The sequence below is a fragment of the Rhinolophus ferrumequinum genome, chromosome 22, assembly GCF_004115265.2.
Source record: "Rhinolophus ferrumequinum isolate MPI-CBG mRhiFer1 chromosome 22, mRhiFer1_v1.p, whole genome shotgun sequence".
NCBI classification, from domain to species: Eukaryota; Metazoa; Chordata; class Mammalia; order Chiroptera; family Rhinolophidae; genus Rhinolophus; species Rhinolophus ferrumequinum.
In genome coordinates, this window is record NC_046305.1 from 17021039 (window position 1) to 17309396 (window position 288358).

General features: G+C 36.5%; 5 protein-coding genes across 11 annotated transcripts; 2 read left to right on the plus strand and 3 right to left on the minus strand.

Annotated features, from left to right (window-relative positions):
* Window positions 1-16142: 16142 nt before the first annotated feature.
* On the plus strand, window positions 16143-31873 carry PRG4 (proteoglycan 4). Of its 4 annotated transcripts, XM_033093673.1 has the most exons (13): window positions 16143-16249; window positions 16839-16940; window positions 19209-19331; window positions 20622-20741; window positions 23207-23356; window positions 23887-24006; window positions 25426-27339; window positions 28081-28158; window positions 29079-29215; window positions 29493-29649; window positions 30120-30314; window positions 30768-30893; window positions 31676-31873. In XM_033093673.1, exons 2-13 carry the CDS (start codon window positions 16865-16867, stop codon window positions 31771-31773), a joined length of 3294 nt encoding a protein of 1097 aa, XP_032949564.1. In that variant the 5' UTR covers window positions 16143-16249; window positions 16839-16864; the 3' UTR covers window positions 31774-31873. The 4 variants fall into 4 exon arrangements, with proteins under 4 accessions (XP_032949564.1, XP_032949565.1, XP_032949566.1 ...); XM_033093674.1 differs by lacking the exon at window positions 19209-19331; XM_033093675.1 differs by lacking the exons at window positions 23207-23356; window positions 23887-24006 and having other exon boundaries at window positions 16146-16249.
* Window positions 31826-91885, minus strand: TPR (translocated promoter region, nuclear basket protein). Of its 3 annotated transcripts, none has more exons than XM_033093672.1 (52): window positions 91715-91885; window positions 91043-91351; window positions 89512-89616; window positions 87587-87660; window positions 85617-85713; window positions 84382-84485; window positions 83888-84052; window positions 83336-83428; window positions 82809-82889; window positions 82644-82731; window positions 81767-81907; window positions 81273-81364; window positions 80811-81008; window positions 78423-78530; window positions 77295-77521; window positions 76461-76624; window positions 75886-76019; window positions 75652-75800; window positions 74160-74322; window positions 73461-73595; window positions 72872-73012; window positions 70941-71106; window positions 69720-69886; window positions 68579-68731; window positions 68035-68151; window positions 66620-66823; window positions 66331-66515; window positions 65755-65902; window positions 64054-64191; window positions 63822-63953; window positions 62589-62719; window positions 61114-61324; window positions 59855-59998; window positions 59290-59488; window positions 58104-58309; window positions 57836-57897; window positions 57028-57236; window positions 55716-55988; window positions 54882-55030; window positions 54156-54239; window positions 51591-51791; window positions 50615-50746; window positions 50313-50403; window positions 42602-42786; window positions 41356-41424; window positions 41157-41251; window positions 38543-38649; window positions 37202-37297; window positions 36902-37058; window positions 34943-35061; window positions 32596-32691; window positions 31826-32023 (listed from the first exon to the last, which is right to left on the minus strand). In XM_033093672.1, the coding sequence occupies exons 1-52, from the start codon at window positions 91782-91784 to the stop codon at window positions 31968-31970; spliced, it is 7320 nt and encodes a 2439-aa protein (XP_032949563.1). In that variant the 5' UTR covers window positions 91785-91885; the 3' UTR covers window positions 31826-31967. The 3 variants fall into 3 exon arrangements, with proteins under 3 accessions (XP_032949563.1, XP_032949562.1, XP_032949561.1); XM_033093671.1 differs by having other exon boundaries at window positions 31896-32023; window positions 37202-37309; window positions 41157-41248; XM_033093670.1 differs by having other exon boundaries at window positions 31896-32023; window positions 37202-37309.
* ODR4 (odr-4 GPCR localization factor homolog) lies at window positions 91674-119271 on the plus strand. 2 transcript variants are annotated; one of them, XM_033093678.1, is made up of 15 exons: window positions 91674-91805; window positions 94305-94406; window positions 94568-94688; window positions 96895-97029; window positions 97660-97755; window positions 99643-99749; window positions 100830-100866; window positions 101627-101767; window positions 102541-102636; window positions 103453-103515; window positions 107881-108009; window positions 108695-108785; window positions 112568-112753; window positions 117647-117757; window positions 118973-119271. In XM_033093678.1, the coding sequence occupies exons 3-15, from the start codon at window positions 94590-94592 to the stop codon at window positions 119038-119040; spliced, it is 1359 nt and encodes a 452-aa protein (XP_032949569.1). In that variant the 5' UTR covers window positions 91674-91805; window positions 94305-94406; window positions 94568-94589; the 3' UTR covers window positions 119041-119271. The 2 variants fall into 2 exon arrangements, with proteins under 2 accessions (XP_032949569.1, XP_032949568.1); XM_033093677.1 differs by lacking the exon at window positions 91674-91805 and adding an exon at window positions 91933-92144.
* A 17719-nt stretch (window positions 119272-136990) lies between these two features.
* Window positions 136991-150517, minus strand: PDC (phosducin). Its single transcript, XM_033093693.1, has 4 exons — window positions 150465-150517; window positions 142244-142328; window positions 140367-140518; window positions 136991-137932 (listed from the first exon to the last, which is right to left on the minus strand). Exons 2-4 carry the CDS (start codon window positions 142302-142304, stop codon window positions 137444-137446), a joined length of 702 nt encoding a protein of 233 aa, XP_032949584.1. The 5' UTR covers window positions 142305-142328; window positions 150465-150517; the 3' UTR covers window positions 136991-137443.
* Window positions 150518-273880: 123363 nt separating this feature from the next.
* Window positions 273881-279180, minus strand: PTGS2 (prostaglandin-endoperoxide synthase 2). The gene is made up of 10 exons (XM_033091977.1): window positions 279022-279180; window positions 278091-278207; window positions 277820-277963; window positions 277158-277301; window positions 276671-276852; window positions 275913-275996; window positions 275541-275787; window positions 274947-275233; window positions 274421-274568; window positions 273881-274290 (listed from the first exon to the last, which is right to left on the minus strand). The coding sequence occupies exons 1-10, from the start codon at window positions 279074-279076 to the stop codon at window positions 273881-273883; spliced, it is 1818 nt and encodes a 605-aa protein (XP_032947868.1). The 5' UTR covers window positions 279077-279180.
* Between the last annotated feature and the right edge of the window lie 9178 nt (window positions 279181-288358).

A 288358-nucleotide genomic window follows, 5' to 3' on the forward strand; every position in this document is an offset into this window, starting at 1 on the left:
TCCGTGTGTCCTCACCTCCATTCCTTGCTTAGCTCTGTTCCAGTCCTATGCCGAGTTGCTACCAGAGCAAAAATGTTCATTCACTATTGTTGTTCCTGGACAATCAGCGGGGCTGGGTTGTCCCCCACCTCCAACCTGCCACCCTGGAGAGCAATTACCTTCTCAGATCCAAGTCTCAGAATGGTGACTCATTCTTTCCTTCCTTAAACTCTGATCATTACTTTTTAATATATTCTACAATTCCTGAGGGTGCTTTCTCACTAATACTAGCAGTTCTGGAATTGGCTGCTTTTAGGCAAAACATACTTTTTCCTGAGATTTTTCTGAAATTTCTCTTAGGATTCCCGTCATATAACCTTTATACTTTCATAAGATTCAGTCAATAACCCCATGTATGCTGGTCAATCTGTCGGACTCTTAAGGCGAGCCCATTAGCGGTCACAGAAATCTCAGTAACAGCTGCAAAAAATTAGCATTAGCAGCTTCTAAAAGAAATCTTTTGAAGTGAATGATTTGGTGCATTGCCAATGGCAAGAAGCCTAGAGCAGTGAATAGGTCACCCCATTGAGTCTTTGATTCACAGGTTTGTTTCCTGTAAGAAGCTTTAAAATTTTAGAGTTGAACTTTTCTTGATGCAATGAAGAAAAAGAATGTTCAGGTGAAATTCCAAGAGCAAAGGGAGAGGAACAGTGGCTCAAACCAGAAGATATAAAGTGATTTATTACCCAAAAGTTGCTGTCATTTGTTGACCAGTTTCCTATTCTCCCTTCAGTGAGTCACTCAGGCTGTCAGACTTCATTCCGGTTTATACCAGTGCATCACTTACAAGAATCACCATCAAGAAAGAAGGAATTGGCTATAATCCATGAATAACAGCCACCCTTACCTTTTCCCTCTTATAGTTAAAAATTTTCCCTTGCTGTTAGAATTGTTTCCCTTATATCGTGATTAACTATTGTCCTGTTCAATGATGAAATAAACTATAAACAAAAAACCATGCTCTTATCTCTCCTTAGATGCCTCAACCCAGGAATTGCCACCTGGGACAAACCAAGAATCAGCCCAGCCAGGACTCTGTCTGACGGAGGCTCAGGAAAGATGGCAGGGATCTGCCCTGCTGCCCTCACGTTAGTCTCCCAGGTCTGGGAGATGTTCCCTCAAACACTTTGATAACCTCTAATTATTCCATAATTTATTTGGAGCTATTCATGCTTTCAAGCCCCGACCCCTCCTCATGACTATAAACCTCTGAAAGCAGCTCTGATGAGGACATGACTTTTCCTAACATTTTACATATTAGATGTTATCTAATTATTCGGTTTCCTTAGAGGTAAAGTATTAGAGTAATCCATATGTAGCTTCCGGTTTTGCCCCGTGCCAACCATAACTCTCTGTCATATATGAATCTACTTAACAAATCCATTGATATCAAAAGCTTTTGTGGACATTGTGGGATTTATTAAGGATTGTATAAGGAGCAGGAAAGGAGGAGTTACATTGCACACCCCACAGCATAGGACTTAATAAATCTCCAATAATCAGTTGCTGTTTATCTAAATTCCCCCTTCAGCCCCACTACATCCCATTGGACAACTCTTCCTCTCTCCCTCTTCCCTCCCACCCTGCATTCCTTCTCTTTCTTTATTTATGCAGAGCACCTGAGAGCTGGCCAGCTTTTAGTTTGCTAAGGACTTCTTTAAAATAACTGACCATTGCAGTGTACATCTGCAGCTGAATAATAATGAATATCAACTATAATTTAACATATATGTATAGTCACAGGATGTGGAGTACAGCATAGGGAATAGAGTCAGTGGAATTGTAACAACTATATACGATGTCAGAGGGGTAGTAGATTGGGGGAAGGAGGTTATCACTTTGTGAGGGGTATAAATGTCTAACTATTACATTGTTTTGTACACCTGAAACTAATAAATAAAAAGAAAAGCAGATAGGCCTGGGTGTAATGCAGACCATCACTTCCCAATTATGTGACTTTGGGTACTAAATGTATATGCCACTTGTCAAATTGTGATAATAATAGTCAATAAAATAAAGAGTTACAGTCTTCCTTTTTCACAAACATTATTTGAGGGGTTTTCCATATTATTAAACATATTAGAAAATTTAAAACTATGTATCTTATTTCAACAAACCAGGCTGTCTCGGGAAGGCAAGATGGAGGTGCAAAATGAGCTGTTGCTTAAAAAAGGAATTTTTCCAGATTATTACATTACACAGTACATAGTTCCTTTACTTAACCACATTAAACTAATTTTTAGATCCAAAAACAGAGCCATAAAATTGTTCACTTCGTTTCTCAAAAGTTTTAAACAATCCCAATTTTAGTTTTCCTGGCATTCATATAAATGATTCTGCTTTCCCCCCTCTGGCATCCTACCTGCCTTCTACCACATGCAAGATAGATGGTCCTATGCAAAACTGTCATCCATTTACATCAAGACTTATCTTTTTTGGCCGTTCATCTCTTCCCTCCACATTCCACAGCCCTCTTCTACAAGAAGCACGGAAGAGATAAAGGGTGGCAGGGAAAAAAATTAGTTTTTGGCTGCATGCTTCAACTTTAACCTTCTGTGTTTATCTGCTAACTTTCATATTTAGCAATGTGTTTTAAGATAAGAAAAAAAAAAGGAACCAAAGCAGATAGCTGTTTCTGTTTTCAGTGTAATAGAGAAGTGATTATAACTTTCCTGAGCTCTGGAAGGTTCCTTCAGAAATCATGCTGTTTCCCAGCATGGTTCCTTATCTTACTGGGTTTTTACAACCTGCTTTCCAAGGCCAGAGATCACATCCATCAATTAAGTCTCATTTCTACAAATGCGTGCTGTCAAATGGAAAAATAAACAAGGATTGTTTTCCATTACTGGATGGCAGAAAAAAGAATTTTTAAAATACCTGTGACAATTTTACAGTTTTATTACATTCAACTTGATATTTTATCAAACACTTCTTACCTGCAAGTGCTTTGCTATGTGCTAGGGATATAAATGTACTTGTATATGAGACAGTTTTCTTGTCTTTGATGAACTTATACTCTAAATGGCAAGATAATTTAACAATAGTTATAATAAATCATAAAGATTTTCCCACTCTTAATAATTTACTTTAAAGGTAAAGTTCAATACAAACTATATGAAAACAGGGGTTTATTAAACCATTAATCATAAGCAAAAGAACTGGAAGAAACTTGTATAGAGGTCAATAATAGAGTATTGTTAAAGAAATATTGAAATAAATATAGTTATTCAAAATAATAATTGTGAAGACAAAAGAGAAAGATTAACCCTAAGGCTTTACCATTGATATTTACTAAATTCAATTTCACTATGAAGGCATGCTCAATCCTAAGAATCATGGTATTTAGAGTCAAGGGCGTTATAGAAATTAGGACAAAGAGAGGCTATTTCTTTTAAACAAACTAGAATTGTACACTGGCCACTAGGAGGAGACTTCATAATATATTACAAAAAGTTTTGAGGGGACAATTAATTATTGGCTGCATGATAGAAATTTTTTCTTTAGGACTCAAAGTTTAAATTTATGCAGCTGGAGCTTGGACTGCTTCTATGGCTGCCTCTTTGAACCTCCAAAATACAAAAAGTGCAAGTTACCAACATTTTCTATGTAGAGCCCCCAGGTTTTCTTTAATAGAAGAAAAAAGCTATATGTATGCTTTTATTGCAAAACAGCCAAAAAATATTCTTACAATAGAGAAATAGTTTAATGGAATTAAAATATGATATCTCAACTACATGGAGTATTATATAAAAAATATAAGAATTACCATGACAATTATGAAAAACCATAAACATGTTTGCTAGTTTAATAAGTAAAAAATTAAAAATATAAATTATTATTGATCTTGAATATATAAAATTTTAATTGCATAGGGACCAAATCTGCAAGAGAATATGTAAGAATGTAAATAGTTTTGTTAGGGTGGTAAAATTATAAGTGAATGCTTTTCTTTTATCAATTAAAATCTTCTTACAGTTAAATACAAAAGAAAATTAAAAGCTTTGAGTTACTTGTTATATTCTGCTGAATTCATAAGGACAGCCCATCTATGAAGGAGGAAGACACATCTGTTTTTCAAACTGGAAAATTTTTTAAAGATCTGAAGTAATTTGATGTTGGAATTTGGGATATAATATTAAAAGAAATCTACTTATAAATGTAGGCTTGGAATCCTGTCTCTTCCATTTTCATAGGAAAAGCTGCTGAAATTCTGATGCTCAGTTTCCTTGTGTAAAGAGAATAATAATAATAATAATAATAATAATAATAATAATAATCCTATTTTGCTGTTTTGTCTTATTTTGATTTTATTTATGCTTGTTTTGCTTTAATGATAATTAAGTGCCTGGTACCTACTTGGTACTCAATAAATGTGGATGGTTGGTGGGAGTGTTGTCCATAGCCTGATAGGACTGTGGGGACCCTGACTGTGACCTTGACTTTTCCTTCCTAAAGGGCATAGCTCCTCACTAAACTACTTCAAGGAGGACTTGGGGTACCAAAACAATTTGGCTTCCCTTAATGCCCTTTTGTGGAAAGAGCAGAGTACAAATAAAAGGATAAATAAATAATCATTTGTTTCATCTACCTGCTCATCCCTTCTTTCTTGAGCCCTAATGGACACACACAAAGAACCCAGAGCCTCGGAAATACCAAGGCCCTCCTTCCCAGTCCAATGGAGAGGCAGAACAGTGCTAATATTAGCAGTGACCTTTATTTATCAATGTGTTCAGCCAACATCTGTTGAGCCCCCAAAGATGTAAAGATCCTCTGATGTCTAGTGTCTTAAAAGATTAGTAAAAAGGATCAAGAGAGGGGGAAATGTTGAGTTCTAATGTAAACTTCTGTGTGGGTTTTCTCTATCAAGCTTAATGAAAGCTTCAATGAGTCCTGCCTCCTAATCCTTTTGACAGAAATTAGCTAACATTGCAGGGAAAGGGATCTTACAGGGATTATTATGAAGTGTTGTACAATCAGCTTTGGAATGACTCAATGAACTAGCCTCAAATTGTCTCTTGGGAGACATCCCTCCTGGCCCACCTATCTGTGGCCTTTCAACCACACCCAAACTTTGCTCCCTTTCTGAATTTCCCAATTCTCAAGTATTTGTCAAATAGAGGTGTTATATCACCACAATTCACTTTCACTCACTTAAAGAGTTATGTGGCAATTACTCTTGTTGGCTACTGGAAAATAAATTTGTAATAATTTTGTCTGAGCTGTTACATAGTACGCTTCCTTGGCTTCTGGAATTCAAGTGATGTAAACCAAGATGATCACAAAGCTTACTGATAAAAGCTAGAAAACAGAGATACGATGGCAAAGTGGCCATTAGGAGAAAGACGGTAAATTTAAGTTGAATTCAACAAGCATATATAAAGCAGTAATCAGATACAAGAAGAAACTGCAAAATGAGCATGATGTAATCATGCTGGAAACTTGAAGAGTCTTAACCTAGTGACCTAGTGGGAAAGATGGATATTGATAAGTGTAAAATGCCATTTTAGAAGTACAAATAAAGTTATGTAGGAGCACAAAGATAGTAGTTATTCATCCTGGACATTATAGCATGGTATTGGTTAAAATTGTGGGCCTGGGCTAAAATACTAACTTTACCATTTACAAGCTTTCCAGTTTTGTGATCTTGAGCAAGTTACTTGAGTAAGTTTCTTTGCCTCAGCTTTCTCAAAGGTAAAATTAGTTTAATAATAGTTATCTCATAAGACCACTGTGAGGTTCAATAAATTCTGCACATGTGCCTAGTAACAGAGTCAATGCTCAACTCATTTCCTATTATTATTAGGTTACTAAAATGGTCCTACAGGCAAAGCCTATGTTAGGATGATTATGAAGTCATTTTTTTAATCTTCCATAGTCTAGTTCCATTCAGGAAGAAGAAGCCAGATTATCAAGAGCTAAAGAACAGACAAGTAAGAAGAATGAGAAAGAGGAGATGTATCATCTTCCTACTATCGTCACTTCTATCTTCTGCCCTTGTTCCTAGCCATAGGAGCCTTCAGACTCCAGATGACATGTAATTCTTCTGTGAAGAATTCCTCAGGAAGAGTTGGCACTTCCTCATCCAAGTTTCCATAGTAGTTTGTGTAAGTCTAGGATCATAGTCATAAACCCAATCATAGTACCTATCATCTATCGATTACCTGCCACGAAGGTTCAATATAATTCTCTTATCTTCAGTGCATCTCTGCAGTGCCTAAGGGGGACTATTGCTCCAACTTCGCAGAGAAGGAAGCCGAGGACTAGGTGAATCAAGAGAAGTGTATGAATCCACCAAGTAGAATATTTGGAGGCTGAGATTTGAACAGTGGTCTGCCTAAGGCCAAAGTCCAATTCTAGCTATTTACCACATAGCGTTCTTCTTTTCACACATGATTTAAACTACTGATTTAAATGTCTGGTTCTTTGAGACTCTTGGGTCAAGATGGCAGAGTAGGTAAACACTGTGCTTAACTTCTCTCAAGACCACACCAAAATTATAACTAAACTACAAAACAACCATCATTGAAAATCACCTGAAATCTTGTGAACCAAAGCTCTACAACTTAGGACATACAGAAGAAGCCACCTTGAGATTGGTAGGAGGGGTAGAGACACAGAACGAGCTGCTCCCATACACATATGACCATTAAAAATCGTAAAGGATATCTCGGCTGCAGAGGTCCCCTGAAAGGAGCAAGGGGTCCCAGTAACACACCAGGCTCCCCAGCCCAGTATTCCAGTGCCAGGGAGAGAAGTCCCCATAATTTCTGGTTGTGAAAAACAGCAGAGATTATGGCTGAATAAGAGAGTGTGGCTGGAGTCCCACATGCTCCTGTTAAAGGGAATGCACAAGAACTTACTCAATGTCAGAATCACTGACTCTGAGCTCCAGCACTGGCGCAGCAGCTGGAGAGGCAACAGGGACATATGGGGAGGGACAGGGAGAAGTGAGTTGTCTGGCTTCAGGACAGACTGGAGGAGCAGCTTTCTCCCAGATGAAGTAGCCGGTGGAAGCCATTGTTTCTTTGTTGAGCCCTTCCTCTCCCTGTGTGCAAATGCAGGTGGCTGCCATATCTGAGTCTCCAACAAGTTGGCTGACACCATTTGTTTACCACGCCCTGGTGATTCTGAGACCCTGCCCCAACCAACTTTGAGGAACACCCAAGCTGCTTCCAGTGGCTTTTTTGTACAAACCACCTGTCTTGGCTCATGCTGCAGACTTTCCTAGAGTCTCTCAAAAGTTTGCAGAACCCAGTGAAGCAGCATTTGGCTTGAACATGTCCCACAACTCTGGCTGAGTCGCCCTAAGTCTGGCACTAGTGGCAGCCAGCCTTGGTTCCTGGCTTAGCCCCTCGAGGCACTTCCAAGTACAGTGCAGGCAGTGGCCATCTGTGGATTGCTTTGTGGCTCCTGCTAGGTGTTCCCCCATGGAGCATGATCTGTGGCTGAACTTGACCTGCAATGGCACCCCTCCCAGGTGGCACTGGGACTGATGCATCCAGTGGCCAGCTACAAAATGAGGTGGAGCATCACCCAGCTGCCTCCAAGGATGACACACCCAAGGGGCAGATTGGGCAGGCACCAGAGCCCTGCTGCGGCAGATCCTGGTCTGTAGGATCTGCCCCTATACCACAACTTTTCCACTGTATTGACAGCCAGTCCTCAAAACCAGTGAGCTGGAGGGTCAGTCCCTCCCATTGATATGCAAATAGCAACCAAAGGTCAACTATAGAAGAGGGCACACACAATCCACACAAGGAACACAACTGGAGTGCACAGCTCAGGTAACCAGGATAACTGCTCCACTGAGCCCCACAGCACACCTATTATATAAGGCCACTCTACTAAGACTGGGAGATATAGCAGCCCCTCCTAATACGTAGAAGCAAACACAGGGAGGCAGCCAAAATGGGGAAACAAAGAAACATGTCCCAACTATAAAAACAGAACAGAGCTCCAGAAAAATGACTAAACAAAATGGAGACAAACAACCTAACAGATACAGAGTTCCAAACACTGGTTATTAGGAAGCTCAATGATCTCAGGGAGCACTTCAACAAACAGATAGAAAACATAAAAATGAAGATAGAAAACAGAAAAATGAACCAGTCAGAAATAAAGAATACAATAATAGAAATGAAGACTACATTAGAGGGAATCAATAATAGGTTAGACGAAGCAGAGGATCTACTCAGCAATTTAGAAGATAAGATAGCAGAAAACACACAATCAGAACAGCAAAAAGAAAAACACTCAATCAAAACAGCAAAAAGAAAAACAAATTTAAAAAAATCAGAGATTAAGGGGCCTCTGGGACAACATGAAGCATACCAACATTTGCATTATAGGGGTACAAGAAGGAGAAGAGAGAGCAAAGAATTGAAAACCTAATGATTTGAAAATATAATGATAGAAAACTTTCCTGACATGGCAAAGGAAATAGATATACAAGCCCAAGAAGCACAGAGAGTCCAAACAAGATGAACACAAAGAGGCCAACACCAAGACACATCATAATTAAAACACCAGAGTTTAAAGACAAAGAGAGAATTTAAAAAGCATTAAGAGAAAAGCAGTTAGTTACCAACAAGAGAGCTCCCATAAGACCATCAGCTGATTTCTCAACAGAAATTTTGCAGGCCAGAAGGGATTGGCAGGAAATATTCAAAGTGATGAAAAGAAAGGACCTACAACCAAGACTACTCTACCCAGCAAAGCTATCATTTAGAATCGAAGGACAGAGAAAGAGCTTCCCAGACAAGAAAAAGCTAAAGGAGTTCATCACCACCAAATCAGTATTACAAGAAATCTTAGAGGGACTTCTCTAAGATGAAAAAAATTAAAAAATTAAAAATATGAACAATAAAATGGCAATAACTACATACCTGTCAACAATTATTTTCAATGTAAAGTGATTAAATGCTCCAATAAAAAGATAAGGGGGCTGAATGGATAAGAAAGCAAGACTTAAATATGCTGCCTACAAGACTCACTTCAGATCGAAAAACACCCACAGACTGAAAGTAAAGAGATGGAAAAAGATATTTCATGAAAATGGAAACAAACAAACAAAAGCTGTGGTAGTAATACTTAATAGGAAAAATAGACTTTAAAACAAAGACTATGACAAGGATAAAGAAGGACCTAGTAATCTCACTTCTGGGTATTTATACAAAGAAATCAAAACACTACTTTGAGGGGACGTGTGCATCCATATGTTCATTGCAGCATTGTTTACAATAGCCAAGATACGAAGGCAACCTGAGTGTCCCTGAATGGAGAAATGGATAAAGAATAGGTGGTACACATATACAATGGAATATTACTCGGTCATAAAAAAGAATGAAATCTTGCCATCTGCGACAACATCGATGGGCCTAGAGGGTATTGTGCTGAGTATAGTAAGTCAGACAGAGAAAGACAAATGCCATATGATTTTACTTATATGTGGAATCTAAAAAACAAAATAAACAAACAAAACAGAAAGAAACTTATAGATACAGAGAACATTTTGGTCATTGCCAGATGGGAGGGGGGTTGGAGATGTGTGAAAAAGGGGAAGGGATTAAGAAGTACAAATTCATTGTTACATAGTAGTCATGGGGATGTAGGGTATAGCACAAGGAATATAGTCAATAATATTGTAATAACTATGTATGGTGTCAGATAAATACGAGATCTATTGGGGTGATAGATGGGAGGGGGTTTGGAAGCAGGGTGAAAAAGATGAAGGGATTAAGAAATACAAACTGGTAGTTTTAAAATAGTCATGGGGATGTAAAGTAAAGCATAGGAAATATAGTTGGTAATATGGTAACAATTATGTTTAGTGCTGGGTGGGTATTAATCAGGGGGATCACTTTGTAAATTACATGAATGTCTAACCACTATGCTATACACCTGAAATTAATTTAATATAATATTGAATATCAACTGTAATTAAAATATTTAAAAGGGGGGAAGACAAAGGGGGGAAGAATAAGAGGTTCCAATTTCCAGGTATAAAACAAATAAATCTTGGGGATGTAATATACAGCATAGTGTATATAGTCAATAATAGTGTGATAGCATGGTACAGTGCCAGATGGTTACTGGACTTATTATGGTGATCACTTCTTTAGTATAAGGAATATAATCAATAATATAGTATTAACTATGTCTAGTGCCATGTAGGTACTATTGAATAACTATGATGTACCCCTGAAACTAATATAATATTGTCTGTTAGCTATATTTTAGTAAAAATCTTTTTAAAACGAGCTATCAAGCCATGGAAAGACCTGGAGAAAACTTAAATGCATATTACTCAGTGAAAGAAGCCAATCTGAGAAGGCTGCATACTGTATGATTCCAATTGCGTGACATTCTGGAAAAGGAAAGGGGGAAAAGAGGACGGAATAGGCAGAGCACAGAGGATTTCTAGGGCCGTGAAACTACTCTGTGTGCTACCATAATGGTAGGTACATGTCATTGTACATTTGTCCAAACCCATAGAAGGTACACCACCAAGAGTGAACCCTAATGAAAACTATGAACTTTGGGTGACAGTGATGCGTTAGAGTAGGTCCATTGATTGCAACAAACATCCCACTCTGGGAAGGGATGTAGATAGTAGGGGCAGTTGGGGTGTGTGTGTGTGTGGGGGGGTGTAATATGGGAACACAATGTGCCTTCTACTCAGTTTTGCTGTGAACCTAAAACTGCTTTAAAAAAATAAAGTCTATTAAATAAATAAATAAATACATGTCTGGCTCCTTTACTGGACCAAGAAATATTAGGGACCAGAGACTCTATTTTGCATATACTGGGGGTGCTAAAAAAAGTGTATACAAGTGGACACTTTGGTCAGTGTTGCTCAAGCAGTAGTTCGCCATAATCAGAAGTGTCTGGACGCTGATGGTAACCACTTTGAGCACCTCTTGTAATTGCAGAAGTCAAACATGACTTGTATTCATCTTTGTTATTGGTATATATTGAATATTACAATTTTAATAGTTTTTTCCTTTCTTAAAATGTGTATACATTTTTGGGGCACCCTCTGTATATGTGTCCCCAGTCATTCACCCTAGGGCTGGCATGTAGTGAACACTATTTGCTCATCGAAAGAATTGAACAAATGAAAAATGAATGAACTCTTATTCCCTGAACATTCAAAAAAGGCAACACACAGTGTGATTTATGGATGATGTGATACAGAATTGCACAACTGAAATCTATGTAATTCTACTAACAATTGTCACCCCAATAAATTAAAAATAAATTAAAAAAAAAAAAAGGCAACACATCTGAGTTAATGAATTAAAATGACCTCAACATCAATCTTGTTAATGATCTTGTATCCTAGGATCTTGCTAAATACACACGTTTTAAGCTTTTGGAGATTCCTCAGGATTTCCTATATACACAGTCATGTCATCTACAAATAAAAATAATTTACCTCTCTGCCTTTCCAATATCAACAGTTCATTACCATGAGTTCATTCATTTACACTGTTGTTGGTACACAAATCAATTTTTAAAATATAATTTCTATAAATATTTGGCAATTTCCTAGGATGTCTATATTAAGGTAATATTTAAATTGGTGTAACAAAAAGACCCCAAGTCAGAGCTGGTCAAGTAAAATGGAGATGTATTTCCTTTTATGCAACTCTCTGGCTAGTCCAGGCAGAGGGAGCTCATGTGTGCTCCATAAAAGACACTATTCCTTAGGCTGCCATACTTGTCTGTATGATCAAGGTTGGTCTCTGACATCTGCCTTCCAGTTTGCATGAAGGCAGAAAAAGAGGAAGGCCAGGTCAAGTAATTTCCTGCTGGGAAAGTAGAGGGAACGTTGCATATATCCCTTCGATTCACATTTCATTGGAGAAAACAGTCATTAGCCACACGTAACTGAAGGGAAGCTGGGCGATGCCATTTCTAGCTGGGCAGCTAGAAAATGGTAGAAAAGATAGGGAGTAATTATCAGACTGCCACAATCTCCAAAAGCAAATAAAATAATGTTTTCCTTATCGAATGGTTAGACTTTTGATCAACAACCAGAAAATAAGCCACACCCTCTCCCATTTGTGAAAATGCCATGAACAAAACAGACAGAGGGAGTCTCCAAATTCTAGTCAATGCCATCGGAGAGGAGAGGAGTTATTTTGCTTCTAGAGTACACTACCTTAGCATTGTGAACGACATTGGGGCAATAACGAGCCAGCTTGCATCTGTGGTTTTCCCCTGGCATGCTTCAATTTTTCCTAGGCTGCTGCTGGAAGAAAATGAAACACATCAAAGACTGGAAAGGTGGAGAGAAGCCACTAGGTACAGACAGACTGGCTCTACAGGACCAAGTGACAGCTAACAGCAAGGATGGAGACAGAGCACACCAAGTAGTAAGGCACAACAGTCTGGGATAATTTACTGCAGAGAAAATATCCCTAAACACAGCTGAATCTCTGAAGGTAGCACTGTGTTCCTGCCAAGTACAGAAACTGAAGTGCATGAGGGCAAAGTGTGCGAAAATTATGCCTAGAAGATGAGCAGAGGATGCAAGGATATTTATGTCCTCTCCACCTTTTTACTCTCTCCTCCTCCTCCATACCAAAACCAATCCTGCCATAATTTCATCTCAATTAAACGAGATTTAAGTGACCATTAAGAAAATACCTTGGAGGTCGGCCTGGTGGCTCAGGCAGTTGGAGCTCCGTGCTCCTAACGCCGAAGGCTGCCGGTTCAATTCCCACATGGGCCAGTGCCAGATGGCTCAGTTGGTTGGAGCAATGGTGGGCTATGCCCCCTGCAACTAACAACGGCAATTGGACCTGGAGCTGAGCTGCGTCCTCCACAACTAAGATGAAAGGACAACAACTTGACTTGGAAAAAGTCCTGGAAGTACATACTGCTCCCTGATAAAGTCCTGCTCCCCTTCCCCAAATAAAAAAAGAAAAAAAAATACGTTTAATGAGAAATCTCGTACAGGGAATCTGTAACCTAATGGAACAATTGCTGTGTGATCAGCAAGAAAGGTTAAATGCTCCAGAATTTGCAGAATGAAGCATTGAGTACAGTTTATAAAGATACGTTTAATATATGAAATTTAAAGGCCTCCATGCTTTAGGGGCAGACTTTATTTACCCAGACAGCCTCAGTACCCAATACAATTGTGCAGATCAGGTATCTATAAGTTAAATCTCATGCACTTGACATTTGAGAAAAGTTTCTCATTCTTTTTCATACTTTATTATACAGAGAAAACATATTTGATGACAATGAGAATGTGTTAATAGATTGGCTGTAATAGTGTGTTTTAAACTTTTATTTATTTTAAGTGTGTTTTTCCAGTACCCACAAGCTCCAGGTCAAGTAGTTGTTTCAACCTAATTGTGGAGGGTGCAGCTCACAGTGGCCCATGTGGAGATTGAACTGGCAACCTTGTTGTTAAAAGCACCGTGCTCCAACAAACTGAGCTAACCGGCCGCCCTCTGTGTGTTTTGTTTTATTTGTCAGTTCTCCAAGCCAAGAGCTTGGATTTAAGAATACATTACTAGAGCAGATTATTCAGCCAGTTTAAGAATGTCACTTTCCATCATTATAATGAATTTGTCTACAGGAGGAAAATTATAGTATAGGTAGTTCTAATAGGCAACAATCAGAAAGCAATTTATATTTGTTTTAAGAATATGTGTCTGCGTGTATCTCTGTATCTGATATTTTGGTATTCCCAGCTTGTCAAACAAATAATAAGGGAACACTGTAAAGGACTGACTTGAAAAAGTTGCAAAGCTTCCCCCTCTTTATCTCAGTAAAATTAAGAATTAAGAGAATTTGATGCATTTCAATCCAGCAGGATCTAGTATACACTGCTTAGTGACAGAAAGCGTCTTTAGCCAGCTTCAACCCCACAGGGACATTCTTCCATAAAGATACAGATCGAGAAGGCATCTGAGTCTCAGGAACAAAGAGTAACCAAGACCCAGGAAGCTCTCAGAGCTCTCTCTGCCCCTCTCTGCATGACTGCTTCATTCATTTCCCTCTCTTTATTCTGAAGGACCTTCTCTACTTTTTCAGACCATGGACAGAAGTTTACATGTTAAACATCTACATAGACAGACTTGAAATCTCTGAATTGCTGTTCCAAATTTCTAGAATAGGGAAGAATATTGGCCCAGTTAAATTCAGGTTTCTGCTGCTAATCCTATCAGCTGTGGTTGATGTGACAAGATCACATATATATATAAAAGCAGCTAAAAGGGAAATACCCCTAAAAAGGTAGTTCCCAGAGAAAGAAGATTATTTAGAGGTTAGTTTCTTTCAAAGAGCAGATAGTCTCTAAATTGTCCTTATACCTTATGTTTTTAGCCCAAAATGAGCATTGTGGGGACAAAAGAGATGGTTTTATCATAATTTCTGTTTTTACAAAGGTCACAATTTCATAAACCCATGTATACACGTGAAGGAGTAAAATTTAGTACTATGATTAAGTACCGAAGAGATGGCTTTGAGCAAAAGGGAGCTGGATGTAATGGAAACGTGATGGAACTTAAAATAGAAACATGGGCTCAAACCTTCACTCTGGCTCCTACTCCTTATGTGTCCTCAGATGGGTCACAAATTCTTCATTTGTGGGTCTTCATTTTATTTGTAAAATGTGGATGATTATATTCAAACCAAAAGCATTCTGTGATAATTAAATGCAGCACTGTGGGGACAGAGCCCCAGAGAATAGTTTCCAGGCTCTTGGCCTCACATAGAAAGGGCTGGCTCAGGTAGTAAATGGTCATCAGCTGTGACTAGTTGGCCATCGGCTGTTACTGGTTAGCCATTAGCCACTGATATAACTGCCGTGGCTACGCTAGTGAGGTGGTGGTATGGTGCTATAATGGTGTGGCGTGGTGGTGTGTGGATTACGGATTGCAGAGACGCGATTGCAGCTAGCAAGTGAGGTTGGTTGGCAGAGACAAGTGGACAGCGGGTTGCAGATCGTGTGGCTCCTGCCTCCTGTGTCTCCAACCCAGCCGCCAGCGAGACTATAGTGGTATGACTCTCCTGTCTATGGCTCTGTGGGTGTTCCTTTTTGGCCTCACCATATCCTGCATTCCTATGGGGGGAGTGGGACCAGAGACCCCGAATGACACCCCACGTGACAAGCACCTACCAAATATATGGCACACGAGGGAATCCAGGTTACAACAGTTTCTTTCAAAGAACATGTGAAACACAGCCTTGGTGAAGCACTGGACTAGATGTTGGCAATAGAATTAAGACATAGATGTTGGTTTTCCTTGGGAAAATCAGTGTGTTGGGACGGGGCTGTGGGTTGGAAGGAAAGAGATGAACAGATAATTCCATTAAAATGTAGTACATTTGTTGACTATGATTCTGGATTTGGTTTGGATTAACTGGAGAAGGTTTCAGGGAAATGCCAATACATAAGCAAGGTCTTATGTAGGTAGATGGGCTTTGAACAGGAATATTGTATGCGAAAATGGGGTAAAATCTTAAGTTGAGCTGGCTCAGCTCTGCAACGTTGATAGTTCACATTTTCTCTGTGGTAAGAAATCTAAATTAGTAATTTCAAAAGGCCTTTTTACAAACACTGCTGGGCTTAAACAAGGAACTAAGGAAGACAGTGATACAATTATTAAGCAGGTTTTTACGTGGTAAAGGAAACTTGAAAATCCAGTGTGAATCATCCACCTATAGGTAATTGAGAGCATATTTTCTGTTTTCTGTGAAAATGAAAATACTCAAGGAAAATGTACATTTGACTTAATAGTATAAGTTCAAAAAATACATGCCACAACTAACACTAGACAAGTTTCGAAACTACTCTTTGCTAGACTAGCTGGGGGAGAAAAAAAGAAAGCCATGATACCAGCATTTGACATTTTAAAGTTGCTGTTTCAATACACTAGTCAAAGCCTGCCAGAGTGATTTAGCATCTCAGAACAATTTGTTCACTTCACTTAGAAATTAGAAGTGTGTTTGGGCCAATAAATCTGAATTTATTTTGTAGTAGTCATTTTTCTTAATGGAAGTGTTTTCCAGATGTTGCCCAAGTCTAGTCATCTGGGCTCTCTTCCAATAAATGAGGAAACTTTGATTTCATAGGTTGTCACTGTTGATTTTGTCTAACCTTTGGACAAATTGGTTCATCCCAATGTATTTGTCCTGATATATAAGACTTCCACGACTTTGGAGAAACTCATCTCTCCTGTTACCGGTAAGTGTCAACGTTAACTTGCTTCCTGGAATTAAATGGGTTTTCAATTCAATAGGGATAAACTATATTAAAGATATTTGAAAAAGATTTATAAGGATAGTAGTTGGAAAGTTATGGAAAAGATCATATTTATGCAGCACACCTGTTGGAAACTTATAAATTTATATTGATAGTTAAGGGAAAGTTGGAATAACTCCTGTGTTTATTAAATTGAATTTTACTGAAGCTGGTTATTTTTTCCCCAAGATAGGACTTAAACCTTATATTGTAAGTACATATTCTAATTTGAATAGTTTTAAGATAAGTCTGTATTCTATTTTGGAGAATTCTAAAATATTCAAATGGTCAGTAACATGACTGAGATGGTGACTGATCATTCTTTTCTGCATAAGATTACATCTAATGGTCAAATATTTACTATAGAATTAAAGCTAATTACTTTTAAAAGTCTTGTTTGTTTCAAGGATAGGATGGTGTTATCATTAAATTGCATTTTAAAAGTTACTGAAACTCTATATGCAGCATAGGCATAAGTTAGTGGTGAAATTTAAGAGCATTTTCTGATATTTATTTATTTATTTATTTTCAGCGAAGGCTCGGTACCTGAGAACAACCATGGAGAGGAAAATACTTCCCATTTACTTGTTGCTGCTGCTTTCTGTTTCCTTGATTCAGCAAGTTTCTTCTCAAGGTACCTTAAACATCAAAAATTGTTTTATTTCACCATGATTGCTAAGCATTCACTTCTGACTTTTATGTCGAAATAGATTTCTAAAAACTTATATTTAAGTTTAATGCATAGTTCAACCTTAAAATTTTGTAAAGTGTACGTAACATATTTGTAAGCATTTTGGAATTGTCATTTTTTTCTAATGTATTATGAAATCTTTCAAGAAGTTTTGAGTTTTCCTGTAGAATAATTTTTGTGTTATTTCCATGGTTCTCCCAAAAGTTTAAAAATATATAGATATCACTGGAGTGATACAATATCATCAAATTAACTTAAAAGAACAATATTTAAATAGCATATAATTTTTATGTACATGTTTACAAAGAAATCTAACTAATCTCTTACATCAAGTAAATTATTGATAAATTACTCGTTTTGGTGTAATATAGAGATATGTTACAATGAACATTTGCAATATTTCTAGTGGCATTTTATTCATCTTGAAAGTTCTCTCTCTTTCTTATAAGGACAGTTCATCCAGATATGGACTTACACAGATGTGAATGTCATTTTAATTAGGCTCATGATTATTATGGTGAAATTACGTTTCTAAAAATAGATATTTTCAGTAAAATAATTAAAATTCTCATGAACCTGGGCATGATAGATAACTGCGAGCCATGGACATAGTTTCAGAATCACTTAGATAAGAAAGATGGAAAACGCACGAAAGGAAATATAAATATTTAAGAAGGAATTGTGACTGCTCTGGTATTTCCAAACTCTTCTCCTCTCTCATAGTAAAATTTCAAGGTTCACAACAGTGAGTATATTTCCTAATCCACCTGTCCTTTGTAATAGAATCAATTGCACACTAAAATAGTTTTACTTTCCTTTAAACAAAAGAATTTAAAATTAGTTGTTAAAATTAACAACAATAAAAGTAGGACAGACATTCAATCTATTAAAATATATTTTGCCTATAAATATATTTGATTTCCTATTTCAGAAATCTGCTAACTGTAGAAGAATAACCCTTTGATGTTGTTTGTCTGCTTTTCTTGCTTTCTCAACCTCTTCCCATTTTCTTTTTTTGTTTATATATAATATATGTATTTACATACATACACTATATATGCATTTTGTTTGTATTGTGCACATATGTATGCAAACAATTCTGAAAGTTCTCCTAATATTTAATGTTGTATTTGCATATTAAGACTGACTTTCCTGGACTCATTATTTTGAGATTTTTTTTCAGTGTGCTTCAAAGTCTCTCTATGGATTTAGGACATTGCACCTGCCAATTTCTATTCCAGAGATGGATTCAATTGTTACCTTTCTGTGGTTATCTCTCAGGGAGGTTTTCTAGGTGTTTTCCAAATGATTTTTAAAATACATTTGAGGATAATTATGCTTTTGTTCTTGTTTTGTTTTACCAAGAATAGCTCTGTTCATGACCCTTATATTCATGTCCAGACACTATTGCAAGAGTTATCTATTTTTTACTCACTTTAGCAGTAGTTGTGAATATCTGACTTCCCCAATATTTAAAGAACCCAGTTATCCCCACCAATAAAAAGAAGAGGAAGCCATAACCGGCTTACTTTAAACTCATCATCAAGAATAAGAGGCAATGCGATTGGCTAGAAAAAGTTTGGGCTTTAGAAACAGATGTATCAGAGTTCAAATTCTAAATGGGCTGTTGACTTAAGATTACTATAATGTATTATTCAAATCGGGACCCTTCTGAGCGTGAAAGAGGTCAATACGAATAATTAGCAGGTATTAATTGAATCGTAGTACATATGCCCTGGGTCTCTTCACTCTCTGGGTGCCCTTGAGCAAGTTATTAAAATTTCAATATTTCAGCCTCTTTATCTCTAAAAAAAAAGCTACTGATACTCTCCTGGCAACATTTTCATAAGCATTAGAGATAATGTATGACTCAGTGCCCACCACAGAGATGCTAATGTAGTGGCAACTAGCCACCAGCAGCATCAGTAGAGCTGTAGCTGCCACCCCTCCCCCAGGAGGGGTGCAAGGCTATTACTTTGCTTGGTTTTCAAAAGTGTATTTATCCTCTCAGTCTAGTAAAGAATAAAGTGGAATGACGAAGACCACATAAACAATCAGGCATAGATTACCTGGATCTATTGATAACTATCATTCCCAACCTTTCCCAATCAAAAAAATTCTCTCCCACCAACTGGCTTTGTCGTCCTCATTAGATCTCGCCCTTTCTATAAAGTGGTTTGGCCATGTTTACACTATATTGTATAATTTTAGATTTATCAAGCTGTGCAGGGAGATGTGGGGAAGGGTATTCTAGAGATACCCCCTGCAACTGTGATTATAACTGTCAACACTACATGGAGTGCTGCCCTGATTTCAAGAGAGTCTGCACTGTGGGTAAGTCCTGAGATTTACCTCTGTCAAGCAAAACTGTCTCTGCTGTCAAGCAAAACTGCTCTTGACAGTTCCTTTGTACCCCCTTGCTGTGTCGTTTTCACATTATTTCACTACTTTTTGCTTAAATGCCTTTCCCTTCACTTGCATTAATGTTGCAGTGTGCTATAGCTAAGGATGGTGTTTACTGGGGGAGGGGAAGGGAGCCTGGAAATCTGTCACTTGCGTAAGGTGATTGACTCGTGTCAAGTAGACTGTCTTGTTTTCAATAGAGACTTAACACTGTGACTCAGGAGTTACTGAGAAAATAGTAATTCAGTGACCATTTACTCCCAAGCAGAGATATAATTGCTTAGGGGTAGGGCCCTTCAAAAGTTACATCAAAAGAATCCATGGACATAAAATAAGCTTATCTACTATTTAACTTTTTTTTTTTATATTAGCATTGTTCTAAAGTACCTGAAAAGGGGCACTTTAAAGGTAATACATGAGTGTCTAATGATGAGTTTCCGTTAATACCGAAAGGATCTGAGTTTTAAATTATGAGTAGTATTTCACCTGAGCATATTTTGGGGCCAATTTGTTGTTAACACAGAAACATTTCATATTCAGTTTATGAAAATTATAACTAACATTGTTTTAAAGTCATATATGCTTTAGAATTTGCATGTGAAGCTGATAAATATATTGTTGTACAATGTATGTGTTATATAAGGTAATTACTTCAGCTAGGCGTCATGGAGTCATTGTACCTCTAACCAAGGCTTTTTGTGAAATAAGCAGGTCTCTCTCACATAGTCTATGCCATGGATTAGGGTGAAATCTTGCCCAGTTTATCATAATAAAGGTCTCTGCATTACAAATAAACAGTGACCCATTTATATGAAGACAGCTCTTTGGAATATATTGTTGTAGATCTGAATATTCGATTATCAAACATGTCTTACAAAGCAGTGGTGAGAGGAGAGGATGGGAGGGTTTCACAGGACGGGTAATTTACTATTGAGACATTTCCCAAGTTTCCATTGTCCATCCAGGGGAAGAACTTAGGGAGCACTGGGGTCTGTCTCTCTGGGAGGATTGAAGGAGGATTGATGATTTCCCTCAATCATCATTTCTTTCTTGACTTGGGCTATCTCCACTTGGGAAGCCATCCATTTTCCAAATTCCAAATAAAGAACTTAGAAATGCATTTTTGGAGCTCTAGTCAGCTACAAGGTGGAAAATGGCTCTCCATACCTGGGCGTGGCTGTGTCATCAATAATCCATAATGTTTTGTTTTGCTCTGGGTAGAACTTTCCTGTAAAGGCCGCTGCTTTGAATCCTTTGAAAGAGGGAGGGAGTGTGATTGTGACTCCCAATGTAAGACGTATGGCAAGTGCTGTCCGGATTATGAAGATTTCTGCGAAGAAGGTAAGCATCACAGTACATCGGGGCTTCTTGGTGCAGCCAGATCTGTGCCAACTACATAAGCTTCATGGATAATGTCTAACACACAGTTCATCTAAGGTCCTGACTTTACTAACATATAAGCTATTTCATATTAATTTTGTTTTTTCCAAAATGAGTTAAAGAAGGAAAGCGTCTTCCGACAGCAGGCCCAGCTCAGCTAGGCTCCAGGAGCACAAGAGATCGCATTTGAGTAAAAGAGAGAACAGGACATGAGTGTACATGCTTTTTTCTTCAGGTGTGGTTCAATTTCAGGTTAAATCACCAGTAACCAACTCACTTGGTGATTTCTCATCTCACCCGAATGGTGCGCACCCTACGAAGTCAGCTGTCCTTTGAGCTATCTGCTTTTTTTGGCTTTAATGGTTTCGAATGTGTATTTAAGGAGAGAATCAACACTTTCAGTTTGTTTGAACTAGTACATTTACGAGTTAGGTAACGTTTACAGGCAAACCTACCAAGAAGTTGTGAACTGTTCATTTTATGTCTCTTCCCATTTGATAAGTCACTTCAATACTCTCTCTCCAAGTACCTGTGTGTGATAGTCAATAAAAAGGGATGTTCCCACTTTAAAATCTCTGGTTATAGGTCCTGAAGGAGTACTCTGAGAATATAATAAAACCCTCTAAATTTCACAGAAAACAAGATTTTAAAAATATACTGAAACAGTGGATGCCTTTCTCTCACCAAATGTTTGTTCTTAAATCCTACTTTGTTAAAAAAAGGAATATTTGTGGAGGTAAAAGTGAAAATAAGCATTGCTTGCATCATCTTATCATTTTATTTAAACAAGCCTGCACCTTCTGCTTCTTTCAAACAGTGGAGAAACATTTCTTAACTGTTCGATGTTTTCATTGGAAAGCATTCCCGAAATAAAGGAGACAACACCCTATAGTCAAAAACTCCGCACGCGGAGTTCTGGCAGCTTTGAAAAGGACCCATGATAAGTGCTACATATTTACTGATTGCCCTGATAATTGTTTTGGCCGTGAGACAGAAAACTAAGAATTTATTCTGGGCAGAGGACGGGTGGGGAGGGAGGATGGTTAGAGAATGATGAAGCGTTGAGAGAACCAGTTAATAAAGACAATGCTTTATGGTAGTAAGCAGTGGGTCAGATTGCCTGAAATTTACATAGAACTTAATGGGGTGGGGGTATTGCTTCATTTACAGACTTCACAGAGAGAGTCAGGGCCCCAAATGAAAATAAGGAACCACCAAGAGCTTCAATACTTCATTTTTTAAAAAAATATATTAACAACCAAACTCTCTTGCAACTCACCTCTCAGTTATTTCAAGATTGCTATAGATACTGCTTGTCAGCTTCTACGTATCTCAACATCATAACATTTCAAGAATTCTTGAACATTTCAAGAATTCATAGCAGTCAAGCTATGAATGTGGGCGAGAAAACGGTCTAAGATGTTAAGAGTTTTGCGTAAGATCACTAGCTAGCATGTGGCAGAACTGTTTCTCAAATTGAGGGACTTGGTGTTTTTGTTGGGCGGGAGGAGGAAGAGGCATTGTGTCAGTGTGTAGAGAGTGCAGCAAGAGGGTGCTGAGGGGATGTTTGGGAAGAGCAGCAGGATTTCTTCCAATGCTCCATTACCCAGACCATCCCCACTATTCTCTGCTTTCTAATCTTTCAGAAGTCCCTCTCCTTTTCTTCTAGTTCCTAATGACCAAAACATGTCCCTTGTCATCTCTTCTGGACATGAAAAGACGTGGGAGGAGGGAGTGATGAAACATTTAAGATGCACATTGAACCATAAAGAGTTGTTTGACGTGGGGTAGGGCAACGAATTTTGAGAAATGAATAATGGGAAGATGTAAAACGTTTACAAGAGACAAAAATTCATGCAGAACTTTTGTAATTAAAAAACATCAAAGGTACATAGGCATCATTTGATTTAAATGAATATGAAAACAGGAAAAACATAATCATGATATTTCTCTTTTCGAGAACACAAATACCATCATCCACATGCAGTAATTATTTTTATCACCACAGAAGGAAGCCAACAAAGGGTGGAGTTTACAAAGTCACCTACTTTTCAGACAGGCAAATACCTCCAGAAATCATTTAGAAGAAACATCTCAGTTTGCAAACAGAAAAAGAAAGTTCAAAGCAGTTAGCCCTTTCACCCAAGGTCCAGCGGAAGATAGAGCCTTGCATGCCTAGGAATGGAATTTGGGTCTTCTGACTCCTGAGCCTTTGCTCCCTGTCATAACCTACAACAATTTGAGAACCAATATTTTATAGCAGTGCATCCTCGTAATTAATTGGTTTGCAGCCATTAGTGTTGGGCTAGAGCCTGCCTGCGCTGGTTTTCACCAGCATCTATTCTTGAAGCCAGATGCACCCGTGCCTTTCAGTTAGACTTGCTGCTGAAACAAGATGTTAACCAACCTGTCTTGCTTGGACTCAGTGCTTAGCACCACATCACCGCCATCTGCAAAGACTGCGCCTCCGCCTGCAGGAGCACCTCAGTCCATCAAATCAACAACCAAACGCTCACCCAAATCACCAAACAAGAAGAAGACTAAGAAAGTTGTAGAATCAGAGGAAATAACAGAAGGTAGGAAGATGACAGATTTAACAAAAGGAGGTTTCTGAGATGAGCTAACCTGTAGATGGACTGCTTTTAGAGGACTCCTCAAAGACCAGAGTAATCTTATGAGTCATTAAAGGCTGATTACACTTTTTGTTTACTTGTTTTAAGTCTAAGTTTAAGCCAAAGTATAAACCCTCAGATATTTATTTTCCTTATTTCACTGAGTCCATTATGGGGGTCTAGGTTAAAATAATCAGAAGAAACAAGTCTTAATGTAAAACTAAAAATAAAACATGATTTTTTTTGCAGAATAATTATGTGAGATATGGGAAAGTTGAGAAGAAGTTATATAGTTACGTTGCTAAAATCTGTGATAAACTCAGGTGCCTTGCTTTTAACTGACAATTAAATTAGAAGGACCGTTGATCATTTAAAATAAAGCAGAACACAGATATTTGTAGATCAGTAAGCGGTATTTCATTGTATTTGGATTGGAGGTTCTTTTTTGCTTTAAATCACAATTGATGTGATCAACCTTTTTATTTGATTTATAGAACATTCTATTTCTGAAAATCAAGAGTCTTCCTCCTCTTCCTCTTCCTCTTCAACTATTCGGAAAGTCAAGTCTTCCAAAAATACAGCTGGTAATAGAGAATTAAAGAAGAAACCCAAAGGTTTGAGCATTGATAAAGATCAAAGACTATATCAATGCCATGTTATCAATGATTATCTAACAGTAATGCCTGTTGGTAGAATGGAGGACATTTCAATATTTGGGGCGGGGGTTACATCATTTTATAAAAATTATTTTTGACTATACTAATGAAAACTTTCTACAGGAAATTAGTGCCTAATAGCTAAGAAACTACTCTTGAAAGCAAAGGATAAGAAGCTATAGCAGCAACTGTGGAACCACAGGATGGCGCCAAAGATGATTATCTATGGTTTTCTATTTCAGGTCCTGTCTACCTGATACCACTTTTCTTTCTTCTTCTGTCTTCCTTGTATTTTCATTTGTCCTTCCCCAGATTTATTTAACCAATACTCATATACTGTTTTAAAATGTCAATTATTAAATTCTCACACACCTCTCAGGGAAAAGTAATATTATTTACATTTTACAAATCCTCTTTATTATTTTCCTACTAAATTATGTCATATCTAGCTGATTTTTCTGTAGTAGAGAACGTACTACAGAGTAGGCTATTACCTCCTAAAAAAGAAGTTCCCTTTGTTCTGCTTTTTATTATTTCCTGAAATTTTAAACTACATTCTCTTTCTCCAGGAAATACTAGATTTTGGATACTGGAGTCTTAAAGATCTCTTATTTCCCAGGTGGTTGTGATCTCCCCTGAAGCTTTCTCTCTAGCTGAATAGCCAGATATTTAATCTTTGAGTCATCCAGAAAGTCTTGCACACAATAGATGTGTAATACAGGTTTGCTAAGTGGAACTCAGCTGTGACGTGCCCCTTGGGCTCTGTAGTTCACCTATGGGGTAGCTGCGATGGGAAATCCTATTAGATAGTTTTTTTGCTGCCATGGCATCCTAATCTCCCCTATGTCCCCTGGGACTGGGCAGCGGAAAAAGAACAGCTACAAGCCATGGGTATAGAAACAGGGCTCAGTAGGGACCACGGGGTGACAGGAGCAGATTCCTTGAATGTAGTTGTAGAGGCCTCTCAGGTGATTGGTGCCATGAATCTACAAGATGTTGGGGCTAGGTTTCCAGGAGGAAGGAAGGGGCACTGGGCAATGAATAAGTGCAGAAAGTGAAGGGCAAAGAGCTTTCGTGCAAAGGCATGAATTAGTGGTATCGATCATGTTGGTAATTTCAAGTTGGCCACTTGTTTCCCTATATTAACTGGATGGAGTTTTACTTGTGCTTTTCATCCCTTATCTCTTTCATTCACTAAACTAGCCCAATGAGATAGGTTAAGTATTTAACATTTTATAATAAATTATTAGACATACCAGGGGTCAGCAACCTGCCTAGAGAACCACAGCTAGTCAATGATAAGAAGGGGATCTTTATGTAATTTTTAAAGAAAAAAAAAAACTACTCAAAAATAAAAGATGTCTATGTTTTCTCTAGTAAAAGAAAACAAGAAACCAGCTCCTAAAAAGAAACCTACCCCAGAACCACCAGTTGCAGACGAAGCTGGAAGTGGACTGGACAACGGCGATTTGAAGCTCACCCCAACTCCTGACGTTCCTACTACTCAACGCAATAAAGTTACCACGACCTCCACAGTTACAACAGTGAAAACAGATTCTCAACCCAGTCTTGCACCTAATTCTGAAACATCCAAAACGACCTCTTCGACAACCAATACGGAGAAAACAGTTGAAACTAAAGAGACTTCTGTAACAAATAAAGAGACTTCAGCTAGTGAGACAGAGAAGACTACTTCAGCTAAGGAGACACGAAGTGCAGAGAAAACATCCAAAGATTCTGTAGCCACAACCGAAGAATCTGCTAAGTCTACAACAGAAGCTGAAACTACAACCAAAGCTGCTTCCACCACCCCCAAGGAGACTACACCCACCACCCCCAAGGAGCCTACACCGACCACCCCCAATGAGCTTACACCCACCACCCCTAAGGAGACTACACCCGCCACCACCACCAAAGAGCCTACACCCGCCACACCCAATGAGCTGACACCCACCACCCCCAACGAGCTTACACCAACCACCCCCAAGGAGACTACACCCACCACTACCACCAAAGAGCCTACACCCACCACCTCCAAGGAGCCTGCTCCCACCACCCCTAAGGAGACTGCTCCCACCACCCCTAAGGAGACTGCTCCCACCACCCCTAAGGAGACTGCTCCCACCACCCCTAAGGAGACTGCTCCCACCACCCCTAAGGAGACTGCACCCACCACCCCTAAGGAGACTGCTCCCACCACCCCTAAGGAGACTGCACCCACCACCCCTAAGGAGACTGCTCCCACCACCCCTAAGGAGACTGCTCCCACCACCCCTAAGGAGACTGCACCCACCACCCCTAAGGAGACTGCACCCACCACCCCTAAGGAGACTGCACCCACCACCCCTAAGAAGACTACACCCATCACCCCCAAGGAGCCCACTCCAACTTCTCCTGAGACACCTGCACCAACCCCCTCAGAGGCCTCTACTCCAGCTACTACCATGGAGCCTCCCAGTCCTCCCGAGAATCCTGCTGCATCAACTCCTGAGTCGCCTGCAGAATCCACACCAGAGGTTCTTGAAGACAGTCCCAAGGAGACTGCTGTAACTACAACCAAGGCTTCTGAAGTGACTGAGTCTGAAATTACTACCACAGCTAAGGATAAAACAACAGAAAAAGACATACATACCACAACTGAAATTACAACTGCTACATCTAAGAGTACAACAAAAGAGACAGCAACTCCAACAGAAGAAAAGGCCACTGAATCCAAAACAAGTACGACTGTGCAGGTAACATCTACCACAACCAAGGATACGGTGACATCACCCAAAATTACTAGCAAGGAAACAACTGTTGCACCCAAAGTAATGACTACAACAAAAAAGACAACTACTACTACAACTGAAGAGACTCTGAATACATCTGAAGAAACAGCAGATACATCAGAAGACACAGTTACTAGTTCGAAAGCGACAACTCGTCAACCCCAAAAGCCAACCAAAGCACCCAAAACGCCCACTTCTACCAAAAAGCCAAACACAACACCTAAAGTGAGAACACCAAAGCCTACGCCATCCCCCCCAAAGATGACTGCATCAACGGTGCCTACCCTGAATCCTGCCTCTTCACGGGAAACCATGCTCCAAACCAACCCCAGGCCAAACCAAACTCCTAATTCAGAAATAGTTGAAGGAAATCCAGAGAGTGAAGAACCATGTGCTGAGGAAGGAGAAAAACCTCACGTAATTCTCAAGCCCAACGTGTTAACTCCTATAGTCATTCCAGGCACTGACGTCATAGTGAGCACACCCAATCAAGACATGGGCATCAACCCGATGCTTTCAGGTAATGAGTTTGTTACTTCCATTTATTAAACTATTAGGTGGGTGCAAAAGTTGACTGCGGTTTTTGCAATTAGTTTTCACCTTTTAAACCGCAATGACTTTTGCACCAATCTAATAGTAATGTTAACTGAAATCTACCAGAACCAGAATGTCCTGATTTAGTATCACCCTGATGCATATTATCTAGAACCCTGAACTTGTTGCCTTGTGAAGTTTTACAGCTTCTCTGTAGGTAAGCAGAGGAGTCATCATAGTACTATAACTCAGTCTTTGGAAAATGGAATAATGACCCAATGTTAGGAATTTCGTGCATCTGTGTCTGTAAGCAGACAGTGTACAGAATGTCAAAAAGTATTTAGTTGAGAGTCTACCCTTAAAAGAAAATGCAAAGCAAAAATCTGCAATATTATTTTCTTTTCCAAACCAATTCTAATGGGCAATCAGAACTGAAAAATGGGATTTCATGTTGAGAGCAAACATCCAAAAATTACCTAATTTACATGACGATCAGGTAAACCAGCCCATTCCAATTCATTTTATTTTTATGTAATACTTTTTGAATAATATCAAGTAAAACAATTATGAAACGTATCACTTCTTTCACCTCTGAAATGCATGCACCTCAAGATATACACCCTTCAAAAACTTAGGAAAGAGCGAACAGAGGAAACGGAACCCTGTGGGAGGATTTGAAACAAACACTTTCCTCATTTTGTTTTGATTTTTTGTTAATTTGTCTTAGATGAGACTAATTTATGCAACGGGAAACCAGTAGATGGACTGACTACTTTGAGGAATGGGACATTAGTTGCATTTCGAGGTGAGTTACGCACACATTTCTTCTTTGGACCATCCTTTTGTCTTGGCACTTATGAGAAGAACCAAAACCACCGGAGATGGTAGTTTGGGTTGAACTTTCCAGAGGGGAACCTGATTGACCAACTTATCTCACACAATATTATGAGAACCTGAGAGTAATTACCAAAATACTGGATTAACAAATGTAGACATACTATAGTAACAAATGAAACAAAGCGCTTGAACTAAGATTTTTCCTACCTTTGGGAATTAAAAGGTAGTGGAAATTTTAATTTCTTGTTAAACGAAATGACATCAGGATTGGTTTTCCCTGCTCTGTTATTCGAAAGTAACATTTTATTGTGATGTGTTCAAGTGTTACACTCTTCATGCAAGAGAAACAGTAGTGATTACATGTTAATCACCTGCTGTACTACTGACTGCTAGTCCAGTTTTTTTCTATTTAGATTAAATCTGAAAGGAAGTAAATCACAGACTTGCACAGCTGAAGAGATTTTAGTAGTCCTTTAATTATAACTCCTGAATTCTGAAACAAAAAGAAATTGAGAGAAAGGTAACTTTCTGTAAGTCTCAAAGTCAGAAGGCACTTTCTAGAGAAACTGGAAAACTAAAATATTTCAAAGGTTATGCTAAATTTCAGACTTGAGAAATACCCACTCTCAGAAATGTTCAAATAGTACCTTCTGTACCAGTAGGTTGGTACAAAAGTAATTGTGGTTTTTCCCAATTTAACCTTTTAAACCGCAATTACTTTTGCACCAACCTACTAGTACTCACAGTTCTAACTTCTAGTCACAGAACACTGTTAACCCACTCAATGTTTTTCTTTATGATAATTTAACGTTTTTCATTTTGGTTTCTTTTCGGGTATGTTTTAGTGTTCATTCAGGTTAAAGGCTGATCTATCACTTTCAATTTTAGGTCATTATTTCTGGTTGCTAAATCCGCTCAGTCCACCATCTCCACCTCGCAGGATTACTGAAGTTTGGGGTATTCCCTCCCCCATTGATACTGTTTTTACTAGGTGCAACTGTGAAGGAAAAACTTTCTTCTTTAAGGTAAGAAAATGTCTTTGTGAGAGAAATCAGTAAAGTTATTCTTCTTTTATTATAACAACATAAATCAGCTCAAGCTCCATTTCAGAAGGGTTTCCATATTTTAATGAACTATTCTATCATCAAAATTTACTAAAAAGTTAACACTTAATTTAGTAACATTACGGTCAACTTAATCAAACACCTAAATGAAAACTTTCTCCTATATTTAAATCTAAGAATGAATTCCTAACCTTGTTTTCCAAAGCTATTAACATCATTTTCTCTTTTAAATGATCAGGATTCTCAGTACTGGCGTTTCACCAATGATGTACAAGATGCAGGGTACCCCAAACAAATTGCAAAAGGATTTGGAGGACTAAATGGAAAAATAGTGGCAGCTCTCTCAATAGCTAAATATAAGGACAGACCCGAATCTGTGTATTTTTTCAAGAGAGGTATGTGTTACATAACTGACAAAATTATACAACTTTTAAGAATTGTTTGGCCAGGGAAACTTTACTCAATATTTTCATTTACTAATGGGTTTACTGTCAAAAGGTATCTTTAGTGGCTGAAGTCAACTATTTTCAATTAAAAAAAAAATTGAGGGCAGTAAGAAGCATTTAGATCTCTCAACATGCAAATCACAATTTTCATCTGAGTTTTCTGGTCACTGATACAAAGAACGTCATCACTTACTTTCAAACAAAATTAAATATGTAACTGCAATTTGTTGGCTTTCTTTATTCAACAAATATTTCAGGATTTAATTTTATAATACTCTTGACTAAGAGTCATTATTAATGTCTAGACATACTTTATGAAAAACTGTTTCCTCCACCTTGTAAAAGCTCGTTTCCAACTTTTTTTTGGGGGGGATTAAAATTAATTTTCTTATTAGATGTGATTTTCTAATACACAATAGGTGGCAACGTTCAGCAGTACACTTATAAACAGGAGCCTGTGAGAAAGTGCACTAGAAGGCCTGCTATTCATTATCCAGTGTTTGGAGAAACAACACAGGTTAGGAGGCGTCGCTTTGAACGGGCTGTCGGACCTTCTCAAACACACACCATCAGAATTCAGTATACGCCCGTCAGAGTCCGTTATCAAGACAAAGGTAATGTTTTTTACGGTGTTAAAAATTCTTACACACGAAGTAGATGTAACAGTTTCTTAATAAGTAAGGTTTATTAAATATAAACACTGACCAAATAGCCCTAATACTTTAAGCTTATTGATGCAGAACATCAATTTGCTTCAGTTAATGACCAAAGATCCTTCCTTTCTCTTTGAGGGTGAGGAATGCAATTTGAATGTTTGTTAATTATAATAAATATTATCAAGTATTTCTTACCAAGAACATTATATACAAATCTGTAACCCTCAAAATAGTGAAAAAAGGTAGGTATTTGCACCAGGTCAGAGAGGGCACCAAAGTTAAATAACAGCCGAGGTAACAAAGCTACTAAGTGACGAAACTGAGATTAATAGCAGGTCTGACTCTCGTAGCTGCTCTTTCCAGCATAGGACATTGCCTTCCAATCTGATACCGGTACATTGTGATCTACAGGTTTCCTTCATAATGAAGCTAAAGTGAGTTACATGTGGAGAGGATTTCCAAAGGTGGTTACTACAGCTATAGCACTGCCCAACGTCAGAAAACCTGATGGCTACGATTACTACGCTTTTTCTAAGGGTGAGTTAAGCAAAATCTTACTAGCTTCCCAAATAGGTGATCTAATCTCTGAAATATAATCACAACGCACTAAATGTTTGATAATGACCGAAGGTGAGAAGTTAAACTGTAACATTTATTCTAATTTCTCTAAAGAGGAGCAAGTTCAAATTTTTGTTTTACTTTCACATTAAATTAAAAGGATTGTAATTGAATTGTGCCCCATCCTTCATGAGATGAAAGCCTACTGTGATAAAACATTCAATTACTTGAGTAAAACTGCTACTGAAAAAAAGCATTTTACTCCTATCATTGGTGGCATTTAATGGAGGCCTTATTTGCCACAAAGATATACTGATTTGCAACATTACACAGCCCGAGATCAGAAAGCAGTTCCCGAGAAACTAATTTTATTTATTAAATTATATCATCTGAGACCTTTTTCTTTGAAAAATCCAGAAATCTAAGTTATTCTGCCTATATAGATGACATCATTTTTTTTTTTTTTAAAGAACAAAACCCAGGAGAATTATTATTTTTTAAATTAAGTTGGTTTTTCTCAAATTCTTAACTTTGAAAAAGGAGAGCTAAACGTAATTTTACTACAAGGTGGTGAAAGGACGGTCAATCTGTCAAGGCAATTGTTTTTCTTTTTGTTAGCAAGTTCAAATTAATTATAAACATTTTTGGTATTAAAATAATAAACAGTGACTTTGAGTATAATAATCGACATAATTTATTTTTAAGTTCAAGTCTTTTTTTACCTTTTAGTTAAAAAAAAAAATGTCTTTTCTTCTCTTTAGATCAATACTATAACGTCGATGTGCCTAGGAGAACAGCGAGAGCCATTAGTACGCGTTCTGGCCAGACCTTATCCAGTGTCTGGTACAAGTGTCCTTAGACTGATGGCGAAGGAAGAGTCAACTAATGAAAAGGAAGACAAGAATGATACATTTTGACACTGAAATACATTTTATTAATAAAGAATATTGAGATAAGCATACCAATTTAAATACAAAATGTTTTTAAATTCGACAATCATGACACTAACAGATTTGACAAACTTATTCACAGTTATTATAGTTTACAGACCATTTAATTAATATTTCCTCTATTTATGCCTCCTCTCCCTCCCATTGCATGGCTCACACCTGTAAGAGAAAAAAGAAATCAAACTGAATGCATCTTTTAAGAAGTTAGCTCAAAACCAGAGTATTCACTTACTCTAGTTCATTATAAAATTTGTTTTAAAAAACTTAATTTCGTATCATCAATGGAGATCATTACAACTAGATTAATTCTTACGATATGAATGCAATCTCTAATAGTTACATTAGAAAACATGGAGGTATTGAAATTTTTTTTTTTTTTAACTAAACAAAGTCACAAAGTTTTATTCTGCTATATAAAAAGGTAATCACTATAGACAGAGTTGTAACAAATGACTATATAGGACTAAAACACTTCAGCTTTTCCAAATCTTCCTTTGAATTCAAGGAAGAATTGAACAAATATAAGCACATACTCATTATATGCCTATGGTATACAGATCTGTCTGCAAGAAGTTTACAGATTAGCAAACATCCCATGCTCAGTGCATAATTAATCAATCCTTGGAACATTTTTAAAAAACTAGATACAAGTTGGAAGCTTAACGATTAGAGAAATTGTTCCATTTATTATGATCCCACATCCTATCATAGAGTCACTATTAGTAATTTACCTCTCTGTCTGTTAAACTGACGACCACGGACACCTTGTCTCAATGTTGTCTGAAGTCTTACTCGTCTGAAAGGCTTTGGTTGACTACTGCTGGTATCTAAGAAAAACATTAAGATACAAGAAAGCAAGTTAAAAAACAAGAAAGTGGTTATAATGGCAAAAACTACTACATGAATGCAGGGATAAAATGCCGACTAGTCCAATGGTTTTCAATATTTAAAAGTAGTTTTTTAATGAGGGATTTTTAACAAAGAGAAAAAGGGTAAAAAGAAAAGAAAAATTTCCGTATTTTAAAAAGAGTTCTTGACTTTTTTCATTCATTCACTCAATTTGATAAACATTCACTTGGTGCCTATCCATGTTCCACACACTGTGCTAGGGGCTGGGGAACACAATAGAAAATAAAATATCACGTCCCTCAGGAAAAAAAACAGCCCATTACAATATAATGTGAGTCACATCTGACTCTTCTCTTTTCCAGACACCCCAAATCCTATCATTAGTAAACCTTGCCAGCTCTGATTTAAATATATATCCCCAAACTGACCAATTCTCACAAACTTAACTCTATAATTCTGTCTAAAATATCATCTTCATCTTGGGTTATTGCAATATCCTCCGAACTTTCTCTTGTTTCTGCCCATTATTCATTTTCAGTCTCTTCTCTACACACAGCCAAACTGATACTGTTAAGTCTTTAAGTGAGATTACGTCAACTACTGTTTGACAAAGCCCCGCAAAAGCTTCCTTATCCACGAACAGCCAAAGCAACGATAATGATCCACCAGATCGATGCTCCCACACCCACCTATCCCCGGCCAGTCTCTCTGTCCTCACTGTAGTCTAGCCACAGTGGCCTCCTTGCTGACCCTGAAGCCATCACAGCGCTGCCTTATGGACCTTGCATGTGCTCTCTCTCTCGCCCTAGAACACTCTTCCCTCAAATAACTGCACCGCTTCACTCCCTTACCTCTTTTAGTTCTTTACATAAATGTCACTTTCTTAGTAACATGATCTGTGAAATTGCCTGGCATATGGTAAGCACTCAAATATAATATTTGTGACCAAATGAGTAACTGCTCAGATGGGGAGGTTTAGTGTTTTATATTATCAAATAAATTTAAAAACATCCTAATTTCATATTTATATTTACTGTAACAGGGAACAAGAACCATTATTCTTCATGCAAGCTCTAGTAAGATATAACTACTGCCAATTCTCCTGTTGAGGAAAGACAATTCTCAGGGGTGTCAGACTATAACTGGGGGCACAGAACTTCAGTAACTGTATTAATAGCTATAGTTACAGTTTTTGAGCCTTACTGCATGTAAAGCATTAAGTTATACAATTTATATACATTACATATAACCCTGGCTGCAGATTAGTTACAAATGTCCATATTTCATAATGAAATGTGCAGCGATTTAAAGTTATTAGCTGTTAAAAGGTGGATATGAGATCTGAAATTAGGGCTGTTGTCTAATAGGTTGATGTGTCACAGAAAAGCATCTGAGAGGGAGAAGAGATCTTGAGATTACAACGTTCCAGAAAACCTGGCAGAGTTTGAGAATGACTGCTATAAACAATCAGAAATGAAAATAATCAGAGTGGATGACCGAGTACTGTATTTCTTCAATAATAAAAGTAAATCAGGACCTAAACATTCTGAGATGGAGAAGCTGGTAGAGTGTACTGGTGAAGACTGGAGTCTCTGGGCTAAACTTCCTGTGCTTGTACCGGGCTTGCCCATTATTTACTTGCTATGTGACTCGGCCTTCCAGCGGCTGTTTCCGTATCTATAAAATGGGGATGAGTGGTCACCACACTGGGTTGCAGGGAGAATCAAATGAGTAAATATATGTAAAGGCCTTAGCATACTGCCTGATACACAGTTAAGTGCTCAACAAATGTTATTTTTAAAAAGTACTGCAAAAATAATATTTTAGGAAAGATACATAAAATGTCAGTAAATTTCAAGTATTTTTTTTTTTTTTTGAAAAGATCCCTTACCTTTCAACTCTCTGTATCAAATCTCATGTAGAACCCTAACATGTAAAACAAATCAAAATGGAGCTGCTTTGGTTTAGATAGAGGCAGGAGGCCTGGCGCTTCCTACTCCTTAGCTTCCCTCCCAGTACCTTACTTACCCCACAGTTTCTTTAGCACCTCTAATACAACCAATGCCCTTAAACATAAATCAAGTTCTTTTAATAAAATACAACTTCTCTTTTAAATAAAGCATTTTAAATTCAAGGAGAAAGGATTATCAAATCATTACTAATGAAAGTGTCTTTTGCCAACAAATTTGATGTGTTAACACTGTATTGTAGGCAGGAGCAGGAACTGACCTCCAGAAGAGCTGGAAGGAGGATCCTGGCTGGTGGAAGGAAGATCTGCCTCGTCAGATGCCTGGACAGGCTCTTCTTCCTGCTGGCTGTCAATTTCCAGGCCTGCTTCTGAACTAATACTAAGGAAGGAAAACACAAATTGATTAGGAAATACAACTGATACTAGAATGTATCCTGTTGTTCCCAAACCTTTTTTGATACAGTTTACCAGTTAACCCAGAGCTCCTCTCCAACTCAAAACTGTAAACTCTGATATTGGTAGCCATATGTTTTTCTAAAGAAGCAGGGAAGGAGAGCTCAAGTTGCGTTTTCCTCACACCTCTCTCACTAGTACACATTCCAATTTTAGTTTTTGTTTTTCCTCATTTTGACAACGGTTGACATTCACTAAAAATGTCTTATCCAGATTTTGATAAATCTCAAAACAACTTTGTAGGAAAGTAGAATATTAAAATAATTCACAACAGTCTCAACTATTAATAATATACCACTCACTCACCATGGGCTCTAGCCCAGATGAGACACGCTGTGGGCACATGAATTTCCTGTTCAATGGCTATAACTCCATCTCTCTCTGCCATTCAAGAATGCACAGTAAAAAGCAGGTGAGGGAGATAAAAGTACAAGAATAACTTGACTCTGCTCCAGTTTTAATCGTCTGCAAACTTTAGTATGCTTAATAATAACAATGTACCTGAAAGATGTCTCTCATAACTATGTGCTGAAGTTGCAAAGTACTGTGAAGTGCAAAGCACATGGGGCTGAAGTCAGGGCTATATATCCACCGGAACCAGCTGCCAGCGGTATAGCCTAAGTCAGTTAGTTTAACATGCTCTGAGTCAGAGCTTTCTCATTTGTAAGATGGAGACGACACTTTGCAGAGAGACTGTGTGGGTTAGAAATGACATGTATCAAGTGACCTGCATACGTGGTATGGAATCAATGGTAGTTAGTATTCTCAGCAGAAACTGTACCCTCCTCCAAATTAAGTAACTATGTGTTAGAACGTCGTAACAGACCTGTTCTTTTCCTCATATACTGTGTTTCCCTGAAAATAAGACCGGGTCTTATATTAATTTTTGCTCCAAAAGACGCATTAGGGCTTATGTTCAGGGGATGTCATCCTGAAAAATCATGCTAAGGCTTATTTTCTGGTTAGGTCTTATTTTCGGGGAAACACGGTACTAGAACTGGCCAAAATTACGCTAAGAAAATACCGCCAAAACAAAATCTCTGTGCTCTTCCTAGGAAATCTGGGTTCTACTTCTAGCCTCGCTTCTGACCGTGAAGTGGTTCAAATTCTTATTTTATAAAGAATTAGGTTCCACCTCGAAAGTTACACTTCCCCAAATACACTGTCTAGTATTAATAGTTCTTTCCATTAAATTACTCTACCTCCTTTAAGAAAATCCAGATCATTTGTCACGAAATACTTCTTTTGTTAAACTGTTTATTACTGGTATGATAAAAATGTAGTCAGGTTTTGAAAAATACTAGATAATTCCTAATTTTTAAGAAGTCAGTATGCCAGATACCAAGATTTAAATGTACACAAATAAAGACTAAGTGAGGTTCACCTGAAAGCCCACTACGAAATGGAAAGTGAGTCATTTCCTAATATTTCTAATTTTCACAGAAAGACTTCTTTCTTGGGGAAAAGTTTAAGCAGCTACATTAATGGAAGGCTAACCATGATTTTAAAGAAATACTTTGTTCTAGAATAAACACATCATGCGATTTTTCAGGGAGATAACATTTGCCTTCTCTAATAACAACCACCAAGTCCCAAAACATTACGATATGCAAAAAGTAGCCTTTCAAAATATACAGCTCGGTTTACTTTTGTAATGGGATGCTATTGAAAATACAGTTTGAACCGATTCTTCTCTGGCTGAAGGAAAACAAATGCTGAAGTCTGGCAAACGTACAGCGAGCCACCCTGACAGAGTAAACATTTACCCTTCTGATTCCGCCTCCACGAATACTTCATCTCCGTCGTCACCGGCTGCCGTTTCATTGGCTGTGGACAGAGTGCCAGTCGATGTTGTCACCATGGGAACCGACTGAGAGGCATGCTCCGAAGCGTCAGCGGTGGTGCTCTCAGTAAACACGGTCACTTCAAAATAAAAAGACCAGAAGAGCAATGAACACTGTAACTTCGTGCTGTCCCTGATTTTTGTCCAGAAGACGTCTCATAGGTTTTCATTTTACCAATGGATTAGGTTTTACATCATCTACTCGTCTGCCTGTGCTACCTACCTGGGGCTGCTACTTGCAGGGGAGTTGTGGGAACACTTCGGCCACCCGACTCTTCTTCATGAGCTAGGAAGAGTGGTGTTTCATACATTCCCAAACCTAAAGACAATTCTGAATATTAACAAATGATTGAAAGAACACGAAAGTGTCAATATGCGAGGTATCTGAAAGAAAAAAATTAATCTGCAGACACATAACTTTGTTGACGTCCACAATTAGCTCATCAAACAAACATCAATCCCTCAAAATGTGAATACAATAGAAACGCATTCTTTAAGCTCCCTAATACAAGTACCCTTAAAAAGTATCCAAAAGGCTGCTCTTACAGTTTCATACAGGTTAAGTTTACTGAGTACCCAACTATGAACTAGGTACTATGTTAGCATCTATGCATCACCCAAACTGCAAATATTATTAGTCCCCTTTTTGCAAAAGAAACTATATTTCAAGAAGGTTAATTAACTTTCCCAAAGTTACAAAGCTAGTAAGTGGTGGCATTCCAATTTAAGCCTAGAGCTGACTTCCAAGTCTAGAAATTATCCTATAATACAAAGCCACATACAAATTTGAACTCATATGACCTCACAATTTCATAGTGAAAGAGGCATGCAGTGTTGAAATGAACATCCTAAACCATCAGGTACTAAGATATACTACATAACTTAATGAGGGCTGCAGATTAACCTTTTGTTTGGGGTTTATTATTAAAGTAGTATGCATTCCCTATTCACTTATAAAATGCTGTTAACAGCTTCCCATAAATATAGTGGGCCATATGGATACCAATTCAGGATTAAAAGGTAATTAATTCCAGAAATAGCATAATTCATTTCCAAATAACCAACTACTATTACTTAATTTAGGGGTCATCTTCCTCCACATATTTTTAACATTTTATTTTTCTTATTTTTAATGTTAATGGAAAATATCTACTAGTTTTATGCACTTAACTAGGAATATTAAATGTCAAACAATTCAGAAAGTATGTTCCATTCCTTCTAAAAACTTTAAAACGGCTGGTAGTACCTATGTATATTTACTGGTTCAAGAAACATTTCTGAACACTTAGCACATGTATGATGCTATACTAGGAGCCAGAAGAGGAGCTGAAAGAGATACAAATGTAAAAGCTAGTCTTTATGTTCAAACTCAGAACTTTGTTGAAAAGATTTATATATAAGGCAATGTTTAGTAGCAGTACATATATTATAGTTTTTCCTATAAATTAACATAGGAATCAACTTTTAAAAATATTTGCTCACTTATACAAAAAATCACATCAGAATAGTTTATTACCAAATACATGCAAACCCAGGAGAGCTAAGCTTTTCTTTAGATGTTTACCTCCTTGAGAAGCAAGCTGGCCAAGATCAGAGTGACTAGAACTTGTCTGTGGCATATCTTCAGGTGGCCCAAATCGGAATCTAGGAACACCAGCAACCTGTGGGGAACTGACCAAAAATTAATTTAAGATGATTTTGAAAGTTACCCTATTTAAATAAACCACAATGACCATAAAGAATATAGAAAGAATGAGCATAAACAAAGTGGGAAAGAAACACATTGAAAATAAAATTGATAAAGTAATTCTTTTTTTTTTAAATTTATTTTTATTAGTTTCAGGTGTACAAAGCAATGTACTAGTTAGACATTTAAACCCCTCATAAAATGATAACCCATCCCCCAAGCTATTACCCCTCTGACATCTTATATAGCTGTTACAATACCACTGACTATCTTCCCTATGTTGTACTCCACATCCCATGACTATATATATACCTACTTATTTGGTTATAGTTGACATTCAATATTATTCCACTTCAGCTTCAGGTGTATACGGTAGCAGTGGTCAGGCATCTACACAGTCTATGATGTGATCCCCGGATAAGTCCAGTGCCCATCTGGCACCTTACGTGATTTTTGCAACATTGTTGATTATATTCCCCATATGGTATTAACTGCAAATTTGTATTTCTTAATGCCTTCACCTTTTTCACCCTGTTCCCAACGCCGTTCCCATCTATCACCACGATAGATCTAGTACCTATCTGGCACCATACCTAGTTATTACAATATTGACTATATTCCTTATGCTATACCCTACATTCCATAAATAAATTCTTATACAAACATATTTAAAATATCAGTTGTCAAAGAATTTAGTAACAACATGAATCAATTCATATTACATATGATTTAATATATGGTGATTTACATATAACTTTCAACTCTCTTGAACTATGCCTCACGTTTCTTGAATCTGCTAGAAATTTCTATGTAGATATACTGAAAGCGACACAAACAACATGAGACCTAACAAAAAAGTTCAAATGAAGTAATGAGACAAAAAACTTGGTCTCAGTTTTCACTGTTTAGTCACAGATAATTCATGTCACTGTTCTAGCCCATTTCTTACCTGAAAGAGTTCACTAGACGGCTCCCAAGAACTTGAAAAAAATCTAAGATGGCTAGAAACTTGTTTTCTCCCTGTCCTAATAATATCAGCACCCACCTTCCTGCCCATAATCCAGGATCTAAAACAGCATTATCTCATTCTTTGCCCACTCCTTATTCTACCATTCCTTGGCGAGCCAGCTACTAATATTTATGGATTATATACCTCTATAGTAAATAACTCTTGAATCTATTTTCTTTTCCATTTCAACACTATTGCTTTAGTTAAGGACGTTCTCCTCCAGGCGGGTTTTTAAATATATCTCCACAAAGTTATTCTTCTATGGAAAAATCTTGAGTTCTTCTGAGCTATGCAAGCATGCTGTTTACTGGCTGGCACTCAGAAGCTGTGTACGAGAGGGACTCTGTTTCTGATTGGCTGACTTTCAGAAGAGGGGATGACACTGATTTGTTGGCTTCTAAAACTGTGTTGAGGTGAATTATGGTCAACTGAGGAAGTGTAAAACTCGCTCTGACGGTCATATGTTACTACATACTACAGAATAATCAATCTTTTCCCAAGTTTGTGGAAACTTTTAAAATCTTATTTTCAGGTACTTCAGCCACAATTAAACATATGTCCTTTCACACTGAGAGCCTTTTTATCCTTTAACAGGAGTAGTACAGCACAACAGTTAACATAGGTTCTAAAACCACATTGACTGGTTTGAAATCTAAAACTGCCACTTCCTGGCTGTTCGACCTCTGGCACATTTGTGAACATCTCTGTGCTTCTTTATCTACAAAAGGGCAATAATAATAGTGTCTATTCTCATAGTTTTGAAGATTAAACAAACCGATTCATGGACATGCTCCATAAGTGTTAGGTATTATTTTCCATGACTCAATTCAATGTTATACCCATTAAGTCCTCTGAGATTCTTTTCCTCTAATTCTTGGAACAAATTACTTCTTAATTTGTGTTAATAAAGCCTATTGCTTATGCCTCTGTTCTCCTAGCTTGTTTAGGTTAGTTACTTGCTCACAGGCTTAGCTTTCACAGTAATACTATCCGTCATGATCACTCTAATTACCAACACCTTCACCAACATCTACAAAGCATTTTACTATGTGCCAGATAATATTCTGAACATGTCAACATAAATTAATTCATTTAATTCTCGCAACTTATATGGCAGGAACTACTGTATCATTATTCCCATCAGTCAAATGAGGATAGTCAGGAACAGAGAATCTGAGTAACTTCACACAGGTAATTAGCAGTACAGCTAGATTTCTAACCCAGGTATTCTGACTCTGAAGTCCACGTTCTTAACCACTGTTATACTGACTTTAAATTTCAAATTCCTGATGGAAGCAACTGTATTTCATTCACCTCTGTGTAATTCTCCCTAACACTCAATCCTCCTACACCACCCCTAAGAGCTCAGTACAAAGTAGAGAGGGCTCAACAAATAATGAATCAATCAAATGTAAAGAAATTAACAGGGAAACGGGAAGACTTTGATCAGTCACCAAATATATTTCTCTTTGATTAACTTACTGAATTGCCTCAGCGAATCCATCAGTACGATGTGGCACCACAAGAGTAGGGGTACTTGGCACTGTTCTATCTTCATCGTCAAAAAAATGCTGCTGCTAAAACAAAGACAGAAAATGGGAACTAAACAGGAACATACATATGGACTATAAATTATTCACTGAACAAATGAACTGCTTTTACATGATTGGTAGGTACTTACCATGCCACCGATTCCTGGTGTCAGCTGAAGCCCACGTCCTACAGACTGCCTCCTAGTCATCTGAATTCTCTGTGTCGAAAAAGAAATTACATTTATTTTAAGGGATCAGGCAATGAAACAAACACCAAACATCAATAGATAGTTTATGATGTCGGTAAGAAAATAACTAAAATGTTAGCATATGATGTAATAATCAGGATATTTTCTCAGGAAAAACTGCTACTAATCTTGTACTAAAGAAATCAGTTTTGAATAGTGACAAAATTTTAATTATATAGGCTATATATTAACCAACAGATAAATATGTTATTAGCCAAGAGACAAAATATTAACCATTATTTAAAACCAATCTCTGCTCATATCTTATCTCTTTGTAACTAATTTATTTAATTAATACGTATGCCTTCTCATCTTAAGGTTTAATTTTCCTTTGGAGTTCAAAGAACAGTACTAACTATATATAAATTTTTTCCCAATTTAGACAATTCTAAATTGATAAGATTTGGTATATCTTGCAATCCTTTAAGACTTAGTACTTTCACATAATGGGGTTATCTTCACCAGTGATATTGTAGTAGAATCTATACTTGACAGTGTTGAGTACACCAAAAGGTTAAGACTCAAGCTAGATTATTAATAGAGGCTTCGTACTTTTCCTGTGGTTTCTGCAAGAGCTTATGATTAAGACATGTCCAACCCTGCTACAAACAGTGCTACATGTAAAGGGTCATGCACACTTTCATTAATTTTAAAAGTGAAAATTAATGTGTGGTTATAAACAATGACAGAAAACTGTTTTGTTATGCAGAACAGAAATTTCCTTTTTTTTTGAAAAAAACATGTCCATCTTAGAGGAAAAAAACCTTCAAAGCAGATGGTGGTCAGCTGCTAAAATACATTTTACGTCAACTGAAATCCAAGAAAATCTTTTTCCTTTTGTAACTTGTAGGAACAGCGACCGCATAACAGTGCCTTTTATTTGCTATGACTATAATCATTTCAACTTATACACAATTTTCAGTCAGTCTTGCCTTTCCAAACTTCACTCCATTATGAAGTAAATTACTGCCATATTTCCAGGGAAAGAAATCAGATTAGTTTCAGTTCGAAAAATTTTATAAAAATATGCCAAAACGTTAGAGTCCATAATTTCTAGACAAAAAATAAAAAATATCTAATGGAAAGAAAGGGAGAAAAGCCAAGATTTTTTAAAGTTCATTTTCAGAATGACCAGTGCTTTTAATACCTGCACTGGTGGTCCCAACTCTTGAGGTGGCGCATGAATGGTCAATCTTGGGGGTAGTGGGTGTGGTGGCCGTCTAGGGGACTGAGGTGCACGAGGGGTCTGTCTTTCAGATGCTGATGATGGCTGTTGTTCTCTAGAAATCTCCTGGGAAAATGAGGACTCTGCAGTACCTGTATTTCCTTCACCTATAGGAAAAGAAAAGCTTATTTGGAACCATTTATCACAGAATAACTCAGACCATCCCTAGAAGTATAAATCTTGCCACCTCATTACTATTTTCAGAAGGAAAGTCGTGAGGTATGGTGGACCCAGAGATAATGGGGGTACAATTACCAATTATATGGCCTTAGGCAAGTCTCTTAAACTCTCTGAGTCTATTTATTTGGTTGGTTAATGGAACAAATGTAATCTACAAGAAAGGTTTATCTGAAGCTTTCAATAGACAGAAAGCACTTAGCTTAACACATGATAAAATAAACACTTAATAAATTTTGGTTCCTATTATTATAATGGGCAAATTATCTAAAGGTCAGACCACTATGGTATCAGTATTACACGCAAACAGGATGAAGGAGATTGGGAAACAGCCTTTTAACAACACTTTTATATTTTTGTTTTCCTCAATTTTAAATTTCAATGGTCCTTTAGATGTCTTGGTCTTCTATATACATGGTAGAAATGACAGATGCTGTTTCCCACTTTGAAAAGTTGAATGGGACATCACAGAATTCAGTAGTTTAAAAGTCTGAGGTCTAGGCCTCTTGAGCATTGAGTTGTTTTTTTTTTGTTTTGTTTTGTTTTGTTTTAATTTATTGGGGTGACAATTGTTAGTAAAATTACATAAATTTCAGGTGTACAATTCTGTATCACATCATCTATAAATTACATTGTGAGTTCACCACCCAGAGTCAGTTCTCCTTCCATCACCATATATTTGATCCCCCTTACCCTCATCTCCCAGAGCATTGAGTTTTCAGCCCCTCTTGAGTCTTGCCTTTGCTCGGCCTGCTCCAAACCCTTTGGAGCGTACTTTTTCTCCTAATAAGGCCACCTTGAGCCCTGAGCCTTGAGCCGCTTTTCTTTGTGCTTCGCCCACTCCTAATTCTTTGGATTGTACTATCTTTTCTAATACACTTTTTCACCACTTAAAAGAAAAAAAATTCTGAGGTCTAGAATCAGATTCTAGCTCTAACACTTAATAGCTATGTGACCTTGGTTGAGTCACGTTGGTTGTTTCTACTTCGCTTTCTCAGGTTGTTCAGTGGTGCTTAAACCCTATAATCTTATCGTGAGATTTAAGTAACTCAATACAAGAATACACTCTCAGAAAAAGCATTTTTATGACTATTGGCAATGTACCAAAGCTATCCACTAACTTAATTTTATCCAGACGACTAGGCCTATCTTCGCTTGACTGTAAAAAAGAAACGAATAAGTATTCAAGTATTCAATGCTTTGTATTTGGGAAAAATGGCTATGAAAACTTGCCCTCAAAGGACTTAACTTTTAGTGATAATACCTAAAGATATAAATGCAGCACTAGTTCAAAATGGTCCTATACTAGTTAATGAGATACTGAGTTGCTTTTCGGTGAAAACAGACCAATACCACAAATCATGCAGTAGAAGCATGCACAGAGAGAACTTTGGACCTCCAGCTACATTCAAAATCCAAGTCTTGCCCTCCCCGTTCACGAACCCAAATGACCAGGATATATCCAGAACTTGAACACGAGAGAGAACCCTTTCAGAAGCCACGGGTCCGCTGTCCAGGAAGATCTGGTATTGATGCCCCTTTACCATAAATGGCCAAATTCCAAGGTCCTCCAATTAAAACTTATCCCACCAGCACTTCCGCACACCTGGTCCCCCAGCCCCTTGAAAACATTTAACCTAGTCCAGTGAGCAAGATGGATTTAAGGCACCATTAGGTCTCCTCCCATCTTCTCAGTTGGCATCTTTTCGATCAATAAACATTTCCTTACTCAAAACTCTTGACGTTTGGAGTTTTGGCCTAAGAGTCATGTACCCAATCTTTGGTTTCGGTAATAATCTGGCGAGTCAGCCAGGAGCTCGTGCCAGTGTCAGGCCAACGCTACCTGGGTTTCCTCTCCATGAGTCCCGAGCAGCTGCCAGGCCATTTTGCCTTGGGGGTCAGAGAGGGACTTTTCCTGGCAGGCACCAACCGCCATTGGCACATGGTCATTTGGAATAAGGAGACCTCTTTGGATTTCAGTCTATCATTGGTTTTGTTTTGGGCTAAGTTGCTCCAGCGCTCACTACTGGATTCCTTCCTCTCTAGCTGGGCTTTCTCGCCCTTGGGACAAAGCCATGTGCATTTTGAATTTAGTTGGGGACCTCCATCTGAGATTAGGATCAGGATTGTGAGACCCTACTTTTTTTTTTTTATGGACTGTGTTGTACTTATTTTGTCTGTATTTCTGTGTCTTTGAGAGCTGACGGGCTTGATTTGGAAATAGGGTAAGTCCCGTGAGTACAACCGGGAGCTCCGTTCCCTCCACTTTGGGCTTTCCCCTTGGAATAAGCCAATTCGTTTTGCATGTTTGGAGTATCCTATTGAAGAACAGAATAATTGTAGGACTTTTACCTGATTTCTGAACCCGTTCGTTTGCATTCGTTTGTTGGGCCACTTAAATTTAAAAATTGTAACTTGTCTAGTTTATCTAAGGTTTGGTGAAGAGAGTACTCAACTTATTGTCTTATTTGTGTGTCAATCTTGCTTTGTGTGTATTTTGTTTATTGGCTTTGAAGTAAGAAGTAAAATGGCATCTGAGGCTGCTTCCCCTCCCCCATCTTCATCTCCAAATGTGGTTGCTGCCATCCTGGACTCAGGCTCCATCCCGGGTGCCATCTTCCTCTAGGAAAATCTGCTACTTTAAATGCAGGCATTCTAAAGCCACTCCTTTTTTTTTTTTTTAAACCTTCTGAGCTTTCCAACTTTGTTGTGCACACTTCCTTCCCATTGCCTATTGTTTGTCTTGTTGACAAGTCCATCTTAAGGGTCACCCTTGTAGGAGAAGATCTCAGGCCTCTTGGAGACAATGAAATGCATTTTCTGATCATAAATTAATTTTAAAACACCTTTAAAGGAATTCATACAGCACGCAAAGCTTTGGTATCTGTGCACAATCTTAACTTACTCCATCTGCCAGAAACATAATTTGGATCCAGTTTTATCACTTAAATCTTTAGATCTGTTTATGTTTATCTCTAAGTTTATGTACGTCTACGTATGCACGTTCTAGATATAACATATTTCTACCGCTGAATGGTATTGCTAACTTGTAATATTAAATTGGCTTAAACAAAGACGTGCTTATATGAGAATTCTCAAAAATACAACAGACTAACCCAAATATTTTTCAGAATCACATGATCTGGGAAAAATATTTTGATACTAAAGCTGGTTTTGAGTTTGGTCTGGTTAAATGCACATATCTTTAGGATCATCAGCATTACATACTACTTTAATACTACCTGGGTTTATTAGTCAATAAGTCCATGTTATCTCTCTCAAAGTTTATCGCCAAGAAAAATAACTTGGTATGACAAAATTTCGTTATGTAATCTAAACTTAATTGTTAGGAACAAGTAAATTAAATAAATGTAAGGATAAAAAGTTTCTTTTAGGTTAACTCTTTAGCAGTAATTTAGGTATAAAAGTATACTTAAAATAGTTTTCTAAATCTCTTTGGTAATGTGGAACTTCAAAGTTTTGTTAGCGAAACAATGGATATTCATTGAATACCTAAGTCATTACCAAATAAGAATCCTGAGAAAGTTTTATGTGTGTTCAAGGTTATTAAGATTAAAATAAATTTAATCAAGTAAGTGAATTTAAACATCAAAAGGTGATACAAATTAGAATTAAGTTTTTCTCTCTGCTAAAAGGACTATTGGTCTGCTACTGATAGGTGTGAAAAAGTTTTCTGCCTAGAAAGCAAAGATTCTGTGTTTTATAAAAATAACTTTCTGTTTTATATTATCTTAATCAGGCACTTGATTACTTAAAACTGAATGTCCTAAATAGTAAAACCTAAGGTTTGCTAACAATTATGTAAACACCTATTTTTCTTTAAATGGATAATTTATTGCTTCATAATGATTTATGATCCTATTTAGTCAAATGTCCAAACCTTTTAATGTATTTTGAGAAACTTCCTAAAATTTAAATTATAAGTAGTCTTGACCTGGGATTAACAGGTAATCCAAAAGGGTCCCTGGAATACCTCAAAAGATGTTTTCTCTCCTTACTAAAGAGAAATATTAAATTAATTATGCTTATTTTGATGTGTTGGAATTACATGGGAAGCACTGTCAAATAGTAACACTGAGCCTTTTTTATGTTGTATTTGAATATATTATAAATGTGCCAGAAATATATGTGCAATTGCTAGAAATCCGAGATACCCTGACATATCTGTCATCAAAATTGAGGGATACACTAAAACGACTGAACCTGAGTATCAGACTGTGGAACAGATGGATAAAGTCCATTCTGTTTCTACAAAAATGACCCCTCACCGCCAAACTTTTGCCATTTTGATGTTCTTGTAACATGGCAACAGTCTGTTCCTGAATCAGAGAAATTAAGATGGGTAAATGATGACCATAAATTAAACGAATAGTCAGGGCTATGGGAAACCCAACATGGCCACTTAATTAACCTGGCTCCCTGGCATTTTTTTGCTTTTTGCATTCCATTATCCACCATAGTACATTTAAGCTGTACTTCATTCAACTGACATTTAGTTTGGGTTGTTAATATGTGCTTTTTGTGTGTATGTTTTCTGGATGAGTTGAAGCTTTCCCCTGCCAGAAAACCGATGCCCTCACAATGGTAAAGCAACTGTTAGAAAATGTGTTTCCCACTTGGGATATACCTTCCATGATCTCAAGTGGCTGGGGTACCCACTTCACAGAGCAAATCATACGAATCCTGACGGCCGACTTGGCAATCATCAGGCAAAGTCTAGAGAACTAAAGGAAAAACTGGATTCAAGCAGGAGAAGTTTAATAACACAGGACTGAATGAACTAATGAAAATGGTTACAATTTTCGTGACTTTTTTGTTTGAGATTGATGATTTTTAAATGTTTTGTTTTCTAGATAAAAAGAAATTTGTATAACTCAGCAATTTGGTAAGCAGAACTAAAACATTCTTTTTTTTCTCCCTATTTGATCCCTCCAGAATCCAGAAACTTTTAATTAGTATTCTTATTTTCATGGCAATGTGATTATTTGCATAAGTTCGGTGAGCATCTCTTCTTTTTATAACAGGATACAACTAGAAACTGGTTTTACTCCCAAAGCTGTGAAATGTCATGTTTAGGAGAGAAATACATACTCAGATATGACCAGAAAGCTTTAAGGAGTTAAGACTGACTTTGGGAGGCAATGAAACCCCCTTGCTAAAACAGCCGGGACACGTTGTTTACATAGTTCACAGCAGTCTTTCCAGGTGAGGAACGAAGGTTAGTTCTGGGGAGATGCAAAAAAGAACCTCAGGATGCATTTGGGACCCCGAGAAGAGAGGAATTCACCCAAATCTATAGGTATTGCAGGCAGAGTCTGATGGCTGGGATGTGGCTTGGCTTTTCAGCCTTGAGACACTATTTGAAGTTCAACCTGAAGATTCCTTAGGAAAATTCCAGCAAAGCAGATTTACACATACCTATACAGTTAATTACTATTCTTGCTGGACATATATAAATAATAGGCCAATTTTATTGAAACTAGACTCATTTTGCAGATAAATTACACTTAATTTGGCTACCTTTGGTAAAAATAGGAGTGATTTTGGAGAAAAAAACTATTTCAATAGGAACTATAATATACCTTTGTGGGTATTAAATTCTGGTGCTACTGTTTGAGTTTTGTTCTGTTTTCTACTTGTAAACTGGACTGAATAGTGAATTCTTCTAATGACTTGGAATCATTGAAAACTAAAACTGCTTTTCTTGAACCTTACCAACTCATCGTGGTTTGGGTCCTTGGAAACATAGTAACGAAAGTTACTCTTTATTCTTTGTCTCATATTAGGGTACAGGTATCCTGGCCTGCTGCTACCTCTACCGTTGTTGCTGTGCTCTCTGCTTGTAAACTGAATACTCAGAATGCCCCTCAAAGGTTCAGGTACTACTGAGGGAGAGATAAGTGTAAGAGCCAGATAAGAGGGGCACAGTGGGCAGCTAATCCTCCCTCTTAATTGAACCTGGACCCAGTTGCCCTATGTCCCTCATGGAGAACAAAAAGGGGATTTGTAACCACAGAACTAGCTCAAAATTGTCCTATCCTGTTTAAGGAGATACTGAATTGCTTTTCAGAGACAGTAGACCAAAACTGTAAGTCGTGAGCTAAAGCATGAATAGACGAGAGAACTTTGACCACCGCTGTACCAGGAACCAAAGTCTCACCCCTCACCCCACCCCCCTGTAGAACCAAAGGACCAGGACATAACTGAAACTTGAACACCAGAACTCTTTCAGAAGCCACGGGTCCGCTGTCCAGGAAGATCTGGTATTGATGCCCCTTTATCATAAATGGCCAAATTCCAAGGTCCTCCAATTAAAACTTGCCCCACCAGTACTTCTGCACACCTGTTCCCCCAGCCCCCTAAAAACACTTAACCTAGTCCAGTGAGCAAGATGGATTTAAGGCACCATTAGGTCTCCCATCTTCTCATTTGGCACCTTTTTGATCAATAAATATTTCCTTACTTGAAACTCTTGACGTTTTGGCCCAAGAGTCACGCACCCAATCTTTGGTTTCAGTAACTGTGAGGCAAAAAAAATTTCTCTCTATACCCCAACTATGTGATACACAAAATATGTTTCTTAAATTTACAAAATATTTTATAAAATGTAAATTATTACCCAATGTATCATTAACCTCTCCTTATCTCATCTCCCTTAAAAAGTAACATTATTCTACATTATATGGTTTAATATTGTTTTTCTCTTAAAAACATTAGAAGTTGAAAAGACTGCTTGTCCTTACTTTTCTAAACCTTGCACTTTAAAATACAAAGGCCTATATGAAAACTCAGATACACTATTTTCCCACTAGTCTAAGTAGATAAGGTTTTTGTTATATTACTATTAACGATTCTGGCCTAGTATTATCTACAAAAGCAGGATATTATTCTAGATTATCGCCAATTCTTTAAACTACATTTTATAACAATTCTAAAATAAAATAATTTTCTATGAATTTCCTAATCCTTTATTGCCTATAACGTTTCAATAGATCTCCGGAACTCATCCTTTCAAAGATTTAACAAAAAGCATGTTATATTGGTCAAAAAGTTTTTTATTCATTGGACAAGCAGACAATATTGCAAAGCTCCAATATCCACAAATTTTGAAACATGTAGCTTGATTACACTGACCTCTTCTGGTTCTGACGTCCCTGATTTAATTTTTCCACTTAAAAACAGCAGCATTTATAATACTTGATAGATTTCTAAATGTTTGAATCTTACAGCAGTCCAATGAGGTAGAAAAGATAGTATAATAATTGCACTTTACAAATATAAATATAGTACGCTTTATGAGAGAATATGACAAAGCTACAATAAGAGCCAATCTTTTGCTAACCAAGTTTTATTACCTATGTGCTAATTAAATGCAATCCTAGTTTAGAAAATATTACTAGAATTGTTTAATGAAAAAAGAGACTAAAAATCTCACCGCTGTTTTGAGAATCAGCAGCTCTCTGATTACTTTCACCTCCACCCATACTTTCTTCTGTTTCTGTACCTGGATCAGTCCCATCACCACCCTAAAAACAACAGATAAATACTAAGTGCAAATAAAATAAAATATTATTACCTTAAAAAATAATTAACCAAACTAAACCACAGTAAAAACAAACCCAGAAGTATAAAAAGTTATAGTGTTCTAAGAATAGGCCTTCCTGTACCCTTGGAGAACAGTAAGCTTTCCAAGCAAGTCCTTCAAGAAAACAGGTGGCCAAAATTCTAGCCAATTACCTCAGCATCATCAGCTTCATATCCATCATTGCCATCTGCACTACCGGTGCCTTCGTTACTATCATCACCCTCGTCGCCCATCCCTGTGTCATCTTCGTCGTCATCATCCTCTTCTTCATCTTCTTCATAATCCTAGTAAAAAACCTCCAAGTATAAATACAGATCTAGAACACGGCACACATGTTCTGCACATCTTCATACCATGCTTAGAAATTTACGTGACACATTATGGATCAGGATACAGGAGTTGGTCTGAAAGTTGTTACAGGATTAGTTCAGTGGCAGCAAATATCAAACTCTGAAGTTTACTAGAATTAGTACAATAACAACCAACTCTGAAATCTAATTGTTCATGTAAGTTCATTTCAAAGATTAAAATTCCTAGATGTGCACAAAGTATCAAGTGGTCCACTTTAATTGAAAATGTGGCATTGAAGAATGGTGACATTATATTATACTATGGGGCTTTTAAAAAACATTGTTTGATTAATGAAAGAATTTAAAATGTGATGCTGTCGACACAAGATTAACTCCCAAAATAAAACATGAAGTTTCACTTAAACTACACTTTAATTATCCTAAGATCTCAATTTCTTTTGAAAAGAACTATGGGGGGCTCCAGGAGAAAAAAATACCCTAGTTTCTTCTATTATTTTCAGAAACCACAGAGCTAACAATTAAATCCAGTCACTTATCAATATGATTAAAATTAAGCTTAATTAATCTAACCAATTTAACATATCCTAAAGGGCTTAGCAATCATTTAAAAAACTTGGGTTTTTCCACCACTTGTTCTACACTCCATTTCACTATAAAATATGAATTTAGAAGCTAATCAGGATAAAAGAAAAGCAAAATAATTTATTTAAACTGACAAAAGAATCAGAATTCATTGGTTGATGCTTTAGTAGTCCCAAGAATTTCAGCATTTCATCAAGAAGTTTAAAAACAATGGATGACTTCAAACCAAATTTACCTCATGTTCGCCATCATTTTCATCATCATCCTCCTCTTCATCATCACTGTCAATTACTATGACAAGATCTCCTTTGCCTTGACCATCTTGGGACGAAGTTGTTGTTTGCTGATCTGACTGAAGGGGTCCAAGGTCTATTTGTAAAGACTGAGAGGTTTCTTCACTGTCTTCCATTGGAGTATAATCTCCCTGAGTCACTCCCTTTAAAAATTAAAAAAATAAAAAATTATGAAAAGTCAAATATACCTAAAACTATCAGTAACATACTGTAGATCTACTAGTATTTTATTTTTAAAAATATGGTTTTTGAAAGCAGAATTAATTTAAAAACCAAACGAAAGATGAACCTTAGGGTTTCTTTACTGTCTTCCTATAGAAGAATTGTTATAAATTTCGTTGGCTAGTACTCCAATAAAAAAGGAGAAAAAAAATACACACACATATATGTTGTCAAAACTACCAGTGTGATACTGTAGATCAGTGCCGTCCAACAGAATTATAAACATGAGCCACAATATGATTCTCACATGTAATTTAAAATTTTCTAGTAGTCACTTAAAGACACAGGTGAAATAAACTTTAACAATATACTTAATAGAGGCAAAACTTTATTTCAACATGTAATCAATGTAAAAATTAATGAGATATTCTACATTTTAAAATTTATAGTAAATCTCCAAAATCCGACGTGTATTTTACACTTATAGTGTATTTCAATTTCAAGTGCTCAACAGCCATCGTGGTTAATTGACCAACCAAAGTCAGGAAAGAGTATCTGTGGGCCTGCAACATATTCTTAAAAAAAAATTTTTTCTCCCCAAATCTCTGGAAAATACACTAAATAAGCTATTATTAGTGTCTTTCTACAAAGACACTTCTACTCTACCCCCTAGAAAACTCTATTATAAATCTTCAAACCACATCAAAGATATCAGACATAAAATTCTTTGCTTAATCTATTTCCTCACAATTCTGTTTTGTTAGCTATTCAACTAAACTGTAATTTTAACTTTATTTTTGACACTTACTGTAAAAAATCAAATGTCTACTTTGTAGTTAAGCACCCAGCAAAACCTATTTTTCTACAAGCCAGAAACAATGTCTTGTGAACTAAATCATTCATAAAGACTATGTTTACTATAATGGAAAATGGAGTGAAATCATGGTATAATTAAAAATGTGCCTCAAAGTCCTATGCTTATTTCAAGAAAAGTAATACTTAAAAAGAACATCTGCTTCATTGTCAGAAAATCAGAAAAATGAACTGTTACACATTCAGTAGACAGTGTGAGAAAGCAGAAAGCCAAATGATACCTTTGATTCATAGACAATTTTGCCAATCTCAAGAAAAAGCTTTGCAAAACAGATTTTAATATAATTTAAACAAGTCTGGCAATAGAATAGAAATTCACATCTTACTATTTAAAATTGTTATGCTCTTCAGATATGACACTGAAGATACACGAAAAAGATGTCATTTAGAGAGCTATGTATTCATCTTGAAAGTTTAGTTTTCTGTTTTTCACCAAAGAAAACTAAAAATAAACTTACAAAATTAACGCACCTAAGAAACTAAAATTTACTTGCAATCTATGGTACTTATGATTAGCTAGAGATAATTCCTTAATTTTATACACGTAATTTTAGAATAAAATGATCCTGAAAATTTATTCAGACAGAAAGTGTTGTTTTAATCTTAAAAAGACAATAGGAAATCAGATAGCCTGAATTCAAACCCCAGCTTCAATGCTATGAGAACTTGGGTATGTGATTTATCTGGGCATTGGTTTCTTCACCTACAAAACAGGGTTCTTTTGAGGATTAAATTAGTTAATAAATGCAAATTTCTTAGGAACACTTGGCTTATAATAGTGAGTTCTGTGTTAACTATTAATATTACTATATTATGAATTCTCAATTTGTGGAGTAGAGGGATGGTAAGAAAGTAAATAATATTTTGAGTGCCTAACACGGCATATACTAGTTTACGTACTTTATAATACTAAAAATTATGTTACAATATTCTAACAGATGAGAAAATTGAGGCTTAGAGAAAATTAATGACTTGCTAATAATCACACAGCTTCTAAGTGGTAGAGTTGGGAATGGAACCTAGTTGTTATTTAAGAGTCTATGCATTTCCACTAGTGGGGTTGCCTCTGAAGAGGCCTCAATGAAAGTTCAAAAAATGAAGTGTACCACTGCATTTCCTTTCATAGATTATTTTAATTCAGTGAGGTAAGAGATAGAGGGAAGCAACAGAACACCACCAAATCGGGCACTATGGATTAACTCAACACTCAATCAGATAGGAATGGATAATCTTTACTCATGACAATTCTTAGCATGGAAAATCTGTGCTAAGTAAAAACATTTCTTTAATAAAGTTTAGAAGGCAATATGCTAATTAGGAGTAAAACAAACCAAAAATTGTACTGGTAACTAATAATATTTCATTAAACATAAAACAGCCAATTTAAAAAAAGTCCAAATAATGATTGTCTGTTGAAGCTGATTTTATTAATTAAAAGCAACAATTTGTTATTTTAAATATGTTTTACTTACTTCTCCAATGGAATCTTGAGAATCTTGGTTGTATACTTGTGTCTCTACCTCTCCATCAGTACTTTCTTCTGCCATAACTTCTTCCTGAATAATGATATACAAGTGCATTAACTCTATCAGTTCACTAGATGAAACATTCAGCTAGTTCTCTCAAAACTCAAATCTATAATTTTACAAAGCTATTCATCAGAAATGTTCAGTTATATTTATTTACAAAGTATAATCACATTCCTTGTCAGTACATACAAAATAAAGCTTGAGCATTAATTAAATAGATGCTAATAAAATTAATTTAGTAATCTCAACGTTTGATAGTAAAACAATTCATTACAATTTATCCTCAACAAAAGAAAATAAAGGAATATAGTTTTGGTTAATCTGAGAGGAAATAAAAAAGGCAGGTAACAGTTTAAAAATTGTCCATGAGATAAACTTCCTTATTCTTTGAATTAAAAAAAAAATGAAAGGGAATTCAATTTATGTTTTATAACTATGTTTTTAAAATTGAAATGGCAACTAATTTAATAAAAGATATGCAAAGGATATAAAACATTATTGGCAACAGCAACAATATCTGGGCTGTCAGTGGAAACTGTGTAGTAAGTTAACAAGAGAGTTTTCTGGATTTTGGCCCCAAAAGGTCCATTCATCTAATACTGCTGTAACTGAATGAATATCTTAGCTCTATTGATTGAAATAAAAGCAAACAGAAAGACCTTTACCCACCTCAGTTCCTACAGGTGTAACACTTTTCAATTTCTTTGGAAGAGGCATTTCCACTGTATCATCAGAGACCTGGTCTGATGCTTCTATGGTGCTATCCTCTTCCTCTTCACGTGTACGCTTCGGCAAAGAAGAACTTGGGGTAGCCGACACTTTGAAATATTTAAATAATTTAAATCTTCAATTAGAGCACGATAATAAACTCAATTTAGACAAAGTTATTTTTTAAAACATTTTGGTCATTTAACTAAAGAAAGACACAGTCAACACTTATTTGGACAGATTAACATAGTTTGTTTCTACTAATCTATGTGCAAAGAGCAACTTACGCTCTGAATCAACACTCTTAATACTATCAACCTAAATAAACTTTGGGTAATAAAGCCAATCAACTTTTATAGCAATATATCTGATCCACTGTTATTACACTGGTATATAACTCTTATTCACAAAGTTTACAGAGGATCTTCTCTAGCTACTTAAAACCCTGGGCTTAAATAAAAAGATTTTCTTGTATTTTTAGATTTGAAAATCCTTATTTGTTCTTTTCTTAGATGTCTTAGTTTTCAGGACCTGTATTAAGTTACGTATCGATTTTATGAGTTGTACCATCTTTAAAATCCATCAAAACATAACTGGAAAAGATCTAAATGACAAAAATGAGTGATCCAGAATAGAATTCAGCAGTAAACATGAAATAAAACGTTAGGAATACATTTATCCATTCTAATGGTAGAAAACAAGTATGTACAAAGAGTACTCAAAATATGTATTAATATATTCAAGAAACTATAAATACACAGGCCTACTCTAACTTCATTTTAAAATTAATTTTACCAGTGCCAAATACTGCCGTGGAAGTAGAAGGCCGCTCAACTGGCGAACTCTGAACCACCTCTACTATGCTTGGAGACAGCTCTTGATTTGCAGGCTCAATCTGAGGATGACTCTGTTGAGTGGGTTGCACAAAAGCCGTAGCCTGTGTTTGCTGCTGGACAGTTAAAATGGGTTGAGGGATAGAAGGCTGGACATTAGGACTAGTAGAACGAACAGATCCACTTGTGCTTCCAAAAACTGGAACATGTTCCACAGGTCCTTCTGATTGCATAGCTGAAAAGTAATCATAATATTTAATGTATTAAGTCTTCTGTTCTTACCAAAGCAGAGATTATCCCTCTTATTCTGTGTTATAGATGATTTGTATAGTTATTTAGGTACACATCTCTTACCACTCACTAGACAAAAACACTGAGGGTGAATGTAACGTATTATGCATTTTTGTATTGCCCATGTGACTGACATGGCAGTAAACTGCTGGCTGAATCAAATAAATATGTGAAACTGTTTTTTGCATCTATTATTCTACTTAAATTACGACCAAATAAAATAAAGAAGCTCAGAGTCAAACTGTAAGTTTTTATTAAGCATCGTTTTCTTTCTAATTGATATAAAATAACCATTGTTTGATTGGCAATATATCTGAAAATCATTGTATAGAATGTAGCTGAAATATTCTGTACTTTCACAGCATATACACATATATTTCTAAATCCTTGAATACTGAATTCTAACATCTGTTAAGACACGAAACTAAGGATATTGTATTTAGTAAAGTTTTACTAAACACCTATCTTGGAGTTGGGATTAAATAACGAAGATTCTTACCTTTAGGATCTCAATCTAGTAGGATAAAAAGGTATGTATTAAAGTGAACTGTAACTATTGTAGTACGAAATGCCATGGGAACAAAGTGGAAAAAGCAATTAAAAGGTCAGTTTCAGTGAAAAAGTGATATTTGGGTCCAACCAGTGACTTAGTATGGTTTTCCAAAGTGGACTTCATATCATCTTTCTTTGCTGTTAGAAGTGAAAATTTTGATCCCAGAAAAATATGCCATATACTCAGAGGGCTGCATTTGCCCCCCTTTTTAGCTTACAAACAAAATAAAGCAGAAAGGGAGTGAGGGAGTTAGTCGCAGTCACAAGTGTCCTGGGAGGTATACACTTGAAAAGATTAATTGCCCACTTTTATCATCGTGTCTGACTTTAGCTTCAGTGGAAGCCTCATTTATCCTTAAAGTTACCATCATTCTCTCATAACAAACCTAAATAAGCAAGCAGTCCAATCAGATCTGTGTGATTTTACTTACCTTCTTGTGATTCCACTTGTGTAGTGGGCATCACTGTTGCTGTTGGAGTAGTAGTAGGATTTGTAACGGTTGCAGGTGTAACCATTGGGCGGATACTGGCCCTGGGTGTTGACTTATTTCCAGCCATAGCTGCAGCTGTCACTTTACTTGGAGTAGACACAACAGGAGTTGGCTTGATATTAGCTGTTGGTGGATCTGATGTGCTGGCACTTACAGAGGGGAAAATGCAAGAATAATTGAAACTACTATAACATACACTCTATCAAAAGCAAAGCACACATATTTCTGAAAGTGAGTGTTCAACAAGTATGACCCTATTAATTCTGTTTTTCCTAGCACTGTTTTGGGCAGACTTCTGGCCAATTAAAAAAATATATATATATACACACACAGACATATGTGTGTGTGTGTGTGTGTGTGTGTATACACACATATATATGTGTGTGTGTGTGTATATATATATATATATAAAAGAAACAGTGATTGTAATACTAGTTTTTGTTCACTAAATATTTCAAACATCTTAGGAAAATCAGTAGCCTATCTTAGAAGTCAATCACATCTTAAAGATAAAAGATGTTTTCTGTCACAAAGCTCTACCTGGTAAGACTGCAAGTATGCTGAAAACATGAGTTCTGGGGGGAAAAAAAGATGCCAAAACATATGATGCAATTTTGCACAGATAAGTAGCTTTAGAATATATTTTTGTAATTAGAGTACAGATTTGTTTTCTCCCCCTAGATCATTAGATCTTTCCTGAGCTTTAAAAGGAAAACAGATAATAGATTATAAGAGAACTAAAACTTACATTCCTCTTTCACCAGAAGCTGGAGTTGTTTTCAAGGTGATCTGTCTCTGCTGTTCTGGGACCTATATAAAAAGAAAATCATGGGTTATCGTGCCTACCCCACAAGAGTCCATTAATGAATACCATCAAAATATTTCACTTTTGTTAATTCTCTCTGTACTTTCTGCTTAGCCAAAATTCACTCTGACAAAAAGGCTCCTAAATCACCCGACAGCTTCAAATAATATGTACAAAGACATTTGTCATTTAAACAGAATGAGCTAATCACCTTATTAGTAGGTTCTTGAGGCTCATCTCTCTGCTCAAGGTGTCTCTCTTGATGCTCCCTGAGTTCTCTTTCCAAGCGACTAATTCGACCTTCATATTGGGACTTAAGAGCAGTCATACGAACATCCAATTCATCTTTCTGCTGATCTAAGGCTCCGTTCCTTTGTTTAAGCTCCTCATTTTCTTTAGTTAGCTGATCTTTAACGCCTAAAGAAGTAACCATGTGATTCTATTAATATTACAATCAAACATTGGAAATAAAGACTATTTATCTACTTAATGGGTACTCAAAGATTGTATCAGTCTACTACTGAACTTTAACATCTGCAATAATTGTGGTACACTATACATCTCAATAGCCACAGTTCTAAATAGATCCATATTTATTACTCCAATATAAAATATACTTACTCCAACAAAAAAATATGTAACTTTCCCTAAGATCTCAAAAAAGCTAAAGGATCCATCATAAACTGCAGTCAGCATAAGCCCTTTTAAATGGCCTTTAATATTTCAATTATTAAATACAAGGATACTACAAATTGCAAAACTTTCATTTCATATCATCTATAGCATATACTAAAAAACAATTAAATAACTTTATTTTTCTATGAAATAAGTTGCTGGGACACTATCTTAGAGATCATTAAAAAATTGCTCATAATAAAATCCAACTAATTTGGCATTTTATTTACCTACTAAGCAGGCGGGCAAGCAAGGTGCAGTAAGGCCCTGAGTGTTGCAGCACTGAGCGCCCATAAATCTGACACGGCATTATCCCTGAAGGGATAGAGGGACCCTCAGTGAAGAGAGGCACAGAAAAATCCCTGGGCTGGTAAGATCCAATGCTGCCCAGTATACAAAAGGGCTCTGGACAGTACACTGTGGACCCAAAGGATCTCCACCAGAAGGTCTTAACAGTTACACACTAAAGCAGGAGAGCAGCACTCCCTACCTGCTTATTATCAGTTAACAAATAAGAAAGACTTCATATATCAAGGACATCCTCTTCACTTGAAAATTAAGATTGCTCTAATTGTGTGTCTAATAAACCCAGTATTTAAAGCACACACATACACAAGTTACCTTACAGTATTTACTTTTTTACTTTCCCATTTAATTTTAAGCCCACATCAAATAAATAACTTTTACATCAAGTTCAAACCTTAAAGTATATGGAAATTTACCAGCTAAATGTGCAATTTTTGATTTCGCTGCTACAATAGCCTTTCTTGTTTTCTCTTCCTTTTCAGTTATCTGCTGTCGGAGCTGCTCCTCCTGTGTGGTTCTATCTTGAAGATCCTGACGAAGTCGTGAAAGTTCTGATTGAAGCTGCACAGCCTGTTCTTGGAAATTTCGTGCTTCCGTCTCTTTTTCAGACAATGCCTTTTAAAGGGAAACAAAGTATTCACTACGTAAATCAATCAAATCAATATAACCTGCATGCCCTACAGACTTAAAATGTAAAACTTATTAATTTGCTCATTTAGATTAAATGAAAGTATAAACATAAAATGGTGGTCAAACCAAGTAATAAGTGAACACTTGGAAGATGATTAGATACTACTCACATACACAAGTCACTCAAAGTAATAAGGATAAAATACATACATTTCCATATAAGAAAAATGTTACTGCTTAACACATTTTTTCAATTCTTTTTTATGACTGAATAATACCCCATTCTACTTCTTTAGGTATTCAACAAGGAAAGAACTGGGAAATAAATGTTTCACTATTTCACACTCATACCTTCTGCAGATTCTCTACTTGACTCTCAAGTGATTTTGACTTTGCTTCAGCTTGGTTAAGGGTTTCTTTGAGCTCCTGCATTTCCTGAACTGAGACATGCTGTTCCTGATGGTCTCCAGAAGACTGAGCTGAGGTCTCCATGACCTAATGTGACAAAGAGAAATAATATACTTCTATGTTTATATTCAGTAATTCCACTTCTACAGGTTCATCGAAGGAAATAATAACTATACAAAGAAATTTATCTTTAAGGGTATTCATAAACGAATTTTCTATGGACTATTTTAATGTCCAAAAGTAAGTTATTAAATAGATTACAATTTTCCATACAATTGAATATTAACTAATCAAGATGACATGCATTGTTTGACACAGAACTGCTTGGAAAACAAATCACTCATCTGTAAAGAAAAGCATATTAAAGTGCTAATAGTGGTTAACTCTGAGTGGTAAGAATTATGGATTTTTTTTCTTCATATATTTTCTAATCTAACATGTGCTACCATATTTCCCTGAAAATAAGACCTAGCCAGACCATCAGCTCTAATGCGCCTTTTGGAGCAAAAATTAATATAAGACCCGGTATGACATGATATATGATATATGATATGGTATGATATGATATGATATTATGATCCGGTCTCATATTAAAATAAGACTGGGTCTTATATTAATTTTTGCTCCAAAAGATGCATTAGAGCTGATGGTCTGGCTAAGTCTTTTCAGGGAAACACGGTAAATATGCAATTCAATCAACATACATCTTTGGGAATTAAAACAAAATCCAAATTCATAATTTAACAAAGATTTGATAATTCTTTGTGGTAGGTGGTTAACACTGCCTACTTATTTAAAACTATATATATATAAATACAACCTGATTACTTATAAAGAACTATCATTTTTTGATATATAGTTTTAGTCAGCAGTGAGTTATAAGAACAGTTGTGAAAAGTGAGAATATTTGAAACTGGAAAACTAAAATACCTAGCATTTATTAAAATTTCTCTATGAATTTAGTGTATTTTGGGACATATTAAAAAGCCAATTTTAAATCAAATAAATGTATCATATATAAGCTTATATTCAAGCTTAGAATCTAAACATCAATAATCAAAATTATGAAGAAATAAGATTTAAGTCATCCTTATATATAAAACTATAAATTGTGTAAAATTGTGTATCTAAAATTGTGTACATAAAAATGATACACTGTTCACATAAAGTGTACATGTAATAATAAAATCACTTAAAAATACCTTATCCTGTTGTGCTTTTAGTTCTTCATATTGAGTCTTGTACCTACGTCCAATTTTCTTGACTTGAGTAATAGTTTTGACTTTTTCTTGGATATCAATTATTTTGGCATCTAAGTCCTTCTGGACACTTTCCTTTTCAGCTTTTACTTTACTTAAATCTTCCTTTAGACTCTGGATTAAGTTCTGATTGTTAGTCAAAGATGCATTTGATCTAAACAAAAACAAAGGGGTAAAGAAGAAAGATTAAATATATGAGACTTTCAAATTTTAAAATCTTTTAATTTACATTTTTATTGTTGTTTTAGTAAGATTTTTATTTAAAAACCCTAAAAAAACCCCACACATACGTCAAAAGATAATTCCTTATCTTATGAATCTGTGGTCCTTTAGAAAGGTATTATTTGTTTATTACATAGGTGTACATGCCCATTTTAGAGAAGAGAAAAACCAAACAAGCAGTCAAGTAACACGCACAATTTTACACAGTAATCAAGTGCTGGTACACAGATTTTAAACCACATCTGCCTGATAGTAAAATCTACACTCCACTCCACTGGGAGTTGAGTAAATATGTTAGGTTTTGCAGGCCACATACAGTTTCTGTCATATGTTCTTCTTCTTCCTTTTTTACAATACTTTAAAAATATAAAAATCATTCTTACTTTATAGGCTACACAAAACAGGTCGGTGGGTTATAGTCTGTCAAACGCTGTTCTTTTATCATGAATTAAACTGAAATCAGATGACCTGAATTAAGAGTATGGGTTTAACACTGGGTATCTTTCTGAATCTTTCTCATTTTTCAAAATTACGTAATGTTATCATACAAGAGATAAAATGCTAGACTATTATGGAAAAGGTAAGAAAATACACATGATATGGACAACTGACATTAAAGCTTTAAAAAATAAACCAGAAACATTAATTTTAATATTCAACTTATCTTTAAAGGGATAATGTTAAGTTCATTCAAAATGTTTTTAACTTAAAACGTCCCTTTATTAAAAACTTTCGTTAGGGAGATGGTGGATGGAGGGAGGGGGGTTCACACAGTATGAGGGATATAAATGATAAACGTCCAAGTATTACTTTGTCTTGTGCACCTGAAACTAATAAAAAACAAAAACAAAAACAAAAAACTTTCAAAATATGTTCATGAATATATTCTAACAAAAAAAATAAAATAAAAATTTATTTGCTAAAGTTATTTTGATTGTTCAGAAAATAAACACATTTAGCTTTAGACTCATAGTTTTCAAAACAGTAATAAAATATAGAGAAATAATTCGTGTATGAAGGCATAAAATTATTGTTTGCTTGGCTCCTTAAAATGAAAGGGAAAATCACGTGTCAGGGCTCCAGCATTTTCCATTCTTTCTAAAATCAAGGAGCACTTGGTAAGTTGTATAAAGAATAGAAATAAACTTCTTTAAGATTTCATGTATTACATACAATTTAGGGCTTCTCCCATATACCTTGCAATCTCAGCTTTAAGTCTCCCAATTTCTTCAGTTAACTGTTGAATACGCTTAGTATGAACTTCCTTTTCAGAAAGGAGCTTCCGATATTCATCTGTATCTGGATCTTTCTGTTGATTTACTAGATGCTAAAACAGCAAAAATACACAATATCGTTTTTCATAGGTTTTATCAAACTAATGTGCTGTAACATAATAAAATAATAGAGTAATTATGTTTATATTCTGTATCTTGCATACACAGTGATGAAGCATCAAAGTACAAGATAATTAAGATAAAAGCTTTAGTTTGTTTAGCTAAAAAGTCTAGCCAAATGGAAAGGGAAATAAAGTAAGTCATTAACTATTCATTATATTTTCATAGCTGCAAACAAACATTTCAGAACAGTTACAATGGAGCCAAATAAAGGGATCCAAAAATCTACAAGCTTTTAATATTAAATTCCATTAAAGTGAGATTTACAGGAAAAAATTGTTTATAATGTTACTACAATCTAAATAAAAACATGAAAATAATCCTAAATGTAACTGCTTATATTAACTAGGAAAGAAGGCAGCACAATTTAATAGAAATATATCTACATTTGGGTATTAACACCCTCTTTTCCTCACTTTTCAGATTGCTTGGGTGATTAAAAAAAAGGAATAAACAGGCATTTAAATTCCACAGTTCTATTCAAATTAATAGTTAACTTTTCTAGAGCATTTACTAGGTGCCAGGTGTTAGGTGAACTGCTTTACATTTATTATTTAATTGGCATTATGTTCTCATTTTTACAAATGAGGAAAATTAGCTCAGAAATTAAGAAACTTTCACAGATCACATAACTAGTACATGACGAAGCAGGTTTTGAACTTTTTGTTTGAATATAGATGTTTCTAATCACACTAAGTGATATGGTTTTGCCCCCCAAAAAGGTTCCCAGTGAACAAATCTTCTTAAAGTACTTTAATAAACTACATACATGCATTTTTTTCATGTACAAAGGTATTTTAGAGATACGGTGAGAGCCAATTTGGAATTAAAGGAAATAAATGAGCCATTTTTTAAAAAATTACAAAATATCAAACATTTAAAAAATTGAGTTGTATGTACAAGTAACATAATAGGCTTTCACTGTTAAACACACAATTTTCACTAGTTCTTCAAATATTTTATCTCCTTAATTTTTACCCTATTATTTAAAACTAACATGTTTCCATGTTTCAGAATGGGTTTAACTGCATTTACCTGGTTACGTGCTTTCCAACGTTTGACATCTTCTTCTAATAACTTCTTCTCTGCTTGCAACATACCGCTTTTCTCACTCAGCTCAGCATTTGCTTCTTGTAAGGGTAAAATATCTAATTCCAGTTTCCTCACCTGAAAACAGAACCAGTATTTTTTTTAAATACCTGATGTAAAAATTCATATATGTTATTAAAAATAGCATGCCTTTACTCTTGATTAGTAAGTTACAAACCTTTGCTTGCATCTGCTGTAGATCCTGTTCTAGCCTCTCCTTTTCTTCTCTCAGCATTTTATTGGTTTCCATAACTACGTTCATTGTTTCAGTTTTCTTCATGAGTTCCTCATGCTGGGCCATTGTTTTTGCAGTTACCTAAAGATTTCAAGCACATGTATTAATATACACCAACATCTAACAACAGGCGAAGACCTATCTTTTCTTACCAGTTCTAATCTTCCCTACAAAAAAGATTTAAATGTCAACTTTTAAATATAAATTTTTGAAAGTTTTTTTAAATGATGCATGTTAATTACAAAGAGTTTAAACAAATGCAAAAAATTATAAATATGAAAGTAAAAAGATACTACAAATAATCCATCTTAACATTAGGTGCAGAAATCAATCCAGATCTCTATCTTTCTATAGCTATTCTTTTTCTTGCTATAGTGAATTTATTAAGAGTTCTAAAATAATATTATTTTGGTCTTTCCCCCCCGACCCCCACTCTTGTTCAGAAATTCTTTTTCATTTCATTCAGCTGTTTCATCACTTTGGTTGTGAACAGTTTTACCGAATACTTGTCCAAGTGTGAAAAACTTTTTCCCTCTCCTCATTGGATGCAATTATCCACCTTCTGCACGTTACTTTATTCCTTCACCATTTACAAGCTATGACTCGTGGCTGCTATGCTCTATTGTTCACACTGGGTAGACATCCTAGTATTTTTGATATAATGTGTTACTTTTTGACTCTCTTCTGACTGCATGTAAGTTTGGTTTCTTCCCCTCTGAACTTGTTTGTGGGTTGAGCATTTTTTAGTATTATTTGCCTTTCTATATCCCAAGGGAACAGCAAAAGAAGCAGAAGAGACAGATTCTGCTCCTTTTCTCCAAGTGTTAACTTCACTGAACTGGAGGGTGTGTTCAGTATTTCCATGATGAGATATATTTCAATTTGGGTTGTTTTCTCAACAGGATATAATTCTGGAAATTTTCATTTCTGTCTGAAAACATACATACTATAAATCTATTTACTTTCCCATTTCAATGGTTTCTCTTTAGCAGTCATTCCAACTACCTATCAGTTAAAATTAGATAAATGATTCAAAATTTTAATTTCTTCCCTTCCAGTTGTGGGTTATACCACCGCATCTCCTCAGAATGAGTTAAGTTTTTGGGTGGTAGTGAGGGTTAAGAAGTTGACCTGTGTTGCAACCATCCATTCAATACTGCATCTTCTTTTCCTTTCTTTGGTTGATAGTTTTAACTACTTTTTGTTCTTTTGCTGAGGAAGAAATATTCTGTGGCAGTTTCAATCCACCATGTTATCCTAGAATGACTGTCCAGATGTACATTTAATGACAACTATAACAATTAAGGTAACTGAAATTTATCAGGCACCAGACATGATTCTAAATGCTTCAGGTGCACTAACGCACTTATTATCATACCAATATTAAAGATAAAGAAATTTAAGAGCAGGGAAGTTACCCAAGGCACACACACATCTAAATGGTACGAAGCCAGAATTTGAAACCAGGCAGTCTGGTTATCAACATTCTCTTACCACTATATACTGTATCAGTGTCTAATAATGTTTAATGAATTTACCATTTTAGGAAGAATGCTTATTTGAACTTAAATTTTATTTTATTAGAAACTAAAATGAGCTCTTCTCTCGATTTAACGACTGCTTTCTTACAGCTTGCACACATACCTGGACTTTCTCCCTTTCAGCATTGAGACTATCCTGCAGCTCCTGCAGCTCTCTTTCTAAAAGTTCAACCCTTTGTCGATAACGTAGACTCTCAACCTGAGCCACCTCAAACCTTGTTTCAGCAATTTCTTTTTCTCGTCGTATAAATCTATAACACATAAGATTTTATTTGAATAAAAATAATGACAACACAACATTTCAAAACTTGGGTAACTTTCAAGATGACAATATCCATTCAGTTTAGTAACTATTTTTACGTTTTCATTAATAATGGGAGATATATTTTTTATTATAGACAGTGGCTTTAGAAATGTATTATCTTTAGTTTTTCAAACAAGCCACTCAAGTTCTTACTATCAGATTCAATTTAAAGTCATTTACTTATTAAATGAGAGTATGTCTAAATGTCAAGTCACCACTAATTGAATGTTAGTGGCTTTGGTGGCCAACAAGAGACGGAATGAGCTTTATACCTAAATAGCACCTAACCCCCACTTCTTTAATTTATACATTTGTAATTTCATTTCATAGTTGTTATACTGTAGAAATAAAACATTAAAAATATATTGGGTTCACCTGAGAATTTCTAAAATTTGTTCTTGAGATTTTCCTTCTTCACTGAACGATACATTCAATGGACCTTGTACACCTTCCTTCACAGAGGCAACCACCTTGTCACTTAATTTTTCAATCTGATCATGAAGCAATCTATTTTGTTTCTCTAGATCTTCACAGCGAGACACACACTTGGAAACTTCATCCTGTAAGCCAACAGTCTGTTATAATAGCAGATTCCCTCACGTACATTAAAAAGAAAAAACAAACCTTTCAATTCTCCAGAACACTTTGTTATGATGTACTATACCTTTAACATTCTCTCTCGTTCCTCCCAAGATGCTTTACACTCCAACAACTGTGACTCTGCTTTCTGGGTTGTTTCTTCCAAATGTTGACGGACTGATGCCATTTTGGAAACCTGTTCCTTGGCAGCTTGCAGTGCTTCCACATCGGCAGCGTGCAGCATGAGTTCTCTCTCATACTTATTCTGAGCTTCCACAGCTATTTTAGCCTGAAAGAGATTATTCCCCCATTGACACACAAGATTAAAAATCCACAAAGCTAGTCAGTACTAAGAAAATATGCACAAAGAATTATAAAAAAAGAAAAGAAAAAAGGAATAAAAAAATATGCACGTTGTGTTCTTTAAAACAAAAGTGAAGATAATCTAAATACACAAAAATAGGATAATAATTCAAAGCTATATTCTATTCAAGGCAATATAAAAGACCTGGTCTAAATGAAACTTACAAAGAATGTGTAGCAACCTGGAACAGACTTTATGAAATAAAGACTAAATATAACTCAGTTATGTAATATACATGCATATACATGTACACACAGGAACTTAAAAGTGAACAAAAGGAAATGAAAATAATTTATTTGAAAATTGAATTATGGATACATTCTCTGATTTTAATTTCCAATGTTACTCTGTTTGGCAATAAGCCAAGGATAATTAATTTTTGTCTCACTTACCTTTGAAGCATTTCCCCGTATTCCATTCTTAAAGAAATTGTGATACACATACATGTTATGTACATGTAAGCAATAAAGAATAGTAACCAAATGAATGGCTATTAAAATACCACTGAACTTAAAAATGAGAGCATTACCAATATACTTACAGGTATTCGTTTCCCATTCTACCATCTCAATAATCCCCATTCTCCTGAATTGTGTTTTATCACTTCCTGTTCACCAAAAATTATTAAAAAGTTTTATCACACATGAATGTGGGCATGTGTGTACGTATACATAAATAATGTGGGGTTTTGTATTTTCAAAGCTATAAGAGAAGTGATGTATAAAAATAAGTAAGCTCAGTAATGCATTGAAATGTTTTCAAGAGGTCCTCATTTTGCTGAGGAAGTTATCTCTACTTTGTCTATAATAGTTTTGCAGCCAGAACTAGCGAAGGAAAGCAATAGTAGGAAAAAAAAAAATGATCACAAATGAGAGCTAGTACACATTTAATCTTCTACTCCTATTTTGTATTTTTTTTCCCATTTGTCAAGATCGCCTTGTTAATGAATACTGTACTATTTACTTTTAGCTTGCATCTATACTTTTCAACTGACTTTAGTCCAAGTTCCACAAGTGTGGAAACAACCTTGTATTTTTGTAGGTTCACCAATCCCCCAATGCATTAACATACTCAAACAACTGTCCCCTCAGATCAACACTCACATATCAATGCCTAGCTATGAAAGCAACACTTACTTGTTCCCGACAATCACGTCTGGCTTGCTGTTCATTACTCAAAGCTGTGCTTGCTCTCTGAAGAGCTTCTTGTACTTCATTCTGAACAGTACTAAGTGTTTTCTTTAACTCAGATAACTACATTGGAAGAACAAGATTAAAACCAGAGTTAATTGCAAACTTACTTTAAAAATACTGAAGACAGATTTTAAAAAGCTCAATTTGCTCAAAGGGACTTCTTACTAAATTTAAAACAGTCATAACTTGATATAATCTACTGTATAAAACTTACAGGTCTATATTCCCTACCTACTAACATTTGCAAAAGCCAATTCTCAAGCAGAGGCTTCTAAAAAGAAGCACTGTACCTACTTTCCTAAAGTAGTCTAAAATATTCAAAGGAAACATGTACAGATGCACTGAGCAGAATAAAAAATAAAACTAAAATTGTTGGGTGTGTTCAACCAATACCTACTGAGATGAACTGGATGGTAACTAATGAGCTATTCAAAAGAACTCAAACCCTTACACAAAGAAAAAGAATATGGTTAATAATCTAATTTACCTGTTGTTCCATGCTCTCTATGGCTTTTCTCTTGTCATCCTGAAGTTCCTGTTTTTCCTTCTCTACTTCCATCAACTTCTTTTCCAACTGTGTCTGAAATTCAGCTGACTCTTTTAAACGAACTTCGATATTTTTATGTACTTCTTCTGTTACCTTCACCATCACCCAAACAGTAGGATACAAAAATTACACACATTTAAAATTATACAATTACTTTCTCTAAATCTAAACTAAACTTGAAAAGTACTAAAATTGTATTTAAAAAAAAATCCACCAATAGGATAAAAGAATTCAGAAACATTTAAAACTATAAGCATAATTTACCTCTCAACTTAGCTATTGGCCACTTTTCTTTTTTGAAGTGAAATTTCCAATTCTCATTTCTTCTTCAATCCTCATTCACTTGCCTAACCTATCCTTTCTACTATTAAAAGATTTCCCCCCCACATATTTTCATTCCCATGATGCCAACCACAAAAGGATCTTTTAAAACTGTGGCCCTGGACTACTGCTATACCCTCCAAAATGAACTTTGTATTCTTTAATCTACTACATTAATCTTTCTAATTAAAAAAATTCTGGCTATGACATGTTGAGAAAAAATCAACAGCTCTTAATAATCTTACAAACACGACATTCAAAACATTTCACATTTCGTTCTCAACTACATTTATGACTATATTTCTCACTACTTAACTCCACAATTTCCAAACACTAGCCAAACAGTTATCTGAAGCCTTTCTATTTTGGCTGAGGGTTCCTACCACATGGAATAACTTTCTATCTCTGACTATCCAAGTGATAATTTCTTTCAAGGTTGTGGACAAATGCCATCTCTTTTGTGAAGTCCTACATAGTCAGGAGAGGAGACAAATAACCTTATCTACCTCCCACTCACATCAACATTTGGTCTGTACCTTTCCTACAGCAATTACACCCTCCCTTGTTTTATGAATTATGTGGGTGGTTTTGGTTTTATCTGGCTTATGAGACCAAGCACTTTTAAAAGGTAAGCATAATAAGCAGTGTAACTCGCCCTGGCTACAGAGCCTATCATACAGCAGGCTCCTAAAAAAAAAAAAAAAAAAAGAAAAGAAAACGTTAATAAATGCCTTCAAATTGAATTCAAAATTGTATATACCTGTTTTTCCTTATTGAGGGATTCTTCTAAACTAGTAACCATTGCTCGATACTGTTCCACATTACTAGTACTTGTTTTGAGTCTCTCCTTCAAATCGTTCACCTGCTCTTCTGTTTGCCTTAGTTGACTTAGAAGTTCATCCACATCTTCTTTGTTGTTAGGCTGACCTAAAAGATTTCACAGGTTTCTTAAAATTAACATTTTAAATGATATTAGAGGTGTTTGTTATCAAAGAGAATAGTGAAACTAGGATTAAGGCTCAAATGTAAAAGTACTTAACTACCTAGGAAGTATATTTCAATCCATGCTGAATAATGAAATAAAACAGCTATTTTGTCAGTATGTTATTTCTTCAAAAAAAATCAAGTATTTGAAATGTGCTATTACAAAAATTAAGGAAAGGATGTTTAAAAGAGAAGAATACAAAATATTTCTACTAAACTAAAGAGCTACTTGAAAGAATTATCAGATTCTTAATTTGTCATTTAAACACTGTTTACTCTAAAACACCAAATCTTAAATTATTTAAGCCCAATTTTCATTCTAAATCCATGGAAAGGAAAAAATTCCAGATTGAAAAGAATGTTTTCTTATCATATGATATCAATAAGAAAAGACTATTGGATAATCCTATGTCCACAATATATATCAGATATATATATTTACATATACACACATACATATACAATTATGTTATGCTTTTTATTTATCTTCTACTGAGAAATAAAACCATATACAAAGATTATCTCGACACAAAGGCTTTACACTTGAAATGGTTCATTTCCAAAGAAAAGCAAAATCTACCAACTCTTTTACCTGAGGCTATCAATAAGCAAAGATGAGGAATACTGATCTAAAAGACACCAAACAAATTAGTTATTTCTGTCAGGTGAGCCTTATCATTACAGATTTAACAAGAAATCTCATCACAAAGGGGAGCTTAAAATTCAAATATTAGCCCTCCTCAAAAGAAATAATTTAAAAATATCAATAAATGGCTTCAACAATTAGAAAACTAAGAACATACCTTGGTTGGATGCCATCCAGAACTACTGTGAATTTCCAAGTCTGCAAATTTATTAACTAGGCCTATACATGAGCTTTACTGTATGAACAGTAAAGTTTTTTCTTTTGCTAGTAGTATCCACAAAGGAAGGATATTTCTTTATAGGCTATGTTATAAACCTGAAGAAATACTTCATTATCAGTCTATTTATTTACCTTTACCAGTTCTCTGCGAGGACTGAGAAGCAAGCTGGACCTCCATGTTACTAAGGTGCTGTTTCAATGTAGTAATTTCCTTTTGGGCATTTTTTAATAGCTCTTTTGTATTAAGATGAAGATTTGTCTCAGTATCCAGCTGTCTCTTCGTATCTAAAAGTTGAACCTGTAAGAAAAAAATACATTAACCCTACAAACGCTATTTTTAGGTTCTTAAATAATTACAAGTTTAAGATATCTTTTTATATAACTTTAAAACTCTGGCCAACATAAAGTAACGTCAACCAGATTTACCTTCGCATCTGAAACCAAAACACAACCCTCCCTAAACAAACAGACATGGATACAACACCTGAAACCATTTTACAATTGTGGGTTGATAGGAAATAAGGAGGTGAGCCCTACAATTTCTCTAGCTTACTGATTTAAGCGCGTACAGGTTATGGGGGAGCATTTGAGATCTGGCTTCCTGGCAACTGTCATCAGTTTTGGCATAAAACTGAGCTTCACTATATGACTAGTAAAGTTTTCTGTTTTGTTCTTCTTTTGCTGGTGATAGGGTAGGTAGAAAGGTAGAAATGAGCAAGAAAAGGAACCCGCCCTGTCAGGAGGCCCCTTGCAGCTTCTCCTACTTAGGTCACAGATACCCTGCTCTGCAGGATATCATAAACAAAGGTGGCCACAAAACAATTAGCTCAGCAGGATACAGTATATCCTTAAAGCAAGAAGAAAAAATGCCAGTGAGGGATGGGAAAACATCCTACTTATTAGAATATACATCCTGCTTCTCAGGGCCACTGTAGGGGGCTCAGACAACCTTGGGAGCAAGAAGGGAGTAGGAGGCATGCCAGCTGGGAGAACGAGATACTAGAGAGGGAGAGGGGGAGACAATTCTACCCACAGAGATAAAAACCCTCACACAACATGAGGAGAGGCAGCTTCCCTCTCTTGGGTCAGCCTGCTCCATGTCTCAGTGTACTCGCTTTAACTAATAAACTTCTTGCTGTCCTATGCTGCACAAACTCTGTCCCTTGATGGAATTCTTTCTTTCGAGACAAAAAGCTGAGGTACAACGTCCTTCCCAGTAACATTAGCATCCACAAAGAAAAGATATTAGGTTGGTGCAAAAGCAATTGCGGTTTTTGCAATTGTTTTTAACCTTTTAAACCACAATTACTTTTGTACCAACCTAATATTTATTTATAGCACATGTTACAAACGTAAAGAAATACTTTATCAGTTTAATTATTTATTTATCTTTACCAGTTAGCTGGTAAAGATAAATAAGCTCAAATTTATAATAAATAATAAGCTCAAATTTATAAAACATCTATCAGAGAGAAGAGAGCTGCACAGATAAGAGTACCCTGGAGATTTGCAGAGGATTCCTCTTTAATAATCAGCAAACCAGTGATCAGTGCATGCAGATGAAATTACCCTAGACAGGGTCAAGAATCACCCAGAGACGGGAGTGAAGCGTGCCTGGCACTCAGAGTCAAGAATAATGCCTGTTCCTAGTAGCCAGACTGAAACACTCTTAAGCCAATGGCTACTGGGACCAGACTGAGGAAGGTCTTGCCTCAGTAATGGGGAATAATTAGTTGTAGGCTGAGTACTGCTTTGGCCGTGTCTAATAAATCATAAAAAGCAACAACGCTCAAGAGAGTCAAACTATTTTCAATTAACTTTACTGCATCACAGAACAAAGCTCACAATTTATAGGAATACAAAACTATCCAGTACTCAACAGGATAAAACTCACAATGTAGCACTCAATAAAAATTACTAGGTATACAAAGAGGCAAGACAAACTTAAAGAGTTTGTAAGAAGTCTCTTCAAAACCATGCTTCAACATGAGATGGTAGTGTGTTCATACACCAGCTTAATTTTCGAACAAATCTACAGAAATTCAGAACACTGAGAGACTCACATCTAGATTTCTAGTAAGCGTATGCCTTTGTTCCACCTCATTTTCCAACTTCTTTTTTAGATGAGATATCTCATTTTCCAGTTTTTCTATCTGGCTACTAAGCCTTTGTTTGGTTTCCGTTTCAGATCGCTCTAGTATTCCCTAAGATAAAGAAAAGATGTTTGATTATGCTTAAGAAAAAGTTTTAAAAAAATAAAATACAAAAATTAAAGGCTAGAGGGCATTACAGGTTTACATAAAGAAATTCTACATAAAGAAGTTAAGATTTGTAACATTTACCAAGTGACTTATTTTGACATTCTACATATTAAAACATCTATTTAACAGGAAAAGAAACATTACAATAGTACCAAAATTTAATCTTGTAAACAATTAAACTACACAAGACTATAAATACATATCTGAAGATTAAAACTGCCAATTTCACCAATTCAATCAGGTCTCTTTCAAATGTTTTATTTAGAATAGTGGCATGTCTTAAACCTCAAAATTCAATGATCATCACAGATATGATAAAAATGACAGAAATTTTCTAATTAAGAGAATTTCTAATTAAAAAATATTTTTATGTGCCTTTTTATTTGGTTACCTGAATTGTTTGCAGATTAGTTAGCAGCAAGTTTTGCCCTCTTTGTTCAGCTAACAGAGACTCTCTTTGTTGAGAAAGACGAACTTCTGACAATTTAAGCATTTCCTTTTCCTTTTTCAAATTTTCTGCTCTTACCTGCAGGGCAAATACAATTGAAAGAAAAATGTTGGAAAACAAAGTGTCAAATGTAATAATACAATTATAAAATTAAAACAATCCTTCATGACTAAACATTTCTTATTGCTGCTAGAAAGCACATCTTTTCATTATATAAAAAAATATAACTTAGTTTCATTTGTTCAAATATGAAGCAAAAATTATTGGGAATACCAATAGATCAAAGAAAAAAAATCTTGCAATTACCACAAATACATATGATTTCTTTGCTGTAACAAATCAGACTTTACAACAACAACAAAAAACTACGTACAGTTGACCCTTGAACAACACGGGTTTGAAATGCATGGATTTATTTATCCTGGATCCACTTACATACACATTCGTAAATTAAGTGGACCTGTGCAGTTCAAACCCATGTTGTACAAGAGTCAACTCTACTGGAAACCATGTAGTAAAGACCTGTAATACACAAACCTCTCAAATATCTGTTATACCAACTAGTAAAATCAAAGTAATAACTAAAAAACAAATGTCAAACGAAACTTGTAATGCAAGTTAGAGGAAAGAAATTGGTCTCACTTCTGCAACAGCTAGCTTTTCATTTGCTCCTCTCAAATCTTGCGTCATTGTATTGATGATCTGTTCTTGCTTTTGAGTTGTTGCAGTGAGTTTCTGATTTCTCTCATGTAGGGAGGTTATTTCTCGGCGATATCCTTCAACGTTATCTTGCAACATTTCATAACTTACATGAAAGCAAAATAATTCTATAAGCAACTGAAAGACTATATCCAAATTAGTTCCTTAAGGAATTTCACAATAGCATAATTTTAAATGATTACGACTATGAAAAGTAGCTTTTTATAATAAAGTAACACCTTCATACTTTTTTCTAAACTCCCAAGTTGGCAGTTAAATTCAAATTCTAAACAAGCACAGCATTTCATGTTGAATTTTTTAATCTTAATCATTTACAAGAATTTCAATCATATTCAAAATAATGCCAATACAATGTTCATACACCAGACACCCACCATAACATAGTATGCAATTTAAGATATTTACACATGATTAGTGCTAGATTTTTGCTAGTTCTTTTTTCTGCTATAACTCTTCATCTTATTTTCTTATGTGCTTGAAAGCTTAGAAAATGGCCGGTTAGAGCTATCAACATAAGGGAAAAAAGATGCTTTATATATGGGGTATCAAACTTGGAATGTATAGAAATAACTTCCTGTCATATTCTTATGAAAACATAGTTTTAGCATGTGGCACAGCTATACCTCATTTTACTGAGCTTCACAGTTACTGAATTTTTCATGAACATCAAGGCAAGACCTTTCACCAGCAAAAAGATTATGACTCAGTGAAGGCTCAGATGATGGTTAGCATATTTAGCAATGAAGTATTTTTAATTAAGGTATGTACATTTTTTAGACATAATGTTATTGCACACTTAATACACTACAGTAAAGTGTAAGCATACACACTGGGAAACCAAAAAATTCATGTGACTTGCTTTATTGCAATATTTGTTATATCGCAGTGGTCTGGAACTGAACTAGCAATATCTCTGAGGTATGCCTGCATTCATACAAATAAATTTTGCCTTAACTAAGCTAACAAGTATTTAATGGGTCTAATAATAACTATGGAATGCAATTAACTATTATTCCTTTATAAGGGATCAAGAAAGTGAATTTATGCAAAATTATCTACTACTTACTTCTCTTCTATCTAGAAAAGGCTGAATGAAATTTGCTTACGTTCCGCTCATCCTCTGGTGCATTTATAAAATAATTAAGTCTTACAGAAACAATAGGTCTTTCAATCTCAGGAAGGAAAACTAGCAATATTCCTTATATGAACTTCAACTGTAAATAAGTACCTGGACCCCATAGCAATGCCCAGGAAAATCATTAATCAATATTAAAAATAACCCCCATAGCTTCTCATCTGAATTATGGCCTACAAAAAAGTAACACTGTTGCAATTTAACCCTTGAATTTAGTTCATTTGAATACTGAATTATACCATTTTGACTTCAATAATTTTTGAACAAAGAAAAATTTACCGTTTAGAAGCAAAATCTAGCTGGGTAGAAATTTTAGTGTTTTGTGATCGCAGATCTGTGACTTGATCCTGAAATTTCTCAAGCTGCTCATTTTGTATTTTTTCACTATCCGTCTTTTCTTTTTTATAGTTTTCAAAAATTTCCTGCAACTAAATATTAGATAAATTATTAGAAGATGACACTGTGTTCTCTTAAAACCTAACCCAACATAAAGGGTAAAGGTGTGATCTTTACCTGTTTAAGGGCAGCCTTGGCTTCGATTACCTCTGCTGACTCAATTATAGGTACTGGAGTAGGAGTGGAAACAGTCTGTGATGTACTTGAACGTTTTGGAGTTGACACAAGAGAAATATCGTCTAAGCTTGAAGCTTCAAAAACATAAAAAGAATGCTATAACATTCTTTTGCAAATACATCATCACCATAATTAACAAGCTAGATTTATTTAAATAAAATCGTAAGATTATAGAAATTAGGAAACATTACTAAATAACCTATTGATTTTTGCTATCGGATTACATGTAGTTGCAGATTAAATGGTAAAAGAAAATATAATCAAAATAAGTATTCATTGATTCTAGGATGCACACTTTTCAACAATGGTCAGCATTTCTTCTTTTTTAATAATACCTGAAATAATGGTGTGTTTTAGGATTTATAATCTGTTATTATCAATCATATATGAAGTCAAATTTGTAACTGTCATTGGAGTGAATACTGCTTATGTTGCAAAGTCCATTCACCAATATACATTTCAGAAAATTTTCCAAAAATACTTGGACACTTTTAAGATAACATATAAAAACCAACCTTGTAAAGGAATGACAACTCCTGTTGTTTGTGACAACAAAATACGGTACATATCACGCTGACGAACTATGGAATCAACAAGCTGCTTCTGATGTTGTCGTGCCTCACGGAGTTGTTCCAGTTCAGTGAGGGCGCTCTCAAGTTTGAGCTGAAGCTCACTGATCCTGTGGGAAAAACCATCAGTCTATTTCACAGGACTGAGATTAAGAGGCGGTTATAATTTTTACTGTAAAATGAGTAAGTCTTTTATCATTTACCATTAAGCATGTTTTCATCTCTCTTATCCTTTCTTTTGTCTGCTGACATTTTAAGAACCACTTGTAAAACCACCACCATATAGGACTCAGGCACTCACCACTGTCATTGGAAATATTTTTTGAAAAAATTAAACCAACCCCACCCAGTCCAAACTCCTGTCTTCTCACATTCACAGCCATTCCTCCTCTAGCACTGAACACATTTTTTGAAAAAATTCTTTACTCTGCTTGAGTAATTAATTCCTCATATCTCCTCCATGAAGTCAGGCCTATTCCCTAAAGTCTAGGCTAGGTCCTCCACCTCTATGCTCCTACCTCTAGGCTTTATCTATTATAGCACTAATCACACTGAATTAAAATTACCTACTTACTTATCCATCTTATTATCAAGCTCATCCACAAATTGAGGTCCCTGAGAGTAGAATTTTTCTTTTTTTTCTTTTTTTTTTTTTTTGGTATCGCTGTTCAGTATTTATTTTCTCTTCTAAATCACTATATTCCCAGTATATTCCTATTAGGGTGTACATAAGACGTTTTCAATAAATGTTTGAAGAAACCAATGTAGTCAACAGCTTACTTAGATGAAGTTGTTTCTTGTTCTTCTCGTTCTCTGGTTTCCCCAAGTTCCCTAAGAGCCACTAAAAGACGTTGATTTTGCTGTTGAAGCTCTTCAATATTTCTGTAAGATACTAGATGCTGGGATATCACTTCAGATGAACTGCTTATATCAGCAGAGCTTACTTCCTCATCACGAATTACATGGTTACCCCTGGCTTCTTCAAGTTCCATCAAAAGCACTCTAATCTAAAAACAAAGTTTTAATATGTTATCAAATAGTATTGGTTTTGATTCAGGAAATGTTTAGAAGAAAATGAAATTTTTGAAATGAAAATACTACTTTATAAACAACATCAACTTCTATTATCTTAAAAAAATATCAGGCATATCATTTTAGGTATTAAAACCTAAATAAAATTTTAATGGAAAAAACTATTTTTCATTTTCATAAAAGTGTGTAATGAAATCTGTTATGTTTAAAAGCAGCCAATTATAATTCCAAAAGCATGGCTCAATTTTTGTAAAACGGCCAATTATAAAACACACAGAAATAGATACTCATTGTGTGTACATGTGTATGCTTTCATGTGTTCCTTATGTATGTATTGTATGATGGGGCAAGACAGCATGGAAAATAGACATTAATTCCATTCATGTGAAATTTTTATGTATTGTGTGTAGATCCACAAACAAAAATTCGGATAAAATAAACAAAAACAGGTCTAAATTTCCTGACTAATTCAATCAAAAAGTGGCAGGTAATGCATATGGCATGGAGTTATAGCAGTAAAAACAAAGAATTCTTACATATGTTTCTATATGCTCACATTTGTACATATAAGGAGAATGACGTGAAAGAACATACTCTGGGACTTGGCAGGGAGAAGAATTTTTATTTATCTTTGAATTATTTCATTTATTTCAACCAGAACCTATAATTTGAAAATTTATGGAACACTCAAAGAAAAAAGAAGAAAAAGGGAGGGAGCTATGAAGAAACAATGATTAGGATGCAATTCTGCTAGAGTAGTATTCCTAATTGATGAGAATTTCACACGTCTGGTAGTTCTCTTAGATACCTGCAGATTCAAACATTACTGGGCCATCAATTTAGGAAAAAGTAGGAAAAGAAACAAAAATTTCTAACCTGTTGTGAAAGATCTTTTATCTGTATTTCCATTCGCTGATTGTCTCTTTCAAGTACAGACGAATGTTTGTTGGCTTTATCAGTGGCCTCCTGCAAACGCTGAATCTCCTTTAAAATGCAAATTCAAGTGAAAATGCTGTTTCCTTCTAAGATCTATACAAATGAAGAAGTCACACGACTAACAAAAACATACAGTGCTCAATTACCATAGTAATCAACTTATAAACTAAAAACATTCTACATAATACAGTAGCCCCAAAGAGGAATTTCTTTACAAATATTTCTTTACATGTATTTCTTACTATCTCAAAGATTGGTCATTATAATGCTCATCACTGTATTATCAAATGCTTTTGACAAAAAACATATGACAAAACACAAAATCTCAAAAGTTTTGTTATTAAGACAAAAACAAAGGACTCCATTATAATGATAATCATTATATGGTTATCTGGAAATAAACATCCAATCAGTAAAAAATTTTGGGTAAATTACACAAGATTTGATGTTATAAAAAACACATTAGGAATTAATTCTAAAGAAGCAGTAGCCAATATAACAAAGCTATTAAAAAAATATGACAGGGGCCGGCCCTGTGGCTCAAGCAGTTAGAGCTCTATGCTCCTGACTCCGAAGGCTGCTGGTTCGATTCCCACAGGGGCCAGTGGGCTCTCAACCACAAGGTTGCCAGTTCAATTCCTCAACTCTTGCAAGGGATGGTGAGCTGCGCTCCCTGCAACTAGCAAAGGCAACTGGACCTGGAGCTGAGCTGCGCCCTCCACAACTAAGACTGAAAGGACAACAACTTGAAACTGAATGGCACCCTCCAGAACTAAGTTTGAAAGGACAACTTGACTCGGAAAAAAAAACAAACATCCTGGAAGTATACACTGTTCCCCAATAAAGTTCTGTTCCCTCCCCCAATAATAATAAAAAAGAAATCTAAAAAAAAAAAGAAATAAAATTAAATCTGGTTTATATGACAGCACATGCAGTGCTTTGCAAAGTTTTCCATCACAGTATCATTAGGGATTTAGAGCCACAGTTTTAAGGAGTCTGATTAAGCACAAAATATCTTTGAAATCATATGTTTTCTCTCATTCAAATTTTGCTTCTTAATGTGCTGTTTTCACATAAAAATGTTGTAAATACCATTCAAGTGAAAGATGTCTCATATTTATCCTGGTGTTTCATGTATCTCTGAGTACACTGCCCTAAAGGTAATCATAAACCAATTTCAGTAGGAACAAGTATATGACATAACGAAGCTGGTGAATATTCATGAACAATGGCAATGATACAAATCTATTGTGTTCAAAATGGGATTAAGATGCCAAGGAAGTTATTTGGTTATAAAACCTTGAAAAACTAACAAATGAGCATCACAGAACCTAGACTAAAGGACACGTAATGTATATTGTGAACAGAAGATTCAGTTATAAAAAAAGATACAGAAATTATCTTTAAATCCTTTGGCAGTTATGGAAGAAACTAGTAAGGGATTTTTATTACTGTACCTGTGCATTAGTGAAGAAGGAACAAAGAGGTTTTCTCCATATTGAACAGCTGCTATTATCTGATTCTTATGCCCTAGTTCTACCTCACTATTCCCTTCAGACAATGAGCTCCCAGCAATATGCTCATTCTCAATGGTGAGAAACTCAAGAGGATCTAATTAGACCCAGGGGACCTCTTTTCAAACCACACTAGGGGAAGGGGTGTCAAAAAGCCAATATTCTGTCAGGGCAAGACTGCTAGGTATTATCTGACTCAGGAAGACACAATTATATATAATATACCTTGACTTAAACTGACATCTAAATTGTATCAGCAACAGCAATAAAAGTTTAAATTAAGGACACAATTTATTTATACAACCTTGAAAGGTAAAAGATATTTATGAACCTCCTCGGTATTTCAAACATGCAAAGAACAGTAACAAAATAACATTTATAAAGATTTGCCAAATTGTTAAATAGTATGAAAAAGTTCCTCCCTGTGATCAAAAAATATTAGCATTTTTTAAGAGAATGTCAGAACTGCATGACAAAGACCATGCTAAATTTAGGAGAGTTCTATTATAGAGATTGCTGTTTTAATTTGAAGAGTGGCTACTTATCATCTGTTACAGAACCCTACAGAACACATCCCAAATGTCTTAAAAAATGTAAAGGCTCTCACAATTTTAGCAAAATAAAGGTAGAATATTTTGTGATTATAGGTGTTTCGTAATACAGTAAAAAACTTTAAAATGTTTAATTACTGTATCACTGAAGAAAGCATATTTAGCCTTTTCTGACTTCAATACTTTAATTCTAAGAAAACACTACGTAGTAAATAATTTCTCATACGTATTTTCTCCACAGCTAAGTTAGGAATGGAACCAACCTTCATAGCTTGTTCAAGCTTAACAGATAAACTTGCCACAGCTTTCTGTGCACGTTCATACTCCTCCCTCTGGCGTTTCAAAATTGGTGCTTTGGCTTCAACTTCTTTCACTATTTCATCTAAGTACTTATTAATTCTTTTGTTTTCTAGTTTCTCCAAAAGCAACTGATCCTGAGTTTCCACATAAGCATTATACAGCTGAAAGCAGAAGAGGAATAATTTTAAATCTAGGTATAACGACAGTAGTATATAGTCCATCTTCATAATAAACATTCATTAGCACTTAAATAAGACAGAAATATTTACTATCTGTTACGTATAACCAGGAACCAATAAAGCCTTTCCAAAAATGACACATTAATCATCAGATGATTTTAAGAATAATTTTTCTAGGGATTAAGTTTCAGAGAGATGTGAACACTTTTGCTGGGGGAAAATAACAATATTTAATACCACTCTTACCTCAGTTAACTTCATGCCAGGTTTCACTATCTTAGCTACGGCTGCGGCAGTAGGAGACATGGCTGCAAGCTCTTCTTCAGATAATATGGCTCCTGTGCCAACATATAGATATCTGGTATATTTTCATAAAATTTCAAATGAAAGCCACTAATATATTTTTCAAATAAAAAGTGACACCTACTGTACATTACGTATAAATTCCTATGAAGGTTTTTAAAATATGACATCAAAGAGTCATATAACACAACCCAATTCTAAAAATCATGAAGTAATTACAGTTCTGGAAACTGACACACAATTACGTGTGATCAAATCCGACAATGCAGTAAAGATACATAAAGAACTAATTTTAAAGTAAAAATAAGTTCTAATGCTGTAACTTGATGGAGTTTCCTACATCACAACACGTCAGAGAAATAGTATGAGTAATAAGAGAACTATGTAGAAAAATTCTAGTATTACAAGCCACTTAATAAGCATCTACTAACCCATACCTTTACGTTTTGTGGCAGAAAGCAGGTCATTTGCATTCTCTAATTCCTTCTCCAGTTTCCCTATCTTATCAAGCATTTCTTTTTCCATTTGTTCTTTCGATTCTTCCACCTCTAGAAGATGATCTTGTATTGCTTTATTTGCTACAAACATTTTTAAAGACAGAAAGTCCAAATATGTAAGTAAAATCTTGGAGTTTATAAAATGTAACAGAATAGTCATTTTTCCCTTCAGCAGACAATATTAAATTCTAGAGAGACTGTCGTTGACTTACTACCTACTGAAATTATAATTCCTGAAATGTCCTGGTCTGGTCAATCTATTTCTACTTTTGGCGTCTCCTATCCATGGGAAAAATAAGGAAACTCAAACTGTAAAAAAGTACCTCTAAGTATCTCTTTGGTTTTAATCTGATCTTTAGTCTAGAACATAGAACATGACTGAAAAAGATCATACATAAATAACTTACATTTCAAAAAAAGTAAGACTATAAGAAAAATCAAAGACTTTAAAATACAGTATTTATAACTTTAAAAGTGAGGCTTATGTATGGATTAAGAGAGTACCCAAACTATAAACCCTTATATACTTATCAAAGTAAATGTTTTAAAAATGGAAGAAAAATTTGCTATTAGAAATCAGAATATACATAAGGTTATTAGTTGAAAGATACAGAAAAACAATAGCTATCTATATTTTCAAATGTAGTATTTGCTGAAAAGATAATTTAAAATTTCTTAATCCAAGGATCTTTCTTCTATACCAAAGTTTGTCCCTAATAAAGTTAATCTGACTTCCAAATCCAACCTTCTACGCAAAAGTAAAGAAAAAAGTACCTTCTATCTAAAAACAAAAGTCTTCCCATATTTGAAAAGTTACCTTCTCCAGCTTCTTTCAAAAGTTTGTGTAGTTCGTCCACTGCTCGGGTCAGTTCATTGCTCTTTGCCTCTGAGTCATCAGCAGCACTCTAAAATTTAATCTTAAAGTTATCCAATATCCAATAATGTAACATTGGGAAATGAAAATGTGTGGCAGGGTACCTACCTTGTATAGGTTAGACAGTTTTATGTGAGCATTTAATTCATTGTGGAATTTCTCTTCCATACTGGCCTGCTGCTCCTTTGCCTGAAAAAAACAAAACAAAACAAAAAAACCCAATTACAGCTATCTCGTTTGAACTGAATTTATAAAGCTTATCGAACGCCAAGATAAAAAAATTTATATTTTATCCAGTTTTATATAGTAAAGAGATACAACTAAAACACTAAAAATTAGAATGAGTTTTTGTGATGAAGATGAACTACCTTAAAAATAGCAATTATATTTTTTATCTTAAAATAGAATACTTAAATATTAAAACTGACCATACTCAGTTTTACATATTACTTTGGTTATAGCGTGAAACTGTTACATCTGATTCTAGCTATTTTAGTCTAGCTACATCATAGAGTAATGTCCTACCTACTTCATGGTGCCAGGACCAGTTCAAAACATGAAATAATTTTACAAAATAATAACTTCATAAGTGCTTCAATACTTTTGTAAGAGATATTTTACAGTGGTCACAATACCTCTTTCAGTTTGGTCAACAGATCCTCTACATGCTTTTGAAGATTCTCATTTGACGTTTTCAAGCCATTCATCTGTTCTTCCAGTCTAGAAACCTAGAAACAAACAGTAAGGTTAGGTAGGGGGAGAATGATGTATTAACTGAAATTAATTTGATATGAAGTTTAGCTGCCAAATAATAGCAAAATAATCCCCCACATCCAAAAAAAAGTGTTTTACAAGAAAATGTGTATATTTAAGAAAATGAAAAATAGCTCATGAAAAAACATTTTTGGCTTTAACTCACAAAAACTTACCACCACTTCTTAAACAAGTCTTAGGAAAGATTATCAGAAGACAATAGTAGTACCAAAATTCATCACAGAATATCTCAAATTCTTTATTTAAATGAAATTGGTTAATTTCCCAAGCCAAATGTTCATGAATTATGTCCTCCATATTTGACCCTTAATCTTTCAATGTATTTACTTTGATACACCATTGAATACATTTTTAATAAACTGGCCTACAAATAAGTTTATAACCAATACAAAGATACAATTTTATTAACGTACCTCCTCTTTCTTGTTTTCAAGGTTACATTTAAGCTCTAGAATCTCATTTCCTTTTTCTCTGCCAAGAGCCAGAAGTTCATCAGTTTTGGATTTCAACTCTGTATTCAGCCATGTATTCTGATTATGTAACAATTCCTTTTCTTGCTCCAAACGTTTTTCCCGATACTAAAAGAATCCAAAAAAATAACATTAATAGTGAAAGACAATATACAGTTATTCAAAAGATTTTGTCTGCATCTAAGAAACACAAGCAGAGTTTTATTTTACAACAGAAATAAATATCTGCAAGGATTCTTAACAGGAAACACAATCAGATAAGAATGACAAGAACTTAAATATCACATAAGCAAAGCAGTTCAATTAAAATTGTCTTGATGCTTCTTAATTCCCTGACGTTCAGAAAAAACAAACTACAGCTTTTAATTATTTTATAGATAACATTAAGTGAGTCTTAAGCAAAAACTGTGTTTGGTGCATTAAGAATTGTTACTTGCCTTAACAGAAACATCAGAAGCTTGAAGTTCATCCAGTTTTAACTGAAGATCGCCCTTTGTTGCATTGCTTTCTTTAAGTTTTTCATTTAGACGTTTAACATCCTCTAGAAAGGTCAGAGGCAAGTTTTAAAATGACTAATTATCGTTCAGAGGAACCAAACATCAAAAAACACACCTCTAGGAATATAAACATTTAATACAAAGTAAGTAGTTCTCAAGTCCTCTATTTTAATGTTTCTGCCATTATTAATTGCAAATTTAAATGAATAGATGACAAAGAAGCTACATTCCTATACCCAACCAATTTAATTTATACTGGTTATTTTACTTCAAATACAGTATCATCAGCGAAATATGCAAAATCAACAGTAATTTTCCTGATCTATAACCAAGAGTCTATTAAAATTTCACAAATAGCCATTTGTCAAATTAAAAAGTAATGATACATATAAAAAAAACTTCTACTCAAAACAGCCATAACATACATGCTTACTTTTCATATTCCTTATATCAAGGTTTTTATGAAAAAAAACTCATTTTACCTACTCACTAGCTGATGAACATTCTCAACACATACTTAGAAGTAACTTTTTCTTAGACTGGAAAAGTCTAGTTACCTAATTAAGTACTGCTGTATAATAACAAAAGCATTTGAAAATTTCTCCTTTAATAGAAATAAAAATTTTCAAAAATCTTATATAAAGTAACCAAAGGGAACTTGATACCATTAAGCTACTTAAGAGTCATGTTCACTTCAATACTCATATATGAACTGTATTACATACAATATTCTATGTTTACATATCTTATATTCCTGCCTCCTAACTCCTCCAGCCTGTTTTTAAATATGGGCTCTCCTTTTTAGTTCTTATGTTGAATGCTTATGGACAGATTAACCAGCAAGGGTGTATAAAATGAGGGAGTTTAGCTTCTATAAATGAACACTTAAATTGCTTTCAATATATTACAAATAACTTTATAGTAAGTATCTTTGTATGTAAACCTTGGTCCAAATTACTACTTCTTTGAGATGTTTTTTTTCATTTGTGTAACTTGTCTAGACACTTCTTTAAATCCTTGATATTGATCTAAGTATAAATGAGTAGGAGAAACTATAGCCTATTACTCTGAACTCTATCTGACATATGATAAAGAAACCTCAACAACAGAAACGGACTGTGGGTTAATTCCTAGCATTGTTAGAAGAGAAAGTAAAAGAGTGGAGTTCTTCATACCTGTTAAATATTCAAGTTCTTGAGATAGTCTCTCATTGGTTCTAATTAAGTCTCTTTTCTCAGCTTCTAATTCTTCCTTTGTCCTTGTAAACTGGCTCTGTCATATAAAGGAGTAAGCATAATACACTTAAATAAGAAAATCAAGTTGATCAATACAGGAACTTGAACATGAAATTGTCTCTTTAATTAACATCAGCTGCAGTTTAAAATGGTTGGTTTTCTTTCTCTTATAACTTATACATCAAAAAGCTTAAAAGTTACCCATACGTTCAACATTTCTGTTCACAATGTATTTTGGATTTCTAAAAATTATTTTTCCCAGGCTCACGATAAAACTTCCCATGCCACTTTGTATCACTTGGAAGTGTCCTCCTTAAACATGTCTTTGTAAGACATTTACTTTTAAATTTTTGCTGTCACTACATTTACACTTTGTTCTAATTATTTCTCAAGAAAGATCCCTAGCATGGAATTACTTAAAATTCCTAATAAACTTAGTCAAATTGCTTTCCAGCAAGACAATGGCAATTTATGTTTTTCTTTGAGTTATAAGTGGCAATCTCATGCCACCCATGCCAGAACTTAAGATTGTTCTTAAAAAAAATAATAAAGAGAAAGAAATGAATGTCAATGTGCGGAGGTGAAAAATAATTGTTATTATTGTTTCATCTGCATTTTTCTGATTACAAGTAGAGTAACATTTCACTTTGCTGTCAGCCATTTGTGTAGCTTCTCTCTCTCTTTTAAATTCCTTTGCCCATTTCCCTCTTCAATGATTTTTCTTATAATTGGAAAGTGGTCATGTATTAAGGATGTAAACAGTCATATTTTTATTGAAAAAACTTTTTAATAGCTTATTTGCATTTTAGGTCTTTTTATGTAGAGAACTTTAAATTTCCAGTGGACCAATTCTACTACTCTTTGCCATCGTAAGTATCTTTTATATATTAAGTATCTTTCAACCTCATATCAAATGCAAATTTTTAAAAAGCAATGGAAGGAATCTAAAGTTCTATCTGGTCAAAGAATCACTGGGTATGATCACTTTATTAAACAAATTGGTCCACAATTCTTATAATCAAATTCAATTTGTTATTCATATTACCGTGTTTCCCGAAAATAAGCGGGACCGTAAGTTCAAATGCATCTTTTGGAGCAAAAATTAATGTAAGACCCGATCTTATTTTAATATAAGACCAGGTCTAATATAAGACTGAGTTTTATGTAACGTAACATAATAATACCAGGTTTTACATAATGCAATATAAAACTGGGTATAATATAATACCAGATCTTACATTATTTTTGCTCCAAAAGACACTTCAGAGCTGATGGTCCGGCTAGGCCTTATATTCGGGGAAACACAGTAGTATTGTAAGGAAATGATTTCCCATGTTGATTCACTCATATCCCCAACTGTATCACAATACTTGAAATTATGCCTGGGCAATAATTAAGCATTAAATAGATACTAATTTCTAAGAGAAAGGAAAGATGGATGGCAGGTAGATAGGTGGGTAGATGGATAGATGGATCTATGAACATCTATCCTACTTATAGTTCTATGGCAGTTTACTTACAATGAGAATTAAAAAAAAAAACCCAAAACTTAAGAGCTTCAGAGCTAAAACCAAGTGTTTTTTTTTTATATCAAGTACCAATATATTCTAATGAGTAAAATTAAAAAAAAAAAACCCAAAACTTAAGAGCTTCAGAGCTAAAACCAAGTGTTTTTTTTTTATATCAAGTACCAATATATTCTAATGAGTAAAAGAAACGTCCAATCTATTAAAAAACATCAAGATGCAATGAAAAAAATTTATGTTTATATCCATGTTTTTCTTAGTAGCTTCTCCTAACGGAACATCTGTTTCATCTTCCCACTGACTAATTAATAAGTAAAATCAGAATAGAAAACTTCCTCAAGTATCATGCTTACAATTAGCTTTACTCATAGGAATAACATTTACCTGAATGGCAACATTACGATCCTGAGCAATTTCTAGTTCTTTGTTTTTCTCAGTTAGTGCCTTGAGTTGACTGTCTGGATAAAAGGAATTTTATGATCAATCACACATAAGCTTAAAACTTGCAATGACAATTTTTACCCAACTGCCACCCATACACATTTTAAAATTAAGAAACTGAGTCTCAGAAAGGGTGAGTTGTACATTGCATTCCAAACTCATAAATACATCCCAAATTTACTGTATTTCTAGATCAAAATTTTAAATATGCCACCCTTCTCCAAAATCATATTTGTGATCATTCCAGGCAACATTTATAGGAAAAAGTATATGCAATTATCAATTATCTTATTTTCCAATAAGATCTTCCAAATCAAACATAAAAAGGTGAATTATATTTACAAATAAAAAGTGAGTTAAAAAGTATAAAGAGAATAAATAACATTTAAACTACATGAAGTATATATACACGGTAGTCACAATAATGGATACTGTAATTATAATTCAGCTTATTTATCACTCTAAAGGGAGCCTTTAACGTGGAAGAAAAAGTATGCTTGACACTGAATTATCAATCCCACAATGTCTACTCATAATGGGCTATCTCCCCTTATAGTCTCTCTTCTAAACACATGCAGATAATTAGAACGCACTTTCTGAAGCTTTCTTCCATTAAAACTCATCTATATTACGTGCTACTAATTTATTGAGCAAATACATTATTACTACTTCCAGTCTTAAATTCTATTCAAACAATTGGCTTATTAAAGGAAAAAACCCTGCTAAACTTAGTCTAAATTTTCTATTTTGCTTTAATGTTATTTACTGCTTTCCAAACTTACAGATGCACAATGATAAACTAAAACAATACAAATGTAACTGTATACTGCTCCTTTTCCCAGTTCTCATACAAGCAACTATAATCACAGTGATTTTCCTGAAATTCTTTACATCACTACTCTACAGAACTCTTTATACCTCAAATAGATATTTAAATACTCCATAAGTATTTATGCCTTCATTACGTGTTTTCATACTATACCATATGCATGTCTTACATTTTAAAAATGAGGTGTGCCAAAATTAGCTGGAAAAAAGTTAGGACCCAAGCAAATAGTCAATGGGTATCAACATGGTTACAAAAGAAGGCTGAAGTTTTAACCCTTTTCCTTATTAGCTTCCTGAGTTCCCAATCAAATTAAAATCCAGCTGTATCTAATAGTATATTATTATGTCCCTATTCTATAAAGGTCATTCCTGACATTTGCTTTCTCCTACTGTAAACAAAGCTCACAATACACATCATCGTCCCCCAAAATATCAGGACCTTTAAAAGATTTTGTGTACCTTCTAGGACTTAATAATGTAAGAAAACTAATGAAGAAGAAAAACACCTACTCATCTTTCACAAGAACTAGGTTATAAACAGGAAATACCAAGATTCATAAATATAAAAATTACAACAAAGAGTTAAAACATAAACATAATGGAACTAACAGGTTTTAATTTTTCAATAACATAAAATTAAACTACTCTCTTTACCTTTTCAGTTGCGTAATGCTTTAGTCTTTTCAAAATGCTTTCAAACATATCATATTCGATCTGTATAGTTGTGTGGGTAGATGGACATGTGGTTCTAGCCATTTTATAAACAACCGTCAGACACTGTTATGATTTACATTAAGGCAAAAGAGCTTTTAATAGCACTCAAGAATTAGAACCCAGGCCTCCTGACTATTAAACCCTATGTTCTCACAAAGTCTGTACCACTGAATGAAAAATCAAATATCACCATAAATGAAGACAATGACACTTAATCAGTATTTTCATAGACAGTAAGTAAATGTTTTCAAAGCATACAAAGGAGTGTGAGTGTCTAAACATCTAAAAACTCCACAGAAATTGTAAAGATGTAATTAAATACTTACTGAGCTTCTCCAGCTCAAGCCGCAAGCTTTGGCACTCTCTGGTTTCATTCACAAGTCTCTCCTGACTGTGGGACAGCCTCTTCTCTATCTCAAAGTACTGTTGTTCTACAGAAGAGCAGAGAAAATTAAAACCAACTACACATGTACACAGTTTCAATATTGCTAATTATTTTTAATAAGCTTAACTTTAAAATTTAAGACACAGTAATGGAACTGCATTCCAAATACGGTAACTTGAGAAAAGGGAAATACGTCGAGCACTGAAAAGGTCTTTAATATTTCCAACTGACTTATATGTATATGACAAAAGAAAATAAGGCCGAAAGAGGCCTTTACAAATTACTCATCTATCACACAAGATTATGAACTTCTTCAAGGCAGGTAACATATCTTATTTATCTTAGTATTTTCCCCACACATCAGATTTCTTAGCATAAAGCAGCCAAAAAAATTTTATTAAATGTAGACAAAATTTAGATTAAAAACTGTTTTGCTTTAAAAAGCTTGTGAAAATAGCCAAAAATAACATCTGAAAATATAAAGTTACTAAATTTGTTAAAAATAAACAGAAGAGACTGAATATATACTGTTCAGCACAGTATCAGGCACACAGAAGTCACTCAATATTCACTGTGTCAATTAATGAATAGAATGCAGTGTACTACATTAAGTTTTGGGTTCAGAGAATAACATTCAACATCAATCAATTCTGCTTGCTAATTACATTGTAAAAATTTATTCAGAATTTTCAATCAACTTAGCAAAACCCAGTACCAATTCCCCCAAACAACTGGTGAACCAAGACATAAAACAGAAGCTTGTATTTTACTAATGCTAATTACTATACTCTTATTTCAAGGACACTGACGTCACTATTGTCGGTAATTTTCTTATTTGAGGGTCTACTATAGAGTATCTATAAATAGGTCAACATATTTTCTATAAAATTCCTTTTTAGACTGAATATATTTTTTGGAGATAAGTCTTATATATTAAACTTATTTACTGCACGTTCCCTTTGTTTCCAATGTCCTACGCACCTACTCACTTCCATGAACATGTACGTAGTTTGTTACCGGACCAGAGCGACACACACTCAAAACAAGTGCACGAAGCAGTCAAGAGGGGCTTTGAATGCAGATCACCAGACAATCGAGCGGAAATCACCATTATTTTACGTGCAACATACAGACAGGGTACTCAAGGCTTGGAGAGATAGGGGTTGCGCACTCTCTTTAGTCCGGTGTAAATAGACCCAAATCTTCACAATTTCTTAACAGCGTTAAGTGCCCCTATATGAGACTACCCTCATTACGAAGCAAATGGACCTAAATGTGGATTCAGGTTTTAAAAAACAGAAAGTCTCCTTCGTATCAAACTGTCAGAGCAGGTAAGAAAAGGCCTAGGGTGCCCGCGGGGCCCGGGAAGCGATGCTCCCCGTAATGGTAGAGAGCGAGCAAGCTGGCAAGGGGGAAAGCCACAGCTATGGAGTCAGGCCCAGAACTGAGGGCGGGAAGAGCATCACACTTACCGCTCTCCACCTTAAATTTCTCGTGCCGCCCCTTCAGCCCATCGATCTCGGATTGCTGGTCGGCCAGGAACTTTTCAAGTTTGTTCTGGACCGACTTAGGCAGCTTGTTCAATTCCGTGCGCTCCAGGACTTGCTGCAACACCGCCGCCATGTCGCTCGGGCCGGGGGCTGCAGCCGCAGCGGCCGACGGAGCAGAAACGGAGAAGAAAGACGAAGACCAGGAGGACCCAGAAGTCTGGGCGGCCGCCTCTGCCACCTCGCCTGGTGGCTCGCGCGCTCCGACCCGCCGGAGACTTCCGCGGCGGGACCCTGGGAAATCGAGTCCTCTGGGTTAGCTGAAGCACCAGAAGCGCCCAGCGCCGGCGTCCGAATGCGCGCGCAGCCGCTGGGAGCTGTGCACCCTGGGAATCCGAGTTCAGAGGTGGCCTCTGACCTGGTCGTGCTCTCGGATTTCCGGCCCCCCTTCCCACCCGCTTCAAGCCTCGCAGGCCTCTGGGAAACGTAGTGATTTTTCTCAATTCCTCCTGAGCCCAATTCCGCAGCGTCCGTTGGGCTTCCTCCTTTATCCCCGCCCCCCGCCTCCTCGCCCGGCCGCGTGACCACTGTCCGCGAGGTGGCGCCACATAGTACTCGTCAACCCACGTCCCTCCCTGAAGAGCCAGGCGTCCTTACCATCAAAGCTTCGAGATGCCATGGGTCGTCCTCTTTGGCGGCTTCTAGACACTGAGCCACTAGAGGGCATCGGTCCCGGCAGGGCCGGACGGTAAGCTCCAGGCTACCGCCACGCTCTCAATGGTGCCCGGAAGGGGGCGGGGTGGCGACCGCAGTCCCTTTGGCTGAGGCGCAGCGGTGAAGGCGGGGGGGGGGGGGGGGAGCTGCACGCGTCATCAATCTGCGCCACCCGACTCCGGAGACCCTGGGTTTGGAGTGGGAAGTGAGGTGTGGGAAGTCCGTCGCTTTCTGATGAATTCATTGGCTGTGCAATTGGGATCAGAGGGCACTCTGGCCCCAAGGAGGCTGGTGCTTGCACTCTAAAGTCCCTTCTCAGGTGGACTGACAGTGCGACAGATTTGTCTGCCACGCGTGCACATTCTTAGTACAGGTGAGTCAGCCTAAGCGTGTAATTCGTGTGTGTGTGTGAGGGTTGTGTGTGTGCATTAGGGTAGAGAGCTTCCTTTTCAAGGAAGAAAGAACAGAGTGTAGGAAACATATGGACAGACACTACAACACACTCAAATCCATTTGTGACAAACTCACCTTATTTTAAACGGCTAACGTAGGTGCTTTTATTTTATTTATTTATGTATGTATTCATTTTTGGTGGCGCGGTGGTAACAGTGATCCAACAGGCATTTAAGGAACCCAGTTCATTTTTCAGGAAGATTTTAAAATGCTAGGAGGAGCTGGATCACTGTGAGTAACCTTTGTTTTTATGTTTTATGATAACACTGCATAAAATGTTATCTTTTTAAAATTGAACAACTGTTGTAGCAAAAGTTTTTAAACAATTCTTAAAAACCACTGCTCACTCTGTCACCTTAAGAGAACTGCTTGTTTCCAGATTGTACTTCTGTGACTTCCGAGCTGAATCGGTAAATGGTTTTCTTTTTGATTACTCTTCTAAAATTTATTAAATTACTTATTGAAAATAAAGCATGAGTAATTCATTCTGCAGTTCCCACAGGACCAAGCCTTTTGTGAACATCAGTAGGGAACTTAAGGTTGATTCCCCCACCCCAAATGTTTTATATAAGCACTAAGATTGTTGGTATGTGCGGTACTGTACTATGTCCTAGGTCCACCGTATTATCATGTTATTGATCTACCATTTGGAAAAATGCAGATATTCACTACTTGAATTCTCAGAATCCTAAAATTGGATAGGTTTTCAGATCTGCTATGATTGAAAAAATTGAACTCTATAAGGCAAGCCACACCTTTTTAGTAGCATCATTCATAAAGGGTTGTTGACTACATTTAAAAGTTTTGAAGGAGCACGAAAAAAATTACCTGACATTCAACCAGATTTCATAACTCAATAGGTTATCATCCTCCTACTGCACTCAGTTTCTCACATATTAACATGGCTAGTAGATGACACCTTGGAAGAAATAAGATTAGAAAATCACGTATCATAACTTTGGAGCCATGTCACTGCTATTTCTTGAAAGAATTAGGAATTATTAGTCCAGAAGCAAAGGAGTAGAATAGCATGAGGAGAGGTGAATGTACAGAAATGCATACCTTAAGGTACTACTAAAAGTGGAAAGCCCTTAACTTTGTAGAGGAATTAATGATTTGGACAGACAGTTTTAGTTCTAGTTCTAAACAAAAGTAGTGTGCAAACCCATCTTATTGCATGGTTGTCAGAAAAGAGGTAGGAAAAAATTTAATACATTTTGAGGCAACACTGAATGGACTCTTTGAAAAAATCAGCATCTAATAGGCCATGTCAAACTGGAACGAATTCTCTGGGCTTTAGTTTTAGAGTGATGTCACTAACTGGCAGTTTCCTGGTGTCAGATATGTAACCCTAGCACGTCAAAGTTGCCTTGACTTTATTTTATAGCTTTTTTGGATATCATCTATTTACATTTTTGTCTCCCACGCTGAATGTGAACTCCTTGAGATCATCATTATTACCTAACTCTTTTGTTCAGCATCTTTGGGTTTAAGCTACAGAACCTCGAATCAAAGGACCATAAGGCAGGAAGAGGAACACACTGGTTCTCATGCACAAACTGGAGAGAGAGTGCAGAACAGGAGTTACCCTTAATAATGGTTTAATAGAGAGATTGGGTATGATTCCTCAGTATGAGCAGATGTTTAAGGGCATGGATTCGAGAGCCAGACTGCTTGAGTTTAAATCTCACCTTTGTCACTTAGGCAAGTTATATTACCTTTCTTTGTTTCAGTAGAAGATACACAAATGTTCGTTATTACTGCATTCCTATTTCCATAGTGCCTGTTGTATGTACCACAAGTTACGCAAGCAAGGGCAGAGGTCAAGTACTAGTCATCGTATAATCACCTGATAACAATTTCTACCACGTAGTAGTTCTTCATAGTATGCTTATTGAGTAAATGAATTTGGTTCTGTCTACCTCCCAGTGAACAAATCAGGAATGATCATCTTTTCCTGTTTTAGAAATGAGCCCACCGAGGCTCAGCAATATATTATCAGAAATAACTAAGGAGTAGTACATCTGAAATAAGAAATCAGGTATGTTGACTACCAACTCATGTCCTTTCCTTATCCCAGGTATGGAAACAAGTTTCATCTCTCATGTCAACTCTGGTTGATTGGTAGTCATTTCCTGCAACAGTGTGTGGAAAATTCTGAAGCTACATTTGAACGTTGCATGTAAGAATACCCTACTTACTAAACAGTCACTGCAGGGTATGGAGTAATTGGGTGGTACCACTTCTCTCTCTATACTTTCCCCACGAGAAAAACAGTGCAGGTTGTATTTTTTCTGTAAAAATGCGATGTGTTTTTGTTTTTGTTTTTTCCTTGTAATTTAGGAAATTGAATTAGTTCTCCATAATGGGAAGAACCTACATTGTAGAAGAGAATGTTGGCCAGTATCTTTTAAACATCAATCTCCAAGGAAAGGCTTTTGTCTCTGGTCTTTTAATAGGACAGGTATGTATCTTTTACTGTGCATTTATTGATAAAAACAAATTACCTGTTTTAAAGTTAACAGTAGAATCAAGATGATGGGATAGAGGGATGGAATGTAGAAGTAAATTTAAAAATAGATCTTTGAGGGACAATGTGGAGAAGTAGTAGGATAAACCTAGTCGAGGTTTGGTTTGCATAATTCAGAACACATGCCCTTCTGCCAAAATATGTAGAAACTCCAAAATTTTGACAATTTTATTCCCATTCTGGTTTGTCTTATCTCAGACTTGTAGCAACAGTGGTCACATATTTTGTTATATATTATAGTATCTATCTTATTGGATTTTTTTTTTTTTATAAAAAAACATTGATTCAGTGGAGAGGGAGGGAAACGGATTGGAAGAAATTTGAAAATTAGACAAATTCTATTTCTCTCATAGAGTTAAGCCTTAAAAATCAATACAAAATGGAGCAAAGACTTGGGCAGTTACTTTAAAAAGCTTGAGCACCAACTGACTTATTATAATTGAAGGAAGACTATGTTAATCAGCAGGGAGGACTGAGTAGCAACACAAAACAACAACAGCAAAAAAATGTTTAGACAGACATAGGCACTTTGTCTGTATCTGTCTAAACATTATTTAGGAGAGACAGTACTGTGGCCCAAGGACTTGTTTTTGAGGCCTAATAGCAAATAAAGTTCTATTGTGACAATTTTCTTTCAAAATTTTATCACGTTGCCTTAGAACCTTCAAATGACATAATCAGTTTTCTTTGTTCTGATTCTGTCCGCCTTTCCAAGCTCCTCTCTCTTAAATTTGATGCCCCGTTTTACCTACTTATAAAGAAAGCCCTGAAGGACTCATGTGTTTACTCCCCTTCATGGTCACAAATCTTAACTTGTAAAACAGAGGGCAGACCCTGCACTGTTCACCTGGGGAGTAAGCACCAGACTATGTAGCCTCTCATTAGAGAGCCAGACTGCATCTCTGGCAATACTCTGAACTTCTTTCTGATTCAGGTTACTTAATATCTACTGTAGGGCTTTTTTTGCTAAGAAGTATTTATTTAAGTTTCTTTTACTTCCCTTTATTCTAAAAGAATTAAGGGAAGAAGAGTCTCAGAGAAAGATGTGATTCATAAAGATAAAAAGTCAGTGAGAAATACCCTCTTCCAAACTTGCCCTACTGCACATAGACTGTTTCTAGAGCTCAGCAAAACCACCATCTGACAAATAAGTCTTAGGATGTCCTTTCCAGGCTTCCTTCATGCTGTGTTTTCATCTCTTCCACTGTTTATGTATTTCTTCTTCTTCTATCCCAGGGTTCATCACTTTTCTCTCCTTCCCCTCAAGCTGGTCTGTTTCCTACTCGTAGGGTCAGTTTCCTTTTCTTTTCAAAGTCAGATTTTATGAAAGGAAGAGCTTTCTTAACACTTACTTTTTTCTGTGTGCATTTGAATGTAACTCTCTGGAAATAACTTTTATAGAAATAATTTATCTCCTTTATTTGCAATTCCAGGATGACACTAATGAGAGGGATCTCAGGTCATGTATGAGGATGACACACGTTAACATGTATCATCAGCCTCATTTTTACTCTTTCTTTAAAGGAAACTTTCACAGTAATGAGACTGAGCTATTAAATATTCCTAAATCTATCTTTGGATTCCCCTCTTTGGTTACCATTTAACCGCTATTCCAACTGAGGAACATAAATCCGATAGCACTTCAGTTATGTGTCCCATGTCCACTTCGTTTTTCTGTGGACACACATGTACAGGTTTCCCATTATCATTTCAGTGAAAGTAAGACACACAAGGTCATTTGCTGCTTTATTTCACTGAGTTTTTGTATTTGCTGAATGATCCAATTACTTAAATTATTTAGGAAATAGCATAACTAGAAAACTGACCAAGCGTGTTCATTATCTTTTCATTTAAATGCAGTTCATTCACTCCTCCAGGAAGCCATTTTTAATGACCACTATGTGATTCATATGGATGTGCACATAAATGAGGGGCTGATATTAAATATATTAAAAGATAACATGTGAAGACAATTTTATAAGGCTATCCATGAAAATTGCATTCTCTATGTATTCCATTATAATACAGGTATTAACAATTTAGGCTGCTACAGATATTACTCAGTTTTTTAAATATCATAAGAGCTCTACATTCCTCAGTGAGATACCACTCTAATAAGCTTTTTAAATTTGTTTTTAAGTGTTCTTCACAAAAGGATTATGTGATTCTTGCCGCTAGAACACCACCCAAAGAGCAACAAAATGAGAACCTAAAACATTCCAAAGCTAAGTTGGATAACTTGGATGAAGAATGGGCCACAGAACATGCCAACCAGGTAATCATATTTTTCTCTGTATATAGTTAAGTTTGTGTTTATTGACTGACAAAAATAAAAGCACTGTATCCTCAGGTCACTAGAGTAGGATTTCAGAGTTCTCACTCTTAAGTTTTCAAAACTTGCATTTTCTTACTTGAAGTTAAGTAACCTACCCAAGACTACAAAATAAGTAGTGGAACTGGAATTTGAACCTGGGCAGTCTGACATTCTAAGTCTGACATTCTAGTCTGACTAGTCTAAGGCAAAATTGATATTTTGTGTAGCTGATAGTGGAAGCCACTGAAAAAAATTTCAGAAGATATTTCAGTCTTTGATCTCATGAAATAGGGGTTTGTTTATTGATGTAGCTAAAGGGTGTCATTAAATGGCTTTATTTATAAGGTAATTTTAAGGTAAAAAGTTCAGGACACTCTAGGAAGACTGTGTACATAATCACATTGCATGCATCTTGATTGTCATCCATTTCTCAGTGTTTTAACCAGTTTTTCAAAGCCCCTGCCCCAGTGCTGTGCATGTAGTTGGTACTCAGTAGGCATTCGCTGGTTTAATATTTAGCTTCTCAAAAACAAAGGATCGCATATAATGCCAAACACTTATGGTAGCTAATACTGTATTTCTATTTTTTAGGTATCCAGAATGCTACCAGGGGGACTTTTAGTTCTTGGAGTATTTATTATTACAACTGTAGAAATGGAAAATGATTTTCAAAATGCCCTGCACAGAGTAAGTCTGAAATATCAAAATTCTTAATATGATCAAAGATATATCTTATTTATTTGATCATACACATATATAATAATCCTAGGCATGATTAGATTAGTGTTGTGTAATTCTTTACACTGAGATTATATTGAAATAGATTTTTCCACTTGGTTGCTTGGCATATTATGTGTAATAAATGCCAATATTTGTATTTTTCAGTCAAAGCTAGTTATTTTTAAATAGTCTTTACTTTATAGGTCATTTTTTACTGTTGTGAAACAAGTTACAATGATTTAACTGATCGTACAATAGCATTATTCTGCTGGACCTTCCATTTAGTTCCAACTGATTGCTATAATATGAAATGAATAGGTTTTGCAATTCTTCACTGTTCAGTTCTCTCAAGATTCTGAGGGTAAAACAAAGTAACAACAATCAGATACTTATTCCTGGACAGAGTATCATGAATCCCATTTTTGTTTGTTTGTTTTATTCCTACATCAGTGAATTGGGTAACATAGCCTAGAAATAAGTATGAAGTTTTCCCTTACGCCCAAACCTAAAGCAAATTCTACAGTCAGCTTTCATCTCTTTTACTACTCAAAAAAGTACTAAAGTGAGCCTTTAAAAGTTATTTCCCACCTCAAGAGAGAGGATGTGCAACACCCCGCAGAATCTAAAAAAAAAACCTTTTTCTAATAAAAAAGTGTGCAGCAAAGAATCCCAGATGCTATAGCTTCTTCCAGTTTTATAACCTTTCCTATAAAACATCCCATCGTCAAACTTTGAGATTTGTACAAAGGGAAGAAAATGGGGATATTCCCCTCCCTTGGCAAGTTATTCGACCTTCTGCCATCTTTTCCATTTAAATAAATGTACATTTCACAGTTGTTCATCCTCCTTGATATTTTGAAATGCAATCTAAATCTTTGCATATCTAATAGCATTGGTTGTGCATCTTTTTGTGGTTGGTGCTGGATTGAATGGGGTGAATATGGGCTCAGTGCTAGAGAGGTACAGTCAGGTCCTCCTTCCTTTGCTTTTGTATCTTTCATTGCGAAGAAGCATATGAGACTTTATAGAGGCACATAAGACTTTAGAAATGCTATATTAATTACTGAGTTTTAATTATCTGACTTTGTTTCCCTTGTCCTGCGTTGAGGGACATGATGAGAAATAACCTTATAAAACTTGTCAGTGTCTCCCATAAGGTCGTTGCTAAGAACTTTGCTATATTACATAATACTGTCTTTGGAGAAATTTCTTTTGATATCATTATGAGGAAAGTTGTGCCTCGTCTGATCAGTTATTTGTTTCCAGCTTTAAGGGCTATGTGAATTAGGTAACTGATTGGGTTTCTCTGTGCACATTATTGTTAGAAAGCTGAGTCAAATTTATGGCTCCTCTCCCCATATCAAGTATAATTCTTATTTCTGGCATGCATTTATGTCACTATTTCTGATGTTTTTCACTTTTATGTTACTGTATTTTATGTGTTCTTATATATTTCCTTATATCTGTTGTGACTTTAAATAAATATTAAACGGGTGACTGCTCCAATTTTGTAAGTTAAAAATCACTTGTCATTTCTCATTTTAATTAAAATAAAGTGTTTATTCTAAACTTCACCCAAATGTTAATTGCCCAAAATTAATTTTTCATGTCCAGTTGATTCTTAATGACAGTGAATTATATTTTTCTATTTAAAACCCAATTTCTATATTTCCCTAAAAATGAGATCCAAGTGGTTAATAATCAGTTTCACTTTTTCTTTTGAAAAAAATTTAATGATAGAATCATGGAATTTTAAAGCTAAATGGGGGCTTCAGGATATTATAATTGTCCTTTTGTGTACTCACTTTTCTTGTTAAATTTTGCATTCAATTGGTGTGTGTTTTACTCTTTCAGCTAGTATTTGCTGTGGAAAAATCTATGAATAAAAAGAGACTGTGGAATTTCACAGAGGAGGAAGTCTCAGAACGAGTGACACTTCACATTTGCTCTTCTACAAAAAAGTATCTTTTATTTAGGTGTTTATGTTTTAAAGCATACAATACCAAAATAATGTTCCTGCAAGTTTTCCCCCCCAAACATTTATTTTAAAATCATTAAAAAAAATAGGGATCGTTTGTAAGTTTTTCTGTAAATAACACATAATTAGGACTGCCAATAATATTAGGTTGGTACAAAGTAACTGCAGTTTTTGCAGTTTTTAACCTTTTAAACTGCAATTACTTTTGCAGCAACCCAATAGTAATAATGGTTGTTAATCCTTTGTCAAGGTTTGAAAAGAGTTTGAGAAAGGTGGCAAGGACTGGGAATTCTGAACTCTTTATTAGCCACCAACCCCTGTACATTGAAGCACAATCGGTCTCCTACAGAAAAGTAGACACCTAACTGACAGGCAAAGTAATACTTTTATTATGTTAAATTTTTACCTCCAACTGCTCTAGATAAAATATTCAGTGCACTGAGCTGGACATTTAGGACATCCAAGAGATTTTTATGTATTGGCCAAGATCAAATGACACTAAAGCCTGTTACAAGGCCTCCTTAGCTTCTTTCCTCTACATCTTGCGAGGGCAAGAGTGCCTCCCGAGCAAGAAGCAGCCTCTCTGGGGGAATGAAGCAATACAAGGGTCCAGTGAATTAGGACTTGCAGAAGACAAAATTCAAAAAGTGACCATTCCTGCAGAAGCTGGGCTTTTAACTTCTTTGGTATTTAAGTAGAGTGTTATATGTACACAACCTTTGACCCAATAAACATTCTCAGGCTTGACTCTGTTCAAAACAGCATTCCTGTTATTATAGAGGGTGTATATTTGAGGAGTTTTACAGGTGCTTTCATTCTATTCCTTGTGATTAGCAGGATTTATAAGTAGTGGGAAATAGTTTAAAGCACCACAAGTACTGTGGTCAGAGCAGTTTATACATACATGTATTTGTACAAAGACATACGTGTGTATATAACTGCATAAAGTGTGGTATGATTTGATAAAAACTCTTGTGATTATTTTATTTTTATTTGTGATTGTTTATTTTCTTTTGATTATCAAGAATTCTTTTTTGGTCATTTCTGTCCTTAATTGTTAAAGAATACTTTGTCGAACTTATGATATCCACGATCCAAAGGTAAGAAAAATTGCTCCTTAAAGATTTTTCTGTGTTGCAAACTATTTTTAAAATAAAAATTCAATTCTTTATTTAGGTTTAATAGTTTTCAATGCTATCACTTGCTATTGATGTTCACAACCACCTATAGTTGGGTTTTTTTTTGAAATATGGTTAATTTCATTACAGGCAAGGAAGATTTATGGGTTTTTTAATTGTTAAAATGTTTTTGTTAAGCTCCCCCTGCCTTATTTATATGTTTAGTACTATGTTTGAGAGGCTGCTAGTAAAAGTGTGGGGGCTTTTGGTAATTACAGTGCCTAGTAAGCAAGCTACTATATCTGCAGAATCCATACTAACCTTTTACTAAGGTGTCTAAAAGCAAGGTGAAAAAGTAACTTGGCTGTATTCTGTTAGCAAGGTTAGGACAGAAAGGAGAACGTCTGGTAATCACTCGGGGATTATTTGCTTCGTATCAGAAGCTACAGATACGAACTAGAGGACCAGAGGACATCTCAATTCTAAACATGGACCATGTAATCCTTTTTCAGCCTACTGCTGGGAAAGGGAGTTGCTAAGTTCAGTATTCTGAAGATAACTGAACTTACATGCATGCTTTATTTGTATTGAGTTCTAACCTTTTGCCCTTTGATGAAAGGCCAAATTTGTTAGCTATCAGTTTGTATGAGGTATTAGGTAGTATATATTATGTTTTATTGATCCATGTATTTTACCTATATCACACGTTTTACATTTTTCTCTCCTTTCCTCGCTGCTGAAGAGTTCAGCGAAACCAGCAGATTGGAAGTATCAAAGTGGACTATTAACTTCATGGCTTTCTTTAGAGTGTACAGTTCATATTAATATTCACATCCCACTATCTACTACTTCTGCAAGCTATTCTCTGGAGAAAAATACAAAGGTATCAGGGTAAAATGAATTTTCTTTACTGATTGTGAAATAGGTAATGTGCTTTTATTCTGGGTGTACTATTTATTTCATAATCCTCAATTATGATAATTGTTATGGGTAACTAATTTATTACCCCAGCCAGATTAGAAATTTAGAAGTGGGATAATGTCATAATACTAATATATTTAGCATAATAGGTGCTCCATAAATATTTAATTACCATGTAGTTATATACATTTATTAAATATAGTTATGTAAAATATAATTATGTGAGAAGATACACAGTTTGGTCTTTTTGCTTTTTCTTGGTCATTAGTTTTATTTTTCCTTTTCCAGTTCCTTTTTAAAATTTCTATGCCATTCTTTTGTTCATATCTGATTTCTCTTTTCTCCTGTTGAAGGAGGCAATGGAAATTGCTTATTTTTTTCTCATTACTGTATTATATATTTGTTTGAGGCTCTTTCTCTTTTTCACATTTTTTAAAGATAATGGGAATTATTGAATCTTATTTGACTGTGGTCATGTAGTTATTAAGCCTCCTAAGTCTGTGCTATGAATGTTAGTTTGGGATAAAGGCTAGAAAAACTATTATTAAATATGGGTAAGTTGCCAAAAATTGGGGATACACTTTTTTGTTGTTTATGAGACTGAGTTTAAATACCACATTACTGATACTTAGAGATTTGTAATGTTTTAGTGTATTAGGTGGAAAAGTAGACTCTAAGGAGTTTAATTGAGATGCTTTTGTATCTGAAAGTTATCCTTGTTGTGTTTCTTTTAAGAATGGACTTGCACGTTGGGCCAAGCAAATAGAGAACAGTGTTTATTTGATTAATGGACAAGTTAAAGCTGAAGATGGTGACCTACTAGAAGGACAGGTGAGTTAAGAAAAAATCATCTTACTTAAGAAATTGTGCTTAAGGAAAAATAAAAGATGACTTTTCTTTAGTTCTTTGGTCCTTGCCTTCATGAAAACAGTTTTCATGCACTTCTTATTCCTAAGGTCTTTTAAAGTAAAGGGCAAATGTTTTTCTCAGAAAATGATACAAGATGATTTCTGAAATAATTGGAATACTAACACCTGAAAAAGAGAATACCATTTAAATTCCATCTAATTTCCAAATTGTAAACTGCTTACTTAAAACTAAAAGGCACGTGTTCTGCCCTGATAGCAGTGTAAAGACTGAGAATGGCCATTTTATGGGAGGGGTCTATACGGGCTTCTAAATTCGCTTTGATCTGAAGAGAAACATTGATGATCTCTCCTTTTAGAGCAAGGGTGAGCGAACTTTATTTAAAAAACCAAATGGGAAACATTTTAGACTTTGCAAGCCATATGGTCTCTGTTGCAACTATTTAGCTGATGTTGTAGCATGAAAAAAGCCACAAACAATATGTAAATGGGTGATCTTGGTTGTGTTCCAGTAAAACTATTTATAAAGACTGATGGTAGTCTGATTTGACCCATAAACCATAGTTTGCCAATCTTTGCTTTAAAGTAATAAAAGTAGAGAATTAATTACTTCTAAGAGTACACATTACTGATACAGAATATACAGTCACATGTCTATAGAAAAATCTAAAATAAAACAATTAATGACTGTTTTTCCTCTAAGTTACATAGTATATGTAGAGTAGTTCCTGAATTATATGTTCCACTTCAATCTCAATCTAGTTTTTTAATCTTTTTCTAGAAAAAATCTCGAGGAAATGCTCAAGTGACTAATCCTTTTGATGTCAGAGTGCTGACGCAATTGGTAAATATTTTTAAATCCTACTTATCTAAAATACATTATTTTTTAGAATAACAATAATAAAATTGTTTCTGTTTTTATGTTTATAATTAAGAGGCAAAGAATTTTAGAGATATAAGAGACTATTAAAAAATGTCTAGTTCTAGGAAAGTTATTCCCAAGAAATATTATTTTAAAACATTTCAGGTCTTTTGGCCCAAGGCTATTAAAATTTTAACATAAAGTAGATAACAATTAAAAAGTTTTTGTATGCACAGATACATACGTGTGTGCATATGCATACATTTGTGAATGTGTGTGTATAATATTTTGGGTTGTATGTTTTATGGGCAAAGTAGTAATTCTTAACACTTTAAAAGTAAAAGATACGTGCACAGATGTGCCAAGATTTGTCATACACTTCATTTGAAGTAGATTTATACCTCCTCTGATTTGATAAATCACACAGTATTAACAAGTTTTATATTTTTATATAGTTATTTTAAATTACACATCTCTTGAGAAATTAAAAGTTGGATATCTTAAAGAATAAAAAGTTAAAGCCACTAACTATTCCTAAAAGTATGCATGCTTTTGATTTTATCCTTCTTGAAACTGTCCTTGAGAACAGACTAGAAAACTTTTCCTTTCAATATTATGCTGGAAATGTAAACAGAAGTATTACCAGGACTTGTATATTTTTTTTAACGAATGAAATAAACTTCTGAGGATGTTTTAATTTCGTCTTTTTCTTCTCTGTTTAGCAGTAGAGCATTACTAAATTGTCATTGGGTTTATGCCACTCAACATGAGTTCTCAATTTGTCTTCTCAATACCTTAAAAGTATTTTTAATCTTTTTCTACTTCCTTTTGATTTTAGAACTGTCCTTTGTGTTAAGGCTATTCTTTTACCTATATGCTTTTTACTATATGCTTACCTGACCTCTTGGTTTATGAAACAATTCTGTTAAAATTTTTTTAGTGATAAAACTGCAATTGATAGATGTGGAACTACCAAACTGCAATTGGTAGAGTGGAACTATCTACAGAAGAGTGGACGATAATATCATAAGAGATAATTTATTGTGACGATGTTCAATATTATATAGTGTAGTATATTTTTGTCAATCATTCCACTGATCAGCCAGCTGGAAACTTTAAAATGACCAGTATATAAGCAGTCAGTAAGTATTTGATGCCACTTTCCTCCCACTTAGCCTCCATCAAGTTTTGTTGATTTTTTTCTTTGCGTTGTTAAGCTCATCTTTTATTTTTGTTATAGTCCCACTGCCATTAACCTTACAACATTATTTTACCTACATTATTTCAAGTAAATCTTAACGGGTCTCTCTCCATCTACTCATTCTTGTCCAAAGTGATTCTTTCTCGGAAAATCCTGATACCTTTGTTTGTATATATCTTGGCATAGCTTCCATATTTCTAATCTATCCTGCATATAACTTCAGATTATTCTTTCAGAATTGCAGTTTGCATTCATTCACTTGTTCATTTACTTATTAGTTTTTTTCAGAAAATATTTATTGAGTGTGTATAAGGGTCAAACACTGATTGTGTTATTCTCCTTCCTTAAAATTCCTTAATTGTTCTATATTGACTAGTTAGAAAAGTGTACTTCAAGGCTCTTCATAGCCTTAGCGTGTGTTTTCATTATTTTCTAACTTACTATTCTAGAGATATGCTTTCTATGCCTTTAAAATTCTGTGTATTTCTTGAGCCATGTGTCTTGCCAGTGCCATCTTTTCTCTGTCATCCAGACTGTCAAAATCTTACATGGACGTTAAGATCTAGCCCAAATGCTAGTACTTCTGTAAGGTTTTTTTGGTCACCATTACCAGAGGGATCTTTCTTTTTTCAAAATACCATTATCATTATCATAGAAGTTCTTCCACATATGAGCAAGTTAGGTCCCCAATGGCTTTTCGTAAGCTAGTTTGTTCCTAAATCCAAAGAAACCAGGAGGAGTTGACGTCTGTAGAATTCAGATACATTTCCACCAAAACGAATGAGCCAATCCTTATATTAATATCGTTTAAAAACTCTTATCCTTGGTGTATGTGTGTATGTAGTTTTTTATAGAATCTAGTCCATTTTGGCAGACCATGCCCTAACTTATATCATATATATGTCATAAATGTATTGTGTACTACAAAGCGTATATTATAAATTGGATATTAAATATGTAAAGTAGGGCATTATTTTCCAAAATACAATGGTTTCACCTATAGTAAAGTTCTGCGTAGTGGCTGAGGGGATTCCATTACTCCTCCTCTATCCCCATGGTTGTTGTATTAATGATCTCTGCAAGAATCATAGGAAGCTTATTCCAGATAAAGTATAAGTATTAGCATTGTCACTCTGCTGCTTGGTTTGATCATAGACATATTTTGAACAGACTTGAAACCGTTTGAACCGTTTGGTCTATCACAGATTTTTTTACCGGTAAGATCTCGATTGTGTGTAAGTTTCAATTCTTTAAAAAAAGTAGCCTTTGCCTGAATTATATTAACTATCTGTGCTCCATACAGAAGTCAGTCGATTTCTTCACCATTTTCCTCATCACTTCCTGATTGGTCTTCGTTGCACACACACACACAGTGAGCTCTGTTCACAAGTTGTATGGTTTAGTTTTGTTCTTCAGAATTGATCCTATGGTAGAATGGTTTATTCCAGGTGTACTTAGCACATATTTTTTGTGTCCATTTATTTTTTTATCATGATTTTTATTTCCATTGTGATTTTATAGGCCTCTAGTAGTACTTTTAATGTTTCAGTGCTCTCGTTGTTTTGGCACTTATTGAAATGATGAGGTTAAACATGTCTGTGAAACATCTCAAAACCAAGAATGAACTTAAACTAAAGAAAAATGGGACTGTGAGATAAAAATGATGGCTTAGAACCACCGATGTCATTTTCTGGTACAGGCTTGGTTGACTTGCTTTTTTTTCTGTCATGGAGCATATAACATTACTTTCAGTCTATGAGTTGAGAGTGTGTAAATAAATGAGTGTCTATACATTGTAATTTTACCATATTTATCACATCTTGCTTTGCATTCCAGTTATTTTTGTGCAAATCTTATATTGCATACCTTAAAACTCCTACTAGATCATGTCTTACTTATACATCTTTTCATCTTAATAGTTGAGTATTCTGCAAATAATCTATTTTTAGTGAATATATTGATTGAATATTGGCACTTTAGATGGTTGTATTAGTAAAAAAAAATTTAGATGTGGTTGTGTTTAATTTCAGACTACATTCAAAATACTCACAAAATAATATATAGTGCTATGTATTGTCATAAACAGCGTTAAGTAATTTTTAGAAAAAATGATCTGGACCTAAATAAATAATGAATAATAATGTTTCGTTCTTCTTTGAATACTCAAAGTAAAATACATTTCCCTCAATCTCTAACATAGTCACTGGTCCACGTAAATATAATCATTGTTTGGTTCAACACCATGATTCTAATGAACTATCAACAAAGATAAAGATTTTGTATATGCAACATTTGTGATAAACATTAATTTCTAATATATCAAATTTAATGTGTAACTATTACAACTGCTACTAGAAGTAATTCATTTTACTGACAGGATATCAGCAAAAATTTCAAAATACTAACTCAATAGAAAATAATACCAGGACAGTTACATAATACCATTTTTACAAAACATTTTTAAGTGGAATAGAATAACTAACTAATGTGTTACATTGTAACTAATGCAACAAGGTACATCTTGTAGACATTTCTGCCTGTATGTCTGTCCTTGCTTGGTAAAGAGGGATTTGGGAAATAACCCTTAACTCATCAGAGGTCTTCCCCCTTTTATTATATATTCATTTTGTAAAGATGCTAATTCTGGCTCAGTGGGGTTGTGGAGATATTAAGTATGATTAATGATTTCTGTGTGGGCAAACCATAAAGATAAAAGCTATTTGTATTGGTTGAATAATATGTTTGCTGAGTTTACCTCTTAGAACCGTATAAGATCATGGGAGAGAAGAATGCTAGTTAAACATGTTGAGCATCCATTGGAAGATCTTTAATAGTCAGAACCACCTGTTCAAGGCAGGTAGACTGAAAAGATGGGTGCAGTTGGGCACCTGATGATCACCCTGAATACAGGGTCTGATTACTGGACCCACAGGCCAACTTGTGGCTCTTAGAATAAGAGAAATATGAAGACTTTGATCATTTATGGTGAATATTTTCAAACACTTGGTTCAGTAAAAACTTCCTTCCCACTTTATGAAATGGCTTCTATAATGTTTAAATGTTTTATATAGTTAATAATATAGTTTATATAATTAGTAATGATGTAATAGTGGGCATTGGAACTGAAACTGATTTTTGTCTTTCAGCTTCTGAATTCCGACCACAGATCCACAGCCACAGTCCAGATCTGCAGCGGCTCTGTAAACCTTAAGGGTGCTGTGAAATGCAGAGCTTACATTCATAGCAGTAAACCCAAGGTGAAAGACGCAGTGCAGGTACAAAAGGATTGGCTGGTATATGAAAAACAGAAGCAAGTTAGCGATATGTTCAAAAATCCTGAAATTTTATCTTTTTCAATCTCAGATTTCAGAATTATTAATTTGATATTAACTAATAAAGGCCCAGTCTGTTGTGCAGTCCAATTATACCATGAAATTGGTCCCCAAATTTTCATACGTATTTTATGCCTTTTTTGAAGAGATGGTTACACGTTTATTAAGTGTTCCACAGTTCTGACATATTAGTACGTTTGAAATAATTTTTTCTGAGGAAATTGCACTTTTAAATAACAAGAAAAGTATTCAAAGACAATTATTAGGTAGTGATCTGTAATCAATATAATTCAGAAATTTTAAAAATGATGACTGGCACTTTTGTGATAGTTATACATTTCCTAATTTGGAACACTGGCATTATTTGTTTACATGTAAAAGTTCATTAATTCATTTGGTTTTAATTTACTATTTAGATGAGATAGGCAATTTTGCTTTTAAACTATTAATGTTTTCATTAGCATGTTAAATAAATGTACATTTTTAAAAAGGAATGATGTACCAGTTGTTTTAGTGGACACGATTATACAGGGAAACCAATTATGTGTGGGTTTTTTGGTAATAAAATAATGCAAATCTAAAGTAACAGATTTCATTTCTTACTGTAATTTGTTTTGTTTTTCCACAGGCAGTGAAGAGGGATATATTGAATACTGTTGCTGATCGTTGTGAAATACTTTTTGAGGATCTGCTTTTGAATGAAATTCCAGAAAAAAAAGTTATGAGTATAAAATTAAGTACTTTTTCTATATGTGATCAATTGATAGGGTGTCAAAATAGCTATGTCACCTTTTATAACTACTTATAGTTAATCTTTTATAACAATATGTCATCTTTTACTTTTCTTATTGAATGAAAATGTTTCAGTTGTCACCCGCAAAAATGTTTGTGAAGATCTTATAATAACAAATCTGTTAACATTTAACAATTTCTAGGAAGATATTTTTTTAAATTCTATGCGAATTTCTACCAGAATGGAAAACTGTGTTAACCTTTTAAGGCTAATTTTTAAAATGAATATCTGTGAGGTTTTTTAAGAATTTATTCATAATCAAAATATTAATTTAATTGAGTATTATATAATAGATTCTTTAGTAGGTATTAATTTGTGGTATATATACAATTGATCTCTTATTCTTACCAAATTTTTTTGTGTACTAGTTACTGTGTTTCCCTGAAAATAAGACCTAACCGGAAAATAAGCCTTAGTATGATTTTTCAGGATGACATCCCCTGAACATAAGCCCTAATGTGTCTTTTGGAGCAAAAATTAATATAAGGCCCGGTCTTATTTTCAGGGAAACACGGTACTTCTCATCTATTACTCTAATAGATTTTATTAGATTAAAAAACGGCTGAGTCATAGTTTCTTAACCTTTTATAACAAGTCTGTCTTTTGTGAAACATAAACGATATCATTTCCGTAATTTGTATTAAAAATCATTTTATTATTCAAAAAGAAAATTATAATATTGAGTATGCTTTTTGAAGCTACACATTCATCTCCGCCTTCCTACCATTCAAATGAGAGCGGATTTGTAATTCACAATTCTTAAGTACATAATAGAAACATACATATTAGCTTGTTAAGGGAATATTTTTGTTTCTAGGAAGAAAGCATAACTCCTCTGTATAACTAACTTCTTTTAGTACTACCAATAGCCCGTATATTAGGTTTGGTGGGCTAATCATAATCTTTTTTTATATTCTTAGTATCATGGATTCCTGGATTGCCAAATTTAACATTTGTCCTTCCCATATTTCACAAATAACCCTGAAGTTCTGCCCACTAATAATGTATATTTGCTGAGACATGAATTGGAATCTTACAAGCAGCAATTGGGTTGAGATTTTTGTTTTGGCAACTGTGTGAAACCTGGCGCCTTAGCCACCCACTAGGCCTAGCCGCGTCATCTCATTGTGGCTTTGTTTTTCCTACTTGACTTTGTGTGTAATAGAGCTCTTGTGGTGTTAAATATTCCTTCACTTTCTGAGCAACAGTACGGTTACAACTGAACTGTAAATTTTAGGATTTTCAATGACATGGGGATATATCCACCATTAATACCAAGTATGTACCTTGTCACATTACATACTAACACATTAGTTACATACTCTATTCCATTTTAAAATGCTTCGTAAAAATGGTATTATATAACTGTCCTGGTATTATTTTATATTAGTATTTTGAAATACTGCTGATGTCAGTAAAATGAATTACTTCTAATAGCAGTAGTAATAGTTGCACATTAAATTTGATATCGTAGAAGTTAATGTTTATCACCTAAGCCCAAATTTTTCAAAAATGAAAAAATATTTTTCGCTGTAATGGAGTGGCTTTTGATGCCTATGTGAAGAGATGAGGCTGTAGTTTGGTGGAAAGAACAAAGATTGAAGTTCTTCGGTGGTTTGTCTACTTTGACACTAGTGGAATGACTTCAGGCAAATGGTTCAACCAATCTAAGCACCCGTTATATTACGTGGAAAACAGGTTACAGTAGCTGCTTTTTGAAGCTGTGAGATTAAGTAAGATGGTATTTTTAAAGCCCCTAATACAAGTTGGTAAGTCAATCCCTCAGTAAGTGGTGGTTCCTAATTTCAATGTGTGGACAATTTACGTGCTACAGTACAAATTGCAGTAATAGGAGTTTACAGCTAGGAGGCACTCTGGTCAAAGAGTAAAATTATTCTTCCAGTTAAGAAAACAAGGAAATAAGCAGAATCTGGCAGGAATACATAATTTAAGTCATTGCATTTCCTGTGACACTTAAGACATTCTTCATCTTCTGTTTGTGGTTATATAAAACTACCACTAGTCTCTTGACAAGGAAGTGTAGGTTACTTATCAAAGTGAGCGCTATTTTTCTCCTTGGTCTATACGTTGGTAGCTTTTTAAATCATATCCATTGCTAAAAGAGGTTGTTCTTTACACAAAAATCTTTATTTTTCTGTTGTTGTTTTTATTTATTGATTCATTGATTGATTTTTTTTCAATTACATTTGACGTTCAGTATTAATTTCAGGTATACAGCGTAGTAGTTAGATGTTTATATAATTTACAAAGTGATCCAACCGATTAGTCTAGTACCCACCTGGCACCATACATAGTTGTTGCAACATTATTGACTATATTCTCTCTGCTGTATTTTTCATCCTCATGACTATTTTGTAACTGCCAATTTGTACTTCTTAATCCCTTCCCCTTTTTCACCCAGGCCCCAACACCCCTCCCATCTGGCAACCATCAATTTGTTCTCTGTATCTGAGTCTGTTTCTGTTTTGCTTTTTCCTTTATTTTGTTCTTTGGAGTCTACATATATGTGAGATCAGATGATATTTGTCTTTCTCTGTCTGACTTATTTCACTTAGCATACTACCCTGTAGGTCCATCCATGTTGTTGAATACACAAAGTCTTTATCTTTGTTGATAGTTCATTAGAATCATGGTGTTGAACCAAACAATAATTGTATTTACGTGGAACAGTGACTATGTTAGAGATTGAGCGAAATGTATTTTACTTTGAGTATTCAAAGAAGAATGAAACACCGTCATTCGTTATTTATTTAGGTCCAGATTATTTTTCTAAAAATTACTTAACGCTGTTTATGACAACATATAGCATAATGTTGCCCCAGAAATATTAATTCTAGTTTACAGCATTTTGTATGTCTATTTATCAGATACTCATTAAGCATTTACTCTGTTGAAGGCAATGTGATACACACAAATCCATGACCACATTTTTTTCCTCAAGAAGCCTATAATCCTATTTGGAAGACAGACTGTGCATGCATTATTAATTATGCAGAGCATATAATAAAGTCATAAGAGTAACTCAGAACTTAAAGATCAGAATAATAAATATTAGTAATAAGAACGGGCAAAGGGAAAATGAAAAGGTAGCAAGATGGAGTTGGTAGGGAGGTGAGTATACAAAACATACATCTTGATGTCCTACACGTGCTTGATATCGGGGCTGGGTAGCATCGAGTAAGGTAAAGTCAGTGATGAGATTGTTTTGTACATACATTGTACAAAATTGTATGCTGTTACGTCCTATAGACTTGATGTAGCTGGGCCACTAATTTGGCTCCAAACTTGCATAAAGAAGGGAAAATCTTATTTACAAAATTCAGTACTTGTAAAGTTAAAACAAACAAGGAGAGCAACAATTTCTGAGACCAGGGACAAAGTTTTCTCTTACCGTTGTTATTCCTTCATAGGACAGTGGATAATACAAGCACATATAATCGACAGTGTCCTCACAATGAAGGCAGTCACAAGTTTCTGTTTCATGGAATTATCTTCTAGGTCCCTTGCCAGGGGTGTTGAGGTGAAGCAGGATTCAGTAAGAGCAATTTTGTGCCAGATCAATTAGAAAATGAAAATACCTTTTAGATTTTATTACTATTGGTATATGATGCTTTCATGTACTTATATAGATCATTGATACCAGTGACAGACCTATCTAAATATTGATAATGTTTCTTCTCCTTTTAGATTCTGAAAATGAGTTCCACATCCTCCCTCACCGAGTTTTTGTCCCCATTCCGGGATCCACTGTAATGTTATGTGATTATAAATTTGGCGATGAGTCAGCTGAAGAAATCAGAGACCATTTTATAGAGATGTTAGATCATAGGATTCAAATTGAAGATTTGGAAATTGCAGAGGAAATCAACACAGGTAATTATGTGATGTTATTTAGGGACGTGATTAAACTACTGCTAAGATTCCCTATGAGACACCTAGTTTAAATACCATGTCTTTCGATTTTCCTAAAGCTAGTTCTATTCGACACTTGGGAGGCATTTAAAAATGTGTCTGTTTAATTTCTACATATATAAACATGCAGTCAGTGTTTTCCTGGAAAACTGTACCAAAATTTAAGATACCTAAGGTTTTTCCAATCTACAAAGTACATCTTCATAAAACAAGTTTATTCTTAAATGGGTGGAAATACATAATTTTAAGGTTATTTTATTATAAGAGAAGTTTTCTCAAAATCCATTATCTTGATTATTTGGTTAAGTATGATGTCACAAAAATTTTTTAAATACTTTATTAAATATCTTCTTTATACGATTTGCCTTTATTTTCTTCTCCCCTTCATATAATTGGGATACTAAGCTGATATGGTCAGTTCCAAAAATTAGATCAAGAGTGTTTTTATAGAGCATAGATTTGCCATACTATCTAAATGTATAACACATTGTTTTCCCTTACCCATCACTTTCACATTTGACCTTACACTTTGAAGGGCTGTTCTTTTTTGTTTTGCTTTTTGCTTTGTTTTTGTTTCTAGTGAGAGCAAGATATGAAAACATGTCTATAAATAAATGTGTATGAGTATGACAGTTTTCCTGGAACATTTAAAATTACGTGATAAAAGTAATTATTTGCAAATATTAGTGATATTGAATATGTAGCCATTTATCAATCTTGAGATTTCTGATATAGTAGAAAATCTTTAGGTTACCTTTGAACATGGGTGTTTATGAAATTTCAATGTGACAATTTTTAAGTACTTTTTCTAATTCTAATTTCTTAATTATTTATCTGCTTTACTATGCTCTTTTTTTGAATCTTAAATAAAGCTCAACTGAGTGAGTGATTGATTGATTACTATTTGTTGATTACCTATTATACATTAGGCATTAGGGTTCTAGAGGTCAGATAAGTAGTTCTGACTCTCAAGAAGCTCAAAGTATAGTGAGAAATACAAAGAAATGGGTTATTCTAAAACAATGTGATTAGTTCTATAATAGAGGTATGAATGGAGAGTTATCAGAACATTTAGCACAGGCCCTATCGCTATGAAGGACTCAGGGAACACTTCTCAGAGCAGGTGACATTTGAGTTCATTTTGAAGGATGAATACAGAAGTAACTTGAGGCTTTTTAGGAATTGAACACGCATCAAATGTATTGTGGCCAAGAATATGACTGGTCTAGAGTTATATTTGTTGAATTAAAAGGAATGATTTAATAATTAGTGTATTTTTAATGGCAAAATAACAACATTCCCAAATTATGGGATAGGGTACAAATAAATGTAAGCATTTTAATAGAAAAATTAAGTGCTTTTACATAAACATCCTATTGGTTTAGAATTTTATTCACTTATTCATTCATTTACTCATTCATCCATTCATTAATTTACTTGAAAATATTTGAGGAGCATTTGAAATCTTGCTTCCTGGTGTATGTCGTTAGTTTGACTCAAATAAACTCTTATAAAAATGCAAAAAAATAAAGAAAAATTTAGATGCATAATTTTACCAAGATAGGATGTTGACTGAGTCCTGGTCTGCCACTTACAGCTGTGTAATCTTAAACTTTATTAAGCTTGGATTGTCCTATTAACCTTAGATTCTCTTGGAGTTGATATGAGAATTTAGTAAAAATATTAGGGAGAAGACTTTCTAAACAGAAAGAGATACAAGAGATACATAAATGCAGCTTGATATTAACGAATTATAAGACTTTAATTACTCTCCTGAATTATAATGAAAAACATTAATGTTAAAATATGAAAGTAATGTTTTATAGTGTGCATGGATTTTCCTAAATATTTGAAATTAGGATTTTTATGTAAAATAAATGATAAAGAGTGGAGTTCACATGTTTAAATTTAAAAAAATCAAAATCAATTACTATACATTTAGTAATGTTAAACTTGCTATAATTATCTGGCTTTATTTTCTAAGTATTTGATGTTATTATTTGCTTGATTATTATTTAATTATTTCTGTTGTATAATATAGTTGCCAAGTAGTTGCTATGTTTAAAATACATATTTTGCCAAGTAAATATCTTAAAATAACATACTTTTAAATGACTTAATAAGGGATGAAGAACAATTTGTTTGTCAAAATGATTCATTTAAGATGAGGGTTAACTATGGCTTTAAAATTTCTTAGATGCATTAGTCATCTTGTCGTAGATATTATCTTAATAATTCAGATGTACTTCATGCTAAAAATTTGGAGACACACCTTTAAAATCTGATGAAACTCATCTTTATGAATTCTGTCTTGATATCTGAGCTGAAATTAATTTTTGTTGTTTGGTTAAATGCTGATATTTTAATTATAAAGAAAATGTAATACTGAAGATGTATTTTTTAAGCTAAGTAAATAACTATAGTGAAATCTCATTAACTTAGTATTCAGGGATGCAGAAGACAACTAACCAAGGAGTTCAAGTCCTAACATTTCATTTCAAGCTTTTAAATAGTCCTGCCTACCTATCAACAGCTTGGAATGAAATCAGACACATGTACAACTTTGCATGCATTCATCAGGGCCCTTGTTTTCTCTTTTGTTGACAGTTGATTAAGAAGGTTATTTTCTTAACATGATTAATTTAGTATTTGTCTAAGTTAAAATTACCTGATTTTAAGGCATGGTTAAGATCTAATTTCCTGTTGAATTATGTTACTTGCATTTGAATTTCAGATAACATATTAAAATATTGGTAAAATAACATAGTGTCTGAGATTTGAATTAAAAGCCTACAGGCCCCCACCAAAAACAAATACAAGTAAGTTTTTATCACAAGGCCTTATTCATCCTTGGGAAATGCTCTTCTTCCGTAAAATTACCTTGAATTGGTATCAAAAAACTGGATTTTTTATGACAGATTTTAAAACGGAAGTAGCAGAGCAATGAAATGCAATGTCTTTTTGTATAGAAGCAAATTATTTGTGCAGAGGACTTGACCTACTAGAGCATGACCTTCACATATAACAAGTCAGTATTAAATGTGTAAGTAATATCATTACAAATAAAACCATTTTTGTGCTCTTTATATACACGTACTCAAGTAAAAATATTCTTGTAGCAAATAGATGTAATTTATGCATCATCCATTATTTTTTTTTATTTGTTATCTGATGTAACGTTTTTAGTGCCCAAAGAGAAAGCTTCTTAGCAGTGATATTTGCTAATAGAAAAGCCAAAGTGTGTGTGTGTGTGTGTGTGTGTGTGTGTGTGAGCATGAATAAAGTTGCACTGACCATTCAACTTTTAGACCTATAGATGAAGTTAAAGAAATGTGAAGCTGGTGGGCTGATGTAGTGTAGAACTAAGGTGTTCTGGCCATTGAAAAAACTAGAAGCTGTGGACATATAGGAGACCGAATATTCTAGAGACAGTTCATAATAAGAATTTGTTTGCCTTCGTGACTGATTTGATACAGGGCGTAGAAAAAAAAAAGTGTTTTGTGTATGTTTGCTTGTTTTTAAAATATTTTAGTCATATGCTCAAAAAGGATGAAAAAGAATGGTGGCTCTCTTGATTCTGATGAGGTAAATTCTAAGAATTATGTCTGAAAATGAGCAAATTTTTCTTCATGGGAAGTTGATGAGAAGTAGGCAGTTTTTTCTTTTTCCTTCATCCATTTTGGTACCAGAGACATCTATTTCAGTAAGTTATGTGTATCCTTGTGGGCCTGTGCTAGTATATTAGAATATACACATGTCTATAAGGACATTTTAAATTCAAACAATAGGCTCTTTTGCTTTGAATTTAAACAGTAGTATTTACTGTCTCTCACTACTGTGTGGTTCTCTTTTCCTCTTTGTAAGTAAAGGGATAAACATGAAGTAGTTGCTTTCAAACATAGTTCCCTAGAGTTCTAGCAAACCACACTCTACTGCCACCTCTGAACATCTGTTTTACATAGTGGAATTTTCCGTCAGACTCTTTAGCACGGGGCGGGGTGGGGGTCTGTGTGCTCGCTAAGGATGTTTGCAGTTCAAACACTTTTAATCGGTGTTAAATTTAGCTAGGCTAACATACACAAATTATTGTCAGCATAATGAAGCAGAAAGAAAACTTGTATTTGAATTGTCAGCCTGCTGCCTATGGCTCTCAAATGTGCACCTGGCTCATCAGGTTTTATTTTCTATCTGTAAAATGAGCTAATATGCTTGTGTTGCTTAACATTGAGTTGTTTTAAGGTCAAATTTTTGATCATATTTTGCTTGTATATTTCAGATTTACATTAGATCAAAAATCAGCAAACTTTTTCTGTTTCTGGGGCCAAATAGTTAATATTTTAGACTGTGTGGGGCACATAAGGTCTGGTCCATGTGCTGCAAGTTTGGCCCATCAGCTGCAGTTTGCTGATCCCTGCTTTTATTAATATCTAATTATTTGAAATTATTAACTGCCAAAACCAACAATAAGAATGATAGAAGTTAATCCCAATTAAGAGTAAAGGTTACTCTGCTCCTAGATAGTTTGATATTTGGTATCAGTTTATTTCTACTACTGTATAGTAAACAAATTATAACTTGTGGGAGTCATTTGGAACTGGCTTTGTGACTCTCTAATTTCATTTGGTTATAAAATCACATAAAGTATTTTTAAAATTATGTCAGTTTCCTATAGTATAGTCCATGAAATATAATTCACCTGCATTTGGTAATGAGCAAATTCAATGTTATAAAAAAGTCAAGTTGAAAGAAACTGGAGTTCATTGTGTATGTTCGTTATAATGTTCTTCTTTAAAATTCATTTTAAAATGGTAATTATTATTTTATTTAGGATTTATGATTATTGTCCTCTTGCAGCTTGTGTGAGTTCCTCTATGAATACTGAAGCTTCATTGGACAACACAGACGATGAACAACCAAAACAACCAATTAAAACTACAATAGTATTGAAAATTCAGCACAACATAGGTATTTTATTTCTTTGTAACATTGAAAAGATGGTATTTTGGATTTGAGTTTTTTCATTTAAAATTATTTCATTTTATTTTACTTAAAAGTTCTAGATTACGTCAATGTTTATTGAGCATTATGGAAAGTGCTAGGCCCTGGAGATAGAAAGATTTACCAGTAATGCATTATCCCAAATGTCCTCAAAAATCACACTTCCTATTAATTTTTTTGGGTGTTCCAGAAGTAAAACATGTTTTCAGAAGAAAACCTTTTTGGAAGTCAATTAGTATGGTAGGGCCCATGTTTTCCAAACTGGTGTCCCCAGAATTGCTGTTGCAGATTTTGATATGTGTTCCATGAAAAAAGTCAAATTGAAGCCTGGAAATTTATAATGTACTTTAGTATTTTAAAGGTCCAAGATAGTGTGCTAATCACTTTCACATTTTTCAGACTTATTGATCAAAAAACATGTACACTAGCATTTAGTAGAGTGCCAATTGGAGAAATGCTTTATAAGCATTAAGACTTTTGACTAAGCCAGAGTGTTTAGTTGTTTTTCTAAGTCACTTATTCATTAGATAAACTTAAGTTAGTTAATTACCTAAATTCATTGTAGGTGTGTGTGTATGTGTGTATGTTTGTGTCTGGACAACTCTGGTCAGTTTTGTTACGTTTTAACTTAACAAAAATCAGGAAAAAAAATGAGTTAGCAAGCTAGAATTACTAACTCTTAGATTTTATAAGAGTAGAATCTGAGTTTTTGTAGTTTTCAATACTGTTCAAATGACTTTGCATTTTTGTGATTGAGAACAACTTCACATTGGAGGTGTCCTTTTGGCTTAAGCTAAGTAGCATGAAAGAGCTAGAGTGTCAATATAAATATTTATAGAAACCTTTTAAAATATGTGTTAATTTTCTCTTAGATGTGTGTGAATGCACACGTGTGCAAGAGAGACACTTTTTTTTAATTTAAGATTTTTATAAATTGGTGAAGTTTATGATTACCAGTCTAATCTTTGCAGTCTGTTTTTTTTAACTTGCTGTATTTTCCTTTAAGTCTTTGCTGGTTTTTAGGACATACATATGTGTGAGTGTGTGTGTGTGTGTGTGTGTATTTTGTTGTTGTTGTTTATGCCCATATGTTACCTACATTTCAGAGCCTAGGATCAGTTAAGCCTCTCTTTGTTTATTCCATTTCCATTTCCATTTGTTTTATGTTTGTTTCACTTTTAGGTGTGATTGCAGCATTTGCAGTTGTGGTCATTGCTGCGGGTATTTCCTTTCATTACTTCAGTGATTAGGGTGAGGCACAGAGAGCTTCCTGATCATCCAGAGAATGCTGACCAACGATTATGAATAATAAAGATGCAAACAATCCATCTGCATTTAACACAGTAGCAGCCAGATCTGCTGCCATAATGCCTATTAGGTGTGTTTCTGACTAGAATGAAATCACCAACTGCCTTGTTTAGCCCTGCTTATATTGTAGGTGGCTCAGGCTTCCAAAAATAAAGTTATGCATCTAGATGGAAGCTGCATGTAACAAATTATTATTGTCTATTTTTTTAAAGTGTTCAGAATGGTGATTTATTTTCACAGATTTTAGTCCTCTTGATCTAGATGACATATTCATCAGGACATGGAAAATTTGAATAGTCAGGGATGATGTATATCTTAGTGATAGAACAGTAGGAGACATTTCTACAAAGTGGGGCAACAATCTGTTGGGTAAGTTCATGCTGTAGGACCTTTCTAATGTACACTCATTCCAAAATACTGATTGTGTTCTGATCAAGGCGTAGGAAACCTTTTCAGAGAGATTTGAATCAGAAACAATTGCCATAAATCATGTGCTTTCTCAGGTTAGTATATCATAACTGTTATAATATATTAAATAAAACTTTTGCTTCCAGAAACACATTAGACTAGGTACTGTAAAACACCTAGATCCTGAATATAATTTACCTTTGAATGCATTAATAGACTCAAAGAAAGTAGGGGAAATCTCCAAGAACTATACCTCTATTTTTCCTTCCGCACAACAATGAACACATTTTGAGTTGGGAATCATGAATATTACCTTAAGCATACAGGTGGACTGTGGTTTCCTGGATGGCAGATACCAATTACAGCACTGCCATACGCAGTTTGTCTCAGATCAGAAACAACAAACTGAATCTGAATCTGAGATGCTACCCTACCCAGGAGAGTTGAAGTAGCCCTCAGTTTGTAGGACCCTGGCAGAAGCAAGAGATAGGCCCAAGATTCCCATAGATGAAGATAAAGCCATATTATTTCATGACTAGAGATCACCAGGCACAAGTTGAAACTAGCAAGCATGAGAAAGAACCTATAGAAATAACAAACTTCGCATTAAATTCACCAGGATCTCATCAGCAACGTACATGAGTGATGGAACCACAGGCAGATCTAAAAAAGTAAACAAATGGAACTGATAGAAGTGAGAAATATGTTACTTGAAATTAAAAAAAACGAAACCAAAAACGAATTCAAAAAATATGTTGAATGAATATCATATTAGACTCAGCCGAAGAGACAGTGAGTAAACCTGAAGCTAGGTCTGTAGAAATGATCCAGTGCACAGCGAGGAGAAATGAGGTGCTGGAAAATATAAATATTAAAGAGAAGAGAGATATGGAGGGAAGAATTATAAAGACTAGAAAGAATTAGTAGGAGGAGAGAATAGAGAGGTTGCACGAGTGGCAATATTTGAAGAGATAACAGAATTTTCCATATTTCTTAGAAAAACATGAATTCATAAATTCAGGAAGCACAATACATTCCAGTCATATACAGATAAAATTCATGCCTAAACTGAACCTAATGTAACTGCAAGATATCAAACACAAGATTTTAAAAGCAATCAAAGGGGAAAAGATCACCAATAAAGGCAAGACAGTCAAATAGTAGGTTTCTTAATGGCAACAACGTCCCCAAAAGATGGTAAAACAATGCCTTCAAAATTCTGAGAAAAACTAATTAACTTAGAAGTTGTACCAAGCAAAACTGAAATAAAGACATGTTCAGATGAAAGACCGAGTTTATCATTAACAGGCCTTTGTTAAAGAAACTGCAAAAGGATAATCCCCAAGAAGAAAAATGATTCCAAAAGGTGATCTGAAATCAAAGAACTGATTTCAAATAAAATGATAAGTATGTAAATCAAAAGTGTTTGTATAAAATTGTAAACAAATGTAAAACTCAATAAACATTTTTGCAATATTAACGTGGACTGTTAAAATAAGATATAATTGTAAAACTGGACAGTAGCTTATAAAATGGGAGGACGGTGATTAAAATTAAAGTGTTCTCACATGCTTTTATTATTTCAGAAAATGGGTTAAGATATTGTTTAACTTTAAAATTATATTGAATGTGTATAGTAAAATTTCAAGTGTAACTGCTAAGAAATAGATACACAGTGAATCATTCCAAAGGAAAAGAAGTTTATGGCATAGGAAGTCAATAACTCAATACAAAAAAGGGAAGAAATTTTGGATGGGATGAGGGACAAAATTAGAAAAATAATAGAAATCAAATAATAAAGTAAATATAAATAGACTGAAGCAAGTTAACCAACAGATTGCTTAGACATATTTTTTTAATCCAGCTACAGCCAAATAGCAAAAGAAAACTTGTAGTGATATCAAATCAAAATTAGATTTTATGGTATGTTAAAGATGGAGAAGGCTACTAAATAATGGCAAAAGAATCAATTCACTAGGAATATATAACAGTTTTAAATTTGTACTTTACAAAATGACCTCGAAATGTGGAAACTATCGGGCTAAATCAACAAATTGAACAACAGTGGGCGATTTCAACAGCTTTCAATTATTGATAAATCAAGCAGGCCAAAAAAATGAGTGACCACAGATTTGAATAATATTGATTCAATGGACATTTAGAATTATCAACAATTAGAGCATATTCTTGTTAATCATTGTGTACATTAGCAAAAATTGACCATGTACTAGGCATGAAGTAAGTCACAGTAAATTACAAAAAATTTGTATTAAATGGATAATCAGAAGTAAATTAGAGGTCATTAATAAAGGTTATTTTCTTCCAATCATACATTTACAAGTTTAATAAAATTTCATAGATGAAAGAAGAAAACATACTTACAACCTAATTATGACATTTGGAAAATTGGGTGATGCAGCAGAAATAGCATTTTGAGGGACATGGTTCTAAATTCATGAAAAAGGCTACGTGTGCCACTTAAGAACAACAACAGAATGAACAATGTAGAAGTAAGAAGATACAGGCAGTGGAAGAAATGAATGAATTAGAAAACAAAACTATAGAATCACAATGCCAAAGTTGTTTTCATGACACAATTAAATTGGTATAATTGAACAAGAAGAAAACAGGATGCAAGTAAACAACATAAAGATTGAAAAAGGACTTCTATAGATATAGCAGAGATGAAAATGAGAAGAGACTATCGGGAGCATCTTAATATATTTGAAAACTTAGACAAAGTAGACCATGGTCTAGAAAAATGCAATTTCTTTAAATTGGCTCAAGAAGAAATGACAAGCCAGAGAGACTTATTCAATAGTTTGAATAGTAAACAAAGGTTTTTGATAAAGAGGTCATCTAGATCATGTTTACAGATGTTTTACTCCTCTCTCAGAGACCATATTTCAACATTTTATACAAACTCTTCCAAAAAATAGATAAGAATCTGATTTTGAGGCCTGTATAACTTCTGTTGTACTAGCATCAGACGTTGAATAGGAGAAAATTACTAATAGCACTTACTAACACAGATGTGAACATCAAAAGCACTATTAAAAAATGGAATTCAGCATTATCTAAAAAAGGATAATGCAAAATGATAGTTTTGTTAAAAATCAGGAACACAACAAGGATGCCTGTTTTCACCACTTCTATTTATCATTGTCCTGTAGAAAAATGAGCAAAAGTCAGAAAGAAACCTGACATTTTAAGAGGATGTGACTGAACACATGAAAAGATGTTTAATCTCATAAGTGATTGACTAATACCTCAATGAATACCATTTTACATCCAATAGATTAAAAAATTAAGAAATGTGACAATACAAATTAAGAAGATGCATCAAAAAGACATCTACAGATGGGGTTGTAAACTGATATACTGGAGAGCAATTAGGTATAAGGTTCTAATACCTAACAATTCTACATACACGAGTATGCCCTAGGGGAATTGTTGCATATGTACACATGTGAGAATGTTCAAGGCAGCCCTGTTTGTAACCACTCAAATGTCCATTGACGAGAATAAAAAAATAAATTGTGGATTTTGTAATTTTACTAAGCAGGGAGAATTACCTGAGAACATGACAAATCAAGTTTCAGGAGCCTACATGCAGTATGAAAGTTTTTATAAAGCGTAAAAACAAGCTAAATTATGTTAAAGTATATAGGAATACATATATTTGTAGTACACTTTTTTTAAAAATTCAGTATTGTGTTTACCATTTCAGGGTGGGAGTGATGATAGGATAGGAAGACAAGAAGGAACAAATGAATAAGGAAACATCGGTAATGTTTTTTTGAGTTGAAAGGTGTTTCTTGATATTCTATGTAATGGCATTACCGTATTTATTATTTTGGTTGTCTGTTACTAAAACACAACCCCCAAACTTAATTGGCTTGAAACAACAACCACTTCATTTTTTTTCACAATTCTGAGTGGATAGGGATCAGTTGAGTGGTTCTGTTCAACGTGTTTGCTAGTTACAATTTTCTAGGAGCTTGAAACATCCAAGATAGTTTATTCACATGGTTGGCAGTTGCTGGCTGTCTGCTGGGAACTCAGTTGACTCCAGTTCTCTGTGTGCCCTCTCCACGTGGCTGGGCGTTCTCCCTATCATGATGTCTGGGATCCAAGAAGTAGCGTCCCAAGTGTGACCATTCCAAGAAGAGAAACAGAAACTGAATCTGCTTGAGGCCCTAGCTGGGAAGTCTCAGAATGTCACTCCCACTACATTGCATTCGTCAAAGTACTCTACAGGGCCAGCCTGGATTAAAGGGAAGGGGAAAAAGAACTTTTACCTCTCCATGTGCTTGCAGATACAAGAAGAAAAGGGCTTGATGGCAGCCGTTTGGATTAGTTGATGGATCCTCTGGCCATAACATTTGTTTCAGACATGTGGGAAATGCATTCATTACCTCCCCAAACACCTTTAAAAATGTCATCTGGATATAACATCAAATTCAGCCTCAATGCCCATAATCTCGTCATCTACATAGTTTCAGGTACATGTGAGCCACCTTTGATGTAGTTCCTCTCAATCTGAAGATACATGAACTAAGTTTTCTTTTCCATACTCATCTACCATACAGTGGTAAGAGACAATAGACACTCATTCAAAAAGAGGGAAAAGGAGAAGTTACAAAGCAATTGTCCATAACAATTTTGAACTCCAGTTGGACACATGTTTCTAATTCATCATGATTCTCGGAGTAGGGAATATATACTAGTTAGGGCCTAATTCTTTCTCCCTGAGAGTGGTTCTCAACTCTTGTCTCTTCCCTACAAGATTTTGACTCTCTGAGTCATCCTTTTTCATGAGAAATGTTTGAAGCTGAGTAGCTTTCTCAACCTGCTTCCAAATTTTTGAAGGCGGAAGAGCCAGAAGCCACTTTTTATTTTGAACTGCCTTTCCCTTTTAGACTAAATTTATGGAATTCCTTTAAAAATACGGTGTATTTCCTATAACGCAAATTATAATCCCCTCCATTACACAAAAGGCACACCCATAAATTCATTCAAGACAGGCCTCTCTCTCTACTTTAAGCTGAGAGGGTGCTAAAGGACAAAACCCTTATGAATCTTAGATAGCCACTGTCTAGCTAAGTAGACTGCAATTCGTGCTCATAAGATTCTTAGAAGTCCTTCTGTCTAGCTAAGAGGTCTTTGATGCACTGGTTTAAATATTCCTGAAGTTTTAAAGGTTATTACAGCTATACGCTGATCCTAACCTACCCTGATACTATGTTTCACTAGTTATTCCCTGGATTAGATCTTTGCCAAGATGTCATTTCCTCCTTGAGAATCTCTTGCTGCTGGAAAAGGTAGGTTTTCTGGGCTGTTCATATTTCCTATAAATTTTGCTTCAAAACGGAACAATTTCTTATTTAGTTCATCTCTCTCTTCTCATATTTGATCATAGCCAGCTAGAAGTAGTCATTTGGCATTTTCATTATTCTGCCTGGAAATCTTGTCCAGATAACACAAGTTTATTAAGTTACCTTTTCCCCTTAGTGATTTCCATAAATTTATTCACACTACTTTTCACACTACTGCAGATGAAAGGGTTGCCTTTCCATAACAATTTCCTCATTGTTATTTGGCTGCGATTGTTTCCTGAAGGCCCTAAAGCTTTCAATCTTTTGCTCAGTTCCAAAGTTAAGGCTACATGTTTTGGTTTTAGCCCAGTAGCTCCTTATTTCTAGGTGCCAATTTCTGTTTTAGTAATCTCTTGCTTCATAATAAACAGCATCAGACTGTATTGGCATTTGTTAACTCTCATAATTCTGTGGGTAGACGGCTCAGGTAGCTTAGCGGAAATGTACTCTACGTGGTGTTGGCTGGGGTTTCAATGATCTAAGGTCTGTGACATCCAAGATAACTCATCCGTGTGGTTGGCAGTCTATCTGTTTCTCCTTCACATGACGTAGGATTCTCACAGCATGGTGGTTGAAGTCTAAAAAAAAAGAGCCCTAAGGATAGGTGTTCAAAGAAGGAAGTGGAAATCGTTAACCTCTTAAGGCCTGGGCTCCAGTGATGTCTGAGAATGTCATTGCTCTGTATTCTATTGGTCAGAGGCAACAGAGCCAGTCTAGTTTCCATGGAAGGGGAATAAGAAACCCGTCTCTCAATGGTGAAGCAGCGCATGCACACAGCGAGGGAAAGGAATCAATCGCATTCATCACTGGAGACTTACTACGTGTCTATTCTTTATGTCAAATTTTACAAATGATAAAGAATACAGGAGAAAGGAGAGACAAGTAGTTCCCTAAGTAAATAATTACTGTTGTTATTCTAAAAACATAATCCACATACTACCTTTCCTACAGTCTGCCTCGCTGCAGCACCTCTGCCTCCCTTCTGTTGTGACATTTCTGTGGATATATAAAATGTCTTTTCCTTTACCTTCTCCTATGATGCTCAAAGGCCAATAGGTTCATAATTATATTACCAAAATAATTGGGACTAATCAAGCTCTATTACAATGCTCATAACGTTCATTGACTCTTACCTAAATGATTTGTCGAAATGTAAACTAGCCAAAGTACAGTAAATGTAGTAAATTGTTCTTGATTTCTGACTTTAATAAATCATATGGAGAATATCAAGTATTTTAATGAATAGTCACTAAAGGTAGTCAATGAGTTGTCATACAATTCATAACTTATTACAAGGCAAATTAATATTTTAATAAGTTTTGATTTATTGATGAAGGACGAGATGAAAGTGCAGTTAGAAATGACAAATGTTTGTCTCTATTTTTGCCATTTCTAACGTGTTTTCACATGCATTATTTCATTGGAATTTTACAACACTTGTGAACAGGGCAAAGATTTGTTGAATGGGTCCAAATTTGATGGCTACAATTGAAGTACACATTAATTACTATGTATTGTATCCAAAGACCACATAGCTAGGAAGAATAGACATTTAGGTGAGTAACTATTGTATCTGTCTTCTATAATCAGAAATGGATTATTCATTATTTGCATGTTTGCAAAACTATTTTGTAACTATTTTACATACTTACCCTGTTTCCCCGAAAATAAGACTTAGCCGTACCATCAGCTCTAATGCATCTTTGGAGCAAAAATTAATGTAAGACCCAGTTTTATTTTATTGTAATATAAGACCGGGTCTTATATTAGTTTTTGCTCTAAAGACGCATTAGAGCTGATGGTACAGCTAGGTCTTATTTTCGGGGAAACAGGGTAGTACCACCAAATGAAGCTAGATTTTGCACTGTATTGTGGAACTTCTAAAATTCTGATCCCAAAAGAGCCCTGTACAAAAATTCTTAATTAAAAAGATCTTTTAAGAAAAGATCTTTCACTCAATGTGTTCAGTTTGTTAAGGAGATCTTGTATTTACAGAACTATGAAGGGGAACTTAATGATAGGGATGAAGGTAGTTTAATCAGCTCTTAGGTTCTATTTTAGTCAAATCCAATTTAGTTGTAGCTATACCAGATGCCTGTCCTTACTCATGATTAAAATTTTGAATGTCAATATGATGCTAGACCTCAACATCTATATCTAAACAAGAATAGCAAGCTTTTTAAAAAAAATATTCTATGGTTTCAAGTTAGCATTATTGAAAGTAATATCTAGATTTTAATTATAAATGAAATAGTAGCTCATGAGTATGGAGCGTAGAGCTGTACCCCTAGATCTCCCAATTAAGAAACAATAAAACCTTGGGAAGTCACATCATTCCTTTGATCTTTAGGTTGGAACAAATTCTAAGTAATGCATTATCCTATAATGCTTTACAATGTATAAAGTATTTCCATTTTTATCATGCCCTTTTAACAAGTCAGAAAACTGAGGTTGAGGAAACTGACTTGCTAAACCTAGTAGCTAGTGGGACATAAACATATTAAGGGGAAAGATGCTGATGAAAGGAATTGATTATGTAGAGCCAGAGGGATGTCTATACAGAACATGAGAATGTGAGATTCCAGAGAAGGTGAGAGGGTTTAGTCTCTAAGGCACAGGTAGGTAGTGGCTTTGAAAAAAGAAGCATCTATTTTGATATAAAAGCTCAGAGAGAAGAAAATTGGTGCCGGTGTACATGGGCTTGTAGGTTTGATAGTGGAAAGTCGAAGATGACCTCATCTGATGCCTTCAGATTTCTATGAAGTTGGCAAGGTTATCTGCTGAGAGTGAACAAAGAGGAGAATAAAAATTTCAAAAAAAAATGTTGCAAAGAACTTTTCCATTTTGTCTGTTTTCAAGTCAAGTTGACCAAAGGAACATACTGGGATTGCCAGACAGCGATAAAGCCCCATTTGAGGTTAGTAATAATAAACTAATAAAATTGTGTGATTTCCCCCATCTCCCCCAACCCCCCCAGCTGAGTAGTGTTTGTCTTCTCAGATTTAAGAATAGAAAAAGTGAATAGCAGTATTTGGGGATCTTGTATAAAAAGTAAGTAGAAAGGAAGCGTTAGGAAATTTATGATATTGGCAAGAATATTATTTAAAGAATATTATTTAAATGATGAGCCATGAAATCTAAGCTGAATGAAAAAGGAAATGAAGAGAGAAAGGGAGGAGATAGAAGAAGAGGAGAAGAGAGGAGAAAGCAGGAGAGGAGAGGAGAGGGGAGGGAAAAGGAGGGGAGGGGAAGGGACGGGAGGGGAGGAGAGGAGAGGAGAGGAGAAGAGAGGAGAGGAGAGGAGAGGAGACGAGAGGAGACGAGAGGAGAAGAGTAGAGAGGCAATGCTTTGATGAATTGTAAATGTAAAGGCATCAATGCAATGGAGACCTAGAAGAAAATCAAAGACCCAAAATTTTGGTAGTAGTTGACCAGTAAGTAAGGAGACATGATTGTGATCATAAGTAAGGATGCCTGGGATAGTGATTTGGGAAGAAAGAACATATAGATGACAGCAAATGAAGTGAGTGGCTGAGGTGAAGTAGGTAATTCAAGGTTGACAGATGAGATCAAGGAAAAGAGAGGGCAGATTATGGAAAGTGGTCTGCTGGGACAATGATAACACCCAACATGGTGATACAACTTGTAACATAAAGGAAATCTGTGTGAATCGTGTATCTAATTTTTGATAAACGAGGGAAAGTGATTAGAAGATCAGTAGTTGACAATGACAAGGGTAGGTGAAAAGTGATACAGACAAATAGCATGAGCCTTCTAAAAAGTACATAAGATTTTTTATAGAAGTAAGTGGGAATGATGATCTGGAGTAAAGGAGAGTGTCGAGAATGATATTTAGATTTTGAAAAAATGCATAATCACCACTTGAAAGCAATAAAGGGAAAGTACCTTCTTTGAAGAACCAGGTTTCAGTTACTGCAAAGATGTGGAATGGATGCTTGGAGAAGAGGTTAGAAGGTAAAGGGAAGTGTGCTGCTTGTAGACAGGAAAGGGAAGGGAAGGGGATGGAGATGATGGTGCAGTGGAGTGTTATTTCAGATGGCAAGTTGAAGTGGGCAGGTAGTAGCCAGTGGGAAGAGGTGGGGAGCTTTCCCTTCAGATGTTGATTGGATTAATGAAAGGTTAAGAATCATGGCTGACTTAATCTCAGTGTTTTTGAGGAGGTTCGATTCTGGGTCCAATGATCAGAAGACTTCTCTCACTCAACCTGAGTGAGTAGTTATTACAGTTGCAATAAATTTTGGTAGCTGCACCGGTATGGTTTGGGGCTCAGGTAGTGATGCCAGCAAAAAAGACATCAAGGCTAGGATAGGAGCATAACCTACAGTTACAAACTATACACGCAGCCTTGTATTCCAGCGATAAATCCAACTTGGTCATGTTTTATGTTTGACATACTCTGTTGGATTCAATTTGCTATTTTTTTATTTAGAATTGTTGCATCCATGTGCATAAACAACATTAGCTTGTAATATCCCTTGTTCATTTACTGTCCTTTTCCAGTTTTGGTATCAAGATTATACTAATTTAATGAGTTGATTATTCTGTCTGTTTCTGTTCTCTGGAAAAGCCTATCTAAAATGATCTGTTTCTTGTCATTTTGACAGAATTAACATTTAAATACATCTGGAACTTGTGTTTTTTGATGGTAATATTTTGCAAATATTTTCCTAATTTCTTTGCTTCTTACAAGATTATTCAGACTTTCCTCTTTTCTTTGGTCATTTCTGGTAAGTTATATTTTTCTAGAAATTTTTCCATTTTGCCTGTTTTCAAATGTGTTGGCATTAAATTGTTCACAATGTTTCATATCTTTTTAATCTTAGCTATCTGCACATATGCTTTAAAAGAATCCCTAATGTTATGTATTTCTGCTCCCCCTTGTATCAATCTGGCACACATTTCCCTATTCTCTTAGTTTTTTTGAAAGAACCAACTTTCGGCTTTTTGGATTCTGTCTATAGATAAAATTTACATTTCATTGATATCTGCTCATATTTATTTCCTCATTTTTCTACTTTGTTGGTTTACCTTATTTTCTAAACTTATTAAGTTAGACATTCAGGCTATTTATTGTTTCTTCTTCTTTTGTAGTTTATATTTTTAAGAAATTTCCCTGATACAGTATTTTTGCTCCATCCCAGAAGTTTTGACATAAAGTCTTTTTATTATTTTTCAGTTTTAATAATTTTAATATTCCAGTATAATTTTATTCCTTGACTCAGGAGTTATTTAGTATTGTATGTATATATTTTTCATTAGTAACACATCTATATTACTCATTTCTACTTAATTGCATTGTACTCCTAAAATGTAATATCTCTCATATTGCATTGTGGTCCTAATGTAATCTGTCTCATTGTGTAGTCCTTATTAACCTTTGACAATCTTTGTGTGCCAGAAAGGGAAAAATGGTTAGTTCACTTGTTATTGGTTGCAGTGTTTTATATATGTACCTTAGGTCAAGCTTGTTAATTATGTGGTTAATATCTACATCGATACTAATTTTTTGTTACCACAATCTATTAAGGATTGAAAGAACTGTACTGAAACCTCTGATGATGGAATAGTCACTTCCTCTATGTGTTCGTACTGTGTATATTTTATGATTCTTTTAAAGGTATATCTAAGTTTAAAACTGATAGATCTTGCTGGTGAAATGAACTATTTTATTATTATGTAATGACCTTTTTTGTATCTAATAATGCGTTTTCTTTTTTAAGCTTATTTGCCTGATACTAATTTAGTGATCCGTGCTTTTAAAAAATGAAAAAGCGGTATTACAAGCTAATATCATGTATGCATATGGATGCAAAAATTCTAAATAAAATATTCGCAAATTGAATCCAACAGTGTATGTGAAACATAAAACCTGACCAGTTTGGATTTATCCCTGGAATATAAGGCTGAAGATATGAAGTTCATAACTAGGTTATGCTCCTACCCTAGCCGTGATGCCTTTAGTTGAACGCACGTCAAGAAATCTTTACAATTCTTTTTATTTGTTTCACAGATGTTCCAGGAAGACCTTTAGTTGCATGGCCTGATAGCCATGGGATTTCCTCACCAACCCACAATGCTTTATGGATCATTGTAGTATCAAGGTGAAGACTAAAAATCATGAAGCCTAGTTAGGAAATGATTGCAGTAGTCCATTTGAAGAATGATAAGTGATTACATTTTCATCAAAATGGAACTCAGGAGACAGAAGATACGTAATTTATATATAAAGGTAAGTCATCCTTGACTGCGGGTGATTTGCCTTCCAGAGGACACTTGACAATGTCTGGAGATTATTTTAGTTGTCTTAACTGGGGTAGGGGTGCTACTGGCATCTACAGGGTAGAGACCAGAGATACTGCTACATATCCTGCAATGCACAGGACAACCCCCACAACGAAGAATTATCTGGCTCAAAATACTAATAGAGGCAAGGTTCAGAAGCTTTGGTATAGGTGGTACCTGAAGCCATCAGAGTGAATAATGGAATACAAAGGGGCTTGGAAGCTAATCCAAGAAAACACCAATATATAGGGACCATGCCAAGGAAGAAAGACCAAAAAGATAAGCCTGAGAAAGAATGGTTTCAGAAGCATAGAAGAATCTGAAGAGTAGTATCATGAAAACCAAGTGAGGACAGGACTTCAGTCTGAGAATGGTCATCAGCATTCAATGGAGCCAAAAATCAAATAAAATGAGGGCTGTAGAGTCCAATGGGTTTGGTGGTAAGGTAGTTGTGTTGGGTCGCCTCCATTTGCCTCTTAAGATCCACTGTATCTCCTTCTCCGTCCTGCTTTCTGCCCAGAAAAGGCTGATTTCACACATTTCATCAACAGCATTTCTTTGCCCTCTGGCTTCCAGTTGGGTTTGGATAATGGGAGGCACTGAAGAGAGAGAGGAGAACAGGAGGAGAGAGTGCCGCAGTTATTGATTCCCCTTCTCTCTCAGGTTCCCATTGGTCAGCTCTTTCCTATGGCTACAAGTTTCACTGGTTTCTTTCCCTTCAAAGCCTGTGAGTAGTAGTCACTTTTTGCCGGTTGCTAGCTCTGTGGTCTTCACCATCTCTTGTTAGTTACCTGCCTAGACCTTTTAAAGGGTCTTGTTATTAAACTCCCTTCAATCAGACCTTTCCTGTTTGTGCTCTGTTTCTTGCCAGAAACCTGCCTGACAGGGAGGTCATTGTTGATCTTTATCATAATCACCTTCAGTGGAGTGGTTGAGGAAGATGGGCAGAGAAGTAAATGGAAAGAAAGGAAGAAAAGATTAAGGGCATGGACTTTTTTTTTTTTAATAGTATGGCAATGAAGAAAAGAGAGCATCATAGCAAGTGAGAGTTCTGAAGAACCACAGACTTGTTTTTAGGTTGTGAATAAGAAGCTGATATAGAAAGAGAGGATAAAAATTGTATTAAAAAGCAAAGAATTGTGAAATTTGAATGTGATATTATCTGATTAAAAGTGAAGAGGGCAGAGTTAGCCTTGTACAAAGAGAGATCTTTGAGAACAATGAAATGGAGAATAGCTGGGTTAATAAATTAGGGTTAATGGGTTAATAAATTAGGGAACTTCATGGAGTATAGGCTCACTTTCTTCTGTGATGTTGAAGGCAAGGTCATTTGTTCAGAAGGGGAAGGATTTGGGAGAGGAGGACTGAGCAGAATTCTAAAGATTTGAAACAGTGGCTTTGGGAAATGGAAGAGGAAATTCTTTGCAGAACAAGTTATGAATTTTAGTTGAAATGTTCAGAAATTTGAGGAATTAAAAGAGGAGTGTTTGGGAAGAATAAGGAAACAAAAATATGGAATATGCTAGTAGGAAGATGACTGATGTCACCGCCAAATGTCTAGGCTGCATAGGAAGGACAGAAACTGTGAAAATGGAGAAAGTGTTAAAAAGACAAGGTTGAGAAATTGGAGGTCTTAAAGAACATGTGTATTGGGAGTAAAGGATTGGGAGAGCTGGAAGGGTAGATGGCTATCTTCAGAAAATGTATATGGAAATTGACTGTTTCAAAAAGAGAGTTGGTAGTGAATGTAAGAAGAACTGAATAGGTAAGGACAGTGTATGCTAGCTATCATAGGGGCATGCGAGGATGACAATTTCTTCACTGAAATGTACTATCAACTGGGTTCCAGAATATGAGACCTGAAACAATAATAAATAAACAAAAATAAGTCCCCATCTCTTTTAATTTCAGGAATGTGTGCTCCCTTCCTAGGTTGTAAATCCTTTGAGAAGGAATGACTATCTCTTACCCATTTTTATCACCCCCCTCTATTATCTAACATAGTTCCTTATATGTATTAGACACTCAAACATTTGTAAAATATTTGAGAAAGATAACAAAGAAAAATAAATCAAATGTTCATCATGAGTTAATAGTTTACTAGATATATTTGAATAACTAATTATGATCATAATTGTATTCTACAATCAATTCGGTATAAAATTCAAAATTCTACAATTTTTTTCATTTATGTGTTAATGTTTATTCTGCACTTCTGTTTTTAGAACTGTTTTATATTTATTGTGGCATCTATAGTCAATTTGAAATGGCAGTTTTTAGGATCCGTTTCTTTCAATTCAAATACATAGAATTTTTAATAAGGTCCTGTATAGAGGAATGTAAGTAGTGTGTTTGGGATAGATGAATTGAATCCCAGCTTCTTCATAAATTAGCTTCTATTTGCATAATCATATCTTTAAGACCTTACATCTGTGTATACTATGCACCCTTTCATTTATAACTACAATACTATGTGACAGGCACTGTTCTAAGTAGTTCACACAATTTACTCATTTTTTTCCTCACAACAACCAATGAGGACGAGCTATTATTATTCTTATTTTACAGATGAGGAAACAGGTACAGAGAGATTAACTAACTTGCCCAAGATTATAAAACTATTGAGGGAATTCAAACATAGAAGTCTGACCCCAGTGCCCAGGATGTTAACCACCGCTACTAAAATAGACATAGATGGAGATACAAGTGTAGATGCATTTGTCATTTATTGCATATTTAAATGTCTGTTTTCTTTACCTTGAACTCCCTAAGTTCAAGGGAGTTCATGGCACATTGCAGCCTGTCAATAAGTATTGTGTGAACTAACGAATGAATGAGCTTCACACTTTCCAAGATAGTTTTGGTATTCCCTGCAAATGTACCTATTATTTTCCTATTATTTTATAACTAACACTCTTGGATTTTCTTTCAGGTTTATTCCAGTATTATTTGGGTGATTTGTTAATGAGACATGGTATGACATTTTAAACCTTTACATTTAAAGCGTCATTCTTTTGCTGAGACAAAAATGATCTCTTCCTCTCCTCCTGCCTAATATAATTGCACATTAAGTGTTTACGTGATGGGAATTTGTAATCCAGGATTTCTGCAGCAGTGGGTTTCAAATATTCTAGTCAAATCCTGCCTTTTGTCCGACTCTTTCTGGTGAATAATACCATCCAACTGTACTCTGGTATCCATTAGTCACCAAGTGCTTATTTTGAGAACGGTTGCTACCATCATTCAGTCCCTAACTAGGTACCACCTAGTTACTTTTGTTTTGGCAATTATGGGTTAAATACATTCCTGGGTTTAGTCCTGCTTAAGCTTGCTAGTTCTCTATTTTGAATAAATGCACAGTGAGTTATTTCTTACAAGAGTAAAGCTTTCATTGAACAGGAATTTTTCAAAGCAGTCATTTTTATTCTCTTTTCCATAGATGAGAGACTTCTTTCAATATTTAGTATGCTTTTCTACGTCTGTTCTACAAAGCTGTACTATATTGCAATTAAAAATGACTAGTGATTGAAATGAACTTATATTTTATTCTTCAAATATTGTTCTCTTTTGTGATACATATTTCGCTATCCTTCCTCACTGCCTTGCCATCATCTTTTTAAGCATTTACTTCTAGTCCATGAAATGAATGTCAATCTAAAGAGCTATTTATTCCACCAAGGTGGTTTTTTAAATTATAAATGTCTCATGTAAAGATCCTGCTTTTTGCCATGGTATTTTAAGTCCAGTAATTCCTAACAGAGAAATCTGTAAGGGGCTAATAAATTTGTTAGCAATTACTTGATAGGAAAAAACATGTTGAACTATTTTCTAAAAGCTCCTTATTTTGTACCTAATTACCCTGCATATCTCTCTACTAGCACTTTTCCTTCTTGTGATATGCCTGGTGTTTATCAACTTAGAAATAGGCCATATGGTATTTAAAATGCTTTTCCCAATTTATAAAAGGAATAGAGGATGAAATTTTAGATTCATGAGCAGAAACAGTGCCTATTGCAGCGACTATATGTTAGGGACTGGTCAGTGTGAGCTGGTCATCATTAGGAATTCTATCTTACCCATCTTTGTATCACCAATATCTAGTACAGTGATAGATTTTTTTCTTTCCCATTCTGTTCCTCCTTCCTCCAACTGAGACATAGGATTTTGGAGTCTGGGAGAGAGGTAAGGCTGGACATGTGAATTTGAGAGTAGTTTTAATATAAATGGTATTGAATGCTACGGATAGGAGGGGGTTAACTAGTGTGAGCCTTTAGAGAAGTCAGTGAAGGAAACTTAAAAGAAATAGTAGGATAAAAGGCAAACAAGCAGAGTATGTTTTCAAAGAAGCCAAAAGAAGTGACGCAGAAAGAAGGGAGAAGGTCAGTTCTGACACATGCTTATAGGAGATACAATAAAATGAGGAATGAAAACTGGCCACCGAGTTTGACAAGATGATCATAACTGTAGTTAGAGTCCTTGGGACAAAGGCCTGATTGAAGTAGGATGACAAAGAAATGGAAATGAAGATTCAAGATGGTGACTTTAGATACTTCTTTCAAGAGACATGATTGTAAAGGATAGCAGAAAAGTGAGGGAGAGCTGGAAATTTTAAATTGTAGGTGGGCAAGTTTTAAATGGTGGGCAATTACAAATCTCATTTATAAGCCAACATGAATAATACAATATAGAGAAAGGGAGAAATAGATGATGCAGAGAGAGAGGAAAAATAAGTGCAGGAGAAAAATTACTGTGTGTGAGAAGGCTATGATCCACAGGCCAATTTGATCACTTGGTCTTAGAGAGCTGCACGAACACGTCTTCCATTGTAATGTCAGTGGAACACTGTTTACGTGCAGGTACGTGCATATTTGAGATTGGTGACGGGAAGATGAGGCAAGGCTCATCTGATAACTTCTATTTTGTCAATGAACTACGAGCAATACTCAATGAGTATTTTCTCAATGAAGTATGAGCAAAGTGAAGTGTTTGGACTGGAGGAAAGGATATGAAATGTTTACAGAAAGAAGAGAAGCTATAAAATAGTCATTGAGGAGAGTGGGGACCAGAACTTGTTACAAATGTCCAGTTTCAACATTGGTCCACCAAGGCAAATTGTGCAAACCTGTTTTTAAGTTCACGTCTCACAGGGAGCCCATTTTTGGTGTTTCATCAAGCACCGTGTCTTCAGTTATAGACCATATCACTTTAGCTCTCACTCACTGTTATTTTCCACTCTGATTTCCACACCTAGAAATTTCATTTATCTTGCTCTTCAGCTTATTCAAGTATTTCAAAATGTGTTTCAAATTTTATTTTGCATTTTCATGTTTCTATGTAGCAGCAGAGTTTTCCAAGTCTTTCCAAGGGAAATATAAGTAGAACTTCCATGTCACTTCTCTGAATTTCAGTTCCATCATTCATAAAATGGGAATAATATTATCTACTTGCAGAATTGTAGTTAAGAATTAGAGATGCTATGTATAAAATACTGGCTTATAATAGGCAATCAATACATGATAGCTATAATTATTATTACTACTAAATGTTATTCTTTTGTCCAAAGAATAAAAAGATCCGGTTTCCATCTGCCTTTTTTCCTAGATAAGGTTAATTTCTGATATTTTATTTTTAACAAATACTCCTTTTCTCTTTCTTAACAAATTTAATGTGGTATAATTTTTGTGAGTTTCTTGTGCATTAGTTTGGTTGGTATATAAGGTATCTTACTGAATGGAATTTTTTTTGGTATTTTAGGTTTTATAACTTTTTAAGGACTTGATATTGTAATACTTGAGAAAGAATAGACTTCAAATAGAAAATTTATTTCCTCATGAGACTTTATTCTTATTACATAGGCAAAATTATAATTGATAATGTATTTTGAAAAGCCCAAATAATAACACTGCAGAAAATAACAAGAAATAAAAAAGCCAAGCACATAAATTGAAAGGGATTTTTGAAAACTGTCATTATATTATTCATATCCTCTTTGTCTACAAACATGTTGCTGAAAATTACTATGTTTTGTAGTAAAGCATTATATCAATTTGAGTAACTAATACTAAGAAATGCTAATCATATAACTTTAGGATCAACCTTTTTTTTTTCCCCCCCAACTAGAAATGGCTATGTCCATACTTGCTATTTCCTAAAGGAATATGGATACTACCAAATTAGTGTGTAAAGTATAAAGGAGAAATATGAGATATTGACATAGTGAATCTTTGTTCAATGTCTTCCTACATGTCGGTCTGCTCTATGGCGTGTATCTTTCAGGCAGTAACCCATATTCATTTAGGAAAGACTCCACATCCCCAGCAAAAAATTCTTCAGCAAACTGTTCAGCAACACTAATAAAATTGCTTATGAGTTCCCCACCTTTATAGATGAGCAGTGTGGGGAGTACATCTGAGGAAAAGCGGTCCCCAGCACCTGTATTACAAGCTTTTATTTTGCAAAACTTGACCATAGGGTATTCGGCTGCAAGGCATGTTAAGCTACTGTTTAGAGCATTGCAGCCCTTAATGCCATCTTCATAAATGTGAACAATGATTGTGGTGATTTTCTGCTCCTTTTCAATGGTTTCCAGGAATTGCTCCCCAGTTTTCAGCTCATACACAAACCCATACCGAGGCCCAAAACTCAGCCTCTGGTGCATATCCTGCATACACTGTCGACGGTATTTACGAAGGCAATTTTCATCTTCTTTGTCTTGGTGGATTAATTCGTATTCTTGAATGCTCATCTGGGAACAGACGAAAGAATGAGAGAGATCATTCAGTCAGAAATTTATATTCCTTGGACACACCAAACCCATCCTCAACTCAAAGAATTTGCATTTGTTGTTCTCCCCACCCCCTAAAGTCCTTCTCCTTTTCCTCATTCAAACTTCTGTTCACATGTTACCTTCTTTGATAACGCTACCTAAAAGAGCGCCTACCCCACACTTTCTATTCCCTATATGGTTTATTTTTCCTTCATAGCAATAATCACTATTTGATATTGTGCTATATATTTAATTTGTTTAATATTAGTTTATCTAACTGTTCCATAAGGGAAGGAATTTTATTTGTCTCATTCGCTACTCTTCAATATCTACTATAGTGTCTGGCACATAATAGGGGTTCAGTAATTATTGCATAATATAAATGCATGCATAAGTGTTGCTGAATATAGTTTAGCCATGAGATAGTGACAATGTCAGTCAGAAATGTGTCACTTAACTACCCATCTCTTTGGGTGAAAAAAAAACCGAGCAAGGTCTACACTGGAGAGACTTTCAAAAACAGAAACACACACACACACACAAACACACACACACATATTTAAATGTGTCCTCAACAAATGCCTTTGGATATTAGTGTCTCCTCCACAAAAGCTGTTAAAAAAATGATATCTTATCACTTACTGATTTTTTGGAATATGTAGAATCGGATTCAGGCAAGCAAGACAGCAGTCACTGCTCTCTGGAGTTTATCAAATTAGCCAAGGCGTTAATAATGCTGAACTAGCAACATCAGCATCACCTGAGAAGTTCTGGGAAATGCAAATCTGGGGCATCAGAACCTGTCATGGTGAGGCTGAGCAGAGCCATATTTAAACAAGCCCTCCAAGCTATTCTCACTCGCGGGTTTAGGCTAAAATGAGAAATGACCTAACTTCCATCTTTCAAGACAGGTAGTTTTCACTGCAGCTGGAATATAAAATTACCTACAGAGCCTTTCTTAATAGCTACATTATTAGTAACGTATTCAATTGAAAGTTAAACACCCTTCTCACACACACACACACACACAAAGAGAGAGAGAGAGAGAGAGAGAGAGAGAGAGAGAGAGAGAGAAGAAAGGAAGGAAGGAAGGAAGGAAGGAAGGAAGGAAGGAAGGAAGGAAGGAAGGAAGAAAGAAAATAAAAAGCAATGATGGGACCTAGTGTGATTAAGAGATGGGGAACAGCCCAGAACCATGGAAGGTGGATAGTTCCCAAAGGGGATCAGGTACTGCTGTCTAATCATCAAGTAGCCTCACAAACACCAACTTCTGACAGTATTTAGAGTGGAGGAGAATTGAAAAGGCATGAAACTGCTACTTATGGAAAATCTATGCCTTAGGCACTTTACCTACTAGATTATTTCCCTTAACCCTCACAAAACACCTATAAGGTAAGGTGTTATTACAGAATCTTATAGAAGATACTGAGATTTAGGATAAGTAGGAGTACCTGATGCTTTCATTACTTCCTTCTCTTGTTTCTGCCTCTTAATATTTTTTTCTTATCAAATTACTTTTTTTCGACTTTAAGATTATTGTCCCAATTTAATTTGTTTTAACTCTAAAAGTTGTTAGATGTTTTGTATAATTTTTAAGTTGCTAACAGTTCTGTTAATTTAACAGACTGAACCACACAAATGTTGATTTACATGTGCATTTGAGCCTTCTTATGAATACTTGTTCCATTCACTTATTCAGATACATAGGTATTTAGGCATTCAGGTCCATTTCTAAAGCTTAACCTTAGTACAACATCTTTAATAATTAAAATATCTCACATCTGTATAGTATTTTACACGTTCCAAAGCCCTTTCACGTTTATTTGATCTCCACATCCTTTTAAAGCAAGTGAAGGAAGTGCTAACAGTTCCTCACATTTCACTGCAATTGTCTCATCTACCTCACATAATGACTCATTGAAGGAACCAAAGCCTGAAAATAAGATCTTAGACTTGAAGATTTTGACAATGCCAGAAATCTGGAACCAAGTATATTTCTGAAGCACTATCTTTTTCTTAGGAATTAATATACAACAACTCATATACGCGTATACTGGTTTGGAGATAAATAAACCACTAAAGTGATTCCCCCCCCAACCCCGCAATGAAAATCACTTGACGGTTTCTTTTATTAATATAATTGTTGTTGTTATATAAATAATACATGCTAATTATAAAGATTCAAACATGACCTAAAAGCTAAAGGAAGGAAGGAATGTCAGCACTCTGACTCTGAGATAATCAATCTCCATTAACATTATAGAGATCACCGTTTAAAGTTATCTCTTTACACACATAGACACATTATAGAAAAAGTAAATAAGTGAGATTTAAAAAAATGCTGCTTTAGAAAAAAGGAGGATGCATGTTTACACGTTATAAATTATTTATTATTGCTTTTTCCTTATCTTACCTTTCTGCTGAATCTTTCTTTTGAGTCTTTGTCATCTCTACTCTGAGGGGAAGACATTTGTCTGAGAATCTCCTTCTTGCTAGATGGGACTGAATCATTATCTTCACTCTCTAATTTAAACTTTCTCCAATCATTTATTACTCCTTTGGGTCCTGGAATAAAATTAAAAATAAATTGTTTCCCTTTTTATTTTGAAAAGGACTATTTATACAATTGAAATTTGTATGAGTGTTGCCATGGAAATAGACTATATCAGAAAGAGACATCTTGTTTGGGCTAGAAATTTCTGACTACCTTGCTCATAAAAAAGTTCTCCCACATTAATCTTGTTAAACAGCTTTTGGCTAAGAATTTTGCTGAAACATCTGCATAATGAAAATACTGCATTAATGCATTAATGAAAAAAATCTGCATTAATGAAATTATGGACTTGGAACTATAAGCAAAATTTGGGGGTAAAGATAATTTTTAAAAAATATAGAGAGGAAACCAAAAATTTAGAAAATAACATTCATTTACATAAGAAAGAAGCTTCAGCAATAAAGCCAATTTAAAAATTGGCACCACACTATTAACAAAGGAAACTAGGACTGTTGGGGAAACAAATTGAAATGTTCTCAAGATCCAGAAAACAAGAATAACAATAACACATAAAAGACAACTAGTGAGAGGGAGGTCTAACCTCAATTAACAAAATAAAATGGCTTTAAGAAAATTGTTAAATAACCATCCAATTCCTTCTAAGATTCTAAGACTTGTTTACAAATGTAGAAAGGATACGATTTGTAGATTTAAGAAAAATAATTAAATCAAGAGTAATCCAATTGGAATTCTGATGTTCAGTTGCCCTGATAAATAATAACAGTGCTTGGAAAAATGTCTAAATTCTTGAAAATATGCAGTTTTACATATTCTTCACTAAAGCTTAACCATATCCATTAATATTGTGTTCTATATGTGGATGTATTCTCTTTCTCACATATTTCCTAGTTTTTAAAATTTATATAATATATAATTCATAAATTGAATATAAACTTATTTATGTTTATTATATTCAGGCAATGAATGTTATTTGTTTACTTGTATAGCCTTTGTCTTCCAGATATGTTTTTGCATATGCAAAATATGCAGATGTGTAGCATGTGTGTATGTGTACAAAAAGAGAACTTTTTCCTCCATTTGTTTACAAATAGTAGTATAATATACACACTTTCCCTCACCTTGCTTTTTTTTACTTCATAGCATATCTCAGATATTTTTTTTCACATACATACATACATAAATAAAGAGGTTCTTATTTAAAAAATGGGGTCATGATATTCTATTGTGTAGATATTCATTTACTTAAACAGTTTCTAACTCACGTACATTGTTGCTTCCACATTTTTTCTGTGATAAACATAAGTCGTAGGTTTTCAGGAGAAATATTGAAATTCATTTGATTTCAGAATGTTTTATCATTCCCTTTATTTTTTTCAGATTCAAAAAATTAAAATTAACACCTCTATTTATTTATTTACCTTTTCATCTAATATTGTTTACAATTGCAAGGAAAGTCCATAGTGGGGAAATTAGAAGAGAGGATAGTGGCTTAATTTTAGTGACGATAGAGAGGTCTTATGATATTGGACAGCAAGAAATTCTCAATAATTAGTGTTTCTAATTCAATTTCTTACTCTTTGACATCTAAATAAGACTGCTTTTAAAGTATTTGATTTCACATTAATTTACCCACTCAAACATATTTTAAATGATTCCATCAGACCACTCAAAGTGTATAACTTAAATTTCATACTGAATAGTGGTCATGAAAACATTAGAGATCTCCAGATTTAATTTTAATTTAATAATTAGTTTTTGCTTATCGCTTTGGTTACCTGTATGTGTGGCCTGTCTTTCAAAGTCTTCCTCCAAACTTTGGCTTTTGGCTTCTTCCATTTTAGGGATTAGATTTGATGTAATCTGTAGAATGAACAAAGGAGAAATGATGAAAGATGAGAAATATATATATTACATATTCATTATATATTATTCAACAAAATTCATATATATATTCATATTTTTCTGCTGCCAGATTCCATGTAGGTTAAGGGTTATTACCAAGTGATAATAGTGTTTTGTATGTTTCTGTCTGCCTTGTCAAAGGACATTAATTTAATATTTGTGTTATTAAACATATTTGGACCTAAGGAGTTTACATAATTCATGATTTGTGGGGTTTTTTTTAACTTAAAAAGCCTTCAGTTTCGGTCTGTGTATTTAGTGAAAATTATTTATAACTGATTTTCTTTTTTTATTACTGTTTGTTACCAAATTTCATTAGATTGTATCTCAATAATTTATAAAATAAAAATGTTTTAATTAATAATAATTATGTACTTACTATGAACACTTGCTATGTGCCAGGCATTGTTCCAGTTCTCTGAAGTGTCAAAAATCATTTAATTCTCACACAGCCAGACGTGACAGGGACAATTGTTAATGCCATATTACAACTGAGGAAGGGACAGGGAATTTAAATTACTTGTTCAAGATCACACAGTAAGTGGTGGAGCAAGGGTTTGACTCGAGGTTTGATTTTAGAGGTAAATCTTAAACCATTATGGAAGTTAACATACTATAATAGAGTCATTTTTCTCAATATGGTTTGACAAATCCATCTCCTGAATTGGCATTAAAGAACGATCTAAGGAATAATGTGATTCAAAACCTAACACAATAACATCTCTCCATTCCGTGGCAAGTTTTGGTGATGTTCCCCACCAAGCAAATGAAAACAACCAGGAATTATGTCTATAGAATTTTGAAAAACTGTAAAATACGTCACAAAATCTACCAAAAGCACATGGAGTTTTTATAGGAAATTCCTTGATGCCCTCGTATAGAAGGTATTTATTCTTAGTTCATACTCAAATCCAACCTATTAGCTTATTTATCTTTCCATTATCTGGAAAACTCTATTATTATGCATACTAACACATCCCCTAAGGGGTCCATATAATTGCGATTTTCTTGAAATTTTCAAGTCAGGAAAGATACACTAATAGTGGATATACTATCTTTTTACTGTTTCTTCTTCCTCTACTTTCCCCCCTTTGTCTCTTTCAATGATTTCATTCCATTTATGCTTTGATCCCAACTTAGTTTTTTTATTGATTTACACTTCAGCCTTGGACTTGGTCTGTTTGGTGCTTTCTCAAATCATGGAATGGTAAACCAGAACTCTTTGTCTTGATTGCGTTCTTATTTTCTCTTCTGCTCCCATCATTTGGACTAGTGTCATAATTTCATTGTGTCCCTCACTACATTCCCTACCCAGAATCACTGGAGGTCTAAGGTCTTTGCCAATTTGATTTTATCCACTTGAGTAAGAAAACACTTTTCAGAGAAGGGTGTCAAGAGAATACCAATCCATTCTTCAATATTTATGTAACTATAAATATATTAGGTTGGTGCAAAAGTAATTGAGGTTTAAAAGATTAAAAATAATTGCAAAAACTGCAGTTACTTTTGTACCAACCTAATAATAAAGAACATTAAATTAAATTTCAGTGAATTTAGTAATGAAAATGAATAAAGGAAAATGGAAATCAGGGAAAATGGAAATAAGCAAATGCTTTTGGACAAAGGAAGCTACTTAGGGTAATTATTTAAAAATAATTTTTTGCATATAAGAAAAATGAATATTATTAGTTTACTTCAACAATAACAACAACACAAAACACAACACTACAGAGCAAAGTAATGAAAACCTATTTGGTAACTTCAATAGATATTTAGTCCCCAGAAAAGTAGTGACTGAAGTCAGTCTCTTTTATTTTGCAAGAGTAGATAGTTAATCTGGGGTCGCTACTATTTGCAATAAATATACATAAGGTTTAAAAAAAATCTAAAAATAATTTTATTTCAAATGTTGTAAAGACAGAAGCCTAGCTTGCTTCTTGCCAACCTAGTTGGTGATCTAGTGGAGAATAAAAGGAATTTTATTTTTCAAGAAGAGTTTCGCCAATTTCAAAGAATCCCTTTACTGAAAAGATAATCCAGTTACTTGGAAAAAAACCTGATTTGTTGATTGAATTAGCAGATGTTAAGAATAGACTATGTGCCAGGCATTTCCCTGGCTCTGAATAACATGAAGAACAAAACTCTTCCAGTACGATACTGGCAAATTTTAAGACTTAAGTCAGCTGGGTGGCCTGTTTAGGAAAACACAGAGTTCATCCTTACCTAATCCCTCCAATTGAGTAGAGTACCAAGATTTGTGAAATTTACCACTATTTACTACTAGGGGAACCAGTAAACAGAGACAGAAATTGGAAGAAAAATATTGAAACAAGAGGCATATTTGCTTGTACTACTTGAAGACTCTGTAGAGGGAGACACAGTCGAGTATAATTAGCTATTGATATATTTGATCTACACTCCTATTAATATCCCCTGTCATCAAATTGAATTAGTATTTGGAAGGTGCTTAGATCCCAACACATACTAAGTACTAAATGAGTCTGTAAAATAAAATAAAAACCCCAGCATGAGTTGGTTACACTGAACTTTGTGTGGAGATTTGTGCAGCAAAGTGCAATATTTCGCTCATGAACTCATACCAACCATTTAAAAGAATTAATTCTATACCCCAAAGAATAGTATTAATATTTGAATTTTTAAATGTAATTGAAGTAAAGATTGCTATGGCTTCAGCAATCTTTGAGATCGATTTCTAAAATTGTGTTTGTTTCTTAGTCCTGCTTTTCTGTAACCCAAGTTTTATATAACAATCTTCTCAATGTGTGGCATAGCTTTGAACACTAACACTTCAGTCTTTCAAAATCTCTGCCACTTTTCTATTTGTCAATTACATATAAACATAGTTCCCTGGTATCCTTTTCTGCTTGCACTGCTATTGCAAAACACTATAGACTTTGAGGCTTAAACAACAGAAATTTATTTTCTCATGGTTCTGGAGGCCAGAAGTTCCAGATCAAAGTTTGACAGGGTTGGTTTCTGGTGAAGCCTCTCTTCCTGTTTTGCAGATGGCCTCCTTCTCACTGTGTCCTTACATGGTGGAGTGAGAGGGAGCTCACTGGTGTCTCTTCTTGTAAGGACACTGATCCTTTGGATGGGGGCCCTACCCTTATGACCTCATTTAACCATTAATTACTTCCATATGAATCACTACCGATGTCTCCCCTTATCTGCGGGGGATAGGTTCCCAGACCCCCACTGGATGCCTGAAACTGTGAATAGGACCAAACTCTATATATACTATGTTTTTTCCTATACATATATAAGTATGATAAAGTTTGTTATAAATTAGGCATAGTAAGAGATGAACAACTGATAAGAATATAGAACAATTATGACAATATGCTGTAATAAAAAATATATGGTCTCTCTCAAAATATGGTATTGTAAGTAGAGTGTGGAAACGCTGGACAAAGGGAGGATCCATGTCCCAGGTGGGACAGAAAGGGAGAGCGTACGATTTCATCACCCTACTCAAAACAGTGCGCAGGGCACAATTTAAAACTTATGAATTGTTTATTTCTGGAATTTTCCATTTAATATTTTCAGACTGTGGTTGACTGCAGTTAACTGAAACCGTGGAAAGCGAAAATGCGGATAAAGGGGGACTACTGTATTGAAATACTGTCATATTTGGAATTAGGTCATTAACATATGAGTTTTAGGGGACACGTCTCAGTCCATAGGACGTGGCGCTGACTTTTGTAGAGAATAATGTAAATGACATCGATGTTGGCCACTACTTCTCTGCTCTGGGCCTACACAGCCTGCCTTTTTCTTAACTTCTAAAGTTTTGGGGCCTCTGGATCTCTCAGAGTTCCGCCATCTATCCTCTAAGAAGTGAAGTCAGGAAAATAAGGCATACCTAGAATTAACTAGTCCATTATTTTTTATTCTTCACTAGTTCTTTCCTGCTTCTGGACACACATTCCTGGCATACCGCAGAAGTTCCTACAAAAATTTGGCCAGGAAGCCCCTGCAAGTCAGATAATACAGATTCCAGTTATTTCTGTGGCCAGTGTCTGGGTTGATGTCCAAATAAAAGTTTCAATAACTATTATTTTCCGTTGAGAAATAAAAGGCATAAATGCCAGGGGAAAAAAAGCCTCAATCGAAGTATTCCATTTTATTTAGTAGGTTTAGGTAAATGTGTCTTCATTTCTTTCTTTCTTTCTTTCTTTTTATTGTAATAAAGGTTTTATACACTATATTCTGACATTGGTTTCTCTCAGTACAACCAAATATTAAAATTACCTCTCTACGTATGACATACAAGATATCTTTCCATGAACCTTAAAAAATGCAGAAAAACGGAGCATTGAAGTAGCTCCAATGCCAAATTTTCAAAATAAGACAAGTTTGTGTGTGTGTGTGTGTGTGTGTGTGTGTGTTTTGTTTTGTTTTTTTGTTTTTTGTCATCGTGCAATTTAAAACAAATATTCTTCCTTCTCTCTTACACATGAATTTGTATGTGCCCTTTTGGAAACACAAAATAAGAAGCTGTTTCAGGGAAGCTGCTGTATTAAAAATGACATTATTGTATCGGGACATAATTAACCATGGAATGTAAATAACTGATTGGGATCAAGTACTGAAAGTGCTTGATTAAAGAATTCTTTAACTCAGCTAACGTGGAATTTAACAAATGATCTATCTTTAAGGCCTATCTGGAGCATACTGTGTTATTAGATGACTGAAACGAAGCGAAGCTGCCAGGTGGGAAAAATCTATAGAAATTCTGTTTCACCTTCACTTTTGACAGAAACTTAGATTCTGCATTTTGATCTGTGCTCCATCACAGTATCACACTATACGAAAGCCAGACATTAAGTTCGTGAATTTTCCATTGTGCACTTCCACAGTGGAAAGTTCATGAACTTAATTGGCAGATCTTGTATGTTGCCCACCCTTGCAGGGTTTCGTGTTCTACCTTTTTCTGCCTCTAACCATGCATCTCCTTAGGTCTCTGCTCTCCTGTGTTTTCCAAGGTGACTGTGAGCTAATCTGATCAACTAAGCCAGACTAATGTTCTCACCAAGGCTAATATGTTAATGTCAGATGTTTTAACCCCCGCCACGACTGTCTTCCCCAATGTCATATTGGACTCTGGGAGAAAACAGTTCTGCTTTTTCTTCTTATTTAAAATGTGATAAGTGATGGAAATTTCACATAAGCTAGGTCTGACAGCATCATGGCCGACCATGGTAGTTATTACTGGGCTGTGGACACCTCTGTTGTCTCTCCTATCAGCAATGTAGCTCTCCTGATTTCACCAAGCCATAATTTCCTCTTTCTCTAGCCCACCCCACTTTTATTTATGACTTTGAAAACTAGAGATTTTTAGTAAAAGTGATGTGGTTTTAGGTTTAATAGCAACATAGAGGGGGTTTTATGCCTCATAAACCATCAGTTAATTTCTTGAATTGCTCTTTAATTGATTTATTTATATATGTCTTCTCCCCCAAGGAGGAACTAAGCTTCTTGTGGGCAGGAACCATGCATTACAGTGCTTCCAAGTGCTAGTATAGCAAAATGATTAACACATAAACACTGGGGTTCAAATCTAGCTCTGCCAATTATCGGCTGTGTGACCTTGAGCCGCCAATCACTAAAACTCTCTGTGCTTTAGTTTTCTTATTTGTAAAATTGGCGTAGTAATCATGTGTACTTCAAAAGGCTGTGTGAGGATTAAATGATGTGAAATGTATTATATAAAATGTATAGTATTTAGTAGTAGGAATTTAACAGGTACTGAGTAAAGTGATAATTAGTAAATAATTAAAAATTTTAAATAGTAAAACCAAATATTTATAATTAAAAACAGATATAGTCAAACAAATCTAAATTTTATTTAAGAATCAATACATATATGTACTGTTTATGCCTAATTATCTTCCCCACCCGAAATGTGTGTGTGTGCGTATACAGAGTCACACATATATTACACATTTATGTCAAAACTGTTTTATATTCTCCTTTCTCATTACTGACTATGGTCCTTCCTTTATCATAATACTTTGATTTACTTCTAGTAAGGTCTGTTTACCACAAGGTATTTATGAATGTGAAGCCTGAAGGGGAGATGAATTTGAAATCATGAGATACGCGTACAGGCTAATAAAATGTGCATGAAATTGCCTCCTTGAAAACAAAAGTAAAAAGATTTTCCGTAGATATAGGCATAAGTGGAAAATGGGAGGTGATAATTTAATCTGAATGTAACATACTTGTTTTCCAATGGATTGACTTTTACAAATCATAAGTGATTTGTTGTTTGATTTTCCTTTTAGTGTTTATGCCGTAGTGGTTTATATATTTTTTTCTGAATTTCAGTTGTCTAATAGAGTAGAACTTTGCCGAAACACTCAGGATTTTTGTTGCCACCTTTAGTCATTCTAGTTGTTAATTTTGGGTTAGATCAACTTTTATATTTTTGTATCATAATGGGAGTTTTCTTTAAAAATAAATCCCAGAAGCATAAGTGGAATGTAGGTCACATTATCCTCAAAATGGCTGAAAAAAATCAATATTGAGCAAATGGTTGGCACTAAGCAAATGTTAGTTTTCTTTCCTTTGCACACAGAACACACACGTTGATCCCTTACTCCATTTCTTTTCCCCTCCCTATCTAAAGTTCATAACAACTTTGATAGAAAAACCATGATGGAAGCTTTGATATAAGACACTGCAGAGCAAATATAATGTTTTCTCAGCTTCTATGCTTCTCAAATAGTTTTGCTTTATTAACAAATGAGACTGGGCAGGTGGAAGACGGAGGGAGCCTTTTAAATAATTTGTATATCAGGAATGTATCATACATAGCAATCTTCTCTTTGTCAACCAGTATCATCAGTAAAAAATATTCTGGGAAAATATGAGCTTCCAAGTTATAACTGAATTTGTGCTCCTAATAAAAGAAAAAAAACATTAACTTATCCAGGTTTGCTCTTACTACTATATACGACATTCTCTTACTTATTCTGAAGGAAATAGAAATGTCAGAACCTTGCAGGGAATTCAGAGCAGATATCTTATTTTTAATATCTCTATATCTTGTAAATATACCTATTCTAGCACATATGGTTTGAATTCCATTATAGATATTATCATGAGTGGTTCATATATATTTTGACAACTTACATAATATCAAATCCAGTTTATAAACATAATATTCAGGCAAAAATTGCCATGATCTCCAAAATTTTTTCTAACTATTAATGTTAGGTGATTCTAAGTAGCATGCATAATGGTTAAAAAATGTATATTTAAAGTGGATGCTATAGTTAAAAGTTATTTTACAGTTAATAAAAATATTCCATGGTGAACCAATGAGAAAGCCTTCATTCATTTTCATGATGCAAACTGTAAAATTTATTACTAATAATAATCACCTCCATGGATGCAAGATAACAGAAAAATGAAACGAACTGAAAAAAAAAACTTCACCTAATTTAACAAATGTCCATAAACTTGCTGTATTTTAAAAACATCATTTATTTCTCTTTCATTAAATTTTTGAAGTAACCTTCCGAAACAGATATTATTATTTCCACTTTAAAGATTAAAAAACAAAACAAAACAAGAAAAATTTTAATATTAAGGGAAAAGTCCAAGAGCACACAACTGGTTAAAACGTCTTCAGAGGTCTTCAGAGGTGTTTTAGTGGTGAATGTAGTACTCCCTTTCCCAGCTTGGGAGTCAAATTTTCAAATACAAAATGGAAGCAATCATCACTTCTTTCCTTCAGTTCTTCCTTTACTCAAAGAGAGAGCTGAAGAATTTTAAATTTCAAAATGAATTCTCTATTGACAGTTTTATTTTTAACTTTCTAGAAATCAGACTCAAAATTGCATGTATACACCGAATTTCTTAGCGAAGATGACTAGTGTTGATCATTTTAAGAAGGAAAGATACACAGTATTGAATTGTCTTTATAGTAGATAACTCATGACTTCATACTACTTTGAATTATTTTATAAGAACATACAATGATATATAAACAGTGAAATCATTAATCTTTCCCTGAAGGTAAAATTTTAAAAATTATATTATCCAGAAGACTATTTGAGGACTCACAGTTTGGTTCTCTGTGCCTGGTGTCCTTGATTGTGTTCCGTGGATAAGAATCCCTGTCTCAAGAACTCTTGAACTTGGACAGGTTTAAGCTCAGATTTAAGATTTCTGGATATTGATGACCCTTGCAGAAATAGCTCTGAACAAGTAATAGGATTGACATAAGAGAATTAGCAAAGCCTATTCGTTAACAGTAAGGCAAAAACAAACTAAAAAAGAGCTTCAAGTACTGTGGTAAATGCACTCTTTATCCACCTATTGTATGTTCTTTCAGAAAATATTTTTTTTTCTTTTTTGGCATAGACTGATATTCTCAGAAATTCACTTGCCATTCTCTGAAAGAAAAAAATAGTGTTTCTAATCAACAAATTTTTCTCAATTTAACTGAAATAACTATTCTCAACAACTTCCCTTGGCGTGGTCCATTTTTCCTCTTAAATTCACGAAACATCTACTTTCTTCTCCCTTTCTAGCACTCTGAAATGTCTTGTGTATTAAAATCTCTGCTAATCCTTTTTTTTCTGTTTGTTTTGTTTTGGCAAAAAAGTCCCAGAAAAGTTTGAATATAGTATTTAGTAATGTTACTGACCTCTGCTTTGTTGTATCTTTTTTAGTCCTTCTTTGTTCCATTTACTGGCCATTTCACTTTTCTTCCATGTGCCATTCAAAACAATGAAATTTTATTCAACAACAATTGTTGACCTCCTATTCTTTGTTAGGGGATGCTTACCAAAACTGTTACTGCAGTCTTCAGAAATTAGACTTTTGCAATGAGACCATTTGTTGGTTCAAAGCTATCCCATAGAATGTATATTCTATGAACTAAGAGTATCAGCTTAAAGTTTACAGGATGACTTGAATGGTTGAGAGACAGAAATTACATGAGCATTTATTTTTGCAAAAAAGAAACATAAGAAAGAATAGCCAAGAAACCAATACGACTGGCTATCTACTAGGAATGAGCAGAAAGGAAGAATTAGAGATGAGGGAGTGACTTCTCTCCAAGTATAATTTTTGTAGTTTGACTTTTGTAATGATGCATATTGAAGGTGGGGGGCAATGAGCCCATGTAACTTTTGATTACAATATTTTGAAAACTTAACTTAGAATAATGACCAAAAGAACTGTACAGAAATATTGAATTCTAGTCAGTAGGATTGTTTTCTGAAGTGCTGCAGGTTAGCAAATAAATATATACATTAAGGGTAAAAGCAGTCAAGTTTCTTACTGTTGTTGATTAGAATACAACTCAGCACTGGGGGGAGATTAGCATGAAGCCAGTGATTTTGGATTGGAATTGGAGGTATAAATATGTATTCATGGCTTGCCCCTCCCTTCCTTCCTCCCTTTCTCCCTCCCTCCATCCCTCCCTTCTTTCCTTCCATCCATCCTCTATCTATCTATCTATCTATCTATCTATCTATCTATCTACCTACCTACCTACCATTTTGTCTACCTACCTACCTACCTACCTAATTTCCTACCTAGATGTGTATGTGTACAAACACGCATACATGTATTTCCTAGTTCTGTGTACAGAGGCATAGAAAAAACATTCCAGTAGCAGTGAGTACACTTAGCACCCAAATCTTGCTTTCTAAATAACATCTTTATTAAAAGAAATCAGGGATCCTTTGAAAAGAAACAAGAACTGGATTAGAGAAATTATAAAATGAGCTTGAGATGTCACAACAAAAATTAATGAATGCTCAAAAATCACAGGAATACGTCAAAATGATATAGGAACCAGCTTGAAAGGGCCCCATTGGTCAAATTTGGGACAATTTAAGCCTCAAAATAAATAATGATAATAATGTGTTATAATCTATAGAATGAAATAAGGTTCTATGAGTATATTCTGGGCTAAGTAAGTAACTAAATAATAAATAAATGGAGAAGGAAAATCCCTTCTTTAGAGTAAAATACCAATCAACATTTAGAAGCAATGAAGGAGTTAAAAAAATCACTGTGGCACCCATCATAGTAGTATTTTTTTTAATGGTGGAAAACCACCAGCATTTATTATATTCACAATTCTGTGGGTCAGGAATTCAGTCAGGGCACAGTTCATCCCTACTTTACCATGTCTGGGTCTTAACTGAGGTGGCACAAAGGCTGGAAATGGCTGGGATGGCTTGCCTGGGGCCATATGTCTGGGACCTTGATTCTTTTGTACATGACACCTGTTGGACTGTAATGCCCAGGATAGTGGCTTCATTCTCATGTCACATAATTGCAAGGGCTAGAATAGCCAGAGCTGGCTGACATCTTGCTACACAGGCCATTCCCAGGATAATAGGACTTTTTATATAGCAGATGGCTCCCTCCCCAGAGCAAGAGTTGCAATAACGACTTCCAAGAGACCCAGGAAGAAGCTGCAGAGCTTCTTAGAACCTTACCTCAGAAGTCCCAGAATCACATTTGCAATATTCTATTAGGCAAGAAAGTCATTAAGACCAGCTCAGATTCAGGAGGAGTGCAGGAATACACACCCAGCCTCTTGACAGTGGGCTGGCATGTATGTACCGAGGGAAGGAATTGGTGGCAGTATTTTGCAGACGAATTACACAATGAATAGCATTCTTTAACTAGATTTCTTTTACTCAGCAATAGCTCTTAGAGAGCTACCCAAGTTAGTCCATAGAGATCTACATCATTTCTTCTCATTGTTGCATCATTACCTACTAAGAGTATACCGCAATCTATTTAGATATTTACTCCTTTAGGAACATATAGGTAGTTTCCATTTTTTCTATTTTAAAGTCATCCATGAATACGCTTAGTTTTGTTTATGTTCCAGTGTTTCTAAGGTTAATATTAAGACTGAAATTAGATTTTTAGTGTCATGGGATATGAACATATTTAATAAATACTATCAACTTGCCTTCTAAACTGGCTCGTCTAGTTTATATTTCCCCATGAATGTATGAGAGTAACAGATTCCCTAATGATCACTTGATACTAGCAAACCTTTTGAACGTGTGTCAATTTGGTTGTGGAAAATTGGTATCTCACTCTTTTATTAATTTTTATTTCACTGGTACTATGAATGCTTATGCATCATGGATTTGTTCTGTGAATTCCTATTGTTGTCCTTTTTTCTATTGTAATTCTTTATGTTTCTATTTATTTGTAAAAAACCAATTGTTTCTACAATTTGTATTTTACTCTAAAGAAGGGATTTTCCTTCTCCTCTATTTATTCAAGTCCTCTTTCTCTTACCTATTCAGAGCAGGTTTTAATGAAAGCTAGGATCCTGGCAATATGACTGATGCTCAGATGAAGGGGAAAGCTCGGAGCTGTGAGTCTCAGGCTCTGGAGTCACTGCACATACTTATAATTTAGCCCAACATTGTATTTCAGGGTCAACAAGAGTCCCAAACATTCCTCAGGTAACCTCCCTTCCTTGACGTTGCAAATTATATGCTTGATACCGGTTTTAAAACTGTAGTTCTCAACCAGTGGCCTCAGTCACCTAGATGCTTATAAACGTTCCTGGGCAATCTCCCAGGTCTACTGCATCAGAATTTTATAGGGCGTGTCCTAAGAATCTGCATTTTTAACTAGTCATTTACTCCTCACCACTGAAGTGTGAAAATCACTACCGTGGCACAGGCCAGAAATTTATATTAGGAGTCGAGGAGACGAATGAAAGGACAAATATGCCATCTTTATGGTTGGCTATGGGAAGGAGAAACTGAACCATATAATCATAGAATCAGAGCTCCCGTGTTTCCCTGTAAATAAGACCTAGACCTAGCCAGATCATCAGCTCTAATGTGTCTTTTGGAGCAAAAATTAATATAAGACCCGGTGTTATTTTACTATAATATAAGACCGGGTATTATACAATATAACATATAATATAATATAATATAATATATAATATAATACCTGGTCTTATATTAGCTTTTGCTCCAAAAGATGCATTAGAGCTGATGGTCCAGCTAGGTTGGCTAGGTCTTATTTTCGGGGAAACATAGTAGAGGCTCTCAGAAATCACCTAATCTTGTGGCTCTAACTACCATCAGCATCACCTGGAGAGATCCAGTCAAGTCAATGAAGTCAGAATCTCTGGATGTTGGGTCATATATCAGCATTTGTAAAAAGCTGTGTTGTATGTCATGCACCTAGGGTGAAAAATCACTATCCCAAACCAAACCCTTATTTTACAGAAAATTAAACTCAGGCCAGGTGAGTTTACATCATTTGTCTAGGGTGTTACAAGTTCTGATGGTCAAGAACTTGCCAGTCGTGGCCAGATGGACAGTGCTGTCTCTAACAGTTATTTTATTATAGAAGGGCTGATTTGGATTGGAAAGTGTTAATGCTGGAAATACTTGCTTTGAGAATAAAGTGTTTTCATAATATTGGTAAATGTGCTTTCCTAAAAATAAATTCTATATTTAGTGTCTGTATTTCTATAAGAACTGAAACGGAAAAGCTGCCAGATCTCTGACGATAGCAGTATTACAGGCAGGAAACACAGCTTTAATTACACATAAAGCTCTTCCGATTATCTATTTTTTCCTCAAGTGGTTTTAAAAACCAACCTTTACACATCTCTACGTGAGTAACCAATCAGGGCCTGGATGTTTGTATTTTTTTACCTTCAAACTAGCATGTTCTCAGAACTATCAAAGTAATATTTCACTCAGATAAGATTATCACTGGATGCTAAAAGTATTATGTGTCAGTTTGATGAGGAGTCTCAAAGTATCTCCCATAAATTATGCATTAATTACAAAGAGAAAGGTAACAAACTACAGTGGAGAAATGTGATAGAAACCACCTAATAAAATCATCACTTACCATCGACGATGAGACAAACTGACATCATGTGCCTTCGGATGCTGAGAAAGACACAGCATCACTCTTGTGGAATTCTAACCAAAAACTGTGTAGTCTGAATCTAATCGTGAGGAAGTATTAGACAAAACTAAAACTGAGGGACATTCTACAAAGTAACCGGCTTGTCATGAGAAGGTTGTGAAAGAGAATGAAGAAATGTTACAGATAAAGGAGATTAAAGAAAGATGGCAGCTAAACGCAATGCGTGACCCTGGTTTCCGGGATCCTGGAATACAATGCCTCTTGGCTTTATTCATGGACATTATTAAGACAATTAGTGAAATTTGAATAAGGTCTGTAGATTTGATACTAGTATTGTATAAGTACTAGTTCTCTGATTTTGACAAAGATACTGTGATTATGAAAAATAATGTTCTTGTTCTTAGGATTTAGGAACTACACATTGAGGTTTTTTTAATTAAAATTTATTGGGGTGACAATAGTCATTAAAACTACATAGATTTATGGGTGGTGAACACACAATGGGATTTATAGATGATGTAATACAGAACTGTACACCTGAAGTCTATGTAATTTTACAATTGTCACCCCAATAAATAAAAAAACCAAAAACCAAAAAACTACATAGGTTTCAAGTGTACAATTCTATAATGCATCATCTATATATTGCATATGTGTTCACCACCCTGGGTCACTGAAGTAGTTTGAGGTAACTAAGCAGCATATCTTCAAACTTACATTCTGATGATTCTGATTAAGTGTGTGTGTGTGTGTGTGTGTGTGTGTGTGTGTGTGAAAATACACACTCTTTCAATTTTATGTAACTTTTAAATTTCAAATAATTGCAAACCTAAAAGTTGCAAGAACAGCACAAGGAACTTCGATATATCCTTCCCCAGATTCCCAATTGATAACATTTTATCACATTTCTGTTATCATCTCTCTCATCCTATTCTTGCAAATCCTAGGTGTGCTTGAAATTGTTTCAAAATAAAGAGCCACCAAAAATTAAAAGAGTGAATACTTTCTACTTCTTTTTGCTTGCTAAATAAGTTACATTAGGTAGTGGTTAAGAACATCGTTTTTAGAGTAAGAGATACCCAAGTTCAAGTCCCAAGCTCAATCTTCTCTGAGTTTCAGTTTTCTAATATGTTAAATGACGACAACACTGACCTAAGAGATTCAGTGTGAGAATCTAATGTGTGTAAGATTCACACCATTAACTGTTGCACAATAAGCAGACAGTAATCTATTATTAATTTTGCTTCCTTTATTTCTCTCATTTCTATGTATCCTTTCTCTTCTCCTGATGTAATTCAAGTAATTTCAGTGCTTTTAAAACTTTATCTTTTTACCCCAGTATGTTCAAGATTTTTTTTTTTATTGTGAGAAATTAATTTAGTATTGTTAGACATCTATATATCTGGCCGTTGAGGACTGGAAATACATAGTTTCTAAATGACAGTATTCATATTGTCTCTCTTTGGGGATTTTTATCTGAATTCTTCACTTTGCATTTTGAGACTATAGTTTGGAACCTATTAGTAAAATTTATGTTATTTATAGGACCTGTACTTTTGTTAAAAGTCAAATGTTGAAACATAAATCGGAGATATACCATTTGTTTCATTGGGTTGGATTATATTTCTTTTAGTTATTTGTTTATTCTTATTCTGGCTTAAAAATGGGACCAACAAAAAATAATATTGAAGAGTTATTTTATTGAATTAGGTGAATATTTACTTGCTATTATTATTTTAATAGATTGTTGGCTTACCAGGACTTACAATTGATTAAACCTCAAATTGCTGCTGGGAAAACTTGTGGGAAAAGGGCTTGTCAGTGCTATTACAGATACTGTGTTACATGAAACACTCCACCTGGAAAAGGTGAATCCTATGTATTAGTCAAAATATTATTCATAAAGTAAGAATTACTTTGCAGTTCAACTCTCTGGAACTGAGCAGACATTAAATATAATCATGAGTTTGTAACTCAGCAACTTTTACCACAGTAATTGATTTATTGAACTAATAATAGTAAAACTATTAATAGCCCTTAGATCAAATTGCTCAGTGGCTTTTCTTCTTCATGATACCTTTCCTCTCCTCCTCTTTTTCCTCCTTTTTCTTCTTTTAAGCTAAATTATGTAACAGTTGTTTAATTGAAACAACCATTGGTAGTGGGCAATTGATAAAGAAAATGTTAGACAAGAAAACATAGGTTTATTTTTGGCCCAGCCAAGAATGATAAAACTTAGGAAAACAAATACATTTGATGTTGTTTTATAATATCTAAACTCAATGAATAAAGGAAACATTCTCTTGGAAATGATTTATCTGATGTTCTCTTTGTTGCACTTATTCTCAGTGTTTCTTCACTAGATTATTAGCTCCATGGCCAACTCTGTACTTCAACGGTGCCTTGTAGCAGGCATGTTCATATGCATTTGGTAAATCAATACATTTTAGAGAAAGTAATCTCAGTTATATTTGAGAACTTGGAATTGATGATTATTTCTTAAATCATTGTGCGATGATTTGCTTATAATCCTCACAACCAATAAATTTTGAATAGCATCAAGAAATAAAACAAAGCCCATCATTTTATTCTTGTATAAAACCATAGTATACCCATATTGGAAGAATTGGATTCAGTTGAAGAAGAAATAATAAAGCTGGACAACTTACAGAGAAAGGATAATTAATATCAAAGTATTTGGAAGCACTCATATAAAAAAATTGAATAGATTCTTAGGAATTGGGAAAATATTGCCTCCTTAAAATACTTTGTAATTTATAAAATCTTAAAGACTGTGGGCCTTATGAATATGGACTTATTCAACATAAAAAAACACCTTCTTACATTTGAAAGAAATAAATTTAAGGAAATTAATGCAAGAAATTTTCTTTATATAGAAGTTAGAAATTTTATGGTATTCAACCTCAGGAGGTGATAGAAGTTGAAAGTCATCTGGTTTAAAGAGTTTCAAATAAAATCATTTTTATTTGGAAAAATCATAACAAATTTGGATTAGAGGTGTTTAAAAGGTATAACATTGTCTTTTTTTTTCTTTTTTTTTTTTTTTAATTTGGTAACTGTATTTCTCCAGGGCCCATCAGCTCCAAGTCAAGTCGTCCTTCAATCTACTTGTAAAGGGCACAATGCAGCTCAGCTCCAAGTACAGTTGCCGTTTTCAATTTAGTTGCAGGGGTTGCGGGGTGGGGGGGTGTGTGCAGCCCACCATCCCATAGGGGAATTGAACCAGCAACCTTGTTGTTAAGAGCATGCGCTCTAACCAACTGAGCCAACCGGATGCCCCTAACATTGTTTTTTGTAAGCCTAAGTAATGATAGTCATTTAAACTGGTACCTCAAAAAAGAGCCAACTTACATGGAAAGTTTACATGTCTTGGCATGGAAAATAACGCAGTCCCTTTTTAGAGTCACTGAAAACAGCCTACTGTTTAGTAGGAGTGTAGACTCTGGAGCCAGGCTTCTTGGGTTCACTACTTGTGTGGCTTTGGGCAAGTTGCTCAACATTTCTGTGTCTCTAAAATGGGAAGAGTTGTGTTAATCCATTTAAATGAGTTAATCTATGTAAACAAATTTACATATGGTAAGTGAGCAATAAGCGTTGGGTATTGCTATTTTCTTCCTCACATTTATGCACTGTGTTACTGAAAGGAACCACTTTTTCTCTGTAGGTGTAGATTCTTTTCCATAATGAATGTCTCTTATATAATAATTGCCATCTAATGTGTAGCTATAATTGCCGTTTAAGCATCTCTAATATTCTGTGGCTTCTAATTCAAGAAACAGTCTTAAAGATTGAAATATATGTGGTTCATTTATATTTTAGGTATTCTTTTCTCATATTTTGTTTCTATTTTATTCATATAATTTTGTTTGAAAAAATGTTTACCTTTATGTCTGATATAAAGTAAGTAAGTAGTGTTCTAATTTTTCCTGAATGTCTCAATTCATTTTTTTCTCTTAACATTTAAAATTTTACTCCATGCTCTTCTTGCTTGCATCGTTTCTGGGAAGAAGCTGGATGTAAATCTTATGTTTGTAATGTTTTTTGTTTCCCCTGGCTTCTTTCAGGATTTTTTTCCTATAATTCGAATATGATATGAGTAGATGTAGGGTTTTTTTTTTAACATTTATCCTGCATTTATCTCATTGTTCTAGATATTCTGCTTTTTCCCCCACTGTTTTTTCTCTTTATTTTTTTAGATTTTTTAGTTTTAGAAGTTTTTATTGACATACATTTTCAATATCCTGAGGATATTAAGTATCTTCAGCCACATTCAGTCTACTAATAAACACATCAAAGACATTCTTTATTTTTGTTACAGTGTTTTCAATCTCTAGCATTTTTTAAATCCTGTCTTAGAATTTCCATCTCTCTACTTACATTATCCTTCCATCCTTGCATGTTGTCTCCTTTTTCCATTAGAGCCCTTAGTTTATTAATCATAGTTATTTTAAATTCAGTCTCATAATTCCAACATCTCTGCCATATCCAAGGCTGGTTCTGATGGTTTCTGTCTCATCAAACTGTGTTTTTGCTATTTCTTAGTTTGGTGCAAAAGTAATTGTGGTTTAAAAGGTTAAAAATACTTGCAAAAACCGCAATTACTTTTGCACCAACCTAATAGTATGGCTTGTAATTTTTTGCTGAGTCAGTCATGACCTACAGGTGAAAGGAACTCCTGAAAATAGGCCTTCAGTATGTGGCGGTAAAATGTGGGGGAGGGGAAGTGTTCTATATTTCCATGAGTAAGTCTTAGTCTTTTAGTGAGCCTGTACCTCTGAACTGTGCACTTCGCAAGTGTCTCCACTCCCATGACTTAGGTGGGACAGGTGGTTGGAAGGTGCTGGAGTTGAGAAGTTGAGTATTTCTCCCGCCCCCCAACCCCCAATGGAAGGCTAAAAGTGGTCAATTAGGTTATGATAAAACCCTGATGGGTTAGGTGCTAGTAAAATAATTTCTTTTGAGCACAGGCCTTGTTGGGAAAACAATGCTGTGGCATATTTCAAAATGGTTACTTTTTCCCTTCCCCTGACAGAAGCCCAAGGAAATTTTTTTCTGATATTCACTGTGAGAAACTAGTAGAGCTCCAGAAGGTAAAACTTCCAAAAATGGGGCTCCACCCTAGAGTTTTTAACTCTCAGACATGTCTGTCTACACTGAACTTTTAGCAATTTGTCAATTGCATTCAGATTTTTGTACCCTGTGTTGACTCTGAGAAAAAAAGATACCTACCAAGAAGGAAGGACTCCTGGTGCCTAGTAGCCAACTGGGTTCAAATTAAAAAAACAAAACAAAAACAAAAAACAAAGCCTAGCAGCCATTTCTAAACATGGGTCTCTCACACAAGCTGCACTTCAGGTAGAAGTCTGCACTAAGCTGTCTGCCTCCTGCACTGAACTTACCTGCCTGCACTGTGTTCCTGCTGACTGAGCCAACCCTTATAAAGGAATTCCTAGAATCGTATTTCAACCAATAGGACTGAGACTTTCTCTATTCAGTTGCAGTGGGGCAGCTGTATTTCTATTAGCATCCTCACAGACCAATCAGAACAGTTCCATTCTGACCAATCAGGACAGTGTATTTTGGACCAATCAAACTGTGAGAATTTGGAGTCGCTATGAGGACAGACCAATAGGAAACAAAGTCAGGGACTTCTCTCTATATAAGTCAGTTTCCCGTTCCAGCTCCAGAGCACACTTTCCCTTCCTATGGAATATTGCATTTCCCTGGCTGGTGTCTTAATGGACCTGACCTGACGGGAGTGGAGCAGAGCTATCTCATTGAGCTATCTCAGCAAGACTCACCCACCTGAAGGCTGCTGCCTCCTCCTCCACCTGGCTAGCCCGGGGGCGCCTCTGCCTCACCTGTCCATCCAAGGGCCTATTCTGCCTTGTCTGCCCAAGGGCCGCCTCACAGCCACCTTGTTTCATAATTGATCTGTAACACTATTGAGCTCTGCAGCTGTGCTGAATCACAGTTGAACTCTTTGTACTGAATAAAGTTTCCTTTTTCACCACACCACGAATTGGGGATTCCTGTTGGCTTTCCTTGGCACCAATCACCATCTGTTGACACCTGGTACTGGTTCCTGGAAATTTCTTCTGGTGGGTTTCTGCTCTGGTAAGTTGTGATTCTATCTGCCTATCTGTTTCTCCAATTTTGGGGATAGCGGTTTGCCCTGTGACCTCACTTCTTTGAAAGAGCTTAGAAGAGTGATTGGTTTTTCAGTGTGTTTAGTTTTTTACTTGTTAGGACAAAATGGCGACTTCCATGCTCCTTATAAGCTGAACCAGAAACTGGAAATTCCCTTGTTTAATTTCTTATCTTTGGGAATACTGGTTTTGAAAGGTCAGTAAATTGACTTGAGCACATCTGGTGATAATTCTCCTGTTTATAAAATAGAGGCATGTATGTACAATGTTGTCTTACTCTCCTATTGCTGCTGTAACAAATTACCGCAAACTTCCTGGATTAAAACAAAAATTTATTCTCAGATGTTGAGGTCACAAGTCTGAAATGAATCTTATGAGGCTAAAATCAAAGTGTCTGTAGGGCTGGTTCTTTCTGGAGGTTCAAGGGAAGAATGCATTCCTTCCCTCTTCCAGTTTCCAGGGGCTACAGACTTTCCTTGGGTTTTGGACACTGTCATGCGGGGTCTCCTGTCCTGCTCCCCACCTAAGAATGCAGGACATGGTGAGGCCAAAAAGGAACACCCACGGAGCCATAGACAGGGGAGTCATACCACTATATTCTCGCTTGTGGCATCTGCCTCTGCAATCCACAATCCGCCCTTACAAGCCCCCATTTTCTGCTAGTGTAGCCACAGCAGTTATATTAGTGGCCAATGGCTCACTGGTTACAGCTGACGGCCATCCAAGCACAGTTGATGGTCATTTTCTACCTGAGCCAGCACCTTTCTATGTGAGGCCAAGAGCCTGGAAACTGCACTCCTGGCTCTGTCCCCACAGCCACATTGCTCCAGTCTCTGCTTCTGGAATCACATGGCCTTCCCTTCTGTAGTCAAGTCTTCTCTACCTCCATCTTAAAAGAACACTTGTGATTACATTTAATACCCACCTGGATTATTTAGGAAAACCTCCCCATCCCAAAATCCTTAACTTAATCACATTTGCAAATCCCTTTTGCCTTATAAGGTAATTCATAGGTTCCAGGGACCAGGACCTGGATATCTTTAAGGGTCGTTATTCAGCCTACTACCAACCTGTTTGGAAAACGAGTATCTCCTCTTCTGATTAATGTACGTTGTGCATTTTTAATGAATTGATGGCATTGGATTTCATTGCAGAACACAATAAATATTACTGGAAAATAGTATAAGAATAACTTTACAAATGCTACATAGAGGGCAGGAGAAAATACCTTGCTGTATTTTGACTGTCCAAAATGGTGGCTTCAGTTAAACTAAAGGCTCAGTTCTAACAATAACAACAAAATAAGTTGATTTACACAGATTTTGATATATGTTTGGCTAGAAGGAATTTGAATTTCTCCAACTGGTTTAAAAAGAAAAATTGGTGGGAGCTCCTGTACAGAAAACCAGAATATACAGCATGTTCTGTTTTTTATAAGAGGATTGCTCCTTTTTCATATACATGCTCCTGGGCTATGCTGCAACTTTGCTATTCAAATTTTAATTTAAATAATTCAAATAAAGCATTTTTGGACAGAAAATGCGATAAGAGAACACAGAGTGACTTGCCTAAGATCTTAACCCCCTTGGGAATAACTCTAAACTTTGAGGACTCTAGGTCTGGCCAAAGAATCAGAAATAACAAAGCTGAAAATGATGAAAGGGTAGTGACACAAAAACATAGCACTTCAAAGTATTTCAGGAGAAAAGTATCTCTTAGTGGTTATCTCTGGCATTTCAGGATAATCATTAAAGATGTCTGATGAAACAATGAAAATAACTTCGAACTTTATGAATAGTTGAAAGTTAGATTTAAATGAAAGCTTTTTCTCAACTTCAAAATATTGAATTTAGCAAGCAAAGTCTGTAATTACCATCATCAGTTGCTGGGGCCCGGAAACCACCATCATGTTAAATTAGACCCTCTGAATTCTGTCATCTTTCTACTACTTTGTGTGGTGGGAAAGGAGAGTCCAGAGATAGTTATTGTAAAGCTTGAACGCTCTCCTTCGTTGTACACATTTTTATTTCTGTGAGCAGTTCCAACATAAATATTTAAAACTTAAAACTACACGGGATGGGATTTTTCAAGTCAACCATTATTGACAGGGCCATTTTTTAAAGTGAAATCCCAGACCATAAAGAAGGCAGTGATAGGTATCAAATTCAAAAAAGAGAATCACCATGGAAACAACATGCAAATATGTAGATGTAAAGACAGCACAATGTTGCTGGCATGAGAAAAGCTGAAGTTTTACAAGTATCTCATTCGATGTATAACTGATACGACCTTTGTAAAAAGAAAGATAAAAACATACTCAGAACACATCACCATCCAGTCATATGGTATGAAGTTGGTCTACCCTCAGTGATGTCATTGCTGGTTGCAGACCATTCTAGGAAAAGACCATGTGGATAGATAAATGTACATTGTACTTTCTGGTTTTAGGGTATTGGAATTGAGACTATATAAATTATCATCTGTTTATGTCTGCTCTTTGTGTTAAACTAAAAGAAGTTGGGTTGCCTAGACAGTGAGTGTTTTGCTTGAATGAGTTTTTTAAGAGAAACTAGTATTTAAAATGTAATGATTCACAGTAAAAATTTCCTCTTATAAAAGAGAAAAAATCCAAAGCAACAGTAGATTACAGATTGAGTGAAACAGACTGAGTGATTAAGAGGTTGGGCTCCAGAGTCAGACAGACACACACTTCAGTTCTGGCTACGGTCACTTATAGCAGTGTAATTTTGGGCAACCTGGCTTCCTCTTCCTGCGACCTGGTTTCCTCATTTGAATAATAATAATGTCAACAACAACAATAATAATGGCAAAACCAACTTCCTAGGTGATTTGTGAAAAGTAAAAGTGTTGAGTTTTAAATCTCCTAGTAAGAATATGATTATTTTTTCCAATGGTCTGTTTTGGAATTATAAAGACATAATGTTAAAAAAAAAAAAAGTAAAAATGTTGATACATATGACCTGCATAATTGCTCAGTGAATAGCAGTTGGTGTGATTATTGTTGCTGGGTGAACTTTATTTCACCCTCCAGGCTCCAAAAACTTCAGTGCTCTTTTCCCAGCAAAGGGGGAGAGGAATGTTATGTGGAAGATGCCTTCAGCCCCAAAAGCCAAGTACACAAATCTCTCAGTGATGTCATCTATGAGACCATTATTCATAACTTTTTCCTAACAAATTTGTTGATGGGTTTGTATTTCCCATCTGTAGCAGATATACTGGGAAATAGTTCACAAATTTATGTTTAAATTTAAAGCAACATTTCCTTTTATCTGCCATTCAGACTGCTATGAATTTAAAGCGTGTCTCCTTGCCCTAGGATTTTATCATTTAGGCAATAAGTTTAAGTATACTTTCTATACTATTCATGCCTGAAAAAAAATGCAAATTGTATTCCAGGTTCTATCCTAAGCATTTTACATAGTTCATTTTATTTAATATTCAAAATAGTCTTATGAGGTGGGAAATAATATTTAAACAGAGTTTAAATTTATGGGTTCTAATCATATTACCTTTCAGGCACCAGAGTTCTTGATGTTTTAGTCAGCCTTTCATATGGCAGCCCTTTTATCTACTGTATTTGTGTGTGTATGTGTGTGGGGGGGTTAACCATCCAAAGCTGTATATTAAAGGTACAGGTGTGAATTATGAAAGACCTTTGTTCGGATCCAGACTAGTGCTGACTTTCGGGAAGCTGCTTAACTTTTCTGGGCATTTGCTACTTCACTTATAAAGTGTGATTGATGTTACCTACTTCATAGATTCATTTTGAGGCTTAAATGACTCAGTATAGCGAAAAGTGTTCGACATAGTGCCTAGCACATAATAAGCACTCATTTAATGGTACTCATTAATTTTGATAAACATGCAATGAGCTACTGATGGATAACACACACACCCACTGCTAGAGACTGTAGGAAATACCAAGCTAAAAATTACATATTTACAGTGTTTGGATTTATAATTTAGAAAACAACATGCATGTGTGAAAGAAGTGCTTTCTTAGATGTGCAAACAGGGCTTTAGAAGAGCATAGAAAATAGTGGTAAATTCTTAGTGTTGGTATAGCTTAAATGACAGAAGGTGGAAAAAATAGTACCTGAATTGGATTTTGAATATAAACAATATGTTACTGTTTGGAGAAGGGAGAAAAGAGCTTTCTAGATGCAGGGAACAGCATGACTGAAAGCCCTCAACTATGGTGTACAATGTTAAGGAGTAATACGGTGTGTGGTGTGACTGGAGAGCAGTTTATTGTGACATCAATTTAGAAATAAGTCTGAAAGACAGATTTAGCCTAGACTATTAAATGCTTTGCTAAGGAATCTTAATCTTGCTGCCTTACTGGTTAGAAGACTCCATTAGGAATGTGGAAAGTACGTTGGGAAAGGCGAGGCAGTCAGTGAGAACAGTTAAGACATTGTATAGATGCTTTAGCTGAAATTTGGTGAATCCCTGGCCAAGGGCAGTGACAAGAGAAAGAGAACAGAGGAGTGAATGCATATAAAAGACATCTCAGAGACAGAAGCCAAAGGCTTTCATTAATTAATAGCAGTGGTGGGAGTGCGGATGAGAAAGGGATCGAAGATGATGTCAAGTTTTAACCGGGTGGCTAGAATGATGGTGATACTATTCCCTGGACCAAACCTTCAGGGAGAAGGTCTGGGGACAGTGATGTTTTGGGACATAATGGATATGAAGTATCTTTGGGTGATCCAAGTAGATTTGTCCTAAATGCACAAGGAACTTTGGGCCTGGAGCTTAAGGAAAGAGTCCAAGTTTAGATGTAGAATAATATTGTTATAATTGACAAGGAAATAAATTTACTTTGAGATACCCTGGAAGACATCAGGCGGTCTTTTGAATTCTTAGTACAGTTTCCAAAACCTAGGTGTACAGAGTGTATAACCTACAGTGTATTTTAGGTGGAATGCATCTATATAATACCAGGCTCTGATTTTTTGTTCTTAGATGGAGGATATAATTTTTTTGGATTAAGAAGAATAAGGTGTAGGAGAGTCAGGGATTCTGGAATTCACTTCTACAAGTGCTTTGACAGAACCTGTTTATCGGCTCACATAAACCCTACCTGCTGGGCCCTATGCTTGATTGGCGGTCTTGTAATCCTCTTGTGAGAATTAAATGGGTGGCTTTATCTATAAATAACATTCACTTTCAGGTGTGAGATACAAAGGTGTAGTCATGGTGATATGAGAGATTGTCTAGCTTGCCCACTTTTTTAATCCAGGGTTAATCCCTAAAGCATTTGTCAAGCTTTTATGTTCTTGTCTCATGTCTAATATCTTAAGGCAGCATCGTGCATAAAGAAAAAAACTTTTCTTGGATGAATGATGAAACTGTGTTAGGATTTAGCTTATTCTTAATATTATTATTCTTCCGATGCTTGATTAGGTAACATTGAATAACTTTTAACAATTTACAAAACACCTTTACTGACATTGTTTTACTTTGATCTTCACAATAATCCAAGTTGTTAGCTTCAAGAGATGAAGAAACAGACTATGAGAGACCTTGAGTAACTTGCTCAAGATCCTGGAAACAATAAGAGTTGGAACCAGAACTTGGACATTAACTTGACTCCAGATGAGGTTTTTGTTTGTTTGTTAGTTTTTTATTCCTATTACACACGTCTCTAGGTTTTCTAATAATATTTCTATACCTGATATTTAGTATTCCTTCTGCTATAGTCTCAAATGAATAGACTATAAATATTCTTGTTTTTCACCTTAAAAATTCTTAATGTATGGTAAATGTACTAATGAAGTAGTACATTTTCTGTGAGTTCCCAAATAATGTAAATGATCTGTCGACAGTTTCTGGGTGTGGGCCGGGATCGTGTCTCTCTCTCTCTCTTTTTTTTTTCATTGGGGAAGGGGAACAGGACTTCATTGGGGAACAGTGTGTACTTCCAGGACTTTTTTCCAAGTCAAGTTGTTGTCCTTTCAATCTTACCTGTGGAGGGTGCCGTTCAGCTCCAAGTTGTTGTCCTTTCAGTCTTAGTTGTGGAGGACGCAGCTCAGCCCCAGGTCCAGTTGCCGTTGCTAGTTGCAGGGGCACAGCCCACCATCCCTTGCGGGAGTTGAACTGGCAACCTTGTGGTTGAGAGCCCACTGGCCCATGTGGGAATCGAACCGGCAGCCTTCGGGGTTAGGAGCATGGAGCTCTAACCACCTGAGCCACCCGGCCGGCCCCGGGATTGTGTCTCTTGAAGCCAAGGAATGGACTCACAGACCAGGGAGAGGCAAAAAGTTGTAAAGAAAGATAGTTTATTAGAAGTAGGAGAAGAGGTTGCAGCTCCCGAGCAGGTGGGGGTACCCGAAACTGGGAAGCCCAGTGATTGAGGCAAAAGTTCTTACTTTTATACCTTCCCTTGCCTGCTTGGGGAAGGGGGCTGGAGCCCTCTAATGGAATTTATCTATCAGGTTTGTCCAGTTTGCCCATCCTGAAGGGATTAAAGAGCTAACCCATTCCTATCGATCAGATCTGCTCCTTTCTCTGGCCAGAAGGGATTTGGGATAATTTATTAACCTCAAGGCGCGGTCTCATATCTTTGTCCTGGAGTGAAGGGGACATTCCAGAACCTGGAGTTTCAGGATATGGCTGCTTCTTGTTTATTCCACCAGGGACCCCCCACACACCTAGCAACATGTTAACTAACCTGTCTCACTATTGAAATGTGTTTAAAACCCTCAAAGAAATGCTAACCCACCATGTTGAGAGTGTCAAGGTGGTGGATTCTTATTTGATTTTTCTTTCTTTTTTAAAAATGTTTTGTGTAGCTATATGACTGTGTTAAGCTTAACTAAGTTATAAGTAGTTTTTTGGCTATAATTGTAAACAGCACACAATTTAGTTTTATTCTTAAAACTTAGATCTTATTTGAAATGATGGTATTTAAATTTCATTAAAATTGAAAACTAAGATGAATGGAAAAGGGAACTGAGACCGAGCACAAGGTGTAGAAAACGATAAGGTAACCCAGTTCCTCTTGTTTACATACAGAATCTATTCTGATTGGCCAGGCTGCCACCTTCCCTTCTTTTTTTTAAGAAAATAATTTGCATATCATCCTTAGGGATTGGAAATAAAATAAAATAAAAATGATCTTTTACCTAACCATGTTGTCTTTTAAATGGGGAGAAAGGGCAGAGACTGACAGAGAATCCGGTTTAGGACACTGCATTGCCCCCCACCCCTTTTAAAAACGTATTGGGATGACATGGGTTAACAAAATTACATAGGTTTCAAGTGTACAGCTCTGTATTACGTCATCTATATATCGCATGGTGTGCTGTAGCTGCTTTGTTTGCCTTGGTTCAGATGCTAGAGCCATTCAAGGAATCGGATGCTATTTCCCCTCATATCTAAGTATGATTCCTCCTGTTCCTTGGGATCTTTCCTGGCCACAAAAGAGAAGAATTGAAGCAGAAGGTATGTAAAATGGGATCTCAGAATGTTTCCTTCAGATGTTAAAGAGCTATCACAATCACTGACAGAAACCCGTGGTACACCCGGAAATGAGTATAGATGCTGTGTCAGTATTTCCTGTGGAAAGGACTATTGTGTGCAGGTAAGTGTGCGGACTGGAAAAGGAGGTCACCACAAATGGACCAGCTAACACCAGCTTTCTCCCATATACAGAAAAGAAAACTTATTTACATTATCAATTACTTGGCTCCCTTTCCAGTGCTCATTTTTATTATTTCGGTGGATTAGAAGTAGATTTTAAGAGAGTGATGCTAACTCCTTTTCTTTATTTGGCAGCACATTATTTTGGTTGTATCTTCTTTTTTCCTTTAAAACAATTATTTCAGTTCATTCTAAACATTTCGGGATATAAAGTGGATAGGTATAAAAATATCTTTAGAAACACAAGAAGGCCCTTTCCTAATCCTGGCTGAGAAGAGATGGAGCAGAAGCTTTACTAGCATTTCAATGTCATTTGGTATTTCTATGTGCAGAATGTTTAATCTTTAAAAAGGGAGAATTTATTTGTGTTAAAGTCATCGATTACAAAGTCCTTTAAAACAAATAGGTTCATTTTCCCTCTTTGTTTGCTTTATTTAATCTGTAAACGCCAACACAAACTTTCACTTCTTATTTGGATAATTACTATATTTCAGTTTTGGTCAAGAAGGCCAGTCCCAAATTCTCAAGCAGTCCGAGTTTTGTCTCAGTCTCTTCTTCCTTTCAACGCTTGGCTTTTCTCGCTTCAGTGATCTTCCCTGGCTTCCATTTGTGTAGCCCACACAGGCTGCTGCTCTCAGCAGTCCTGGAGGCTTTGGAAATCATTTCTCTCTCCTCCTGTCCGTTGAACACCTCTTCCCTGCAAGTCTTGTTGGCTATTTTTCTTTTGACAGTAAGTGTTCTGATAAGTTCATCTGTGCTAAAGTATTTGTGATTTATAGTATCTTATCTCTCCAGATAAGGTTGTATTTTGATATTTTAAAATCAAACTGCCAGAGACAACATGTTGTAAGTAGGAAAAAATGTTTTCATGGCAGGACTCCTGAACTCTGGGGCAGGCCAGTCAGAGAGATCATGGGGAGGCTTCTTAGTGGCCTCAGATTCACATTTTCTAGGCAGCTGCCTACATCATCTAGGGTGGAATTTTGGTGCTCTGTTTTTAGTTTTTCACTCCACGTTCAGTGAGACTGGCATATGAAATTATGACCAAGGAGGGATTTTAGCTACTGCCTTTGCAAACCAACAGACTGCTTATCAAGGAGAAGAAGAGGGCCCTTTTAGAGATCTGCCTTGGGTTTTGGTGAAGGGCACGGTCGCTGCTGTTTTGTCTCATCAACATAGGCTGTTTCCATACACATAATTATGAATAGAAGATTTTAAAGTCCGTGTTTCCAAGATGAATACAAGATTTTTGAAATGACAGGCCTTGTCTGGTTGTATTACCAAATAAGTAAATTACATACACCCTGTATGTATTTTTCAGTCTTTTAAAATATAATTTTTCAATTTAATATATCAACTACCTCCATTAGTATTTTGAGTTCTCAGGTAGAGCATTTCTGATATTTCCTACTACTAAATTAGAGGCGTTATGTAATAACTGTAAATAGAGTATTGTAAATACCTGCGCTAATTGGGTAGTCTCTGGCTTTGTGTGTTTCTTCTGTGAAAACTGCATTGGCTTTCTGAGGTCATAGATAAAAATGGCTTCGGAAGTGTGCAGTGAACAGTGGAGGTGTAGCTGTTGTCCACTCCTTGGAGTTGGGCTTCAGTTTCTGCTGTCCACTCTACTTGCAGTTCACCATGTTGGTCACATGAGGGCAGCATCATCTCACACAGGCCCGTGCTCCGGCCCGTTGTCTGGTTTGACCTTAAATCCAACTGGTTAAAAAGGAAACAAGAACATGTAAATGGTATCCAATTTTTTTATATACACTGCTCAACTTACTGAAACACAGGTGAAAATATTAGAGAAAACAAATGTACTAAAAAATATTTCCTATGATTCAAAATCCTTATGAAAAAGATAAGTGATTTATATTAGAAAAATAATTTATAATTATGAATTTAAAGTTTAGGGTTAAAAAAAGAACTCTACACAGAGAGAGAGAGACACACAGAGAATGATCTCTTTCCTCTTTGTGGATGGAACTATGCATTGTAGTTAAGCCATTGGGCACTAGTGTCAGACTACTTTGTCTTAATCCACCATAATATTTTGAGCAAGTTATTTAACATTTCTAAGCCTTGTTTTCTCACATACAAAATGGGAGGAATCATAGTATGCATTTATAGAGTTGTTAAGGATTAAATGAGATAATACAGGTAGACCAATTTGAATATATTTTGCAGTATAAATGTTAGTTTGCATTATATTCATGAGGTGAACGCTGAATTTTTCAAGTTAAAAGACCCTATGTATCAGAACCCAATGCACAAGAAAGAATTGGAGTGAGATGTTTAGATTATATTTTATGGTACTTGGTCACAAGGATCCTGGAAAAAATATGTTAGCAGAAGTTATTTAAGAAGGGGAAAGTATTAAAAAGTTTAAGATTTAGGAGAGAGATCTCACATGTGCTTATACAGAAGAGAAATTTTTCTTCTCAAAGACTCGAAACATTACTTTTTAGTTGGTAGCAGAATAGTGACTTTTTCATACATAGGAATTTATCTGTTATCTATGAAAGCAATATCATAGTAAATAAGGCCCTGAAAAGATCTAAAAAAAAAAAAGACAATTCAGATTGAAGAAATTCAATTTTGTTGAATTTCAAATCATAGTCAGTAAGCACTTACCAAGACTTAGAGAGCTTAAAAGAGCTTACACTTTCTGGAGATAGGATTACACCCAGGAAGGTGAAACTACAAGTGCAAAATGAATGAGGTCAGAACTTAGAGGAAGAAGAGGGAAAGTGGAGCTGGAATGATTAGGTGGTAGGATTGGAAGTGAATTTGAATGTGGCCTGAAGTATTGGTTGGGATTTGAAGAGGAGTAGGAGGAAGAAGAAAACTTAGGTGGGTGTTATGGACTGAATTATATCCACCCCCTTATTCATATGTTAAAGCCCTAACCTCCAGTATCTTAGAATGTGACTATATTTGGAGATAGGTCCTTTAAGGAGATAAAGTTAAAATGAGATCATTAGGGTGGAGCCATATTTAAATATGACTGCTGTCCTTATAAGGAAAGGAAATTCTAGCCTCCAGAATTGTGAGAAAATACACTTGTTGTTTAAGCCCTTTATTTTGTGGTACTTTGTTGTGGCTGTCCACAGTAGAGGAAATTATGAACAAAGTTATGGAAGCAGAAATACATATTTCCTTGGAGGTGGACTAATAAGAAAATAGTGGTTTGGTATTGAGACATGTTTTGTTGGCTTCTTGAGGAAGCAAGATGGTGTGCTGCTGTCCTGAAAAAGGTGGGACTTAACCCAGCGGCGTCTGGTCTGAGGTCTGGAGCAGAGACGGAATTCTGAATGTCCTGGCTTTGGAACCTGAATCTAGCAGTGGTGTGAGGGCTTTCATCAAAGACTGAAAGCAAAAGTCAGATATGTGCTGAAAGGGATATGGCCTTTGTAAATGAAGGGGTAAGGTTACATGTAAGTTATAATTTAAAGTAAGAGTAGACTGTACTTGATAGCAAAGAAAGGAACACCTGAATGCACTAAAGTGGGCTTGAGCCGGGTTGACCAGTATAATGGTGGTACCACTGATAATACAAGTACTATACTGAAACCAGACCCTGTCCCAGAGGAGGTAAGTGTCATGTGCCAATGCCAGAGCTAGAAGAATGGGCGAGTCTATGGGAGAGTGCTTAAAAGGGCAGAGGACTAAACTGGATGGCTAAAGGTCTTTTAAGAATAAGGATGTCTACCATTTAATTTTACAAAGATGCTTACTATATATAATTAAGTCATTTGCATTTCTGCACTGTAAGCATCTTCGGTTGTCTCCCAAACTACTATAAAATTTGATACAAACACAAATGCCTTGTGTGATCGGTTTTGGGGAAAATGCAGGGCAAGGGTCTGTGTTTCATGTTGGAGTTACTCCTCAAGACAGAACTGAAATAGAACATTCACGGAAGGCGATAATGAAGTAAGACTCAGTGTTCGCTGACAGTGGAAACTCTGCGCCAGGGTAACCAGGAGAAAAGTGAGTCGTCAACTCCCCTCCTCATTTAAGAACCCCTGAAAAGAGTTGGAGGAGGCACATTCCAACATATAGGGATTGGAGTTCAAGTCAAATGGATTTAAATCCCAAAAGACCAACTGCTCGCACTTGAGTTACATTCATGTGTTGGCACCATACAGTGTTGACTCTCTGAATTTTTCCTGTCTTTGGTTAGGCTAGATATTTCACATGTCAAAATGAGTTCAAAGAGAAGACTTAGGAAAAATACGTCCGCTGTCTTCAAGCACGTGAAGGATTTTTCTGGGGAAGACAGACTGGACCCAGTTTGCATCGCTTCAAAAGGGGGGCAACATGGAAATGACAGGAAGGGAGGTTTCAGTGCAGTGCGAAAACTAAAATCTAGCTGGCCTCTGCTGATGACCTGCCCACATCATCATTCCCGTCAGCCTTAGGCAAAATTCAGATCTTTCTATCTTGGCTCTTCCTTTCTTAGAAATATACAACCAAGTCACCGGGCTATCTAACTGGCTTAAAAAAAAAATGGGTAGGCCAAATATGAATAATTATTATAAGCCTTAATATCGCTTCGTATACCAATTTATGTCCTTGACAAACTCTTTCATGCATACTTATAGTTTCTGTTTGCACATGACAAACATGTTTAAGGACCCTCAAAAATCAGAAAAAAGAAATGACCAATATGGCAGTGACTTAATAAAATACCTTTCATTCTTTTCAAGGAAATGACTTGTTTTGTAAGAATATGGCTAATGAATTCTATTCAGCTGTTAGCTTTAATTCAGAGCTCCGCCCTGCACCCCCCCCACCCCCCCATCTCCCATTCCTATCACTGCTGGCTCATTGGGGTGTGAATTCCTGGCATTAGAAAAACCATGCCAAACCTTCAAACTTTAAATAGAAGGAGAATTACATGGTTGATCAGAGGCCAAAAATCATAGCCTTTCGGTTTGTTTTTATTCTTAGTAGAATGACCAGGCAATGGACATTGGCCTTAGGAGCGACTAGAAGTATCACCCAAGCATTTTAGCTGGAAAAACAATGGGATAATTAGTCTTTCTCACTTCAAAACTTATTATCTGTGAAACCAGTATTATAATAAGGATCCTAGAAAAGGTAAAGAAAAAAATGACAGTTTGGAAAGAAGTCACATAAGTAGTGAGTCTCTTGATTTATAAAGCTATCTGATAGTTATGTCTTAAAAACACAGGTAAATTATGTAAATGGAAGAAAGAAGTATCAGCAGTGACAATGAACATTTCATTCCTCAAAAAAAAACCTTTGAGATGGGTCACCAACAAATGACATCTAAATTATGGAAGGTCCAACCTGTGAAGATGTCCCTGTGGGTTGATCTGAGAAAGCCTATGAAATGGGTGGTAGCTCAGCTGGGCCTCAAAAGATGGATAGATTCTCTGAAAGTTGTACACATTCTACCACAGCACAGGGTGTTCCAACCTTAGCACTACTGGCATTTTGGACTGGATAATTCTGTCTTGTCACTGTGGGATGTTTAGCAGTGTCCCTGGCCCCTATCAACTGGATGCTAGCAGCAACCTTCCCTCTACCACCACCACCCGAAATTGTGACAACCCAGCATGTCCCTAGATATTGTCAATATCCCCTGGGTAGCGGAGTTGCCCTTGGTTGAATGTCACTGATTTAGCACATAAAGGATAAAAATGCATAATTAGAGAAATTGTCTTCATCTCAAGCAAGCAAAGGAATAGTAGTTCAATTTTGGCCTATTTAAAGGAAATCACCAGATTCTTTGAAAGAGCTGGCTTGGTTCACTCTTCAGGTGGTGTTGATCAGTCCTAGGAGAGTAACAGCAGCAGATAAAGGTGGGGATACTTTAGCTCTCACAGAAGAGGTATCATAAAATCCTATACCTGTTTTCCTGAGGGCCCAGTGATGACTGTACTTTTCCTGAGATTCCCTGAATAGTACATACAGACACAATAATTTCTGGTGATTCATTAAAATTACAGTTTTAGAAATCTGAAGCACATTAAAAATACACTAAAGCCTACTCATGTTTTACTTTCCCACTTCAAATACCCACCGCATTTATACTTTTTCCATTTTCATCAACTTCAATAAACTTGTTAGACATAGTTTTAGTCACACTCCGGCTAAACAGTAGAGGGTATGACTGTCTTAGACTGACTAGGCAGCTTTGAATAACTTTTAAAATTTATATTCAAGGAATGAGGAGGTGATAAATAGAGACCTAAACAAAGGAAAATAGTTACCTTGAGAAAATTATAATAACTAAATGGAAGGAGAGTCAGGACCGCATAAATATTTAAGGACATGAATGATATGCTTTATGCGTCTTCCCATCTTTATATCTGATTACACAGACATTATCAGAATTTCATAAAGGAAACCAACTTTTCTTGCCTAATTTCTTTGAATAACATTCAAAGGTGGGGTGAATGTTGCCAATTTTAGCTAGAATAAGATGTATCGAAACAGGAACTCTGGTCCTTATGAATTCATTTCACCTCTTAAATCTTTACCATGTGTCAGGTGCTGTGATGGAAGCTAGAGAGTAATGAGAATGCAGATTACTCACCTGGATCCCTATCCTCAAAAACCTTACAAGCCAAATACAGGGAGCATTATTCATAAAGAGTGTAAGTGCAATTAAATGTTATAGGTAGTACAGAATGGGGTCACAAAGGAAGGGGACATCAGTTATATCATGTAGGTAACAGGAAAAGTGGGAAATTATGTGATATTCCTATTGGCAGCGTGTGCTGTCACTCTTGTCCACATGGAGTATTAATTTTTAGGATATTTTGTTAATTTGGTAAGCAAAATGGATATCTGGTTTTAGCTTGGATTTATGAGTTGGAGAGGTCAATTTTTTAATGTATATATTTGTTCTTTATTTGTATTTTCTCCTTATGTATTGTCTTCTTATGCCCTGTATCCTCATTTATTTTTAAATTTAGTGCCCCCAGCCTCTACCTTCCCAACCCCACAAGGATACACACACGCAACACACACTCACATAGATACACACTGAAATTGCTCTGGTATGTGACATCCCAAGGAACCTCACTTCTAAATCCAAAGACTTAGTTTCATGTCTCACCTTACTGGACGTCTAATACTGTCAATCCCTTTTCTTCTTTAAAACCTCCATGCAGGGCTTCTTCATGAACCCTGTTTTAGTTTTTATTTTACATTTCTGACCATTTCTTCTCAGCCTTTATTTGTGGAGCCCTCTTGCTTTGTACATCCTTAACTAATGTTTTTGAGGGCCTTGTGCTGTTCCTATTTCTGGATGATATTCCTGCTTCCTTCTACCTGCTCTCTTTTACCAATTTCATGCATTCTGATGGCTTTAACTGTCACCTTTGTGTTGGTGGCTCTCAGATTCTCATCTCCTTCCCAGAACTCATTCTTTGTTTCTACTCTCATGTGTCCCACTGATTACTGGACCATTCCATTAGGGTATCTCACATTCATCACACTCAACAGGTGTGAAATCAAAGCCATTCTTACTCATATGTCAAAATTCAGCTGATTTTCCCCAAATCTAAGAAAAAATTTGACTGCTCTCATCTGTGCCCCTATAGTACCTTGTATACGCTTTATCAGAATATCCATTATGCTTTTCCTCTTGTTGACCTTTTTCTCTGTCCTCTACTAGACTGTAAGTTTCTTAAGGCAGAATCTGTATCTTATCTTTGTGTCAGTGCTTGGCACAGAGTAAGTGCTCAATAAATAGATGCATCTTTGGTTGCTTACGGAATATTCAGATAACAGTAAATTCTCATCCTATTGGATTAAAATGCACGTGAAATAGTATGTTCGATTAGAGGCTTCAAACTTTTACAAGGACAGGGGTGACCATGATGATGCAAATGAGACCACACGCAATGCCATCTGAAATGTCCCCTAGCAGACAGTACCATTGTACATTTTGAGGAATTTTCTTCCAATATTCCTTTCTATGCATACTTTTTTTTCATATGATCTGTGGTTTTATGTCCTGCTTTTTTACCTAACATATCTCACTACCATTTCCCCCTGTTATTTATTATTCTTTGGCAGTATGATTTTTAATGACTACATAATATTCATGATGTTCTATTACATGAATTTATTTAGAATCCACTTTTATATCTCAGAACTTAGTAACAATTTATTGTGTATACCTTTATGTATTTTTTTGATAGTTTTCATACACAGGAACATGTATATGGACCTGGTCTACTTATAGAATGAATTTGCAAAAACTTAAGTAACATTAATTTTTTTTTTTTACTTTCATGTGCCTAAAAAGGTTATATGTTCACTATTAGCATTTCATATTTGAAATTTTATCTCCTATATATTATTGAAAATAATATTTTATAAAATCCTTAATGATCAATCTTTTATTAATTTGAACTAGATTTCCCTCAATTAGCCGAATTTAGCCAGATTTTTACTATTAATTCTATATTTTCAATATGCCATAATTAAATATTTAGCATGTGCTTAAAAAATTGTAATGGAAAAATGGTAGGTGAGATTCTAGGATACTCAGTTTTGCTTATGCCATTATCAACCATAGAATAAATTGTAAAGCAATTATGGCTTGGTAATACAACCAAATAGTTAATGTTTTTACAGTAAAATTGAGATAAGTGAGTTGACTCCCTTGGATTTGTTAACTTGTGTTCTGTGGTTTAGGTTGCAAATGTGATCTGAATACTGTATTCTTTTCTAATATCAAATAGAAATGAAAAGGGCTAAAATATTTATAGATTTAAATCTTGACCAGACACTGCTGATAACTGAGGCCTTAATCACTCAATGTTCTTTGGTGAGACAAGGAATTTTGAGAAAGATTACTGTTAGTAATTGTAATGTCTGTGAAAATAGAATATTGTCTCTTATAAGGAAAAGGTCAAGGAAGATTTTACATGCTGTAATTTCTGTCTCCAAAGGTGGTTGGATGCTTAACTAGTGTTTGAGATGTTTGTGAGCTTAACTCACTCCTTAAGGAATAGATGACTATATAACTACAGTTGTAACTGCAAACAGTCCTTGGTCTGCCTTTGCAGCAGGAATGTCAAAGATGCGAACAGTGGTTCACAAATTATAGTGTTACATCAGTCACTTAGAAAACTTGTTAAATATGTAGCTTCCTGGGATTCACCCATAAGGATTCTTCTTTTGTAGGTCTGAAGTACGGCCTAAAAGTTCAGTAAGCATTCCAGAAACTGTGCTATAGGTACCTCTAGAGCCAAATTTTGTGAAATGCTAGGCAATGCTGTGAATCCCTGACAGTTGTCTTGGGAAGGACACAATGAGGTAGCTCATTGCTGAAATAAAGTGGAATTTTCACCTCTGGTGAAGACGCTGAATGAATAAAGGAGATAGCTCATATGGAAAACTTCCAGCTAGAGCCATAGAATCGTGGAATTAAAGTTAGAAGAGACCTTAAAAATTCATTTGACTCTTCTAAATTTCTGGCTAGTTCATTTTTTACCATTTCCAGTCATGGAGATTTATTCAATCCTGTGGCTTTGGAACCTCACTTTGGACTGTTCTTAGTATTATAGTGTTCATATGGCGAAATGACATTTGTGGTCCTCACATAACTGTGATATAACCATCTATTTTTCTAAAATATATAACATAAACATTTGTTAGATTTTTAAAGTATTATTACAAAAAGAAAGGAGAGGAGTAAAATATTACTTTTAAGGCAAAAGGCAAACTGCAAGCATTCTTTCTGAATTAAGGTTGTACTAATGTTCTACGTTTAGTGACATTTATGAGTTTAGACTTACATGTTACCAATATTGATTCCGTTTAAAATCTAGAATTCATAACCAAAACTACTTCTCAGAATCAAAATTCTGCTTTATATCTGTATTATTCCTATTTTCCCTCTACAGCAAACCAAAGAAGAATGTAAATAAGTACACATCCTTTTCCAGAATTTATTCTAAAATTGCTAATGCTTGTTAAGGATATAAAAATTAAGATTGTCTAAAACTTAATAAAATTTTTTTCCCATCCCTTTTGCCCATTCCATTTCTTTTACCTTGAATTCACTTTCCTTCTTTCAGGAAGCCTTTTCATATTCGTTTCATACCATTTTGATCATTCTTTTATCCTCTTTCCCACGATACTTTATTCAATGAAATGTTATTATTTCTTGTTCCTCTAATTATTCTTGAATTCACACACACACACACATACACACAGTCTCTGGAAGGCTTACCAAACTTTTAGATCCCCAGGCCCTACCTCACACCTACAAAAAAAGAATCCTTATGGGTGAATCCCAGGAAGCTACACACACCACAACGTGTGTGTGTATGTATGTGTATATATATAATATGTATATATATATATATATATATATATGCACATACACACACACACATATATATACATATATACATATATATACATATACATATATGTATATATAATTTTTCCCTCTATATGTAGGGTTCTCAAGGATGAAAGCCAAATCTTTAGTTTGTTTGTTCTATTATTCAGGTAGAACAATATAATTGTGTTGCCCAGGAAGCATTCCATCTCTATTTGCCTCTAGTTTCAAATTTCTGACAATTTATGCCTATTCCAATAGAATTATGTTCTCTGATGGGAACCTGTGGAATCAGAAGGAAAAGGATCTGAATAGTTCCTCATGCTCTGAAACCTATAGTAGCAAAATCAAGTACTGCTAGCCTAATTATGCCAAAGAGGCCTAAGATTTCCATGTAGGCAGTGTTGGCTAAGTGACCCAGGATCCAAAATCATGACAACCACAGAAAGGAGAGCTGTGAGAGCAGGTTGGGGATTGGAACGCCAATGTGTTAAAACAAACTCATCGAAATAATACTCATTTTTGTCCTTCCTGAACTCAAGGTGGTGGTTTTTTCAATATTTGCAGAACCCAAGCAGGGGTCCACAAGGTTTCTTTGATGGCTACTTCCCTTGTTACTTTCATAGGTGTGTTCATGTTTCTGGCATAGGTATTTTTAAAGCAGTCTCAAAAGCCATGAGTTAAGTATGTTGGAATGTCTAGCTTTGATGGAACTTTGTGAACCAAGACTTCATAGGGCTGCTACTAAAATTGGAATCTTCATTTACCAGAAACAATTTTGAACGTCTTAAAACTTTATTCTCTTACAGTAATTTTATTTCTCCCACAGTACTGGCATGTTGTAGATGCTAAATACTTGTTGAGTTACACAGAACTTTGCCTCTGTTGAATTTGATATACCTTGAATTAATTGGAATTAATTTTGGTAAAATATCCCCTACAGTCTGAATTGAAAATTATGTGATTAAGGTGGTGATCAGACTCATAATTTGGGCATTGTAGTCCAATACTAGTAATTATGCATTTGTCTTTGTCCTGCTTCTAAACATTGTAGAGTTATCCAGATCAAGGATGTTTTCTTGTAATTTGGCCATCCTCTAATTTCCTGAATCTAATCTTTTGGTTTGTGAATGATATTTGCAAAGCTTAAAAGATTTTCGTGAAGTGATAAGCTTAGGTAATAAGTGCTTTGGAGAAACATAATGCAGTTCCTAAGAACTTTAGGTTCAAACCATTAGGCTTTGTAGAATTATTGATTCTTTCCTCTACTTAATTAACTTAATAATTCACATATTACGGCTCCTTATTTAAAAAGAATATATATAACTGAGAATAAATGAAAGCTATGTGGACACACACACACACACACATACACACTGGTAAAACAATTTAACTGGTACATCTCATCAGGTTTCATGTACTACTGGGGATCAGTATATCCGTTTCCAGAAGGAGAAGTCATAAACCAAGGGAGCATGTGCAAAAATCATTATTAATTGGAGCAGAAGAAATTTTTCCCCTTAGGGCAGCCAGCGTCTCTCATATGAAAGGTTTTCCCTACTCCCATACTCCAGGAAAGGAGGGGAGGAAAAGAAGGGAGTAAAGAAATGGCAAGGAGAAGGTGAAAGGAGAAAGATAGACTTAAGTCAGACTTAGTCTATTTCCTGTCTGTACGGGAGAAACTCAATTCAGCCACTGCCTTGTAAGCCCACGGGAGACCTTAGGACAGCACGTAGACCTACGATAATGAGGTAATGAGACTTAAGCTTTTACTTCTTTGGAATCTCATTCATATCATGACTGGAAAAAATTACCTCATGTATACCTTGTTAGGACAGCACCTTTAGCATAATAATCTCAAGATCCATCCATGTTGTCACAAATGGCAGTATTTCATCGTTTCTCATGGCAGAGCAGTATTCCATTGTGTATATATACCACATCTTCTTTATCCAATCGTCTATTGAAGGACACTTACAGAAAAAGTCAAGAACCATATGACTTCACTGATATGTGGGATATAAAACTGAAAGCAACAAAGGAATAAGACAAACAAAGAAACAAAAACTCATAGACACAGACAACAGTTCAGTGGTTCCTAGAGGGTAAGGGGGGAGGAGGGGAATAGTAGAAGAGGGTAAAGGGGATCAAATATATGGTGATGGAAGGAGAACTGACTCTGGGTGGTGAACACACAATGTGGTATATAGATGATGTATTGCAGAATTGTACACTTGAAACCTATGTAATTTTACTAACTATTGTTACCCCAATAAAGTTAAAAAAAGAAAAGCAGCATCTAGACCTACAATATTAGGATGACGAGGACTAAGTTTTCTTTGCAATATTGTTAACATCATGTTAACATCATGACTGGAAAATTTTACCTCACACACACCTATACCTACACCTACACTTACACACACATACATATGCATATATAGTTACCCACATACACATGTACACACACACGTTATACAGCTACACACATAAACACTTATCTTCCTACACCAACATATACATACACACGCATATGTATTTTTCTCCCCCATTCCCTAAGCCTTTCCATAAAGAATCTTGTCCTTGCTTAGCCAAACCACTTTCCCTATTTTCAAGAAAAAGTGTTCTTTCTGTTTTATGAATATATATGATACATACTATACTTTGCATCAGCACCATTTTTACTAGCTGCTCTACTGATCTCAAGGCTCTGATTTTATAATGTTGAATTGTTAGTATTAAAGTTTTCAATTCTGCTTCTCTTCCACAATTAGCAGCTATGTTTCCTTAGATTTAGAATGATGATATCAATTTATAGGACAGTATAGTTGCCTGTTTGCTGATGGAAACTTGGCTTCACTTTGAATCATATATATATTAAACAGAACCATAAGAAATTGCCACTTTTGAGGATTAGAAGTGGTCAAATAATAGCAATATCATATGATTAAGCCTAAATATTAGATTGATGATCACTTAGTGATATTATTTTGATCACTTATATTTTGAAATTCCTCAGGTGTTCTGTTTATTTTCTTAACCATTTTTTCCGCTGATAAAGGCTTATGTTTTTTTGTTTTGTTTTGTTTTTTAATTATCTATTGTTGATGAAGCCACTGTGTTATATAAAAGAAGAGAAGATTCATTTCTTAGTTTCTTCCATCTTGGACAGAGTCTGAATGATCTTTTCCTTCTTATCCTAGATTTGCTCCTTGTGGAACAGCCAGAGGTCTTTCATGGCAGCAACAGCTATTCCATCTTTAGGGTAATATTTTCAACTGAGGAACCTAGGTGATTAGGAATGTCACGACATAGATCCTTAGGGAAAGATGACATATCCAAGTTGGTGCCCTTTGATGAAGCAGTCAGGTTATCACCTATGGTAACCTGGAAAAATAAATCTCAATAAAAGATAAAGTTTGGGGGCTTGGAATAGTTTCTCCCATAGACTAATATAAAAGATGTGAGGACATCAAAGACAGCAGCGTAGGAAGGCTCCTGATGACATTGGATGAATAATAACAAAGGAATTATAGTCTCAAAATATTAAAGTATCATTTTAAAAAAATTTTTTAATTAAAATTATTGGGGTGACAATGGTTAGTAAAATTACGTAGGTTTCAAGTGTACAATTCTGTAATACATCATCTATATGTTACATTGTGTGTTCACCACCCAGAGTCAGTTCTCCTTCCACCACCATATATTTGACCCCCCTTTACCCTCTATTACCATCCCCCTCTCCCCTTACCCTCCGGTAACTACTAAACTATTGTCTGTTTCTATGGGTTTTTGGTTCCTTGTCTGTCTTGCTCTTTTGTTGCTTTCAGTTTTATATCCCACATATCAGTGAAATCATGTATTTCTTGAGAACTGAAATATATAACGAAACAAAAACAACAAAAAAGAAGAAACACAAAGTATCAGCTTTAAAAAAAGTGGATGTAAGCTCAGGACCTTATATGAATATGTTGAAAGAATCTTCTATATTTTATCCATATTAGATTGAAGTAGCCAAGAGTCAAACCCGGTGTTTAACCACCAGTTGATTTCAGAGTTGTATTGATCAAAATAGGCTGGGTTATACTGTGGTAATGAAGCAACCCCACAATCTCAGTGGCTTAAAATAATAAGGGTTTATTTCTCACTTATACTACATATCCATTGTAGGTTGGTTGGCAGTTCTGCTCAGCATCATGCTTACTCCAGGACCCAGGCTGATGCAGCTGCCACTCTGTGGCCCATTGCTGGTGATTATGGCAGAGAGAAGGAAAGAAAGTGTGGCAAATTTTGAAGTGGATTTTAAAGCTTCTAAAGGAAAGTGAGAGATATCACTTCTGCTCATACATTTTTGGCCAAAGCAAGTCATATGACCTTTTCATTACTTCAAGGAAGTACAATATTGCCCATTAAGAGAACTGGAAGGTTACCAGAGGGTAAGGGGGGTGGGGGGTGGGAGATGAGGGTAAAGGGGATCAAATATATGGTGATGGAAGGAGAACTGACTCTGGGTGGTGAACACATAATGTAATTTATAGATGATGTGATACAGAATTGCACACCTGAAATCTATGTAATTTTACTAATGATTGTCACCCCAATAAATTTAAAAAAAAAAAGAGAACTGGAAGTAATTGGTGGACAGCTATCAGGATTTTGCTAGATTTCTTATGTGAAACTGAGGGCATCCCTTAGGAAAAAATGAACTAGAGGCATTAGAATAATTTGAACTTTCAAACCCCTCTAAATCCTCCTTGAGTCTTTCTTCACAGAAAAGTGAGTCTTTTCTGTCTGTTGTCTGAAGACCTATTTCCTTTTATGCTTGTGGATGCCTATCTGCCTTCACCTGAGGGAGTTCACATTGAGAAAGAAGCCAACAACCATCATCACACTCCATGTGTTTTCATCCATGGACCATTAATTAGAATTAAACCCTGAACGCCTTAGTTCAAAATCAATCTTGGAAAGTCACATTGTGCACAACAAAAGAACGGCCAGCAGGAACACGCCAATGTAGATTAACCCTAACAAGGAAAATGTATGTGGGAATGGATTTCATGAATGACTGACTAAGGAGAAAGCAGAATTATTTTAGCTTTATTGAATTTGTCACTGCGGTTCATGTACCAGAAATTCTATATGAAATAAACTAGTTGGGTTGATTCAAGCAGTTTTTTTGGTCTTAGTTAACACACATACACAAGCACACACTTAAAAATGCATTCATTAGTCAAAGAAAATAGAAGGTTAGAATGCAAGAAATACTTGATTTTACAAATTATAGAAATAGTCAAATCTAGAGGCTCCGAATGATAGTCTCAACAAACATCTGAAATATGTATGCTCATATGTGTATAAGGATACATATATATGTCCTTAAAACATGTTTTTAAACATCTGTTTAAAGCAGCTCTTTTTTCTAGGACAGAAATCCTGGTCTGAAATGCTGCATTGGAAATGAGCAGCACCGGGGAATGGCCGAGATGACACCAGACCTTAATTGGCGGTGGGACTGGCATAATCGTTAGACTACCCTGTCTAGAAGAGCTATCTGGCTATGCCTACTTGGTTATGAATGGGTTCCCTGAGTGAAAATTGGGAGTGGAGCAACCGTACAATACAAAACAAAACAAAACTCCAGGTCTCGTAGACAGATGTTGTATTTCAGCCCTGAAAAGAAAAAGTCACGCTTAAATCCCTTAGCCAGTTCCCAACCCTCATTGTTTATGCTATCAGATCCCCTTGAAAGAAGGGAAGACCAGACCACCTTGATGTCAGATCCTGCTGGAACATTCAAAGTGCATCTGGAAGACATCAAGCTATCCACACCAAAGAGAAAAACAACTTGCTGTGCTTTTGGCCCTGTACCACTGAGAATCTTTAAGAGGCCTAACACTTGGCACATCTTGGAAAGAAATATGTCCACTTGGTGTATCCTGCTTTGGCCATTTACCAGGTGACCTGAAAAGCTTTTTGAGATTTTATTGAGCTTATTGGTATTTTTTCTGATGTGTCATTGTCAATTTAGCGGTTTTTAAAAGTATTTATTAAGTCAAACAATATAGTTTTGGCTGATTAGGCATTTACTTTTATACCCCTTTTTTGTCTTAATTTTTAAAACTGAATTATTTCTTTTATGTTTCAAAAAGTTATTTGTATTATACCTAGGGTAGTCATGTAATTTTTTTCTTACTAAATATTCATGCTTACATTAGAAGATAAATAATAAAGATTTTTGTTTGTTTCATTGTATGTGTTATTTTTTCATATTTGCTGTGAAAGATAACGTGGAATTTCATCAGGTTCTATGATAGAAATAATTCTGTGAAAAAATGATAGAATTCTAAAACATTATTTTAAGGAAAGTTAATCTGGACCTTTTGTTTTGCTTTGTTTTTAAGAGGCAATGATTATATTATCTGAGGGAATAGTCTGTTGTGTGGGTGTTTTGTGAACATGCTTCACTTAGATTCTCTCCTCTATATTTCACTTCACTTCTTGGAATTCTTTATTCACTTATAAAGAATATTATAAGTGAATATATATTCAAAGAAAAGAATGAATTTCTAACAGCTGTTTTGGGAAAGTCAATGAATGCATATGGAATGAATGAAAGCTAGCGTGACATGCTTGGCATATGTTTATAAGGACAAAACTTTACATTCTAGAGAAATGATCAGGTTTGCCATGTGAAATAGGCCTCAAGAAATATACTGTCATCTACACAGGATTCAGAATTAAAATAAACACCTGAACACACACACACACACACAGAAAAACGTGTGTGTGTGTGTGATTGTGTGTGTATGGAATATGAAAACAATTGTTAAAAGGGGGAAGAGAACATAGGGCTTCAAATCCTGAGGGTGGGAGAGGGAGGGACAGAAGCCATCAGCATGGACTGTCCTCAGATCAGAGCATCTAAGACATTCAACTTTATTTGATTAACCTCATGTTAGCATTTTTCAAGTGTCATTTTTTGCAGAAAGTGTTTATCCCCTCAAATCTGAGTCATATTGTACCATGCCTTCCTGGGACTTAGAGCTTGGGAGGGAAGACAAATAGTACTTTACAATAATTTAAGCAGCCAAATTTATGTTCCAACATACAGATACTGGGTTGCTTCATAACAGTGAGATCTATCCTAGGGGGTCAGGGCCATCTGGAGGAAAGGAAATGCATATTCAGACCTGATGAGGGAGTTAGAATAAGGCAGGTAAAGAGTAGCAGGTAAGAGGTAGTCAAGGGGGATAGACGGGTGAATACCAATGGGAGAGCTTTAAGGAGAAGAAGCAACACATGTAAAACAGGAGCCTAGAGAGCGCGAGTGTAAAGACAGAGATCAGTATTACTAGCACATCACATTTGAAGGAACAAGTAGCAGGAACTAAGTCTGGATAGGAAAGCAGGACCCACATCAAGGAGGGCCTTGAACGCCAAGTCAAAATGTTTGCCCCTTATTTAAAGGGGAGATCATTGAAGGGTTCATGTGGGGTAATGGGGGAGAATCGAGACTGGATTGAGGTCAAAAGAATGCCCTGGCTGCAGTGTGAGAGCAAGACGGGAGAAGAATTAGATCAACCCTTGATTCATTTAATCTGAAGGCAGAGCTCACCTGCAATGAATGGGTTGAAATCCTATACAGAACCCCACACATTTCCCAAGTTTAGGGTGACCGGATGAAGTGTGAGGGTGGATCATGGGAAAGTAAGAGGCACAGAAACTCAGTGCCTCAAAGGGCTTCAGGAAGTACTTACTATTAATCAGGAAGTGCTTGCTAATATAACATTCAAGGCAGAGAGGAGCAGGAGACCCCAGTGCTTCCTTCTCAGTTACTATTGGCTAGTGACACACATTAGAATTCCCTGCGGACATTGATCAGACTATTGATGACTGTACTCTATCCTGGGAACCAATGAATCATAATCATGAAACTATGAAAATTCTCCATGCGTTTCTAATACAGGAAGCATTGACAACTACCAAATTAATCAAAAGAGTGAGCAAGCAAAGTGGGAGGAGATGAAATGCAATCTCAATGTCCGTTAGGCTAGTCATCTTAATGGGAAAAGTGTAAGAAGCTGAAGGTGTTGGGCCTGCTACACTGACTTGCAGAAAGAAACTTTTGGACTCAGCATGGTTTCATTGCTACTCTGATTGTCTATCCTAAGGATTCTTGTTCTACGTGTATAGTCAATATTATCTTTTATTAATATAGCTATCTCAGTTTTCTTGTGATTAGCATTTGCCCAGTACGTCTTTTTCTATTATTTTACTTTCATCTTCTTTCTAATATACAGCATATAGCTGCATTTCGTTTTTATTTTTGTTAATTCAGTCTTACCGTGTCTGTCTTTTAACTGATGATTTCCATATAAATTCCTTTATAATTGTGTTGTCATATATTTGGACCTAATTCTACCGTATTTGTCAAGTTTTCTCTCTGCTTCTTTTCTTCAGCATTCTTTTTATTTTTGACTGATTAAGTTTTGTTTGTTTGTTTGTTTGTTTGTTTTCCAGGACCATATTTTCCTCTCTCAACTGATGTGCATCTTTATATTTTATTTCTATTCTTTCAGTGGTTATAATAAAAACTTTACTATCCATATTTAACAAAGTCTAAGTTGTACAATATTTTCTTAAAATAAAATTTGAAAGTCTGAGGTGTAACACATGGAAAAGTGCTAAAATTAGAGGTACAATTTAATAAATAGTTACGAAGAAAATACCTGTGCAAAACTCAGATTAAAAACCATAATCAGCACCTCTAGAAATTTCTTATCATTTCATCCCATTCTAGCTTCCTCCATTTTATTGAGAAGAAATTCTAACCCTTAACTTATAATATTAGTTTTCTTGCTTTATCAGTTGCTTTACATTCAAAACAAATAAAGATTAATTTTACTCTTTTTGAATTTTATATAAATGAACCCATATTGCATGTTTTTATTTTATGGCTTGCTTCTTTCCCTCAACTTTGTTCCTATGTTACTTTTCATGATTTCCTATTTTCTATAGATATTTGTAAGTTTGTGAGTTATTTCCTTAAACACGTCAAGTGCAACTGTTTTGAAACCTATGATCGGTTATTCCAATTGCTAAAGGTTTTGGATATTAGGGTTTTTGGGGTCTTGTTTCTGCAACTCCTAGAACAGTGCTAACATCTAACAGAGGGCCTCCTCATAGTAGCTTCATGCAAATACTTACTGAGTGAGCAAATTAATACCCATATTTTTTACTACTTGCTCGTCATAGCTTTTTCAGCTGTGGTGATATAATGTTTTCTTCATCTCTTCAATAGGAGACTTTATTCCAAAAATTAGCCAGGGAACTCCCCACTGTTCTTTAAGATGTTTAATGCTTTAAAAAAAATGTTGTTTTATTAATAATTTATTAAGCACTTTCTATTATTTTTAGCAGGGATGTGATATGAATAACCTAGCAAATATTTATGAGATATCAGAATTAATCAATATCATAACCTCTCCCAGCAAAATATAAAAACCTTAGAACACTTTAACTCTAGTATTCCTTCCCACACTTATGTGCTAATTTTGTCCAGAATTTTAATACTGTCCTTTCTCCTTTCTTTAGCCCCATAGAATCACCATTGCTATTTCTAAAGTATATAGTCAATATTTTCTTTGATTTACACACACACACACACACACACACACACACACACACACCCACCACTCTATTTGCTCATTTCTTCTTGTATTTCAGACTGTGATTCTGAGTTAATTCTTCTTCTTAGAGGATCCTGTAGTGTAGATTTCTTAATAATAAAGCTTCTCATTTTTGGTTAGTCTAAGCACGTATTTATTTTACACATTCTTGAATGATAGTTTTACTAGATACATAATTCTGGGTTGATATTTTTGTTTCTCAACAGTTTGAGGAGATTATCCCACTCTCTCTGACTTTATTACTGTTACTATCATTACAACCGCTATTTCTTTGTATGTGATCTCATGTTTCCAGATTTTCTTTTTACGCCTACTTGAAATATATTTTGTTTCCCAAATCTGTAGAGATTCATGCTTTCATTAGATGTCAAGAATTGCAGCCATTATGTCTTTAAATTTTACCTCTCTTCCTTTCTGTCTATTCTCTTAATCTGGAACTCTATCTAGAGCTATGTTAACCTTCCTTTTCTGTCCTTCATATCTCTTTCATATTTCCCATATCATTATCTTTTGTGATAAAGTCTGTGTAATTTCTCAAGATCTATCATAATTAATTCTCTCTTCAGATGTGTTTACTGCTTACCACTGATTTTTTTTTATTTCAACAGTTACATTTTCATAGATTTTTCTAGGTGTTGCACTTTCCCCTCAAATATATGAGTTCATAACTTTTAATTGGTTATATTTGAGATGGTTGCTTTTATTTTTTTAAACATTTCATACATATTTTGTCAAAATATTTTATAAGTCTTTACAGGAAGTCTTGGGGACCTAAATGTGTTGTTTATTGTTTTTACCGACATTAACTAATAACGTTATCTGCTGTTTTCTTTGTAACCTTTCATTCTGATCTAATTGCCTTATCTATGTGGCATTCCACATAGATAAATTAGGCAACAACTCCAACAGAGACGATTTTCTTCTGCTTCTGCTGGTACCCCAGGGGTTCCAATAGCTAAGGACCATTTTAGTTCCCTTAAAGGCTCCAGGATCAGCTGAGAGCTAAGGCTCAACTTGATACTTCGGTGATGGCCTAAGACTCAGTATCTCAATAGCAGTGCTGTTCCCAGCATCTATCCTCAGATTCTCAGAGTAACCCCACCCCTCTTGGCTGCGTACTACTCCTAGCTCCGGCCACAGCTAACTCTATCTGCAACCACTCCTCCTCCCAGAAAGAAGCTAAGAGATCCTCCACACATTTTTACAGAACGGCAATGCCTCAAACACTCTGTTCTATCCACAGTTTGTAATGCTGTAAGAGGGAGATCCCACAAAAAAACTTATTCCACAAGAGTTCTAGAAATAGACATGTTAAAGTCAATGCTTAGATTTGATTCTGTAGGCAGAGAGGTCTGCACTGCTGACTATCAACACCCTTCTCTACTAGGGACACTGGGATAAAAACTGCTCTGAAAAGGTACTTCATGAAGAAAGTCAACATGTATTTTTGGTGTGTCTACTAAATGCCAGGTAGTGTGCTTGTTAGGCATTCAATAAACCCCAGGTAATTTGATACGACTTTATAAATAACATCTAATTTTTCTACTTTCCAATGTCTCTAGTTCTTTTATTGTCATGTCTTACCTCTTGACCTTGGATCGTGGTTTTACTCTATATCCAGTCTGATCAAATAACACATATAAGAAATTTAGAGGCAGTCATTCAGGGAGGAAGGGGAAAGATGATTGTGTAAAAGTATGTTCCATTTCTAAATAAATCAATAGACAAAATGGAGCAAAGTCTCAAATTATTGACAAACTGTTCCAGATGTTAATTTGAAAGTTCAACTTTCAAATAGATCCATGGGAACCTATTTAACTTATAATGTAGCAAATTCCTCATGTTATCATTCATTCAATAAATGATTACCAAGTGCCTATTATTTGCCAGGTACTGTAATAAGTGCTGGGGACACAACAGTGTTCAAAGTAAATCTGCCCCTGTTCTTGAATGGCTTACAGTTTAGCCAGAAATGCAAACTATACAAGAAAAGCAACGGACCTGTAACCAGCCATGAAAACAATGAGAAAGTACGGGGAGATATGGGAGCACACAAAACTTGGAGATGGTAGCCTGACAAAGGACAAGTAATGATGAGAAGTATGGGAGAAAAGATGTGCAAACATCAATAGGAAAAACATTACTTTAGTGAAACACAGAAAGGTTATGAGTGATGGGATAGAAGAGAATGTAGGGCCACTTTTGGGAGAGATGATGAAAGGTGAGTCTTGAGAGATAAACTAAGGCCAGGTAATTGAAAGAAATGTGGAAACTTTTTGATTTATCCTAAGAGCAATATCCTAAGAGTCACTGAAGGATTCTATGCAAGAAAGTAACTTGACTAAGATTGATTTTGCAAAGATTTTTTGGTTAGAGTGTGAAAAATGAAATGGAATGGCTGGGGTGGGGGAGCCTAGAAAACCAGGTAACATGTTTTCAGTAATTCAGGTGAGAGATGATTTTTGCCTTTACAAGATTAATGAGAATGAGTATGGAGGGAACCGGATGGATTCAACCATTTAAATGTGCTGCTTGTATGGAAGTGAGAGGGCAAAGAAGGACAGTTCAGAGATGACTCCCTGAATTTGGCTTAATCATCTGCCTCTAGGGGAGAAATAGTTGCAGCTGGGAAATTTGCATCTTAGAAACACATGATCCTTGCTGCCAACCAAGCTTCCATAACATACTTGTATAGAGAAGATTTCCTTCTGTTTCTTTTTCTTAGTGAAGAGAGAGGATTCTTTATTTGCTCATCCCCATTTGAAGAAGAAATACTATCTCCAATATGGGCATTAAGTAGAAGCAAAAAAAGTCAAGTTGTCGATCTGACTTGATGGAGATGAAGGAAGGACAAAGGAAGATCCATGGGTCACTGTTACCCAGGAGTTGGGGAAAGTAGGGTCCCAGCTTGAGCCTAGGTCAAGGCCAGTGCTACCGAGCTGCATCCAGTGGGACTCATAGACCAATAGGATGTGTCCACAAGGAGCCTAGAAGTCTCCTAGGAAAGAGCACGTCCAGTGGAGTCTTAAATATTGTAGGAAAAGAAGGTGGAATCGGAGGACAGCAGAATGTTTGCAGTGTAGAGGATAAGAGTATGAGCTGTAGAGCTCTAGAGGAATGGTTGATAGCAAGGGTTTGTTCCAGCTCCATCACCACACTGTGGCTCAGTTTCCTTATTTGTAAAAAATCACTTCTCTACTTATCCGATAGGGTTGTTAGAATTAAATGAACTAATACACACAAAGCACTTTGAACATTCTCTGACATATAATAACCCAATACATATTAGTTGTTATTGTTATTGTTATTATTTTAGTTCAGCTCTTCGTGGAATTCAGACTTGAGCCTTGAGGTACAGGTGTGGGTGGCAAGGAGTAGGTGAAAATATAATAGTGAAATAATGGTATTGACTAAAATCTCACTAATATATTAGGGCACAGAAATAATCCTTTTTGGATTGTGTGTGGTGCTGTCGGACATGCCATGGTGCTCACTGGAGCAGGCTGGATCTGGAAGGGGGTGGTTCCCCCTGGACAACAGAGGCAGGCTGCTCCCAGATCCCTGTGGTGGGCCTCACTGAAGGAGGCCAGCTCCCCAAAATGCAGGCCAAAGTCACCCCTGGGTAATGTGCCCTTGGTGTTTTAAATTAACTTCCACCAGTTGTCTTATGGTATTTAGTCTTAGAGAGGCGTACTACTGATTTTTTTTTTTTAAAAAAAAAAAAAGGAAAAAAAGCATGACTTATGTCTGAAGAGCAAATCAGGTAATTGGGGGCAATGTGAACAAGTTCACGATTGTGTTCCTGGTAAAGTACGTGAAGTGCAAGCTACATGCTCAGTAGGAAAGACTGTTGGCAAACTGACAAAATGAATCATTGCCTAAGTGTATTCAAACAGAATTAGAGAGCAGAACCAGGGCTACAATCTAACAGGAAATAAGCCCCATGGGTCATTCTGAGTTATGCCTTTTTCAGTGTGTCTGTGTGAGTTTAAGTTTATTTGAATAATAGTAGGATGTAATGTATTGAGCAAGGGGATGACTTTCCTGTAACATACGGGAAAGTTTTCTTTTATCACGCAGGTTTTATCGTCCGGTTTTTCACTTTTCATACAAGATTTTTCCCCTTCGCATTGGAGTAATTTTGGTCAATTCTTCTTCAAGATATGACTAACTTTTATTTGTTGTCTTTAGAAAAAGTTAAATAGTCACAATGACTTTTTAAATCAGGATAGAACCTACACTGAACAAAATTTAAAATGCATTCTTGGTTTCTGTTTGAAACTTTAAAAATAAGTAGAATTGATACTTTCTAGTCTTCAGTTTTCAAAGTACTTTTTACAATCCCTTTATCACTCTGCATTTAGAGACTTGTTTTTAGAAATCAAATATGAGAAATCAAATAATCAAATATGTTATTTTCTTGTTTAAGACTCTTCAGTGTTATCCGCAGACCTAAAATGTACCAGGCCTGCCCTCAAACTGGCACATACTTACCCCTCCACTTCAGCTCCCGATCTGGTTCCTCTTTGTCTCTGTGTTCCAGTCACACAGGACTTACTTCTGTTCTTCCGTGTGTAGTCTCCTTTCTAGATCAGCTATTGAACACCCAGACCCAGACAGAGGCAGATTAATGCAAAGTGAAACAGGTCAGGTGTAAGACAGTAGAGAATGGGGTATCTGTTGCAAATTGGAGCGTACATTCTCTTGGAAGCATTGGTTCAGCTAATTGTTGCTATGTATTAGACCCTCTTATTTTTCAAGAAATCTGGAAATCTCATTTTTTCCCTGTAATCTCGAAATTCTTAAATGTTAGTCACTAATTGTTTAAGCCTGCTGAAATCAATAAATCATACTCTGCTTACTGTCTTTATTCCTGTAGACAGCCAGATTGCTGACTCTGGAAGACACTAGTATTTCTTTACATTACCCTTCTCTCCCTAGGCCTTAACCTCTCGTCTTCTCAGGAGAGTCCCTCCATAGTAACATTGCCTTGCTCTGTAGCTCTCAGAGCAGTCCGTACAGTGCTCGTACTTTTGTAACATGCATCATACTTCTTTTGAGGTGTCATCCTCATTAGACTCACAAATTTCATGCAGTTAGAGACCATGCACACCTTTTTATTTTTTTAATTCTATCTAGAACAATGCTTGGGACATAAAAGGCCACTCAGTAAATATTTGTGAATCTAATTGAAATGGATTATATTATCTTCATAATATTAATGTTAGGTATATCTATCAAATGTTATTCCCCATATTATAGATTCAGACATTGTAACACTGTGAACTTAACATGACCTTTTTGAGGTCATTCAGCCCTGAGAATAAATCCAGCTTCTGACTCAGAAATCATAACTCTTGCCACTGGGCTATGTTGTTTTTCTTAGTAATGCTTAGATTTTCATAATATTGGAAGTCTGAATCTTTTGACCCCTATAGATTGTTTAAGAATGATTCTGAACATGTGTTTACATATTTGTTATGTAGACAGAAAGAATGAGATCAAAAGGAAATCTAGGAAAGCAAAAACAAATAGCATTATTAAAAGACATAAAGCATGTGTTTAATTTAGAAAAACAAATGTTACTTATTTTTTTCTGCATTCATTTCTTTTGCATACAAGTTACCGTTTGATTAGGTTATAATCAATGGTTAATTGTCTGACCCTTCCATACATTATTTTGAATCCCATTTCTGCCCTACAGGAGATAAAACTAAATCTGGATTGCCTAAAAAGCCTGTTTTTGGTTTAACTCCGTATTGGTTATGTTGGCATCTATAAATATGCTGGGGAGATGGAAGAAGGGAATGAGAAAAATAAAATAAAATATAGAAACTAGAAGAAAGAAAATAAGTTATAGAGCTGCTAATATAAATGAATTATAAAAAAATAATAGTCAATAATTGGTTATTTTCTGGGTCTATTTTAAAATTACAATGAGAAGAGGCCAACGATTTGAAGAAGCCAATTTGTTGCTATACTCTAAACATTTTTTTTTAAGTTTATTGGGGTGACAATTGTTAGTAAAATTACATAGATTTCAGGTGTACAATTCTGTAATACATCATCTATAAATCCCATTGTATGTTCACCACCCAGAGTCAGTTCTCCTTCCATCACCATATATTTGATCCCTTTTACCCTCATCTCCCACCCCCTCCCCCCTTACCCTCTGGTAACCACTAAACTATTGTCTGTGTCTATGAGTTTTTGTTTCTCATTTGTTTGTCTTGTTCTTTTGTTGTTTTTAGTTTGTATACCACATATCAGTGAAATCATATGGTTCTCTGCTCTTTCTGTCTGACTTATTTTGCTTAGCATTATACTCTCAAGATCCGTCCATGTTGTCACAAACAGTCCTAAAAAAAAATGTTTATATAATTTAATCAATAATGCTATTTCTAGTAATCTCTCCTAAGGAAATGAATAAATCCAAAATAGGTAAATGGTTTTATAAGCTGAGGCATATCCCAATAGTCGGATATCACAAAGCTATTAATGATGTTTTTGAAAATATTGAATGATGTAAGCAAATGGCCATTACATAGGGTTAAACAAGGAAAAAGAAATCCAAATCTTTATAATAAATGTAATTCCAATGTTAACTGTTAAAAAAAAAGTGAAAAGGAAAGGCTATATAATAAATACTCCAAAATTCATTATGGTTGGACCATTAAATTTTTAGTAATTTTTATTTTTTTTAAAAATGTTCTGTACTTTATATATTCGTGTATTTAGTGATGGCCTGTTGTGATGTTGAATAAAAAAGAAAACCAAATTATGAAATATATCCTTTAAGGCAAGTCTTAAATACCTAAATGAAACATGTGATTTCATTCACATGAAGAAAGGCAATATTCCCCCTAACTCTGACCTTCTTTCGCTTTGATTGTATACATTCGTCTTTCTCTATTTTTGGCATTTTAGAAAATACGTAGAATCAAAATAAATCAACTATGCTGTATAATCTCTATTGTAGCCCAAACAATGGCCCCTCAAAGATGTTTGCATTCTAATTCCCTAAACTTGTGAATATGTTACCTTCTATGACAAAATGGACGTCACCGATGTGATTAAATTAAGGATCCTGAGACAGAGAGAACATCCTGGATTACTTGGATGGGTCCAATATAATCACAAGGGTTCTTAGAGGAAGGAGACAGGAAAGTCATAGTAGTAGGAGGAAAAGAGAGAGTGGAGGAGAAAGATTTGAAGCTGCTATACTACTGGCCTTGAAGATGGACCATAAGCTAAGGAATGCAGGTGGCCTCTAGAATCTATAAAAAGTAAGGAAATAGGTTCTTCCCTAGAGTCCCCCTTGTTGACTTGTAGACTCTTTGATTTTAGGACTTTGGATCTCAAAACTGAAAGATAATACATTTGTGTTGTTCTAAGCTACTATATTTATGGTAATTTGTTATAGCATCAGTAAGAAACTAGTTGCACCACAGGAGTTATCTCTAGTAAGAGATTAGTCTTCCTCAACTATCCACCTCTAGATAATCTATTTTTACGTATTTATAATCATAATAAACATTCAATTTTATATCCTGCTTTAAAAACATTTAATTCACACAAGTATTTTTACATGCTATAGAGTCTTATAAAGACTGTGGTATTACATTCAATCTAATATTTGTAATATTTACTTTACTTTTAGTAATTGAAGTTATATTCAACCTTGTAGAATACATCGTGATGTGATGTGCAAAGTTGTTCTTTTTTTTTTTTTAATCGTTTGGAATTGTTTCCTCAAAATACATCTGAGACTTTATTTTTAGATACTGGACAATGTAATTATAGAATCAGATACTTCAGGTTACAAATGACTCTAATTAGAAGTGTTAGGTGGCAAAAAAAAAAAAAAAAAAACTATTAAGTTAATTCTCAGCCAGAGTTAAACAATCAGGAATTCTAAATTATTGAGAATAACATCATAAATTTATTTTAAAGTATTTCCAGTTATTTTTTAAAAAGATTAAAATCTGTGTCAACTTTACATAAAGTTCATAAAAGAATAGAATTTACCTGGTTTTACATCGTTAAAAAAAGCGAATGAATAAAAAGCATATGAAGAATGCTAGGATTTTATTCAGGTTGTTAAAATTGGTTATTGGCTGCTTTTTCTGCTTTATTCTTGATTATCAGATAACTCATGAAATCCATATAACTAATGGGATTTCCACTGTCACTTTAAATGAGAGCTGTTTCAATTTGTTGCATCAACTCCGTGATACTCATCTGCCTCATGTATGTCTTTATGGAAAAAATTCCCCCAATTATTAACATATTCAAATCACATCCAAGTAGACTAATAACCATATGCCAGATTACATCAAATTATGCTACATTTATACAGAAAGGATAAAAACTTTAATTCAGGAAATTAATTTTGAGGTAAAGGTAGTTTATTTAGTTTAATATTATTATTATTTTTTACATTTATTTTTTTTAATTAAATTCATTGGGGTGACAATTGTTAGTAAAATTACATAGATTTCAGGTGTGCAATTCTGTATCACATCATCTATAATTACATTATGTGTTCACCATCCAGAGTCATTTCTCCTTCCATTAATATTATTTTTTAATTCAGTATGAATCTTTTGGATGCCTCACCTCTAAGAACTTAATAAGCTTCATCTTGGGCAAGCTAGGCTTGAATACATTAAACAATTGGAGAAAAATATCAGTACATGAAATCCAATGTTAGAACATTGGTCAAGGTTAGTAATTAATTTTTTTTTGAACATGTACCATGTGTCAATTATAAAAGTCCAACTGAGTGGGTAATGAATAAAGGCAAGTCACTGTCTTTAGTGAGCTCACAATCTATAGGACTCAGATGATCAAGAGATAAGTTGTCCTTTCTCTTTGCCACTGTACATGATTTATTGATCTCTAGCAGAGTGCTTTTTTCACCATATTGAAATTAATACTTGTTGAAATGTATGTATAAGTGCTATGAGTGGAGTAGTTTGTGCTAAAGAGAGGGTAGGGCTAATTCTTGCTGAGGAAGAAAATCAAAACATGTAGGAAGTAATTATGGTTGACTTGAAGAATCAGAAGATTTATGTAGAAAAGAGAAGAAGGAGAACAAATTTCTAGGCTGAGTTAAATGAATAATCAAAGGTACCTAGTTGTGAAAGAGCATGGCATATTTGGGGGAGGATGCATTCCTGGTTCCTGAGAATGCTACCTGCTTTTTATCCAGGGGTAAGGGTCTAAGGGTGGAGTCAAACGAGGCTCAAGATAACGGTGAGGGCCAGTTGTGAATTGCAATGCCAGTGAGCACCAGTTTTGTATTGAAGGCAACAGGAACCCAATGGAAGATTAAAATCAGAAAGTTATCAGGTCATGGCAGTGTGGATGTTGGCTCACAATGTGGAAATTCTGTTTAGCATGAGATTAACAAAAGGCTATTCAGATGATCTGGGTGAGAGATTATGAGAAGGCTGAAAAGTAAGATAGTGGGCAAGAGGAAGATCCAGCACAGGAAATCTTTCCAAGATAGGAACAACACGATTTTCTTCCTCTTTCTTGCTTATTGCAAGAATGAAATGAGGAAGACATTGTTCTACAGGCCTAAATCTTGGATGAGCAAAGAAGATTGGAAATGAAATTTACAATCAGTTATGGAAAGGAGAATTGATGTTGTTTGATGATTGAGAATATGAGATGTGGCTAGGGAGCCAGGAACAACCCAATAAATTCTAGTGGACAAATCGAAAAAGAAAAAAAACACCATCAGAAATTTGTATTTTTCCAGGCAGTGACTTCACATTACATTTCAAAATTTAATAAACGTCAACTGTATTTTTAAATGTCCAACTCTTCTCACCCATTCATGTGCCAAATATTAACCATTCTCAGATGATGTGTTAAAACGTTGCCCTAAAACAGATGTTCTAAAATAATCTTATGACAAAGATGGGAAAATTCTTCCTTACAAGTGCAAACAAAAACAGATTTTGAATATTATTCGTGGTTTTCTTTGGGTGGTAAGATTATGGATGTTTTTTATTCCATTATGTTTCTATATTTTTCAGTTTTCTAAAACAAACATTTTATTTCCTTAAAAAACAATACATTTTAAGGGAAAGTTTGTACAAAGTACCTATTCACAAATGTTTTCTCAGTGAATGGCTTATTTAATGTTCCTGACTATCAGTACTAGCACTTCTTAGTTTCTTGGCTCTGCGCCTGGGTTATTAGAAGTGAAACCATGTATATGAGTGAACTAACTATTTTTAAGGTGAATTCAAAAGAGACCCTCTGCATTAACGTACTCCAACTGACACACACTATTGTATATAAGCAAGATACACTGTTTATGGGTTGGTTTCCACTAATTAGATAACTTATGACTAGAGTAAAAGCAGTGTATGAAAATTCTTGACTTGTACTTTTGAAAATTTAACATCTCAAATGGAAGTGATAAAGGAAACTCTCTGGATTTAATTATGACAGGAAGAACTAGTTGAGAAAATATGAAAAACATGAAACTTCAAAGAGTATGTTTATGGTATCTTGTATTCATAATCAATGGAGAATTGCAAAATGATGATAAACAGAAATTTCTTTTTTCTTTTTTTTCCTCCTCCCTTCCGTCCCTCCCTCTCTCTCCCTTGCCAATGATTTTCAGAATAATCAGAATTAGGCAGGGATAGATTTACTGTTTAGGGATGGGGAACTAAAATGAACAGATTACAGAAAGAAAACAGAACTAGTTCATAACTACTGTGCTTTCATCTTCTGAGAGAACGATGTTTAAACTGACATGCTGACATATGTTAATTGGTGGTTGTAAAGAGAAAATTGAAACCTGAGGCAGGGGAGTAAGATGAACAATGCCAGTGTATAATAATGGAAAAAATATAGGATCTGGTGTTAAACCAGGGTTTGAATGCATGCCTTATGAGATATAGAACTAGGCAAGCTACTTGATCTGGTCGAACTGAGTATCTCAAGTTTCACTTTCTTCCTCTTTCAGGTAGGAATAATACCTGCTGGAGGATTAATAAACTAGGATCAAATAAAATAATACATTAAAGCTTACATCATGGTGCTTAAGTTTTCTCCTCCTTTTCCTAACCTATAAGTAATAACGAGAAACTGTTGAAACTACAAGTCCAGTTGAATTACAACCTGGTTTCTGAAAGTACTTTGCGATGTAAGTAACCATAAAGCTTTCTGTTAGTAGTCTTTGAAGAATTGTGTAGGGATGGCAGAAGTCTAGAGAAGAAAAGTTGTTCGGATATTTTTAAAAAGAAGAAAGTGTTAGTGCTCGGGTTTTTACTGAATTTCCAACTAGTTAACTTCACATCAATTCTTGGTGAAACTTGCTAGAATATATTAATACACGGATAGCGTAGGAAAACTTAAGTAGTTTCCCGTGAGATTCTGGCATGAGTCCCAAAAGAACAAGTCATGTTAAACAAATCAGTTCTGTTTCCGCTAAGGTTATTAGGTTGATTGACGAGGGGAGTATGTAGAAACCACGTGACTCCAGTGGTCTAATACGTAGACACCATATGACTCCAATTGTCTAAAGCATTTGACAAAGTGACGGTGGTAAGCTGTCCATGACTAGTGATTATTGCAAGAAGGGGCTTCACCCCAAAATGATCACCCATTCTTCACTTCTTTATGGATATTTTTTAGAGGTAAGTGTAAGTCATGATATCCATCCTTATAGTCATTTCGTCTTGCTGACTTTGAATCTGTTCTTCTAGCTTGCTAAATTCATTTGAAGTTTTCTTAGCTTTCGCTTCCAGAGTTGTGCCACCTATCTACTTGATAAGACTCCTTTTTAGTAGAACACAAAAACCCAGATGATCCCACCTGGCTTATGAATCTATTTGATGGACAAAATACTGATTGCCTTTGCTCATAGAAAGAATATGGTGTGTTTCTTGCAAGCTATGTGACTTTGGGCAAGTAACTGATATCTCCAAACTAAGTTTTCACATCTGTGAAGCAGGAATAGTATTAATAGTATTACCTCAGAGTTCTTTTGAGGGAAGGGTAATTGATCAACATAATATATGCCTGCTTGGGATATTATAGGAACATAATAGACAGAATAGGATGGTTATTATTAGACAGTATATAAAGGTAGAGAAAAATGACTCCACATGAATTAGGATATAGAATCAAAATAATGAGAAATTATTGTGTCAATTAATATTTTGGCTCTGTTAACTATTTAAGATACTCATAGAAACCTAGTAAAACTAAAAAAAAAACACACACACAAAAACAAATCTTAGACTTGGCATCTATCCCCAAGCTAATTCTAAACTAAAAATTAATATTTAAAACTACATTTAGATTCAAAGGCAAACAATTGTGTTCACTTCCACCTAAGAGACAAGGAAAATGAAAAGCCGCAATGTGTATTTTTGAGTTACAAATTTCACCTTCAATCCTTAACTTTTGCATTTATCCAAATGACGTATTCAAGTAGTGATTGGTATAAATACAAATAAGTTTGGGCATAAAGATAAGATTTTTATGTCAGACGCATTCATTTTGCACCATTTCTCTAAATTCTTTATATATTAGACAACACTGAATCAGCCAAACAAGGTTTTCGGCCTGGTTCACTCAGGTCTATGGCTTCCGTTTTCATCATCATGTCTATTAGAGAAAGCATTTCGGGCAGAAGTGCTTGCCCTGAGGCCAAGGAGGTTGTGTGGGCTCAAGTACTTGCATGTTAGCTCTCAGTGAAAACACCTTGCCTCAGAAGGAGTTTATAATTAGGAGCAGTTTGAAAGATCTCACCGTAAGTGGGAGAAACTATGTAGGGATTAGGTGGGGTATGTGTAAGAAACAAGAAGGTGATGAAAGAAGTTTGGTGGCAAGGTCTGCGACAGGCTCCTAACACAATATTCTTTACCTATACGACATTTTCTCCTCTTTTTCATCCTTCCTTTTCCAGTGATCAGAGTGACCCATCCCTTTGGGATGCGAAGTTTTCTGGAGAGGGACTGGCTTATGAGAAAAGCAGGTTTGGTGTGTGTGAGATCACGTCCTGTACCCGGTAAAGGTGGAGTTTACCTTAGCACTCCTTTATTACATACCAAACCAATAGTTTCACATGAAACAAATATACTTTTCCTTTTGTGGGATCCTTAGCCCTTTCTGTCAATAGTCAACGATGGATATAATGTGATCCTGTGAGAATTAACTTCTATAAATTGCTTTTGGCTCAAAAGCCCAAGAGGATGTTTGTAATAAAATCTAAACCCTTGCTCATTATATTAGGTCAGTAGATCTCAACTGGGGATGATTTTACCTCTCAGGGGATGGTTGTCAATTTCCCAAAGACATTTTTTTATTGTCGCAGATTAGGGAGGGGGGCATGTTACTGGCATCTAGTAAGTTGAGGCCAAAGATGTTGCAAAATATCATACATTGCACAGAGTAGCCCTCCACAACAAAGATTTATCTGGCCTAAAATATCAATAGGGCTGAGGTTGAGAAACTTTGCATTAAATAAATGGGTTTTGGGAACGGGGTGGTGGGCTGTTTCTGAGCACATTCAGTCTTACAATAAACTCAGAGAACAGCAAATAACATGAACTCCTTTTCTGAAGGTGGTAAAGTCTCCTGGGAAGAAGACTAATAATTAAACCAACGTAGTGTAGGTTTGGATAGAGGTATACAAAAAAACTTTCACTGAAGAAAAAATACTTAACTTTGAGGGATTAAGGAAGGCCTGGTTAGTGGAGATTATTTATATCACAAAATGTCGTATACCAGTTCGCTGCTTTCAGTTGCAAGTAGCAGAAAAATATGTCAATAAAAGTGATTTACGTAACTGGAAAGACAAGAGGTAAAGTGGGCTTCAATATTGGTTTGTTTTAGCAGCTCAGTGCTATCATGAAGGAAGGATCTGATGTAACCCTTTGTCTCCTCTGCCTTCTTAAACTCTGTCTGCTTCAATTTAAGATTCGGTCTCCTTCATGTTCATAAGTAAGATGAACATGTTCAAGTGCACACCAATTGCAAGAGACGAGGAGAATGCCAATTCCAGAATCCCCTCAAAAGAGTCAGGAAATATTTTTCACATAAACCTCACCTTATGTCTCACTGTCTCTAACGGGGCCACCTGAGCCCCAAACTGTAAACAGGGTATAAAATCATGCTAATTAGCTAGAGCTGAGGCAAGCTCACACCAAAAGCACCAGGAGAGTGTGGCTATGTAAACAAAAATGGGGATAGCGATAGAAAGGAACAAAATAGATGGTAGCAAGGCAGTTATGATGTCCACTATATGTGGGACAAACATTTAAGGCAGAAGAAAGAGCTTGGATAAAGACGGAGAGGAAAGAAAGAACACAACCTGTTTAAACTAGATTTCTAAAGTGGATGATACGGCTAGAACCCAGGAAGGATCATGGGAAGTGGGAGCAAATGAAGTTGGGAAAGAAGACGGGCCAACTCATAAAAACATCCAAACGCCATGATAACAACTTTATTTCGTAGCCAATTCTGAACCATTAAAGGATTTTAAGCAGGGGAATGACATGATAAGGATTATATTTTTGAAAATATCTATAGTAATATAGAGAAGAATGGGAAGGAGGAAGTTGCAACTGGGAGCAAGGAAAACTCTAATCTTGGGCAACCGAAGTAATACCTCTGAGTTATATTTATAATATGACAATAATTATACTTTCTTGTTATCAGGATTAAATGAGACAAAATATAGAAAATGCTTATTAATATAGCAGATAATGTGAACTTGGTCAAATTAATTATCTTGAATAAGAGTCCATTTCCTTCCTAGTCCTCATGATTAAATATATCAACAGGGTTTGCTGTTAGATTGGATATAGAGAGTATGGAGAAGTCAATTATGACTACTAGAGTTTGAGGTATTGAGCAACTAGATAGATTGTGATTTTTATCTTCTGAGATAGGGACGCTTTGGGGTATGGGTGAAACCAGGTTTTATTTCATGTTTAGGACATTTGAAATTTGAAATATTAATAAGACATACAAGTTGAGATGTCAGGGAAGAAATTGGATGTACACGTCTGGAGCTTAGTGGGGAAGTCTACTCCAGAAATATAGATATGGGAGTTGACAGCATATCTGTAGTAGTTACACCAAGGGACCTATGAGATAAGCTAGAGTACAGAAGGGAAAAGCATCAGGGAGCATGCAAGATCTGAAGAAGTCTACCATTTAGGTAGGGGTTCAGTAAAGGTGGAGGAATCAGCAAAGGAGAGTGAGAAAGAGAAGCCAATGAGGTATGGAAAAAGTCAGGAGCATGTACAAAGTGTGATCAAACAATATGGTGAATGTGTAAATAATAAAAAAAAATTATTACAGTAAATGTCACATTGCCATTAATCCCTCTCAAAATCCCACCCCCCCCTCACTTCAAACATACTTATCCCAGCGTTCTTGCCACTTTCTGAAGCACTTCTGGAAGTCCTCTTTCATGAGTGTCTCTAGTTGTGCTGTCGTGGCTGCCTCAATGTGCTGAATCATTTTGACTTTGGGTGAGAGCCAGAAGTCTCATGGAGCCAGATCTGGTGAATAAGGTGGATGAGGACACACTGTAATGTTTTTATTTGACAGAAATTGCCATCTGCAACAACATGGATGGATCTTGAGATTATTATCCTAAGCGAAATAAGTCAGACAGAAAAAGTTGAGAATCATATGACTTCACTGATATGTGGAATATATGACTGAAAGCAACAAAGGAACAAGACAAACAAAGAAAGAAACAAAAACTCATAGACACAGACAATAATTTAGTGGTTACCAGAGGGTAAGTGGGGAGGGGGTGGTAGAAGAGGGTAAATGGGGTCAAATATATGGTGATGGAAAGAGAACTGATTCTTGGTGGTGAATATACAAAGAGATACTATATAGATGGCATATTACAGAATTGTGCACCTGAAACCTATGCAATTTTACTAACCAATGTCACCCTAATAAATTTAATTAAAAAGAAAAGAAAGAAAGAAATTGCTGTATACCAGAAGTGATGTGTGAAATGGAGTATTGTCATAATGGAGGATAATTTATGGCACACTCTAAAATACACCTTCTCTCAACCATACCTCACACCTGATTGACTGCACTAAACAAGTTGAAACTTGTCACACACTGTTACTGAGGTTCGATGCCTCACTTCCCCTATTGAAGATTACTGCTTTTCCGTTGGATGGAAAAATAGCTTTCACCATATTTTGTGATCACAATGGAAAGGCTCCATGTTACACATCACTTCTGGTATGGCAGTTTCTGTCAAATAAAAACATTACAGTGTGTCTTCATCCACCTTATTCACTGGATCTGGCACCCTGTGACTTCTGGCACTTTCCCAAAGTCAAAGTGATTCAGGACATCAAAGCAGCCATGACAGCGCAACTAAAGACACTCACAAAAGAGGACTTCCAGGACTGCTTCAGAAAGTGGCAACAACAATGGGATAAGTGTATTCGAAGTGAGGGGGAGTATTTTGAGGGGGTTAATGGCAATGTGTCTTTTAGTGTAATAATTTTTTTTATACATTAACCATATTGTTTGATTACACCTTGTAAATTTCAGAGAGGATAAGAGTGATCAGCTGTATCAAACTCCCACGAGAGGCTGAGTAAGATGAATGCCAAATCCATTGAGTCTGACAGTATTCCGTTTCTGATGTCTGTAACTAAAGCAGGGTCAGTGGACTTCTGGGTGTGGAATCCAGATAGAAGTGGGCTGATAAGAGTATGAGAAATGAAGAACTGGAGGTAATGTAAGTAGGCGATTCTTTAAAAAACAAAAAACTAGAAAGGGAAGAAATTATCTGTATTTTAAAAATTTTTACAAGAAAGAAAATCTCTCAAAGAGAGCTGAGAAATCAGACAGGATCTAAGACAGAATGTAATAAGAGGATTTTGTTGTTGCTTTAGGGTAAGAATTCTAAAACACAATGGCCTGTTGATGGAAATGAAACAGTTGAAGGGAAAGGGGCTACCTAAGGAGGCAAAAACTGCCAGCAGGTGTGAATTCTCAGACCCAGGGTGCAAGTGAGAGATGAGCTTTGAGAGGGATGGATGCATCCTCCTTTGTGACAGGAGGGAAGAAGGAAGAGGTGATTCAGAGGAACCAAGGCTTATAAATTTAGAGAAGACCAGGAAGTGTTCACTGATCACTTAAGTATGGCTTTTTCTTCATTCACCTAGCTTGGTGCTTGGGAACTTTTCAAATTGAAAACTTGTGTTTTTTTGTAATGACTTTTTTTTTTTTAGAGAAGTTTTAGGTTTACATCAACATTGGGAGAATGGTACAGAGATTTCTCATGTATTTCCTGCCCACGCACATGCGTAGCCTCCCCTATTGTCAACATCATTTACCGGAATTATACTTTTTTTTTTTTTTTTTTTTTTTTTTAGCTGAGGGTGAACCTACACTGGCACAACATAATCACTCAATGTCTATGTTTTTACATTGTTGGTGTTGTATATACATTTGTGGGTTTGGACAAATGTATAATGACGTATGTCCATTATGATGTCATATAGAAATACAGTATTTTCACTGTCCTAAAAATTCTGTGTTCTGCCTATTTCTCTCCCCACTCTCCCTCTGCCACCTCTAGCAACCATTGGTCTGTTTTACTGTGTCCATAGTTTTGTCTTTCCCACAGTATCATATAGTTGGAATCATACAGCATGTAGCCATTTAAGATTGGCTTCTTTCATTTAATAATATGCATTTTTAACTTTAGACTGAAGCCAGAGATCTCTAATAAAAACTTCAGCATTAATTTTTGCCTACAGATAGAGCTTCTTCCTAATGGCAGTTCTTTATTTTAAAATGTGCCCCATTACCTGAGGACACGCAGGACCAATCCTTGGCAAGCAGAAATACAGGAATTCTCTTGGTGGTTGGGAATCATACTTTGAATTCAGAATCAATGAATGTACAATGCCCACATCATTCCATGTTAAACATAACCTCGAAAGCGACACTAGAGGTGAAGTAAGGGGAGAGAACACCCCCAGAAAAATATTTTTCTGACATACATGTATAAAATACCTTCCAATATTTGGGCCATTAGTAATTTTTGCTGTCATTGTTGAGGTTGGGTTACTAGTCACTGTGAAACACAGTAACTTAACTAAAAGAAATGTATTCCATTACCAAGAATTCCTATATTTCTGCTTGCCAAGGATTTGGTCCTGTGTCAAATTTTAAAATAAAAAAGTACTATGAGTAACAGTTTCTCATAAACCCCTTCTAGGTTAAGGAGAAAAAAGAGACCAAACAGGTAAAGGAATATATTAAGTATTGTAGAGCCACAAGAAGAATTATTGTGCAAATAATAATATAGTGTTATCAAAGAATATTGATTAATATGAGAAGTTACCAAAAATGTAACATTAAATGAAAAACATTAGGTTGAAAAATTTCATATCCTATAAAAGTTCAGTTTTGTCAAATATATACCACGATTAAGAAAAACTAGCAAGTAGTAGTATTATGGGTGATTATTTTCTTATTTTACCTTTATAGATTTGCCAAATTCACTAAAATTAATATCCAATGCATTTTAATCAGATATAAAATAATGAATATTTTTAACTCCTATTTCAGAAAGCCTTCCTTAGTTCATCTCAAAACAATAAAAAATGAATTAACTTCTTAAAACTTCTTACCTCCTTACCCCACAACCACTGCCTCCACATAGATTGTTCCCTGTTCATGATTTATAAAAATTAATCATTTCAAAATGTAAACTCTTAATTTTCTAAATGATATCCTTTAAAATAATAACTATATTTAACTTTATAAGTAAGGTCTCCTCATATCTTCAGCAATGAGTATGGAAGAAAACATGTTAATGATGGAAAAAAAATCTTCCACAAAATAATTCGTCTTTTTAAGTGTTAGGTGACATCTTGAAATACTGATGATTTTGTTTTATGATGTTAACCACTTGAGTTTAACGATGAAATTCAATGGTTTATCATTGCATTTTCAATAAAATGCAAACTCCTTACAATAACCTGGGCTCTGCCTTCTTCATCAGGCTCATTTCACACCTCTATTCTCATTCCTGATGATGCAGTTACTCTGTTCTGTTAAATATTAAAAGTTGTTAGATTCAGATGCAGATGAAGTTTAAGGAATTTCTGAAGTTTAGCCAAAGAATTTTCAGCTTCAAAAAGAATACAGCTGGATTAAAGTTCTCATAAAATAAGTACAGGAGACAGAAAATCTAACAACTACAACACATTTCCCAATGCATTAGGAAATCAGTCACAGGATTCTATAGGAACCCTAACATTTATTTTGAAACACTGTTTGCAATTAATTCGATACCTTTTACTTCTAGAACCACATGTACAGAATACAGCAAAAGTCTACTTTATGTTCCTTAATTGCAAAGATACTTACATTTAGAAATACTTCCCTGTCCCCCATCCATGGGTTTCTTTTCCTTACAGTATTTACATGGGCATGGTTTACACCTATGACTGCATGATGACTTGTTTGTGAGTTTTGTTTGGATATATCTTGTATTTATTTGTTCAGCTACATGGGATTTTTCCATCACAATGGAAGCATTTGGGATTTTCCAATCTTTAATCTTCAAATATTTCCCTTTAAATTTCTCATAATTAAATAATTACATTGTGGAATGGCCCCATGATCTCTTTTTATAAATGACACATTAGAAAACACCTGGCAATGAGTGTTCTCAGGGTCACTAAGATCCTTCTCTACGCTTGGTTAATCACAAGTCACAGTTTTGACCCAAACACCAGGAAAGGAGACGCCAGCAACCTAACTATAAAATTGTCTTGTAGCTATAGCTGTCTTGGCAAAATTCCATCTTCCTTTTTATGCCGAATATATTAATTCTTAGTTTTCTATGACACTATAGGCTTTGTGTCAACATGCTTTACAAGAGATGACTTACTATGTGTTGAAATACAATGTATGCCTAACTTTTTAACTGATGTCACCTTTCATATTAACTATTAAAAGAAATTAAAAACAAAAAAAGAAAGCTCCCTAGAGAAGGTGTAGAGTTGGAAATCCCCATTAGAACTGGGAGTTTAATGAGAAATTCAAAATATGCTCAATGATTCTATTGCCCCTTACTTTCCCTATAAAAATCACTTATACCATGAATTTCTTTCTATTCTTTTTTTTTTAATTTATTGGGGTGACAATTGTTTGTGAAATTACATAGATTTCAGGTGTACAATTCTGTATTAGATCATCTATAAATCCCATTGTGTGTTCACCACCCAGAGTCAATTCTCCTTCCATCACCATATATTTGATCCCCCTTACCCTCATCTCCCACCCCTCACCCCGCTTATCAGAAATCAACATAATGAAGATCTTCCAAAGTCTGGACAAAAAAATCTTGTTCAAAACAAAAGTAAACTTGGTGTTCTTACAAACAAGTTTACAAGATACGTTTTTAACCCTTAAGCCTGAAAACTAGCGTAATGTTCTTTTGTTAAAATGCATCACATTTCTCCAAAATCCTAGTGGCCTCAGAAATAAAACAAGGATAAAAGAGTAAGCAGAACTTTAAATAAGGTAGGATTTGCTAAAGAGTTTGACGAAGGGTTGATTAAGGGGGATGACACTGACCTTGTTCCTGCAAGAACTCTTTAAATGTCTATGAGTGAACACAACAAACTTCCCAGGCCCATTGGAAATTGTCTAATGAACCCAAGTCTCTTATCCGTCCTGAGTTTCAGGAATATCCAGGGACTTATGAACATAAAAGGACTTGAGGCTCAACAGAAATAGTCTTCAAGATAACATAAAATGGTAACTAGAAAAACAGTAACTTCAAAAATCATAAAAAGGAATAACTTTAGAATGTGAACAATTTCCTGGTGTTTGTAGAGAATTATTTCTCTAAAGACCTTAGGACATAAATAGGTATTGCGGCTCTCCAAGAGAGGGCTGTAATATGCTGATTTCTGAAACATAATTGACCACGGAATAATTTTGCCCTGGGACATTTGATTGTACTACAGCTTCAAAGAATGCCCTTTAGTGAATTTTGCTGTGCTGTCAATTTTTGCTTATTCAGGTATTGATTGGCCAACTTATAAGTCATCTTTTCTCTTTGATTATCATGTATTTTATATTGCTGATCATGCAACAAGTCATTTCAACTAAATGATAGGTAAAGAAGAGAAAGAAATTTCAAACAGTTAATTTTGCTAATTATTTGTAGCTCTAAATTTTGGGTTTTTCTTTTTTTTTGGTTTTGACTTGGTAAATTGGACACTTATTTGATTGGCTGTGCAGAAACTGCACTCTCCCTTTTCAAGCAAGTTTTCACTCTTTTTCTGGGAGTCACCCCTCCATTCTCATCTACAGCATGGGATCTGTGCTGTTCCTACAGTAAGATCCTGCCTCTTGGCTACAGTTGTTAGATTGTAGGTAGCCACCAGATCCAAGGTGGGTAAAAAAGATTATGATATTAGACTGTCAGAAAAAGAGAGAATAGCTACTTACTGAATGACTGAACGCCAACCTTGGGCGCTGTTGGCAGTTATGTTTTCTGTCACGTGGACTTGGAAATAAGCAAAGTAAGAGGGGAGAGCAAGGAGGGAGGGCAGGGGAGAGAGAGGGAGAGAGGAGGGGGGCAGAAGAAGGAGAAGGAGAAGAAGGAGAAAGAGGAGGAAGAGGAGAGAAGTAGGAGGAGAAGAAGTAGAGGAAGGAGAAGAAGAAGAAGGAGGAGGGATGTAGTTTCACAGAGATAAGCAACCATGACAGTTGAGAGACTCTCCAGTTAAATTCCCAGTTCAGTTATGCTTGAGGCAGCCATGGCCTGTCCTTGTGTTCAGTAGGAAAATTGATTACTTATAATACAGTCCCTTTTTACTTAACTAGTCAGAGTCAATTTTAGTTATTTGAAACCAAAAGAATTACTTCATCTAAGCATAAACAATTCAATTACTGAATAAAATCAGAGCCATTACATCTAATTTGTGGCGATCATGAGATCTATAGAAAATTCAGATTTTATTTTATAAACTAGCACCTAATATTTAAATCCAGGGCAGCCGGTTGGCTCAGCTGGTTAGAGCACAGTGCTCCTAACGCCAACGTTGCCAGTTCGTTCCCACATGAGCCAGTGAGCTGCGCCCTTGCAACTAGATTGAAAATGACTTGACTTGGAGCTGATGGGTCCTGGAAAAACATACTGTTCCCCAATATTCCTCAATTAAAAAAAAATAAATCCAGATCCTTTTAATAGGCGCAGTTTACAGAAAATCCTAGATAAGCTAGTTTGAGGTAACTAATATTTTTAATCCATTAACAAAAATATTAATTGAATATATACTTGTATTTAAAAAGCATCATCTTCAGTTTACTCTTCTTTTGCTGTCTGCCTTTTTCCTTTCCCAGATGTGTGCCGGCAATAAGAATAAAGATAATGAAATAACAATATATAAGCATGATTTGCTGAAACAAGTCATGTAAATCTCTGAGAGCATGGGATTTGTGAAGCATGATGGCAGATGACTTGATAAAGAAGGTGGAATTTGAATAGAAATTTGGAGGATGTATAATAGAGAAAGGGAAGGAGGCATTCCAGTAGAGTTACCAGCATGAAGAGAGGTAGAAAGGTATCAAAGTGAATAGCACATTCTGGAAATGGTGGATGGACTTTTCTGACTGGAATGTAAGAAACTTGAATGATCTGAATGTGGAAAGATCCACTGGAAACATTGTAAATGGTTACGGGCAGTGGAAATCAGTAAATATTTTTAGCCAGTAGAGGGACACACATTGATACGGTTTTTTGAAAGATAACTTTGGGGTTACCATGAAGGATGTTTGTGGATCAGCAGATACTGGACAAAAAGTATTATTTAAGACATGATAAGTGACCAAACTAGGGATACAACAATGGAATTCATAAGAAGGATTGTATTTCAGCGGCACTTTGGAGACTTAATCAACATAGTGTAATAACTGATGTTGTGAGTTTGATGCTGGGAGTGAGAGAAAGAAAAGTTGAAGTTCTGAGGTTTTAAACAGGGAAGTACATGGATGGTGATATTAACAGAAACAGTGCAGAATTAAATGAATAAGGAAATAGAAGCTGATTTTGAACATGTCAGATTGAAATGCTTTGGAACAGCCCAGGTTTCCATACACAATAGACTGTTAGATCTATAGTAATAAATCTTCTCCTCATCATAAAAATGATCAAGGCTAGAAATAGAGGCATAGAAATCATTCCCCTCATCTGAGAAACAAAGCAGAAAGAAAACCAGGAGAGAATGGCTAGGAAAGACAAGGGAAAACAAACTTCCAATGTTATGGGGCCAAATATACAATGCTGAAATCAGATGAGATGAAAACTGAAGAGGCCCCACGGACCAGGCAATGAGGCGGTTTCAGTATGGTCTGCAAGAGCATAAGCAGACGCAAGGCACACTAGACATACTAGGCTAGCTAATTAGAGTATCTACAGAGGATTTTCCCTTTTCTGTGAAGCAAAGAACATCTTAGTTTGTGGAGGGTGTCTCCTGAATCCCCACAGGATTCAGACACGTCTGTAAGACTGGGTTGGAAATGCCCAAAGAGGTCTATTTGCATAAGTGACTGAGGGACCATCAGGAACAGTACTCATTCTATAAAGACTGAGTCAGTTCCAAGTCAAAGGGTCAGTGTCATAATTCTGAGTAAAGTTGGGGATGTGCTCCTGAGCTTGTTCCTTGATTTCACCCTTGACCCAGAGACTTGTGACAGAGCCCCAAAGGAAGAGACGATAAAAATTAAAAGAGATATATTTATGAACTCGAGGGGACAAGGCAACATTTTCTTCTATTCCACGCAACAGGGTGAAGCAAAGTTGTGGGATAAGGGAAATTTCTCCACATGTGGCTGCTTTGGGAGCAGACTGAGGTATGGACCAGGCCCAATACCTAGAAAAGAGAAGAAGCTAGAGAGAATGTCATAGTCAGAGACGACACAACAGAAATCAGGGAATAGAGGGGGGAGAAACCTTGAGGTGTGTGTGCGAATTGGGAAGCAGGAACATGACAAACTCAGAGGCTTCCAAATCCAAGCTGGCAGAATCTGGAGCCCCTACATTTGTGGCTGAGAGAGGCAGAAAAATGCGATTGCATTACAATTTTTATGGCTTTTATCTTTTTTTAAAAAAATCCTTTTTAACCTAGGGAAATGCTCCACTTGCTCTATTTTAAAAATTAGATATGTAATCATTTTATACAACCCAGTTAAGTAAGCAAAAATAGAATCCTACCACTTTGCCTTCACCCATATCAGGACAGACTCATAATGACAGTTCACATATTCTCTAAAAATTCTGAACAAATTACGCTCTGGTAAAAAACAAAACAACAAAACAACAACAACAAACAAACAGCAAAAAAACTTTCTCATTGATGGACCTCATTTCAATGTTGTGCTACTGCTGGAAGTTCTGTCTTCTCATTTAGCGGGTCCTTTGAAGTCTTCAGTGTTATTAAATCACACAATCTGTTGGGTGTTTGTGGATAGAATTCTGGAAACCAATATTCAGTTCACATATTAAGAATTTCTTATGTGTCAGTAACTTTTGAAGAGCTTTACAGATATTGTCTGATTAATTCTTTCAGCATCTCTGAAAAGAAAGCATTATTACCACCACGTTAGAGATTGAGGATTAAGAAGGGAAAGAAGAACCCAGGGCCATCCAATTCATAAATAGTAGAGGAGGGGTTTAACCTGAGTTTGTCTCGCCCTTCACTGCTTTGCTATACTTCAGTCAGGTAAGTCATTAAAAGTGTCTCAGGTACATGAAAAATTTACATGTCGCTACATTTCACTTTCTCACTGTTCTTAGTTAGGATTCTTGATTATTCTGATTTACAGAATGTATCACATTTGCCACATCATTCAAGCACACTACTCAGAAGACAGTCCCACTATTAAACTATGACTGTGTCCCTTTCATTCTGCCCTGTTTCTTTAGAGCCTGAAATTCATCTTGTAACATCTGCTTCTAAGAAATATTCACTGGGAGCTTTTTCTGAAAAAAATCTTGACTTAACGAATACCATTCTAAGTTTTCTCATTTCCTCTCCTGTTGCTTTTCAACAAATCAGAGGTAGCAATAATTAGTAACTGCAGAGCTTTGGGTAGATCTCATGGCTCTCATACCAACACCACACAAATAATACATTACAATCATATAATGCATTTTTATTTCGGTAAAAAGTGAAGTTTACTCTTCACAATATGCCACAATAGCCTATGCCCTTTTATGTGGACCTAGCAAAGGGCAAAGTTTTCAAAATAGCAAATTATTAAACTTTAATCAGAAAAGCTACTGTTCTTTATGTGACTCAGTTGGGGAAATGTTTCTTATTACACCATACCCTGAAGTTTAGTAAACTGGGTCTGGGTTAGAGCGGGGGAGAAGATAAATTCCAGAGTGAAGCAAAGAAATAGAGAAAGAATGACATGAGAAAGATTATGATCAGATTAGAAAATAATCTCTTTCCTTGATTTCTAAGGAGGAAGGAAAATAGGGGATAAAAAGAGTGTATGAACAGCTGCAACTTATAATAACAAAGCAAGGCATGTACATTCTGTCTCAGAAATCACATTGCTTTAACTGTGCACAAGATAGGGGGAGGGGAATCAAGAGATAAGGCAGTAGGAGAATTATGGTTTAATATCCCAATTTTATTGTTAAAGATAACTTAATCTTAGCAATTTCCTTTTTTTAATGCTACTGGACTTCCTAGCGTTAGTTACAGATTTCCTGAGTCCACTGAATATAATGAAAACTATAGTATCCTTAGCATTTTTTAGATATGATGAATATTGGTTTGTGGCTGCCCGATATCTTGTTCTACTTCTAACAGCAGATTTACCTTTAAAGAATTAACCTTTTCCCCTTTGAATATGATCTGACTGGACAGTAATCAGCTTTGGCCTTCCCAGCCAAAGGTTGAGCACCTTTTAAACACTGAAAAAGTAGAGACTTGTAGAGACTCTACTCTGTCTGGGCTGTGTTCTAAGTACTCAGATTTTTAGGTTTTCAGCCTTAATTACTTTTAGTCATCTCACACAAACTGTGCCAATTACATGCTATTACTTTGTCATTTGACCTTGAACAAGGTGACAAAGAGTTAGACTTTATTCATTCCGTTGTTGATACCTTAATGCTCTCCCCCAGAAAGTTTCTATATTTCCTACATTTAGCCTTTAAAGATTTGCTTTGGTTCCTGAGTTTTCCTTAGCCTTCCCATAGGCTTTGTGTTCTCCAACTAGCCTTCCAATATATTCCTATTACTTAGTTAAATAAATCTGCTAATTAAGGATGGGACTTTTACCACTTTCCTGATTATAACCCCAGAATCTTCATTCCTCACTGTCTCTTTAGAGATGGTTTCTGGACTTAGCAACAATGTACTCCAGCTGGTACCTCCAGTAGACTTTCCACATGTGATCAAAGAGAAGCCAATCATTTATTTATTCAACAGAAATATATTGAATACTTACTGTGTGCTAGAGATTATTGACAGACATTTGGATGGTGAACAAGCAAAATTTGGCTCTTTTCCTCCAAGAGCTTATAGTTTTCCTGCATCATGGTGGTTAAGTGGTGTGTTAACATTCTGGGAAGAATTAGAAACCAGGAATGTCCAAAAAAAAAAATGCCTGCATAGAACCTCTCCTGCATGTGGGGTCTCTGACTCTCTCATGTATGTGCAGTTCATACATATATGTATGTATTAAATTTGGTTATTTTTCTCTTGCTAGAAAAATATAAAGAATGCATGCAAAGAGTGACAGAAAGAAATCAAGACTCTGGGGTATAATAAGAAAAGCGGTTAAAGGTTGTATGGCTAATTAGCAGGTTTTTCTATATATGTAGAGTCTAATAAAAATAATTATGTATTTATGTATCTAATGAACAGATGTACTCCAATTTTCTGTTTCTCATATCAATTCCTTAATTCAATTTTCATTACTAAACGCCTTATTTGTTTCCTCTAGTCCAGCGGTACCATTCGTCTAGAACTACCCTTCTTTCTACTACTTCTAGGTCAACTTTCACATTACAGTACTTCCAGGATTGTCCTTCTACTATGTGAACTATTTATAATCAGCTCCCTGCTCAAGATTTTTCAGTAGTTCTCCATGTCCTTTCTATTACATGTCTTGCATACAAAGAACTTTAATAATATGACATCCACCTGCTTATTCCAATTTCATAGTTTGATACTTTCCCCAGCACACTTACATACTATCCCTTAGAAATTAATTGAAGCTACTTGATTTTGTCTTGCTTTCTCTGGCCTCTTTGTCCCGCTCAACTCTATCTCTGGATGGAAAGTGAGACTCAGTTAATCCTGCTATTACTATATCGTAGTAACTATACCATAGACTGGCTTAAAGAAACAAAAAGAGGATCTAAATTCTACGATGTCCAAGAGCTAGAACTCCAAAGCAATACATTTAGATATTGATTTTCCTTTAATTCAAGTTCCATATTCAAATATAAAATTAACCATTGCCATGTTTATTAGAGAGAATTATAAACCTATAAACTAGATATTGCATAAAACAGGCCTTAGCGCAATCATACATATCATGACTTCAAATTCTATAATAAATTTCATCACCACCTATTAAATATCATAGAAAATCATTAAATATCATTGACACAGTATAAAATACAATCACTGCCATTTTATTTTCAAATTACAAAGTTTTGAATCAAGTTTAAGAAGAATCTTTCTCTTCTTTCATACCAGTGCTAAGTCACAAATTTTTCACTCCTTCTGAATCTCTTTCTATGTTCTAACCTCAACTTCAGCATTTAAACAAGTTTCTTACAGCTTCTCAGATTGGAGATGTCAGTTACCTCCTTGCATTTCTATGTGGCCCGTCCCTTTATTTCTCTTTTACATACGGTGAAACCTCTTTCTTTTATCCCTGGTGTGAAACATTAGATTAACCCCCATGTTATAAGCTCACCTAGCATCCATAACTTTTTCAAAGTAATTATTAAAATTATAATTCATATATTGCTTTCAAGAAATAGTCATTGAATGTCTATTATGTGTTGAGCACTAATCTTGGTGGGTTCAGCAGGGAATAAAACAGACATTCTAGTGGGGAAGACAGACAATAAACTAGGTAAGTAGGCCAAGTTACTCAGTGAGAAGTGTCAAGGGGAAAAGGTAAGAAATAGGGATAACTATAATTAATTATTTGCATAATTATTTGGCAGATGCTTACCTTCCTCATGAGACTTCAGAGACTATGTCGAACAGTACCTAGCAGGACCTGGCATGTAGTAGGTGCTCAGTAAATATTCACTCGATAAAGAGATGTTGCTATAAATTCCTGCTTTTGAAAACACATAGAGAAAAACATTTTGAAAAAGGTTGGAATCATTAGCAATGTGATTGGTGTTTATTATTTCATTCTAAGCAATCAAAAAGAGTGTATTCTAAGGATCTTTTCAATGGAGGAGGTTCAGAAAGGTGGAAAGGAAAAGAATTAACATTGGCCAGGTCCCAGTAGTTGCCGGAAGTGCTCTGAGAGCTTAATATCCACTATCTCATTTAGTTTTTTAACAACTGGAGCTGGAAGATATTGCTTGTTATGTTAAAGATCAGAGACCAAAATTATTTTTCAAAGGCTTATTAAAGATTATCCTTTAACTAGACTAGCAATTTCAGTTGACTTTCCCATCTTCAGTGTAATTTCTTGCCGGATAAATTTATCTCTCTGAATTTTCCAATTAAGGTTATGAAACTTTCCTTACATTTGGACTCCCCTCTTGTTTTCAACAAACATTCATGGAGCATCTGCTTTAATTAATTCTGAATAGTAGTATTTGACCCACATTTTCCTCACTAAATTTTTAAGGAATACAGCCTAAAACCAACTTTTCTGTTTTTCTAATGAAGCTGTTCATCTTCATATCTAGATTAGGAAGCTATGCTGTAGTTGAACATTATAATTACATGATGGGGTTGACTAAGTTAAAAAAAAGAAAATTGGCAGCATTAAGGAAATGTTTGACCACAGAAAGTATATGGGATTTCCCCTAATCTCACACCATTCTGGCTTCATTAACGTATACAGAGTTCAAAGAGTTAATATGTGAGGTCACTTCATGAAGTAATAGTTTATTTATGCCTGGAAGAATAAAGAAGATTGAGGTGATACAGGGGATTCTGGAATTTTTTGAAAGAAAGATGTTGGCATATGACTAACATGTCAAGAGTTGAGGGTTAGTAATCTCTCTTGATGGTGGAAGTGAAAAAGCAATACAGGAAGTATGTGTATAAACATGTTTTATTGCGTTATATTTACTTGCATACCTGAGAAAGTGCCATTTGTCTTTTTCTTTGAAGGGTAACTAATTCCTAGTATGGTTTGGAATTGAAACCTTTTGGCTTACCAAATATTGTGTGGGAGAGGAACCACAGGGCCAAGAGCTCTCACAGCTAATACGCTCAAAAGATATGGCTCTAAGCAGGAAAGAGTCATGTTCAATCATTTCAGCTCACAGAACAGTGGCTGACCTATGGTAACAACTGAATACATATTTGTAAAATGAATGAATAATGTTATGTGACCCAGTTGTTCTCACAGTGTGGTCTGGTAATCCCTGGGCACGCATAAGGTCAAAAATCATATATGGATAAAGGATTCATTCAAAGTACAAATAGACCAAAAAGGTTTAATACAGCACTAGGGAAAGTTCATTGATAAGGTTGTAGAGTCCACATTGCTGCTCACCTTTGAGAAGCTACCACTTCTCAAGTTTTGTAGTATAAGGTCAAAGGAGAATACCTGCAATTAAATGAAAATGCTGTTAGAACAACCCTCCCCTTTCCAACTACGTATTAATGTGAGGTGGGATTTTCTTCATATACTGCAACTAAAACAACGTATCACAACAGAATGAACAAAGAAACAGTGTTAAGAATACAACTGCTTTTATTAGGCCAGACATTAATGAGATTTAAAACATACCTGGGGTGCCAAAAAAATGTATACAAGTAGACACTTTGGTCAATGTTGCTCAAGCAGTAGTTCGCCATAATCAGAAGTGTCTGGACACTGATGGAAACCACTTTGAGCACCTCTTGTAATTGCAGGAGTTAAAGGTGACTTGTATTCATCTTTTTCATTGGTCTATATTAAGTATTACAATCTTAATGTAGTTTTCCTTTCTTAAAATGTGTATATATATTTTTTGGCACCCTCTGCATAAGACAGTGCCTCTCTCTCACTGAACAGTTTTTACTTTGGAGAATATTTTTCATAAAATATGTTTTTTTAAATAAGATATATTATTTATACCAACATGTCTTAGATTTATTATTTTTACTTTACCTGAATTAATGCATATTTTAAATATTTTTGTTTTAATTTTAATGTAGTAAATATGTGTGTCCCCTATAAACAAAAGCATTTAAAAACGTATTTAGTTTTGAAAAGTAGAAAAGGTCCTGAGACTAAATTGTTTGAGAACTGCTGATGTGATGCCCAATAATTTTCACATGCATTCGCCATTTGCTCAGGCCCCAGCCTGGGAGTTAGCTCTGACTCTTCACTTCTCATGCTCCACATAGAATCAATCAGTAGCGTCTTTAGGCTCCATCCTAATTTGTTCTCCCTCATTGTTCACAGCGTTCATTGCTACCTCTTGGGCCCAAGTCAATAATATCTCTCCATGGATGGCTGTAATAGCCTCCTCACTTGTATACCTACCTTTACTCTTGACTCCAGAGAGTTTATATTTTATACAGCAGCTGAAGTGGCCTTTTAAAAACATAAGGTAGGTTGTTTTATTTATCTGGTGAAGACATTCCTATGGCTTCCGTTACTCTTAGAATAACATTCAAACTCTCCCATTACCTACTTGGTCCTGCATTATGTGCTAACTTCTGAACCCATATCCTACCACTCTGCTTCTTTTACTTCATGCTCCTGCCACAGCGGACATTTGCTGTACCTCAGACCATCTGCTCTTCCTCATCTTTCAGATCTCTGCTCAAATGCCGCCTCCTCAGAAAAGGCCTTCTTAATCTTGCTTACCCCAACAGTCCCCTTGCCCTTGATTTATTTTTCCTCTCTAGTCTCTTAAGCATTTATATTTTCTTCATAGCATTTGTCATTATTTTGAATTTTATGTTGATTTATTTTTATCGTCTGAATCTCCACTCTAGATTGTAAACTCCATGAAGTAAGGACTTAATTTCTCTTCTTTATCATATTCTGGGTATTTAAACTAATATGTGGCACATTGTAGTTTCTCAATAAATGTTTACTAAACAATAAATACAAACACAAGACACAAATACAACCATACATAGTGAATGAATCGGGACATGTTTAAATTAAATTATGGGATATCCATCTGTGTCATTCGAAATCAATTCAGAAGAAAGAAACCACAACAGTAATTTGAATAAAGACAATGTTATATGAAGAATTATTAACCAGTAAAAGGTAGTTAACTACTAAAAGGGGGAAAGCAAACTCTAAGGAGTACAGAAGCAGCAAATACAGAAAGCATTTACTATTACTTGGGCTGAAGGAGAGTGAAGAGGGAAGGAAGGAGGAATCTAGAAGAGCTCTCCTCCTGCTGCCCAAGGCTAACTGAGCTTCAGGCCTGTGGAGAGGGTATGGCTGCCATGGGAACACGCAGCCTGCTGGTGGCAAGACACTTGCCATGGCATAGATACAGCTGGTCCACAGGGCCCACCTGCAGGGTGGCAGAAAAACTTGTCTGGAGTGTCCACAAGGTGAGCTGCGATGTGAGCTCTATCAGGCTTCCCCAGGCCCGGTAACTGGCTGCCTTGCCAAAAACAGCACTCCGGAAGCAGGAAAGGAAGCCCCGTTCTCCTACTCTGGCCTTGCGGTGTCCCTCCAGCACCCTTTATTGGCAAAACCTAAGACTGAGCCAGCTATCAAAAGAGAAATGTTTAAAGAGACAGTTCCAGGATCACAAAAAGGCAATACATGACAACTGGCACATGGTACTATGGAACGAAGGCACATCTGTTTTCTTTCGGATAGAATATTTCAATTTGGGGGAGCCAGCTCACCAACATGCTCCTGGTTTTGTTTGAGCAAATGAAAATGAGAAGCCTACCAACCCCCAAACTGTTAACTACATATTCCAGGGGATAAAATTAGGGGCCACAAGGGGAGAATAGTGATTTTACTGTTGACGCTCCTGATGTATTGAATTGTAACCCTGACCACGTACTACTTTAGTAGGCCTATAAATGTAGCAGACTTCATTTTTGGCCAACATTTAGGCTATATCCCACCTCCTTCCATATTGACAGGGTCCCAACAGTGTTAGAAAGCATACCCTTCTCCTTTGATTGCATTTTGCTTGGTCCATGTGGACTGAAGTAACCTCAGTCTGACCCAATTCTCACTAATGATGGGATGTTATCATTGCCTGGGTGTTGGAAGGCTTCTGAGAAAAAAAAAAAAAAAAAAATATATATATATATACATATATACACACATATATACATATATATATGTGTGTATATATGTATATATACATATATATTTTTTTATTAAAATTTATTGTGGTGACAATGGATAGTAAAGTTATATAGGTCTCAAGTGTACAATTCTATAATACATCATCTATATATCACATTGTGTGTTTACCACCCTGAGTCAGTTCTCCTTCCATCACCATATATTTGACCGCCTTTACCCTCTTCTATTATCTCCTCTCCCTGCTTACACTCTGGTAACCACTGAACTATTGTCTGTGTCTATGAGTTTTTGTTTCTTTATTTGTTTATTTTGTTCCTTTGTTGATTTCAGTTTTATATCCCACATGTAAGTGAAGTTATATGGCTCTCGAGTTTTTCTGTGTGACTTATTTTGCTTAGCATAATTATCTCAAGATCCATCCATGTTGTCGCAAATGGCACTGTTTCATCTTTTCTTATGGCAGAGTAGTATTCCATTATGTATATATACCATATCTTCTTTATCCAATCATCTATCGAAGGACACTTCGGTTGTTTCATGTCTTGCCCCCCAGAAATAAAGCTGCAATGAACCTCGGAGCACATATACCTTTACAGATAAATGTCTTCAGAATTTTGGGGTACCCAGGAGATGAATTGCTGTTGGTGGGACTTGCAGTTTGGCATACCTGCTATGGAAGGCAGTGTGGCAGTTTCTCAAAAAATTAAGAATAGAATTACCACATGACCCAACATTTTGTTCTTAAGAAGGAATCCATGGAAAGAGGTATCCCTTTTTCTGCCTCTAGGCCACTGATATGTGAGGATGTGATGTTAGGAGCTTCATCAGTTTCTTTTGACCATGATGAGAACTAGTACTCTCTGAGCTCAATGACAGAACAGAAAGATGGAAATACTCTGGACCCTTGATTATGTCTTTCAGCCATAGATTTCACTGTCTCTTTAAAGCCGTGTGGCTTCTAGACTTCTTGCTATATGAAATAATAAATCTTATTAAGTTTAATTCACTTTTAGGTGGATTTTCTGTTACTTGAAGGTAAAAATATGTTCTCTTATGACAGTTTGCATATGGGCCTTTTCTGTACATTGATTGTACAAGTAAAACTTATTTCGTACTACACTTTTCACTCTGTATATGAAACAATAATAGCAATACTGGTAGCTAATATTTGTTGAGTGTTTATTGTACAATAATCCCACCTTATTAGTGGTTTCAGTTGCCTGCAGTCAACCGCAGTCCAAAAATCCTAAATGGAAAATTCCAGAAACAAACGATAAGTTTGAAAGTGCTCACTGTTCTGTGCAGCATGATGAAATCCAGCACTGTCTCTCTCTGTCCCACCCCGGACATGAATCATTTCTTTGTCCAGCATGTCCCTGCTGTATACACTACCTATATATGCTCCTGCAAGTTAGTTACTTTGTAGCCCTCTTGGTTATCACATTGTTTATCAGATATTTTGAGAAAGAGAGAAACTACATTGACATAATATTTGTTACAGTATATTATATTTTATTATTATTGTTGTTAATCTCTTACTATGCCTAAATTATAAATTAAACTTTATCATAGGTATTATATATTTGAAAAAACGTATATATAGGACTTGGTACTATCTGTGTACAAAAAAAATGGGGGGCTCTGTAAGAAACCTATCCTAGGTAAGTAACCTAATAGGGTGATCCGATCATAAATTCCTAACTGGGCAAGTCTTGGTGGGTAGTCGTGCCTCAGGCCTGTAACTGCTTTTATAAAAGGTTTAAACAAGCCCTGTCCGTTGTTCTTGTGCATGTAGGTTAGCACACCTTTGAAATCCAAAAGCCTCTTTTCTAGACCCCTCCAAAAACACCACCCTCAAGGGAGCACATAATCTTGACTATCCTGTGACTTGCTTTCTCCCATCTTCACGTAGTTTTCTTCAATTCTCCTTCCTTAATTCCAAAGGTGTAAAAGAAACTGCAACACTGTCATTCTCTGGAGCATTTGAGATCTTGATTCCTGGCAGCTGTGACTCTGAAAAGGCTCCTGAAACAGGGAGCAAGGCAGACAAATAAACACCCTGTAATAATAACATAGTATGCAAAGGGTTGTGGTATATATATGAACCTTCCTATTTCCAGCATTTTTTCGTTTTTGTTTTTGTAGAATGATTTCTCCTATTCTCAGTTCATGGAAGGGAGGACATTGACCCTAGCCCTTATTCCAGCACCAAAGGTGGGCATATAATCTAGGCTTGGCCAATCGGATTAGCTCACTGTCCTAACCAAAGTGATTGTTCAGTAAGACAGGCGTGTGATCAATGAGAAACCATCCTAGGGGAATATAGTAAATGGAATTGTAACAACTGTATTCGATGCCAGAGGGCTGATAGAGTAGGGGGGTTATCACTTTGTGAGGGGTGTCCATGTCTAACTATTACATTGCTTTGTATACTTGAAACTAAAAAAAAAAAAAAAAAAAAAGAGGAAGGAAGGAAGGAAGGAAGGAACCATTCTAGGACTTTTGATGGAAATTTCAAGAAAGCAGCTAGAGGCCTCATAGCCACCATGTAGTGACAGCATGCCTGAGAATAAGACCAACATAATATTAAAAACCAAAATTCAACTGAGTAAATTTGAAGATCTCATTGGCTTTAATTAAGTGGTTCATTTGGGCACCATGCCATCTAGAAACTAGAAGAGCATTCCAAGGAGTTGTACAACGTACAAGGTTTTCATGGGCAGAAAGAGTGAAACTCTTCTTAAAAGAGTAGATAATTTCAGGCAAGGTCACCTTCCTTTAGGGGAGGGCAGGGGGTGTTATCAGGAAGGTTTTCTAGGAAGCAGGGTAGGCCAGGGGAGCTACTGACAAAAGAAGAAAGGATTATTTTAGGATGAGACATCTTTTATTTGGGGGGAAAAAAGGGGGAAGGTTTTTATTGTGAAGATTGCCTCTTGATTCCATGGGGAATAGAGCGGGCTCATGTGACAGATTTTGTAACTGGTGCTTGACCAGAAATTTTCAGACTGATTGATTAAGATTATGTTTCTGGGAGAGGGTGAAACTGCAATTAGATCAGGAATTAAATCTAAGTTTGGCATCAGGGGCTTTCAGCATAAGTGACGCCATTTTGGATCTATGGTTTTCTCTTTAACAATTGAGGACAACAAAGATAAAGATGGAGAACAATACACAGACTCCTTAGGACACTGGTTAAGCCACTACATCCAAATATATTTTAAAATTCACTTCTTGGGCTTTCCATTAGCTTTAATTTAATGCATTCCTTTTGCTCCCCTCTTTCCTATTTTAAATTTGGTTTGGGTTTAGTTTCATAACTTGTAAACAAGAGTCCTGGTATAATAAATGTAATAAAGGAGGAAAAGATGTATGGAATCCCGAATTCTGGGTAAGGAGCCAGTGAGGTTCAGTTAACATAAATCTTGATCAAAATGAAACTGAGATATTTTCAAAGAAGAAATAATAATTGGCTGCAAAGAAAGGAGGGGGAGGGAAAATAGCAGTAAGGTGTGGGAAGACAGAGTATGGTGTATTCACAAAACTCCAAGTTGCTGAGTATGGTCAGATCTTAGGCTGCCTATGGAGTTTAGAGAGAAGATAAGACTGGAAAGGGAGTCGACGGCCAGATTATGTCCAGCCTTAAGTTTGGATTTATCTGAAAGTTGATGGGGAGTTACTTGTTTGTGTATTAGGAAGTTTATTGTGATAGTATTGGGGAGGTTTTCCTGGAAGAGATGAATCTAAAGGCAGAAGTCCAGTGAGGCTATCATAGGAAGCTAAGTAAGAAGTGAAACAGCCCTAGACTAGTACTTGAAGAAGCACTTAATACATAGAATTGGCAGGGCTTAAAAATCAATGGATATGGGAAATGATGGAGAGAGAAAAATTCTAGGAGGACTCCATGTTTTTTATTTGAGCAACTGGATGGTACCGTTTGCCACAAAGGGTGCATAGAGGATAAGAGAGTTCGTGGACCCATAGGATGTGTTCAGACTGGCACTCAGGGGACAAAGATCAGCTTGGGCTCAAAAGTTAGGATGCCATCTGGCAGAAGTAATAACTGAGGCCTTGAACAAAAAGAGATGATTTGGATAAGTGTTTAGATCGGGTAGAGAGAGGGGCCCATGGTGGAATTCTGTGGACTATCAACTTTTAAATGACATGTCTTCAAAATACACAAAAAGGGAGCTGGAGGTAGAGGAGAACAAGGCGAGTATGGTTTCATAGAAGCCAAAGTAAAGGAAGAGGTGATGAAAAGCAGGGAAATGTATAATGCCAAGGAATTCAGATAAGATGCCTGAAAATTATCCCTTGGGTTTGGAGAATGGATGGTCATTAGAGATTATCACTAAAACTTTCACAGCAGCAGTTGGGGTAAAACCCTAAATGCTATGGCTTAAGAAGAATTCGAGAGTAAATAACAAGAATGTATGAAGATTATTTTAAAGGATGCATTTGATTGGTCAGTAACTAGGAGACTTAGGGATCAGAGTTTCCTGTCTCTCACTGTGTCTCTTTCTCTGTCTCTGTCTCTTTCTGAAGTTTCTATGGGAAAGACTTGAGTTGTTTAAATGTTGAGGGACAAAAGCTGGGTGAAGAAGGGGCTGATGATGAAGGGACTGAAATGGTGGAGCAAGCTTCTGAGAGAGGGTTGAGAGATGAATCTTAAACAGCAGGAAGTTCCCATTTTACGGAATGAAAGAGATGTAAGTAATCCACAGATGCAGAGTCAGAGACCTGTTAGAGGTGGGGCAGGAAGTTGTGAGTGTTGCATTGGATTTCAACTTGAAGCAACAACATTTTTGAGATCTGCAACTCACTGTGATGGTAATTATAGGTGAAACTAAAAGAGATGATTTTCATTGCAAAACCAGAATAAATTAGAAAGTATGTACATAAGGTACTTTACAATCAAAAGTTACTTAGAGGTAAAGTAATTATGAGAGCAATATTATTGAAAGAAAGTAAAAAAAATTCTAAGGTGATAAGTAAGGTATTTATCTAGTAATTTCCAATACTGATGACATTATTGAAAAGTTTTAGAGATTCATTCCAACAGGCAACTAACTAGGAAAATGGAACCTGAGCAGTGAAATTTCTATAAGTACGTAGATTTCTTCACACAAAGCAAAATTAGGCTAATTATTTTGAAATCGACGTTGGAAACATTTGGGAGCTCTATGTCCTGTAAAAGAAATGAGCTCTTCCTCCTAAAACATCCTTTAATAATTATAGTGCTTTGAATGAGAATGAGGAGTTTGTGATAGTTTTGACTAAAATCGTCACTACCCAGCCTGATTAGCAATTTTATTCATCAACCACGATGACAAATGACCATTGCCTGTTGTTTTTTTTTTTAAAAAAAAGATCAAACATCCCTAAACTGGAAATCTATGCTGTCACTGGGAATATTCAGAAAAATGCAATGCGGGTTTAGTTGGCAGTTCTTAAAAGTGTATATTAAAAATATTTTTAAATAGTGACTGGAATAAGAATAATTTCTAGCTAAGTTTCTACTTTCATGAGTGTAACACTAATTTACTTAAATTGCCAGTTCTAGTATGCTTGCTAAAAACATAATTTATTTTGATGTGTATGTATATTTGTGTGTGTGTCTATATATAGAGAGAGAAAGAGAACAATTATTTATATATTTAATGTATAGTTTTAATGTAAATGATCATGTTATACATGTCCTGAAACTTGATTTTCCGCTTAATATTATATGATCAATATAGTTCCATGTTATTATACCTCATTATTTTTAACAGCTACATAATTTGCTAAAATTATTTAATCACTCTTCTGCATTATTAAAAACCACTATATGTTCACTCTTAATAGAGTGTCTGGCACATAGTAAGAAATCTAGGTGCTAGATTTTATTAAAACTATTGCTGTATTTTATTCCAATTATTATTAACACATTGCAGATGAGAAGATTGAGTATCAGAAAGATTAGGTGACTTGAACAATGTCACGTGGTTAGTGGAGGAGGCAGAATTAAAACCCAGGACTTTAACTAACAAGAGCCAAGTAAACTTTTACAAGAGCAAAAAATGTCTTACTGCCACAAGTAAAAAAAAAAAAGCGGGGGGGGGGGTGCGGGAAGGGATGGAAGGGAAGGAAGGAAATGAAAGAAAAAGAAGTCTTAACCATAGTATGGAAGCATTTAGGGAAAAATAATCCACTGCCTGGTAGAGTGAGGAAAAGATTTCATTGGATCTGGTCACTGTGTCCCTGAGACTAAAATGAAGGCTAAGAAACTGCTTTCACACTCACAGTGTTTTGAAATCGGATAGAGGGTAGTGGATGGGGCTTGTCAGGATTTGGTGAGAAGGAGAGCTGATTTGATTTAGGGGAGGAAAAAATAGTTTGGGAGGGTTTTGTGGGGAATCGATAGGGACTCGGGGCTGAGAGAGGATTCCACGGCTGAGAGGCAGAGCTGGGCTCTGCAAAACCTGTTTTGTGTGTGTCAAGCCCCCACTGGGAGACACTCCAGGGCTAGGACTCACAGATGAGCTGCACACAAGGCTTTCAATGACCATTTTGGGGAAAATACACTTTCTGTAAAAACTGAATGTATTTTTAGAGACTTGTAGTTTTCAGGATTTCATCCAAATTCGATTTTCAGGAGAGAGCTGCTATGAGTCTGTTAGCAGCAGACTCCTGAATGTGCCAAATGTGATTCTTTAGCATCTGGTGGGTGAGACACACTTCCTCGTAGTCAAGATACTTCTCCTAGCATACAATGTGTCATGAAGGACATGCATGCAATTCGTGTAAAGGGGAAGTGGTTAAGTGATTGAAAGCACTTTGGGACTTGTGCAATACAAAGCCATTGTCACAGAAAACTCCAAATGCGTTTTCATTTTCAAATGCTGAATAGGATTGCACAAGGGCAGTCTCAGAAGGCTTCCAACCAGACAGCTGTAATCATCCTGACGTCCCTTGAGTCCCACTGCTTTCGCCTCCAAGAGCACGTGTGAGACATTTTAAAAATCTCCCCCCAGGGACAAAGAGGAAGCATTTAACTGTGAAAATCTGGCTTTCTGTAAATGGACAAGGAAAACTGAACACATCTGGCGAAGTACCTCTCATTTAGTGGGAATTGAGGGATTTTGGGAAAACATTTCTCTACAGGCTTAACTAAACATTCATTCATTTATTGTAGTGCGTTTGTTCATCTTTTAATTTATCGATGATTTACCTAGAGGTATTGGCTGCTCACATCCCCTTTCTCTGTCAGAAACAGCCCCAACGTGAGTTAAGCTGTTCACTATTTCAAAGTCATATTAATTTTAATTATTTTCATCATAAAAATTATGCATGCAGGGGCCGGCCCGATGGCTCAGTCGGTTAGAGCTCCATGCTCCTAACTCCGAAGGCTGCTGGTTCGATTCCCACATGGGTCAGTGCGCTCTCAACCACAAGGTTGCCAGTTCAGTTCCTTGAGTCCCACAAGGGATGGTGGGCAGTGCCCCCTGCAACTAAGATTGAACACGGCACCTTGAGCTGAGCTGCCACTGAGCTCCTGGATGTCTCAGTTGGTTGGAGCGCGTCCTCTCAACCACAAGATTGCTGGTTCAACTCCCGCAAGGGATGGTGGGCTGCGCACCCTGCAACTAACAACGACAACTGGACCTGGAGCTGAGCTGCGCCCCCACAACTCAGACTGAAAGGACAACAACTTGAAGTTAAACGGCACCCTCCACAACTAAGATTGAAAGGACAAGTTGACTTGGAAAAAAGTCCTGGAAGTACACACTGTTCCCCAATAAAGTCCTGTCCCCATTCCCCAATTAAAAAAAAAAAAATCTTAAAAAAAAATTATGCATGCAAATATAAATTCCTCACACTTTCTTATAGCTTTTATACAACATAAATCCAACATAAATCTGTAAGGAGTAGATTCAAACAAAATGTAAGCCATTAATTAGGTAAGCAGTGTGAAATCGGTGCCAATGGCTGTGCCCAGGTCCTTTCGCACTTGGCAGGCTTAGGTTACATTTTGTCATCTGTTGACTCAATTTTGCTAGAGTTTTTCTCAAATTATCTCACAGGGAGGCAGCAGAGCATAATAGGTAGGAATAGAGGCTCTACAGCTAGACTGCCTGAGTGCCTTAAATTCTGCTTCTGTTACTACTTATTGTCTCTATGACCTTAGGCAAGTTGCTTAACCTTTTGTGATTCGGTTTACACACCTGGAAAATGGGAACAGTAATAGTCCCCACAGCATTGGTTGTGATGATTCAGTGAGTTAATGATCAAAGAATAGAACACAGAAAATAGTCACTAAATTGTAATTATTATTTATACCCCAGGCTGTGATGTCATTTGGCATACACACATTTATAATTGAATTTTCATAAGCCAATGTGGTGGTTTTGCAAGTGTCAACTTGGCAAGACTGAACCATGTTTCCCAGAATGACCTTTCTTGTGTGTTTCTGTTTAGTGATATCGTTATATAAGATCCGGAAGGCAGACGTGATGGAGCAATTATTTTGTAGCTCACACACATTGTCACTTACATGCTGGCTTACCCAGTTTGTGGAAGCCTGTGGCTGGACCTACAACTCCTCCGCCTTTCCCTGGATCTTCCTACAGCTTTTGTGACTCCAGGGTGCATTTGTTTAGGTCCGTGGTCAAGTTCTCAACTACTTCAAAACATCCACACCACTCAGGGCAGAGACAAGAAGAACTGACACAGTTTCATCCATTCTTACAGGTTCCAGCTTGTGCTTATGGGCTCTCCCCAGAAGCTTATTCTTGGTCTCCATAACTTGAGATCCATCTTCTCTCCCTGACTTTTGGATTTTAAGCTTCAGCATCAGATGGAAAGACAACAGACTTACAGAGACTGCTTCTTAACCAGCTCCCACAATCGTATAAGGTCATATCTGTGTAAGAAATCCATAGAAGGTGATAGATAGATAGATAGGTAGACAGATCCCTAACGATCCTAATTCTCTGATTAAACCCTCTGATAGAGCCAGGGAAAATTAAAATAGTTCCACTTCACAACAACAAGATCACAATTCCATACGAAAACACGGGCAATTAAATCATGTGGGATATTTGATTATAAGGGGATCATTCATAAAATTCAGAATAAAATTACATTTTGGATGATTACGAAAATGAAACTTCACAATTTAAAAAATTTTCATACGTTGTCCTAGATTGTGTTGAAAATTTTTTCTGTAATTTATTCTTATTTGGCCCTTTCCATAGCGAGCATTTGAGACAGTGCACCATTAATGTTCTCATACTTCTTATCCTACTTTTAGCACCTTCCTTTGTAGCAGACACTATATAGAGCCTTGACCTTTTCTGAAAAATATCAGACATGTGTTTCCTCAACTCTTTCTCAGTCTCCAAAATTATCTCCTGGTTTCGAGGAACCCTATCTATCGCTCACTAACTCACTTATTCTTTATTCATTCAATCATTTCAAAACATATTTGAGTGCCTGCTATGTGCTAGACATGGGTTTGTTGCTGTGTATAGGAAGACAAATCACTGTCCCTTCGCTAAAGGAGCTGAGTTCTTAGGGAAGATAAGCCGGGAAACTAGCAATGACAATACACTATGTTGAATGCCATGATGCAGCCACGCACATGACTTTTACAGAAGAGGCTGTCAACAGACAAAGGGGAGCTGGAGAGAGCTTTCTAGAAAGGGAATACTTGAGTTAAATATCAAGAAATGGATAAGGCTTAGCACTTCTTGCCATAAGAACGCACGTCTGAAATAGGGACTGCTCCTAAATCCCAGGTCCTGTGAGAAAAATGTGGGACAGCGCCATAACAGATCACCCACAATCATTGATATGTAACAGGAGGAAAGTTTAATGTTTGTTGTGTGCCACTGAGACGGGTGAGTTGCTTGTCACTTCAGCCAAGCTGATTAATACGTAATTTGGAGGTGGATTTGGAGTTTTGCTATTTCAAAGTACCTAAATGAATAACTGATTCAGATTTATAGTTAAGATTAATCTCATTAGCAAATTTTGGGCACAAGGTGTTGTTATCACAAGATTAAACATCTTTACAGCCTTTTCTCTCTGTCAGTCGTTTTGGGTCTTCTTAACTATTTAGCTTCCATTATCATGTGGCATAGAGACAGCAGTTTATTACAGTTTTTCTAATGGATTTTTACTCTCCTCCTCTTCTCTTGAGTAGTGACCTGTCAATGCGACCATTATTTAGTTCTCATTGGCATAAAGATTTTCATATCTATTTTATAACTACCAAATTCAGATATTTATCTTTTAAAGTTACCATGCAATGTGTGGGTGACTAGACAAACATTAACATGTGACACTTCTTAGGTTTTACCCTCTCATGTACACTAGAAAATGTTCTGTCTCACCCACTCATCATCTACAGATTGTTATGTAGAATCTGGAGTTCCCCGTAAGATTGGGGGGACAACATAAATAAAAATCAGAATTCTTACTGTCCTGTTCTTTGGATATATTAATAGCATTCTTCTTCTTTTTTTTTAATTTTTATTGGGGAGTATTGGGGGCAGTGTGTTTCTCCAGGACCCATCAGTACTAAGTAGTTGTCCTTCAATCTAGTTGTGGAGGGCGCAGTTCACTGGCCTATGTGGGAATCGAACCAGCAACCCTGTTGTTCAGAACTCGTACACTAACCAACTGAGCCATCCAGCCGCTCACAACAGCATTAATCTTGACTGAACCATATGGGTAATGGTTTCAATGTGGGTTAACAGACATTTTAGCTTACCCCTTTCTGCCCCTCCGTCCATCCCTGACCCCATTCCTGAGTTTACCTGAGCCACACTTAATCCTCCCATCTCCAAGTATAGCTTCATTTGAGCCCCAGCACAAATCCTGACCCTCCCTCATTCTTGAGCTTCACTTCATTTCACAAACTTAACCTATGTCTTAAGGTGACATTCAAGAGTGGGGTTTAGATGTGGGTAGAGATGAAAGTGTGTTTGTGGCATCAATTTTAAAAATCACGTAATTTTTTAAAATAATGTTTTTTAAGGTTTTATCAAAAAGCAACAAAATTCTTGCTGCAATGTCAAAACTGCCACATCAAATACTTTCTTCTATTTTTTTCTGTTTTCCTCATTTGTTCACATTTTTTATGAATCAGGGATGCTTCTCTATAATTTGGAAAAAGTCTTTAAAGGAGCATATCTGAGGTCTCTAGATTTTGCCCTTGGCTTCTTTTATACCATCAAGTGAATTGGCCTGACATTTAAAGCTTAATAAAGAGCAAAACCGTTCCAATTGGATCCGACTACTGGTAAATCCCAACCAACAGTGTTTAAAATTAAAAAAAAAGTAAAGCAACTAATTAATTCAATTTAATCCTAAATAAATATCATTAATTTCAGATAAGTCATATTTGGGTTTCATATAATCAAAGTTTAAGCAACAAAGTTCAAGGAATAGTCCATACAAATTATATTAAATGTTTTTTCAATATCACACCATTTAAGAGTCACAGATTTTAGAAAGGTCTTAAGTTATCATGCTTCCCTGAAACAGCCTGAAACACCTATCTCCTCCTCCATAAAAGCCCCCACGTTTCATTCCTTTCTTTCCTCTGCAGCCATTCCAGGGATAAAGCTCTAAGCAAGTTTCTTTTGAGTCGTTGTCTTTTTTCAACTGAGCTTGTACAATTCTCTTATCTGCTTGCCCACCTTGGCATTGTGGTTCAACAAACTTTTGCTCCTTACTTTCTCTATTTCTTAGTGATGTAGAGATATTAAAATCTAAACACAAACTCTAAACATAGTCTAAGCCAACAACCAATAGTCGTACCTACTACATCCCAGCACCATGACTCCAGGTCTTTGTGCTTGGCTGCTGTTATTTTCAATTATTTTTCTGATTGTGAACTCTCATTTTACTACTCTTCTGCCACTGCTTATAAAATCCTTTTGGGATCACTTTATAGATGCCTTGTTTGAATATTATCGCTCAAATTACAAATGCTTCTTTTTTCTAATTGTATTTTATTTTTAATTCTCTCTAGTTAGGGACATTTAATGTTGTCTATCCTTTTTGGGATATTCAGTATAACTGGTATGCCATTGCTATTTTAGGGCAACCTCACTTTCAGTAGCTCAATATGTTTATACAACCTACTTTACTTGTGCTTTCATTAACAGAAGCCAGAACTGCTCACATGCTCCCGCGGGAGATGCCAGGTCCCTTCTACCTCTTCTCCTCAGTTTATAATCAAACTTGGACTTTTGCAGGGTAGATCTTAATGCTTCTGTCAGATTTTAAATCCTTTTCTGAAATTCCTTATCTACACAATGTCAAAACAAACACTGATACAGTGAATCAGGTTCACTGGTTTAACCAGGAAAATTCATTTGATTGTACTATTTACTTTCAAACTAATGGAAAAATTTCAACAAATTGATAAACTCATCTCGCTGTGTATTTTGCACAGTTTGGGGTCAAAATTACTGAAAATTTCCTACTGTTGCCTGAACAATAATGTCGACTTGGTATTCTGTCACCAAAAAGGATTTACTTGGAAAAAGGAAAAAGGGCTGCAACCCAGTTCATGCAGATCCAGCAAACCATATGCACATTCTGGCTTTTGTGCTAACTTGGAGGGTGTATATGGCAGGGAGACAGGAAGTTAGAACCACAGAGTTTTATGGAAAGGAAGTTAGGACCATCGAGTTCCTAGGTAGGCTCATGCGCTCTGCTTCTCCATGGACCTCCCAGCCTGATGGGTTTCCTTAAAGTTCCTGTCCTTCTCTTAAAATCCCAGTTCCCGTTTATCACTATCTAATTTGCATTTTATAAATTTGCTCTATCGTTGTTCATGGAAATAGGAATTTTTCACTTTGGTACAATATGACTCAATGAATGTATTAGTTTTCTTTCAAATCACTTATTTACATTTTTTTTTCTCCTAAAAAGGATGATTTTTTTTTGATGATGGTTTTACTAGCCAAACAAAAAAAGTTTTTCGAATATAAAAACAGATCATTCATTTAAACAAAATTGTCATAGAAGACAACAGGAAAATATGTAGACCTTGAAGTACTTTTTTCGTTACTTATAATATAGTGATTGAATAGCATGAATTCAATGTAAAACGTAACTGAGAATAAAGCTGAGAGTGCAAACAAGTTCTTTCCCCATCAATTGAATGGGAAGAAATGTTCATAATGCAATTAAATCATTTAGCAGACCTCCATTTCTCTTTCAGATCTATTATCATATTATTTCTAAAGCAACTATGTTAGAAAAATAAAGAGACTATGAAACAAAAACTAAGTACTAAAGAGTTTTCCTAATTTTCTCCCACTGTTTAAAAACTTCCTAAAAGTGTGACATTTCCCAGGTCTACTCTCATTATGCTAGCCTCAGAGAAACTCTGTAATGTGTGGGAAGAGAACACCAGTTTCTATCAGGTAATGAAAACAAATGATTCTACCATCTGTGATTTACACAAGACTAGCATATGATAGCACTGAGCCGCACACCCAGGTCTTCTGATGATCCTTAGCGTTCTGTTTTGTTACTCTTTTTCTCAACACCACGTTCTTATCTCTGTATTCTATGTTTTGTTTTTGTTTTTTTTTTTGAGAAATAAGTGATTATTATGATCAGGATACAAACTACAGTTCCCCTCTAGACGTAGATAAATATACCCTCAAATCTTCTTATACTGCAATCTTTTGGGTCAATGCAGTAGAAATATGTTACAAGAAAACCAGTGTCCACAGAAAGCCATTCAAGAAATTTAGATCAGTTCCAAAAATGGACTTTTATTCCTTTTATCTTCCTTTTATTCAATGCTTATTATATCCCAGGCAGTAAACACTAGGGAATGCTTGATGAACAAGAGATAATCTCTACTGCCTCAGGGCGTTATACTCTAATAAAGAAGATTGATAAGAAAACAACAACAACAAAAATTGATAGAGTGCATTCAGTATTATCATATACAATTGTGCAAGAGGAGTAGCAGGAAAAAACCTTAGGCGTGGTGGGCAGTGGAGGAAGGGAGCCATATCTAAATGAATATGGAAGGAAGAGGAGTTTTAAAGAAAATGTTGGCAGGGTCTGTGGATCGGATGGGACAGGGAGTGCAGGGAAGAGGGATAAGTAGTAGGAGAGGACATATGGTCATCGAACCCTACTGCTGTGCTGACAAAGGCTAAGGTAACAGTGACTTAAGCAGATTTAATTCATTTCTTATCTAAAGTTCTGAGGTAGGTGGTCCATGTCAAATAGGGCAGCTTGTACCATGGAGTTCACCTAGGTTCCTCAGGTGTGGCTTCCATATTTTGTTTCAAGGTTGTTAGGCATGGCCGGAGGAATGAGTCGTGGGAGACCAAAATTGGTCTATTAGAATTTATTTGGCGTATTTGAGCTACGGGAGGTCAGGCTGGAAAAGACCATAACCTCTTCGAGCAAAGAGGGGTATGGAGTTTTATAGGAGGGGGTCAACGGGGCTGCTTCAGGGGTTTTCATTGACAAAGGGTTTCAGGACATGACCAAGCCCTCCAGCTCCACAGTTTGGCCCCAGGACCGCTGATCACAGGCCCCTAGGAGATAAAGCAAGACGGGCTCAAGACAAGATGGCTTTTAAGATAAGGTTTCTGCTGCTGGCCTAAATATGGCTTAACAAAGGAGACTACTTCACATTTGACCTGCAGGAAATGGAGAAGAAGGTTAGATATACTGTTGTTAAAAACCTGAATAGAAGTTTCACACGTTAATTCTGCTCATATACCTTAGCCAGAACCTAGTTACATGGTCACCCGACCTACAAAGGAAGCTAAGAAATCGCTTCTGAGGCCATATTTCTACCTGGAACTTCTATTACAATAGAGAATAGATAATAAGGGCATAAGAAGCAGTCTCTGCCAAAGTGTGGCACTTTGGGGACCTCAAAATCTGAGTGTTGTGCTTTTTCACTCACAACGCTTTCACCCCTATGCAAGGGAGACAGTCCCTGAGTCTTTCTCTTTACTGCATTAGATCAAGTCCAGAATTGCTGGGTTATGCAAAGTCCAATATCTTCCTGGGTGATGTCTGTCCTTCTAATTAGGACTAGATATGGGTCTTATAGTCTAGCGACCTATAAATTAAAAGAAACATTTTCTCCACAAACCTTGATCCAGTATACAAAGACGGGATAGGAACTCAATGAGTGCACGACAAACTCCTATTCAGAAAATGAAAGAACTGGAAATGCATACAAATGACTGTCTCTAGCAAGTTTTGAATCCAACTGGCAGAAACTAGAAAAACTCTACGCTGACAGTAAAATAAGTTTGGTTACTCTATCTTTCTGCCTCTCATTCTGCTGTCTGGGAGGGATTCCTCCGGCCTCTATTTTCTGTGATTATATCTAAAGTGGGCCCTGGGGTGATGCCCTCCTTAGAAGGGATAACAACTTTCAAATCTGCTTTCTGATGGTGCAGGTTTGGGGATACAGAGATTGCTTTAGAGAGTTAAAAAAAAACCACAGGCTTTTGTGAGCCAGGTGGGCAAGTTATCATTAGCAAGAAATTTTCCTCAAAAACTTGGTATGTTTCTTGTGTTTTCAGGTGACCACAGCAAAGCATATCATCTAGGTGCAGGGTGACTGAAATCTCTGGTAAATGAGGGTAAAAGGGATCAAATATATGGCGATGGAAGGAGAACTGACTCGGGGTGGTGAACACACAATGTGATATATAGCTGATGAATTACAGAATTTTACACCTGAAATCTATGTAACTTTACTAACCACTGTCACCCCAGTAAACTTTAATAAAAAGAACAGAAAAGGAGAGGAAAGGAAAGGAAAGGAAAGGAAAGGAAAGGAAAGGAAAGGAAAGGAAAGGAAAGGAAAGGAAAGGAAAGGAAAGGAAAGGAAAGGAAAGGAAAGGAAAGGAAAGAAATCGCTGGTGCTTTATTTTCTGCCCTTGGTGCTCTGTCCACACCCATCACTCACGCCCCCAAATTGAAGCTGTCTGAAAGAAGTCTCCACACACAGTGTGATATATAGATGATGTATTACAGAATTGTACACTTGAAACCTATATAATTTTACAAACTGTTCTCACCCCAATAGATTTTAATTAAAAACCAAAACAAACAAACAAACAAACACAATGACAAAAAAGATCTTCAGTAGGAAGGCAGCATATTCAATGTGATTTTTGCCAGTGAGAAGTTTCTCCATGAACAAGTTCCCATTATCTGCTTAATGGGGATGCTTGAGAAAGGCTGAGCTGCAGCATCTTTTTCTCTATACCACCTCTCTGCAGCCAGAACCACCTTGTAGAACTGACATGCATTCATAACTCTTTTTCCACTTTGCTAAGAGGCAAGAAGCAGCTGACTCACACTGATAAGAGCCTTTCCAATTATTTCCACTTGAATTGTAGGCTCTGTTAGCATACGGTTTGAGTGCAATAGAAATTTCAGTTCTACCAAAACTTTTTTTTTTGATACAAAACAAGTATCCCTTAGTTTTCACTCTGCAGCATCTGTTCTTTAGTCACCAACTACCCAGCCACCAAGCTAATACTACACCTTCTTGTTTTTGTTGCAATAATATCCTGAATCTAGGAATCAAATTCTCTATTAATAAAGGTTCAATGCATGAAGCAGAAAGCATTCTAGTTATTTTAGACAGGAAAGGATTGCATCCAGATAATTTGATGAAAATCGAGGGAACAAACAAATTCTTGGATCAGCTGGAGAAATAGATTTCAGGCAGACTTTCCCTTCTAAGGAAGCTCTTAACTTTGACTCAATCAGGACGAAATTATAAGGCTGTCACTAAAGATACTGAGTTCAAGAACACACCCCTGTACCTGTGATCCAGAAATCAAGAAACCAAAACGAAGATGTTATCACTGCTGCTGCCACATTGCTTTTTATCACCCATGGAGCTGGAATGACGATGCACAAAAAAGACATGCTTCCACAGCGCTGCTTGCCAGAAGAAACCGTCAAAGCAGCAGAAAGGTGGTCTTCACCCACTTATTTCTTCCAAATCTCTTTGGAAGGCATAAGTGAATGTATTTGGTGGAATTTAATTTAATTCACATGTAGAACTCTAGAAGCAAGGGAGTCTGTGAAATGATTTTTTTACCTTTTAGCCTCTGTGATACTCAGAGACACACTGGAGGAACAGGGGGATAGACGCTGACTGCAAATTAATCACAACGAGCAAGTCATGAAAAAAAAACTTTAGATAAGATATAAGAACCATCAGCAAAAGAATGGTAACTGAAGCCAATGGAGAAGATATAATGAAGGGAAAAAAAGGAGTGGAAGAAAAGGGTGGAGGACAGTAAGAAACCAAATTTAAAGGGATAAGCAGAGGAAGAGAAACTCCCAGAGGAAACTGGAATGGAAAGGCCAGAGAGATGGGAAAGAAACCTGGAGGGTGTATTGTCTTGGTATCAAGAGATGGGAGCATTAAAAGAAAGAGGAGGTGACAACAGAGTAAAGGCTGCTGTAAGATCCAGTGGGAAGGGGTTGAAATGGTGACTGGATTAAGGAACAAAGGTGTAACCTTGGTGATAGTGTTTCATTGGAGAGATAGGAGTAGGAGGCAGACTTAGTGATGACCTGAGGGAAAGTGTGAGGAACAGAAGGCAGAGCATAGACAACTATAGCAATAACTTTGCCCATAAAATTATAGGCTAGAAGTAGGTATAAATATTGTTCTTCTTGCCCTTTTTAAGCTAAGAGAGGGGTGAGAATATTTAAATATTAAGTGAAAAGGGTAAGAAGGGATTGAGAAAATGAAATGTAGGAGAAAAGGGAAACACCAGTGGAAGATGGATGGTTCTTGAAGGTAGGAAGGGAAGGAACCTTCAGCAGATGTGAAAGGAATGGCTATGGATGACAAATACAACACATTTTCCATTGTTGAAGAGATAGTAAAAGATGGGTTTCCAAGCAGGTAAGATTGTGGGTGGTGAGGCATGAGATAGACAGAAGCCCACTGATATATTTTAAAATTTTTCCATACGTACAAGTAGAAAAAGGTTGTTTGTTAAATTCTTTGTCACATGGGATTCATGAGGAGTTGAGAATATTTGATTCTATGCTTATATCACACGTCAATAACCTTCCGGTAAAACTGGTTAGATCTTTCCGTTGCCAGTGGAGTAGGCGGGAAGAGATACTGAGAGTATGTGTTATTAGTTTCCCACGGCTGCCATAATAAAGTTCCACAGACTGGATAGCTTAGAACAACAGAAATTTACTGTCTCATAGTTCTTAAGGTCAGAAGTCCAAAATCAATGTTAGCAGGACCATGCTCCCCGGAAAGGAAGTAGGAATGGGTCTGTTCTAGGCCTCTCTCCTTGGCTTAGGCAACACACTTTAATTCCAGTCACCACATGGCATTCTCCCTGTGAGTGTGTCTCTGTCCAAATGTCCCCTTTTTATAAGGACACTACTCAGATTAGGGGTCCACTTTAGTATGATGTCATCTTAACTAATTCTATGTAATCAGATCTATGTGATCTGATGTCCAAGATCACATTCTGAAGTACTGGGAGTCGGAACTTCAACGTATGAATTGGAATGGGGGAAGGCACAATTCAGCCCATAACAAAGTGACACTCGTGGATGTAAGGTGCTGGAAAGTTGCAAATAGCAAACCCGCTAACTCAGGAAAGGAGTGAATACCATTTAGATGCAGTTGAAAATAGAGTGCCAGAGATGGAGAGCAGTTATCTCTGAAGGCTAATAATGCCTATACCCTATGGTTATTATGAGGATTAAAGGAGATAATACATGTAAAACATTTAGCAGAAAACCCAGAATATATGAAAAGTACTTAATAAATTAGTTAAGAATCCTGGCTTTCTTTCAATGGATAGCAGTTACTACTATAATAATAATAATAATAATAATAATAATAATAATAATAACAACAGCATTTTTCAATTTATTCATTACTTCATTTATAATTTATGAATTCCCATCTGTGCTAGCCCCTGTGTTAAGAGTAGGAATATAGGGATATAGGGACTGGCCCAGTGGCTCAGGTGGTTGGAGCACCGAGATCGCAGGTTCCATTCCCACATGGGCCAGTGAGCTGCACCCTCTACAGCTAAGATTGTGAACAACAGTTCTTCCTGGAGCTGGGCTGCCATGAGCAGCCTGAGGTTGGCGTGAGGTGGCATGGGCTGCTGTGCTGCCAGGAGCGGCCAGTGGCCAATGTGAGTGGCCGGCAGCCAGCGAGAGGTGCTGTGAGCAGCCGACCGACAACCAACTTCCTCAGCAGGGGAGAGCGCAAGGCTCATAATACTGGCATGGGCCAGGGAGCTGTGTCCTACACAACTAAACTGAGAAACAACGGCTTGAATTGGTGTGTGTGGGGGGAGGCCGGAGAAGGGGGAAAAATAAAGTAAGAATATAATGTAGATTAAAATTGAATATTGACTTAATGAATGAATAAGTCAGCTTGCAATCTAATGGAGCAAAGTCAGGTAGACAGTTATGGGCCAGTGAAGCAAGTACAGAAAGGCAAACAAAGTCTTATGGAAAGAATTGGAGGGCCAGGATGGCTTCAGCAAGACATAATAGTCAAATATTTACCTATGCCTGCACACCAATGGAATGGTAGAAAGTAGGCGCCACACCACCGGTAATTTTTGCATCGTTGCCTCAGTTATGCATACATCATAAAAATTGACAGCTAATGTGCATGTATCCCAAAACTGTGGTAGCATGTTTTTATATTGGCAATTCCATAAAGCTAAGGGATTGATTTTTCCAATTTTGAAAGGGTTGAGTCAGAATATAGCTTTAAAGAAGAATTTTAAGAACACATATCAAGATTTAAAAGTGTATCGTGTATCGTCTTTGATCGCAAAGAAATAGGACAAATGATCATGTTCATAGAAGCTCAGAAATGGTGAATAACGCGTACAACTAACGCTTGAAGCAAAGACAATAGCAGTATTCATTACTTTTCACCCTCCTTCCCTTCCCTACCTGGTAAAGTCATACATACAGTCTCTCTTTGGCTGAGGAAATTTAAATAGAAAGGATACTTGTCACTTCCACACAGAAACTCTGAAAGTCAGAGTGTGATAAACCACGCTGGCTTTTCCTATCTCACTGATTAGAAAACACTGCCCAGATAGTGATGCCACATCAGCCTGTGTTTCTGAGTCACAGAAATTACTAACTACATGTATGAACCTACACTGCACGGGGCAGTGAGAAACTTTTGTTATGCTAAACCCTGATATTTGGGAATTGTTTGTTCATTCAGTGTAACCTAGCACATTCTACTGATATAACAATTGAATTCTAAACCAGCATCAGTATCTTTGATAGCACAATTAGAAGCTACTTTTTTTTCCTCTCCCTCTTACCATGAAATCTTATTAATAGACAGACTTTTCTTACTATAGAAAGGATCTCTTAATCAATATCTTACAAAGGATTTCAGAAGGTTTGTTACCTCCTTAAATTATACAAAAGGTTTTGAGTTTTTCTGGTCATGCAAATTTTTTTCTGTTTTTATCTAGTTCCCCATGAAGCCCATACCCACACAAGATTAAGAATAACCATTATAGAAGCCTGTATTTGTAAATTCCTGCATCAGTGAACAGTTGCATGACAATGTAACGTTAACCAGTAAACAATAGTTATAGTCAGGATGTGAGTCGGAGAGAACACTGTTTTGGAGAGTTTAAAGAACAGTAACTATATACAGATCTCTGAATTTATTAATGCTCTGTGTTGACATAAGAAATGTCCAAACCTATGGAGAATTTGTGTAAGAGTTTCTTTGAGCCAAACCAACAACACTTTCCGGGAAACAAGATCTCAAATGGTCCACAGAATGACAGTTTTGCAGTTTCTTTTACACATTTGGAATTAAGGAGGGAATATAAGGATGATCGCACGAAGGAGGGAGAAAGCAAGGTATAGGATAGTTTACAAGATTATGTGGTCTCTTGAGGGTGGACACACCTCTGAGGGGCCTGGAAAAGCTTCTGGCATTTCAAAAGCTTGTTAACCTAGATGCACAATGGACAGTGCTTGCTTAAGGCAAAAATAAACCTTTTACTAAAGAACTTATATGCCTGCAGCATGACTACCCACCATGACCTGCTCAGTTAGGAATTTATGTGAGGTTATTTTCATAGGCTAGATTTATTACAGCATCCCTTTTTCATCCACATCTGGTTTTCTGACCTTTAAATTTGTGTTTTTGTCATATTAATAGCTATCCAACTTATCATAACATTTTTTTAAGGTGCCATTGGATGGAGTATTGTTTTATCAATGGATTCTGTTTACCAATTTTTGAATTGGGTTTATGGAAAACACACACAAACACATACATGTACACACACACACACACACACACACATATATATATATATATATGTATATATACATACACATGTACACATGCACCTGTACTAGGTCAGAAAATTAAGTTTGCGAACTCATCCTAGGAAAAGTGCTGCATACCTCATTGCTGAATATCACTATGGTCACCTTCGAAGTGCTCCCCTTGGGAAGCTATGCATTGATGCCAGCACCTAGTCTACCCTTCAAAGCAACTTGGGAACTTTTTCTGGAATGGCCATCAGAGCTGTTGTCGTATTACACTTGATGTCCTGAATGTCATTAAAATGTCTTCCTTTCAATATTTCTTTTACCTTCTTGTAAAGAAAGAAGTCATTGGGGGCCAGATCAGGTGACTAGGGAGGATGTTCCCATACACTTATTTGTTTACTGGCTAAAGATTCCCTCTTAGACAGTGCCGTGTGAGCTGGTGCCCTGTCGAGATGCAAGAGACATGAATTGTTGGCGAAAAGTTCACGTCGTCTAACTTTTTCATGCAGCCTTTTCAGCACTTCCAAATAGTAAGCTTGGTTAACTGTCCAGTTGGTCCAAATTCATAATGAATAATCCCTCTGATATCAAAAAAAGGTTAGCAACATCGTTACAACAAGTTTGCGAAATTAGTTGTCAGAGCTGGTATACACTGGTAAAAATTCAATCGAAAGAGTAAGCGGGAAGCTCTTCAGATATTACTAAGGAGTTTGTGGTGTATTCTGTGGCGCGCTCAGTGGTGCATCACAGAAAAGAGAGAGGTGGGTGTGGGGGCTCTCTGTGCTCCCCATCCTACGCCTGCTTCAGCGAGAACAACTCCTCCTATGTGTTTTATATGATTATGTTTTCTCTCCCTCCCCAAACATGTCATATTTTCTCATGTCCCCATGCATGTATGCTGATTTTCCCTCCACCTAGAATGCTCTTTTCTCCTTCTGCCAAACTCACAACCTGCTTTGTCCACCTGGTTCTCTTAGTCGTACTTAAAAATAGCTTTTCCATTTTCTTCTTGAATCCTTCCCACACCTTCTTCCCCTTGCTGCAGGCAGAGTGACTTATTCTCTACTGCTCTCTCTCTCTCTCTCTCTCTCTCTCTCTCTCTCTCTCTCTCTCTCTCTCTCTCTCTCCTCTCTCTCTCTCTCTCTCCAGAATTCCTACAGTAAAAATGTTCAGAAACCACAAATGTAAATTGTATATGAGAGCACAGTGAGCTGTTTCAAAGAACTTGGAAATGAGGTTTACCTATGAGAGTAAACTATGAAGTCTAAACTAAGGAACGAGATAAGAAATAAGCAAAATCATTTTGAAGAAAGAGAGTGGTTCTTAGGTCTGAATAATGTTTCACTTACCCCACTCGGTAATATTGATGTTTCTAAAGGAATAATGTGCCCCTCAGAAAACACTGAGGAAAGAATACAGTGATCAGCAACAAACCACGGAAAAATGGAAAACAGAAAACTTCTCCATTTCCAATCCTAAACAGGAAGACTTAAACAAGTAGACCCACCAGATTACATTTGTTCAGCCCCATATTCTTTCCTCCTCTCCTGATGTTTCTGCTTCAACCCAAAGAGAAGGAATTTTTCTACCCTAGGAAGAAGGAATTAATCATCAGATTAGTTAAAGCCATCTCTTACTTCTTCCTAATTATCAAGCTGACCTGAGAATGCTCCTTTAGGATATTTAGGGCTCACTCACTCCATGAACAGATGAGACGATGGGAATTCAGTTCCGAGAGATGAATTTGACTTGCTAGTGACCCTTGGCTCACCAAGTTATTAGATTAAACCATATGAAATTCCTGACATTCGGTCATTTTAGCCTGTAAAAATGGAGGTTGCATATGGTTCTACATCATATACTATCTATAATGAACTGAGGTGTTAGTTCAGATTGGTCTAGCTCTAAATCTTGGCTCTTTTCACTGTGTAGCACTTCCCTAAATGTCTGGAATTTATTTATTGGCCATTTTTGAGAGGTGTGTGTATGGGAGTGGGGGCAAGATGATGGGAAGTGGTGAATTGGTGTTCATAAAGACTGACCTGGAAACAATGTGTAGGATGGATTGGAGAAGAGGGTTATGTAGAGAGACGAGGTATGAGAGGGGCCCGGAGATGAAGTAGAAGCATGGAAATCACAGGAGATAGAAAGGATGAGAAGAATGCAAATGACACACACACACAAAAAGACCAGGAAACTTCTCCACCTTTGCCAGAAGGGTACAAAAGAGATCACTCTGCCTTTTGGGACAATCCAGCCCTGCCCAGGTTTTTTTAAAAGTACAATCAGTAGACAAACCTAGTATTCAGCTGATGACTCAACTATTACGCAATGAAAGTGATTCATTTCTGTCTACGTTTTCTCTCTGGGCTGTCTTTTCCATTGCCATAGCCCAGACTGCCAAGTGAATGTCACTGACTCGCCAAATTTATCTCTTGTCCATACATCTCCCCTGGCTACAGACTCCTTTACTTAGTTGACAGTGGAATAGCTTCACCTGGTCATCCCAGAAGCATCTCAGACTCAATGTATACAAAGTTGAACTCCGAGATTAACCCACTAATTTGGTCTTCCCTGTGTTTCTATACTTCATTAATTAATACCATGCTAGGGATTCATCTTAAGTGATTCCTTCTCCTCCATCCTCAACATCTCTTACTTCATTCTGTTCTGTTATCTCCTAGACATCTCCTTCCCTCTATTTCTATTGCCAAAGTTCAATTGCACGCTAATTTTTTACAATGGCTTCTTTACTCGTCTTCCTTCTCTTTTAAAATATACTCTTCATAACGAACTGCCGCTAATGCCCCTTCAGAAATTATCAGAGAGAATCAGATTCAAAGTCCTTTCCATGGGTTATTTTCACCACTTGCTTACTGCTTAAATGTCTAGCTTCATCTCCCATCATTCTCTCCCTCGCATTTCTCTTTTGCATTTCTCTTGTGATTTCTAGGTGAAAAGGATTGTCAACTCCCCAGACATCTTATATTTAGTCATGCCTCCAAGTGTGTATACTGATTTTCCCTCCACCTAGAATGCTCTTTTCTCTCCCTCTGCCAAACTCACACTCTACCTTATCCAGCTGGTTCTCTTAGTCGTGCTTAAAAACAGCTTTTTCATTTTCTTCTTGAATCTTTCCCCACCTTCTTCCTTTTCCTGCAGGCAGAATGACCTTGTTTCCTCTTCTCCACTCTCATAGTACCTCTTTCTACATCTACATTGTACTAATTACCTCATTATATATCAACTCTCTGCCCCATACATTGTGTCTTCTTAAGGGTCATATTTTAAATGAATGAATGAATGAATAAATGAATGAATGATGGCTATAGTACTTTTGAAAGTATATTTAATGTTCAAAACAAGAAAGATTAGAATAAAATTGCCAGTTATGTGTAGGAATCATTTATATCATAGTAACGTGGCTTATTGGCCATAAGACTGCCAGAGCACCAAGTGTCTTGGAGGACGTTTTCCACTTGGCTGTTTGTTGTCTTCATAGTTTGTTTAGTGTCTGTCAGATATCATTATGCTGATTTCAGACACATGAAAAATTGACTTCTGTCATGCAGTCAAAGAGGAGATCTTCCATCTTTGTGCATAGAGAAATGTTCATTAGCGGTTAATAACTATGTTTTGTTGATTAGTTGAGAGCTGAACCAACAAACAAGGTCTTTTAAAAAAGTCTTTCTATTATTCAGAGCTCTTGTGTCCAGGGAGAGAGCATAGTTTCAAAGTGTTGGGCTTCTCTAGCTAGTTCCTAAAAACATAATTTTTCAGAGTGCTTAAAAGTCAAGAACTCAAAATTTCGTTATTATTTTTCAATTTATTTTAGTAATTATAATTTCCTGATGTGTTGTAGAGGTACATTTCCTTTCCTTTCCTTCCTCCCACTCTCTCTCTCTCTCTCTCTCTCTCTCTCTCTCTCTCTCTCCTCTCTCTCTCTCTCTCTCTCGTTTTTAATAGGCTGAAAGGGTGAATGAACCACTGTTTGGGAAACAGTAGAGGAGAATCTCTTGTTCCTTCTTCCAAGGAAACACTAACTTTCCAGTGGAGCCAAATCTTAGACATTGTTGGACCACATTTACCTGTGAGTGGGGTTATGGTATATTCAAACGTCCTGCACCTAATTGTGAGTCTCCCTTCTTTCTCTTGCCCCATGAAGCAAGAGCCAGAGAAACTGTCAAAGGGTGTTTTCCAAAGGTAACCCTAGCTGTACCATTCTCTGTCTTTGCCCTTCTTAGCATCCACAAACATTCTCACCTCTTTAGTCTTTTGTACTAAGTGGCCAACCTGAAGTCAATAAGACCCTGAGATATGGATTTGTAGTTACACTGGTGAGAAGGGCACTTAAAGTCATCCTTTCACCAGGTCTTAATTGATAACCCAGCTAACCAGAGATCTCTGCATTGGAGTTTAAGTACAGGATCAACTCATAATAAACTGGTAATTTTTTTGCCATTTTCTATGGATCCGATGCTTATTTCTTCTTTGTGGAAATCAGGGGAAAAGGAATGACTGGGGCAAAGACTAGACTGAAAAATTCCTGGATTTCTTGGCTCTGATACCGTAGAAGTATTCTGCAAAGTCTCCTAATAACTCATAAGCTGTCTTGGGACTTTGTTTTTATTCTCCTCATTGTCTAGTTATCGTCGTCGTCATCGTCATCATCATCATCATCTTCTTCATCTTTTGGATAGTACTCAGAGTCTCTGTAACTGAAATTGCACAAGAATTAAGAAAATATTGAAAGAAACCAGGATCTAAGATGGTTTTATGTAAGGCTACCAGGGGAAGGTAGTGACAGAATAATAATGTTAAAGTTCATTATCTTCATAATGGTCCCAACAACAACCTTAGCAGCTGACACCTATTGAGTATTTAGTATGTGCCAGAGCCCATGGTCATTGCCTTATAGATGCCATTTTACTAAATTCTCAAAACAACCCAATGACGTAAGTACTATTATCCTGTCCATTACACAGATTAGAAAACTAAGCGCTAGCAACATTATGTAATTTCCCCAAAGTCCAAAATGACACTAGTGTCTGGTATTATGTTATTTGGGGCATTTGGAAGGAAAGTGATGACTTCACAAATCTCATTTCTAGATTTATGTTCTTATGAATAGTACAAGCAAAATTTGGAAAGGGTCTGAATACAAATATAATTTTATGAAATTTATTGATAAGACATATTCATTAAAATAAAATGCCATCTTAGGCATCTACCTTTATTGGGAGATGCACTTTTATTTAGACTTATATCCTAACTAAAATTATAAGTTGTTGAATTTCAATTTTCCATCTAGCTCTGCTTACTAGTTAAGCCTATGGGTTTTCTTTCAATACATAGCATTGACTATCTGAGCTCTAAGCATTTATTACTGAGTAAGAACCTCATACTCTTTGCTACTCTGTACCTAAAAGAAGTTTGGTAGGAAAGCATACATTTCTGGACTGTCTTCTTAAAAACATGTAGTCTGTCCATTCTTTCAGACATTTTTTTTCTTTAAGATAAACCACCCAGATTTACTGAGTTCATCTTTGGAATTATACATTAACCTACATTGAAAAATATTAGCAAAATATTCCCTTTTTGTTGCACCACGTTGGGTTTACCAGGGGTGCCAAAAAAATGTATACACATGATTTGTATTCCTCTTTTGTTACCAGTATATTTTGACTATTAAAATTTTAATACAGTTTTCTCCTTTCTTAAATGTGGATACATTTTTTTGGCACCCTCTCTATTATGAACTCAAAACCAGGAAGAGTTGGGCCTCTCTTGATGAAAGGTTTCTTTAATTCCTATGAGCAATGGACTACATTGCTGATCACGTTTCTATTTTACCTTCACTCTAATCTGCTTTGTAGCAGATAGGCACATGCAGTGTCCCAGTGTTACTGTGTACTAGTAGTTTGAGAAATGGAGTCATAGAATATTAGTACTCTGGACTATGGTAGATCTATTTCTAATTATTATTTCTTTGATATCAAGACATGATTTGTAACGCTATCTATAATAAACTGTGGTGAAAGGAGAGATTCTTTGATGGCGGAACACAGTAGAATAGAATTGAAAGGATTATTTAAAGACATTTTCAGTTGATGAGTTTCAAGTTTTTCATCTTAGGAGCTCCCACATGCTCCAGCCCGTCCACTGCTGTGTGCCATCACTTGTGAATTGTGTTTGTATTTGATAACGCACTGGACATGGCTACTGACTATTGTTGATTTAAGAGTCATTAAATATACATTTTTGAACAGTGTCCTCAATGACCAAGTAGAAGAAACAACGGAGAATTAGATATGAAACCGTGCTTAACTGTAGTCTAGTTCATAATTTTCATCAAAGGCTACTTTTCTTGTCAGGATGATTACTTATTTGTAAAGCAGCTAGGTCAATGTATAGTTACCTTTCACATTTCAACTTCCCTAATATCACTAATTGAAATTTTTATCTGGATATTTTCCCGAAAGAGTTTACTTATTTACACGAACAGCATGGAAAATGAAGTTAATACAATAGAAAATCGGAGCATAGGGGGAAAAGAAAATGAAAATATGCTAGCTCTATGATAATTTACACAGTCAGACTTTACATTTATCTCAGAGCTTCCTGGCATAGAAGGGAAAGAAAGGAAAATGTGGCCAGTTACAATGGGATTTCTTACCTGTTATATCATAGTACAAATGGAACATTGTAATTATTTTAAGAGACATAGTGGAAAATAGAGGAACCTGAATAGCTTTATGAAACCTAAGATCTAGCTCATCTGAGGGCTGAGAGGATTAACATTTGGGCACACTTGTAAACACTTGGGAATACACAGCTAAGGCATGGCATCATGGTTGGAAAATCATGATGTTCACATTACCAGAGAAAAAAGTGTCTCCTAGTGTCTCTGTGGGAAAATGCTTTTCCTAGGTCTAAAATCTTAAATACTATATTTATCACATTAAGAATAAATAAGGATAGATTCTTAGATTTACAGTTTATAACTATATATGAGGTCGGACAATTAAGTTTGCAAACTTGTTGCAACAGTGTTGCTAACCTTTTTTGACATCAGAGGGATTATTCATTAGGAATTTGTACCAACTGGACAAACAAGTAACCAAGTTGACTATTCGGAAGTGCTGAACAGGCTGCGTGAAAAAGTTAGATGATCTGAACTTTTCGCCAACAGTTCAAGGCTCTTGCATCACCACAATGCACCAGCTCACAGGGCACTGTCGGTGAGGGAGTTTTCAGCCACATTATTCAAACAAATAAGTGTTGGAAGACCCTCCCTACTCACCTGATCTGGCCCCCAATGACTTCTCTCTTTGCCCAAAGATAAAGGAAATATTGAAAGGAAGATATTTTGATGACATTCAGGACATCAAGGGTAATACGATGACAGCTCTGCTGCCATTCCAGGAAAAGAGTTCCAAAATTTCTTTGAAGGGTGGACTAGGCAATGGTATCAGTGCATAGCTTCCCAAGGGGCGTACTTCAAAGGTGACCATAGTGATATTCAGCAATGAGCTATGTAGCACTTTTTCTAGGATGAGTTCACGAACTTAATTGCCAGACCTTGTAGTCATTCATTTTTGATGTTAATTAGTGCAATGGTTTGCCATTAGTAAAAAGGACTTTGTTTATACATTTGTTTGATTTTCACTGTCTCTAGGCATGGTTCTCTTCCTGTGTGGCAGGTTACAGCATCATCCAGCTCTCCAAAGGAATTTCTTAGAGTAAGAGATATAGGGCTTTCCTCCCTGTCTTCTCATAGAAAAGACATAATTTCCCTTGGGGAATATTAAGACCAGCTAGTTCTTTAACCATGACAGTGATGTATGAGTTTGTGTTCTGCCATTGCCCTGCCCTTCCAAACCCTGTGAATGGCTTGGAAGGGCAGGGCACTGCAACTTTGATGCCTGCAGTAAAAGAGAGACAATTTTTCATATAAATGTAGACTTTCGCATCATGAACCAATTTGCCCGCTTCCAAGTTGTGCAGGTTGTAACGGGCAGTATTTTGGAAACCAACATACAGGTATAATCAGCTACTAAGACACATAAGCAGAATGTGTGGAAAATGTTTTTCTCCTAGAGGGCCTGTGAGAGGTGTGGAAAGGAGCTTTTAAAACGAGGGAGACACCAAATCCTGTTGCCATGCAGGGCTTTAAAAAGTAAACAGTATACACACTCCTAAGGGCTTTTCTTTGGAGGATCTGGATTGGAATGAGAACAGCAGGTATATTTAACAGTTGCCATGAAAAGCAGAGGAGCTAATCCAAGCCCAGAAGTTTCGTGTCAACAGGTAGCTTGGCTAAAAGTGAGGGGAACGTCATTATAAGTGCTATTATTTTTCAGGTAGACGATATTACTCCAGGACAATTATTTTACTAGTTTGGTTTCAAATAATGTGATCTTTAAAAATAAGTTTCTATATTCTGCTTTGTGATACTTGTGGGACTTAGCTAACTACGTTTCTCAGGTTCCTTTGTCAGATAGTTTCTTATTATTAGATTCTATCAATGGAAGGCACCAGAAGCAAACTAGAAAACAGAAGGAGGGAAGAAAGGAATGTCTTCTCCTTTTTTCAGTTTCTGTGTTATCACTCCAGCATCAGGGGAAAGCAGCTCCAGGGTCCAGCTTCTTTCTTAACTCCCAACATCCCCTTCACTGTTTTCCTAAGAGGAACCAGCAACTCCAAGGACAAATCCCATTGGCAGACAGAGTAACAGTTGTTCTGCTGCCTGTCACCTACGAGGCTGGATCTGCGCAGTCAGATCTTCTCTAAAGCCAACATTCCAATGATTGAGAGCTTCCTCCCACAGCTTAGAGCACCAGGTCTCCAGGGACCCCTCCCATGAACTTCTGTGCCCCTAACCTTCTCCCCTTTTTGGCTTCTGCAGACCTACCATGTATTGATTTCCTTTTTTGCTCTTTCAAACTTTTCATGCTATGGGAAGTTTCCTAGATTAATTCTTCTCTTTTTGAAATACCCAGGGTCGTTTCTGTTTACTTAATTGGGCCCTGAGTTACACGGGCCGTAGGGCCCATCACCAATTGCTGAGGCCGGAGAATGACCACAATTGGTCAAGCCTGGGAGATACGCTTACTTCTGTAGCTGAGAATGTGGGTTTTTACTAGATAAGGGGTAGGGAGGAAGGACGGCACTATGGACAGCTACAGGGCAAAAACTATAGGCATCATAGTCAAAACCAGCTTTGTGTTCGTTCATGGTCACCTGGTGGAAAGAGGAAGAAGAAGAGTAACAGGAAAGAATGAAGTGAGATGAAAGGAGGACTTTTGTTCTGAGATGGACATTCACATTTAAGTTCTTATGGGAAGAATTAACTTTATGGGAAGAAGTAAGGCGACAAGAGGAAGAAGAGACAATGGATGGTGTTGAGGTTAAAAGAGGGTAGGAACTCGGGTTGAAGCTGGGCCTTGAGCAGGACGTGGGCACTTTTACTGAAATTGGAGTGAAGGAGGCAATAGTGGATTTAGGTGCAGGGACATTTGCTAGGAATGTTGGAGGAACTTGTTGGAGTCCACCTCTGTTGGCCTCTGTTTTCTGTCAGTCATTTTCAGCAAGCAGGGAGAATGGATCTGGGGCAGAAGCTTGAGGAGAGAGAAGATGTGAAAAAGCCCTCTTTTAAAAGGAGACAGAAAGTTGGTCAGAGAAACACAACAGAAATACTGAAGGCACACTTAAATTTAGTGATATGAATTTGTAAGTGTACCAGCTTGCTCTCCTGTGTGGTCTTTTCATTTAAATTCTGGTGCATGGGCATGGAGTAAGTATAGAGAAACTATGAAGAAAATGTGTAGTAAGTGTAGAGACAGCATCAAGAAAATATGGAAAAAGTGGATATTTAGTTTCTTCCAGAAATTTTGCCATAAATAGGGGATGGAAAGAGGGACAAGGGAGCTTAAAGTTTTGGCAAGAGAATACTGCAGTGACAGACCATTATATTTATTCTGGAAAAAGAGAGAACGAAAGACCGAAAGGAGCTAAAGGAAAGAGATACGGAAGGACTGGAGAGCCCAAGGAGATCCAGGAGTGATCCCACTGGGGGTATTTGAACAAGCCATGTGAAGGATAGAAGGTAATGGGTCACAGAGCAGAGTATTTGAATTAATAGTCTGATGACTTTATCAAGATGACAATCATGAAAGTCGTCCGATAAGGTAGTGGAGGAAAATTTGGACAAGACAATGTTAAGAAACCAAAAAATATTTATTTTTAATTGTTAGGAGAAGGCCTGTGTATATATATTCCATGCTTTATACATTCCATATTTCTTTTCTCCCGTTAAATTGTGAGCCCACTGAGAGCAGGGACTGTGTCTAAAACATATTTTTGTTCATCTAAAGTCTCACAAAAACTCTTTCCCATAGAATATTTTGACAGAACACTATTTTAATGAAATAATGAAAATGGAAATTCAAGGAATTTTTTTGACCTGTTTCATTGCCTTCAGGAATGGAGATATGATTATTTTCTTTTACCAAGTGAGCTAACTTCAAATAGGTAGACACTTAGTTGATTTAAAAGAGAACGCATTCTTCTGAATTTGTTGGGACACAGAACATTACTGGTTTTTGTTTTGTTTTATTTTCTCTCTACGCATGGCTTGTAAAATCAATCATGAAATGTCTATTACTGGGCATAACGTGCTGGCTCAGAGGGATGTGGTACTGAGTGGCAATGACAGTCCAACCACTGGTGACGAGGGAAATGGGAGGAGTAAATGACTCCCGTGCTGTCATCTTTCCTGTTTCAGAGCCACCGGAAAGGTGATGTGCTTCTCCTTTGCATACCATTTCCTCTATGTAACATTTCAGTTGGACCCTCCCTCTTTACCTCATGCCCACCGTCTCTGGTCTCCTCCCCACACAGCTTCCTGACACTTAACACAGTTTTGGATTAAGCTACCAACTGATTAGTGCTTAGAGAACTTGAAAAGTCACCATCCTACAGTTATGTTTATTCAGAGTGACATCCCATGTGATACTCATTACAAATGGTAGCTGCTTTCATGACCCACCTGCTCCTTCTGCTTACGGCATTTCTCTTGCTCAGAAACTTTTAATCAGTGAGTCAATCACTCGTGATGTGGATTGAAATTGAGTTATACAAGTGAAAGGGCAAAGTTTGTAAAGGACGTACGTATTTAAAACTAAATCTAAGAGGAAACAACTGAAATGCCTTTCAGTGGCTGAATGGTTAAGCAAACACTGGCACATGCATGTAATGGAATACTGCTCAGTAATGAAAAGGAATGAACTATTGACACATGCAACCTCTTGGACAGATCTAAGGGCATCATGCTTAGTGAAAAAATCCAGTCTCAAAAGATTGCACACTACATGATTCCATTTATATAACATTCTCAAAATGATAAAACAATAAAGATAGTGCATAGATTAGAGGACAGGGACGGTGTGGGAAGGGATGACTCTAGAAGAGGAGCATGAATGAAGAGTTCATATTATGCTCATGGAACAGTTGTGTATTTTTTTTTATCACCATACTTAGTTACAATTTTTACAAATTTTTTTCTTTTGATGAGAACTTTTAAGATCTGCTCTCTTAGGAACTTTCAAACATACAATATAATAACTATAGTCACCATGCTGTACCTTATATCCCTATGACTTACTTATTTTATAACTGTAAGTTTGTACATTTTGACCGGCTTCATCCATTTCACTCACCACCCTCCCTGCCTCTGGCAACCACCAGTTTTTCTTGGTGTCTATGAGTTCTGTGTTTTTGTTTTTGTGATTCTACATATAACTGGATCATACTGTATTTGTCTTTCTCTGTTTGACTTAATTCACTTAGTATAATGCCCTTAAAATCCATCCACATTGTTTTAAATGGCAGGATTTCCTTCGTTTTATGGCTGAATAATATTCCATTATATATGTCATATATATCACATTTTCTTTATCCATTCATCCAGCGATGGGCACTTAGGTTGTTTCCATGTCTTAGCTATTGCAAATAATGCTGCAAAAAACATGGAGGTTGGGTGCCTTTTCAAGTTAGTGTCTTCATTTCCTTTGGATAAATACCCAGAAGTGGAATTGCTGGATCATAGGGCAGTTCTATTTGTAATAATTTATTGAGGAACCTCCCTGCTGTTTTCAATAGTGTTTGAACCAATTTATATTCCCATCAACAGTGTACAAGGTTTCCGTTTTCTCCACAACCTCACCAACACTTGTTATTATTTTTTTCACAATAGCCATTTTAACAGGTATGAAGTGATATCTCATGTGGTTTCAATTTGCATTTCCCTGCTGATGAGTGTTGGTGAGCACCTTTTCATGTACCTGTATGTACATTGGCCATCAATATGTCTTCTTTAGAAAAATGTCTATTTGGATCCCCTACCTATTTTTTAAAATTTTTAATAAATTTATTGGGGTAACATTGGTTCATAATATTATATATAAATTTCAGGTGTACAGCTTTATAATACGACATCTGTATCCTCTATTTTATGCTCACCATCCGAAGTCTAGTCTCTTTCTGTCACCATGTATTCGATCCCTTTTACCCTCTTTGTCCTCTGCCCATTTTTAATTAGATTTTTTTTTTGCTCTTGACTTCTGTATGTTGATTGTGATGGGGACTACATGAATCTGTATATGGTACTAAATTGCATAGAAGTATACAAACTCAGACAGGCAAATGAATACATATAAAAACTAGTGAACACTGAATAAGGTATGTAGTCTAATTAGCAGTTGTATTAGTAAGGATTCTTCAGAGAAACAAAAACAGAACCAATAAGAGATATAATCTATTAGTCATTTGCTCATGCAATTATTGGCTCATGCAATTATGGATCTATTACTGGTATTGGCACGTGCAATTATCAAGAAGTCCCATGATCTGTCATTTGGAAGCTGGAGCCACAGGAAAGCTGATGGTGTAATTTGAAGTCCTGAAAACCAGAGGAGCCAACTCCTTTATGTCAATGACTGGGGGTGACTGAACATTCCAGACCCTGACCTGGTTCTCGGGTAACTCTTCATTATTGTTCCATGTCTACTAAACTGGATAATGGTCTTGGACAAGGTCTATACTTTCTGATTATGTTATTTGCATACCAGTCCCAGCTTACATGACCTTTTCTTGTAGGGCCTTTCCTTTGTCCGCCATTCTGAATTCAGTAATTCTGTCCCATTATTCTTTCTTGGAGGTAGGAGTACTGGTCTTTTCCATCATAACACACCACATTTTGCATTCATATAATATTTGTTTGTGCATTTAATGCCCATCTCTTCACTAGACTTTCAGCCCAATGAGGGCAGAGACTGTCTGTTTCCTTCCCTAAATGGGGAACAACCCATGTGCGTGCATATATCTAGAGTACTCAGAGCAGTGGGAAAAGCAAGGGGGAAGGATCTGAGGTGGGAGATTTCCTGAAAGTTTGTTGAAGAGAAATGAGGCCAGTGTGGCTGTGTCACGTGAGCACCATGGAAACCATAGGAAATGGGGACAGAGAGGTAACAGGAGAATGGGGAGTGGGGAAGATGATTTCAGGGTTCTATAGGCCTATAATGACTTTGGCTTTTTCTCTGTGTGAGATGGGAAATCTCTGAAGGATTTTAAGCAGAAATACACGATGTGACATATTTTAAAGGTATTGCCATTTTCCGGTTTCTGAATATCTCTTTAAATTAAACAAACTTGAAGGGAAAAGAGGAGTGCTGTTTATCAACTCCCTAAAATCTCACATCTGCTATATAGGGGACGCTATGTCAAGTGTTTCTCTTGCATCATTTCCTTTGGTTCTGTTATTTACCACATTTAACAAATTAAGGAACTAAGGCTTAGGGAAGTTACAAAAATTACCCAAGGCCTTATAATTAGCAAATACAAATTTCTGATATAAACCTAGGCCTGTTACCTCAAAGCTCATTCTCTGAGCCACTCTGCTCTATTTCTGGAGAGTAATGTGATTTAAGAAGAGGAAGGAGATAAGGCTGTAGATATAGATGGTGTTTAGATTGTCAAAGATTATGTACGCCATATATAGTAGATGTTTATATATATTTTCTGTCTTTTGTCTGTCTGGCTTCCCTCTCCCTTCTGGCTTTGGTTCTCTCTCATAGTACCTGCTCCCCAGGCCTGGGGTGGGCACCAGATATGTATCTGGCCTGTCGAAGTGACTCATTCATTCCTCCAGCTTCAGTGATTGATCCAAGGATGAACATGTGATCCCAGCCACGCCAACCAGAAACTTGCCTTTTGGAGTTTTCATTGAAAGTAGAGAATAGGATTTCTCTTTTGGCTCTTGAAGATGAAAGTATGTAATCAGGAAATGGCATCAGTCATCTTTCTTTCTACATGGGGAAACTAGTCCACAATAGGAAAAAAAAATAATTTGGGCATGGCAGTCTTCATTGGCAGTCAACTCAGGAATGCTTTGCAATGTGATCCACAGCAGAGATGGAAAAAGGGAGTGAATATTCTTTTTGCATAAAATTCCTTCAGGCATATTAATGTTAGCTCTCTCAAAATAAAGTCAAAAATTTGTAAGTGGGTAGAATCTCTCTAACAGCAGTAAGTTTCCTAAAGAAAAGCAATCTTCTCTATGCTAGGCTGTTCATGCTTTAAGAGAAAATGGACCTCTATCTGGACTGGACACTTCTATCCATATTCTTTCCCTCCTCCTGAACTCACCCCATAAAATCAACAAACATTAAGATCCTTCTCTTCATAAAGTCAGCAGAAACAGAAGAGATGCCCATAACCGTAATTTGCAAGAATCTAAAGAGTAGGCAGATCCACAACGTATAGACAGTGCTTATCACACCTCCACTCAAAGCCTCCAGAGAATCTCCATCACATTTAGGACAAATCTAGCCTGATATCACCACGGCTTATGAGGCCCTAGATGATCCAGCGTAAAGCTTCCTTTCTGACCTCATCGTCTACTCGTTTCCTTCTTGTTCATTCTACTCCAACCAACTGGGCTCCTTGCTGTTCTGAGACACTGAGCACTCCTATTTCAGAAGTCATGCATGTTCTGTTTCCTCTTTCTGAAATACCTTTCTCTCAGACACCCACATGGCTCTCTCACTTCTTTCAAATCTCTGTTCAGATGTGACCAAATCATTGAGGTCTTTACTGCCCTTCCAAAATGAAATAACCTACCCAAACGTATATGCTATTTTTATAGTATTTATCACTCCTTACTTGTCTATTTGTTAATTGTCTGTCTCTGAAAGCAAGGACTCTATTGCTTTGGCCACTGCAGAATCTCTTGCACCCTCTGGTGCCTAGCAGTGAGTGCTCAATAAGTGTTCTTTGATTGGCTGAGTGAACGGAACTGTGACATTGTGATAAAAATTGATTTGTAATTATGGCTGAATTATTCAGAATTCCTTGAGTATTGTTATTCTGACATTAACATCAATACATATTTTCCTTTCTAAAATATGTTATGCACATACACATATACACAAGTGTAAGAACCCCTGACTTGGTAGAGTGGTAAACATAGTTAAAATCACTTTGGTGATTAAGTGAAGGGTACAATTAAGGGAGATAAAATTGTAAACAGACCATTGTAATTCAGGCTTCAAATGATGGGAGATTGAATTAGGCAAGTAGAAGTGGATATAGGTGCATATTAAAAATTTTAAGTGGTACTATCAGCAGAGCTTGGGAAGTGTCTGTCGGGAATGAGTTAAAGGGAACAGTTAAGGATGACTCCATATTTCTAGGTTGGGTTGCACGGTTGGTGATCATGCTACCAGTTGAAAGAGAGAGTACCAAAGAGGGTAATATGGAGGTGGGGATAATCATGAAGCTAATTTTGGCAAGACTGACTTAAGGTAATGATGAAGACAGCCAAGCACATATGACCAGCAGACCACTGGACATATGAGGCTGAAGGTCAAAGGCATGGTCTGCAGATTGATTTAGATTGTGGTGTCCACCCAGCAATGCCAACCTGTCAACATGCTCCAAAAACGAAATCATCACCATCCCTCCAGACCCCTCCTCTTCTTTCTGTATTATCTCTAAGGTGATATATTCAAATTTTACCATCTTAAAGTGAAAGATGTGAAGTAACTTATTTTTAAACTAAGTATGATTTTACTGAAATCATAAATGCACCAAGTCTGATTATCAAATAAGTAGTCTTATAAGTGAGAAAAACTGTCTCCCTGTCTGAACCATTACTACTCCCCTGGACCAACCCCTTTTAGCTCTTAGTATTTTCTTTTAGGACTAATCTTTATATTCCTAGATATTATGCTTATACTATTTCTTGGTTTATCAATTTTACACATTTTTTATTATTTTCCTGTAATGCAGATGAGCTTTTTTGCCTTGTTACTGTTTATCTCCTCTCCTATCATCCTAATCTAACTTTATCACCATTTTTTTTGTCAAATCAACAGAATGTTTACATTGTTGTGAATATATAAAAAGCTTCTGAACCAAGAGTGTACTGATAGCTTAATTAGCTCTCCTTGTTTGACCCAAATTTAATTTTTCCTTCAGCCAAATTCACTTAGCTTTTCATTTGTTTAGTTTTTTTTATATCAATGCTTTATATTTGGAAATATTCCATCATGCCTATTAAATTGTTATCAATATTATTTTCCAAGATGTCAAACATATCAGGTAATCTCTCAATTCTCTATTTTTTTTCTGGAGACCCAACCCCCAAGCCCTTTGTCCTCTTGGCCCAATGTAACCAGTTGTTTCTAGGTTTGCTGAGTGTCTCAGCCCGGTTCTGTAACATTCACCATCAATGTGGAACTGAATTTTATCATTCTACTATAGTGGATACCTTGTGTAACAAGACCCATTATTTTCCTCTTTCCTGTTTTATGCCTTTATTTTACTTTAGCAATCCTCTAATACCTTCTTGTGAACGAGTATTTAAAAGGTCCATTTTTCCCTCCTTTCTTTCTCTTTTTCAGTCCTTGCATCTCTGAAAAGTCTTATTTAGCCTCACGTTTGATTTAGAATTTGGCTAGCTATAGGATTTCATCTTGAAATTTTTCCTTCAGAATGTAAAAGGTTTGTTCCCACTGATCCCTGGTGTCCTGTGTTGTTCCTGAGAAGTCCAGTGCCATCTCATTTTCTTTCTTTTAATTGTAATTTACTTTCCATCCTTCCTCTGGAAAATTTCCCCCCACTTCTTCATCACTAGTGTCCTGAAATTTCATAACATTATGATTTGTGTCTGTTTTTATTTTCTAAGCTAGTATTCAATAACCTCTTTTCACTATAAAAACACTTATAATTTAAAGAAAATTCCCCTATATTTGGATTGTTTTCTTTTTCTAAACCTCTTTTTTATTAGAAGTTAGACTTCTTGGATTTCTCTAATTCTTTTATCTTTTCTTTCCCTTTCCCGTATATATCTTTTAGTCTACTTTCCAGAAGATTGCCTTGAGTTTAGCTTTCTACACATAATGAATTCTTTACTGTTAGCATCATATTTACTTTCCACACACTTTTTTTTTTTAAATTTACTGATTGCTTCATTTTCATGACATTATCTTTTGTTTTAAGAAAGTCAGAATTTCTCATCTAAACACATTGATTAAGGTAGGGTTTTTGCTAAGTGAGGGAAGACTGAGGAGTAGCATAGCTTCCAAGTGTGGGGGAATGAACCATGGTATGTTTTAGCTAATTTGCCTAACCCATACTACTCGCCTTCTCTGCTGCCTCTTCTCTGCTGCTATTAGCTCCTCAAGGAGTTTTCACTCCTACTCTACTTTTCCAAAGGTGAACTCCTGATGCGCTGAAGGCCCAAGTGTGAAATGCAAACATTATACGATTAATAGAATAGAATGTCGACTTTAGAGTGAGGGAGTTTGGGGGCAAGATTTAAAATCATAAACAAAAAATTTATAGTTTTGACTTCATAAAAAAGCAAAATTTCTATTTAAGATAGCACGGTAGTGTTCTAATATACCAAAATATTTATAGTTATCTCTGGATGGAGAGAATGTATGATAGGGAAGAAAGAAAACGCAACATCAACTGACTGAAATAAAATTGAGGAATAACAGATTAGGCCTAGCTGAGGTCGGAGTGTAACAAGGTGTGAGTTAAGGTGGGAGAGAGCTGTTAGTACAGAAATCAGGGGAAAGATCAGGGGGAAAATTTTATGAGCTAATACAGTGCTAAACGATAATAAAGGTTACCTTGGAAAGGGGTGGATGGTGGCTGAAATGGAGTAAAAGTGAAAATCATAGACCATTGAATAGTTTATCTACAAGTCCCTGTAATCTAAAAGATGGGCAAGAGTTGCGGGGAATTGCAAGACTCTGAGCCATGTATCAAAATCTTCAATGTCTAATTGAGGTTTATCCAAGGATAATATGGTCTAGGGAGTTGATAGACTACATCTGTAGGATGAGCTGCTTTATTCAAAGAAACATACTCATCTGTAGCTAAAGCTGGCTATTCATAAATGGCAGCGCTTAGGCTCAATCTAGGAGAAATCACATTTGTAACAAAGGATCATTACACTATATTTAGTCCAAATATATTTCCCCTCTATTTACCTTTATCTATTTATTAGACATTTTAGGTAGTGTTGAAAATCTCCACTTTCTTACTAACCTGACTATTTAATATTTCAACCTCTCAATTTATGTGCAGACCTAATTGTGTCAGTGAATCCAGAATAAAAGATGTAAAGGGAGAGAGCGCCTCTGGGATATGACAAACAACCTTTCAAGTCTAAGAAATTTTGTAAATATGCTGATTTACAGAACAAGTCTTTTAATTGTTTGGGTATCATCTGATTGTTTTGTATGCCCCAGGTCTGGCTGACCCACTTCCTGGTTTGATAAAGCCTGTTTGGAAGCCAAGAAAACACTGGCAAGATTAATCCAGAGGAAGTACTTAAGAACTCATTTCATTTATGTTTCTTTACAAACATTTCCACTCCCATCCTTTACCTAAACCATTAACACTTGTCCGGTCCCCACTCCCTTCCCTTCAAAAAACCCACCACAGACAGTTAGGAAAACAAAGTTATATTCTGGTTCTCCATGGGTGGTCCTATGTTTGAGATCAGTGTCGACAATTAGTGAAGAATTTAGGACTGGCTTTTTTTCCCCCCTCTCATAAAATGCAGTGAAAGTAATCCTGCTAGTATACACCTCCCTTCAATCCTGAAGTTTGTTTCTTCTTCTGACTCCATCGTCCTTTAATAGTCACTCAGTATTGACTTTAATGGGTCCCTTAGAGGCTTCATTTCCCAATATAGCCACATTGGGGGTGAGATCTTCAACATACAGATTTTAAGGGGACACAAACACTGAGTCCATAACACAGCACCCTCACTGTATAAAGCAGAAAGAGATCCAGAGAGGATAGAAACTCAAGATCCAAAAAGACCCAAAGGTTGTTAAGATTAACCATTCCCCTGATGTTTTCGGCCTTTTAAATAACTTGATAAAGTAAATTCGTGGTGAACTGGATCTCTTTGTTACTTGATTCTCAGTTGAAAGCTTTTTCCATGTCATTACTACCCTCTCCTTATATACTGCTCTTAAGTCTTTTCCAAGTTGTTAGGATTCCTTTTCACTGCAGGAGAACCCACTGCCCTAGGTTCTTCACTTGGATCCTGTTCAAGGGCTTAAAGAACTATCTGAAGCTTTAGGACAGTTTTTAGGTTGTTGTTATTTTTATTTTAAATGTATAGCTTTTGCTCAAAATAGTGACAGCAAAAGAGTCCATCCACTAAGCAGTAATTTTCTGTATCCTACCAGAGGGACCTAGTCTTCTCATTACAAGTGTCTTTCAATGCTAGATGTGACGTATCCACTCAATCAAAAACCAGTGAGGAGTATTTCGGGTGTTTCCAGTACTGAGCTTTGCTCTAAGAATAGAAAAATAAATACCACAATTCTGTAATAAAGACTTAGTGAAAGAGAGAATGATAAGGAGGAACTGGCGAGAAGTCAGTTTATTGAGCATACAAGTTTCTCTGACTCTAAGCCCCCTTACACCCCCTTTTTTTTCATTTCACCATGCTATGATAATCCCCAATTTGACTTGCTTCTTCCTTCTTTCTTGCTTCCTTAATTAAACCTGCAGTGTACAGGGCACAAAGTGTTTGTTTTCTCATTCAGAGCTGATATCATGTTGGGAAAAGGGGGAATTTTAGCGGTGTACTTATTTTGCAAGTAGATGAGGCTTTCATTTTCAATTTTAATTCCAAGGAGAAATTTATGCATTTTTATTTAAAATCTCCCTCCAATTCACACAAAGTAGACTAGAGTTGATTTCATCAGAGCATTAGCAGAAAGTCAGCATACAGGAAGGAAAGGTAATCAACTCTACAACTGGTATTTGCAGGAAAATTCCCCTAAAAGGCACATCTCTGGAGAAATTCAATGATGACTACATGAGCTTAATTAAGACTGTACTTAATACAAATGTGTAAGACAAGACCTGATACAAAAATAAGTAATAAGGGCCTTGAAGCAAGAACCACATACCCTCTAATCCATGTGGGATACCAGAAGGAGACACCATAACATTAATGTGTAATAGAAGGAGACTGTACTCAAAATGCACTATATGATTTGTTTTACACACACACACACACACACACACACACACACACAAGGTCTGAAAATTAAGTTCACGAATTGTTGCAACGATATTACTAACCTTTTTTTGATATCAGAGAGATTATTCATTATGAATTTGTACCAACTGGACAGTTAACCGAGTTTACTATTTGGAAGGGCTGAAAAGGCTGCATGAAAAAGTTAGACGACCTGAACTTTTTGCATCGTGGTTCTGTCATGGTTCTTGCATCACGACAATGCACCAGCTCACACGGCACTGTCTGTGAGGGAGTTTTTAGCCAGTAAACAAATAACTGTATTGGAACACCCTCCCTGCTCACCTGATCTGGCTCCCAATGCCTTCTTTCTGTATCCGAAGAGAAAGGAAATATTGAAAGGAAAACATTTTGATGACATTCAGGACCTCAAAACTAATAGGACGACAGCTCTGATGGCCATTCCAGAAAAAGAGTTCCAAAATTGCTTTGAAAGGTTGACTAGGCGCTGGCGTCAGTGCATAGCTTCCCAAGGGGAGTACTTCGAAGGAAACCATAGTGATATTCAGCAATAAGGTATGTAGCACGTTTTCTAGGATGAATTCTCGAACTTAATTGTCCGATTTTGTGTGTGTGTGTGTGTGTGTGTGTGTGTGTGTGTGTGTGTGTGTATGTGTGTGTTCAAATATCGTGAAATATGTATATTTCTTGCCTTTTCCAGCTCCTAGAGGCTTCCCACATTCTGGGTCCCTGGCCCACTTCCATCTTCAAAGCCAGTAAATGGTCAAGTCTTTCCCACATTGTATCACACTGACACTGACTCTTCCGCCTTCTTCTTTCGCACTTAAGGACTCTTATGATTGCCATCGGGTAATCCGGGAAAATTTCTTTATTTTAAGGTCAGAAGATTTGCAACCTTAATTCCATCTGAGGCTTTTTATGTAACACATGACAAATTCTGGGCATCAGGACTTGGACAACTTTAGAGGAGGGCATGATTCTGTCTACTGCAATTACTAACTTAAAAAACACTCTAGGTAATGTTTCCTAAATAGTATGACAGGGCAGAACTTTCCTGAGCTGTAAAGCTTCTTATCCCGTCTTTTGTCCCCATTAAACTAATTGAGCAAGAGAGAATTATATTAAGTTACCACAGGATCTATAGATATTAAGTTAGCTTAGGAGTTGTGTATGAGAACAGGAAGTATGTAGCCTTCTCTAGAACTTCTCACAGTATAACTGAAGAAAATGAAACCCAGCGAGATCCCTAGTTCTTGATGTCACAGAAGCAAATATTAGAGTCTCAAATTACTTCTATTTTCTCTGATTTATTTATTACTATCAACACTTTATATGATTGGAGAAATGAAAAAATAGAAAAGTCATTTGCCTTGATAGATTGAAATAGAAAAATGAAAATCGCCATCTTAAATTGTATGTCAATCCTGAGCTAGGAATTCAGTAGACATTACTGTTCCCATTCTCTTTTAAAGGTAACGAATGTAGGGCTCTTATTAACCCCTTGCTAGAAAGTGGCAGAGCCAGGTTTGCCCTACTCCAAGTCCATGTCCTGGCTAGGAGCATATAGCCAGTGCACCATCTGCTATTACCATCAGGGATGTGAAAAGTCATGTTCTTGACTTATAAGAGCTGAATGAAGTAATTTAGTCGAGAAATTTACAATTGTTTTTATAATTCACAAGGTAGCTCTGGCTATTTCAAGTAATGCTCTAAATTTCTAAACATAAATTAGTCGTCATGTTCTAAATTTACCTGTTTATATGATGCACTTTATTAAGAATATTTGTGATATAGACCACCTTTTAAATGAATGAAGAGAATTAATAATGAGAAAAGAGAGAGCCGTATCAATCTGGTGTTAAACTCCCCAAAGCGGAAGCTTTAATACAATTAGACTATCCCCAATATTCAAAGTCTCTTTCTCTCTCTCTCTCTTTGAAGCCAGCACCTTCCATCTTAAACAGCATTTCAGATAACCCGACATTTACAACATTTTTGAATAGTAATCATTCAAGTCTGAATAAAATATACCATGACAATGTTACAGAAAATTTACATTTTAAGTGGTAGGTTTCAGGGTGTGGATGAAAGGAACATTCTTGTCCTTTGCATCATCTTCAATATTTTTTGCTTAACGAGATTGTTTACCCATTGGCCTTTCTTCCCTGGTTCTTTCTGAGAAGTATGTAAGCAGAAAACACTCTTTCAAGAGCATGTGAAATATACCCCACCCTGTCCTTTGTGGATGTTCTCATCATGAGCAGATATTGAGTAATAGCCAGGGAAAGTCATACTATAATGCTTACACAGCATCTGTTGTGAATAGTCAGGTACACAAGAGGGCCAGTGAACGCTATCTGGACAGAGTCCACTCGCACGACAACACAAGACGCTGAAGCACGAGAAGCCGAGGCAACAAGACCAGCCCAAATCTTATGCGTCTTCCGCTTGGTTTCCGCGATGAATTGTCTGGGAAAAGAAAAACTGATTGGGAAGTAAACTGAAGATAACTGGTCCTGTTTTCCTTATTTTATCAAATAATGATCTATTTGAAGTTCTATCCATGGGTTCAGCTGATAGGCAGTTTGGCCATTTATTTTTCTGAGCGAATTTACATAGACATACATTCTACTTAATTTAGGGCATTTAATTATCATGGGAGCAATACGACCCCTTTTGAATATTGATTGTGTTTAATGAGGGTCCTCAAACGTAGTATCTTTTGTCTGGATTGAAAAACAGAATGATTTGTGTACTACTTATCTTAAACTACTCCCCTCTGCTTCCTAGACTGTAGCTAAGCTCTGCAAACACTTGAATCCTTAATAGGACACGGGAATTGGAGATGGAATCGAGGGACAATTGTGATTGTTAAATCTCTCTTCAAATCTCAGCTTTGTTGAAAAGTACATAAAAAAAAAAGCAGCTTTGAGTTTCCTAAATCTATGATATTGTTGTTAAAATATAATTATTAAATAAGTTATAACACATGTCACAGATATCTATCTATACCTATTTATGTGGCATGAAGGAAAGTGAGGGAACATCAGGGGTTCAATTTTGAAAATGATAAATAACAGTTTCTTGTTACTAAAGTGATCATTCAAATATTGTGAAATACGTAATAGCCATATATCACTCTAGATTTTAATTTGGAGTGTCTATTTACTTACTATTTTTTTCATCTTTCTAACTATCAGTAAGTGCCCTAATCAAAAAGAAATTGCCTTTCATTGAGGTCCTGAAATGTTTTCTTGTGAATGAAGTACATGAGCTGTAGTACGTGAACATTATAAGAATTATTTCAATTTTGCAGTGACTTGCTTTGATTTTTCATTACTCACTCTATTATTCATTTTTGTGATTATTAAATAAGTTACTTTCACATAAGTGATGTGTATTAAAATCTACATACAGTAATTGGTTATGACATGCCAAAAACATTACCATTTATAAGAAATAGGATGACCCATGCACATTTCTAATCTTTACTACTGTTCTAACATGGTAAACCCTCTACCAGATAGAATGACTGAGAGTTCTTTTACTTTGTACATTATATTCTATATTAAAGATAGAAATTTGCAGGCTGGAAACTCAGGCAGAGTTGTTATGGTGCCATCTTGAGAATTTCTTCTTTGTCTGGGAGTCTCAGTCTTTGCTCTTAATGCTCTCAACTGATTGGATGAGGCTCACCACCTCATGGAGAAGTATATGCTTACTCAAAGTCTACTGATTTCAATGTTAGTCACATCTAAAAATTTATTTACAGCACGATCTAGGCTGGTGTTTGACCAAACAACTGGGCACCATAGCTTAGCCGACTTGACATATAAAATTAACCATTTTAGTTAATCCTTTACATTTTAATGATTCTAATAGGAGTGTAGTAGTGTCTTGCTGTGGTTTTAATTTGCATTTCCCTGATGACTAATGATGTTGAACACATTTTAATGTACTTATTGGATATTCATATATCATCCTGTTTAAGTTCCTGCTTTTGTTTTTTATTAAGTTGTTTGTCTTTTTACTGTTAGAGGATTTATCTATATATTCCTTATTAGTCTCTCTCTCTCTATATATATATATTCTATATAGTCCTTTGTTAGATATGTGTATTATGACTATTTCCTATGAGTCTGTGTCTTGTCTATTTATTTTCCTAGGGTAGTCTTTTGGTGAGCAAATTTTCTAATTTTATGAAGTCTACTTTATTGAATTTTTTCCTTTATGGTTCATACTTTCTGGATAAAATTTAAAATTCTTTGTCTACCCTAGGTTCATGAACATATACTATTTCTTTCTTGAAGCTTTTTACTTTTAGCTTTTACTTATAGATCCGTGAACTATCTTGAATTAATTTGTGTACTGTGAGGTATAATTGAGGTTCTTTCTTTTCATGGAGATATTCAATTGTTCCTTACCACTTATTGAAAAGACTTTTCTGGTTTACCCATTAGATTGCATTGACACCATTTGCAACAGTGTAATTGTCTGGCTGAACTAGAATCTCCATCCTAATTAAATTCCTTGGGGAGATCATTTTATTTCCTCAGCTTGGGTTGGGTCCAATCTACTGTGGCAGTTTGGATGAGGGTTAAGGAAATCACATGGTACAAAAATGGCCTGTCAACCTGTTCCTTCCACCAAGAATGATATTGCACCTCTTGCTTATTTTTTTTAACTTTTTATTTTGAAATAACTATTAATTCACAGGAAGTTGCAAAGAAATGTATAGAGAGGTACCATGCAACTTCTACACCTCCTCCCGCAAGTTTGACATCTTGCATAATTGTAGTAAAATATCAAAACCAGGAAATTGACCTTAGTGAAACACACAGAGCTTATTCAGGCTTCACCATTTATACGTGTGTGTGTGTGTGTGTGTGTGTGTGTGTGTATGTGTGGTTCTATGCAATTATGTCACCTATGTAGCTTTGTGGAACTACCACCGCAGTCAAGATAACAGAAATGTTCAATCAGCATATGCTACCCCTTTTTAGCTGTAGCTACCTCCATCCCTAATCTGGTAACCACTGATCTGCTCTCCATTCCTGTAGTTTTGTTATTTCAAATACGTTATATAAATAGAATCACACAGTAGGTAACTTTTAAGATTGGCTTTTTTTTCACTCAGCAGAATTCCTTTGAGTTCCAGCCAAGTTGTTGCATGTATCAATTGTTTGCTTGTTTGTTTATTTTCCTGCATAGTACTCCATGGTATGGATATAGCACAGTTTGCCACAGTTTAACCATTAACCTTTGAAGGACATTTGGATTATTTCCAGTTTTTGGCTATTACGAATAAAGTTGCTATGAACATTCATGTACAGATTTTTGCATGGATATAGGTTTTACTTTTTCTGGGATCAATGCCCACGAGAGCAATTGCTGGGTTGTATGATATGCTAGGCAAAATAATGGACCTCCAAAGATGTCTGTGTCTCAATCTCTCGAACCTGTGAATCCCTCGAACCTTTTGCCATCCATGGCAAAAGGGACTTTGTATATGTGAAAAAGATCCTGAGAAGGGGAAATTTTCCTGCATTAGCTTCATGGGCCCAAAATAAAGAACCCCCAAAAGGGCTCTTATTGGAGGAAGGCAAGAGGGTCAGAGTCAGAGATGTTAGAAGATACTACCATGCTGACTTTGATGATAGACAAGGAATGCAGGTCGCCTCTAGAAGCTGGATAAGGTGAGAGACAGATTCTCCCCTAGAGCATCCAGAAGAAACACAGCTCTATCCATACCTTGATTTTAACTCATAAGAGTTATTTCTGACTTCTGACATCCAGAAATGTAGATAATAAATTTGTGTTGTTTTAAACCAGTAAGTCTGTGGTAATTTGTTATAGCATCAGTAGAAAACTGGTATACATGATAATTAATTTTTAAGTTTAGAAGAAACTGCCGAACTGTTCTCTAGAATGGATGTCTCTGTTTTTTAAGGTTTTACTCTATACGAAGTCTGACAATTAGATTTGCAAACTCATCCTAGAAAAAGCACTACATACCTCATTGCTAAATATCACTATGGTCACCTTTGAAGTACTCCCCTTGGGAAGCTACGCACTGACGCCAGTGCCTAGTCCACCCTTAAAAGCAATTTGGGAACTCTTTTTCTGGAATGGCCATCAGAGCTGTCGTCCTATTACCCTTGATGTCCTGAATGTCATCAAAATGTCTTCCAATATTTCCTTTATCTTCAGGTAAAGAAAGAAGTCATTGGGGGCCAGATCATATGCATAGGGAGGGTGTTCCAATACAGTTAATTGTTTACTGGTTAAAAACTCCCTCAGAGACAGTGTCGTGTGAGCTGGTGCATTGTCGTGATGCAAGAGCCATGAATTGTTGGCGAAAATTCAGGTCATCTAACTTTTTCACACAGCCTTTTCAGAACTTCCTAATAGTAAACTTGGTTAACTGTTTGTCCAGTTGGTACAAATTCATAATGAATTATCCCTCTGATATCAAAAAATGTTAATAAGTTCGTGAACTTAATTGTCAGGCCTCGTAGTCAAGAATCAACAACTTCTTTCATGAAGCCTATTCCTATTGATTTATTGAATACTTTTGAATGTCTTTTAAATGTCAGACACTGTTCTGAGAGCAGCAAACAGTACAAACAAGGCCCTTGCTTTCGTAGACATGAAATTCTAGTGAGGGAACATAGTAAGTACAAAAACATACAAATCAAGATAATATCAGATAGAAATAAATGCCATAAAAAAACAAAATATGTTTAGTAGTTGCTTTAGCTTAGGTGGTTGGAGAAGGCTTTTCTAAGAGGGGAAATTTGAGCTGAGATTTGATAGTTGAGAAGGATCCAGCCATGGGAAAATCTGCAGAAGGAACATTCTAGATAGGGCCAACAGCTTGAAACCACTGCTCGGGAGCAAAGCAGAAGAAACATGGCTGGAGCACAATGAACAAGGATGAGGAATTCCTGTAAATGAGATCAAATAGGTAGGCAGGGGACAGATCACTGGCACCCTCCTAAGACAGGATAAGGAGTTTAGATTTATCCATTGTATAACAGGAAGGCACGGGAAGGTTTCAAATAGGGGAAGCGCATAATCTGATTCATGTTTGAAAATGACCACTCATAAGTAAGAATGGTTTGGAGGGAGGCAAAAATAGAAGAGGGGAAACCAATTAAGTGATTATTGCACTGACTAGGTTAGTAGTACACTAGTGGAGTTGGAGAAAAGGCAACAGATTTAGGATTTATTAATGGGATATAGTCAACAAGATTGGTTTGGATTGGCTATGGGCATGAAGGAAAGAGGAGTTTTTGCTTGAGAACTAGGGAATGGTGGTATCCTTAACGTTGGATTATTATTATTTTGGGTATATGATGCTGAGAGTGCAGAGATATAAAATAAGCCATTATTTATGTATTTGAGTGGAGAATTTGTCAATTGACAATTAGAAGTTGGCTCTGGAGATGTAAATTTGGGAGTGATTAGTGTTTCAATTTATGAGCTTGGATGGGATTCCCCTGGAAGATTGCAGATAAAGAAGAGAAGGGGATAAAGACACTTCACTTTATAGATACAGTAGAAGATGAAGAGCTTTTAAAGAATAGGAGTAGTAGCACTCTGTGAAGGTGGAGGAAAACCAGGAGACTATCAAATCATGAAGTCAAGAAAAACAAAATCTTTCAGAAAAGGAGCTATAGACATTTGTGTTTAAGGCTACCCGGAAGTCAAACAGATTAGGAGGATGGCTGAAATTAATTGTGCCAGTTAAGTACAATGGAAGGAGAGCAGATGGAATTGAGAGAATGATTACAATGGTGGGCGATAGAATCTGAGCTGCACGCAGAAGGAAGGAAATGTGAAGATAAATGGGGTAATAGTTTAATGATGAAGTTGATGGGTCAGTAGGTCAGTAGGAGAGTTAGAAATTAGAGTGTGAATACTGAAATAGGTGAGCTGTTAGTGTTAGTAAAAAAGGAGGATGCTTGAAATCAAGGTTTGGAAAATGACACAGTAATTAATGATGAGATCAAGGTATGTATGATCATGGGACATATGGTGGAAGAAGTCATCCCAGTAATGAAGGCCAGGGAGAATGTCAATTATGTGGCCCATCTGAATATTGAATTGAAACTACCAACATGTCAAGAGTTAGGGGGACAACAGAAGTCAATGAGCCAGGTATCAATGGTTTGCCCATCTGAATGTCTCTTCCTCTTTGAACTTCCTTTTTAATTTTGTACCTTCTTAGTCACTCTTTTCTTATTCTTTGCCTTTTGTGTACTTGTTTTTTTTTTTCCCTTCTTCTAGATAAGGCAATGAAAACAAGTTTGTTGCTATCTTCTACAGCACAAAGCACACCTTTTCCAATATGGTTATCTCCATGAATAAGAAATTATAAATAGTGATCCTAGGAAGACTCGGTATGACTGAGGGCAGAACCATTTCATTAAGGGCTAGACTAGTTTGGAATAGATAAAATACAAGACAATGATTTACTTTAAGTATAACACTTTAGACAAATCATACGTCATAGACAAAGATATATAGAAATCAATTTATTTTAGAAGAGACTTTTCAATTCTTAAATAGTATAAAAATAAACAGATATATTTCAACACTGATATTTTACATAAGTTAATTTAAATACATATTTGTCTCAGGCACCAAAACATTCATACACACAGTCCCAATTCCTAGGTTCAGACAGCAGGTTTATGTTAATAGCAAATTACTTTTTAAATCAGTGAAGTGAACAGTTTTTCATACAAGCCTTTCTAATATTGACTATTTCTTTTTTAACAATAAACCTTTTAAACATAAACTCTTAAATAAAAATTCCCCTGAGTTATTTCTTTAATGAAATTTCATTTTCTCCCTCTGCCTGAGACATGCTTTTAATTATTTACACAAATACTAATGTTATCCATGATCAGTGCTTGATTTAAAAATATTAAAATCTACAGTGCTTTGCACAGAATGTCTCCTCAATAACTTATGTTTGAATGAATTAATGAACCATCCACAGGTCCTTGAAAAATGTATGAAAGGTCAGTCTTATAACACATCCAGGCGAATGAGACACAATGTTCTCTGTGGGCTGGTGTATAGGTAAACCTTAAAAACATAACTTCCAACATTATAGATCTCAATGTACCAGAGTTGGGTTCCTGAAAATTTATTCACAAATCTTAATCCAATACTTTCTTATAATTCAGAAAGGTAATTTGTCAAACTCAAAAATTCAGCGAGGTATCCCCATGAAGATATAGTGATTCTGACATAATGCAAAAAAAGTCAGTAACTTCAGGATTCAACTCAGTTCATAACAATAATATCCTAACAAAATATAAATAATAATTCTCAATAAATTAAGTAACAATGTACAGTACCAGAAAATGTCAGCTGACAATGAGATGTGGAAAAGAAGCACTGTGTTCCTGGGAACTATTCAGGACTTATTTGCTTTTGTTTTTAAAGGAGAAAGGACATTTATTAGAATAGGAATATAACTTTCTTCCTGTCAAGAACCTCCTGCAGTTCTTGCTAAGGTATTGTCCTCTTCGTAGGCTTCTTTGGTTACACAGTTAAAATTAATTACAAAGTTCTCTGCCTTCCAAGCATAACTTTTTGTCAAGGCCTATTTTGAGGGCTTTTGTTTTCTTTTATTCCTCTTAAGAGGAGCTAAATAGTAGTCCTGAGCTGAGGTTTTCCTGAAAACTGGCAAAAGTTCAGATGAGAAAATATAAACAGAGTCCAAAGAAAGATGAACTCAGATCATAAAACCAGGGAAACAAAATGGAAGAAGTAACCTGATCAAAAAGGAGTTTCCCTTGGCACAATGGCTAAAAGAAGAAAATAAAGGGAAGAGTCTGCAGGTCGTTACTTCTAATGTATCAAGGAAGATACACTGTAAGGATCAATAGTGTAGAAAGAAACTTGCAGCATTTTGTCATCTTCTAACAGCATTTCAACATTCAATCATCTTTGCCTTGGTTCTTACTGTAACAATCTAAATTGAAATTCAAGTAAAACCGATGTCAAATTCATCTCCCATTACTTTATAAAAAAGAATGGAAACTGCTTTTTCCCTTTACCTTGAAGAAAAGACATCTTTAAATTAGTGACATGAAAATCTTCACATGTATAACCCCTCTCTCCTTAACAGAAGACATTAAGTCACGTAAGGAGTTTCATATAAATATTAAATAATTAAAAGAAATTGTTCATATAAATAAATAAATATGATCAATAGGCTTCTACAGTTCAGTGGAACGTCCTTTCAGTAGTACTGTAGGATTAATATCATCCAGTCCAGAGTGGGAAGGGCTTGCATTGATGGTCACTGTCTTGGTGGGTTCCGGGTCTTGAACACTGAATGAAGTAGAAGGACAGCCTTGCACGTTGTTGCAGATGAGAGACTGGATTGAGGCAGTGTTGATGATTTTAAAACCTACTTCTCCACCAAAAGTGCTCGGTTTCCAGTAGTTAGGAGAACATATAGGATTGCCCATCAGTCCTTTCAAGGAGAAAGGTGCGCCAAGTTCTACCATGGTCTCACCAAAGATGGCATCTGCACGTGGCTTTTCTACCAAAAGGGCAGGATACAGCTCCATGGCATCGATGTCACCATAGAGGGCTTCTAACTCTGCAGCCATTTCCTTCTCTCCTGTGAAGGTGACAAAGACAGAGACGACCAAGGTGAAACTTCACAGAACACAAACGATAGTTTTACCCCTTTGCTCAGTTTGCGTGCAGCTTCTTCTGCTGTTTCCATTTCACCTTTGAATCTTTCTCACCTGTAAGTTCTTCAAATGATTCATAGGGCTTCATCAGAAAGCGTTTGCGGTACTCATTCAGAGACTGATATTTCATCTGTCTGCTCTGGTCGATGGAAGCCTTCGCTACATGTTGTACTGCAGCTGGGAGATTCCTGCCACCAGCAACCTGGGGAAAATAGATGACATCATAAAACAAAAATTTGAGGCATAGTTACAATTTCTATTTTAAAAGCATCCCTCGGGTAATAAAGTAGGTGAGATCTACACTCCCAGCTGAGACCTAAACTTTGAAATATTTATGTAAGATTATAGAAAGCTTTTGAAAATATCTACAGTTAAGGTATGATGACATATTGCCATTTGATAACTCTAGACTAAAAGCTTTGACGTTTCAGAAAAATGGGAGGCTTCTTGTTTCAAGAAAAGAATTTTACTAGCAAAAGAATCACTTGTTTAGTAAGTTGAATGGAAACCATTGCTGTGGCAGAAATTCTAGTTAGCCCTAGTCCTTGCTTTTGTTCTGGTTTTCAATAATAATGCTTACCCTGCCAGCAATTTGCCTGCTGAATGATTCAACAAACTGGGTAAGCCCATGTTCCATTAATATAGAGTTGTTGTAGAGGAACTGTCGATGGTTGTACTCCTGGTCTTCAATTTGAAAGGTGTCAGGCAGCAGGGGATGCCAGTGGTAGAGCGTGTTAAACTCAGCAGCAATGCGGTTTTGGTACTGGAATTGTTGGTGGAAAAGCAGCTCTGGGTCAAACTTCAGTTTGAAGTGATAGCCACTCAAGTGCTGTACGTAGTCTTCTATCACGATCTTAATAGTTTCTCCTATTTGCACAAAATAAAGAATGTAGAACATTAATTCTTTCTGATCATTAACTTTCAAGCAACGGCAATGCAGTTTCTTTAATCTACTATTCCTTCCCTTCTGCTTTTTCCTTTTTACCATCAAATCAAAAGGTAGTTATATTACAGTCATGCTCAAAGACGCAGTTCATATGGAGCATGTGATTCGGAATTCATGACCCCCTAACCCCCAGCCCCTGGGGATTGCTTCAAACATAGCGGAGGTTACACACTAACTTTCTCCCCAGGGAAGAGGGCTTTATTTAAATGATTTCCTCGTCTTCCTTACCTATCAGTATCAGCCTGCTTGTCTGGAACAACCGCTCGTCATCCCATTCTGGATGCTCTTGTTTAAGCACATCACACACTCTGTTATGTTCTCGGAGCCAAATCGTGGCATACATCATCAGACCAGGCACCAGACCAAACACCTCCTGCCCCACAGCAAACCGCAGGTGTTCAGGGACATGAGGGGGATAGATCATCTCCACCTGAGTATCTTTGACTGTGGGAGGATACACCTCTCCATCAATTATCTTAAAAAAAAGAAAAAGGGAGTAAGTAAGCATTCATTAAAAAGCTAAGAAATGAATTTTAATCAGAGATTTTAAAACCTAAGTGGTGAGTTGTAACTAATTCTTAATATTCAAATGCAACAAACCTGATATTTCATTTTTCCATCCTTGAAAAGGCGCAGTTTATGCTGTCTATCCAAAGTTTCACCATAAATATGATTTAAATCCACCTAGAAGATTATGGGGACATTTCAATGTGTTGCTGTTAAAGTTGTTCTTGTATAAATGTCTATGATATAATTGATCATTAAACAATTCGATGACTTAGCTTGCTTTGATTAAAATTTTTCAATAAAAACATGTTTCATAGCCACAAAATATGAAAATAGGTTATCTACTGAAGCTACAAACCTATATATGTCTCGTGTTTAAAAGTATCAGTATCTTATATGAAGCTTACAAATATATCACATGCTTCACTATAATTATATGGCATTTCCTTTAAAAAACAACAGAAAATTTTTTATTGATATAAAATTCTTATCAATAAACTGAAACTATATCATTGAAATCCAAGAGCTAACAATGCTGCAGAAATCTTGCCTTACAATATTTAAAGCAGCATAATCAGGGTACAAACATGTTTTCTGAAGATGCAACATTTCTGTAGTGCTAATATTTTGAACTAAAAATATGAGTCAAATTACAAATAATATCTGTATATATGTATGGGTATGTATTTTTCCTGAACCATTGAATTAAAATGAAAACGCCATTCAGGTTTTTACAAATAGGACATTGTTTAAAAAGAGGGTCAATTATTTGGTGTGGCAAATAAACATATGGTCTTTAACATCAGCACTTCACTCTGATTTGCTATCATTTTGCTTTAGTGCTGTCTTACCCCATGACCCAGTCCTTTGGTGAAAGCTGGTCCTCGCTTGTGATCTGTCTTGAAAAACTGATGGGTGAAGTGCTGGGCAAAGAACGCAAACATCAAATTTGTGCCCTGGGGATCAGGGATAAACTGTTTCCTTAGAAGAAATTTTTCCACAATCAATTTTGAATCAGGAAGCTCTTTCTTTCCTGAAAAACGAGAAAGCTAAGAATCCATCTCTATATTCAAGAAAGCAGACAGTGATCTATTATGAACTCAGTTTTAATGAAAAAAATGTGAAAACATTGAGACATTATACCAAAATGCCCATTCACTTTCATGGAACAGTTTACATAGATTCACACTTTCAAAAAAAAAGATCTCCATAGATATGCATAAAGCAAGGAAAAAACGATACTTTTATTAACGAACAAATGATAGTTTAGGGTCAAATTTTCTAAGTAGCAATCCAACCCCCATTGCAATACATCTCTAACTGCTTCCTCTCACTCACCTTTCACGCCCATGGGAGTGGGGCAGTCGTCAGCCACAGGAGGAAGAGCTCTGGTGTAATAGGAGATATTAGAAAAGGCTTCCCAGCTTTTATAGCCATACTGTGCATTGTAGGTTGGCGGGCTGTCAATCAAATGTGATCTGGCTGAAATTTTCAAGGGAAAGAAATTGTTTTATTTGTTCCCATTTGCAAAGCAAATCAATGTTCATTTTTATTGTAAAATGTACAAGGTAGCACCAGAGGTTGAATTGAATTCCAACAATGATACTCTATTTTAAAACAATTGCACTTTAAAGTCTAACTGCCATTTGTACTTAAAAAACAATGATTCTGGAAAGTACATCTTTAGTAAAGTATATATGTGGTACATAAGATATGATGGTCTAGCCATCTTGATTTTTCAACTAACCATCCAAGAAGCTTGGAAGAGGTATACAGATTGTAAGTAGAATTCTGACTGTGAGAAAGGACTTTGTAAACTGGATGAGACTTAAATGTCAGTATTTTTACCATTAAGCTAAAAATCACACTAAAAAGATATATTTAAAGTCATTTTGACAAGGTTGGAAATATGTTTTTAGATTAGGTTTAGCAATCTGGAGTATTATAAAGTACATTTTCCTTTGAGGAAGCTGAAAACCTTAGAAAGAGACTGTACTTACATGTCAACACATACTTCATAATTGCATTTCGCAGGAAGGGAATATTATTGACAATGTTCCAGATTCCCTTGAAGTGGGTAAGTATATAGTGCACTGTGTTAGGAGTGGGTTTCAGGAATAACTTTATTCTTGTCAGAAATTCAGCTGCAATAAGAGGAAAAAAAAAAAAGGAAGGAGAAATTAAGGGGGCCCATTATAAGACACAAATCTGTAAAATGGTAGCGGTACATATACCCCCCTTCCAAATGAGGGCACCCAAGGGCAAACTTACGTGTTGTACAGTTTTCACCATAGAATCCTGTCCGGGTACAGTCACACTTATACTGGTCAAATCCAACACTCATACATACACCTCGGTTTTGACATGGGTTGGAACAGCAAGGATTTCCTACAATAAAAGTAAAGACAGTAAATAAATCATTCTTCAGTGTCTTAATCTTGACTTAAATATTTGTTTTGCTTACTGTGGGTCAATTTTACGATAAGAAATGCAAGAAATGTACAGGTAGTCACGGGAAAACAATTTTTTTAAACCTGTCTCACAGAATGGTTATACGGTAGAAATACCAACTTTCTATTCTAAATAAGGCTAACGGAATATTCATCCTGAGAAATCATGTTGCTAAGCTATTTCTTAGTAACTTTTTTGATGTCCAAATTAGCATTTTTAAGAACCTCAAAGAAGTAGAACTGTCAAAATTCAAATGGATAGATCTAGTACATTAATCAAAATTTAGGGAAAATGACAAAGTTTAAAACAGCTTACTTTTAAAATATCTTGCCTATCTTAAAAAAAGTAACCTGGGTTTTCCTGGGGCAGGAAAGCACTAATGAGGCAATTTAAAACAATTATTTCCACTCAACAACAGTAGGTACACACACACACACACACACACACACACACACACACACACACACACACAAACACATTTCACCATATATTGATCAGATCCTGTATTATTATAACGACAACCTGCAAATTAGTACCACTATTCCTATTTAGCAAATGAGAAAAGTGAGACCCAGACCAGTTAAGTAACTGGCTGGTGGCAAAGCTGGGATATCCCCCTCCAGTAGTCCAAGCTCTTTTCAAAGTCATAGGGCCTTCCGTATCCGGAGAGCATTCAGAGCGAAGGGGACCTCCGGGAGGTCAGAGCGAAAACTTGGCGGGCAGTGCCCTGTGAGCGGCGCCAAGTACCCACCTGCACAGCTGAGCGCCAGGGTGGCGTAGAGCAGCAGCAAGGCGCTGGAGAGCATCTCCGCCGCGGGCGAAGGCGTTGCGCTGTGTGAGCTTCGGGCCGCGGGGCTGGAGGAGGCGCTGGGCGGAGTTCCTGGGCGTACTCCTGACGCTCGCTGCAAGTCCTTTGACAACTGGAAGCTAACGGCGAGAACCTTCCTTTTATGCGTGAAAACTAAGCCCACGTGATGCCATGACTGTTTCTTTCCGCGGTTCCTTACCGCCCCTCCCGCAACTCCCGGCCCCCACTAGAATAATTGCGTAAGACCCGGATGGGGGAAGGATTTTTTTTTTTTTCCCCCAACTGAGAAAATCGGAAACACGGGAAGCTGCTCTCAGTTTCCCCGAGGTAGTGCAAAACGGATTGCCACCCTCCCCACTCCGATCTCCACGTTTTCCGCCCGCAGTTCCTCTGTTCCCGGAGCTCGGGTGTGCGCCTGATTCCTTTCCTTACTCCCCGTCTTTGCCCCAGCTCTTCCCAGAGCCGACTTTCTAGACAATCCCCCTGGGGGAGTGAGGGTGGCGAGGCACTACGCTGCGTCTACGGGAATCGGTGTCCAGAGGTTCCAGAGCGCACGGAGGGAATCCCCTGGAGCGCCGTCCCCGCCGCCTTGTCTGGGTCCCTCGTTCTTTGGAATGCCAAGGAAGGCAGTCAGGACAGACTGGAACAAGCAAAGCCAACAAACGCTGACATGTTTTACACGTGTCATGTATTTCAAACGTATCATGTTTGATTTTTCGTGACGACCTTTAACCTAGTTTATATGCAGCACATACGTATCTTCAATTTTTTTCAATGTTTATTTAGTTGAATGAAATATAGCTATAGTCAGTGTACATATCTGTAACTCCTATTTATAGATAACGTGAGTTTAGAAATAAGAAATACTGTTCTCCACACCACCACCCCGTCCTTGCTTATTAGAGAGGAAGGCGGTAAATTCCTCTCCCAGAACTGCTCCTAAGCGGTCATCCTGTTGTAAGAGACTGTTAGCATGTAAGAGACTGTTAGCATGAGAACTGCTATCTTCAGGTCAGGGTTAACAGCCCCTAGCCTGAAACAACATAATTATAAAATTCCAGGATGTGGGCAGTTGCAGCATGGCGACTAGAAGTCCTGTAGCTTATCTTATACTCCTGGTCTCCTTGTCCTGCAGTAAATCTTATACTCTTTGAAGCTATGCAAGTCCTGTAGCTTATCTTATACTCCTGGTCTCCTTGTCCTGTAGTAAATCTTATACTCTTTGAAGCTATGCAAGTCCTGTAGCTTATCTTATACTCCTGGTCTCCTTGTCCTGTAGTAAATCTTATACTCTTTGAAACTATGTAAGTCCTGTAAGTTTATCTTGTACTCTCAGAAGCTATGGAAGGCCTTGAAAATGCTATATAACCCCTTGGCTTTAAGTGTTTGGGGTCCTTGTTAAAAAACCGCTGCGTCGGGCAGAGACGGGGACCCCAGCCGGCTGGTAATAAACCTCGCTGTGTGACTTGCATTATTGTGCGGGTTCTCTGTCTGTCTGAGGGGGACAATTCCGGATTTTAACATTTGGGGGCTCGCCCGGGACGCCCCCCCTCAGGGGAACAGACAACTCCCGATACCGAGGTTTACATAGGGAACCGCGGAAGGAGGTTTGGCCACCTCCAATAGGGGAGGACTGAAACAGGTCCTCGACCGGAGAGACTGAAACAGGTCTCTGCCCGGTCCCAAACAGGGGAGGACTGAAACAGGTCCTCGACCGGAGAGACTGAAACAGGTCTCTGCCCGGTCCCAGTTGAGAATTCTCACGGGAAGGAAAGTGCGGGTTACGACCCTGGAGGCTTCGTTACTTGAAGTCGTGGGAGACGTCCCCGACGAGAAGGTGGCCCAGCGACGTCCACAGTGGACGCCGTTTGGACGGGCCCTAGGTAAGGATCTTGAGCGTGGTGAGACTGGTGTGATTGAAACGGCGCCTGTGGATGTGGTGTGGTTGACCGGCCGGTGGGTGTTGAAGAGTCCCGTGCGAAGTTGTGTATTTGCTGGCACTGTGTCTTTTGTCCTTTCTTTTGCCTTTTCTTGGTTTCTCTTTGTGACAATTATGGGACAGGTTCAGGTAACACCTAAGACCCTGCTCCTGAACCACTTTCCTGAAATCCGCGCCAAGGCTCGTAATTATGGTGTGGAAGTGAAGAAAGGTAAGTTTGATACATTCTGCTCTGCAGAATGGCCTACTTTTAATGTGGGCTGGCCCCCCCAGGGAACTTTTTCCCTAGACATTATTAAGAAGGTCCGAGATATTATTAATCGGCGCCATCCGGACCAATATCCCTATATTTTGATGTGGCAAGCCTTAGTAGAGAGTCCTCCCTCCTGGCTTAAGCCCTTTATCCCCGACAAGCCAGAAGATCCCCCCCTCCCCCTTAAAGTCCTGACCGTTTCGGGACCCTCCCGCCAGTCGGCAGTGCCCACGGCCGGCCCGAAACCCCCGGAGAAGCCGACCCAGGGACCCATCCTTCAGGAGGGGTCAGACATATACCCCTCCCTGATAGACCTAGATCTGGAAGAGACCCCCCCTCCTTACGCTCCGGTGGCGCCGCTCCCTCCTGAGGCGGCCGCTCCTTCCGAGCTGCCTCACTCTACCGCCTCCCCAATGGCTCCCGCTCCCCCTCCCCCGGGTTCCCCTGCCCCAGCTCAAGGGCCGGCGAGGGGATTGAGGCCTCGCAGACGCCGGGAAGAGACCCCAGAGGAGGAACCGTCCTCCTCCACCTCCGCTGGGGCGCCGATTCTCCCCGTGCGAGCACTAGGAGGAACTGGTCCAGATGGGGAGCGAGCATACCAGTACTGGCCTTTTTCTAGCAGTGATCTGTACAACTGGAAGGCTCAAAACCCTCCTTTTTCTGAGGACCCGAAAGGCCTAACTGACCTGTTCGAGTCTGTCATGCACACACACAGTCCCACTTGGGATGATTGCCAGCAGCTTCTTAAGACCTTATTCACCACCGAGGAGCGCGAGCGAATCCTCACCGAGGCTAGAAAAAATGTCTCCGGCGACAACGGAAGACCTTGCCGAACCTGATAGACGAGCGCTTTCCCCTGAATAGACCGGATTGGGACTTTGGGAACGCAGAAGGTAGGGAGCGTCTCCGAGTCTACCGCCAGACTCTTATGGCAGGTCTCCGAGCGGCGGCACGCCGCCCCACCAATTTGGCCAAGGTAAAAGCTATAATGCAAGGGGATAATGAAAGCCCGGCCGTGTTTTTAGAACGCCTCTATGATGCTTACAGACAGTACACCCCGTTGGACCCCCTGGCAGAGGAAAACCAGTCGGCTGTAATTATGTCCTTTATAAACCAGGCTGCCCCAGATATTAGGAAGAAATTGTACAAACAGGAGGGACTGGGAGAAATGTCTATCCGGGATTTAATGAAAGTAGCGGAGAGAGTCTTCAACACTCGAGAGACTCCCGAAGAAAGGGAGGATAGAATTAGAAAAGAAAATCAGGAATTACAGGAACGAATCAGGAAGGAAGACAGAGAGCATCAGAGTAGGGAGAACAGGAGGCAGCAGAGGGAGATGGCCAAGATCTTGTTGGCAGGCGTGCAAAGCACAGTCAGGGTGGGACCGAGTCCGGCCGGACCAGCCCGACCGTGGAGACCGCGGCCCCGACTGGATAGGGGACAGTGTGCAAACTGCAAAGAGTATGGACATTGGAAGAGGGAGTGCCCCAAGCGCCAGGGCCAAACAGGGCAAGACGCACGGGTCCTGCTGGCGGGGATGGAGAGTGACTAGGGGAGACGGGACTCGGATCCCCTCCCCGAGTCTTGGGTAACTGCGTATGTGGAGGGGAAGCCAGTAGGATTCCTGGTAGACACAGGAGCCCAGTACTCAGTTTTGAATAAGCCCACAGAGCCCTTATCTCAGAAAACCAGTTTGGTGCAAGGGGCAACTGGGTCCAAGGCTTATCGGTGGACTAGTAGGCGCCAAGTGGACTTAGGCCGCCACCAAGTGACCCACTCTTTCCTAGTTAACCCTGAATGCCCTGCCCCCTTACTGGGGCGCGATCTCCTGACTAAGATCAGGGCTCAGATCCATTTTGAGCCGGATGGCATTAAGCTATTGGATGGCCAAGGACAGCCCCTCCACATTTTGACCCTGTCTCTTGTGGATGAACATCGCCTGTTCGCCCTGCAGGACAACCCCTACAACCCTCCCTCTACAGAATGGCCCCGTGATATGGATTATTGGCTTAAAACATACCCTCAGGCGTGGGCGGAAATAGCGGGTGTGGGCCGGGCGGCCCGCCGAGCACCAGTAGTGGTGGAACTTAAAGCCTCGGCCCAGCCTATCCGGATCCGCCAGTACCCCATGTCTGCAGAGGCGCGGAAAGGGATTGCCCCGCACATTAACCGTTTACTGGAAGCTGGAATACTGAAACCTTGCCATTCTGCCTGGAACACCCCACTTCTCCCCGTTAAGAAACCGGGGGGAAAAGATTATAGGCCAGTCCAGGACTTGAGGGAAGTAAATAAGAGGGTTGAAGACATTCATCCCACGGTCCCCAACCCTTATACCTTACTAAGTCACTTGCCCCCTTCACATGTCTGGTATACTACCTTAGACCTAAAGGATGCGTTTTTTAGCATAGCCCTGGCACCCAGCAGCCAACACATTTTTGCCTTCGAATGGAATGATGGCAGTACGGGAACCCCCGGGCAGCTGACCTGGACTAGACTACCGCAAGGCTTCAAAAACTCTCCAACTCGGTTTAATGAAGCCCTAAATCAGGATTTGGACTCGTTTCGCCAGAGCCATAATTCAGTTACGCTCCTGCAGTACGTAGATGACTTGCTTCTGGCGGCCCCCTCCGAAGCTGAATGCCGACAGGCCACTGGAGACCTCCTCCAGGAGCTGGGGCAGTTGGGCTATCGGGCCAGTGCAAAGAAGGCTCAAATATGCAGGCAAACAGTCACCTACCTGGGGTATAAACTAAAAGAAGGAGCCAGATGGCTGACAGAGGCCATGAAAGAGACTATTCTTAGACTTCCAGTCCCGACCTCAGCACGAGAGGTCCGTGAGTTTTTAGGGACGACAGGCTACTGCCGGCTGTGGATTTTGGGGTATGCTGAAATAGCAAAACCTCTGTATGAGGCAACCAAGGATAAGGTCCCTTGGGCCTGGGGGTCAGACCAACAGAAGGCCTACGATGAACTCAAGGTCGCTCTCCTAAGAGCCCCGGCTCTGGCATTGCCAGACCCCCTGAAGCCCTTCACTCTCTTTGTTGATGAGAGGAGGGGAATAGCGAAAGGGGTGCTAATGCAGCGTCTGGGGCCCTGGAAACGCCCGGTTGCCTATTTCTCCAAGAAGCTAGATCCAGTTGCAGCAGGATGGCCCCCGTGCTTAAGGATCATTGCGGCAGTAGCCCTAATGGTGAAGGATGCTGATAAACTCACTTTTGGGCAACATCTGAAGGTAGTAACCCCCCATGCGATCGAGGGGGTCCTGAAATATCCCCCTGGTAGGTGGATGACTAATGCCCGACTAACACATTACCAAGGACGCTTGCTAGATGCACCCCGGATCATCTTCGCTGAACCCACCGCTCTGAATCCAGCCACCCTGCTGCCGACCCCGGATCTGAGAGCTCCCCTGCATGATTGCCAAGAGATCATGGCAGAAGTCACCCAGGTGCGCCCCGACCTCCAGGACACCGCACTACCCAACAGTGAGTTGGTATGGTACACTGATGGAAGCAGCTTCGTTATAGATGGTGTGCGGAGGGCAGGCGCAGCGGTGGTAGACCAAGGGGGAAACATCATTTGGAATGCCTCGCTTTCCCCGGGGACATCAGCACAGAAGGCCGAACTGATCGCGCTGGCGGAGGCGCTGGAACGGGCCGAAGGGAGACGAGTGACTGTCTACACCGATAGCCGCTACGCCTTTGGCACTGTCCATGTGCATGGCGCTATCTACCGGGAAAGAGGCTTTGTTACAGCGGAAGGAAAGACTCTGCGCAATCTTCCTGAGGTATGAAGACTGCTGATGGCTGTGCAAATGCCCCGGGCAGTCGCAGTTGTCCACATCCCTGGGCACCAGTCTGCCCAGACCCCGGAAGCTGAAGGAAACCGGCGAGCGGATGAAGCCGCCAAGGCAGTGGCAGTAGCTTCATCAGCTTTAGCACTCACCCTGCCCACACCTGAGCTCCCGCGCCTGCCCCCGCGACCTGACTACACTCCAGAAGACCTTCCGATGGATCCAGAACCACCACTGCCCGGAATCTGATCAGCAGGGGTGGCATCGGGATACAGAAGGAAGATTGATACTGCCGGCACAGCTAGGACTGTTTCTTCTCTCCAACCTGCATCAAGCCACCCACTTAGGAAAAAAGAAGTTGCTGACAATTCTCGAGTCCGCCCGCCTCCGGTTTCCCCGACAAGCGGCTCAGATTCAAGAGATTGTAGATCAGTGCATTGGGTGCCAGGCTATGAGACCCAGTAGGAAAGGACCCCAACATACAGGTACAAGGGTACGGGGAAGAGCGCCGGGACGGAGTTGGGAAGTGGATTTTACTGAGGTAAAGCCTGGGAGGTATGGGTATAAGTACTTGCTAGTAATGGTTGACACATTTTCCCCACGAAACAGGAGACTGCCCAAGTGGTTGCTAAGGCATTACTAGAAGAAATTATTCCCAGATATGGGGTTGCTGAGGTTTTAGGCTCCGATGACGGCCCAGCTTTCATCAGTAACGTCCTACAGGGACTAGCCCGAGCGATAGGGATCAATTGGAAGTTACATTGTGAATATAATCCCCAGAGCTCAGGGCAGGTAGAGAGAATGAATCGGACTCTAAAGGAGACCTTGTCCAAACTAGCCATCGAGACTGGCGGGGACTGGGTGACCCTCTTACCCTATGCCATCTTCCGTGTCCGGAACTCACCATATGTACATGGTTTGACACCTTTCAAAATTCTGTATGGGGCACCACCCCCCATTATTGTTCGTACTCTACCAGATCATGACCCCAATGTGGCCCCAAGTTATCTGGCCAGTTTAAAGGCCCTACAAGGGGTCCAACATGAGATATGGCCCCTAGTGAGTTCCCTGTATGAAATTAAGGACGCCCCGAACCCGGAACATGGCATCGTTCCAGGGGATTGGGTATGGGTAAGGAGACACAGGTCCCGGACACTGGAGGAAAGATGGAAAGGTCCTTATGTGGTTATTCTGGTTACCCCCACTGCCTTAAAGGTTGACGGCATTGGGCCTTGGGTCCATCACTCTCACGTGCGCCGAGCCAGCCAGCTGGAGAAGACGCAAGCTAAGGAGTGGATCGTACGGCGACACCCTGATAACCCTCTGAAGCTGCAGCTCTCCCGACCTCGGGGAAGCGTCAAGCCCCATGCCTCAGCTAACGATGGAATGGCTGCTAGCCCTAACTCTGCTCAACATCTGGGAGAAGAGCCACGCGGGGATCAACCCACACCAACCCCATAAGCTAACATGGACCCTAACAGATGGACAGACCCAAACAACCCTTAATAGCACCACACATACTGCCCCCATCAATACGTGGTGGCCAGACTTGTTTTTCGACCTGCGTGACATTTTCGGCACTAAACGTGGACGGCAGTATGACTACTCAGTCAGGTCCAAGCGGGCTGTAATTGACACCTCTCAAGGACATAGTGCACAAGGGTTTTGGGCCTGCCCAGGGAACCTAAGAAACAATTGGAAAACCTATGGCGACCCAGACCGCTACTATTGTGGTAGTTGGAGTTGTGTCACCTCCTATGACGGGCCCCGACAGTGGGACGTTGGGAACAGGGATCTAGTTAAATTCTCCTTTAGGGACCCCCACAACCGGGTGCCCCAGGTACGTGTCCAGTTTAACCAAGACGTGGCGCGAAGAGAGCGTGGTTGGTTATCAGGATTAACTTGGGGGTTCCAATTAGATATAGGCCGTTGGGCATGGATAGGTCCCCACCCCGGCGGTCTCCTAACTATTCGACTATCGGTGGAAACGATCAGCACTCAGGTGGGTCCAAATAAGGTGCTGGCCCCTCTCGTCCCTACCAAGAACCCAGGTATATCAAGGGATAAAAACACCGCAGGAGGGACTGCGGGAACCCAGCCAAAGACCTCTGTAACTCCTTTGACGCCTGCTACGAAGCCAACCGAAGACTCATTGCGGAAACTGGTGCGCACTGTATACGAGACCCTTAATGCCACCAGTCCTAACCTCACAACCTCCTGTTGGCTGTGCTATGATATAAAGCCCCCGTTCTATGAGGCAATAGGACTTAATGCCACTTACAACGCCTCTAACGGTAAGAACCCTTCTCAGTGTTCATGGGGGAATCGTAAAATTGGCTTAACCATGCAACTAGTGAGCGGCAATGGGACCTGTCTAGGGAAGGTGCCCCAGGCTAAACAAAGTTTATGTGCCTCCATAGACAGCTCCCCTAGTTGGAAAAGTGACACTAAGTGGTTAATCCCCAGAACTGATGGATGGTGGATATGTTCAAAGACTGGCCTCACCCCGTGCTTATCTACCTCGGTCTTTAATGCCGCCAATGAATTCTGTGTCCTAGTAACAGTGCTGCCCCGCATCCTCTATCACCCTGAGGAGAGTATGTATTCGCATTGGGATAGTGACACAAGTATGAGAAGTAAAAGAGAGCCCATCACCGCACTAACCATTGCCACCCTGTTCAGTTTGGGAATAGCCGGAGCTGGGACCGGCATAGCTTCCCTGGCTACTCAACAATCAGGAATGACCTCCCTAAGGGCGGCCATAGATGAGGACATAGAAAGGTTGGAAACCTCGATTAGTCATTTAGAGAAGTCGCTCACCTCTCTATCCGAGGTAGTACTCCAGAATAGAAGAGGACTTGATTTGTTGTTCCTCCAACAAGGGGGACTGTGTGCCGCGCTGGGGGAGGAATGTTGTTTTTATGCTGACCATACTGGTGTGGTAAAAGAATCCATGGCAAAGGTGAGAGAAGGGTTAGCTAAGAGAAAACGGGAAAGGGAAGCTCAGGAGAACTGGTTTGAGGCTTGGTTTAACAGATCTCCCTGGCTCACCACCTTAGTATCTACCTTAGTGGGCCCAATTATCTTGCTTGTGCTTATTCTAACCTTGGGCCCTTGCATATTAAACAAGCTTATTAATTTTGTAAAAGATCGTGTTAATACTGTCCAGCTCATGGTCCTAAGACAACAGTATGAGACAGTGCCCACCCGTGAGGACCTCTACGGCTGGCCCGTACATGAGCAAGATTCCTCATTATGAACAACACACGGGGGAAATGTAAGAGACTGTTAGCAT

Excerpts from the sequence above, each read along its gene's own strand:
- PRG4 (XM_033093673.1), top strand. The coding sequence starts at position 16,865 with ATGGAGAGGAAAATACTTCCCATTTACTTGTTGCTGCTGCTTTCTGTT. Across the intron at positions 16,941-19,208 it reads TCAGCAAGTTTCTTCTCAAG|ATTTATCAAGCTGTGCAGGG; the intron begins GTACCTTAAACA and ends GTATAATTTTAG. Across the intron at positions 19,332-20,621 it reads CAAGAGAGTCTGCACTGTGG|AACTTTCCTGTAAAGGCCGC; the intron begins GTAAGTCCTGAG and ends TGCTCTGGGTAG.
- PTGS2 (XM_033091977.1), bottom strand. The coding sequence starts at position 279,076 with ATGCTCTCCAGCGCCTTGCTGCTGCTCTACGCCACCCTGGCGCTCAGC. Across the intron at positions 278,208-279,021 it reads CCTGGCGCTCAGCTGTGCAG|GAAATCCTTGCTGTTCCAAC; the intron begins GTGGGTACTTGG and ends CTTTTATTGTAG. Across the intron at positions 274,291-274,420 it reads ATCATTTGAAGAACTTACAG|GAGAGAAGGAAATGGCTGCA; the intron begins GTGAGAAAGATT and ends TCACCTTCACAG.
- ODR4 (XM_033093678.1), top strand. The coding sequence starts at position 94,590 with ATGGGAAGAACCTACATTGTAGAAGAGAATGTTGGCCAGTATCTTTTA. Across the intron at positions 94,689-96,894 it reads CTGGTCTTTTAATAGGACAG|TGTTCTTCACAAAAGGATTA; the intron begins GTATGTATCTTT and ends TTTGTTTTTAAG. Across the intron at positions 97,030-97,659 it reads CCACAGAACATGCCAACCAG|GTATCCAGAATGCTACCAGG; the intron begins GTAATCATATTT and ends TCTATTTTTTAG.
- PDC (XM_033093693.1), bottom strand. The coding sequence starts at position 142,304 with ATGGAAGAAGCCAAAAGCCAAAGTTTGGAGGAAGACTTTGAAAGACAG. Across the intron at positions 140,519-142,243 it reads AAGACAGGCCACACATACAG|GACCCAAAGGAGTAATAAAT; the intron begins GTAACCAAAGCG and ends ATTTTATTCCAG. Across the intron at positions 137,933-140,366 it reads AAGAAAGATTCAGCAGAAAG|ATGAGCATTCAAGAATACGA; the intron begins GTAAGATAAGGA and ends GTCTGTTCCCAG.
- TPR (XM_033093670.1), bottom strand. The coding sequence starts at position 91,784 with ATGCCCTCTAGTGGCTCAGTGTCTAGAAGCCGCCAAAGAGGACGACCC. Across the intron at positions 82,732-82,808 it reads AACTGTCTAACCTATACAAG|AGTGCTGCTGATGACTCAGA; the intron begins GTAGGTACCCTG and ends ATTAAATTTTAG. Across the intron at positions 74,323-75,651 it reads CTAGATTTTGCTTCTAAACG|TTATGAAATGTTGCAAGATA; the intron begins GTAAATTTTTCT and ends CTTTCATGTAAG.